This window comes from Puma concolor, chromosome B4 (genome assembly GCF_028749965.1).
Source record: "Puma concolor isolate L17-30 chromosome B4, mPumCon1.1.hap2, whole genome shotgun sequence".
NCBI lineage: Eukaryota > Metazoa > Chordata > Mammalia > Carnivora > Felidae > Puma > Puma concolor.
In genome coordinates this window covers 19,260,982-19,541,221 of record NC_141673.1, presented here as the reverse complement: position 1 = coordinate 19,541,221, position 280,240 = coordinate 19,260,982, and the positions used below count along the sequence as shown (strand labels likewise).

At 39.5% G+C, this 280,240-nt stretch overlaps 2 protein-coding genes across 7 annotated transcripts; one reads left to right on the top strand and one right to left on the bottom strand.

The window, feature by feature from the left end:
• Nucleotides 1-40,104: 40,104 nt before the first annotated feature.
• Nucleotides 40,105-118,977, bottom strand: IGF1 (insulin like growth factor 1). Of its 5 annotated transcripts, XM_086712512.1 has the most exons (5): nt 118,467-118,954; nt 113,635-113,791; nt 62,588-62,769; nt 61,029-61,080; nt 40,105-46,924 (listed from the first exon to the last, which is right to left on the bottom strand). In XM_086712512.1, the coding sequence occupies exons 1-5, from the start codon at nt 118,527-118,529 to the stop codon at nt 46,899-46,901; spliced, it is 480 nt and encodes a 159-aa protein (XP_086568638.1). In that variant the 5' UTR covers nt 118,530-118,954; the 3' UTR covers nt 40,105-46,898. The 5 variants fall into 5 exon arrangements, with proteins under 5 accessions (XP_086568638.1, XP_025782406.1, XP_025782407.1 ...); XM_025926621.2 differs by lacking the exon at nt 61,029-61,080 and having other exon boundaries at nt 118,467-118,816; XM_025926622.2 differs by lacking the exons at nt 61,029-61,080; nt 118,467-118,954 and adding an exon at nt 116,489-116,906.
• LOC147578949 (uncharacterized) lies at nt 106,560-196,448 on the top strand. 2 transcript variants are annotated; one of them, XM_086712513.1, is made up of 6 exons: nt 106,560-107,544; nt 119,921-120,020; nt 120,122-120,291; nt 128,817-128,943; nt 194,363-194,427; nt 195,499-196,448. In XM_086712513.1, the coding sequence occupies exons 2-6, from the start codon at nt 119,987-119,989 to the stop codon at nt 195,523-195,525; spliced, it is 423 nt and encodes a 140-aa protein (XP_086568639.1). In that variant the 5' UTR covers nt 106,560-107,544; nt 119,921-119,986; the 3' UTR covers nt 195,526-196,448. The 2 variants fall into 2 exon arrangements, with proteins under 2 accessions (XP_086568639.1, XP_086568641.1); XM_086712515.1 differs by lacking the exons at nt 194,363-194,427; nt 195,499-196,448 and adding an exon at nt 164,815-165,200 and having other exon boundaries at nt 106,561-107,544.
• Nucleotides 196,449-280,240: the final 83,792 nt, after the last annotated feature.

Sequence of the window (280,240 nt, the reverse complement as noted above, 5' to 3'; positions counted from 1 at the left end):
TGTTATGCTTTTTTATGATGCAGGTAATGAATAATAGGAAGTAACAGAGTATGACTTTAATGCAATTTATCTGTTTATTTGTGTATTTAATGGCAAACAGAGCAAAATTTAGATATTCAAATAAATCTTATCCTTCAAAGGAGCCACTTTGTAGGGCAGTCAATTGGCCTAACAATGCTTCCCTTGCTTAGAACTTTCTTGGAATGATTGGGACTCACTTTTTAGATTTGCTTATGCGACATGAGAAAGTCAGCCTAACTTTCTCATAAAACTTTATCTCATTTTTATTTAAAAAGTAGAACTGGATTGAAAATTTTGTAACAAAATTTTGTTGTTGTTGTTGTTTGATAAAACCAAATATTTCACCATAAAGAGATGAGTTGCGTCATGGATGATTTTAAAATGAATTTGTCACTTGCTTTGGAGAGTCTCAGAAGAGCATCTGGATATGTTTTGAGCAATAAAGGAGTGATTGGGATAAGTATCACCTTCCATGTGCTAATTTGAAGAAAATTCCGTTTATTTGTGTTTGAAGCTTCAATTTTAGTCATTCATTCACTTATTCATTCATAAAAAAAATGTGTTATCTGCCACATGCCAGGTGGTTTTCTAAGCAGTGAAAAGGCAGTTATAAGCAATAAAAAGAATAAGACAATGCTAATTTTCAGGACTTCATTTTTGGCCTAAAAGATTAGTATATCTTAGCCTTCAAAAATCTCATTTCTGCAAATCGCTCCATTAATCAATTTCCTGAAACAAAAACACTTACATGAAGGAATAAAATTTAACTTTATCTTTGCCTTCCCCATCTGTTTTCCTCTTCCTGTTATATTTCCAGAAACCTAACTCTCAACCTCTGATTTTTAAGTTTAAAGTAATCTGTTCCTATAAGATCTCCCTCAGACATGGAACACCCTATTATCTTTCTTTCTCCCCATTTTGTTACTACAGGATGTTGAGAAATTTCTGGGATTCTAATTTATTAATTAGTTCATAGTAAGGTGTAAATTATTTGATGTTGAGTTACTATGGCCTGAATTTTTATTTTAACAGAAAAAGACTTAGATCAAAGTAATACATCTATAATGATGGAAGGTAAAGCATTTGCAAGGAGTAAAATGATGTATTTCTTGGCTGAGAGCCTTCTCCATGTCTCTGAAATCACAGCCTATACAGCTCACTTAAATTGGCAATCATAATCTCTAGGAATAAGAAACTTTCAGTTTCCCCTTGATGCCACTATTTCTTTTTCTTTTTAAGAGATATTCAGTAGCCTCCAGGACTATATAATAATGTCAGCAAGCAATCCTCATAGTTTTGTTAGAGCAATGGACCAAATTTTGCCTTGGCCTTTGTTTAGCTGGAAGGTGCCTACCCACTGAACTGGGGCTCTCCACTACCATTGCTCCTTCAGCCTTGTGCAGCATATTATTACAATCAGCTTCACTTGTTCCTAGTTCTTTCAGCATCTGTAGTGGCAGCTGGCGCATCTCCCACTTCATCAGGAAGTGCATTCAAGGGTATCCGGCTAGAAAGCTCCCCCAGCAAGCATTTCTTCATATTACAAAATGAAGAAGCAAGGTTTCAGTTGGAGGTATTCATATTTGGGGTCAAGTAAGGTAGAGTAAAGTCGGGGAGATCTTCCATCATCAAAATGTCTTCAATCATGGGTGAAACCAGTAAAAAAAAAAAAAACAACATTATTTTTTCTAGCAGACTGGCATTCCTTTGACCCTGGTTTAATCAGAAAAGGGATGAGCAGAATTATGCAATTGGCACGGCCTTTGTTTGTTTTCTAAATTCTCAAAGAGAATTGCTCTCATACCATGGGTTTCCCTCAAGATCTGCAGTTCTGATTACTATGGTTCACTTTTGTGTGGAGTTTTCTGCATTTTGCCTTTGGACACCCATATCTATCTTTATTCCAGCAGTTAGTAGGAAAATTCCATTGTGCCAATTGTGGTTTTGCTTTTTTTTTTTCTTTTTCCCCTGAGAAAACAACTTCTGTTGTCCTCCACCTGCCTTTACCTCCTGTATTCTGTACTAATGTGTAATTGCTTGTCAGGGAGGCGGTGATGGTGATCGGCACACGTCACCAAACTGTTGTGGTTCATTAAGGAGAAGAGATGTGGTGGTGGTGGTTTAGTTCACGTGAAAGTAACTGTGGCCCAGACAACTAACTTGTGTATTTTCTCCCGGGGGAAGATCTTTGGGACAACATCTCTCAAGGTCATTCATTTTTGTCTTTTAATTTTTTAGTATGCCATGTGTCCAGTACTGAGCATAGAGCCAGAAGTGTTGCTAGCCTTCAACAGTCTTTGGCAGATATTGAGATAGATGTGTCTCTTGGAGAAAGACTAACTGGAGTGTGATATGTTTAAGGAAGCTAACAATTATTGGGTACTTACTTTGTGCCAGGCGATATGCTAGGAATTTCTGCATGTGTTATGTCATAAAGTTTCAATTATTTTTTGTGCATATTAGTTAGAATATAGATTTTATTTAGTTTTATTTAAGTCTTGTTTTTATTAATTTTGTCTGAAATGTTACCTATGTCATTTTGTACTTGAGGGAAAGTGAATTTGATACTCTAAAAGAGCAGTGGTGGTAGTAAATAATTCAGAATTAGACCTGTTCATGAAGTATATAAATTCAAAATGCACACATACATTTAAATTACAGACTTAGGATCAGTCAACACAACAACCAGGGTAATTCCCAGAATTTGGTACTCTGGTACTTATTGAGACCATTCATCAATATTTCCAGACATCCCCCTTCAGCAATACCCTGTGCCATATAACATGTTAGTAAGTAATACTCAGAGTCAGACTCTATTTTCCCACATCCTTAAAATTACATGTGACCATGTAACTTACTTTGGCCAATGAAATATGAGTGGATTGATGAGTATCACCTTTAAGTAGAAGCATTTAAAGCCAGTGTACAAATTGTCTTTTTATCCTTTAGCCATCATGACCAACAGCATTCCAGAGGGAGAGGCTCTGCCGGCCAAATCCCGAGAGAGGATAACACGAAGCCAAGTTCACTACTGACCCAATATGACATGAGTGAGAAATAAACTCATTCTAAGACATTGAGATTTGGGTATTGTTTGTTATTGAACCACAACCTAGATCATTCTACCTAATAATGTAGGCTCCATCCATCCAGAAAGTAGAAACCCCCAAAAGCCCTTCCTAAATGTATCTGCTTTCCTTATATGAGTGGTTTAAGCAGAGGTTTGAACAGACCAGCCCCTTGTGATGATTGGATAATCTAGAAGTTAAGAGGTCTGCGCACTCAGGCTGCCTCCGTTTGAGTAGTAGCCCTGCTATTTTCTACCTGTAAAGACTTGAATGAGTCACTTAATCTCTGAATCTCAATTTCCATATTTGGAAAATTAGGACAATTAAAGTTCCTACCATACAAGGCTATTGTGAAGTGAGGTAAAATAATATATTAGAAACACTTAGCTTGGAGGATAACCCTTTTAAAGTCTTGGGGAAAAGGGAAATGGGGAGTTACTAAAAATGGACGTGAAGTTTTTGTCAAGCAAGGTAAGTTAGCTCTACGATCTGCTGTACAGCATTGTATCTAAAGTTAATAATCACATATCACACACTCAAGCATTTGTTGAGAGTGAATCTCACTTTAAGTGTTCTTTCTACAATAATTAAAAATAAACGTTAGCTATCATTCTGTTATCTGGTACCATTTGAGACTGGCTTTATGGATCCTGTCTTCTTACAGGATTTTTTGGGTAACTGATCCTTAAAGTTGCTTCCAGCTCTAAAACTCTATGCTTCCATGAAATACCTTGCTATCTGGTCCCTAACTTTCCTTAGAGTAGCTTTTGCTATGGTTTGAATTTTGTGGTACATGAAGGAACAGATGCCAGCAGAGTTTCTTTGGCTTAGCAAGAAATCATCTACCAAAAAATCAATTTATTCTGCTTCAAATTTCTCCTGGTTGTCCACTCCATCATTTCTTAAAGTTGTTCCAGAATTCTACTTGACTTTGTAGTGCTTGATTGTTTCTCATTCTGAAATATATTTTTATTTTTTGCCTTTGACACTGGACAACATAAATTTTCCTTTTAATAGACTTGCTCATGCCTATAGTAAATAAGACCAGGACTATGTCAAGGAAATTTCCCCAAGAGATTATGGAGGTTTTTGATGGTAAGTGTACTAAGATCTAGAGACTGCAGAGGGGAGAGGAGAAACTCTTATTGTTAGGCACATAGTAACTTTAATATTATACCGAAACATTTCATATGCACATACTTGTAGAATTATTTCTGATTTGCTGTGTGTATTTGCCAGTGCTCTCTTTGGGAAAGAATGCATTGTCCCTGAAAATGTAGTCATCATTGGCTAAAAATGTTTTGTTAAAATTAAAAAGTTCAGTCTTAAGTATCTCATTAGTGTGGTTGGTATCAATGACTGTTGCTTTGAAATGCCGATGTGGATTGTGAAGCTGTGAACAGGATAGCACAAGGAAGATGGCATTGTCCAGGATGAAGGAAAAGGGCAGGACCCGTGTCAGATGTGAGCGGGTAATGCCAACTTTATTTCCAGAAAAGATGATGAGGGAGGAGAATGGTTGAGTTCCTGGGACAATAGCCTGAGAGCTCAGGGAAGTGGAAAGAGTAGAGGGCAGGAAAAGTGACCCTGGGGATGGGGGTGGTGAGAAATACTGGGCAGGAAGAGGGAGATCAGAGAGGATGCAGAATAAAGGCAGGGCAGCAGACAAAGCCCTCAGGACCAAAAGCCAGAGAGAATCCCAGTTTGTTTAGTCCAGAGACAGGAAAAAGGACATCCTCTAAAGGGACCTAGGTTAAGGGCTGGAGGGAGAAGATAGATAACAGGAAAGAACCCGGCTTCTCTGGGGACCCAAAGAGCAAAGCCTGTCCCACCATCCCACCCTCCCTTTATTCCTGCCCTAACCTTTCTCATAAGACAATAGCTTAACTTGAGTCTAGAAGGTAGAAATGGAACAAACAGTCTGAAAGGAGAGAGAACCTGATCCCTGAAGCCAGGAGACTGTCAGGGAAAGCCTGGCAGAAAGGCCACCATACTAATGGAGGCTGCAGTCTCAGGCCAGGAAGGGCTTGTCTCATACTTTGAAAGCATTCCTTTATTGAATAAGTGAGTATGTGGAGTGGGAAGCATTGAACTTGAGCTGAGCTTACTAGAAACGTGGCGTTCTATTTCAACTCTAGAAGCTGAGACTGTAAAATTTCCTCACAGGTGGGAAAGTTTTTTGTCTGGAGTTGTTGCCCAACAGATACTGTGTGAGGGAGAGGACCCCAGAAGCTGAGTCAGATGTGAAGTGGGGTGGAAAGAAAGAGGAGAAGAAGCACCCCGTGTGGGAAAGCAAGTGCATTATGACAATTCCCTCTTTTCTCTCCCCCAGCTCTCAGATTGGGTGAGTAATGGGGAACTCAGATTGGGAAATCATCACAGTAGGGTTACTTTCACATGATGGCATTTTGTAATTTGATGTAACATTTCCACCAACTAGGCTGTATTGGGGGGAGGGAGTCACTGAAAATCCAACGCAAATACAGGAGCAGTTTGGAAAACAACCAGTACTAGATGAATTTCCAGAATCCTCTGTCAATTCAATGTCACGAATCCTTAGCTATTCTTCCTTTGCATTGTTTATGGATCCAGGTTGAATCAGATCTAATTTAATCTCAAGGGACTTCAATCGCCCCAGTTTGGGTAACTAGATCCTTGACTTGCATCTTTCCCTCTGAGGGGCCTTCTCAAACATTTTCTGGGGGGATAGCTTTGGGTGCTGTTCCTCGAACTCTGGTTTTCTACATATTAGTTATATCCTTAGGAGAGTACCTTACTCTCTGAACTTCAGTTTTCTTGTCTATAAAATAGTTCACCACCACTACCATATAAGGAAATTCTGTGAACTGATTACATGATGTATTTGAAAAGTGCCAAGGCATGTGGCATACAGAAGTCCTTCTTCAGTAACTATGCCCCTTCTTCTCTCAGAAGGCCAGACATGTAGCATGTCATCTTTGCCCCAGTAGCCTGGGGGATTTTGCCCCAGAAAAAAGCAAGCCAGCATTGTGTGATGTTCTCAAAGATTGCTCCAAAGACACAAGCTTTGTCCTAATAGCTGAACAGGCATAAATAATGGACAGTCTCATTGTTGCTTTCAACCCCAGTAGTAGACTTCTTCTTAGAGCTCTGGCTGCCTGAAGTGGCCAGCCACTAACCCCTTCCTCCTCACCAGGAGTACAATGGAGAACTGGGGATAGAATTGGTGAAAATGGGTACCCACACATGTATGTTTTATGTGAGTTATACTTTCCTAAGGTAAACTTAAATGAAATAGGTTTTAGCAAGACTGGGGATGATATCAAATAGGGACATTTGCTGAGTGTGGCTTTTCAGGAACCCGCAGATCCTAACAGGGGATCCATTTAGGTACTTCTTCAACCTTTATCCAGGACACCCCAGAGCCCAGTGTGGTGACCTCATGGTTACACTGGCATTGCATTCCTGTCTTAGCCACAGGTTATAAAATAATTTGTTAGATGTCACACAAATGTGACCTTAATGATGACTTATCTTTTAGGCCGAAGCCTGGAAGAGACTGAGTACTTCCAGCCTTGCTGTGACCTCCCCATGCCTCCAGTATTTGTGCAGGGTGATGTGATTCAAGTCAGCAGTGTGCATAGTGTGGAACCCCATACCTTTTGGTGTACCTCAAAGAGTTCATACCATCTTCATGCAGGGAGCGACATACCAGGGTCCCTTGCCAATTGGTTTTCAGGTAAGTTTGGCCAATGCGAGGTACTGGTGGAAGACTGGAAGGCAGGATGTACCAGAGTATTTCTCCTCCATTTTCCTTCAGATGAGGCCTCCAGCACTAGCTGCTTTTGTTTGCTTGTTTATTTATGCAGTTTCAGCTCTTACTAGTCAATCCCATCCTCTGTGTTCCCAGCTACTCTGGAGTGTTCCCTATCACAGTTCTAAATCACCCACTGGCTTCAGTTCCTGGCTGTGGTAATGCCACATCTTCCCTGTGTCCCTTCGACCCTAGATGTAGTGGTGGCTTTCTGTTCTTGCTAATATATTAGTTGCCTAACCATCCTTCCTTGGCTTCTCAGCCACACTCTTCCATCACCTATGTAACCAGTTCCTTGTTTGAGCCAGTTCCATTGTTCCTGTTTGAAATGCTTCTGGCAGGTCTGTGTTCCTCACTAGACACTCAACTGCTACACCTCCTTGAGTCAGTGCTATTTTATCATCATGTTGGACGTAAGGCTCTCAGGCAAGGTTTGTAGTCTCCCGGGCCATGCACTGGAATACTAGGCAATGTTTCCTTTCAACAGTTAGGTTTCCCTGAGCATACTGTGGGTTTCATGTACCCTTTCATGAACCTGTGAGGGAGACAGGGTGCTTGTCGTTTCTTAGTGACCTACTTTCTATAAACACTAGTTAAGCTTTTTGCGATTGTCCTTGTGCTCCTTCCTATTGGTTACATTAATTTCTTTTGAGGTAAATAAACTGCTCTTAGTTCAACATCCATTTTCCCTTTTTCTTTGGTTTATGATATACACTCTTTGTTATTTCTCTGGACTTCGCAGCTAGAGATAAACCTTTAAATAAAACAAATAAGCACAAAGACAAAAGCAAGCCAGGGATGCAGAGCATTGAAGACCACACAGATCCATTAAAATGATCAGCAGCTACATCTGATTTCCAGGGAGAGCAATGGCCACAGGGCTATCAGCAATGTACAGTGATAGGGGTGTGGGACATTTCCAGTGTTAGCGGTAGTGGTACCGGTAGTGGTAGTGGCAACGGTGTCTTCACCAACCAGGTTCTGTAGCATGATTTTGAATTTGATTCTTGAATGTGTAGCATCTGAGTCTGGTTTTATGACTTTCCTAGAGATCTTGTGAGCTACTTTATATCGTTTTTTTGGTAAATCATACAAAATTTGTTTCTGATATTTATAAATTAATAATAGATACAGAAATTGGAAACATGCACAGTATTTTCTGATCCATAAAAACCATACATTCAGGTGTGCCCAGGTGCCCTCTAATCTTATGTGCTTTCAGATTAGATCCATAATATCTGAGTTCCATATAAATATTTCACTAAAAGTGCCTGTGATAATTAGATGATTAACATGATCTGTCTTTTGAATGCCAGTAGGTCTTTGACCTCAGCTATGCCAATGGTGCCCAGTGGGCTCATTAGTTAGGTGGCCATGGCAGCAGGAACTAACCTACTAGTTTATTTATGTGGAATTCCCTTCACTAAAGATTGCCCAGAATCACCAACTTGCCAGCTCTAGTGATCAACCTTAACCTGAATGACTGATACCATTCCTGTCATTCAAATGGTGGAAGGTTCATCATATTTGACTTATTTTGTGGAGGAGAAGCAGTATGTCCTTGCTAAAATACACACTATTTGGATTTACTTCCCTTCTTTCCATGCTTCTGCCAAAGCCATCATCTGCAGATACTCTGAACACCTTGTTCACTATCACAGTATCTCACCCAGTGTTGTTTCTCACAAAGAAATTCATAGTTTAGGAAAGGAAGCCAATGGGCTGGTGCCCATGGAAATTCATAGTCTTATCATAAATTCTGTCTTAGAAGCACCTGGCTTTTTACAGTACAATGACTGAAAGAAGACTCAGTTGTTATGCCAACATAAAGTCAACATCTTGAAATGTTGGGGTGCCATCTTAGAGGTGAGATCAACTTGTGTTTGATATATTCTGTAGGCCCTTGCAGAAAACATGGATCCAAGGACCAAGGTGAAGAAATGTGAGTGCCGCTTGTCACAATTATATTTAATATTATGGTCATTATACTGTGACTCCATGCAACAATTGTATAAAAGCTTTAGTACTTGGAGAAGACATGCGTCCACCAGAAGAAACAACAGAGACTGCCATTCTGCCTTTCCAGGCTCCTTTTACCACTGGACCAGGAAAATATAGGCCATAGTATTGGCTGGGGTGCCTGATGTGAGTGATCCTAGTTATTAAAGTTTTCTGATATACATTCTGCTATACAGTGGGATCAGAGAGGAATATGAATGAAATCCAGGTGAAACTCCTAGGACTTCCCTGTTCAGTCATAAGTTAAGGGAAGCTATTTCAATTCTGTCTAAGCAGGAACCACTGAGAGCTCAGATCCTTCAGGAACAAAGTTTTGAGTCACTTCACAGTAGGAATACTGGCCATCTGAAGAGAAAGTAAAGGGATGAATAGTGGAGGGTTGAAATAATAAATATTTGCTATGGTCTCCTTACCAGGGGAGTCATGGTTTGAGAGTACACATGAAAAAAATAGGAGACAATCTGCATTTTCAGGAACATAAAGGAAACCCTCCAAAGGTTTTCTTTTGCAACAAGAATAAAAGCCAAAGAAAGCCCATGTGAGATGGGCAACCCTCTCACTTCATTTCATTTCACCCATTGTCTGCCATGTTAAAGCTTACCAGGGAGGTTCATTCTAACCTCAAGGATCTGTACTACCTGTTCCTCCAACCTGGAATGCCCTCCTTCTAGATATCCAAATGATCTCATTTCTCACTTTATTTGGATCTCTGCTCAAATGCCCCTCATCAGTGAAGCCTTCCTTGGCCACACTATATGAATTGTACTGTCCCATTTTCTCTCTCCACCTCCTTAACCATGCTTTAGTTCCCATTACATAACTAATGACTATATTGCATATTAGATAATAGGCATATATATGTTTATTATCTGTTCCTCTCCAATGGAATATAATCTCCATGGGGATAGAGTCATTTTGTTTATTGTTATCTCCATAGGGCCTAGAATAGTGGAGGTGTTCAAATATTCATTGCATAAATGATTTAATTAATTAGTTGATTAATTAATGCCATAAATAAAATGTATTACCAGACCATGGAAAGACTTGGGAATCAGATGAGATGTTTGTATCTCTCAAAGTTCAGATAGTTTAATAAGCATAACATAAAAGATGTTTTAGAGAGTTTTTGAAATTTCTCAGAGTCCTTTGCTATCTTCCAAGCTCTTTAGCCATTCAGAATTCTACTAAGGCTTATTCTACTCTGAAAATGCTTTTAAGTTGATCCCTATTCTTCCCAAACCGCCTCCAAATCTCCCTTCTGAGCATCCTCAATTCCTTTTTCCAGAAAACTACTGACTTCTGTGTGTGTGTGTGCATTTTTTTTAACATTTTCTTCTCTGGGTGATATATCTTGATTATTGAGCAGCTGTTTCATAAAGATGGTGGGAAAGGGCCTTATATCTTTGTTATCACCCAGCATCCTGATTAATGTCCCTGTTTGCTTCCGCATATCAGCTTTTGAAGCTATCTGAAGCTTTTGCTTTCATTATCAGAACGTCCACACTGCTACTCAGAGGGTTGGCTTTAGTGAAATATAGTATGGAGTTAATTCTTTACTGTCCCATCAGGGCAGTCAAGGTGGCCTTATTTTTCCATTTGTTCTGTCTACACTATCCTGCTTCTTCAAGATTGGTCCAGAAATGTCTGCCGCTTTTCCATGCCTCATTTCTTTTTCCTTTGAGCTCATTTTACATATATAGTTTCTACCTCACATTGAAGCCCTTGCTTACATACTGTTAGGCATTCCATTTCATTGGGGGATTCAAACTCTTTTCTGTCTCTAGGTAGTTACCATTTCCCACATTCTTATCAGCAACATCTCTCTCAGTAATCATCAATAGTGGAGAATTTGACATACCCCATTTGCATTATATTTGAAAGCCTCTGCTGATTTAATTTGTCTCAATTATCTTTCTCAACTTGTAACTTCTGGGATCCTTGACTGTATCTCATGTTTCTATAGTATTTCTCCAAATAGTGGCTTAACATATGGGATAGTGCTGGGCATATTGCAAGTACTCTTTCAACAAAAAGCAATTGATTGATAGATTTCTTGATTGATTACTAATTACGGGTTTTACTGAAATTTAGGTGAATCATGATACACACACACACACACACACACACACACACACACACATTTGAATACCTTTACTTCTATTCCAGACTTTCAGCAAAGCTGTTCTTGGATTGATGACCTATGTATTGTAGATGGGGGTCACACAGCTCCACAGAAAGTCCAGTTTTAATTCTTCAAGCATTAACGCCCATTTCAAGTTTGGCAAAGACCAAGCATCCTGTCACTCTCAGGCCTCTTCTAGCCCAGCCTCTGGGGAAGTGGAAGTGCTACTGGAGACCAAGTTCAACAATGTGGGTAATCCATCCATCTGTCCACCCACCCACCCGACCACCCACCCATCCTTCCATCCACTATACCTATGCAATAAAACTCCAGTAAAAACTCTGGACACTGAAACTGGGTTTCCCAAGTTGGCAATAACATGTCTGTATTGTTGCACATTGATGCTGGGAAGGTAATGTGTCCTGAGGATGACACAAGCTTTGCACTTGGAACCCTCCAAAACTCTACCCTATATAGTTTGTTTTAATCTCTGTAACAAATTATGACTGTGTATATAATAACTTTCAGTGAGTTCTGTGAATCTTTCTAGTGAGTGATCAAAACTGAGGTGGTGGGAATCCCTGAACTTGCATTTAGTGTCAGACATGAGTGAAGTCTGAGAGACTGTGCCCTGAGACTTTGCAGTTTGACTGACTCTGGTAATGACACCCTCATATTCCCCTTATTTCTCAGAGTTTGAAACATGACCAGAATCACAACTTTACATTGTTGTAGTTTGGGAGAGACAGGACTGACCTTTTCTTTTGTTCTGATTTATTTTTCCACCCACTCAGTCTGTGCCAGCTTTATTTCTTCAGCCCTTTCTCAACTTCTGGTTTCCCTCTTCACAATGTCCACTACCTTGTACTCAACCTTGCTCAGCTCCACACTTCCCTTTTCCAGCAAACTACTGACTTCTTTGTGTGTGTGCATTTTTTTTGTTGTTGTTGTTAACATTTTCTTCTCCAAGTGATATATCTTGTGATAGGAACAGCTGCCTCTCAGCTGGTGCAATTCACTATTTGTATTCTCTAAAAGTTAGACATGACCTTCAGGGACCCAGGGATGACCAATACCCACGTTCCCCAAACTTCAAATCTCCCTCACTTCCTATCAGATATGGATTTGGTGCCACCAGGATGGGTCGTTAGGTGCTTGGCTTTCCTTTGCATTAAACACTTTTTCTACCCATTGTCAGCCACTTCCTAAAGTTGCTTAGCCAGGTGTTTCATAAACTTGATTATAAGGATCCCCTGGTGGCTCTTGTTAAACTTTTGGATTCTTAGCACATTTCATGGAGATTTTTATTATAGGTCTGAGCCTTGGCTTGAGAGCCTGCATTATCTGAATTTAAATAATAAGTGTACTAGTTATTGTTATGAATACTAACTATATCAATGAGCCTGGACTTCAGCTTCATACCTACTTCTAACTTTCAATTACTATCCTGGGTATTTTCCTTGTCCCTGCTGGTGTTAAGACATAAACCTGAATTTGTTTTGTATGCCCTCTGTGTTGAAGGAGTCATGCCCTAGCCTTGGTCCTGGGGCTGGCAGTCCTCCTACCCCACCTTATTATGGCCAACACTCCTCTCTGGCACTAAGATCTTTCCTGTGCCTTATCCCAGCGTCTGTAGTCTTGCCACACATGCATGGATGGATATCAAATATGATGACCAACTCCACAAACAACATCACTTAATTCAATAAACATTTACTGACTTGAGTTATGTCCCAGGCACTGTGCTAGGTGCTGGCGAGATGAAAAAGGGAAAATACTCATAGTTTAAAGGGTGTGACAGACACATAAAGAAACAGCCATAATACCTCATGATAAATGCTTTAGCAGAAGCATGTACAAAGTGCTATGGAAACTCAGACGGGGAAGTGATTAATTCCTCCTGGGAAGGGTCAGGAAAAGTCACCGAGAAGAGTTTACATTTGGAAGGTGACTGAAAGTTCTCTCAGAGGTCAGGGTGACGGGAAGGCATTCCAGGGAGAGAGCAAAGCCGAATCAAAGCCAAGGAGAGTGAGAGTGCTCTCTGTGCTCAGGCAACTTGGACTGAGCAGCCTAGTGGACAAAGAGCAGTGTTTTTTCCAAGTGTGGTCCTCACACCATCTGCACCACAACTCCTTGGGGAACCTGTTGAAAATGCACATTTCAAGATCTCCACCTCACAGTCACTGATTTAGAATCTCAGGGGTTGGGGCTAAGCCATCTTTATTCTTAACAAACCTCCTAGATGATTCTTAAACCAATTAATGCAGTGATTCTCTACTTCCATATGCTATAATCACTAGGGGAGCTTTAGAAATTTTAATGCCTGAGTCTCACCTTCAGAGATTCTCATTTGTTGGTCCTTGGGTGTGGTCTGCGTATCAGGGCAAGCTTCCCTTGTGATTCTAATTTGGAGAACCACTCCACCCAAATTGAGAACCATAGGACCACAGTATCAGATTCAAGAAGGTGAAATAGGCACATGGAGAGCTGCTACAAATTATGATGGAGATGTAAGAAGTTCATGAAGGGTCTTCCATACCAGATTGGGGAGTTTGGTTTTGACTTTATGGGTGATAGAGGTGGCTCCTACAAACTCACATTTTTCTTTAGGTCTCACTAAATGGTGGTGGTAGAAAACAGGACCAAATCTGATTTGGACACACTTTGTGTTGGGGGAAGGGATGTTCTCCTGGAAGCTTGTCTACATGAAGTGGCTCAGCTATGCCTTCAGGATGGCTGCACTTTCCCAGTACATGGGCACTGAGTATTCCTGTTAGCTTATTCAGAGATGCATCAGGCACCTATCTTGTGGCCATTGTTGAAAAATCCCTGTTTGTACCCCAGGTGGATTCTGAGCCTCAAGGAGACAAGACAGCAAGGAGATTGGTAGTGGGGGGTTACACATTTTAGCCTCCATTAAGCTCAGAGGTTAGAGGTATAAGCTTCACCCAAGTTCCTGAGGTTCATGAGTAGAAAGAAATATGTGGATTATGGTACATTTAGAACACAGAGGAGTAGTTTTGGGGTGGATCAAATAGTATAGAAGCGGGAGAAAGTATAGGACAACAGCCAGTCACCATCCCAGTCTGAGGTCCTGGGACCTTAGTGGTCACCTTGATCAAGATAGAATGAGATATTTTATGGGTACAGATGTTAAGGGAAAGGAAAGGAGGTCAGAAGTCCAGTACAGGAACCACCTGAAGGCCCTACCTAGTCATGCAGACCTTGGTGAAATCTCCTCCTCTTCTAGTCTCCTCAAATTTCCCCTTTCTCTCTTCTGTCTTCTCCATCTTTTCTCCTCTTCATTAACCCTCTGCATCCTCATTACCCACAGGGCTCCCAGGAACAACCAACAAAGCCCACCAGACTCAAGTTTTAAATGAGCCCAGGAGTCACAGCCTTTGTTGAATCTTAGAGCTGAGAAAAATGTGGACAGTTTTTGGTCCAACTCATTTAATTTGTAAAAGAAAAAAAAGTGACTACCCAGAGAGGAGAAGATCACACAGCTAGTCAGTGGTAGAAGTAAGGCAGATCGCTGGGGTTTTATGTAAATTCTACACTTGAAACTAGTATTATACTGTATATTATCCAATTGAAATTGAGATAAAAACTTGAAAAAGAAACAAAACAAAACAAACAAAAGACAGACCCACGTCTTTTGACTTTCTGAGCCTGTGTCTACTGTACTAAACTGTTATCACAATGGTGAATTCTTAGATTTTGCAAGCTTTTAGTGGGAAATTTTATATTCATCATGTGTAGTTCCTACAGCCATTTTATAAGGAGGCTACAACAAGTAGTTCCTCATGTTTGTCAAGTCAACTGAAGAAGAAAACTATTTTGTTTAAAAACACAAGTTTTACCAGAAAGGAAGTACAAATTTACAAAATAGGGAATTTCAGGTTCATATAATTTTAGGTCAAATGATCAGATTTTTTCATATAGTAGATTCTAGAATTATATCTTGACATCATTATTTAGAGTCCCAGAACCACTACCCTGGGACAGGGAAAGACTTTCATGGTTATGTGGCTGAGCGCAGGAAAGGACATTATGTGGTTGATTACATTACTTTGGTCCTTTGACCTTTGTCTTGCTTCTTTTTCAAGTCTACTGAGCTTGTCTGCTGCTGCTGTCACAGTAGGATGTGGGAAATGAAATAATTGCTTCTCTACAAAGCAACACAGTGGTGCCTTTAGCTGTGTCCTTTTGGGACCTGGGAAGCCAATGTGGTGTCTGACTCAGTGCCTCATACATAGCAGGCACTCAGGTTATTTGCTGCACTGAGCTGAGATGATATCTGAAGCTTCACTGGATTACTATCAGGGCAACCTTGGACAAGTCATTTCCATTCTCCACGCTCACTCTTTGCTCCTACAAAACAGTAGATAAGAACCAGACACTTTCTGATGTTCCTTCTCACTCAGAGATTATATATACATATTGGCATCTCTTTCAAAAATCCCAGAAATTTGGACCAGGAATGACTTTGAAGGTCAATTAGCCCAACCCATACCATGTTCAAGGCAGAGCCAGACTATTCAAAGAAGTGAAGATTTGGCAACTTTGTGGTTTGTGTAATAGTGAAAGTCAGCCAAAAAGAACAATTCAGATTAAAAATTATTTAAGGGCCAGAATTACTCTAGTTTGCTCAATATCCATCAAGTCAATGAGAAATAGTTGAGTCACTGCTTTGGTTTTCTTCCTTGTTTTACACTAATGTATAACTTATATATGGTAAAATGCACAAATATTAAATGGACAGCTTGGTGAATTTTTACATACGTATCCATCCATGCAACTACTTCCCACATCAAAATATAGAACATTTCAACACCATGGGAAAGCTCTTTCATGCCTTTTTCCAGTTGTTATCCTCTCTTAAGGAATTAGAGATCTAATTTCTACCACCACAGTCTGGTTTGGCCTGGTTTTGAACTTTATCTGAATTGAGTCACACAGTATATAACCTATTATGTCTGACTTTCACTCAACATTACATCTGAGATTTATCTGTGTTGTTTCACGTGTCAGGAGGTTGTTTTATTTTCACTTGCGTGTATGAACTATATGACTATATCACATTGTATGACAATCATACAACTTAAGGATTTACTAGTGCAGAACATTAGCTACAGCCCAGGAGTAAAAGAAGATTCTAATCTTAATTTTACCACTAAACAGCTTTATAAACTTCTCTCTGCTCCCATTTTCCTCATTTGTTAATGAAGAGGTTGGGTTAAAGAATCACTAATAATTTTTCTAATTCTGAGGTTCCACAAATAGTATATGAATCACAGACTCATAAGGAATTGGAAGATAGTCATAATCATATATCTGACTCATATCAAGAACTCGTATCAAAGAACCCATATCAAGAATGTGTAAGGTTCGCCTATAAATCAATAAGCAAAAAAGAGACAACCCAACTAAAAACAGGAAATATGCTTACATACTTTGCGTGTGTGTGTGTGTGTGTGTGTGTGTGTGTGTGTGTTACTGTTGTTATGATGGAGGAGAAATTTGTTGAGTGGGAAATCTTGGGGTTCTATGACCATGTAATGAATGTATTCAGACACTCAAAACCATTTGGTCATTTACATGCCATTGAAGCTGATTTTTTTAAAAAAGTATCCTTTTGTACTGTTTTCTGTAAGGGAGGTACCATATTTAAATGAATGCATGAAATGTACATAAAAGGGCTTCATAAACTGTAAAGCTCTCTGAAAATGAAAAGCATTATTATTATTCCAGACATAATATGAATGCAGTTGTCATCAACCTCCATTCATCCCAGTTGCAGGTGTAACAACCAACAAGGGTATTTTCCTTTGTTCCTTTGCCATGGCCATGGGAAAGTTTCTGAACCCAATACACAAATAACAGCTGTGATTTTAATTGAGACTTTTGAGTGGATAAGCAAGGTGTACACTGAACACATAGCAACAGATAGACTTTCACTTGTGCAGCCACATTATTATTTCCTCAGACTTTGAAAAGGGAAAGTTTTAACAGACCTCTTGGAAGTGACCCTTGTTTTTCCCCCCACCTGTTCACAGTTACTGTCACAGAATGCGTCATCTCTCTCCCACGCACACAGTGGGAAAACAACTTTGCCATCCAGAGCAAAGAGAGTATTTTGCTGCGTCAGGGATATGAGAGTCTGCATATGGTTCACTATCCATTTCCCAATTAGGCTCCCTCCCTAGGCGCTGGAGTTTCCTGCCTGGAGAGACTGCCTGGGATCCTTATCATTTCAGCAGAAATAAGTCATCATGAGAGGCCACTGCAAACCAGAATTTTGCCAGAATGCTTGTGGTCTCTGCCTTGCCCTTTTAAAAGATTTTGCAACTCTGGTCTCTCGCCTTAGAAGGGTGAGAAATTGTCCCAACAATGTAATCAACCCAGATTGGTCAACCAAAGGGAATTTGCTTGTTCGCTCACATTTGCTGCCTGTATCTTCTTGGATGAGGATATCCCCATGGCCCTGCCCCTTGACTAGGGTGACTAACTACTGGGTATTCTCTTTGGCATAGATGTGTTTTGGAATTTGTATTTATTTGCCCATTAATGTTTCCTCTATGATGGACTTAGCAGCTCTATAGTAACACACACACACACACACACACACACACACACACACACACTAATTGCTGTAGACTGAAAAACATTTCAGAGTCCAGAAAACCTAGGTTTGAATCTTGGATTTGTCACCACACCTGGATTACCCTCAGTTGCTTCGTCTCTAAAATGGGGATGAAAATACCTTTCTTGTCCTCAGGATTTTTGTGAAGTCAGGAGAGGCAATGCTTGTACCCCTTCCTAGAGAGGTCTGGCCCACAGTAATTGCCTCATAAACAGCGGGTGAAATGATTATTCCATAGGTTGTGCAACTGGGACAGATTACCCAGTAGTGCAGGGAGGTGGCCAGCCCAAGTTTTGCAGTAAGTTAATGGCAGACTTAGGACAAAAGCTAAGGAAGGCCCAGAGCTGTTTTCCACCATGGAGCAAATCGGGCCATGTCCATGAATTGCTTCCGCAGATTTTGGGAGGAGGCATAATGAAACAAAAGAAAATGAAACAAAACACTTCAATGAAGTGAATTATTAAGCTTTGATGATTTCTTAAATTGAGTGGACTATGGTTGGCTGGCATGAAAGGGAGGTTTTTATTTTTATTTTTGTTTTTGAAATACTAGCCTCTCTTTATGTTTCAGCATTTTTTCCCTATTCAGCCAGAAGCATCTATATTGCTTTGAGGAGAGTTAGGATTGTTAGATAAAGAAAGCAAAAGAAAGAAATTAACAAAATATGTTCATGCAGCCTACTACAGAAGCATAGATTTGAATGCCAAATCAAAGCTTTTGATTTGTAAGATGGAGGTTTTGTAGAGAAAAAAAAAAAAAAAAAAAAAAAAAAACAAAAAAAAAAAACACCTTGAGAATCCAAAGGAAAGTTCCTTAAGGAAGCAAGCTATAGAATCTATGACATCAAATTAGGTGACAAAGAAAATAAAGAGCCAGATTATTGCACCTCCTCTTTGGGCTAGCAAGTGGTGGTTGTCTGGCTAGAAAAGGGAGAGGAGAAGGGGTAAGATGAGTGTTGGGGTGAGCAGGTCTGACCTGAGGGGGCCACATGTAGGGGAGTTGGTGAGCATTGAGGGACAGGGCATGCCTTGCAGACTGTGCTTTCCCATTAAGCGGAGGGTTGTGTTAGCTGTTTCATCCTTTTTTGTTGAGGACCTTCTGTAAACAGCTGCCTGTATGTCATATGTGGGCTATCAGCAGAAGTGAAACCCTACAATGTCTCAAAATTTTGCTAAGCTCCATAAGAGCTACCTATGTTTCTCATTTGGTGGCCAATGACACTAACAAATAACACAGCCACAGTTCTCTGAAGATGGGTGGAAATGTAGAGAGTAAGCCCCTAACACTCATCCTGGGTCACCAGCCATCTTCATTGCTTAGGTTTAATGTTAATTTTAGAAGTTAACAGAGCATAGTGATTAAGAGTGTGTGCCTAATATCCTGGTTCTCTCCCCTTATTAGATGGGAATCTTTGAGAAAATTTACCAGACTCTCAACCCATTGGTTTCCTTGTCTGCCAGATGTCATAATCACAATGTCTGCTACATAGGTTTGCAGTGGTTAAGTGAATTAATACACATGAAGGACCCACTCAGAATAATACCTGATACATAAAAGAGTCCACTAATTATTAGCTCCAGTTGTTCTTAGTATTTCTGTTCAGTCACACCAAGGCAAATGTGTGTGTGTGTGTGGTGTGTCAGAGCTAACAAACTGACAGGTTTTTTTTTACCGTAACCGAAAGGGAAGTTACATTTTCAGTGTGTCAACTTTCTAGGGTTACCATTTGATTTTCTATTCATTTGTTTATATGTACCTTCAAAAACTATTTACTGAGCCCCTTCTTTCTGACTGACAGGTACTGTGCAAGGTGGTGAAGATACAATGACATAAGAGAGACATATTTCCACCCTCGTGTAGTTTGCAACCCCAAATAGTCTTTTCACATAGCTTCTTTCCCTTTATCTGATCTGGGGACACAGGACAATCTCCTGAGCATACTCCATAGTGCTGGCAATCTGGGGTCCTGTAGCAGGCCATAAAATGCATGGTATATGGGTTTAATAATGTCAAGGGAAATTTTCAGTTAATCCCTTGGACTGTGGGTACACTCAGGATTCAAAGGCCAGACCAAAATGGCATGAAGAGAAACAGAGAACTGGTAATTATCTGGTGAATTTGGGTCATGTGGAAAGCCAAACCAAATTACTTTAGCCAAGGAAAAAATTATTTTTTTTTCTCTTCAGATGAATTGGTAGTTTTGGTAAGATCTTGCAGGGGTCTCCCTTCCCCTCTTTGCTTTATTCCAACAGATATTTCCTAGAAACCAGCAAATTGTGGGAAAGATATGAAGACAAGGACTTTGAGGGAAATGACAGCTGTCCATTATGGGGTGTTATTTTGGGAGCCCTGGTCTTTCCAGAGCATATACGGAAAATTGAAGCAAGGTTCTCAGTCATACTAAGTTGGCAGTGCTATCAAAAGCCAGTCAACTTTTAGGTGCTCTAATTTTGGACTAAATCCGACAACTTCTCTTGATTTGTGAAACAAATGTTTTGAGTTAGCTTTCTTTTAGTTCTAAATTGTATCATGCATGTGTATTTCTAAGGCAAAAGCAAATGCAGGGGATATACTTTAATTTTTATGTTTTGAGTCATTTATTATCCTTTTAATCGATTTCAATGCATTCCCCATCCAGGAAACGGTAATGGAAATTGCCTACTTCAACATGTAATCTATAAAATCTTGTTAAATAATGTAATGAGAATTTGTCACTTTGTCACCTAGCTGACCTTTTCCAACCCTGAGACCCAAAGTGAAGTGGCACCTTCCCCAATTCCGATGAAATGCCCACATATTTTAACTGTGTTCTTACCAAGAAAACCCTTCAGCCAAAATTTCAGCTAGTCCAAGTCAATTTTTAAGCAAAGTGCATAACCAGAAATTGGCACAAACATTTGTGTATCATCCTTTCCATATTCAAAAGCTGTCTGAGACTCATTTGATTAAGCATAAAAATAACTCTGCGAATGTCATTAGAAAGACTGATGAACATTCCATGTCTGGTCCCTTGAATTTGTATTCTGAAGATGCATTATTAAGTCACTGCTAAATAGTTTCTCTTGTAAGAACCTGATCATGCTCTCTAGAGTCTGAAGGAATTATTTTTATATTGAGTTTAGGAGGCTTAATTTTTCTATTTCCATTCAACAGAAAGGAAACAGCTGGTAAATTAGGGAAGGCCGTTACAGTTTATTTGGCTACGTAATCTCCTCTGGCTTCTTTGGTTAATAGAGCATCTTTATTCCAGCCGGGGCCCCCTCCCTGCCAAATCCCCTCATTAAACTGAGTTGTGATTAGAAAAGAATAAATGGCATTTTATTTTATATGTGGCTCCTTCCAAGCTTCATACTCCTCTTTAAGTTTTCCTCTTACACTACTTTTCCTTGGCCTTAAGCATTTCTTATCCCTGGCAGCTCTTCAACAGAGGATGTGCAAAGTTCTTGTCCAGTCTTATAGACTACTACTAAATGTAGCATCTCCTTGTCCCCTCCTTGGACTCAACTGTTATTCATTAATTTATTCATTCCACAAACAATTCTTACACACAAAATGGCCTTATGTACTTTAGATTCAAACAGTCATCTGTGAGGATAACTTATTGGTGCAGACATGGAAGTCCTCTTTCACTTGCTCAGATTTGTTTCTCTATCAGGTGGGGCAGTGGTGTGCCTCTTTCCAGAGTCAGGAAATACCAAAATATACCTTGCATGTATTAGAGTGTGTTCCAAATGTGGACAGATGTAGACTTGAAAAAATATCACTGGAGTTTGTCAAGAATGGAGTTTTAGGAGATAGCCTGAAGATGGCGGTATAGGAAGATCCTGAACTCCCCTCCCACAGACACAACAAAAGGACACCTACCTATGTGATGATTCCCTCTGAAAAACCAGCATCCTCACAACAGAGGATAGAAGGGCCATATGGAGATAAGGAGAGGCAGAGATGCAGTCTTGCTAAAAAAAAAAAAAAACAACAAACAAACAAACAAAAAAAAACCCACCTCTGGTGTGATGACCCACAATTGTGAAGGATCTCATAAATATGGAGCTTATCACTGAGGAGCCAAGGGTTTGTGCTCCACACCAAAACATCTGGCTTTGAAACCCAATAGGGCTTATGTTAAGGAGAACCAGAGGGTTGTCAGGAAAGAACATTCTACTTTTAAATGAACATTCTACATTCTGAGTTCACATGCAGACTCATTCACCTTGGGACCCAGTGAAAAGCCAGCGGTTTGAAAAACACCTAGACCATGTGACAAAGGGATTAATTTGCTAATGTTAAAGCATCTGTTAGAAGGGCAGGAGCTTGTTAGAACTCTGGGGACTGAGGCACTGGCAGGTGCCATTTTTATATTTTCCCTCTAACCTGCTAGCATCATAGGGCAGGGAAGGGTGTTATTCCCATGGCCCTGCCAAAGCCACATATGTAGACCACACAGGATATGCCCCTGGAGCACCTAGGTAAGGTGGCCACAGGGGATTCTCTTCCTGGGCCCCATGGATCTGAAACAATCAGAGGGACAGTTCCTGGTAGGTTGCCACTCCAGGGCGCCGCACATACAGCAGACCAAAACATATCCTAGTCTTCCTGTGAAAAAGGCCTATCTACTTGTCCTGGACCTTCAGCCTGAGGGGCAGACTCTAGGCTTACTACACATCTAGAGGCTCTTAAGGAACATAGACCAGAGGATACCATTTTTGTACTTTCTCTTGGCCTCACAGCAGCTCATCAGTACCTCCCAGAAAGGAGATCATACACTTGTCTGGAGCCCTGATTTTTGCAACGTTGCCAAGGGGATACCCCCAGCTGGTTTGAAAGCCAGCAGGATTTACAATTGCAACCCCACAGGACTGTGTATGTTTACATATTTTTAAAGCTGCTTTCTGATGTTCTAGCTTCCAATCAGCCTAAAACTAGGTGGTGACCGAGATCCCTCCCTCTGGAACATTTGACACATTTCAACAATAGGGTTCTATCAAGAATAAATCAGGCTGCTTGGACAATAACAAAGGCTCAAGAGACAACCAAGAGCTAGGGCAAGGTTAAATAATGTTCATCTTCTATACAAGGCTACTACTTCAAGACTGGGAGAGATGTTTCACCTAATACATAAAAACAAACCCTGAGAGTCAAGCAAAATGAGGTAACAGAGGAATATGTTGCATATGCTTGATGAAAGAACAAAATAAAACTCCAGAAAAAGCCTTAATAAAATATAGATAAGTAATTTACTTGGTAAAGAGCTCAAATGGACATAAATATGCTCTCTGAACTTGAACTTGAACTTGAATATGCTCACTGAACTTAGACATAAATATGCTCACTGAATGGATGAACACAGAGTTTCAACAAAGAGAAAGTATAAGAAAGTACCAAACAGAAGTCACAGAACTGAAGAATACAATAATTATATAAAAAGCAGCAAGGGAAAAACAACTTGTTAGGTATAAGGGAACCCCCATAAGACTGTCAGCAGATTTCTCAGCAGAAACTTTGCAGGCCAGAAAGGAATGGCATGATATATTCAAAGTGCTGGAAAGAAAATACTTCCAACTAAGAATATTCTACCTGGCAAAGTGATCATTCAGAATTGAAGAGATAAAGAGTTTTCCAGCTAAGTAAGAGCTAAGGGAGTTCATCACCTACTAAACTGCCTTTAGAAGAAATTATATAGTAAAGTTAATGGATCAATCAATTATAAAGCTAGTATGAAGGTTAAAAGATGAAATTAGAAAAATAACTATAGCTACAATACTTAAGAGATACATAAAATAAAATGTGACATCAAAAACATAAAACATAGAGGGTGGGAAGTAAAAATGTAGAGTTTAGAATGCATTCAAATTTAATGCACTATCTATCTATCTATCTATCTATCTATCTCTCTATATATATATGCCTTGTGGTAACCATAAAAAAAACCTATTGTAGATACACAGAAGGTAATGAGAAAGGAATCTAAGCATAACACTATAGAAAAACCACAAGGAAAGAAAGCAAGAGAAAAAGAGAAGAACTACAACACAACTAGAAAATTAACAAAATGGCAGTAAGTTCATACCTACAATAATTATTTTAAATATAAATGGATGAAACTCTCCAATCAAAAGACATAGGGACTGAACTGTAAAAAAAAAAAAAATCTATATGTGTACTGTCTACAGGAGATTCACTTCAGATGTAAGGACACGCAGAGACTGACAGTGAAGGAATGGAAAAAGATATTTCATCCAAATGGAAACCAAAGGAGGCTGGAATAACTGTAGTTATATCAGACAAAGATAGACATTACATAATGATAAAGGGGTCAATCCAACAAGAAGATAAAATTTACAAATTTTTATGCACTCAACATGAGAGCACCTAAATATATAAAGCAAATATTAACAGACTTAAAGGGGAAAATTGACAGTGATACAATAATAGTAGGGGACTTTAATACACAATTTACACCAATGGATAGGTTATTCAGATAGAAAATCAACGTCAGCCCTGAATGACACATTAGACAAATGGACTTAATAGATATATGCAGAGCATTTTATCCAAAATCAGCAGAATATAAGATTCTTCTCAAGTGCACATGGAACATTCTCCAAGATTGAACATGTATTAGGCCACAAAATAAGTCTCAAAAAATTTAAGAAGATTGAAATCATATCACACATTGTTTCTGACTACAATAGTAGGAAACTTACAAGAATAAAATGGAAAAAAAACCCACAAATACATGGAGGTTAAACATGTGACTGAATAACCAATGGGTCAATGAAGAAATCAAAGGAGAAATAAAGAGAAATAAAAATACCTTGAGACAATGAAAATGGAAATACAAGATACTAAAATCTGTGGGATGCAGCAAAGGCAGTTCTAAGAGGGAAGTTTATGGTGATACAGGCCTACCTCAAGAAACAAGAAAAATCTCAGATAAACAATTTAACTTTACACATAAAGGAACTAGAAAAAGAGGAAAAGTTAGTAGAAGGAAATAATAAATAAAGACCAGAAATAAATTTAATGGAGACTAAAGAGATAATAGAAAAGATCAATGAAAGTAAGTTGTTTCTTTGAAAAGATAAACAAAATAGACTAATCTTTAGCTTGACTCATGAAGAAAAAAAAGTGCAAGAGTTCAAATAAATAAAATCCGAACTGAAAGAGCAGATGTTACAACTGATACCAAAGAAATACAAAGACTCTATAAACAAGTATATGCTAACACATTGGACAACCTAGAAGAAATGGATAAATTCCTAGAAATGTGGCACAAAAACAGACACATAGACCAATGGAATCGAATAGAAACCCCAGAATTACACCCACAAGTGTATGGCCAACTAATCTTTGACAAAGCAGGAAAGAACATCCAATGGAAAAAAGACAGTCTCTTTAACAAATGGTGCTGGGAGAACTGGACAGCAACATGCAGAAGATTGAAACTAGACCACTTTCTCACACCATTCACAAAAATAAACTCAAAATGGATAAAGGACCTGAATGTGAGACAGGAAACCATCAAAACCCTAGAGGAGAAAGCAGGAAAAGACCTCTCTGACCTCAGCCGTAGCAATTTCTTACTCGACACATCCCCAAAGGCAAGGGAATTAAAAGAAAAAATGAACTACTGGGACCTTATGAAGATAAAAATCTTCTGCACAGCAAAGGAAACAACCAACAAAACTAAAAGGCAACCAACAGAATGGGAAAAGATATTTGCAAATGACATATCGGACAAAGGGCTAGTATCCAAAATCTATAAAGAGCTCACCAAACTCCACACCCGAAAAACAAATAACCCAGTGAAGATATGGGCAGAAAACATGAATAGACATTTCTCTAAAGAAGACATCCGGATGGCCAACAGGCACATGAAAAGATGCTCAACGTCGCGCCTCATCAGGGAAATACAAATCAAAACCACACTCAGATATCACCTCACGCCAGTCAGAGTGGCCAAAATGAACAAATCAGGAGACTATAGATGCTGGAGAGGATGTGGAGAAATGGGAACCCTCTTGCACTGTTGGTGGGAATGCAAATTGGTGCAGCCACTCTGGAAAACAGTGTGGAGGTTCCTTAAAAAGTTAAAAATAGACCTACCCTATGACCCAGCAATAGCACTGCTAGGAATTTACCCAAGGGATACAGGAGTACTGATGCATAGGGGCACTTGTACCCCAATGTTTATAGCAGCACTCTCAACAATAGCCAAATTATGGAAACAGCCTAAATGTCCATCAACTGATGAATGGATAAATAAATTGTGGTTTACATACACAATGGAGTACTACGTGGCAATGAGAAAGAATGAAATATGGCCCTTTGTAGCAACCTGGATGGAACTGGAGAGTGTTATGCTAAGTGAAATAAGCCATACAGAGAAAGACAGATACCATATGTTTTCACTCTTATGTGGATCCTAAGAAACTTAACAGAAACCCATGGGGGAGGGGAAGGGAAAAAAAAAGAGGTTAGAGTGGAAGAGAGCCAAAGCATAAGAGACTCTTAAAAACTGAGAACAAACTGAGGGCTGATGGCGGGGTGGGAGGGCGGGGAGGGTGGGTGATGGGTATTGAGGAGGACACCTTTTGGGATGAGCACTGGGTGTTGTATGGAAACCAATTTGACAATAAATTTCATATACTGGGAAAAAAATCCAGTAAAAAGCAAAAAATGAAATAAGATAGATAAATTCCTAGAAACGTATAGTCTTCCAAACTCATTTTATATGGCCGGAATTATCCTGATGCCAAAAGCAGAAAAAACATATCACAAAAACAAATTACAGACCAATATCCCTGATGCATATAGATGCACCACCACTCCCCCCGCTCAACACAACAAAATATTACAAACGAAATTCAGCAATGCATTAAGAGGATCATTCATTATGATCAAGTGGGAGTTATTCCAGAGATGTCAGATGGTCCAACATTCACAAATCAATCAATGTGACATACAACATTAATACAATAAAGGGTAAAAAACCAAATCATCATCTCAATGGATGTAGAAAGTCAGCATCCATTTATGATAAAAACTTTCAATGAAATGAATATAGAGGAAATGTAACTAAACATAGTAAAGGTCACAAATGACAAGCCCAAAGCTAACATCAAACTCAACAGTGCAAAAACATTCAGCATTTGATCAGGAACAAGACAAAGATGCCCTCTGTCACCAGTTTTATTCAACCACTTTTATTCAAGTAGTAGCTGGAACAATTAGAATCTTAGGAGAAAGAAATGAAAGGTATTTAAATTGAAAAGGAAGAAATAAAACTGTCACTATTTGTAGATGACATGATTTTACATACAGTTGACACTTCAACAATGCAGCATCTAAGAATGCTGACCCTCTGCACAGTTGAAAATCTGTGTATAACTTTTGACTCCCCCCAAATTTGACTTAATTCCTAATAGTCTAATGTTGACCAGAAGCCTTTCCAATAACATAGTTGATTAGCACATATTTTGTGTATGTATTGTATTACTGTATTCTTACAATAAAATAAGCTACAGAAAATGAACATGTTATTAAGAAAATCATAAGGAAAAGAAAATATATTTATAGTACTGTACTATATTGAGAAAAATCCATGTATAAGTGGATGCACAGAGTTCAAACCCATTTTGCTCAAGGGTCAACTGTATAGAAAATCCTAAAGCTCCACTAAAAACTTTTGAGCTAATAAACAAATTCAGTAAAGTTGCAGGGTACTAAATCAATATACAAAAATCTGTTGTGTTTTTATACACTAATAAAAAACTATCAGAGAAATTAAAACAATTCCATTTATAATTGCAACAAAAAGAATAAAATACCTAGGAATAAATTTAACCAAGGAGGTGAAAAACCTATACACCGAAAACTGACGTTGATAAAAGAAATCGAAGAAGACACAAATATATGAAAAGATATTCCATGCTCATGGATTGGAAAAATTAATAGTTAAAATGTCCATATTATCCAAAGCAACCTACAGATTCAATGCAATCCTTATCAAAATTCCAATGACTTTTTTCACAGAAATATAACAAACATAAAATTTGTATGAAACCACAAAAGATCCCAAAAGACAAAGCAATCTTTATAAACAACAAAGCTGGAGGCATCACACTTTCTAATTTCAGACTATATTACAAAACTATAGTAATCAAAACAGTGTGGTGTTGGCATAAAAACAGACATATTTATCAATAGAACAGAACAGAAAGCCCAGAAATAAACGGATACATATATGGTCAATTAATTTATGACAAAGAAAGCAAAAATATTCAATGGGGAAAGGGCAATCCCTTCAATGAACAGTGTTGGAAAAACTAAACAGCCACATGCAAAGCATGAAACTATATCACTATCTTAAATCACACATAAAAATTAACTCAAAATGGATTAACAATTTCAGTGTAAGACATGAAACCATAAAACTACAAGAAAACATAGGAGATAAATTCCTTGACATCAGTCTTAGAGATAATTTTTTGTATTTGACTCCCAAGGCATGGGCAACAAAAGCAAAAAATAAACAAATGGGAGCACACCAAACTATAAAGCTTCTGCACAGTGAAGGAAATCATCAACAAAATCAAAAGGCAGCTACTGAATGGAAGAAGGTATTTGCAAATCATATGTCCAATAAGGGGCTAATATCCAAAATATATAAAGAGCTTATACAATTCAATAACAAAACAAACCAACAATCTGATTAAGAAATAGGCAGAGGATTGATTAGACAGACACATGAAAAGATGCTCAACATAACTAATCATCAGAGAAATTCCAATCAAAACCACAATGAGATATCACCTCAGACCTGTTAGAATGGCTATTATCAAAAAGAAAAAAATAACAAGTGTTGGCAATGGTGTGGAGAAAAGGAAACCCTTGTGCACTGTTGGTGGCAATGTAAATTGGTACAGCCACTATGGAAAATAGTATGAAATTCCCTCAAAAAAATTAAAAATTGAAATATTATATGATTCAGCAATTCCATTCTGGGGTATTTATCTTAAAAAAATGAAAACACTAATTTGAAAATATATATTCACTCCTACATTCATTGCAGCGTTATTTAGAATAGACAAGATATGGAGCCAACCTAAGTGCCCCTGGATGAATGAATGGATAAAGAAGATGTAATGTATATATAATGGAATACTGTTCAGTCACACAAAAGAATGAAATCCTGCCATTTGTGACAGCATGGATGGAGCTTGAGGGTATTATGTTAAGTGAAATATGCAAGACAGAGGAAGAGAAATACTGTATGATTTCACTTATATGTGGAATCTAAAAAAGAAAATACATGAACAAACAAAACTCATAGATACAGTGAACTCATTGGTGATTACCAGAGACGAGGGGGTTAGGGAGTATGCAAAATGGATAAAGGGGATCTATAACCAAGTATACAAAAGGTACACACTTCAGTTATAAAATAAATAAGTCATGGGGATTTCATGTACAGCAGGGTTACTATAGTCAATAGTATTATATATTGCAAAGGTGCTGAAAGTGTATATTTTAAAAATCCTCATCACAAGAAAAACATTTTTGGTAACTTTACATAATGACAGATGGTAACTAGACTTATTGTGGTGATGATTTTGCAATGTATATAAATATTGAATTAATATGTTGCACACCTCAAACTAATATGTTATATGTCAATTACACTTCAATTTTAAAAATGGACACTTTAGAGTTCCAGTGTCTGAGAATGCTGAACCAATTCGGGTAGAGCTTGAGGATTCTTATATGCAGCTGGCTTTTGCCCCACTGATGTGCAGGCCTAGAGTAATATCAGTAGTTATAGAACAGGAGGACATACTGGAGAAGCACCAGGAAGGCAGAATGCGAGGGCTTGATGGCTAAGGTGGCTACAGGAATGAAGGAAAGAAGGATCAAAGATAACTCACTTATACCTATTGTTTCTCAGTTCATTCACAAAAACAAAAAGAATACTGCTCATTTAATTAACGGAGAAGCTTTCAGAACAGTTTTTTTTTTTTCTTTCAGAACAGCATTAACGAAGGAGCACCGAACAGTATTCTTCAAATGATTCTTTGATTTCAGAAAATAAATGCCTGATAGATTGCACACTTTTTGCTTAACTGTATGTTTACTGAAAGTTGAATGAAAGGAAAGCTTAATGCTATACATTTTCTCTGGTATATTTAACCTACAGTCACAAATGATTATATTGGCATATATTCTCAACTTCAAATAGACATTCTCTGCTAATACATTTCTCTACTAAGGTTGTCCTCCTACCTGCCACAAAAAATGTATTTTATACCTTTTGCTCCCACCTCAAACTTTGACCTCCTCCACTCCCCACATTGCCCTCACTTTTTTTTCATTATATGTGTTTCAGTTGTACAGCATTATAATTCAACCTCTGTTTACACTACAAAGTGATAACCCCAAGTCTAGTTATCACCCATCACCCTGCAGTTGGCCCCCTTTGCCCCTTTGCCCACCCCCAACCCCTTTCCCTCTGATAAGCACTGGTCTGTTCTGTGTATGTATGAGTTTTGTTTGCTTACATGTTTGGTTTTGGTTTTGGTTTTAGATTCCATACCATATGAGTGAAGTCATATGGTATTTTTCTTCTTGTGACTTAACTCATTTAGCATAATACTCTTAAGTTCCATCCATGTTGTTGTAAATGGAAAGATTTCATTCTTTTTATGGTTACCTTGAATCCTCCTACTTCACAGGGAATGTAGACATCATCAGACATGCACAACCCATTTCTTTTGCTACCGGATTTATAAACCTACTTGCAGTCGCACTGCTTTCTTCCCTTTTGCTACCCTTCAGGAAGTATCCCTTCTCTTATCAAATAACTTTTTTTTCCTGCAGGGGTCTGGATCTTATCCCTTCTAATCTTTTCAAGGAGTTTGTTCTTCAAGTTGTTCCTTTTCTCTATTTTACTCTTTGATCTTCACCTTTTTTACTGGGTCATTTCTCTTAACATACATACCTTCTCTAGTATCTTCCATTAAAAATAACTCTGGGGCCCACATTCCTATTGTGTCTCTGACACCTTCTTGATCAAAAGTTCTCTATATCTTTTTCTTCATTTCCTGACCTCTCATTAATTCTTTATTTTTGCCTTAATGTGTTGCTCTCTCTTGTCCAAAAATTAGTCAAGAAAAGCCACCAATATCTGCTATGATGCAAAAGTAGCCTGCTAAACATTTTATCACCTTTCAATGTAGTGGAACACTGATAGTCTCCTTGTAACATTTTGTTGACCTCACTCAGTGCACCTCAGTGTTCTGGATCTCTTTCTATATTTGTGACTGAAGCTTCTCAGAACCCCCTTCCTTTACCCAAACTGAGTAATGTAGTTCTTTGGGGTTTAGTCCTGGGCCCTCCACTCTTCTCCATACTCTCTCCTTAGGTGTTCTTATCCATTTTCTTTTTCTAAATTGTCTTCCTTTTTTCCTCCCTCCTTCCCCCACCTCTCTTCCTATCTCCTTTTTTCCTATCTATCTATCTATCTATCTATCTATCTATCTATCTAACATCTGTCTCCATAGAAAATGCACTGTTTTGTTTTCTATTGCATATATTATAGGCTACTTTAGATATAATTATAAATCTTAAAATTTTTTTAATGTTTATTTTTGGGAGAGAGAGAGAGAGAGAGAGAGAGTGCAAGGGAGGGGCTGAGAGAGAGGGAGACACAGAATCCTAAGCAGGCTCCAGGCTCCGGGGTGTCAGCACAGAGCCTGAAGTGGGGCTTGAACTCATGAACCACGAGATCATGACCTGAGCTGAAGTCAGATGCTTAACTGACTCAGCCATCTAGGTGCCCCTTGATATCATTCTAAATCTTTCTTTGGACACCTAATCATATAGTTTATAGAGATATACCCCATTTTTCAAAACGACATGGTAGTGTTCATTACTATGAATATATTCACAATTATTTAATCATTGCCCCCCACCCCGGTCAACATTGATATTATTTACAGGTTTTTACTTTAATAAATAGTGGTGCATCAGATATCCTTGTGCTTTTCCCCATGCATACACTTGTGAGGACTTCTCTAGGGTAGTAAGTAGAATTGATAGAGGATATGGGCATTTTAAATTTTACTAATTACTGCCCACTCACCCTCCAATGAACTAGAATATACATCCACAAGTAGAATATGAGAATATGTTTTTCCACACTCTTGTCAATACTTGATATCACTAAACCTTAGAACTTTTACCAATATTATGAGTAAAAAATTCCATTTCACTGTGGCTTAGATTTTAATTTTTCTCACTATAAATGGGAGTGAGCACTCTTTTTCATATGACTATCAGCCATTTGTATGTTCACTTCCACAAGTTCTCTGTTCATATCTTTGCCCAATTTTATACTGGGTTATTTTTATTTTTATGTTGATTTATAGGAATTATGTGTAGATTCTGGGCAGTTTCTTCTGTTATGTATGTTCACGCTACTTAATATTCCTAAGCTCACTTTAGTCAATAGGTAATCATGAATACCTAATAGAGTTATTTTAAGGATTAATTGAGATAAGATATTTAAAGCCCTTCATCCAATACCTGGCACATAGAATTCCTCAAGAAATGGTTGCTGCTGCTATTGTTTATATTTTAATTGTTTTTATTTTATATGTTTATAATAAATAATATAATATTATTGTTTATATATATTATTATTATATTTTATTATTGTTTATTATATTTTTTCATCACAAAATCCTACCACATTTTCCTCAGGCCCCAGCTCAAGTTTTCATTCATTTATTCATACATCTCATGAATCTTTATTGAGGACCTTATATGTATCAGAAACTGTTGTAGGTGCTGGAGATACATCACTGAGGTCAACCAACAGTAAGCAAGCCAATACATAAGCATATGTATAATATAGAGCCAGTGGGAAGTGCTATGGGGCAGGGTAAGGGGATCAAAAGGCCAAGACAGGGTATGCTATTTTAGATCGAGGCCAGGGATGGCATCTTTTCTTTTTCAGTGAAAACTGTGTGAAGTAGGAAGATCCATGGGAATACCTGGGAGAAAGAGAAAGTACTTTGTTCATGTATTTGTTTATTTCCCATCTCACTCTTACTGTAATATACGACTATACTATAACTATTACTATCATATAATGTTTTTTTCATGACTATATTCCCAGAATGGTACCTCTCACACATTAGAACTCAATGCATTCCTATGAGATGAAAGCCAAATCCCTGCCTTCAGAGAATCTACAATATGGTTGATGGACAAGTGTTACATAGAGGAAAAATAAACTAATGATGGATTAGTAGAGAATTAGATTCCTAATGAATGTATTGCTAATGAGGGGTTCAGGAGTTTAAAAGAGTGAAAAATCCAGGAAAATCCTGGCTTGAAATAGGCTAGAGAGACAGAATTTTAACATGGGCCACATGTTAAATGATGGCTAGCCTTTGGATATTTGGAAAAGAAGGGGGACACTTTCCAGGTAGGGTGAATGGTTTATGCAAAGGTGGGATACATGTCAAAAGTTTAGGTGTAGTAGATATTGGGAAAATTTAAGATATCAGATTGGACATTTGAGACATCAGTATGTAGTCACTGAGGTTTTTGAGAAGATATGCTAACTAGGATTTTTTTTTTCAACGTTTATTTATTTTTGGGACAGAGAGAGACAGAGCATGAACGGGCGAGGGGCAGAGAGAGGGAGACACAGAATCGGAAACAGGCTCCAGGCTCCGAGTCATCAGCCCAGAGCCCGACGCGGGGCTCGAGCTCACGGACCGCGAGATTGTGACCTGGCTGAAGTCGGACGCTTAACCAACTGCGCCACCCAGGCGCCCCTATGCTAACTAGGATTTTTAGAATTTTATATAAAATAGATTGGAGATGGGAGAGCTTATAGGCAGTCATTGCAACTGTTCAGAAGGCAGTAGGTGTTGCACTATGGTGATGTCTTTGGTGATAGAGAGATATGAAAGATGTTTGAATAAAGATCTCAGGGGGATTTTGTTTTGGACTAAATATGCATTGGATGGTCAAATGTGTTGCTAAGGACAACTCCAAGGTTCTTAACTTGGTTGACTGAGTGATGGTGCCATAGAAAAAAGTTCCAAATGGTAAATTCCTTTCAGGGGTAGGGGCTGAGAGAGGAAAGTGGGTAGAAGTCAAAGTGATGGAAGATATCCAAGTGGAAATTTCCAGTAAGACTTCAGATGACTAAGGGATTTAGAGAATGTAGTCTCTTTCCAAATATTTTTTTTCTTTTTGCCTATATAGAAAGTGTTTACTTTATGTGTTTCCCTGTGGCTCTGTTGATTACATTCTTATGTGTGGTTTGAAGCTCCTCTGCTTCAAACCTGTATTTGTTTTGGGTATGGTTGGAGTAGGGTGCTAATGAGCCCAAGGTCATGGGTTTGATCCCCAGAAGGGCCAGTTCGTTTCATGGAGAGGAAAACTGTGTTCTGTGGTTCACAGACTTCACCCCTAATCCTGTCTACTTGTCTCTAAACTATGTAGCATTGGTCCCAAGGCAGGGGACATGAGAAAGTATGAGTGATTATGTGCAATCCATTAAAACTACTGGAAGAGTGGCTTCACGTGGGTTTATCTGGGTTGCTTCTTCAAGAAATTTTGTTTGCCTTTCTTCAGAGATCATATTTTCAGAGACAACGTCATGACCAAATGCACATGGAACAGTATTGTTTATGGCCACCCACATCTGTTTTACCACATTTATTTACTTCTCAGGTAAAAGGCAGTATGATGATCCAAGAATGTGTTGTTCAGTGCAAGTGTCTTCTTGGAAGTATTTGAATATTATCAGTCTGACTTTGGGAATTGGCTTACTAATATTGTACAAATAAACCCTGGAGAACATGAATGTGCCCAAAAGACTCTCTAAGCAAACCTTTTACTGACATATTTTTCTTATCTTATCAGGCTGCTCTAGCTTGCTGCATACTCTTACTGGGAAATACAAGTCTACACTCAGAATTCTTGCGAAATGATCATACGTGGATGCAGCATAGAATGTGCTGTGTTTAAAAGAGTGACGGTGTTCATAGAACAACCTTTGGACAAACCCACAGAAGGCATCTTCTACATAAGTACAGAGTTGCCAAGATTTGCTGGGATAGCATCTGAAGTCTGTTTTTGTGGATACTGCATTTTCAAAAATCAATCCTAGAGGTTCTCAAATTGCTTTTCCAGTTGACTGATACACCCCTGGGTCCTGCAAGAGCAACCCAAAGAAGATTTGGAATAATGTTACACACATATTGAAAGATTCAAACTAAATCCTCAGTTTAAGAAGCACTTGAAAATAGGTTCACTTTTCTTTCAGGGACTCTTGTGTTTGCCACATCAGGGATATTTCTATTTGACATTATGGAAAATTTGAAAGGCTGAGTGGTAAGAGACTAGACCATCAAATATTATTTAACAGGTTGCCAAAAATTACAGTGATGACTTAGAAGAATACGGCATGGAACAAATATGACTAAAAGTAAAAGGTAGAATAACTGAAGTTATATGCTGATGAATTCAGGAAAACTGATTAAAAAGTTATTGGTATTTAGGTTGTGCATAATGAAACACAAGGGACTTATTTGCATTGTTTTCTTGAACTTATAGTAAAACAGTAGTTATTTTGATATTATATAGGGACAGCCTGAAAATACCATATAAGCTCTTAAAAATCATTATATGGAAAGTTTGTACCTCTGATGGCTGGGCTGGGCCAGGATAGATAAAAAGAAAGGATCAGTGACACAGCAAGAAAATGCTGGGCTCACATTTGTGATGCAAGGATTTTTAGATTCAAACAGTTCTTTTCACTTGATTTTGCTGTCAGAATCAAATTAAGGAAAAAAGTGGTCACTTGGTCAGTGTCAGAAAAGTTGAGGCCTTGAACCAGAGCGTACATAGGAAAGGGTGTGACAAGCCAATGGAGAGAGTTCTACCTTGGGTATCTTAGGTCTTTTATTACCTCTCTCATGACTAATAAGACAATGGAAGTAGAGATAATGAAGGAAATCGTACAAAAGTTAGGAATCACACTAAACAAGAGCTGATGAGCAGACCAATGCAGAACTGTGCCAGTGTTTTAATCTAGCCATAGAGAAATTGAAAAGATGAAAAGAAAAAATTAATACAAAGTGATGAGTTTCCATAAAGGTTAATTTATTAAATTTAAGAAACTTCTCTTTATTCTGATATTATATCCATGATATTTAAATGCATTCCCTTGTAATTACAGAAAGATTCTTTTTAAATGTCCTTACTGTAGTCAAATATATTTTTCTACCTTATGTCAATTTATACGTTTATTTTTGGAAATTGCACTATTTTGAGAAATTTAGAAGTTTAGGGACTTGCATGATAATGTTCAATCCTCAAATACTAATATTAGGTAGACTATTATTGTTATTATTATTATTATTAATTTTTACAAAAGAGGAAACCGAGACTCACAGAAGTTGTTTTAATTTGTCCAAAGCAGCCAACTAGAAATGTCAGAACCACAACACAAACCCACATCTGCCTGATTTCGGTGCTCATGCTTCTTACCACCATGTTATCCCTGTGGGTATGAGTTAGGGTCCGGTGAGGGGAGCAGAAACCATTCTAGGTATTGTAAACAGAGGGTATTTAATACAGGTGATGGAAGAAATGAGTATCCAAATAAGAAAGGGGAGTCAACCCAGAGATCAACATCAGGAAGTCACTACCATCGTTGCAGACAGGAGGTGGTGTTCCCATCTAAGAAAAACCATCTGGGTGGGTCTAGGTCCCCTCTGGGCACAGGGTGCTACTCAGGGTGGGAGCAGGAACCATGCATACTTGCCATCAGTGCCAAAGATGCTACTTGAAACAGAGAGAGAAAATGGGGAAAACACCCCGGCTTCTTCCTTCCTCCTGCCTTGCTTCTTTTGTCACAGTGCCTCTTATTAGGCAAACCTAGTCAGCAACCAGGGAACACAGGGACAGGGAAATGTTCCTTGTGAAATAGCGAATGAAGGGAATGTTGGGAAATGGGTATGAGCGCAAACAGATAAACATTCTAGTGTAAAATATGTACCTTTTACTGTGGCTGTGAGGTCTAGAGATACCAGGAGAAACTTTTCAATATTAACAGTGTAAGAGAATTTATTTGGCATAGGAAGGGGATGGGAATGTTTCCATTCCCAAATGACCTTTAAAGCAGAGAGAGGCAAAAGAAATAAGACGAGTATTTTGGTCTTGGGGTAACCCTGCCTTTGGGTATTTTAGGTTCTACGAGGGTGACTGAAGTAGAAGTTCTGGGCCAAATAAAGTGGCAGAGCACAACCCTGGGTATGGTTTCTGCTTCTGATACTGTTGTCTCCTTCCTTCTTTACAGGAACAATTACTTTCTCCTCACTCTCTCTCAGAGATTTGAGGTTGGGAAGGACAGTCCCATAGTTGTGGGGTGGAATGATAGATTCAACCATAGTACTTATACAGAGACTTGCCATGAATAGAGATGATGACCACCCTACACCCCACTCCCCATTTCCATTTGGAGAGAGACTGTTACTACTGTTCCCTGAGAAAGAGGTTGGGAGCTAAGTAGGAGCCACTGAGTTAAATAAACAAAGTAGAGCTAGGAAATTATAGGACAGTTACTCCATTTTTAACTTTCCTGGTAGTAGTCATTAAAAAGAGAAACCTCCTTTCTAGGCCACATTTCCTACCTTGCTTGAAATCCAAGGTCGAATTTTACTTCGGATGTGCTGCTGCAATTGTCTCAAATCCAATTTACATCTGTTTCTGTTTTTACTGATTGCTTTATTCTTTTCAAAATCATCTCATCCCATCACAGGGTGAAGGAAAGAACATTCAGAAACCAGATGTTATATTAACCATAACCATTATCCTTTATTGGATCCCAGAGAGATTTAATCTCTATCCATAAACAGGTGAGGAAGACACCAGCTTTCAGCTCAGCATTTATACTTTAAAGATGCCTCACTGAGAAGAGGGCAAACCCAGGGAGGATCCTAATTGGTATGTATAGCCCAGTGGTTCAGTTCTGTCAAACCCAAAGCTCCCCTTTATGGAACAAATATTTTATGATATACCCTTTAATGCCCCAAAGAGAAATTCATAGATAATGCTGACATATACAACTTCAACAAAAAACAAAATGTTGCCTGAACCATAATATAAAGGAGAACTAAAATGAAAATAGTTTATAATAGAATAACATGCATTACAAGATAGAAATGCTCAGGCACAAGTCTATTAGAACACATAATGAAGTGGTCAGATGTTTACACTTATGTGGAGAATCATGAATGTGACAGCTGCAAGCAGACTGATCCGCTCAGAGAATGGAGAGATTCAAATAGCACAATTAGCATTGTCATCAATGATGTTTTTTTTTTTTTTTTTCTAAAATAGTGGCAACACTGGGTAAAGTTCCAAATGAAATAAAGTACCACCTTCCTCTTAATTTACATGGTAATTACACTCCTGGAAAAAATCAGCTTATATTAAAGTTATGCAAAAATACTTTGAGCTTATGAATAAATTGGAGTTACAGTCTAGGCTTACGTGATTACAAATAGGTTTGTCATCTATGTGAAATGTCTGGAGTCCTAACCCCTGTCCAGCTAAATGCCAATAATGCCTTCCTCAATCATCATGACTGACAACCCCAAATGTCCTTACATGTTTCCAAAATGCCATTTGGGGCTAGCATTATACCCACTGGGAAGCCCTAGAGTGGTATAATTAAGGCCCTTTTGAAGGGCAGGGATATAAGAACATGTGTCTCATGAAACTCACCCCTTGAATCCACATTTGTCTATGAAGCCCCAATTCAACCATGTCCCTGGAGACCACTCTGGCTGTGATAAGCTGTCAAGAGAACAATAGGCATATTGTTGCCAAAGTTCTTGGCGAGATTCTTCATCATCAGCTTCTAGTTTTACTTATGTGGGAATGGTTCATTTCTGGACTGTATAAGGACCCAAGTCATACCTCCTCATTGAGGAATCCCGAGATTGGCTTACCATGGGATGTTACAATCACTATATGAAGGACTATCAGGAAGTGACACTGCAGTGTGAATGAGCAGAGAAATGGCGACAGGTAGGGTTGAAGGCCCAGTTAGATACGTTGGTTATTGAGCAAAAATGCTTACTTACGTTCAGAATATAATATTGATAAATTATCACTCAAAGGTGCAATTAACTATATTTTTTCCTATAGCATGTAAAACCAAACTTTAACAAGAATGTATCTGTCAGTATATGGAACTGACCTTGGGTCTGGATTGAGGCATGAATGGCAAAATAGTAAAAACGCAGGTTTTGATGTCCTCAGTTCCAGATTTAAGACCACCCTGTGACCTTCAGTAAGTTAAATAATGTCTTCGAGTTTCCATTTCTTCATCTGTAAAATAGGGTTCATAACAGTGCCTGACTCAGAATTTTTATAAGGACTAATGAGATAATAGAGGTAAACCACTTGGCATAGTGACTGACCCATAGTAAGTGCTCAGCAAATATTAATATTATTAATCAACAATATTACCACTGTTACAGATCTTACAGGAAAGCAAAAATGTCATTTTAAAAAAGCAGCTGCAATTTTGCTCAGACGACCTTGAAGGAAGACAAAATTCCTCTTAGGGACAGAATTGCTCTTTTGTTTAGGAAAAATCACCTTTAGGGCATATTCAGTAATAAAAAGTGAGCAGGCCCTCCTCCCACTCCCACCAGGGGTGAAGCTGTGACGAAGATTGCTCTGCATGAGAATGAAATAGAATGTCCTTGAAAGTTCTTTCTAAGGGAGAGTTTGAAGGATTGGATAGGAAGTAATTCCAGGCAGAGTTTGCTGAGGAGAGGAAGGGGTCTTACTAAAATGACAAGAGACACTTGAGCAGCCAGATTCCTTAATGGATTTTAGTGACAGTGATGTTTGACATTGGCAGCAGATTTCTGCCCCATGCTTAATTGCCTCCCACTTCATCATCCCCAGAGCCTTCAGTGAAAGGCGGTACCCACATTAGCCTAGTGTGAAGGAAGGGAGAAAAGTATTGTCTGGGGGGAAGGTGGAGAGAAACAATGCGGTTAGAAGCTCATGGCCACTGGAAGCAAGATGCTGAGCACAAATAGGACAAGGAGGCCTGGAAAATGTCAGTGTCAAAGGAGAGCCGCAGAAACTCTGAGGGAGTCACAGAGTAACGGTGAGCTGCACGTGGGAAAATAATAAACTGGTATTGCTAGGAGTTTCTTAAAATAAGTACGAGACTCCTGAGCCTTTTAGACATTTAGGTAACTTTCCAAATAGTTCATGGGAGGTTTAAGAAAAGGCAAATAGAATGAAATGCTTTCATATAACAAGAGGGAAATTACTGATCTTTCCACTTTGTGCTTCCACAAATACTGCTATGAGTTTGATATTCAGTAAAGAGTTAGAAAAATTTATTGAAATAAAAACCCAATGCTGAGAGACCACATTCTCACGGAACCACACAATATTGGGAGTGTATTGAATGCTACTTGTAGGTGTGTCCTACATGATAGAAAATCTTTTCCCAGACCATTTGTGTCATGGATTATAACCCACTGTTGGGTTACAGTGAGTGGGGTCAGTTACTTAAACCTGCTTTATTGTTAATGCATATATTGTACAATTCATACATCTTTTACATAGTTTGTACAAGTTCTTTGAAACATTTATTGTTAAATATAATCTGTAAATTCTATAAGATATCTCCATCCTGGTATATGATTAGTTTTATTTTTCTGGGTAAATTTTTTTGTTTATTTGTTGCAGTGATTTAATTAATAAAAATGCTACATAACAATAGAATTCTTAAGGAATGACACATTACACCAACATTGTCCAAAAGAACTAATTAATCAAACATGATTCATTTTAATGTAATTACTAAAGAAAGATATATCATTTTATTATGACGCTCTAGCCATACATTTTTCCAAATATGGTTACTTAACAGTAAATGTAAGATAACGATTCAGTTAGTTACAGTTTTAGAAGTCATTAGGATTGATATCCTCTGCCATAAGTGAATAATGATTTCAAATGCAATCAGAATTAATTTAATAAAAAATGCCTTTGAACTAAGACAGATATAATGAATGACCAATCATTATTTTCTTGTTCCAAAGTAGCAGGGAAAAATTCAGTGTCTGTAAGTGTCTTTATCACACCTGGTTTGTAGGTGTGAAAAAACAAACAAACATATGAATCAAAACACATGATATAATCCCAGTTCTCATAGTTCATTAACTCTCTTAGTAACAAGAGATCTGACATGGTACTTGGGGCCTTTATGTAAACTGCATACAAGCTGCATGGTGTTTGAAAGTTTTTAATATTTTGAATAGACATTTTAATGATACACAGACACAGATAAGAGATGTGAGTAGACAGTTTGAGGTTGCAGACTCCCTCCTGCAGTGTGTTTAGCAGCAGGTACAAGATAAATATCCAAACAAAATCAGATTAAGAGATTCACAGAAGTGACTTTGCACTGGGTAGGTAAAGGGGGCCAGTGGGTGGCTTGGAAGGGATTTTGAGTTTTGTTTTTATTTTTCCTACTTTTACATCAGTGTAGTTTGGGTAAAAGAAAATTAATATAATGTTTACTTTTAGGCTACAGTAGGCCTGGGCAATTAAAAAAAAGGGCAGATTCTAAGTCTTATGAAAGGTCATTTTGAAGGTGACAGGTGATTCAGCAAGGACTAAGTAGGAGAAACTATCTCCATCTTAAATCACATTTCAATTGGGCAGTAACATTTGGACTTTTGTGTTCTCCATTTTCAAATGAAAAAATTTTTTTTTCCCTTCAAAGACCTTATCAATGACAGCTGAAGAATGGGGAGAAAGAAGGACCGTGTTTAAGATCAATGTGTAACCATAAATTAAGAGGGAACATGAGGAGTATTTATTTTTAAAGAGGTCCCTTTAATTCCAGGGTTTCAGCCTGGTCACCCCTTTATAAAATTTTGAGGGAGATACTAAATGAATGACTGGGAGGAATAGAAACAGTTTCAAAAACTCCCTGGGCCTCTGTCTTATCTATGAGAGGTTTCCCCAAAAAAGTATTGTTCCAGATAGGACTTGGTTATTTCAGTTGGTATCTTTATCCTGTACCATATGCACTTAAAGCTTCAGACAGTCTTCTCATATCCTTTTTTTTTAAATAGAAATCACACACACAAAAAATACCTATGTATCAGTTTCTAATACCTAATAGGAAAGTCTTTTAGAATATTAAAATAGCAATAAGCAAATATGTACTATAAGATTAAACACTAGCATTGAAAACAAACAAACCAAAAACAAAGAATCAACTAAATTTTCTTCTTGTTTTTGCCCCCTCATATTCTGAACTTCATGATCATTGCAGGCAAGGGGCATAAAGAATTCTTGTATTAAAAAATCAGATTTATCTTTTGAAAATATTGTTGGGAAAGCACAGGTGATTTGAGTGGGAATGTTCTTTCTTATGAAAAGAGCCAAACAGGATCTGTCTCTAATAAATTAGTATACTCTTTTAAGATTAAAAATAGCAAAAACATTTTAAATAGTCTGATTATAGTTTCAACAAGTCAAACATACACTTCTATCTAGCCTATAGTTTTAAAGAGTCTATGTGGGTTTAACTTATCATCCCTCATTCCAATATAAAAAAAGAAAAGAAGAACCAAGTCATTTTTGAACATTAAGATATTCATAAAGACTGTATAAAGTAAAAAACAAAACAAAACAAAAAACCCCAAAACAAAAAAATCTTCACAGATTGTTAGCCATCTCTTTCAACGATTTCTCATAAATTCTTCTCTTTCCTTATCAGTAGATAACCCCCATCTCATAAGGAAATACTTTCCAACACTTCCCAATGAGATCAGTGATTGCTTTTTATGAGAGCTACTGCTCTTTGAGATGTTTAGATGAAGGGAGAATATCTTCTATAAACCAGTAAATGCCAAAGAATGACTTAAGGGGGATATGGCAGAAGCTATTTTTAGCAGATTTAATCTATGCATTTTTTCTCTTTGTTTTTATTTTCTCCACTTGCTGAATATCCGTTTTTAGAGCAGAGAGCACAAAAATCAATAAGTAACTTTATCATCTTTTGTTCTGCCAGTTGCCTGTAAGGTCCTCCCCGCCCTCCATTTATACTCTATGCTCTTGATTAAGGTATTTAGATTGGATAATATATTGCTAATTTTTCTGAGTTTGAGAGCCAGCAGAATAATGGAGGTTTCTAACTTAAGAAAAATGCCATCTTCTGCCTCCACACCCCCAAACTCACAATTTGGTGAACAGTACGCTACTTGTGAGTGATAAAAAGTTGAAAGGTGGTGGTGACTAGATCTAATGCTATTTTATTAAGCCATCTATCTATAGAATTGTTGTTTTCATACTTTAAAAAAATATGTCTATGCTTTCTTTTTTTTCTTTTTTTTCTCTTTTTTTTTTTTTTTTTTTTAGTCAAGTACTTTCTTAAAGAAACAATAGCACCACATTGGCATAGCTGGCCAAACAATAAATGGGAAAGCAAAATGTGCTACATCTTCCATTCAAGCAGTCTCCCAAGTGCATAAACTAGTAACAGAAACCCTGGAGCCACAGTGCATGAGATGGTTTCATCTACATAAACATTGACATTCCAAGGAGGGGATGGATTCTCAAGGGAGGCCAGGCTTTTTTTTTTTTTTTTCAATAAGATTTTCCAAGGAAGTGATTTCTTCTGAGTATTCCATTGGACTCTTAGGATGAGCGTGTGTGTGTGTGTGTGTGTGTGTGTGTGTGTGTGTGTGTGTGTATACATACATGCACATGCATGTGTGTATGGAGGAGTGGGTATTGCAAATTTTTCTCTTATCTCTAGAAGAGTAGATTCTGATGTAAAGATACATTAACTTTTTCAGTGGAGCCTCCTCATCTTAAAGTCTTCAAAAGATACTGTTCTATTATTTGGGGAATTGGGAACAGAGATTTGATGTAGGTAATTCAGTATTGTCAGTTAAACTAGAACTAAGTCTGTTATTACCAGTATTGACAGCTTTTTCATAAACATTTTGAAATTGCCTCATTTGAGAAATCAAAAGCAAAGCTTATAAAAGTTTTGACTTGTGAAATTTCAGGTGCTCCTTTCTATCAATCCTGTGTCATTCTGCTGTAGAGTATGGCATCAACTGACTTTTGAAGTTTTACATTGATTTGTCGTCTAGTTTTATTTCATTTTAAAATAAGATAGTTGAGTTAGTATAGTTAGTTAATTTTTAATTCATTGATTTATGATATAAAGGAGAGGATTATATGTTGGAAAAATTAAGAAAGACAATATGACTTTGCACATTTAAGCTTTCCTCACTGGGATATTTTTGGCTGTGAATAGAATTATTAAGTGAATCAAATAAGTCATAGACACTCTTAGAATTACCATATTCAACTGTGTCTGGAAACTCATAGGTCTGCAGAGGATTACAGGTAAAGTTTTGCTGGGAAACAGTAATTTTAGAAGGTATACATAAAGAACATGAAATAAAAACCAGAAGTGCCATTTTGGGAAGAGGGGTCAAGCACCTAATTCCATAGAACACATCTGTCTGGAAAATAGATGAAGGGCAAAAATGAGTTACAGTTTCTTTTACATTTGTCTGTAGTGATCAGAACATTGCTCAGCATGACAGAGGTGCTCAATTCAAATAATGCTGAGGGTCTGAGGGTTTAAACACTTTTTGGCTGAGCAGGGGTACCTGCTCTATAGGCCTTCTTTTGGGTATGTTTGAAGATCCAGGAAGTCAGACTTTTTCTGGCCTCTCAACCCTGAGGTGAACCAGTGGGATGAAAACTAAAGATGTTATTTTTGTTTTCTATGTACACTTTCTAAGAATAAAAGGGATACAATTTGCATGAAGTAATCAAGCCTGGTTGCTTTTCACCAAAAAGTTTGAAGGCAGATAAAAAGATCTAAATGATGGATGATTCATTGTTCTAATAAGAAAATCTTGATAAGTAGATGGGAAACATTTTCTAGGCCACCATGGGCCTGTCCTCTCTGTTGGATTTTCTTGATATCAATTTTCAGTTGAATGGATAAGATGCACCCACAGCGGGTCAGGGGTCACTTCTGTAAGCAGACATGAAGGAAAATTTCTAGTTTTGAAGGAAAATTTTGCCTCTCAACTAGCAACTCTAGTCAAATATATTTTAACATAAATTAAAAAAATACATATGTATAAGTAAATACAGCTAAGGAGAAGCACAAATTTATTAAAGTAATTTTGTGATTTTTAAAAATTAGATATTATTTAAATATTTGAAATCTTAAATATTTGAAACCATTTTTTTAGATTGCCCAAAGAGAAAGAATAACTATATTGTTCAAAATGAATAAAGTATCATTTATAATATCGCAAAAAGTATTACCACATTACTAGTAACTGCCCGGAAGAGTCAGATGGAGTAGTTGCTGTTTCACTGGTGGAAATCTTTTTTTTCCTTTTCCTTTCTCTCTTTTCACTTTGTATTCATAAATCCAAACGCAGAATTCAGATCAAATGTAAATCAGACATTTCTAAGTTATTTTGAAAAGTGTTTTAAAGGAGATGGAGCTGTTAGCTTTAACAACCAGATAGTTGGATAGTTCATTGGATAGCTTCATTGACAAGAATGAGCATGTCAGGAGCATTTGGCTAATCAATTGTCTAGCTATAGTGCGGATGGGCTGTTTATAGAATTCCTGGCATCCCAGCAACTCAAGGGCTCTGACCGTGTGCCCTCATAGCAACCCAGGAGAAAATCTGGAGCTTTATCTTTTTAATCCTCATACCACCCCTGTGAGGTAGGTAGATGGCATATTGCCCCCATTTTGTAGATGAGGAAACTGAGGCACAGAGAGGTGAAGTGACTTGCCCAAAGTCACACAGCGGTGAGTCCAAGACAGAGTCGGCAGATGTTTGTTTCTTCAGTGAGAAATAGAAACCAGGACATTAAATTCCTAGCCTTCTGCGTTTTCCACTCCTCTCTAGACTCACCAATCAAATTTGCATCAGCGGACTTTGTGTCTTAAGTTTCTCTTGGAAGGCATAATTGCAGGAATTTTGCCTTCTTTCCCAAATGGATGGATTTTTAGTACCCTTCCCCTTTGTGTCATTTTTGGCTCCAGGCTTCTTTTGTTTTGCTTTCACCTTTTACCGTTTTGGCCAGACTCTTTCATATAACAAACTACAAAATAGCACCATTGTACTAAAAAACAGAGTTTTACATACTGTTTGTGATATATCTTGTATTCTTGATATGCTAAATTTACATAGTGCTCTATATGGAAAAAATAAAAAGAGAGAAATTACTAATCAGGTTGCACACTAACTCATCATTTGAAAGAAGTGTTGAGAGTTTGAGACTTTCTATGCTTAAAACATATGCCTAAAAATGATTGGCCTCAAAACTGCAACTACTTGCATTTTTTTAGCAAGATGTGGAAAAATAAAGCTTTGTGTCTAAAATAAATGCATCCAACTTATATTTGGTACAAATGCCACAGATGGAATCTTTTGGGTTAAAATCTTTTGGGTGTGCTACTTGACTGCTTGTTACTGCTCTTGAGGAGGCCAAATTTGGCAAATATAAAGATGATGAGGTGGGAGAGGGGGTGAAGATAGACAAACAAGATTATCAGACACTGTAAAACAAATGGCCTGTGTTGTGTAGAAAGAAGTGCAAATAAAAAAAAATTAATAAACCACTTAGACAAGGCTGCTGAATGAATGGCTCCAGCAGCCAAGACTCAGAGACAAATTTAGTGCAACTGGATCTATACAACGCCCATGCATTTGTGGCTCTTGAGAGGCAGGGACTAAGAAATATATATATATATATATATATATATATATATATATATATATTTCTTTTTTTCTCTATAGAACATTATTGTTAAAGGATCAACAGCAATCTACCAACTCCAGGACCATTTTTGCAAGGTGCAAAGCTTTTAACAATCACTCTTAAAGACAATGTTGGAATGTTTACTTGCGTATTTCATTGGGGGGAAATGCCCATCTTTTGAAATGTCATCAAACTTATTTTTTGGTAGGTCTTCTGGTGTTTATCAGGTAACTCATACAGAGCAAAGGATCCTGCCGGTGGCGTGTCATTCTTCACAATTCAGGATGGTCTTCCTACATTCTGTAGTTCTTGTTTCCCGCACTCCCTCTACTTGCGTTCTTCAAATGTACTTCCTAAAAATAAAGGAGAAAAAGTGACATTAACTTGAAGTTTTATGTACCTTACCCATCTATTTGTAACATGGGGTCTCAACCTTTCCTATTTTATGCCTCATCAGTCAATCTCATAGAGAGCTTGGGTCTGTTTTTTTTTTTCCTAAGAAAGAAGTGGATAAGCCTTTAGTTTAGTTTAGTTTTTTAGTTTAGTCGAACCTCACTCAGGCTACTTTTATGTCCCTTGGTGTCATGAGGACCACAAATTGCTTTATGAACACACAGAAATATGTTTCTATTCAACTGCTGCCATCACAGATTCGTTGACAGGTAGGAGATTCTGAAAAATTGAGAATTCTGGCCTGTGGCATCTTTCCCCGGTGAAAGAAAAATAAAAAAAAAAAAAATTTAAAAAGGAACACATTCTGGGGTCATCCTCTATTGTTTTATTGCATTTTGTTCTATTTTAATTATTGTAAAAAGGAGACATTTCTTTTTCATTTTTATTTTTTTCTTCTTTGGACAGAGGGAAAGTTTTAGAAGTAGAAGATTGGGAGGTTTTATAATTGATTTAGAATCTATCAAATCACAGACATACTGGGCTGGGTTCAAATCTTGGCTCTTCCATGTTTAGTTATGTGTGAACTTGTGCAAATGGCAGTCTTTTGTGTCTCAGTTTCATCTATAAACTGGCATAATAATAGTTCCTACCTGTAGGATGAAGAATTAAAGAATAGGGGGGTGGGAGGGAGGGGAGGGTGGGTGATGGGCATTGAGGAGGGCACCTGTTGGAATGAGCACTGGGTATTGTATGGAAACCAATTTGACAATAAATTTCATATTAAAAAAAGAATTAAAGAATTAGTATTAGTATATAAGTAGACTTATAATAGTTCTGGCACATGGTAAGCACCATGTAAGTATCAGCTATTATTATTATTATTATTATTTACTCATTATTATTATTTTTTCATCTTCATTGGAAAGTCACCTTCCTGGACTAAAAACCCTGGTTCCTTGCTTTGGTGCTACCATTCACTTATTAGCAAACAATGCTGTTATCCAAGGAATATTGAGTTTTGCTTAAAATAGAAGCCCTAGAGAGACGTGTTTGTCTGTTCACTGTTATATCCGTATGTCCAAAACATGCTTGGAATATTGCAGTTGCTCAATAAATAGCTAGAGAATTAATTAAATGGATGACCATAATGGACCCTGTAATAATGTGAAGAACGAAGTCATTATGCTTTTCTTATGGTTATTATTTTATCCATGAATATATTTAAATAGCAAAGTTTATTTAGACAAATCAGATGTGAATTAAATCCAGGAAGAAATGGCATTTGCATGCATAAACATAAGGTGCTTCTCCTCTTGGTTTCACCTCTAGCCAGGAGGACCTTAGAGGAGAACATAATGAATAGTTATTGGTACAAAGTGAGGTCAAGAATCCGCGGTATCCCTTTTCCCCAGAACATGCTTTCATCATGACCCAAAACAAGAGTGCTTATTATGATGTCTGGAATCTCCAAATTCTTCCTCCTGGCTAAGGTAACGACCTCTCAATCCAATCATTCTTAGGAACTTAGAGGTCATTGTAAGGACCTTGGAGATTGCTCAGACCTGAGACCTGCAGAGTGTGAGAAGCTGGAACAAAATTAACTACAGTCTCTGGAAATAATATCTATTGGCTAAGGCCCATAGAGATTGGTAATTTTTCTTACACATATTTTCCAGCTCTACCTGGAACATTAGAGTTATCACCAAGTCCTTCAAAAAAACTAGTTAGCACTTTGTAAGTTGGTGGTCAATATCCTGTACTGACTGAATAGAAGGAAGATAGCGTCATTGTATAAATATGTTTATTAAAATAACTAGCTCAGTGGCCATCGAAAAAAGCTTGTGGGAGGAAGTTTGGCATTTGTACAGGATAGCTTGAAATGCCATCTGTTTAAAATCCTGGCACTTTCCCCCAAATATCATACAACTTTACCAAGTCCATTTAATGTTCATATGTTGCTGTACAAAACATCTACTGTTAAGCTACCAGTAAGTTTGTATTTCTAATCTTACATGTTATTCTGCTTGCTTAGGAATTCTCCCGACAAATGGAAGAAAGACAAATGGGGCTACAGAGTAGGATCACTACTGTCCCAAACTCCTTGAAACATTTCTGTTCAATACTCAGTGGACCCTGCTGATGGTAGGTGGCTCCCAAAATGGTGATTATTAAGGATACCACTTCTCTACCAAACTGCTAGCCAAATAACAGGTCTAGAAATATACTAATTTGAGTTTGCCTTTTTTTCTGTTTAACAGGCATACCAGCTTGGAAAAGTAGGTTTTTAAGAATCTGGATAATGCCCACATAGGAAAATGCTCAAGAATGAAATAGTAACAAATTAAAAGAAAGCCAAAGGAGGTGCTTAATCTCCAATCTTTCTCTCAAACCAAATTAATCCCAGATTTACAGAATAAAAAAATTCAGGTATCTTCTATATTTCCCTCTTCAGATTCATGAAGGCCACAGCAAAAAGGATTGAGTTTAGATTGGTCAATCATCTAGATCTTATCCTTTTTCCCCAACGGAGAGATTCTTTCTCTTTTCTCTCAAAGTGGAGGTGTAAAGTGTCAGTCTGAGCACAGGGATACTCTGGCCCATTTCTTCTGGGTCTGTTTCGGCATTGCAGCAAAACCATGAGCAGAAACTCACTTGAGTAGAGCAGACATTGCTCCAAGTAGCATGGTTCCCATGCACAAACGCGTAAGGTGGAGGCCATTCAAAACCAGCTGGGATGTTGTCTGGTTTGCATTTGGCTCTCTTCCCAGGTTCTCACATGTGACTTCTTTGTTGCAGACAATGATGGTGACAAAACAAAAGCACTCAGGGATTTGGTCTCAGTCGCATCTGTTGCTTTGCTCATTGTCTTAATTTAATTATGCTGGCCACCCTTGACAATGGGCAGCAAGTGGAGGCATGTTAGAAGCAGCCGGAGCTGGCACCCACTTTCAATGCACTTCTTGAGGGTTATGAAACTGTCCCACATTCAGCCAAGCAAAAACTTTTCACTTCAACAGCTTGTCCAAGACAAACAAACCAGCTGAAACTGTTTCTAGTATGCAACTAGACAGATTTTTGAAAGGAAAACAGTAGTGAGTAAATACTGTTTCCTATTGACACCAGGGAAGGTAAGATTATTTAAAAAAAAAAAAAAGTTGGTCCTCTAGCTCACTCAGGTTGGTTGAGGAAATTTATCACTCTGAAGGAAACCAACTCATCAGGGAATATGTTTCAAGGTCCTAATATGTGATATACATTCTAACACATTATGTACCATGCACAGATATTTAGGAAGCAGAAAAATGCCCTGAAATGTTGCATGACATTCACATTCTCCCATTGTCTCTTGGCTCTTATCCTAGCTCCTAACTTTATAAAGGAAAACAATCCACAAACTTTTTGATTAAAAAGATCACTGAGAGCTAATAACAATGGCAGTAACAGTAACCTTGATTAACATTTGCAGACACATTATACTTTACACAGTGATCTCTAGTAAGGTGATATTATTTGCTTCAATCCATTTATAATCTGAGGCTTGCTAACATTTGGTGACTTGCTTGAGGTCACATAAGAACAAATTGATAGACCTAGGACTAATAAGAAAACAATTTATTATTTAAATAAGATAATTTTATCACTTAGGGGCTGGGCACTATATTATGTATGTTAATTGCATATATTTTTCTTAATTCTTCTAGTTCTCTTGGGGATGGACACTATGTCTTGCCCATTTTACCTTGAAGGAATCTGTGTCTTAGAAAACTTGCCTAATTTTTTATAAGGAAGATGTGACCATGGTTGGGATTTGTACCAGTTCCCTCTGATTCTGGAGCTCATCAGTTAGCCACTCTACCATATTGCTTCCCCAAAAGATAAAACAATATTGGGTGTTTCAAAATCCAAATCTCTTTCCAATGACAATAACTGACAATGTTATGAGCTGCCCATGATCCCAGATGGTGGTAGATTCTTGTTTAAAGGGTAAGGCAAGACTCTAAACTCAGGGGTAGGGTGCCCTCCCTGACCACAAGTGTGAGTTGGGCCCCATGTCTATTATTATTGATAGAAATCTAGTAGCACAATATTCAATTAGTAAGAGTGAACCCTGTGGATATTATAAGCCCTTTTTTTGCTGCCTATCTTTATGAGATTTTGCCTGAGAAACAGTATCTAAAAGAAGGATGATAATAGTCTCTTTAAATTTCAGAAAGGAAGTAGTGATGTTTTCAATAGACTGTGTCCATCTCAACTACTCCAAACAAGTAAGTATTGTATGACATAAAGTCTAAGAAAAGCCTGGCGCCCTATAAAAAAATGCTGGGAAGTTATTGTCCAGCATGGAATATCAGCAGCTATTGTATAGCATAAAGTCATAATTCAGCATTGACCTTCTGTTAAAAAGGGCAAAATGAGGAAAAAAGATCATATAATTGGAAAGATCACCCACATATCAGCTCTTTACCTGTTGAAAAAACCATGTTATAGCTATTTTGCTGGTTTGGCCTGGAGACACATGAAATTGTGGAGAGTGGTTTAAATATTTCAGTATCAACTTTGATATCTCTTTACTTCAGGGAATCACAAGTTCAAATTCCATGAGAGTTGGGTCAGCCTTTCATCTCTGGGAGCCAAGAGAGTAAGTGTCATGCAATCTACTCAGCGCTTTGGGGTGTGACTTTTAAAACCAAAGGACAAAGGTGCACATTCTGAGAGGCTGGTAGGATGGTTGCCTCTCTAGCAAAGTGAAAGGTATATAGACTGGACACAATGTCAGTCTGTTCAGACTCTTATTTTTTTTGGAAGTTACCTCATCCTACTTTTTCTGTGGTTATGATGGTAATGGCCATTTTTCCAATATTACCCTTTCCTCTAGCCATGGGGAATGGCCCAGAGCTGGCACCTCACCCAATGCCAAGACTGAGTTTGGTGGGGATCGAAGGTCACCCATTCCTGAGAAACACGAGATTCCTTTGTTGGCAAACTTTCGGTTCAAGGACTCCCTAGTGACTTTTCTGAACTTTTCCTTAGCCTGTATGGCGGTATAGGACACTTTCACCCAATGTTCTCTCTCCCTCCCCTTCTCCTTCACTTGGGGTCAGACTTGCATTGTGTTCTGAGGGCTTGCCCAGGCTTCCTCGTTCCTCCCCTATTTCCTTTCACACTGGTATTTTTCCTAATGAAATCCTACTCTTTTAGCCTAGTCTCATCTTGGTTTCCCCAAAGACCTAGGCTTACATACCTGGTATAGATCCCATCTCCCCACGTAGGAATTAAGGGACCTTTGACAATAACTATATTGCTCTCTCCTTCTCAGTTTCCTCTTCTGTAAAACGAAAGAGTGGGGTAAGGGCACCCACCTCATAATGTTGTTATGAGTGCATGTGTTTACCCTTACACATTTACCTGGCATAGTTGTGTGCGCGAAAGCCTACTATTTCAAGGGCCCTTGATTTTGATCTATTCTGTGAACTCATTTATTAGCAACATCAGTCTGCTCAGGCTTCTTTGCTATCAGAATTTACTCTGCCTCTATCTTTGTTGGAGTATTGATGTGCTACAGAGTAATGTATGTGTTTGTTTCCCCACTGAAAAGTAAGCTCCTTGAGCACAAGTAGCGTGTCTCCTTCATCTCTCTCCCCTCCCCATAGACATGGTGCTTTGAGCAAACATAGCAAACCAGGAAATTCTTGCTAAATTGTTTAAATTTTTCTGAAGAAGTAGCACAATAGAGTTCAGGCCAATAGCAACCCTTGCATGGCGTCCTACTTTTACTGTCCTCTTCACAAGGACAAACAGCACAGAGCCCCTCCTGTCTTGCAACTCACAATTAGTAGGTTGTGGTACAAGAAATATCAATGGAAAAAGGCAGAAAAGAGAGGGTGGTACATGGTTAACACAATGGAGTCCATTTTGAGTATAGATTCTGGTCTGGCCACTTGTTAGAGCAAGACTTTGGCAAGACTTTTAGCCTTACTCAGCCCGGGTTTTTACATCTATACAATGGGGATAATTTTAGTATTTACCCTACAGGCTAATGGTGAAGATTTGCTGAAATAATTCACTATAAACCTTACCACAGGGCTTGTGCTTAATAAATACCAGGTGTTCTCACTGCCCACCCCCATTTTTATAGTTATTGTTGTCAAAGAGCATCCCATGGCAGGGTGCTGTCCTTTCCCTGGCTGGAGAAAGGAAATCTACTTATTGGGTGCTCAGAGCTCCCTTGAGTGCTGGGATAGCAGATGTATACCTCTTTTTTTTTAGTGACTGGTGCATCCCTAGGAATCCCCGGGATTTAGGGAATTTATATTTGTCCCATAATTATTCACAGATTATCCTGATTTAGCAACTTTCTTACTCTTCAAAAGATACCACCTGACTCCATTTAAATATTTCTGTCTGTGATGTAAGAAATCACTACCAAAATTGTTTAAAAGCCTGGGAAAGAAATAAAAGGAAAAAAAAGGCACTGAAGGGTATTTTCCCTCATTGGCAAGAGGTATTTACGTTGCCTTTAATAGTCTTGAAGGATGTTGTAAAACACTTCAGGGTTCAGTCTGCTTAGACTGTTTATTTTATGGGCAGCTTGTTTAGTTAGCTGTTTGTGTTTGTGTTACATTTTTTAAATTAAAAAAAAAAAAAGATTAAGCACACTATCTTTCCCAGAAGGAGTTGATTTTGGAATTGCTGAAAGGTTCAAATGTTGTGGTATTTTAAAAAGTGAAACACCAGATTCTAGCAATTTCACTGATATGTGCTAAAGATTCAGCACATTTTTACCTAAAAACTGGATTTGATTATTTTTTTCTCTCAAGCCTCCAAAATGCCATTGTTTCATCTGACATACAACTTATGCAGGGGTACTTACAGTGGTGTATGCAGTGATTTATCTTACGATGTTCTGAGGCCCAGGGTTGTACCTTTCAGTGTCATTTCAACACCATAGTGAAGAGTTCACAGAATCGGTAGGAAAGGGTGTTGTCCTCCTCCACTCATTCTTTGTGTGTGTGACACATCTGGGCAGAACACTCAAATGTTGTGTTCTAAATTTTCCTCCTCACTGAGTTGAGAGAAATTTTGGAAGTTTGGAAGGCTTGTCTGAACTTTTAGGATGAACAAAATAACACTATGACAAGTTAAAGTGATTTGCATCTGTTTGAGGTTGATGGGAGCCTTTCAGCATATAAAAGTAAACACACATGGTGCCAGACGGAGCTTTTCCAGGACAAAAACATGGCACAAGAACAATTCATGAGTGTATAGTTTTTAGAAATCAGAATTGCTTCATTGTGCCATCATCACTTTTACCTCCATCCTAATATTCGTTTGAAGAAGGAAGCATGTCATTATTTACAGAAGGACAAGCCAGAGCATCCACTAGTGGCCTAAGTCAACCAATACTGACAAAGTAACAGTATGATGCTATATATTTATTGATTCATTTATACTTTTCTTATTTTCTAGTCCTGCAATGCCTCATGAAACTACTCAAGCATGCCACACTCACACCATGACATGAATATTGCATACCCTCCAAGTCTACAACAGTCCAACTGATTGGAAATTCTTGTCCAACCCTCAACCTGCCATGGTCTTGAACCTAATCATTCGAAATTTTTGTTTTGCCATAACTGTGATCTATGGCTAAGAAAAGAGCACATCATGTTTTCACAGATGGCAGAGATGGTTGGTCTTTGATTGCTTGACCTCCTGGAGCTGGCCAGACAGAAAGCCCCATGCAAGCATTTATATATTTTACACAGAATTATATTAAAACTTTTGACATATGAATCCCATCTTGGAAGCCTGGGCCACTTGGTCAGTTTGGGTTTGATGTAAAATCTCTTGGTCCCTCATTGGGAACTTAGGTATTATTTTACCAGACAGAGGAGTTGCCATCATGTGCAGCCTTTCATAGGTCTTACTCTTAACATCCTACCTTCTTACAGGAATTCTGATCCTACCAGTTAGAGGAGCCAAGGAGGATGGTAGAAACGATTGCCACCTTCTTTCCAGACTGACAGTGACACATGCCTACTCAAATAAATGTATGTTGCTTTATTTGATCCAATGGGAACAAATGTGTATGCCCAAGTGAATTGAGGAGGTTAGACGTTTATGGTTACAGAAGGGGAACATGGTAGAAAAAGGCAGTTAATAGTTTTTGCCAATACCCCCAATCTCTAATAGAAATAGGGGAAGAGAATGCTGGAACGAAGACAGGCTGGATGCAATGACTTTTGTGCTAAGTCAAGAATTAGACCTGAAAATTTCTATAGTTGCAAATTGGTTCTGTATGAAAGTTTCTGTTTTCTGATTTATAGAGTCACTCTCTTTCTCTATAGATCAGACTGGAAGTAGTTGAAATCCTTCGACCCTTAGGTACAACAGAAAGAAAACCAACTTCTTTCTGCCCCCTCAGTAATGTTTCCTTTATTTCCTGAATAATATTTAACTTAGTACTAAACCTGGGCCTTTGAGAAGACAAAGGGATAATGTGATTTCTCCTGAACGATAATTAGTTTTCCATAAGAATGTGACTTCAGTGAAAGAAAAGCAAAGAAACTGCATTTATCTATACTTTTGGAAAGTGATTCACCCCAAATTCCTAGTGATTGAAACAATACTAGAACACAAAACTATACAAACACACACACACACACACACACACACATGCACGCACGCACGCACATGGAGAAGCTAGAGAAAAGAATCCCTTTCTTCTCAAAGCTATTTTCTGTAGTTAATTACAGATTGTAAATTACCAGCAAGGGCATTTAAAATTGAAATTAGTTGGTTGTACCAATAAGCATTCTTATTTCTATCAAACTTCTATCAAACTTCCACTTTTTCAAAAGAGTTAGTTTCCTGACCAAAGGTCTTAAAACTGTAACCACATTAGTTAATAAAATAAAGCTAGGAATTTTCCAAAATGTTTTCTAGCTTTTGTTACTTATCTAGCAGTAGCCCATCAGATCTGTAATTGAGCTTCTAGTATATGGTGAGAACTTTCCTTGCTGCTCTCAAGAAGGATCAGATATGGACTCACAGGCCCATTGTCCCACATCGCACATAATTTCCCTGCTGTTCTCAATTTCTATTTCTCTCTTTTTGAGTTTAAATATAAGTCTGTCTTTCTAAGCAATCTCTTTTGGTTGGTGGATAAAAGTGAGGTAGCACTAAAGGCATAACAGAGCCCCATTAAAGATGAACCCCAATGTCAGGGAAAGGTGCTCAAATTTCAGTTAACACCCTGAGGATGGAGAAGCTGATTTTGACCTGGAAGTTTGGTAGCCATTGAGGAACATTTGCTAACCTCACCCGCTCCTTTAAAAATGGATTTGTCTTGGGGCGCCTGGGTGGCGCAGTTGGTTGAGCATCCGACTTCAGCCAGGTCACGATCTCACGGTCCGTGAGTTCGAGCCCCGCGTCAGGCTCTGGGCTGATGGCTCAGAGCCTGGAGCCTGTTTCCGATTCTGTGTCTCCCTCTCTCTCTGCCCCTCCCCCGTTCATGCTCTGTCTCTCTCTGTCCCAAAAATAAATAAACGTTGAAAAAAAAAATTTTAAAAATGGATTTGTCTTGCTTATTAGGTCAGTAAATACTGTCACTGATTTTCAAAGAAATCTGGTAGCTGGGCTTTCATTCATTTTGATGAGCATACAACCTGAGGAATTCTTCACTGAAAGAAAAGCCAAGAAACTCTATTTACCTATAATTTTGGAAAATGATTTACCCCAAATTCGTAACCTCATAAAAGGGCATTCTGCTGCTGCTTCACCTAAAACAGTTTATCTTCTTATTGCTACCAAAGGCTTCCACTTTAACTTCAAACTATCAACTTTGCCCTTGGATTAAAAGTCAACTCCATGTTACCTAGTAAATAGTACAAAAGCCCTATTCCTTTCACATAGACAAGTAAAAAGAATAGACTTCATCTTTCCCCATGGATGTTAATATACTTAAGAAACTGCAAAATGTATTACTTAAGAAAACATTATTTCTTGGTGGTGGTTGGTGGGAGGGAGGTGGTCAAGGGGTGACGGGAGGGAGAAGGGTCTCTTTGAGGACTCTTTTTTTTTTTTTTTTTTTTTGCTTCTTTTTCCACCCTTACATCCTAACAGCACGCACATTCGAAGCTGTATGAGCTTTTGTTTGTTTTCAAGAGATGTTTGAAAGAAGATCAAATGCCTGTGAAAGGCACTGGATCGGCAGCCCTAGAAACTGAAGTGTCCCGGAAGCTGTGTGAGCCCGGAAATATCCCACATTTCTATTTACTTTGGCAATTTTACTTAAAACTAGTAAGAGCTGAAGTTCATGCTACAATTAAATTTTCCTCAGGCACCATGAAATGAAAACACATATTACATTTGATTTTAACTGGTTGAGAAAAATGGTGGTTTTTTGAAAGTTCATTCTGTGACCTTGAAGTAAAAGTTAGCAGTTCCTCACATGGGAGAGCTGAGCTTCCATTTAAGTTGGAATTATTCATAGCACTGGTGTTCTCTGGGTTGGAAGGGCTCTTAGATCACTGAGTTCCCTTCTAGCATCTGCCTGAAACCCTACAATTCAGAAGTGCTGAAAATTCACCAGAAAGTGCTGGCAAAGTTGGCCTCGAAGGTTTTGGTGATACAAGACTCACTTCCACATGAAGAGATCTGTTTCTTTTTCAGATGGCTCGAATTTTCAGAACTAGGTAAAATAATATTAACTAAAACTCTAATAGTGATTACTATGTGCCAGGTACCATTTTAAGCAATATAAAAGTTTGTGCACACACATTCACATACATAATCTCAATAAATTCTCATAACTGTAGGAGACAGATTCAATCAGCACCATCATTTGACAGATGAGTAAAATAAGGCACAGGTAAATGACATGATTTGCCCAAAGCCACACCACCAGTAAGTGAGAATCAGGATTTGAACCCAGGCAGTGTTCTTAGCCAGGTATTCTTAACTACTATGTTTTATTGCCTCTTCAGTCCTTATAACTCTCCTTCATGCCTAGTACAGAGGATGGCACATTGTAGGTGCTCAATAAAAATATTTTTCAACAAATTTATTTCAGGATCATGATTTCTTATATCTTCCCATTTGTTTTACACACAGTCAATTTGCCCTAAGAGAAACAGTAGAATTTTAAAGGATGATCAATACTCTGCCTACTTCAAGAAAGCAGCAAGGAGAGAGATAGGTACATAACATTCACTATAAAGTACTACTTAGACAGTTGCCACCTTTAGCAGTAGGTCCATGAATGATGTCAATTTAAGCTATAGAGGGAAGTTCTAAACAGGCAAGACTTGGGTCAGTGCAACTGTTTGCTCTCCTTTTTTTACTGTGTCCTTGCCCTGCTATCCTATGCCAGGACAAGAGGAGTCATTTCATCTCAGCAATGCTACTCATTTTTATGGTCTTTCTCTTCCACTATTAAGCTGCATATAACAATTATTTGTCCGTCTATTTCATCCATCCATCCATCTAGCATTATATGCCATGTATCACTAGGTGCTTAGTATTGATACTAGAAAGGAGGAGATGGAAAGACTATAATAGATGCTTCCTGTTTACCTCGTTCATATTATTCAGAAATCATATGTTAGGAATTCAAGATGACTGCTTTAGAGTTGATAAAACCCATTCTAAGAAGAAGTGTATTATAAGCCATAGTGTGAGAGTTAAGCATTCTTTAACTAGAAAGTTCTATTCCTTTTTTTTTTCTTTTAAAGTCTTTGCCTTACTTCTTTTGAATGAAGTTTATCATAGAGGATAATTAATAGCTTATCCAAAGCCTTGAGTCATAATTGACATTTACTCAGTCAACAGTGAAATAGGGAAGAGAAAATCTCTAAGGAACATTTCCATAGGACACAAATCATTAATTCTTCTGAGGAACTTGAAGAGCCATCTGTGTTTGCAGGCTACTCTCAGGTGGTAGTCACAGTAAATATTGGCTTATGCCTGAGGCTGGTTCCAAAGCATGGATGTCTTAGCAGAAGAACTCAGCATCTCCTGAATAAGGTGGCTGGCTAGATGGGCCTAGGCACCAGCCTAGCTTTTGTCATTTCAGATCAGCCAGCTTTTTGTCACCACAGCAGAAGTGGCTTGGCTCCCATTTGGGGCTTTGACATGCTTCTGACTGGACATTTTCCTCCTGGGCTAAGTCTTGGGCATGGCCTTATATGTTTTGTTATGTTATGTTATGTTATGTTATGTTATGTTATGTTATGTTATGTTTATTATATAATCCTGGGTTTTCACTGGACCATAGAGGAAGAATGATCCTGAAGTAGAAATACAGCAGGGACATGAAGGACCAGGCAGAAAGTTTCCTTTATACCATGACATCTTCAAAGTAGGTTACTTGGATGAAATGCTTCACTTCTTGGTTTAGTCATCTTCTTACCCAAAGTCTCATTATTTGCTTGACTGACCACTTTTCTCTTATACCCTCTCTCAGCATTTATAATTCACAATTTGGATGATCTGGAGACTTTTTGCTTTATATCTATTAAGACTCTAACCCTACTAATTAAATCAGAGACGCTGAAGGAGAAGATTTACAAGACCTAAATTCTGTGATTCTACTTAGCTCTTTTTACCCTCAGGGAAATCCAACCCCTTGCTCTCATTCATGTTCTTCCTTCTGGTGGAAAAATATTGAATTAATGGAAGATTTCATCTGCCTATTTCTGCCCCATATTTTCCTTTTGGAATTCTTTCTTAGTCCATGTTGATTATGTGCTCTTCTCTGCTGGCCAGAAGGAGGGCAGCTTAGAACTCAAGTACGTCTTTACCCTTTTGTGGATCTCTGTATCCTTGTCTTTAAAATGAAAGGATTGAACCAACGAACTTCAGCTCTAAAGTAACACGGTCCTAGGGTTTCCATGGAACAGAAACTCATAGGATTTCATATATGAAAACCTAGATTTGTGCGTGTGTTTGTGTGTGTATGTGCGTGTGTGTGACAGAGACAGATAGACATACACACAGGTTTATAGGACATAGAATCAGAAGGCAGTAATCAGATGTTAGGAATCCGTTCTGGGCTGAATTGTGTCTCTCCTCAGCCATTCATATGTTAAAGTCCTGACTCCCAGTACCTAGAGTCCTGACTCCCAATACCTAAACTGTTTCCTATTTGGAGATACGGTATTTACAGAGGTAATTTAGTTAAAATGAGGTCAACACCTTCACCTGGACTTTCAGCTTCCAGAAATGTGTGAAAATATCTGTTGCTTAAGCCACCCAGTCTGTGGTGATTGTGATGGCAGCCCAAGCAGACCAATACATCTTTTATATCTGATTCCAAAGTGCAAAAAAAGAAAAGGTTCAATGACTCCTCTTGCAGGTTACCCCACAGGCCTCATAGGCCTTTAAGCAAATACTGGATGCCCTTTGGCCTCAACCTGGACTTGACTAAGAAATGCAGCCTCCAATGACACTGCAGGAAAGAAAATCTGGGAACTTCTATGACACAATTCAGTCTTGCTGAGAATTTTGGGCTAATATTTAACTCTGGACATATATTGACATGGGCAATTCTTCTATAATAGCTTCACACAAGATTTTAAAATACATGTAAAAGCCTTGAATTTTGTCTTAATTCTTTAACTCTCATTTGTTTTTGGGGGGAGGGGAATGTAGTGTCTTATTTGCCTTTTTTATAATTTTTGTTCTTTTTTCATTCTTGCCACTGTCTTTCTTTGGACTTCCTTGAGCATTACGTTTTTCTTTTCCATTGTCTCCATGTTTGTTATCCACATTCTACAACAGGTTACTTCTCTTCCTTCCATCACATTCATTATCTAGCTCCACCAGGCCTACTGTTCTTCATTCCTCTATAGCACTTCCCACTTTTCTTTATCGCTGTCTGCTTCTCTCTCATCGTCCTTGCCTCTGTCTGCTTAGTCCTTCTCTCCTCCATTTTCCTTTTTTGCCTCTGTGTTCAGTTTCTAGCTCCAGTCTCCCTTCTCTGCTCTTTCTTCTTTCCTTTCATCTGCTGACTTGCTTCTGTCCCCACCTTCTGCTCCCCTCCTGGGTGTTTCTTTGGCCCACCTTTCCTTCTCCTCTGAGACTTCGTTTTCTTGGTGGTAGATGGGGGATGATACTGTAAACATCACAAAAATAATTGCATTGAGAACAGGTGGTTCCCTTGGTGTCCCAGAAGACAGAGCCTTTGAGTCAGCCCAGAATGCCCGGGATCCATGTGGCACAGGAGACAGCACTGGTGCTGGAGGGATGTCTAGGCCTCAGTCACAAGAACCAAGCTTCTAGAACTTTGGGACTGATCTCTAATCCCCGCCCCCTCCCCAACTAGAAATTGAGAGGCACTGAGCCACCTAGGAAGAGAAAGAATTAACCTGTCTTTGTCCCCGCAAGCACACTTCTCAGTCACATTCTCCTGAGTTACTTCTGTGGTGCTTCCTCCCTGACTCACCCATTGGCTACTGTGTTCTCTCTGCACCAGACTGTGCCCAGTCCCTTTCCATCATTCAAGCTGGCTCCCTGGGGTCACATCTCTGCTAAGCTCCCTGGTCCTCCTCTAGGCTCAGCTGCAGTTTAGGACCAGGAAGCAGTAAATGTGTCATTGTGAACTTCTTGGTTTCTCTTCTTATGCTTTCTGCACAATGCTAGTTTGGCCTCCAAAGAGTAAAACCACAGTTTTTTTTTGTTTGGGTTTTTGGTTTTTGGTTTTTTAAATAGTGCCCCCAAGGAGACCCTAATGAGAGCTTTTCTTTCCTTACTCACCCATCCTCACTTTATTTTTTTCTCCTTCACCTACCACCTGCTCTTTAGTTCTCATTCTTTCTACTTAGTTACTAGAATTTAATCACTTCTACTCATTTCTTCACCCATTCAACAAAATTTATCAAGTGGCTAATGTGTATTAGATGATTTATGTTGCTTTGGATGGCATAAATAGTACCTCTGAGGTTTGTTTGAAGTCTAGTTCATAGAAAAAGACATCTACAGATTTTGATCATTAGAAATTTCTAGGTGTTCTGAGAACCAAACAGAAATTTCTGTTTTTAATATATTTTTCTTTAATCAGGTTTGCCATTGAATGTGAGTTTCAAATACTTCCCATTTTAGCACATTTTTTTTCTTTGCACCTTTGCAGAATACCAGGACTTGAAAAGTTATGTGCTTTGTTATTAATTTTAACTATGACAGACGCTAACACTTGTCCAACAGTTACTTTGTGCAGAACGTGAAAAGAATTGCATGTGTATTTATTAATTCTTAAAACGACCTGATGCAGTAGGTATTGTATCAGTTTTACCGATGAAACTAACGCTTGGATAGGTTATGTTATTTGGCCACGGGCTCTCAGCTGGTGACTGGTGAAGCTAGGACTTCAGTTTTATCTGATACCAAAGCTCACATTTAGTGACTGTTCTCCATTGTCTTCCAGTATCAGACTGTCCAGAGCAGCGAAAAGGAGACTTTGCAATGTGGAGTGACCAAAGGGATGGACATCTGAGGTGAGAATGGTGGTTTTTTGACATGGAAGCCAGGAGACTATGGGACATAGTTTCTGTTTGGTCTACCCACAGGCATAAGATACCTCAGTCTCTTGAGGATGTTGGATCCCTCCCCACCAGCTGCCTTACCTTCTGAGCCTTGGGCATGTCAGTGTGGCGCTGAGCACGGACTGAGCGGGCAGACTTGGCAGGCTTGAGGGGTGCACAGTACATCTCTAGCCGCCTCAGATCACAGCTCCGGAAGCAGCACTCATCCACGATGCCTGTCTGGGGTGCCCTCCGACTGCTGGAGCCATACCCCGTGGGCTTGTCTGTACAAATCAAACAGAGGGGCCTGGCTTTAGAGGGGAATCAGCTATCTTCACAGTTCCACCCAGCCCCTGGAGCCTCTCCTCTCCCCACACCTGGTCAACCTACACACCTCAACCTCTTCCTGAAGCTTCCCCAACAATTCCTGATCCCACAGATTCTTCTGGATCACAGTGTGTCTCTAGACTCTGCATTACACTCCTTAGCACTAACTCATGCACCATGCAGTTTATTTTTGTTAATTCTCAAGTTCTCAGAAGCCTGTAGTCAAGGATCTTATCTATGCCCAAACCCAGTCTTTCCTTATATATTCCCTTAGTTTGGAGGCTGCTAGGAATATTAATTAAAGGAAGATCATGTTTCAAGTTTTCTTCATCTTTTTAGCAAATTTGCATAGTTTTTATGCACAGGATGGCTCAAGTGTTTACTCTTTTGCTTAACTGCTTCCATTGTAACATCAAATTGAGTTTCAAAGGGCTCCTCATTTTACTGATGTTGCTTAAGGTCATTCATGCAGTAAGGGATGGAGCCAGGGCTCAAACTCAGATCTATTCCCTGCAAAGTTCAAGTTCCTCAGACAGCCCAGGAGATCTGTTGAGTAGCTATGGACAAGACACTTAAGCCTCCTGAGGCCTAGTTTACCCATTTGTAAAGTAGGTTTAATATATTCCTTATAAGGTTCTTTAAGGATTACGTGAAAAAATGCACTAAAGGTGCTTAGAACACCCCCTGACATATAGCAGGTCCTAAATAAATATTGGTTCACCTTCTATGAGTATCCTTTTCCAGGATCTTATATGGTCTCTGAAGAAACAGCTTTTGTATTAACTGCATCCAGAAGCCTTGGAACTTGGAATTGGTAGCAATATTAGTGTTACAGGGCTTCCTCTCCTTTCACCCTAGAGAGACCAGAGCAATCAATTCTGTTTTCTTATAGAATAACTACTACACTGAGACAGAATGAACTAAGTGGCCATCTTTCATGTGATTCTAATTGCCCAGAGGGCATATGATGAATCAAATTTCTTTTGATATTTACAAATCAATTAGACCTCTTTACTTGGCAAGTAGGTTTTGGTTTAGTTTTATTTTGTTTTGTTTTGATTTGGACACACTTTTCCTGGCTCTACAACTAAAAGAGAGGGCAAAACAAGCTTACAGGAACTTAAAATGTACCTGAATTCTTTGTAAACTGTTTGTCACAGTAGAACTTCTGTTAAATCAAATATTGCTTATATACCAATAGATAAAACAGACAAAAGTGAAACTGCTCTGGCTTGGGCAAAGGCAGGGGGACAGGATCTTGGCTTTCTCTCCTCCCAAGGGAGGTAGGGGGCCTGGGTCTTCTGCACTGATATCCAGGCTTCATGGAAGAAAATTTGTGAACCACTGATCCAGAAGAATCCAACTCATCAATCTGGCATTTATTTGATCTTTATTCCTGACAGAGAAGATAATGTTATATTTTAAATAAAAAGTCTTAGGTTTGTATCATAATGACACCATTCTTCAGAATGGAGTTTTGAAAGTCAAAATCCTCATGTATATTTTGAACTCCCTCGTTAGGGAAGATCAGACCCATGGTAATGGCCTGCTACCAAACTAGTCTGGCTGCCTTGCTGCTTGAAGGGCCAACCATTCATGGCATCCTCTACAAACCCAAATGTTTTCCTGATGTTTGGCACAGGAGCCTGGGGATGCTTCCTCCCTGTAAGACAGGTTTATTGTCATACTTAGGGCAGCTAGGGGGTAGTAACTCAGTGAGGGTTCATTTGTGGTCTCTTTGGGTGGGGTCTGCTTTCTTGCTTAGGGGCAAACCCTGTGGGTGCCTCATGGTTGAGAGGTTTGGGAGGGACCAGTCAGCTGGCCCCACATGAGGCCTCAGCAGTGCTTTCACTTGCCATTGGAGGATCTACCAGTGCAGAAGACTTGTTCTTCTTGCCAGCCGGGCCCTGGCAAGCTGAGACTTGACCAGTCCCTTGGGCAATGTAAACAATATTTTTTGTTTTTTGTTTTTGGTTTTTATAATCTTTTCCTGGGACTATAAATTAGAGGAAAGACACAAATGAGCTTACATGGTTCTTTGTAATCCACAAAGGACTTCTACATACTTCTTGCTAAGTGGTTATTTCAAGAGATTGAAGGGGTCAGCCAGTTGAGAGTAGCTGATACACTTTGGTTTTTCTCTTAGGGTGAAGGAGAAAGTGACTCAGCCTACCTTGAGGTATCCCTGTTGTCCATCACGGGTAATGATTGCTCTTTGTCAAAAGTATACATTTCTTAATGAGACATAATTGGGATTTGTTTGTTGTGTAGTATAGAATAGTAATCTGATGCTTGGAGGTAGGGTGGTAAAGGTGATTCCAAAAACCTTCAAACTTGGCTAATTCAGAAACAACTGATTTCAAAATTCATCCTTGTGGGTTGAATATGGAGAGGGATAGGCTTTGCAATGCCTGGACCTCTTTAGCATTTCCATTTCATGCATTTCTAATATAATGTTCCTTCTAGAGGAAGACACCAACCTTAATCTTGGGAAGGCAGAAAACACTGTATGTATTGCATACTCCCTTCTTGGAGATTCTCAATAGCCATGAAACTCACCACAGGTCTATTTCCCCTTATGAAATAGAAAGTAATCATCAACATAGCAAAAATAATAACACATACTGGGCATGTGCTTTGTCACCTCTCTTAGCTGATCTCAGAGTTTGACATGGCTCAGTTCTATAAAATAGCTGTGCTTCTAGGTCAATGAATTTAGGAACAGAAATTTAGGACTTTTCTGTAATGCTCCATAAAGAAAATTGACCTTATGTCCATATTTGTTTGGCTTTTTTTTTTAATGTTGTTGAAATGGTGGTATAAAAACTTGGATTTTTATCATAAATGTAACTACTGGTTGTCTTTAGCTACCATAATTCTAGAGAGATGATTTTCTTTGACTATTCATAATATTACAATGGACTAATTGTACTTCATTTGGAATATATGAATATAATAAGTGTTTAGTTATGACCTTTTGAAATTTAATTCATCCTTTGAAGTATGCTATAGGCTTGATTTCTGGTTCTATATCAAGATATGTAACAAAAAAAACACATTTCTCACTAATTGAGAGGCCATAGTTGAGGGTCAAAGTTTTGTCCTTTATCTTTCAAATACCTCATATTACTTCTTTTTCTTTTTTAATTGAAGTATCATTGACATACACTATTATATTAGTTCCAGGTGTACAACATAGTGATTCAACATTATACATTATGAAATGATCATCATGATAAATCTAGCTATCATCTGTCACCATACAAAGTTTTACAATATTATTAACTATTACCTCTGTTGCACATTGCATCCCCGTTTCTCATTTATTTTATAACTGGAAGTTTGTACCTTTTAATCCCCTTCCCTATGTTGCCCATCCCTCACCCTCTCCCCTCTGGCAACTACCAGATTGTTTTCTGTATCTGTGAGTCAGTTTCTATTTTGATTTGTTTGTTCATTTGTTTTTTTAGATTCCACATATAAGTGAAATCGTATGTTATCTGTCTTTCTCAATCTAACTTATTTCACTTAGTGTGATACTTCTAGGTCCATTCGTGTTGTTACAAAGGGCAAAATTCCACTGTTTTTTTATGGTTGAGTCATATTCCATTGTATATACTATATACTACATCTTGTGTATTCATTCCTCTATTGATGGACACTTAGGTTGCTTCCATATCTTGCCCATTGTAAATAATGTTGCAGTGAACATAGAGGGGCATAAATCTTTTCAAATTAGCGTTTCATTCTTTTCAGATAAATACCCAGAAGTGGAATTGCTGGATTATATGAAAATTAAATTTTTAATTTTTTAAGAAACCTCCATACAGTTTTCCATAGTGGCTGTACCATTTTGCATTCCCACTACAAGTATACTCATATTGCTTTTTTTCTAACACCAAAGTAAAAGGGTGCCTGGGTGGCTCAGTCGGTTGGGTGTCCAACTCTTGACTTTGGCTCATGTCATGATCCCAGGGTCTTGGGCTTGGATCCCAAGTCCCGTGTTGGGTTCCACGCTGAGCATGCAGCCTGCTTAAGATTCTCTCTCTCTCTCCCCCTCTGCCCCTTGCCCCCATTTGTGCTCTTTCTCTAAAAAACAAACAAAACAAAAAATAATGATATTTGTTGGTATGGTCAAAACTAGAAGTCTGAAACTATGTGGTTTACTAAGAAGGCAGTAAAATAATTTGCTCCAGTATAAATTTTGAGAAAAAATAGGGATTTTTAAATGACATCTAAATTACAGCTATTGTTATTATGATTAATTTTTAAATGAGATGGAATGAATTGTTCTATCTTTACCTTTAAAAACTCATTAGTAGGGTGCTTGGGTGGCTCAGTTGGTTAAGCATCCCACTCTTGATTTTGGCTGAGGCCATGATCTCATGGTTTCATGAGTTTGTGCTCTAGCTCAGGCTCTGTGCTGACCCTGCAGAGCCTGTTTGGGATTCTCTCTCTTTCTCTCTGCCCCTTCAAGCTCATGCTCTGTCTCTCTCAAAATAAATAAACTTTAAAAAAATAAAAGCTCCTCATTAGTAACTATGTAATTCTACTGCAGTGGGCAGAGTCAGAATTGGTAGGTGAACAGGAAACAATATTGCCTTAGTATAAGAAAAAAACCAGCAATTTGTGTTCAAAAGTATTAAAAATGGGACAAACTTCTTTTAAAAGTAATGACCTTCCCATTTCTAGAAACAGTTAAGTAAAGGCCGTCTGAACACTTGCCAGAGATCCTAGGAGCATACTCCTGTATTGTACACAACATATGACTGCCATGGTCCTATTTCAAAGATTCTCTAACAAGTAAAGAAATGTAGGAGAAAACCCTTCTAGGCCAAATATTCAATATAGTTGGAAGCTACTTACATTATCTTCAAAAAAGAGGTTCAAATATTTTTTAACTTAGAAAGCAAAAATATTTTTTCTATTTATCACTTGAGTTCCCCAAGAGTCTTAAAATATTTTTCTCCCTTGAAACTGCCACAAAACAAATAGAATAGAAAAGGGATAGACCTTTCTACAACTAGTATAGTCCCAGAGTTCTGTGGTACTGGTCACTTCATTAAGAAATGACCATCTACTCACTCAACCATTAGCATCAAGAGACAACGCATGTATAAAATTTCACAGAAGTTTTCTTGCTGACAGAATCTTGACATTGAAATTTTATATATTTATTTTATCAGTAGTTTTTCTCCAAAGCATGCACATCAAATATTGCTTAGCAGACAAGCTGGCCACCAGCTTGTCTAGAATCTAGGTTAGCTAGGCTTTGACTGCTCTATGTGTAGACATAATGCATAGTCACAGTGCACTGCTGTATCTTGAAAGTTGGCCAACAGACAGAATTCCAATGGTTAAGCAGCTGGCTTCTATAATAATAGCACTTCCCTTTAAATAATGCATGGTCAGTGGAGTAATTCAATAATCTTCAGGGCAAACTTGCTAGTTACAAGGGTTTTGGGCAGAATTGTGGCATCATCAAAACCACACCAATTAGCTGAGTCTCACATTTTGTCATGGATGCAAGCAACTTGCTTCCCTCCATCTCTGAAGGAGAAGGTGTAATTCTGAGATTTAACTGGGGTCATCACTTCTAGAACAAAGAGTTCTAATTGTTCATTACTAGTAAAAATGGTACTACCTTTACTGTTGCTATATATGCTTGTGTTTCTTATAGGCTTCTCAGAATACAGTTGGGATGCTGTACCCAATTTTAATTTCCTTTGAAACTTCCTCTCTTCTTGAGAAAGCTTTACTTTAATTATTTCAACCCTATCAGTGGCAAGAGGAGACACTAATTTGAAGAATATGTATTTATTTTTTCTTAATTATTTTTAAATGTTTATTTACTTATTTTGAAAGAGACAGAGAGAGAGTGAAGGAGAGAGAGAGAATCCCAAGCAGGTTCCATACTCGGTGCAGAGCCTAACACAGGGCTCAATCCCACAAACCATGAGATTATGACCTGAGCTGAAATCAAGAGTCAGACACTTAACTGACTGAGCCACCCAAGAGCCCCAAGAATCAGTATTTAAATAATGAAAAATGCAAACATTTTGCAAATAAAGAAATATCCAGTTCTGAAAAAACACCTTGCTACTTTTTGGGTTCTGAGGAATAAAACTATTCTTTAGAAATTGCTAATAGGAGTAGGTTCTAAAGTCAATCATATTTTGAAAGCAGAAAAAAATAAGTAAGACAATTCAAGCTGGCTATTCCTAGAAAATTCATGATTATGTGTTTGATAGAAAACACAGATGGGGTTATTAAGTAATAATAAACTACTTTCCATTTAACTTTGATTAACTGAAGATTGATCACAAAATTAAATACTATACTGAGAAACTACAGAAGCCAAAAAATTAGGTTTCTTACACCAGCTATTTATCCAAAACCTCCAGGCATGTTGACAATTTAGAGTAACTCAGAATGGTTAGTTTCTTAAGGCAACATTTCCCCATGGGCCATCTTGTCTCATAAAAAAAAATCATTCAGTTGACATAATTTTGCATGGTATACTGTAGGAAAGTTGAGTAAAATATAAGTAATCTTAAAGTTGTCTCTATTTTAGCATTTTAATTGCTATTTTCATTTGTGGAAAAGTGAGAATCACTTCTCAATCTTTCCTACACATTTTATGGGTTTATATGGAAAACTGGACTCCTTTTGTGAATTCCTAATGTAAGGAAAATTGTAATAAGACTGTTTATTCAAACCCAACATGTAATACACTGATGGGTGAATTCATAGGATTTGCATTTAACTCAAGGCCTTTTGATGAGTCATTATTTTACCTTTTAAACAAATTCTGTAGAAATCACACTTGAATGAAAACAGTTATTGAGATATGTGTCCCATTGTGCTTAGTAAAGATATGGAAAGAAGCTTTCACGACTGTAGGCCAGGCACATCATTATGCACTTAGAATAACATGGTATATACATACACGTGTATCAGGGAGTCAAGTGACTTACCATCATATCAAAGCTACTATAAAACACTTTAAAATTAAGATTGTTTTTGAAGAATTTTTTCTAAAATATATACCTATTGCTTGCCTTATATGTTGCTAGTGGACTCTATACATTTCTGCTTCCCTGCAGAAGGATCTTTCCAAGTAGGATTGACCTTTGGCATCTGTAAAAGTGAACGCTGAGAAAATGTCCTCTTGTCTATGAACTACATGTCATGAACTTTTCTGGAAAACCTATCACATTTTGGTATTGATTTCACTCTGGTTTATGTTAATTTTTAATTGCCAGTGTTTGCTGGTCCCAATACTTCTCAGTTGGACGAGGTCATCTTTTCTAGGAATCTTGGCCCTATTTGACCCACCTCTACCCCCACCACTCAGCACCTCTTTCTCAGGTACTAAATCCCCACAACCCCAAAAGATCAAAGTATTCTCATTACCCAATCAAGTGAATGTGTGTCTGTGGGTCTGAAAGGAATGAAACAGAGATCTATGGGGCTTCCCCTTTCTTTAAACCCTCCTTTCTTTTGGAAGCCTCAACTCAAGGACAGGTGTAAAAATAATGCGATTTAATTCGCCTCCATCTCTAAGATCAGGATGCTAAAGCACAAGGCCCAGGGACAAGAAAACTAGAGACTCAGAGAAGAAACATTTTAGGACTTTGGATAAATGGTCCAACAGAGTGGGAAGCAACATGATGTATTGCTTTAGTCTGATACAATGCCCTAGAGGATGAGCATCTTGCCAGGACAGCACAATTTACTAGCTTAGGTCTGATTCCAGGGCTTGGAGGAGATAGATGTAGCCAACAAAATTATACTTTGGCAAGAGAAATGCTTTGCTGGACAGAAATGTTGTCCTAAGGGAATGGTTTGGTTTATCAACGTCTAAGGTAAAAGATAATCAAATGCCAAGAGGTCATTTTTATGTTTGAATTACTTCAGTTGGGCCTGCTATATACGTTAGCTACCATTTTCTAGTTATGTAGTTTCAATTATTTAGAACAGATTATGGGATTAGAGTATTATCTGCCAGTGACATCAGTCATACCAATGAAGGAGACAATATGTGCACTGGCTAAAAGCACAGGTTTTGGAGTCAGACAGACCTGGATTCTGCCACTTATTCTACTGTTTACCTTGGGCAAGGCACCAAAATCTTCTAAGACTCAAAGGTTGTATGAAATGGACATATGTAAAAGAGTACACATCAGTCCCAGGACTGATGGGAAGATCAAGCAATAATGTACGTAAAGTATTTTACACAATGTCTGGTACACAGTAAAGCCTAAAATAAATGTTAGCTATAATAGTAATTATTATTATGGAGTGGAGTTGAGTTGGATAACATAGCTAGCTGGGCAGGTATCCTCTTCCTCTCTTCCTCTTAAAAATGCATCTTTTCCAAAGTTTGGTTGAAAAAGATCCTTTCTAGATAAAGGAGGACTGTTCTCCATTAAAATAAATGAATCACTGTTCTTTTTAAAAGATATTCAAACTACATGCTGTATAGCCTGTTCTAAATAATTTTAATCTGGAGTAGACACCCTCAGAATGGATCCTCATATCAAGTCAAACAAAGCAAAGTCATATGGGCTTTATCTTGACCTTTTGTTACCTTATATTTCTCCCCAACAGTTTTTCACTGTTAACATCCACGTCCATCTGCTTATTTCAAAAACAGTGTTGCAAGGCATGAGATGGGTATGGGCAAAATAGATGATCAGAAGTGGTTTCCCAATCACTTTCAACCAGCCTATGTATCTTTCTCTTTTTACTTTGCTTCATGCCTCATCTCTTTCTTTTCTCTTCTTCCTCTATTTTTTCTCCCCTGCTATTGACAGCCACTGACGTTTTTACCACTGATGAATTTTAGCACAAAAGTTGATGCTATGCAGACTTCACGGGAATTAGTGTTTAGTTCTCTCCCTGGAATGACTGAAAGTGGGGCTCCCTGTCCTGCCAACCACACTTTGGGAATAAGCAGTCAGCAAGTATACAGTGTCACCAGGCCCACTTAATCACTACTCCATCTTGGACCCATGCCTGAATGAGATGAAAACAGACAAGAGAAAGAATACGGAGGGACATGGAGGAATTGCATATATGGACTTCAGTTATCTCTTTTTTTTTTTTTTGAGAAAGGCTATGACGGAAATTGTAAGATGAGTCTGGCTCCAACCTGGAGATTGCAGCCATGCTACCAACATTATCTCCTACACTTGCATTGTTATTGTTCGTTTACTCTTTCAGATGTGAGAAGAGAGGCCTTGTAGGCAAAACATAAGGCACTGGTGAATAGAGGGTAACGCCTCTCTCTCGGGTGCCACAGAAAGATGAATCAGCCAAAAGGGTATTAAAACACATTCTCTTTATTTTTAGTTTCACTCTAAAGTCTATCATTTCTCTTTTCTTTGCAACTTGGCACCTGCCTTGCGTTCTCAGGGGCCCTGTTCCCTGTCAGTCTCCTCACTCAGGCCTCTGTGTTTTGCTCAGGGTGCATCTGGAGATTTTCCCAGGGGTGGGTGTGACACGGTCAGGATGGCAGGTGAAGGGGGTGACAGCTGCCAGGGCAGTCTGGCGTGTCTGAAGGAGAGTGTTGGGAGGTGGAGGCCCCGTAAGGAGAGGCACTGGGCCTGCATCAGGGAGTGAGCTGTTGGAAGGCAGCCTCCACAGCAGCAGAGACAGCCCTTGGCATCACTGCAGAGAAGAAACAGCCAGAGTCAGCGACAGACTGAACACAGAGAAGAGGAGGGAGAGAAAAGGTGGTTAGGGCGTTACATGATATAAATAACTACACGGAGCTCACTTCAGTGCCAGTTGGGTTGTGTGTGATGTCCCTTTCATGCCGGTGTTGTGAACAGTGTTGTTCCTGAACTGAAAGGTCCTGGGAAGTGTTTCTGTAGCACCTAGAACCATGCCATATGCAGAGAGGGAATAAAAAGAAGGCAGTGTGGTATACTGAAAACAACATTGGATTTTTGCCTCAGATCCTTTGTGCAAACTCACAAGTCACCCGAACTCTCTGAGATTTAGTTTTCTCACATCGACAAAACAAAGTACTTATAGTATCAAGCGCTCCTTCTAACAGTATGACTCAGGATTATCTGGATGGTTATGCTATCCCCTTTTTAATCAATAATGTGTATATGGCATATCAGTGCTTCTCCCTAATAATAGGAAAATATATAATGAAGAGAAGTTTGATGAGAGAACAAGGAGTTTCCTCTTTATCAGGTTTAATTTTAGATGAAAATAAGATTTATAGGCCGAATTTAAGAAAAGCAGGGATCAGTGTTGAATTTGATGGAGGCAAATAGGGAATGTCCAACGTGGAGGTGGGTTTGAGTAAGAGGAGGGGACAAGACCATCTATGGGGATTGCAGAAGCCGGTTCAAGGAAGATACAGGTGTGAATTAGAAACAGGATAAGAAAGAGAGTCATTTATTGGAGCTATTGAAACAGTAGAAAGAACCAAACTATATTCTGAAAATCAGGGTCCTGAAGGCTTTGAGGAATAAGTGAGCCATGGCCTTCACTTATGTGGGCACTTGGAAATGAGGATTGGGGCGCCTAGGTGGCGCAGTCGGTTAAGCGTCCGACTTCAGCCAGGTCACGATCTCGCGGTCCGTGAGTTCGAGCCCCGCGTCAGGCTCTGGGCTGATGGCTCAGAGCCTGGAGCCTGTTTCCGATTCTGTGTCTCCCTCTCTCTCTCTGCCCCTCCCCCGTTCATGCTCTGTCTCTCTCTGTCCCAAAAATAAATAAACGTTGAAAAAAAAATTTAAAAAAAAAAAAAAAGGAAATGAGGATTAGCGTGAAATCCTGGGTACCACCTTTGTTCATTACCCTTCACGAAGCTGCATCTTCAAAAGATGAGTAAGTGACAAGCACTAGGAAGGTTGCTAATGTTGTTGACTAAAGTGCTAAACATTGTAACCCTTGCTGTGGCTGATTTTTATTTCACTGGTTTCCTTGGTGTCTATGAATAGTATATGAATCCTACATGATATTCAGTTCCTTCCAGGGGGACAGATACATAGTTTCCCTGAAAAATCCTAGCTACAACTACATGTTATCTCACTCTGATAAAGTGAACAGACTTCCAGACAGGTCATCATCTCTACTTTTGGTACCCAAGATCTGCCCAGAGCAAAATTACAAGATGACCATTGTAACATGTCTTTTCAAACATCACTCCCTTTTGTAGTAAAATAAACTAATGTTAAGGTTATTAAAGTTTAAAAATCTGTACAAGGAGTTCTCAAGAAAGTCATAGTATTTATCAAAATACCAAGCAGGTATGCAGACTGAGGCTGAATAATTTATTTAGAGTGATTATATTATTTCAGGAACTTTCGGCTAAAATCTGGACTCATGAGACCGTCCTTTGTTTCTTTTTTTTTTCTATTAAATTTCTATTAAACTGCTATATATTCTCTCTCTTTTCTCTTAATTGATTGCTTAAACATGACCAAGAGACTTTAAGTGCTTTCCTCAAATTATTGTATTTTATAATTTCATATATCTTTGGACATGATAGCAAACTTGAGGTCAACTAAAGAGGCTTCTTAGTAATCTGGCAATCACTAAACTGTTAGCTTTTAGCCACCCACTCATCCCAACCTCCTTCCCCCAAGTATTTTTTTTTTTTCCTGAGTTGAAGAAGTAAATTATGAATAAGAAGAGAGAGAGAGGTGTGGTTAAGTTGTAGCTTATCTCCAAGATAAAAACTTTCCTTAATTGTATTTCATCTAAGACTGTTACCATGCCTACCTCTTCAAAACTTATTAATGCTATTTAACAAATATTATCAATGAAGAAAATTCTCTGTTTCTCTTATTTATTTTACTAAATTCAGCAGAGAAAAGTACTTTCATCTTGTGATATTGAGAAATCACCAAAGAGAAACCAAACTCTTTTATTTTTATTTTTTTCTCACATAGTCAAACATGCTGTGAATAACTACATCGCTCTGCTCTGGGACCCCACTCTGAAGCAATGGCCTCTTGGCCTTCTGGCCAGTCACTCACTTCCATGAATTTACTTTCTGAGAACTAAAGACAGTTGCCCCGGAAGTCATTTTTCAGTTTATCACAAAACCTTTGTCCATGGTTGGGGAATTAGTTAGCCTCATTAGGAACAAGGGACATGAGGGCTAATATAGCTGGGGAGGCTCCTTTGTGCAGGAACTCTGGGCCAGGAAAACTGCTTGTGGGACATTTTATTTCCCACAACACTTGCTTTCTGTCTGCTCTCTTTGGCTCAGATCTGGGTCTGGGAAGGTTGCATGGAGGCATTGCTTATGCTAATAATTTGGCATAATTAGCTCTGTCCTAACTCAAGCAGGAAGTGAGGGCCCAAGTTCAGAGGCTAAAAGATCTCTTCTGATGCATAGTCTTTTAGCAGGGTAGCCTCCATTCTCCCTTCCCAGCATTCCAGCAAGTACCTTCTTCCTTGCAACACTACACCAAGCCCCCCACATCTGTGGGAAAGGAGAATATCAAATCCTTTGACCACTTGATAGGTATGGTCTCTATAATCCCCACCATGTCGATTAGATGCATATTTGTATAAAAACTGCATGTATAAACCTTTAGGATGATGAGAAGAAATGATCCTCAAGGTTTTATAACAACTTTTGTATACTTGGGATGAGAGGAGAGAAGCAAAGCTTTTTGACTGAGTAGTAGGGTTTGTGATAAGAGAACTGTGAGTGCAAGTCACTGTTGATGACTTTTAAAGAAAAGAGTGATAGGTAAAGGTGGGCTGTTGGTTTAGAAACATTTTAATTACTTCTAAAGACTTGCTAACATTTATTTTTATTCTCAAACAACTTCTTGTCTTCTACCTCTTCTCCTCCTTTGCTTTGGGTTCAAGATGATACTCTGGTAAAGGTCACTTGTGAAGTCCTGATCTTCACATATCTTCTCCCTGAACCAGTGCTCCCACGGTCCACTGAGACCTGCCCTTGGCAGGCATTTCCTGCAGTCAGACTATGAATCGTCATAAATTCCTTGCATTCTTCACAACATCTGTGCCTTCTTTTGCCACATCTTTTTTCCTGGTACTCAACAAGCCACAAATTACCCTGGACTTCTCTTTCCAGGCTGTTGATGTCTTAACACTCTCCTTTCAAACCAAATTCCTCTCTTGTCCTTGGCTGTGGCTCTTGGCTTCCCAGACTTCTCACCTCCTTCATCTGGGTTAGTCATCTGTGGTATCACCAGCAGTGTCTCTTTCTTCTAGCCTTCTATCTGGCCTAAAATTATGCATTTCTTCAAATGTCAGAGTTCCTATGCAGACCATGCTACTTTGTTTGATGCTTGGGTAAACTCCCTGCACAATGATTTAAACACTGTAGTGCAGACAACCTCCTCACACAGCAAGAACACTTGACAAGACTCAAACCTAGAAATAATCATGAGCTAGTAAGAGAGAAGGAGCTATAATAAGACCCAAAGATATAACCAAATGAGGTTGGAAACTTTTCCATTAAACCCAAGTTTCTCTTGAGATTGAAAGGCAGCATTTAATTCTTTTGTTCATTTTATATTTAAACTTATTTCTTTGACATTTAGAACAATGGGGGACTTTTGCAATAAAACATTACCCATAGCTTCCCTTTGTTGAGTACTTTCTATTAAACTACTATAGTAAATATTACTTTTTATGTCTTTTTCCCATTTATGTCCTAGAGCAACTACTACATGGAATAGACATTATTACTATACCCACTTTACATCTGAGGAAATGGAGGTTTAACAAGGTTAAGTAACTTGACCCAAATCATATGGCTAGATTCTTAAAGGCATGTAATGCTAACATCTATGAAGGATATGGGTAAGGCTGTCTATGTCAGCCAACCCCAAGGCTTGAGCACATGCAGTAGACAGTTTTATACTTGGTATTCCAGGAGTATCAGAAGGAATGCCATCCATGGCTTTTGCCCTTGAGAGAGAAGTCTGTGTAATCCTGTAGTTTGGGGCACAGCTGGGTATGGGATACTCACATCTCACCCAGTACACTGTGATTCTTTCCAGTTGAGGAAGGGGCAGCAGCCAGACTATCCTGTTTCCAATTCTCTTGAATTGCCAAAGTTATAACAACTTTAGCAGAAATTGAAATAAAGAAATTTTACCCATAATCTTGGTATCTCAACAAATAATATTATCTTCATTTAAAAATTTTTTTCTAGCTTTCAAAAAAAATTTTTTCTAGGTCTCACCCAGATGCACACATCATTTTGACATAGCTACAGTCACAGCCTAAATTTAATGCAGTATCGTGTTTTCTTCACTTAACATTATATTGCAAGCATTTTCCATATTGTTACATGATCTTCAGAATTATAATGTTAAAGCAGAAGAATTTTTTATTGAGTAGATTTTTCATCATTTATTTCTTTAACCATTTTCCTGTTACTAGACATTTAGGCTATATCCAGTTTTATCATTATTTCAACTAATGTAGCAATGTTTTCATGCACATAACTTCCTACTCCTTGAGATAATTTATAAGAATAAATCCTCAGGAATGGAATTACTGAGTCAGAAGATATTGTCAGACAATCCAATTTTCATGAAAGCCCACAACTTTGCATAAAGACCAGAAGGGAAGACCAAAGGATCAAAACAGAGAATTATATCCAGCTATTGTCTGAGGATTAGTAAAGACACCAGCCAAGGTGGAGCACAAACAGGAATCTTACCTGCATCCCATGAATTAGAATAAAAGAACCATTTCTGTTTTCAGTTACTAGTAAGGAAACATGGGGTGTAACCAAGACTTGGGCTTGGCATCCAAAGGTTTGTTAAGTAGAAGTAAAACCAGGGAAAATGAAATTGATGACAAGACACACTGGTTCTCAATCTTCAAAACCACCAAGTATCTATGAGGTTTCTTCTCTCGGGTGGGGAGACAGCACCACACCCCACTGTATGGAGTGGAGAGATTTGTATTGTAAAGACAAAAGTCTCTCCTCCTGTTCTCCTTCTGAGTGCAAGGTCTCTGTGGAATGCCAGACTCTTGCCCAATCTACTTTTAGGGAGTAATATCCCTGACCATTGGCCTCCCCATCCAACCCAAAAGAGGAGTTTCTTTCAGGCCCTTGTTAAATTTCTTGTCTGAAGACTTCATTCCCTCTAACCTCTCTGAAGGTATAAAATGATTATTTATGCATCATAACTGGCACTTAACTATCTATTGGCCTTTATTTTCTGTTTTATGAGGACTGGCCCATTTTTGAAACTTGATTTGAAGCATCTTAAGAGCAGAAACTGTGTTTCATATCTCTGTGTCTAGAAGCACAGCACTGGGCACTAATCAGGGACTTCATAAATGTTTATTCATTAGTGAACTGGCAAGTCAGATGGACAAACAGTACACGCAGAGATGTAATATGAAGATATTTTTACCTTGGTAAGAAGAAATCCAACATCAGGGCTATTCTCTGTGTCTCTGTTTATTTTAACAAATATAGCAGTAAGTGTCTTTATTCACGTAACTTTCTACTCCTTGAAATCATGTATAAGAATAAGTTATATTAATAAGGGGGATGATAATGGTATGTACCTCTATCAGATTGTGATGACTGAAGGCACCAGGAAAGCTTGGAACAGTGAGTGGCACAGAGTACCCTTAGCATTACTACTCATGGATTAATTGTGAGGCTGTGCAGTGAAGTCAGAGCACCAGAGCCAGTTTGCCTAAATTCAGATGCTGGCTCCACCATTTCTAACTGTGGGCATGGGTAAGTTACTTAACATCCCAGTTCTCATCCAAAAAGGGGGATGCAGAATGTACCCACCTCAAAGGGTATTTGATGAGTGCGTGAGGAAACATTTACCAAATGTTAGTTATAATTATTCAGCAAAAAGTCAATTAATGGCCATTATGTGCTTGAGCTCAGGGTTTAGAGTACTGATAAGGACAGAAGAGACACAGTCCCTGCCTGTGCCCTTCTCCCCACCCCTGCTTCCCATGAGCCTGCAGTTCATAATATTGGTTCAGCATTATTGATTTGTATAGCTAACTCTAGGGGTAACTGCATAGAGTGCTTAGCAGTTTACAAATCACATTCACACACATTCTGTCCTTCAGCCACTTCAACAACCCTATGTGGCAGATGGAATTGTCCCCATTTTCTGGATGAGAAAACTGAAAGTTTAAGTGATTTATGAATCTGAAATTTCCTTTGATTTCCAATGGTAAAACTTCTCCAGCAACAATTTGTCTCCACTAACCTCCATGCAAGGATGAATTTCAGATTTATAAATCTGTGGGGGTTCCTGAAGCAGTCAGTGTGCAAAACATGACCAACATAACAGTATCTCCCAGAGGGTTGGTTAAAACAACATCACTAAGCCCCATCCTCAGAGTTTCTTTCAGTAGGTCTGAGGCAGTGCCTGAGAATGTGTATTTCCAATAAGTTCTCATGTGATGCCCATGCCAATGCCTATATATGATGCAGACTTCCAATGGGTATATATAATATATGATTTAGTAGAACACTAGCAAGCAGGAAAGGGCCAATGAGGACAGGAGTTCTGGGAAAGACCTCTTACGCTTTAAAAACTCCTGAAATGCTTGATATCTCTTTTGATAATTGCCTAATAAAGGTATCCATATGTAAGTCTGGTAGCAGGACCAGTTTTATTGCAAAAAGGAAAAAAAAAAACATAACCCTCAAAAGTAAGAAACTAAACTGAAACAAAAAACACATGTTGACCTTTTCCCCTTCCCTGCATTTTTTATTTGCACAGTCTGTGTCATTCTGACTTCCAGCTAGCACCTGAAGACAAGCCAGGTCGCAGGGAAGGAAATTAGAGCCTTAACAAATTCCCCGACCACATGGAAAGCTAGAAACACAGGGACGTCCTCTGATATTGAAAGCCACCTTTTCTAAGTACCAGGTTCAATTTATTTTTAGGCTTTCAAAATTGTCAGGTGGGTATTCAAGCCAATCTGCTCAATTGTAAAACTTACTTCAGAAGACAGACTTCCCAAGGACCCAAATCTACTCTTTCTATGCCTTCACCCTTTATAACCTCCCAGGGTAATGCAGAGAAACCAAAAAGATGGGGTGGGTTTTTGGCACACCTTCAGGACCACATCATCAAAACATCCTTTCATGGTTCATTCAAAACTCATGGCAAAGGAGAGTGAAAGGGAAATACGCCACTGATGATTGCCTATAGAACCAAGGTGGTTATATAAACCAGAGGACATTCAGTTTTGCAAAAAAAGAAAAATCTTAATTTGTTATTTGTCAGTCAGGCTACACATAATCATCAGATTTCTCAAGCAAGTGTCAGGATCAATCCTGCTGAGGAAACAGGGTTAATTAATCTAACTACCTTCATACAGAAGTGGCAGGAAGAGGGCAAATGCTGCTCTATTTCTTTTCCAAGCCCTTCTCATGAGAGTGTGTGTGAGGCTCTCATAGCTCTAAATCAAACGGTACCCTGCAGGCAGGAAATCCATATTGGGAGCATGGAGAGGAAAGCAGGAGCCACTGCTGGCTTGGCAGTTATAACCCTCCTCCAGGTCCCTGTTTCCATTTCCCTTTTAAAGAAGAAGTTGGGTTTTTAATAATTCCCTTTCTAGTCACTTCCTTCTCATTGCCTCGCTAGGTCATTTCAGTGCATGCTTTCTTCACAGATCTATTTCTGGAAAAGATCAGAGGGAAAATGATCTCATTCACTAATTTGGAAGCCAACCAGGTATCCCCAGGGTTGGCTGGTACTTCTTTGTTGGGGGGTCTCCTCACCCTCCCTGGATGTTTCTCAGGCAGCAGCCACCATAGGACCCTCTGAGGAGGTGACTAAAGGCATAGGGAAACTTATTGGCATCCTTGTGTACTGAGCACTCCGCCAAAGCTGAAGGAGTTTGGGAGGTGGTAGAACACCCAGTCTCAAAAAACTCACAGGCTAACCAAAATTATGAACCAAGAGGTCAGTGTGATTTGAGAGCGGAAACTTAGAATTTTAACACTGAACACGTCCTTAGAAATCTAGTCCGTGCACACATTTTTGTAGGAGGCCTGTGACCCCTCTGCATCATGTGTAATAATGTATATTTGTGGATTTTCCTGGAAAAAGGCTATTCAAGACACTCAAAAGACTCTCAAAAGGCTTCATTATCTAAGGAAACAAGAGAAGCACAGTCCCAGGCTCATGGAGAAGCTCATCTTGTTACCAAATCTTTCAGAAACATCCAAGGTTGACCTGCACACTGGGTGCTTATGATTTGGAATCGTATCCCAAATGCCAAACCCTACATCAAAAGACAGCAAAGGATCCAGGACATCTCCTCAGCCTGGCATTTATCAAAGAATATTCTTTCACAGAGTCCATGCAAAGAGCTTAGGGAACAGCTGTAAACATCCATTTGGGAGAGTCCTAACGTTCATCAACCTATTCAAGATTGTGAGAAACTCTACAGTGAAGAAATCTATGTGATGCTATTGAAGTCCATTCTCTCCATACTTAAGGGACCACTGGACCCTTGTTTTCCAGGTATGTCTATTAACTTCTTGTGGAACTAAGACACCTATATCCTGAAATTCTTTTCTTTTATCTATTCTTTTGATTAAAGAACATGAAAGAGTCCTTTGGAACTATAAATAATTAACTAGGGAAAGTACATTATCAGCCATTAACATCCCAGCAAAAGTTAGTTCCGGGTCTGGGAGAAGAGACCATGAACAAGGTTGGATTGCTAGAGGGAATGGGTTCAGAAGAGCAGAACCCTGTGAGACTGTAAGGTCTTCAGAGTCCCCCTCCCTGCCTGGGGAGGTCTCTCCTAAGATAGCCACCACTCTGATGTCTATTGTCCCATTGTTTTCTTTCAGAACATTTATCAAGATTTGACAAAGTAGTGTTTATTTATTGGTTGATGAGTGTTTTGTCTCCCTCCTCCATTTTTCTTAGAATGTGAGATCCATAAAGGGAAGAGCCTTTTATGTCCTGTTCACTTCTATATGCCCTATACCCACCACAGGCCTGCAAAGAGAGGTACTTTATAAATCCATTTTTTGTGCATTGTATGTACATGTTGCTGAATGGATGAAGAAATTATGATTTATCCATCAATGTATGCACAGTGCTTACCATGAGTGCTTGAAAAGATGTTTGTTGAATACATGACTGGAAAGGGGTTACTACATTGTTTTTCATGCTCAAACCATGCTTATGGGTATTGGAAGAAAATTGAGACTCCTTCCTCAATGAAATAATAGACTAGAATGTTTTTTCAGATTGCACTAAATCAGGAAAAGATCTTCAAATATTAGAAGGTAAGGTTAGAATTTAAAGTGACCTGGGGCACCTGGGTGGCTCAGTTGGATAAGTGTCTGACTCTTCATTTCGGCTCAGGTCATGATCTCACAGTTCATGAGACCTAGCCCCACATTGGGCTCTGTGCTGACAGCATGCAGCTTGGTTGACATTCTCTTTTTTCCCCCTCTTTCTGTCCCTCCCTTGCTCCCTCTTTCTCTCAAAATAAATAAAATAAACTAGAAAAAAATAATTTAAAGTGACCTTTAACAATATAGAATGGGGGAGGTCATTAAAAGCAGGAAGATGTTTAAATGGACAAAAATGGGCTCCAACTGGCAGAGACAAGTACTATAGCAAAATAGCTGTGGGCCCCAAGTCAGCAGGAAAGTACTACAACAAAATTGTAATATGAGGCAGGCGTATGTTGAGAATTATGAAATGAAAGCCTAGAGAGTAATCCTTCTACAAAACTTGGCATTGCTGAGGTTTTAATTAGAGTGGGAACTCAGATTTCATCCTCCTATTTTAAGACTCATTTGGAGAAGCTGGAAAGAATCCAGCTAGGAGTAAAAACAAAAAAAGATTAACTGGGTGGAAAATGGAGTTAATATTTACCCCCCCCCCAAAAGGGCTAATAGATGACTTAATTACCACTCCCAGGTGTAAGAAGGGTTATTATTACACACAATATTCTTCCTCATCTCCACTGAGGACTAGACAAGGGTAAACAAACTAGTGCTATACTGAAAGTGTTTCCACTTAAATATCAGGAAGAATTTCTTGATTGTGAGGGGGAAACATGTTGATCCGGGGCGCTGTGGGAAGCTGCCCTCGAGATCTTTAAATGTAGGATGACAACCATCTGCCTTGGAAGGCTTAGATAGAGACAGGGGACTGGACCCAAGGACCTCTTGGATTTCCTTCCATCTTTGATTTTGTGTTCAGAATCACAGCCGCTAAGCACCCTCATTTGACAGTAGTCCTCCATTCCCGTCATAAGACAGACCCTGCACTGTCAAAATCCAAATGGCTTCCCCTGGGAGGAGCTCGACTGTTCTCTTCTGAATGGGAAGGAAACTGATAGTGTTGCTTCAGCTGCTTCCCCTCTCCAGCCCCCACAGAGAAAGGCCAGTTCTTGTCCTGATGGGCCTCCCCAAATACTGGAATGGGCCTACTCTCCATCTTGTGTGGGATTAGAAAATGTGGATCCAGTTGGAGACAGCTGATACCTCCAAGAACCCAGGAACATCAGAGTTGCAAGGCATTTCAGAGCTAATTCAGACCAATCTCTTTGCTGCTCAAGTGAGGACACTGAGATATTTTCTTTTTTTAATTGTTTAAAAATGTTTATTTATTTTTGAGAGAGACAGAGACAGAATGCGAGTGGGTTGGGGCAGAGAGAGAGGGAGGCAAAGAATCTGAAGCAGGCTTCAGGCTCTGAGCTGTCAGCACAGAGCCTGACATGGGGCTCGAACTCATGAGCTGTGAGATCATGACCTGAGCCAAAGTAGGACACTCAACCAACCGACTGAACCACCCAGGTGCTCCAGAACACTGAGATCTTGAAAGATTAAATGACTCCCTTCAGGTCACGTAGCCAATTCTTTCTGCATGGGACTAACATCCACACCCTCTGGCTCCTTATTTTACCATGTCTCCTCACTGCCTGTGTATGTACTTTAATTGGAAAGAACATTTTTAATCAGGTAAAATGTTTAAAAGCAAAGCTTTGGTAACTGAACTGTAGCTGAAAAAATGAGCAAAGAAGAACAGAAATTCTACTAGTGGGTTATGGATACCTGGCATCACTATTCAGCATGAGTGGACAAGGATAACTCTCCTGGACTCTCTAGAAGGTCAATTTCCCCATATGTAAGTGAGGAATTTGGACCAGGAACATTTTAAGGCCTATTCCAACTGCAATGTTATGATGCTGTAATTTTAAATTTTACTTAAAAAATAACAATGAATAAAATCTCAGTTTCTGGTCTGAAGAAATGGTTTTTTGGGGAGATGATGCTCAGTTCTTGTGAGACTCCAAAATGGCAATTCTATTTCTTCCTTTTTATTTTAATTTTTTTTAATGTTTATTTATTCTTGAGACAGAGACAGAGCATGAACAGGGGAGGGGCAGAGAGAGAGGGAGACACAGAATCTGAAACAGGCTCCAGGCTCTGAGCTGTCAGCACAGAGCCCAACGCAGGGCTCAAACCCATGAACTGTGACATAATGACCAGAGCCAAAGTCAGACGCCCAACCGACTGAGCCACCCAGGTGCCCCTCTTCCTTTTTATTTAAAAAAATAACTTAATATTTAAATATTGGAGTGACAGTGATCACACTTTGGCTACCATGTTTAAAAGCAAACTTCCAAACCTGTTTCTTTGGGCTGCCATCTCTCTGAGCTTTGAACCAGCACCAATAATGAGCCATGGGAATTGTCTTGACTATGGCTATGAATCAGTATCTCTAAAACCAAAGTCAGCATCTATGTCATTGACCAAGTTCAAATATTCCTCTGGACTTGTCCAGGTCTGCACCATCATCCTCTTGCTTATCTAGACTCAAAATTTTACAGTCACCTTTGTTTACTTGTTATTCCTTTCCCCCTTTATCCAGGCAAGCAATGTATTGCATCAAGTTTCTTTCTTCTTCTTCTTCCCCCTCCACCTCCTCATCCTTCTCTTCTTCCTCCTTCATTCTTTCCTCTTCTTCTTCTTCTTCTTCTTCTTCTTCTTCTTCTTCTTCTTCAAGTTTATTTATTTGTTGAGAGAGAGGGGGGCTGTGGAAGGGCAGGGAGAGAGGGAGAGAGAGAATGCCAAGCAGGCTCCACACCCACAGCATGGAGCCTGATGAAGGGCTCAAACTCAAACAGTGGGATCATAACCTGAGTTGAAACCAAGAGTTGGATGCTTAACTAACTGATCCACCCAGATACCCCTCAAGTCTTTTTGATCATAGCTCTCAGGGCTCCCACAAAATTTCAGGCACTCACGACTTTCCTGTCTCCATGTTTTCCTATCCTTGATTCATCTTTTAGATGAACTATGGAAGAAGCAGCAGGTGACACAGTATGACAGTTTCAAGAGTGACAATAGGAGTGGAAAATAGTGGAGAAGAAAACTGTGTAATGAACTAAGGAGAAGCATGGTGCCCCAAATATTCAGAGCTTTGGAGAAGTGCATGGACTTCCCGTGAAATGTGGAAAGGGGTTCTAAGCCATTTTATGTAGATAGTGGATAAAAGTGTGACCCTAGCATACCAGAAAACCTGGGGGCATCTGATTTATACATACACTATCTCATTTAATTCTTACAACAATCCTATGAGATGGACACCATTATTATCCTTATCTTACAGTTGAAAATACTAATCCTTAGAAAAGTCTATTAATATCTCAAGATCACCCACCTATTAAGTGGCCAAGCCATGATTGAAACTCCTGTCTGCCCAAGCACCAAATAGTTCTATTACAATACTTTTCAATTTGAAGGGCAAGTTCCTGCCTTGATAGAAAACAATAGGAGGAGCTTAGTGCATCTTGGAGCATCTTCTAAGAGGAAAATAAAGCTCCATATGCCTCTTAACCCATTTACTTGATATAGCAGAGTGGACAGTGCCAAAGAGGTATGTATTCCTTACTCTTTTCCAGACTGACTTTCCACAATAGTTTGCTTGACCTGATAAACAGTGAAGTCAAAATGAATACTCTTTGTATTCTAAAAATCCCACTACTCCCTTCATCATTTTAAGCTCCTTTCTGATCTCTGCTGATTCTAATTGTCATCTCTTCCAGTGCGAGAACTTTATTAATTGCTTTTGTCTTGTTTGACACCATGCAACAAAGACAGAAAGGAAAGGACAACTAAGGATAAAAGCATTCTCTTGAGCAGCCATTCATTGCTCTAACACATCTGGCTAATGGATAGGGTGTGAAATTGTTCAAGAAATACCACCACTGGGAGCTTTGTTAATGTTTTCACACCCAACTTGGTCTAAAGCCTGGAACAGAGAATGCAGAGTCTTATATGTTCTTATATGTGGAGAGAATGATGATAACAATAATAAATGTGAGCAATAATAAATGTCTACGGTGTACCACGCACTGTGCTATGCACACCAGTTATCTCACATCATCCTATAGGAACCTAAGTGGGAGGCATTATTCCCATGTTTAATAGCATGGGAAAAGGTTCAGAGGTCACACAGCTGATTAAGTGATGCTGCCAGAATTGGCATCTGGATCTGGCCGGCACAAGATCAAACTTTGATTTTGTAGTGCATAGGTGAGCACCTAAGTGATATGACTTAAGGAGCTCTGTGGGTGGTCCTTTTGGCAGGAATTCCTTCTCATTGCCCAATACCCACTCTCCCTCTTTCCACGGTACTGGAAACATTCATTTTCAACTGAGTATATTCCCCAGCCTCCCTTGAAACTGTGACCATTTACTTAAATTCTAGACAATGGGATATAAGTTACAGTGTCACAAGACAGCTTCTGGATACTTCCTAAAAGGACAACCAGTATGTATCCTTTGCTTTTAAAAATATTCCTGCTGGCAAGAATGTTGTTCTAAGATGCTCCATCAGCTATCTTGGGCCACGTAGAGGAGGGCCACAGTGTAAACATAGTGACATAGAAAATTAGAAGTAGCCTGGATACCTGAGCTACTCTGTTCAGCTGATAGTTCAGCAGTCCTGAACTATGTATCTTGGGACTTCTATGTGGGAGAGAAACAAACTTCCATGTTGGTTAAGCCAGTGTAACCCTGGAACTCTGTTACTTGCACAGAATCTTAATGATAACCACTTCTTGAAAGAGCAAAGTTTGCTGAAGTTCACACTGGCTTGTTATTGGTGCCTCTAATGACCCTATTATGGCTTTGTCTCATTGGATTAGGAGATATTTATACAGAGCTTCTGGGAAGGAAGGTAACAGATCACTTAGGGTTTATGAATGGAGTAGGAGGAGGCATAAAATAGGCAAGCTTGAGATTCTTATAATTCTGTTGCAGGCCTTGCTAGGTGGGGGGGGGGGGAGGGGGTCGGAATGAAAGGGGCAGAGCAGAGTTAGGGCCTCCCTTGCTCTTGACTATATGGAAGAGGCCCAATTTATATTTTATGTACTTAACAGTTTAGTTCAGGACTGTTCTTTTCTAGGAAATTCACCCAAATCTGTGATTACACAGAGCAAAAGTTCAGGTTACATCAGCATTGGGTTAACGGTGATGATGACACCTTTGTATCAGCAATACTAGACTGAAACAGGAGAGTGAGGCTCAGATAAGTAAAGCATTCTCCTAATACTGCCTTAACTTCACAGGGGAAGTGGGGAACACCCTCTATGAGCAGTTGTACATTGATTTATTCATTCATAAATTCATTCAACAAACTTATACACTGTCTACTATGTGTTAAGCATACTTTCTATGGATTAAATATTAAGAGAACATTAAGGAAATTTAAACCTATGGTGACAAAATAATTTCTAATGTAGATACTCTTCCTGTAGAACTAAGATAGAATTCCATTTAAAAACAAGTCACTTTAAAAAGCAAACAAAACTTTTTGTTACCTGCCATTTTTAAGATGCACTATCTTAAGTGTTATAGAGTATGACAGATAGTTGGGCAAGGCAAAGCCCTAGCTTTCAAGGAGTTTATGACCCAGCAGGGGATGAGATAACCCATAAATAACCATAATACAAAGCATAATTAGGCTAAGTGCCTTAGCAGGTACAAGGTACAAGGAAGGTTCAGAGAAAGCCCTGCTGAGTCACTGAGGGGTGACTTCCATCCATGAGAGATGACCATCTCGTGGATTGGTATAACACCCCATTGCTAGGATTTTCTGTTTGCAGAAGAGGGGCACAATAAGGTTGAGGATTTCAGCAGAGTCCTTTTGCCAGGATGTTGAAGAAGAGATTGCTTTCTGAGCAGAGGGATTTTGAGTTTGAAGGTTTTTTGCAGCCCTATAATTCTACAGTCCCTCTGTCTCCATTCTTGACAGAAACTCTTACCGTCTGGACTACCAAGGGTTTCTAAGTCTTGACATATTTCTGAGTCTTGTCACTATGGTAGAAGTGAATTACAAACATGGATAGGCATGGAGACCTACGAGGGATTACACCTCATGGGTTCTCCTTTACCTCTCCAGTAGATGTAGGGTAGAGAGAGGGGTAAAGGAGAGAGAGAGGAAAAGGAAGTGCTCAACCACATTAAATGTGAAGTCACAAGACGAAGTCTTAAAAAAGCATTCAGTAAAGTGATAAGTTGTTCTGAACTGAGAAAATCCATCCAGAGTGTATCTGTTTTACAAGTGTGGATTTTCACATAGTATTTTCTCTGAAGAGGAAGCACTCTTTTCCAGGGCTCTTCTATTATTTCCCTATCACTCTTTCCCTCACTAAATTTCATGCTTTTCTTGCCCAGTTCACTCATTTGCTGCTTAAAGCTAACAATCTCCTTATTTTTATACAACTCTCATAGAAATTGCTCCATTACAGAGTAAGAGAGCAACACAAAGAGCTAAGTGAACTATTTTGGCTGTGACAGGAACCGTGTTTGCCTTTTGGCACTGCTTTCTGACTTTCTTTGTGAAGTCTCTCTTGCTCTGATGGCCCCAGCAGCTTTCTGCATGAACAGAAACACAGACACCAGGCAATGCTCCACTTGGAGACAAATGGACTCCCAATAGCTCTGGAACTAAATTAGACCTGATAAAACACTGCTTTTCTGGAATTCTCAATCTCTTTTCACTGCCCCCCCCCCCATTTAAAAGCCAGAGTTTTCAACCATCTCATTTAGAGATTATGATTTTTCCTTTGTGTTGGCAAATACAGATAAAGGACACACTGGCTCTTCTTTCGAATTCTTTTGGTGCGCTTAAACAAGTTCTCTGCTACTTTCGATTTTATTTTCTCAAGATCTACATGCTGTTTATCAGTATTTTATCCTTATATCTAGGCATCTAATTTTGATTCATTCCTGTCATTCTAATAAGACTCCAGTAACACCTTGGGTAGGTTTTCAGAAGAGTCTTGGATCATTTCTCCTAAACTTCTATTAACTATGGGATTTGGGATATAGGGATACAGAATCTCAGAGGTTCAACCTTGAATGAAGTTTCAGATGATCTTGTTATTGCAGGTTAGTCTGTGATAGTGTCAGAGGAGAACAAGGAAGAGGATTTTGGAAAACCAGAAAGGCTACTGGTGAGAAAAATAGCAATGTCAAAATATGCATTCTAATGTCATATCAAGTGAGTCAGTTTCATATCTAATTTGATATGATTTTATTAATGATTCTCCGCATTAGGTCTGTCTTGTATATTCCTAGAATTCTTCTAGGTAAACAAATTGGCTCCTTGATTGTCATTAAACTCATCAATGAAGTTGTATCAAAACCTGTGACTTCCATAGATTTTATCAAGGACCAGAGACCATTGCTCTCCCTTGCACAGAGCACTTGAATATTTCCTAAAGAAATAATTTGAGACCTATCCAGTGTTTCTTATCATTTTCTACTTTGTTTGCTTACACAGAGTGGGTAAAAAATTTCCAGGAAGCTGGCACTTCTAGAAGTTTGAGACCAAGGTACCAATACATAGGCCCATGGACATTTTATGGTTTCCTTTTCTTAACGCCTCAGGAACTGTGGGCCTTCCCAGGACGAGAGACTCCAGACTCCAGTGTACCTGGAATATCCCAATATTTGCAGGAAAACAGAGGGGGAACAATGAGTCTGACTCCTGATGGAAGCAAACTAGTCACACAATTTAAGCTGGCTCCTTTGATTGTCTGGGATAAGAAGATGAAAGATCCAGAGCCCAAACTGAAGCTAACAGTGAGGCTTCCTTGACACAAGGAATCTAAACCAGTGCCTGTAACAGTGGGTGTGCAACAATGCCTGCTATAGAAGGCAACAATAAGAAGAAAAGCTAAGAAGAAAATGGGAGATTTAAAAATATTGCAACAGTTGGGAAGAAAAGAAAGGTTGGGGAATGTACTGTATAGTTCTCCTCCTAGACAACTGCAGGGCATAACGGCCTCACCACTCCTTGTTTACCTTTAGCACTGGCCATCCGTACTTTTCTAGCTAAATTCTAAGTGCTTAAGGCAAGAACCCTGTCAGTTTGGTTCAGCACTAAATCCCCAACACCTGCCACAGAGCCTGGCGTATAATAGATGCTCAGCAAATAACTGTGCACTTATCCATCACCTTTCAGCACTCAACTTTGCTGATCTATAACGCTCAATCTGTGTAGCATTGGTCTTGACAATTAGATAATTGTAGGCAATTCCACATGCTCGTCTGACATCCTTTCAAAGGCATCACACTGTGCTTACTTGTTGTTATTGACTCCCTGAGCTTGGAGGTAACGAATGACAAACATTAAAAGGATACTTTTTAAAAAAGGTAAGACATTCTCTTCCCATCGGATAGCCTCACCTATGGGAGAAAGAAATCTTCCATGCTGTTAAAAAGTTGGGTGAAAGAGAGAGAGCTTGGACTGGAATCTGCCCGAGCAACCTGGCCCTCAGTGATATCTAAGCAGCAAAGCAATTTGAGGATATGGGCCGTAAAAAGAAAACAGCACCTGCCTTGCTGAGCAGTCTAGTCTGGAAATTGCTGGGTTAGCAACACGTCGCACCCTGTGAAAACTTGTGACTTCAATGTGAAAAAGAGAGGTTTTAATTAAATTGGGTGTTTTTGAGTCTCCCGCAGGGAGTTGGGATTTGGGGGTTGAGAAGCTGAGAACTTTATTAGGATAAAGGGAACCTTCTCAGAAATTCTGGAACCCCACAGCCTTTTGTGAGATACTTCATCCACGTGTGGCCATGCTTTAGCCTTTAAAAGCACTGTGGAATTAGCATTCTTTTGCAGCCAAGCAGGGCCAACCCTGGAATGGTATTTTTGGTCTGTGGCCTGGGATTGTCCACATTGTGCTTTTCCAAATGGTTTTTGATGGGCTGTAGGATTTCAGGAGTGGAAGAGTTCTCTGTAGGGCTCAGGATTTCTTAGTGTTGTTGTTGTTGTTGTTGTTGTTGTTGTTGTTTTGAATTTGGAAAGATGATCTTAACGAGGTATGTGGGATTAGGGGACATATCTCCACGCTTCATCCAGTGGACTGTGATATTCAATTCAATTCAGGCTATGTTAATTGAGCACTTTCCACATGTAAAGTACTATCTCAGGGTCTAAGGATATAAAGGGGCATATGATGACAATTCTGGCCTGAAGGAGTTTGTAAATGAGCACGTACTTAACTGTAATATAAGTAAGATGATAAAAATTACTGTAGATACAAATAAAGGGGAACCTCAAGTAGGGAAAGACAAATTCTTACTGATAGAGTGGAAGAGGTCTCATTAAAGAAGGAATATATGAACTTGCCCTTAGAGGCTAGCCAGTATTTTCATAGCTACGGAAGAGGGGATGGAAGAAAAAGCAAAGAATAAAGTCATGCTATGAGCAGTATGCTGAAAGTCTACCAGGTACAATGGGTGCTGTGGTCAGCTGCCTGAATTAAAACCATGGTTTTGTCCCACTTAGAAGCTATGTGCCTTTATACACATTATATCTTTCTCTGTGCCTCATGTTAAAGTGAGGATACTGATAGTACATACTTTATAGCTTTTTGTATCAGTGCTTTGAACAGTACCATGCATATAATAAGTGCTGGGAAAGTGCTAGTTATTATTATTCTTCAATACAAATGTTTCTCCAGCCTATCTCTTTTGGGCTTATTTTGCACTACTCTCCACGAGCATACTACCCCAACAACTGGCTGGATAGCTTATGCACCGGCAAAGATGCCCTATATTTTGGCATTTATATGCTTTTCCATTAAGTTGTTTTCTCTGCTCAGAATTTCTCCATCTTTCAAAATCCTATCTTTTCAAAGCCTATCTTAAGCACCAGACGTGACTTCTAAACAAATGTGAATATACTTATTTCACTTCACAGGCATTGTGGAAAATTTTTGGAAGCTCCCTTTCTGAAACTTCCCATTAACCAAGGCTACTACTGACATTCTGGAGTGATTCATGAGGTCTTCGGAATGTCAGGGTTTTCCCTAGAGGGGAGTGCATGTACCAGGGGGAAGAACAGATTCAACTCTGGTGTTCCTAGATTTCCCTGAAAGAAGACAGCAACACGGAAGGAACAAGATAAAGCTAGTCATTTGAACGTAGTAATGTTTCACTTAACTCAGTCTGAAGGCCATTGCCACTTTTGTGAATAAGACAAGACTCAGAACTCTTCATGAAGCTCCCAAGAATATTCTGGACCAACCAGCCTATTTAAGAATGGAGAAGGGTCTCATCTCCTCATTTTTGAAAATTATTTCGTAGATTGAGCTATAGAAGTGATCCAAGGGGATGAGGATAGAAGATTTCCCCATCAAAGAGTCAACAGAATCAGTGGCCAGCACTGGAGGTAGAGTCAGGCTGTTGGACTGAGAGGTCCCTTTCAGAAAGGGAGCTTCCAAAAATTTGGGAGGTGGAATCCCAAATACTTGATTGGTAATGCAAGGCCAAGTGGAAAGAAGCCTTTCTTATTTTCTGTTGACCTATCAGTCTGGGAACAAATGGATAAACCCAGTCTCATGTTTCCACATCCTACTGTGTCAGAGCCCACCATAATGCAGTGCTCGGCAGAGAAGTTCAGGACTGAACATGCAAGACCTACAGCTTCTTTCCATTCATCGCTCTCATGCCTGAAGATTCTTGGCTGAGAGTGTGGGGGAAGGGAATGAAAAAAAGGGAGGACATGGCCCGAGCCACCCACTGTGCCATTCCCGAGTTTTGATTAAAGAAGAAAATATTGGCTCTGACATTCTCCATTTGCAAGATCCAAATGTATTTTGACTTTTTAAAAGAACCACGGGCTCAGGTTTCACGGCAATGATCCTGCTCAGAACTTCTGACTCAAAACCTAAAGCAGCTCGACTTCTCAGTAGTTGAATGCACAGCAAATGCAGTTAGTAAAGTGACATTGCAATGGCTGTGAGTTGCACAACAGCATGATGTCAGCCTTCTGATGAGAGCTGGGCTGTTGAGCAATGCCACTTGGAAGAGAGAGGTCACACGCAGAAACCTGTCCAACAGTTCTAAGAATTTTATATCTTTAAAAATATTCAATATATTTCTTTATGTGTTGGGGCCCAGCCCTTCCAAATCCCTGATTAGTGTTTTTCCAGAAATCTCCCTTGAATCTTGGGTCAGGCAGTGAATTTCCAGTTGACAAGCTAAGTTCATTTTAAAATATCCTACAGTGAAACCAGAATAGGGCATTTAAAGTGGGGACAAATGTCCCAGAAAGGCCCCTGCTCACTGCATCTGCCCTCTCCTCCCAATTACCCCACCTATAGCCTCTTTCTTAATGCTGAGTCTGGGGCAGCTGAGATCAAGAGTCTCCATGAAGCAAGGTAGGTTAGACTCAGGTAAGATTTTTCATTCCCTCATCCCAGTGGGCAGGAGACATACATTCCATTGTATTCCATCATGCCTGGTACAGCAGCACCCTGCTGCTCCCTCCGCAAATCCTCGTCCCAGGATGAACCTAGCAGACAGCTTGGATGGGAAGCTGCCACTTTTCTCCCTGGCCCTGGGAAGAGATGAGTCATGAACATGAGCAAAGGAGAAAGAGTTGGCTAACCAGATCTAAAGAGTTGGGATCCCTCTGGATATTGCTCCCTCTAGAATGAAAGAAAAATGGCTGCATGTCTGACAAGTGCTCAGTAGCAAGAGCCTATGGGATATGGCCCTTCCTCTACAGCTCTTTTACTCTGGTCCCTTAGATCATTGTGCTAATATTTGTTTGCTAAGGACCCACAATTTGGTATAGAATTTGCTTCATGAAAAGGCAAACATTTGTAACAGGGCATGAAGACCATCTTAGGAGCCTCTGAGGAGAGTTTTACCTCTTTTGAGTTTCTAACACAGATATTCAATTTATTCCATTTTTTTCAATTTAAAAAGCGGTGTGCGTGCGTGTGTGTGTGTGTGTGTGTGTGTGTGTGTGTGTATTCTAATCTAGAAGGTAAGGAGAGATACTGAGGAGGTGATGAAATATGAATAAATGTACTTCAAAGACTAAAATCTGGATTCTAAACACAAATGTCTTCATTTAGGGAAAATCAGAGAAAATACCTCAGGGAGGAAAAGGTATCAAATCTAATTGTTAGCATGTAATAATATTTTGTCAGTTTTTCCCTCATTTCTGTTCAACTACAGACTTTCAGCTAGAACTAATCTTCTAATCAAAAGGGAACAAATCTATTTATAATTGACATAAATGATAGTCCTATTTATAGTGCTCTTTGGTGTTCCATGTTTCTCTGTGGGAGATTTTCCCTGAAACAAAAGCCTACTTTTTCAAGCAACTGTGTTCCAGGGACAGCCTTGATCATTTCTGTTGCCCGAGAGATATATTTAATTAACCTCTTATCCCTACTCATGGGATAGTGGAATATGGGAAGCACTGACCAATAATATAGCTACTCCTACTTTGCCCTTGTAATGCCAACAAAAAAACGCATGCGACCCAAAAAGAGATGGCTGTCCTCAACCTCTGGAGGAAGATGACTGAATGTCATCTTGGCTAACCCAATTGTAACTTAGAATGTACTCTGACCTAGCAGTCCATCAACTCAAACAACACCTCATTCAGTTTATCTCTAGAAACCTGTAGCTGGCCTTGATTCCCTGAAAACTTTGTGATGCCTCCATGGGTATTATCTCACCTGAAACTCACAAAAAAACCCTTTCTGGAGTCAGAACAGGGCTGACTATACCCCTTTTATAAACAAGACAATTACCTAAAGGCACCCAACTTATAACTAGCAAAGCCAAGTCTCCTCAGGTGTTCAAGTCTCCTTATTTTATAATCAGAGCCTCTTTTGACACCTAACGTTGACCCTTTGGTATACATACATACATACATACATACATACATACATACATACATATTATTCAAATATACCTGGACACTCACAGTTGAATTTCTGTTTAATTTGGAAAAATATCTGTTGGGAATCCTTGTGCTGAAAGAAAAGGAGCCAATGATGCCCATGTTCTCTGTGTCAGATCCTGTTTGGACTGGGAGATACAGAAAATCAGATGGGAGGAGAGCCTCATGACTCCAGGTAAGATTTGGATACATCACTGAACTTGAGTTGGAAAGATTGGTCTGGCAACTTCACAAAGGGAGGGAGTTTTTCGTGAACTTTCCATCAGCTCAAAGTCAAAGCAGCTTGTTCACCCAGTATTTCTTGCCTCTTTCAAGCAACAGAGCACATCCATACCTCTACCTAGTTAAGGATCCAGGCAGACAGAAGGTACATGAAAGTGACAAAGTCCACCTTCCTTTTAAACAACCATGGAAAACTTTACAAAACTGTATGTAGAGAGAGGAGAATGAAAATTCTCAGTGTTCATTTGGAAATTTAGTAAACATGTTTGACATCTGCCATGTCTAGCAGGAATAAAAAAAAAGAATGCCATTTTTATATTTTATTATTTATTTTAGTGCTGTCAGTTTACTTTGATGATAATTCCTACACATGGGTAAGGGTTACATTCTCAACCAGATTGAAGGTAACTTGAGGCAGGCTTTTATGTCATACCTTGAGAATATGGTTAGTTGTCCCTACTTGCTTTCTTGTTTTAGCTTTCTCTTGATTTCTAGCACTATCCTGGGTGCATATTAGTCCATAAAACATTGCTGAATTGAATTACATTCTAGAAGAGTGACTTTCTTCTTTTTAGTTCATATTTTACAACTGATCATTCCGATTCAAAATCCATGAAGTTGGATCCATTTCTGGAACCATTGAATTCTGACTCCATAAGCTTGCAACTTATTGATGGCCCTTCTCCCAGGGCAAACAGGAATGAAAGTGCATTTCTGGGCACTCAGTAACTCTGGAAATGGACACTTGTGAATGCAGTGTGCAGAGTTCTTTCTGTTTCATTTTTTTCTGGGGTATTTGTGCTCTACCTGGCGCTGGCTCAGCTCACTGTTTCAGCTGGGCCCCCAGGAATAGACTGACTCCTGTACTTCTGACAAAGTTGAGCATACTAAAGGGTTTGCTGACACTCCTTGTGAGACATGCAATAAGGATTTAATCTGAAGATCACAGCCAGCTTCCAACAAAAAGGATCATGTTCTGTTTACCTAAATTCCCTCAGTAGTTTCCTTTAGATACAGCATTTCTCACTCCCTACTTGAAAATGCTTAAAAGTCCATGGAGGCCTTCCGACTCAGCCATGTCTGCGTTTCAAATGAGTTACTACCTTCTTATGGGCACACACAACTAATATAGGCCTGGAAGGCCAAAGAAAAATGGATAGCTTAATTCCATGCAGACATTGACTATGTTGTATACAAGGGAGTATGTGGGATTTTACAGCAGATTAATAAAACAGCTCTCACCTTCAAGGAACTTACAGCCAACCAGATGGTATAAAGCACAAACACTCACCAAAAAACACAATATAGAATAGATGATAAGAGTTGTAAGAGTAATATTATTGCTATTCAAAGGAAAGAGAGTTGACATCTAGTAGAAGATTTTTCAGAGGAGGTGACATGTGAAAAAACAGGAGGAAAATCCAGGAAAATAATATATGTAGTAGGAAATCATCTAGGTTAGATGTTGGAATATGTAGGGAGCATTTGTAAACTCAAATGCCTACAAAAGCCAAGAAAATCATGTAAAGGAGTGAGTGGGCCACAGTAATGCAATAGAGAATGGTGAAGACTTTGGTGCCAATGTAGAAGTCAGAGTTATTTATATTGACAGATAATTCAAAGTTTTGTAAAAACACTGCATTTGCCAAACAAAATACTCCTGAAGGTTGGATACAATTTACAGACTGCCAGTTTGTGAGCTATGCTGTAGGGAAATGTTAGGAAATACAGTTGAAAAGTTAGGTAGAGGTCTTATATAAAATGCCTTACTGTCAAGTTGGGGAGTTTGGATTCAATTTACTTAGCCATGGATGGCCACTGAAGTTGTTTAGAAAAGGGATAAAGTGATTAGAACTGTGCTTTAGAAAGATTAATTTCATGGGTGGGATGGCTGGTGTCAAGCAATATTGGACACAGAATGATCATTGAGGAGGCTGTTGCAATAGTTTTGGTGAGTGATGAGGAGGACCTAAATAGTGATGGGAATGGAAGGAAGGACACATGTGTAATCTTCCAGTGAATTGGTAACAGCTGTTCTGGATCTTGGTGCAAAACAAACTACAATGCTACAACTCACTTTGTCTGAAGAGTTGGGTCTGATGGTCTCCATTGTCCTAAACACTCTGAGTGATTGCATAACTCATCCATTGCATTGGCTGGGAACCTGGTCTTTCCTGCTATACAAGGTCACTGGCCCAAAACTCCACTTACTCTTGAAGAAATATCCCTTTGATGATCTCTAAATTATTGAATGTTGAATTTTTCATATTGGGTTCTTCCTTCACCAGGAGGACTTGATTGTCTTTTAAATTTTACCTGAACTATACCTTTTCTATGTTTGAGAAGAACTATGAAGTGCCTTAAATAAAAATTTTGTGCCTTATTCATATGAATCAGCAGTGGCTGGCCTAATGCATGGGTGATGGTACAAAGGCAATAAGTGAATGTTGTGTTGAATAAAAAAGAAAGTTGTGTTAAGAGATCTTGCATATCTGGGGTAGGAAAGGCATTTGTCCATGTATGCTAAGGCCAGGTTGGTATATAGATGAATAAAGCAAGCTTGTAAGGCCCTGTGGTGAGCTGGGGGGATACATATCCCACCTAAAAAGCTCTAGCCAATAGCTGCTACTCAGGAATGCTGGCCAGCAATGCTAGATCACCTAACTTTTCAAGAGGAGCTTTTAATCTTTGTTTTTATTTTAAATCTCTTGGTGTTTATAATTCCAAAACTTAGAAAGTATATTGGCTGGAGAAAACAAAACAGTTTTGAGCTAGATTCAGGTGGGATTGGAATAGGGCACCATTTTGTGACATCTGCTCTAAAGTAACTCCATGAGGGTAGTAGGTATGCTTTACATTCCTTTCAATCATTAGTGTTTTGCTAACCAGAAGGCACTCAATGGATGGTGTAGACTGGAATAAGACAGGGGAGAGATATTTCTATCTGACCCAAGCTTGGGGTTTAAGATTGATATTTAATGGGTCCTCATGCACCAGTGTGAAACCTCTTTCAAGGCATAGTTTCATCCTCCCTTGGGTATTGCTTAACACAGAGCAGATACTTAGTCAATGTTATAATTAAATTGGTTAGTACATAATTTTACTTCTATACATTTTACTGAAGCTCTGAATAAAAGTAATGAAAGAAGAATGCTAATAAAGAAACAATAATAGCTTTATATCCAGTTGGATTTCTTAAAGGATTTTAGAGATTTCCATGAAACAATAGTAAATATTAGTTTTGGAAAAGGTCTTAGTATCTTATCAACATTCTTTCAATGGGTATAGTGCTAAGGAGTAAGGGTTATTGCATTAAAATGCTGTGGATTAAGTCTGAACAAATAAAATATATAATTGTTAGCTAAGTCCAATACCACCAATCCTAGAATTGAACGCAATCAAGAGGTGACAGTTATTTAAAGTTTAAGGAAAATGAATATGAAAAAAAATGTGAAAACTATGTCTATGACTTATTCCCGCCTCCCCCCTCCCACCGGGTCCCCCCCAGAAAACTGTGAAAAGAGATCACAGTGATCCCATTTCAGTAGTGGAATGTCATGGTTCATCTTAATAGTATTGTTCCAATAGAAACAGGTTTTGAGACTCATGGGACTATTCACCAAATTTACCAAGTTATTTAGTGATAAACCTATGAGTAAATCCAAGATTCCCTAACTTCCTAATTCAAAGCTCTCCCCCTTTTTTCTAGTGTCATTCAAGGAAAATAAGTTATAAACTGGTCTTCTATCACTTTTACCTGCCCTGCTGTGGGATAAGATCTTTCTGAAGAAACATGTCCTTTAGATATCTAGACCTTCATTAAAGTTCAGGCTGGGGAGCTTGCCGAGTTCCAGAATGGATCTAGTGAAGGCTTTCAACTGGGGAGCCAACTGCCTCTTTGAAAAGCAGTTTTAAAGTTTACCCTTCATCTTCCAATAGGAGATAGAAACCCACTTTTCTTAGCTCAAAACCATTTCTTTTAAATCTTGATAACAAATCTAATGGATCTGATCAACCCAGAGTCATAAGAAATAATATTAGAACCTGGCTGAGCATGACAAAGGAAGCAATTTGATATGAGTAAAACACACATTTGTCCACTCAATGCAATTAGAAATATTTTTTTTAAGGACTCTTGCTTGGCTGTTCTTATAAAATGTAACTATTGAAAAAGAAGCTGGCAAGATCTTAAGGACTGGATCTCAGTTCCTGGCCCCAGTGATGGGTTTGGAAATTGCAGCCACAGCAATTAGGAGTTCCAATTTCCAGTTCACAGAAGGTCAGGCCTTGGGGTTATCCTTGGAGCAGTTCTATACTTCCCCTGAGGAAAGGCTCCATTGACCTAAGGAATCAGGGACTTAATACTGTTCAATCAGTATATATATTGTTAATGATCACAAGCATGGTTGGCCCCAACAACATTTTTCAAAACTTCAGTGGAAGTTCAGCCCTGACTAGTTGGTGTTCTCTTTCTTCAGAGATGAGTCACTAATCAACATGTACCTGTTATTTCCTGTGATTCCCTAGACCAGGGCCCTTTGAATCCTAACGTGCATGCAAATCTCCTGGGTATCTGGTTACAAGTGCAGATTTTGTTTTAATTAGTCTGGAGTAGGGCCCCTGATTCTGCATTTCAAACAAGCTATCAGGTTGCTTTGAGTAAGTAGCAAGGTTCTGTATCTGTCTTCATACGCTAAGCTATATTTTTACTATGTGACATGTGTGCCCCTTAGAACATTTGTTAGTCAAACCAAATTTTCCTATCGTAAACAAGAGACTACTTGTCACAAATCACTTTCCATGGTCTTCAATAACATCTGGTTTCTTCTAAGAGATAGACTTCTCTGTTTTTTATTATTGCTTTTGTGTTTTTTTGTGGGGTGGGAAGATGAAGGGTAAACTTTCAATATATATTGAAAGAATATATATATTCTATATATATTGAAAGAATATATATATTCTATATATATTGAAAGAAATCAGTTACCTGCTGAATGACTTTAAGACAGTAAGTGATCAATGCCTACTTCAGAATCAGCCAGAAGTCCTTCCATGTCTTTAGCTTATGCAGGCCAGTGTTTCCATGCAATGTTACTGAACCCTTGTCTGGCTTCTCTGGTAAGGGAGATTTCCACAATTGCATGCAAAGCACTAGTAATCTACAGAATGCCAGCCGGATTTGTGGCACTAATACCTTTTATAAGTCTTAAGATTCAAATGACTCAGGGCTCATAGACTATCTTAAGGTAAGTCTGAAATGATGCTTATTGTGTGAGTATGTCATTGATCTCCTCAGAATCTGTCCCCAAATATCTATTCCATAGTGGGAGGCAAGAATCAGCAGAAAAGAAGGAATCTTTGGAAAGCCAAAAACTATCTCTATACCAAATTGAGAGAGTGGAATTATAAGGTGAATGCAATTAACTGGCAGTCACGTCTATGCCGAAAACATAATCATCCCTTTAATAAGGAACATTTGCCGTGCTTGAAAAACTCACAGTGAAACGGTTGGATCCATAGGAAGGAACATGCTGAAAATGGTTTCAATATGATCCTGTTTTTTCACTCAATAACCATTGATTGAGGGTGTCCAGCCAAAAACAATGAGAAAATGAGCCAACAATAGTCTTGCCCTTTGACCATATTAGATATAGTTGCAGCTGAAATTTGTTATATGTTTCAGTAATAACAAAGCATCCATATGGAACAAATATTTGGCAGTATGGCAGCTGATGAAACCAGGAAAAATTAGACAAATTATCAATCGCTCGCTCCCAAATTACCCCAAAAAGAAATTAGATCCATTTTCAGTAGCTTTGCTTTCAAATTTCTTCATTCCATGAGTCACCACGACCTTCTGCCAAACTAAATATGTCTATGAACGGCTGGAAACTTTAATGGAAAGAAACATAAAACTCAAAATACGTAGGAAAATTTAAGCTTCTTCATGGAAGACCTTCATGGAAGACTAGCAAGTCAGGAATGTGGAGACAGAAATAATGTATTGACAGTGCCTTTTGTTTTGGGTAGCTTCTGAGTTAACATGCAATACAAATGCATAAACTAGGCAACCAACTGACATGACTTTAAATTAAAAGTATCTCTAAAAAGAAATGAGCTCGTCACTTTTTTCTTTTAGGCCTCCAATTCATCAAACTTCTAGGGTCTATGAAGATCCATAGTCCTGTAGTCAGGTTGATCACATTTGAGATAAAGAGACTTGATGATGTTATCCAAAGGGTGGTAGTAGTTGGAAAAAATGTTTTCTTGTTGGTTAAGGGCTCAGATTTTCAAATACTATTCTAATGCATTACAACAGAAGAATGACATAGCAGTTCTGAGTTGTTAATGCTACCTTCATGTGGGTTTTTCAAGGTTAAGTTCAAAGCATCTTCCTGTGTAAAAAAAAACCCTAGACTGAGCAAGGTGACTGAATTGCAGTCCCAGCCTTCCCGCCAGTGTACTTTGTGACCTGATGCACATTGTTTTCTTCTGGATCTCATTTCATCTGGGAAGTGAGTGCACTGGACCAGATTGCGCTCTGCAGTTCTTTCTAGCTCTCCGATTCTTTTTTTTTTTTAATTTTTTTTTCAACGTTTATTTATTTTTGGGACAGAGAGAGACAGAGCATGAACGGGGGAGGGGCAGAGAGAGAGAGAGACACAGAATCGGAAACAGGCTCCAGGCTCTGAGCCATCAGCCCAGAGCCTGACGCGGGGCTCGAACTCATGGACCGTGAGATCGTGACCTGGCTGAAGTCGGACGCCCAACCGACTGCGCCACCCAGGCGCCCCTAGCTCTCCGATTCTTCAATTATACTTTGGCAAATAAAAACTACTTGTAGAGTTCTCTGAGGGCTGGTACTCCAGCTGTTTTACCCACCTTGGGGGCTTATTTGCCAGGGATTTACCTTTTGTTACCTGCCTGCCCGTGGCTACCATCGCTCCTTTTAGTATGGATACCTCAGATGAAATAGAGAGGAACTAAATAGAGGTCTGTTTTCAAAGCCATTTCCACAGGTAGAATCTTTTTGTGAAGGCTCCTATTGTAGACCTCGAAAACTCTCTGTTGACTAGAATTAGCCTACTGTTGAGCAAGGAGAATTTTTTACTGGGGCAATAGTGAATGTGTCCTAAGAGATGATACCTCAAATAGATTTTTAATTCTATATCTTAAATCTCAGATCCTTAATGGTGGCAGCAGCAGATGGGGGTATATTCTGGGGACTGGTAGAAGGAAATAGTTGTTGGAATGACTTTGTTAACATCAAGTCAAGGAGTTTTAAGTGCCCAATATTGGATGGTGTGGAGGACAGGAAAAAAAGTAAAACTTTGTTTTTCTAAAAGAGCTCAAAATAGAATGAAAATTCACAGCAGTGGTAACCAGTACTTGATTGTGAGGTTCAAAAGTGTCTTTGCTAAGTCAAATATTATGTATCTGAGAGCTGTTGGATTTGAAGCCTCTGGGATAGAAGAAACACGTGCCAGTTGGTCACTGGACTGCATGGTGATAAAACGCACAATTCTGATTTCATCAAAGCCATGCTCAAACAAAAAAATTCAATTCCCCTAAGTCAGGCTATGATAAGGAAGCTGTTACAATGGGCAACCTGAGAGTGCAAAGATACTTTTCTGATTAGCGAGTACATTCCCTCTGCTGAACACCGCATTTTGAGGCTAAGCAGAAATAACCAATAGCTGACTTGGGAGAATGGAAATCTCTTGTCTACATGTGATACCTCAGTGCCTACAAAACCACCTTGTGGAGACAGACTTTTTAAGCAAGCTTAGCGTGGTAAAGTGATAGGCTCTGTCTCTTTCCTGTTCCCTGCAATGAGGACATAACAGTAATACTGGGTGAGCATTCTGAAAATACATTAATTAACTCTTGGGTGGTCTAAATGTAAAGTGATATAGAAGTGAACAGAAGATACCAACATACTTTTCTTTCTAATTAATAAGGTTGAGGTGATACACTGCCAAATTAACTTGTCTAGATTATAATTATTGCAGAACAATTGAACTAATGGGTCAATGTCATTAATAATTGAAGTTGAACCACTAAACTAATTTGTGGTGGTGATTAAAGGGACAAGGCAAAGCATTTAATTCAATCAATTATAGCAACATGTTTGGATGACCCCTTAGATTTTCCAAACCCTTCTATAGTTGAGCCTCAAAAGAACTCTGAGGTATAATATTTTAATTCCCACTTTACTAATGAGGAATGTAAGACGCAAGGATATTAACTAACTGCTCCAAAGGGGAGAAATGCTGTTAAGTAGGGGAGCTGGGTGAGGCCCAAATGTGGAACTTCTGATTTCCAGTGTCTTCTCTTTCTGTTTTCTGCTGGGGCTGTTTCTTGGCAATAAAATGCCTCTGATGATATTCAGATAGGAAAGACACAAGAAGGGAAGAGAAAAATCATGGCCACCATATCTGAACCAGGCCTTTTCAACTGTGGGACATTGACAGCTTATTGTTGTATGACTAAGAAGGGAATGACCATAAATATTGAGGTCAAAGATAACTAGCTTATCTAGTTATCTTTTGCTCCAGGTGGTCATAATCATACTTCGAAGCACAAAGTTTTGCTTTACACCATTTCTGCCTTCCTTTGCTGCGTTACTAAAATAAATGAATTCCACAGCTATAAGACAAGAAGGAGCACCTACAAATACCTTCTAGATAGCCTATAGGAAGAGCTTTTTATTTTCAGGGAAAGACTTTTGAAACCACAATGAGTCTTCTCATTGTTACTCTGGGTAATGGAACATAGACTTCTGATTAACCAGTGACTGACAATTACTTTCTGTGTTAGTTTCACTAATGGCTTTCTCATCTCTCTAACTGCTTCTCTTCTGGAGACCTCTAGTCCAGTAGTGCTCAACTAGGGGTGATTCCACACTACCCCTCACCCCCCGGCCCACCGCCGGAGACATCTGGCAATGTCTGGAGATATTTTGATTGTCACGACTGGGAGGAAGGACACTGGCATCCAGAAGGTAGGAGCCATGTGTGGTGCTAAACATTCACAATGCACAGAGCAGCCCTCCTTCCCCAACAAAAAAAATATCTGGCTCAAAATGTCAATAGTGCTTAGGTTGAGAAATTCTCTTGCCAATGGCACTGCTCACGGAGGCAAGTGGGGAGTATGAGAATGAAGTAGGATTTAAAAACAGGCCACTTGGTCTCACAAAGGAGCTGGGGCAGGGGGCAGCGAGAAAGGAGGTCAAAATTTACAGTGTCCTCAAATCAGTTTAATCCAGAATTCTAACTCTTGGTGCTCCTTTCCCCAGTTTCATAGATTATCAGGAGTTGGCTGCTTGTGGGTTGGCTCAGTGTGGACTTTCTTAATCACTTGCTTCTGATGAAAGACGATTTCACCAGGGTAAATGGCACAGAGGTAGTACCATCTTCCCAGCAATATTCACAGAATTGAGTCTATGACCAACAAAATTTCAAAGTTTAAAAAGACCCCTTCAACAGCCTTTTTAGTACCTCATAAAGACCACAGATGAAAGAAGAAAGTCTGAAGAGATTCATAGAGTATTTGCTTGGAAGTCTGCAAAAAAATCAGGTGTAAATTTCTTTTGGCCTAGGGCCGTCAGAGAAATCTCCAGAAAAAAAAGCTGATCCAACAACTCGTCAGACTGTTTCAGATTTTCCAGGAGCACAGCTTTGCTAAGTCATTCCAAAGCAGTTCTACCCAAGTTGACATTGGAGAGAGTGACCAAAGAGTCAGAATAATATAATATACAATAATAGTCTAAATTATGACCTTAAGTGGAGTGGAATGCCCAAAGCATTTGCAGGTTTTGTGTAATGTATAAGAAACAGGCAGGGAATTATTTTAGTTTGTGAAAATTTCTACATCAAGGGAACAAAAGTGTTAACTTTCAGGTGAGTTTGTTGGAATGAGAGCCACCAAGATCTACGTTCATTTGGGTGAGCTTGATTGGAGGCCCCTCCTGGCCATTTTAATTTACCAGGTAATTTTGATATAGGCATGGTTCATTGCTTCTAAAGGCCAAACACTGCATTAGAATCAGAAAACAGAATCAACAGTATCTTTTTCTATTTCTGTCATTAATTAGCAGTGTGACCTTGGACACATCACTTCTCTCTGAGTTTAAATCTCTTTTTTAAATATTTATTCATTTTTGAGAGAGAGAGAGAGAGAGAGAGAGAGAGAGAGAGAGAGAGGAGAGAGAGAGAGAGAGAGAGAGAGAGAGAGAGAGAGGAGAGAGAGAGAGAGAGAGAGAGAGAGAGAGATAAAATCCAAGGCAGGCTCCAGGCTCTGAGCTGTCAGCACAGAGACTGATGTGGGGCTGGAACTCATGAACTACAAGATCATGACCTGAGCTGAAGTCGGACACTCAACTGACTAAGCCACCCAGGTGCCCCTCTCTGAATTTCATTCTTGATGGTTGACTATTTTTCAAGGCTTTCCAAGCTTGTAGCAGTCTTTAATTTTACTTCCTTTGAACAATCAGGTAGTTTTAAGAGGGAGATATTAGAGAGATGTGTGCTTAATCAATAATCAGTTTTTTGCAAGTCTTCCCAGGGGCGTCCCCATGCCCCCCCTTTTTTTTGGCATGGAAACCATTATCCTGTAGTATGCCAGAGCATTAAATGCAAAAGGTTTTAATTTAAAAGACTGTGTGGTCTCTACTGGTTGCACAATTTCTCTTTGTATCCGTACTGCTGCTGATCAAATATTGCAAAGCCATTAATTACCTTAGGACAAATGCAGAGGGCCACATGCAAAAGTTCTGGCCAACTGCATAAAGCAATATGCCAGATATAAAGTAAGTGAAGGGTTTTTCTTGGTATTTAAGGTTCAGTGAAAAAGTAAGAGGGGCAGCTATGCCAAGAATGAAAAGCCAGAGCTTGCCAAGTGCTTCTTTAAGTGGCTTTAGCCAATGTGAGACTAAACAATGCATTAAATAGGCATACAACTTACTACGGTTCAGGAATTGCATGTCAAATAACAGCTCTTTGCTGTTTTAAACATGATCTCACATGTAGATAAAGACAAACAAAATGCTGTGTTGTCATCTTCTTAGTCTAACAGCTAATAAGGCCTGAGGATTTGAACTTTCCAGGCAACCAAAAGTAATTCTTTGTGATGTAAGAGCTTGCTGATGTTTCACAGAGAGGTGTAGGATGGAACTTTGCCAGAGCAGCAGCTCAGTGCAAAAACGATTTTTTGCCACCATGGTTGTCAAAGACGTCTGGCTGCATAAAAGAGCAAAGGCTTTGTAGTCCATTATTGAGAACAATGAAAAATGTACTTGAGAGAGATCTTGTGCCTGTTTTCAGTGTGTCGGATTCTTTGTTGCAGGCTGTGAAATGGGAAGGAAGGTTGCTAGAGGGATAGTCATCTCTTAACAGAGGCCCTGAGGAATGCTGGCATGGAACATGATGTCTGGACAAGGTATATGGAGGCCCAGGGAATTTGAAGAATGCCAAAACTCTCTTCTGGATCTAAAATGCCTAACCTACCAGCCACTTAAGATACGAGACATCCAAAACCAATGGTCTTCAAAAAGCTGGTTGAGTGATACCTGCACAGGTGGAAGCCTTTCATCCAAACCCAAGCCTGCTCTCATAACTCCTTCCATGGCCAAATTGGAGAAGCCTCTTCCTGCCTGGCACACTATCTGGATTATGGAAACTTGTGACCACCTCTCCTTTACCACATCTCTCTCATAATTCCCAGAGAAAGATTTCTGGTCCAAATAAACAGCCCTTCTTCAACCAGTCTTTGAGAAAAAGCAACAGAACTAACAGCTGCAAGAAATGAGGCACCTGAAGTTTGCTGGAAGAGAATGAAGAGAACTTGAAGTTGGCCAGAGGAGATGTTCCCCCCCCCCCCCCCACCAGATCATACTACATATCCTGGTGCTCACAGGTGAGCTGCAGTGTTCTGTCTGAATGGGGTCCAGTCTCTGAAGGCTCTTGAACAGCAGTAGCCTCCAATCAAAGATTTTGTTGCACACCCTGAGGAAATTCTACTAGTATTTCCTAATTTTTCCTACAAGAGAAACTGTAGGGTTATCACATGAATATCTCCCTCATGCTTCCTTCCAAAGAAGTTTTCAGAATCAATTCGGTTACCCAGGGGTTTCTGCTCCTTATCTCTCGGAAGAGGACTGGGATTTTTGGAAGCATCTCCCTATGCTATCACACGTTGGGCCTCTAAACAATGTAAATGGCCAAATGAATATGCTTCTTGGAGACAAGAGACCTTAGCTTTGGTTCTGGATCCAGCCAGTGAGGTAAGTCACAAAGTCTCAGTGTCTTATGTTTCTCATTTATTCAGTGAATCCATAATTCTTGCATTCCAGGGGTAAAACCAAACAAAGTGAGAAAACTCATGCAACTGGATTTTGAAAAAGTAAATGTACTATTCAAACACAAGACATTCTTCTTGTTACTGATACTGCTATATACCAATTATTACTAATAACGGGTGTTATCAGTTGTCCCTAAGGAGAGAAAATGAGTGTATAACTTATTGGGCTGTGCAGATTCCTCAACCTTTGCAATAGACTCTGCAACAGATCCCAGAAAAGAATAAATAAATATAATTGCTAACATATGGATGTGCTTACTATGTGCCAGGCAGTATTCTAAGTCAATATGTTCTAATACATTAACTCATTTAATCCTAACACCACTTCTATGAGGTAGGCCCCCATTTTACAGATGAGGAAATTGAGGAACAGATGTTAAGTAGCTTGCTCAGGGCCACACACCAAGTAAATTAGAATTCAAACTCTAAATTTTTGTCAATAGAGACCAGGATCTTAGTCTCGAACCCTTCACTTTTCTGCTTCCCATAATTCTCCATCAGGAAGATAAACCCAAAGAACATTAAAAATGTCAGAAAAATGCAAATTAGTTTCTTATTTTGCATAGATACTATCACTTTTTTTTTTTTTTTTAATTTTTTTTTTTCAACGTTTATTTATTTTTGGGACAGAGAGAGACAGAGCATGAACGGGGGAGGGGCAGAGAGAGAGGGAGACACAGAATCGGAAACAGGCTCCAGGCTCCGAGCCATCAGCCCAGAGCCCGACGCGGGGCTCGAACTCACGGACACGCGAGATCGTGACCTGGCTGAAGTCGGACGCTCAACCGACTGCGCCACCCAGGCGCCCCGATACTATCACTTTTTAAGTGGTCATTTGGTTGCATAGACTGGTCCTCTTGGGCATATTTAGAGTAGTAGCAAGCACTTCAGGTCAATGTAAAAACTCTGCTTTTCTTTAAGAATACCTGTGACTTATTAGCTTAGTGGTGCTAATGAGGCCAGGGCCATAGGTCAAACCCCACATGTGCCAATTAATTTCAAAGCTTTTCTCTTTGAAAAGCTTTTCCACAGCCAGTGACTGTACCCTTAACTTTGACCAGCTGTCATACAAATGCATGACTGGCAGTCCAAGGGGTACCAAAACAAGGAATACAAATGGTGTAGCCCAAACCCAGCCCCATTCAAAGCAATGCTAATAGTATGTATCTTTGAATGCCCCAAACTATACTCTTCCTTCTTTAGTTGGAAAGACAGTATCAATAGGCTGGCAAAAGGTGGCTGGTCAAGGTTTAGAAGCCTATAGATTCTTCTTGTCCCCTCAAATGTAATCAAGTGCAACTTAAAACTGACCTACTCACTTGTTCTCACATTCAAGAGAGTAAGAATATGTAAAGATGAGACCTGTGAGCTAGTCCTTCCTTGCAAAGAAAGATGGCTATCTGCTTTCATGAGGTGTGTGCTCCTTTGGCCAGATGACCCTCATGTATTTGGTCATGTCTGAACTTTTATTCCATCCCTGAGGGGTTGAAGCTCACCTTAAAACAAAACAAAACAAAACAAAACAAAACAAAACAAAACAAAACAAAACAAAGAAGCTGGCTACTCTTTCATTAAGTAGGTGGAATCGCCTATCTCTAGGGGCAAACAGAAACTCTGTAGAGAAGATAAAGGACACTAAATGTACTTTGGCCACTACTTAAATCCAAGGTTCTTCTTTCTTGAATAGCACCCAATCCTTGATAATTACAATCTGGACTATGAGTCCATTAAAGTTAGAAGAAGTCATTTGCTTTAACAAAATCCCCTTGTTTTATAGACAAGGACATTTTGACCCAGGAAGTTTAAATGCCTGCCAAAGTCATACAGCTAATGAATGACAGGTCTGGGAGCAGTTTTCTGAGCACTATATTTCAAATGAAAGAAGCCTGAGTTAATAATAATACCTAGATCTAGGAAGGTTGTTGCAATCAATAACAATGAAATTCATTGCAAAGTTTCACTTAAAGCAGTATGTTTTAATACATGAAGAATGCCTTTAGTTTATTCAGACCCGTTCTTAATAACTATGCATTGGAAGTATGTTTTACAAAAGCCATAAATCTGGAATAGCTGAAAGGGTATCCAACTTTTTTTTCTAATTGATTTACTTCTCCTTTTTCCCAGACCGCCGAGGTAAAGCATATACAGTTTATTTAAGGGACTGTTTATAGACTCTTAAAACTAAAAAGGACCCCCGAAACTTGCTTTCTTTTGGTTGCTCTTAATTGAAACCATCCAAGATGGTTGGTTGTCTGTCAATTTTTTAAGTATCTCCAAAGAGGGAAATTCCACGAGCCCCTAAAGTACACGTTAAAATGGTTAATCACCATGACTGTCAAAAAATTATATCTATGGCAAGCTTAACTTCTATTTCAGTTGAAGCTCTTTTCCTCTTGCTATGTTTCATGCAAAATGAGGTTATAACAAGCCCTCCTCTATGAGGGCTCCATCAATCTGGCAAGATAATAGCTAGCTCTTTCCCAATGTGCCACTTCATTATGCTACCATTTTCCTCATAGGACGGTGAGAGCATAAGACTGGCTGATACCTTCTCTTACTATGATACATAGGGAAGAATTAGTAATTAGCTGTTCATTGGAACTTTCATTTCATAAAATGTCTGGGGAAGCTGCATTAATTATAGAGGAACTGTTCCACTTATGCTGGGAAAATATTCACAAAACAGATAATCTAGAAGGATGCTTCCACTGTGCTGTAGTGGAACTTGTGCTTGTAGACAAAGATGAGCTCATTCACACACTGGGTCAGTCAATACAAAGTCAACATTAAAAACTTTTTTTATATTCAGAACTGTTCTTTTCTAATAGGTTGAGAAAATTCCCCTTGTTAAACATTCGGGCCAAGCAAAAAGATAAATATGGAGGCAATTTTCTTTTAGATGTTTGAATTTCAAACTAAGATCAGAAACTGCCTTCCACTATTAAAAAATAACAAGAACAACAAAACTATACTTTCAAAATGGATTTGACACAGCTTAAAATAAAAAGCACAGCCACAGTAAAACTTTGAAAATAAGGATAAAAACAATGATAAGAGTCAATTGACAGGGGATAGAGGTGGGGAAGACTGATTTCCTCTAAAAAGTATCTCAAAGACTGTAAATGCTTAAAGCTGACTTCTACACACACTAAATCTCAGCGGACAAAAAGGAAACTCAATAAAATTTGTTGACAACAGTTAATGCCTGTGAGAATAATTGGCTTAGACACAAACCAGACCATCAGTGTAGCTTGGGGATGACCAAAATGCAGTCTCTAAGACATTGTTAGTATACACTGTATTCAGTTGAATAAAAGAAAAATAGTTTTATCCAATAGCTAGATATATAGGAGGTATAAATTGTCCAAAGTACTTGACAAACTTAATTCTTTAAGGTTCTGAAGACTGAGATCCCAAATAAGTAATTCCATTCCACTCAATTGGATTCAATTAAATTCAATTCAAGCTTGTCAGTTCAATAATCAAATATGAGCCTTTACCAAATCAGCCAGGCATAGGGCTAGCTACTAGGATTCAATGGTAAATAAATATAGTCTTTGGCATCAAGAAGCCCATTGAGAGGGTAGATCATGGCTAGGTGATTTCAAATGAGACAAAATCTTCAGGAAAAGCATAAAGGACTATAATCTATTCTTCTATGATTGTGTTTCTCATATGACATTTGATAATAGTTACATGCAGTTTTGAAACATCCTGATCAGACTATGAGTTTCTTGAAAGCAAAGTCAATCTCTCATTCATTTCTAGGCATCTTATTCATGCCTAGTACAGTATCTCACATATAGCACATGCTCCATCAATGTTTTGAATTAAAGCTAACTTCTCTTTGGCAAAAGAGATTGTCCAGTTGACTAGAAAGTTAACAAGAATACTTTTGTTCATGAGGTTCTGTGTCAGACAAAAAATTTATATAAGTCATAGAATTCTATTAGGCAGAATTTATGAAACATAGAGTCTCAATGGCAATGCTGACAATAATCACAATTTATGAAACCACTTTCTATCCAAAGTTATACTTCAAACATTAAGAGTGCCTATATATAAACTTTCCCTTTCAAGTTATTAAAATGGAGTTTAAAAACATCTGCTAAAATTTGATCATTGTAGTAACAATAAAAGAACCTTTTCAGTGGCTTGAAATTGGTTTCCATCTTAGTTGTCCCATACTCTTAACTGTCTGTGTGCACATGTATCGGTATTATATGATTATGTGGGACCAAATCATTATTTCTGTTCCCATTTTTCATCATCTAATTCAAATATCACAGGCACAGAATGATCCAGTTTCCATGCACTGTGCATGGAAATCCTGGAGCACATCATGTCAAACAAGACAATTCAGCTTGGCACATAACAGAAGACAATTGTGGGCTTGGCAATCACCTTGATCCTTGGATCAAAGGAAATTTTGCAAATGGATTATCAGGGGAGAAAATCTCTTGAGCATAATAAGTGGAATTACTTATTCATTTTTTATATGTGGATCAGTAACAGCAAAATAAAGAGTAATGACAACCCACCATTGGGTGATGTTGATGTAACACATTTGCCTTTCACTGGATATTTCAAAGGTAAAACAGGTCTGCTATTTTAAAAGTACCCACCAATGAACTCATTCATCTGCACTACAACAGAGAACCAGATAGAATTGCTTTGTTGGGAGAAAAATACCTGAATTCACTCTATTGAAGCATTAGCTGGAAACAGAGAGGGGGAATTTACTCATTCAAGTATAGAAAGCACTTCTCATTCTCTGTTTGTAGTTGTTTAAAGACTATTTGTTGCCAAATCTGTGATGAGTACCCATCAGTCCTCCACCAGCCTCTCCTTTCCCATCTCCCCGACTCATCACAGACTGCTGTATTCAGGACCCTTTCCCTAGTCTCTCTCTCTCTCTCTCTCTCTCTCTCTCTCTCTCTCTCACACACACACACACACACACACACACAAGCACACACCACCTTCCCCAGGAAGAAGATGAGAGAAACTTGAAGTCTGTGAGTCATCAGAGGAGCTATTCAAAGCTTAGTGGGCAACTGAGGTAAGCTGTCTACACTCGAGTGATAATAAACCTCTAAGAATGATTCATGCTCACTGAGGACCTGAATATCAGTTTCCTGGAACTCTCTAAAATTCCAAACAATTATATAGAATGAGCAATTGGCTTTAAATCTTTCACTGTCCTATAATGTACAATTTGATAGGTACCTCTGAGGTAGATTCTTTAAGTGATCAGTTCCCCCAGGCAACATTGAGTTATATTTGTGTTTATTATTTGGAAACATTGAGTTGGCTGTCTATTTTTTATTGACTGTCAACATTTTAAGCACCTGAGATCTACTTATGGGATAAGTAACCCCACACTTGTCAGAAACCCTTTTCCAGATGGAGAGTCCCAGAGAAAAGCTAAGTCAAAGGAAGGCAATAACCAAAAAAATCAAGGTCAATTTGCATAGAGGACAAATTAATATGGCATTTGAGTTTGCATTTAGAGACTGTCTGTGTATTTGCAAATGTGCCTTTGAGTGAAGTTCACCTTCTGTTCCTGGTGATTTCATATTGCGTGGAGACATCTGGGATGTGCCCCCTTAATTCTTTCTCCAAGTCCCCCTTACTATTTTACTCCAAATTACCTAGCACTTGTTTCCATATGTTTATATGTGCACCCACAGATCTTGAGACAAAAAGAACGCAATCCTCTAGGCTCCATCTTGTCCCATCCTTTCACTGAAAGGAAAGGAACAGTGAGGGTAGAGCACAATAGATTTGGGAAAGCTCTCAGCAGGAAGTAGTTAAAAGACAAACTGCTAAGGAGGAAAATTCCATCCTAAATCTGCAAAACCTGCCACAGCCCCGTTGAAACACTAGGCTTACTTTAAGGTGAAGAATCTCAGAGGCTGAGGACGGCTGCCAGCCACGGGCAGTCATTCAGTTATTCACACACTCCCTGCGGTTGTAAATCCACAGAGCAGTGAGAGGGAGGGCTACTTACTGAAATAAAAACCCCTGTCTCCACACACGAACTGAAGAGCGTCCACCAACTCAGCCCCACAGAGCGTCTCTGGTCCAGCTGTGGCGGAGCTGGTGAAGGTGAGCAAGCACAGGCCCAGATAGAAGAGATGAGAGGGGGACATGATGTGCATCTTTACCTGCCAAAAACACAGAAGAATGGTCATGTTTCCTCCCTGGTCCTTGCAAGGGCAGTGTGGGTGAGGCAAAAGTACATTGCCCCCCTGCCCCTCCCCTCACACACACATTCTGTTACTGCCATTAGTCAGAACTACCCTCCACAAAAGTGCATCAGAGTGCATGGCAGACCATAGGGTGGTGTGGACGGATCATGTCTTGGCATCAAACAACCTGTGTTTAATCCCCTTGCCACCGTGGACTTTTTCCGAACCCCTTCTTTACAGATTCCTATTACAATTCAATGAGATAAAACATCTAGAAACATTTACTATGTAAATGAAAAATGCTATTATTGCAGTAGAATCCCACACCACTCAGAGATCCTGGTAAACCTTCTGAATTTTCAAAGGTTAAACTATGCTCAGTCCCGATTTGGGGCCAAATACGTTTTATTAATTTAAATTCTCTAAAGATTGGCCATTCAAAGATGACATATGCATGCGTTATGGACCAGAATATTAAGTTAACTAGAACAGCATTCCCCAGCTACTTATTAAAAAGAGTTTACTGTGGATAAAAAAGGACTTGTGAAAATACTGTATGTCGTTATAGGGTGGGTTTTTTTTTTTAATTTTTCACTTAATGAGAGAGAGAAAGAGAGAAACAGAGACAGAGAGAAGCACAAAGAGAGAAACTTTTTACCTAGGGAATATCAGTAGTTAACACAACCACAAGTGGAAGTGAAAATATGAACAGAAACTGGAGAAATATGAGGATTTAGGAATGAAATTGGCTCATGCTAAGTAGACCCTTCACCTTCTGTACTCTAATGCCCTCTGTGTCAAGTGCACTATCAAATCAACGTATGTGTAGACATTGCCTTCCAAGAACAGGGCATTAAGCTCAAAACCTTCAAAAGACTTCTTTTTTTTTTTTTTTTTTTTTTTTTTTTTTTGTCACAGGAATTGTGACTTCATGTCTCAGAGGGACTTATGTGTCACTGTATCCATTTTACAGCAAAATATACCAAGGGACCCCTGGTTGACTTATTTAGCCAATAATAGAAGCCAAATGGCAGCCTTGCCTAAAGCAAGATTTCTGTGGCTCAAGGCTCCATCCACTCTTAGAGTAGTAGTGATCACTAACTTTCCCACATTGCTACTTGTGGCACAAAGATGTGGTTTCTTCCAGGAAGACTCCCAAGGCAAGTAGCTTCACCTCTTTCAGATGCATTTACTTTCAGTGGCCTTGGATGAGTCACTGACAGGATGTAAGCAAGGGACCCTGTCAAAAGGGTCATGGAGTTACGCTGGAAGTGATCATTATAAAAAGAGGCTTTTCTGAACCTCACAGTAGAGGCCGGTCCATTCAACCCCATCCGTTTTGGAGGAACAGACTCCATCATTTGTCCTCCTTGCCCTCCATGAACTCTCAACTTAATGGCTCTCTACATCAGTGGCAGACTTTACTCCATCATTCTAATTAAGATTTCCATTTTTGTGGCCAGACCTTCAGCTCAGAAATTGGGAAAAAACCTTAAACCCCTGACTTTTGTTAACACAACGTAAATATTTAGTTAATGCTTGTAAAACAGTTTAAGATGAAAAGTGCCCTCTGTTTGCAGATCATCATAAATAATGACCGTAAAATAGAAGAGAAGGTAAACACCCAACCGAACATCTCTTCCATTTTCTCAGGAGGATCTCTGCCTGGAAGCCCTCTGCCACCACATAGCCAAAGCCACCAGGACTGCTGGGCACAGGTCATCAGGCAATCTGCATTGGTCTTAGTTATAAAATAATTGGTGGGGGCTTTCCCCTTCAATACTTCCAGTGGAAATCTCAACAATTCCAACCCAACTAGACTTCACTGCCTTTTTCAAAAGAGCAAACTCCAAACTGATCTTACAGAACATACCCCACACTCTGGCAATGGGCCAGTTTTAGATGTATGCTAGTCTACCTGTCTCACTTCTCCATCTCTCCCTTCTTTGTTGAGTTTATAGTAATGCCGAGGGCCAAGCACCTGCAACTGTAGATGCCTTGAAGTTCTTTAGTTTTCGTGAAATCCAGGGAAAGAGGTAGCCTTAGTGAATTGAGAACTTCGGGAGATGTCAAAACTGTATTTTCCATAGTTATTTCTGGTATCACACATATAAGCCCAACAATACCTATAGATCACTAACATTTAAGAATTTGAGATTGATTTTATATAGATTTTTCTTTTTCCTTTTCTTTTTTGCTGAGTTATATTGTTAGATAAATATCAGCACTTTTATCTCTAGGACAGGATAGAACCTCTACTGCATTTTCCTTTAGTTCAGAGAACAGTCCAGTACACCCACAGAGAACCAGAGAATTTTATCACATCATGTTCCCCTAAAAGAAAACAATAACAAACTCGCTTAGGAGTTAAAAGTTTGAAACAAGTGGCCCCATATGTTCATCCTTTTCTTGGTCTTTTATTTTGCCAAACACAAAAGAAACAGAAAGGAAAGATACAGAGAGAAAGGAAAGAAGAACCAGAAAGAGAAGGAGAGAAAAAAAAGGGGGAAAAACATCAGAACACTGTTTCTCAAAAATCATTCACATTTTCAAAATTTAAAAGACCTTTCTTTTTATCTTAAATAAATGGAATATCAATTGATTCCAGATGTCTGGTCTACAACGAAAATGCCCAGCAAAATTTCAGGGCAATAGTCATAAGAAAATACTCACTGTAGGTGTAACCATTTTTGTTTGTTCCAGATCTTTTACAGCAGGTCAGGGTGGGTATTATGAGGCTGATGTGAATAGAAAACAGGACTTAAAAACATGTGCTGCTTTGTGGGTGGGGCTTGTGAAAGCATCTAGTTACATTTGGACACCCAGGCAGGTATGCTGTTAGCCTGGGTAAACTGCCTTTTGTCCATTCAAACAATGAACAAATTGCACAGCTGGGATTTGAGTCAATCTTTTCCTCCCAATCAAGGCACCAATTTCCATTGTGTGCCTATTGTAGCCACCCTGAACAGTGACCCAAGCTCCAGTCTTCTGCCTTACCCTCTTCCCTCTGACTCAAACACTTGCAAATATCTTGAGACTCAGTACAATCCAGTTGTGAATGCTGCCTCTAGGCAGGACACCTTTACTTACTGAATTATGTTTGAAGGATCACACGGCTTCCTCAAACCACTTACTGCTCCAGGAATGGGGGGAAAGCAATAACTTATTGCTAGCTTTACTTCTGAAAAGTTCATCTGGAGACAGTTTTCTAAACTTGTAATTAATGCAGAATAACACTCAACAACCTCTTTTATGAATATCTAAGTAGGGAGACAAAAACCCTAGCTGTAAGATCGCGTGATCTATCTATCTATCTATCTATCTATCTATCTATCTATCTATCTATCTATACACATATATATACACACATATATATATGGATACACACACACACACACACACACACACATATATATATATATATATATATATATATGCACACACACACACATACATGCATATACATATAGAGAGACTTCATTTCTTTTAAAAGCAAAGTACCCATCATGTGGCTTTGTATCTTGAGGGTAGGAGAATCAGGTGCCTGACAAAGCCGTATCCCTAACTCCTAAGCCACTTACTTGACTAAGAAAAGTCCTAGTGGTGGAGTATTTGAAAGCAGCGAATGAATGCTGTACTAAGTGCAGGGACGTTTTATGAATTGAGCTCTTAGGCAATTGCATCGAGAAGCCAGTGACAGCGGCTTAAAAGTGCTTGCAAATTGGAAAAACACAAGTCTTGAAGGATATAATTTTGCTGAGAATGGAAACTTGAACTAGGGCCAGTGATTGGAAAAGAGAAGTTGGTATTAACAACAGCAGCCAAATTTACCTAAAGAGACTTTACAACACCGAGTATAAAATCAGAGTGTTACAACACGAAACCCTAAGTCCAAACTTCGCCCATGATAGTCCTCTTCAAAAGAGAAAACTTAGACATGCAGTTGCTAGAAAGTTTTCCCTCTCCGTATATACAGTATGCATTTGTTTAAATTATACGAATATGCGAGGTCAGCAAGAATTGTCAAGGAGTTCTTTTTCAGAAGAGCAAATTAAACTTCACTCTAACTTTGACTCTCTGGGCATAAGTGCAGAGAGTTCTGGGACCTTAGCTCCAAAGATCATATTTTAAAGCTTTAATATCATCTAACAGATAACTCTTCGTATGTGCCTTGTAATAAAAAGTCCAGTCCTGACAAGTTATACACACACACACACACACACACACACACACACATACATACATACACACACACATACACACACATAGACACACGAACATGGTCTTAAAAATAAAACATCTGCACCTGCAAAAAAAATCCAAAAGTTCATATCCATGCTCTACAGTCTTTAACCATAGACAGGATTTAAAGGAATCTTCTATAAGGACACCACTGAAGCCCTGCAGAAGTGGAGGATTTAGCACAAGTACCTTGCAATAGTTTCTACTCATACAGATATCTGTGCAAAGGCATCCATCTCCCGGAGCTATTTTTTCAGATCCCACAGAAATGCATATTCAGCAATTTATAAATAACTCCCAGTTCCGAAACAATGAAAATTCTAAAGTGAATAACATTTCTAGGCAGAAGCAAACAGTACACAATTTAAAGAAAATTCCCCAATGACTTTAAAGAGTAAGAAATATTTACCTTCAAGAAATCACAAAAGCAGCACTTAAATAATTGGGTTGGAAGACTGCTGATTTTTCCCATTGCTTCTGAAGTGCAAAGTCTGGAAATGAATTGCTTAGCAGGAATAATGAGGCAAAAAGAAATCCAGAGAGATGGGAGATGTTGAGAGCAATGTCACATTTCAATTTTGAGGACTTTATTCCATTGCGCAGGCTCTATCTGCTCTGAATTTAGCAGTGACAGTGAGATTTAGCAAACAGAAGAGGGATTTAGAGAAAATCCTCACATTTATCTACAAAACACAGACACTGTAGACAGGAAACAGCTGGGGGAACATTTGCCTTCTCTCTCTCTCCCTCTTCTGGCAAAGTTATCGAGTAAGGACTTTTTTGGGCATGGTGACAAATAACATCATACCTTTGCATTTTAAAACTAGAGCACAGAAGCATTTTTTTCCCTTAAAAGAATGTGTGTTAGTGACAGGGTTAGCAGACATTAAAATACTGATGCTGCCATAGAAAATAAGGATCTGTTCTCTGATTAACTTTCTGCTGGGCAGGGAGACACATCTGCTAATACACCTTACCAGTATTAAAGGAACATACGATGGAGGATGGGCAAACGTTTTTATATTCTAGAGCAAATGCAAAATTAAAAGACAGAAATGAAGAAAAAAACCAGCTCGAGCAAACCCTATAATTTTAACCCTGAAATGACCAGGGTAAACTAGGTTGGAAGATAGCACTGGGGTGACCCCTTGTCCTAGTTGCCAAGCAAGGGGAATGATCTCATTTCCTAGAACCTAGAAAAGGGGCAGGCAGCATTGCAATTGGCTCCCTTTAGGACACTGTCTCATGCTTTTTGCCCACAACAGGGCAAAGACTTTGCTGAGCTGTAAAGCCAATTGAAAAAATAAAATCTTTTTCTTCCTTTCTCCGCTAGGCTTCCTATCAACCCCCCAGGGGAAGGGCACCTGAGGGGCAAACTATTTTTCCATTGTTCGTGTTTTTCTGCATAACTTGAACCTGTGTGTGTGTGTGTGTGTGTGTGTGTGTGTGTGTGTGTGTGTGTGAATGTGTGTGTGTGTGTGTGTGTGTGTGTGTTTTCTTTCTCCAATGTTTGTGTATTCTAAATAACACCAGCTGGCTAGCAATACCCTCTCAAGGGTTATGATGTCATTTAAATCCCTCAACTGGATGAGTGGCCGGCAACATGGTCCAAGCCAGCTGTTTTGCTATTTATAATGTATACTTGCCTTTGCCATTGAGAATCAAGTTCTGATCTTTTGTCAATACAGTTTGTACCAATTGCTCTTTGGTTTTGTGAGATAGTAGATAAGAAAGTAGATTATGAAATAAGGTTGCAAAAGCCCAGATCAGACATAACACTTTCCCTAGATGTCTATCCAGGCATGGTTTCCCGGGGTTGGTGGAAATAACCTGGACCTTGCGTTTCTCTCTCGTGATTCTCAGGGGCCTCGATGGGTCTGACGCAACAACTAAAACAGAGGTCTGCTCCAAACCCTAGTCTGGACCTTTATGGTGTCCTGTCGCCAGAAATTTGTTTGCAGAGGTGAGTGTCCTCAAAGGAAAACCTGGTTGGTTTTGCAAGGGGGTTGGGTTTGGTCAAGTCTTCTGTGTAGTTAATAACTCGTGGCAATGTTTACCTTCCAGAAAGAAAAACTGGAAATCTGGAGTCATGCTGTTTGGATGGTGCATTATATTCAGCATCATTTAGTGAGTGTCTACTGTGTGCCCAGCTGCATGAATTGCAGTCAAGGCCCCCACGGGGCTTTCAGCTGAGTGGCAGAGCCAGAGAGGAAAATGTCACTGTCATGTGGCGGGTATGTGCTCTTGTAAAAATACAAACAGTACACACCAAGAGGGAGTAAAAAATTCTCTAGAAAGATGGGGAAGTGAAACTCTTTAGAAATCCAGAATGAGAGATGTGTCACGAGAGGGTTTGGGGTACAACGTTGGGAAGTTTCAGTGGATTTGATGTGACCTGAAGAGTGTATACAAATACACATCAGCGGAAGGTGGCCTGGTAGGCAGCTGCACGTGTGTGGGCAATTCCTGTCCTAAAGAATAACTCAGATCTTCCTTTAATGAGTTCCCCTCTGTGCACTTAATTTATGACATGATTTACCAAAAATCCTTTCTGCAGCCTTTGTGGATCATGCCCTTTGTAAAAAACAAAGCCCACCCTTTCGTGGACATTGATGATATAGATTGTATTGAGCCAAACAGCTGTACCTATTTCCCAGGTAGAAAGAACTGCATTTTCCAAGCGTGCAGTCAGGTCTTGGCTGGAGTCTCGGTGCTGAGTGCCTTGCTCCACCACTGGACACCTTCACAGGTGAAGGCCAGGACGTTCCAACTGCAGTGTTAGCACATTTTAATCTTTCCAAGATGTCCTAGAGGCTCACTGCATTTCTCCAAGGCCGTAACCCAGTCTGACGTACTCTCTCGGCATATGCATTGTGCACAGATCACCTTATCCCCAACCATTTCGTGTGAAAGGCTGTTTGGGACACAGGACACATATTGTTCCATCAGACGCTGTGCTCCTGCGATATCGACACACTGACTCACAGTCTCTTGGTTTTATAACCCCAATTACCCTTAAAGGATAATTGGGTTTTAATTTATGTCCCAGTTTTTATGTCACAATCAAAGAAAACTGAAATTTCAGTGAGTCGTAATTATCATCAGCTGTGCTGTGGAAACATTCCGATGTGAGCTCTCAGTTTCCAATAGGGAAAGCAATTTCCTGAAGTGATTATTGTATACTTCGATGTGGAGAATGGTCTGTATTTCTGGGTAGGGTGAGCCAGCAATGGAGCGGGGCAATAATTCCTAGAGAAATGGAATTTCTTTGCTAATTCCATGAGTCAATATGAAAGTGAAAGGGCAATAAATGTGCCACATGATTACCTTTTAATAACTGAGGGCTGTACCTGTTTAGGAAAAAAAGAAGTGAAATGTATCTATTACCAGACAGTCCAAGGTGGTAGTAAATCTGATCCTAGGAAAAGTTCAGATCATGAAGTCCCATGGGGAGAGAAACATATGGGGTCATTCTAAAATTACTGAATGATGATGTAGTCTCCTGTCTGGAACAATCTGACAGTTAGGTATGGGAACTGTGTGCCACCAAAATAGCTAACTGCAAGGATGTGTTCATCATGAGAACATCCACTCCTGGAAATTCAGAGATTCACAGTTTCACCTTTTGCATGTGTAATGCCTATGGGATATAAATAACTCTCCCCTAGAGCCGGCTTCTTGAGTAGCGTATTTGCATAAAGCTGCAGCCTCAGAAGACTTCTGACACCTCTCTTTAAACAAACAAACAAAAAAGTTGTTCATCTCCTTAAAGAGCAGGCTGATGGAAATTCACACAACGCAGTGGGCAAGGCCCAGTCTTCACTCTTTTTTCTCAAAACATGTTCCCAGCGTTCCCCGGGTCAACTGCAGAGGAACTCACCCAAAAGGCAATTTCGTATCCATGTACAATAGGGCATATTTACAATTTATTTCATTAATGGCTTTGCTGACTCCCAAGAAATGCTCAGGATGGATATTTAGAGGGAAGGGGACTTTGGGATCAGAGAAACAGTGAGGTGTAAGGTTCTAGGGCCACCTACCAGGCAAAGAACGTAGGGAACTCTTGGATGTATGTCTTAGGCCATGATTTATTGGGACGGTTAGTCTGGAAGCATATTCTGCAATGTTTGAAATCAAACGTTTGTCAGTTCAGAATGTAAAACTCAGAGAAGAAGGCTGGACCTCAAAAATACAGCATGCTGCTGAACGAGGGCACCAATGTCAGCTCCGAAAGATCTGCTCAGAAGGAGTTCTGTTATTCTTTAGGACGATCTTTAGCTCAAATGAACTGCTTTAAATCCTTAGAGGAGCATTTTCCCCACAGCTAGGGAAAACGGTAATAGCGAGAAGAGATCTTCTCACTAAATAAATCAGTGCTTTCTTTTCAACATCAAACTTGGATCCCGTTTCTTCTAAAATGTCAAAAGGGCAAATGCTGAAAACAGTCAGAAGCAAAACTGTTGTGGTTTGGGGAGCAAAAGAATTCTTCGTAATGGCAGACACGGAGTCACTGCATGGGGCGGGGATGTCTTGGTGCAGTGAGAGAACCCGAGGGCTCCACAATTGCCCCAAGTTAAATAGAAAGTGGGGAAAGGAGACACCAATTCCAAACTTCAGCGGAAGTACCCACATACGCACTTTCTTTTGGAATCGAAAAATGTGCGCGCCGCCTAGTGGCCTGCAGGGAAAGTGCCAGGGCAATCTTCGTGGTTAATGTGTGGAGTTTGGGAGGAGTGGGGCGTTTTGAAAATCTCCGGATTCAAATAGACTTTAAGCTGCACTAATCTTTAATCTTTTCATCTTTTTGAAATAAATAAGCTGGGTCTTTGATTCGCTGTAGTTTTAAAAAGGGGAAGAGAGCTAAGGGGAGAGAAAGATGATAAACTTAGCGAGGGCACACATGTCTTTCCCGTGACTGCAGTCCCAATGCTGAGCTCCTGGTATGGGTTCAAAACATTTTGTTGATTTAATGAAAGTCCGGAAAATAAGTGATGATAAAGGTAAACTATTTCACGTGAAAACTATAATAAATTCTCTTGCGGGTGAATAAGAAAAATGAAGGGGGGGGGCATCGATGGATAGAAAAGTGACTTACTTGTTTAATGAAACAAATTTAGGTGCTTGTAAGTGGATCTCAAATCCACTCTTCCTGTCTGCTCTATGCTCATCACCGTTCAAAATAAGGGCTTTTACACTGATGGTCAAAGACAGGGCATTAAAGAGTCACATAAGTGTGGGTGTAGTTTTATTGTCAATTCTTTCTACCCTAAGTTTACCAGGGAGAAAATCTCAGTTTGGTACCAGCCTGCCTTCACTGCCTCTCTAACATTTCCTAATCTTCCTGTCTGATTACAACAAACAAACAAACAAACAAACAAACAAACAAACAAAAATGGACCTTAAGCCCAAAGGCTTTGCGTGCAGCGGTTTTATCCAGAATTTAAAAGTATTATTTTGTTTTCATGGAGTTTATTTTTAAGGATCTTTTTAGGGCAATTGATGCTGTTTTTGAAATAGATATTTTAAATCTCAGATTCTGTCAGAATCTAACTTAGCATCTAACTTTTAAAAAATCAATTTAAGAAAAAAAATTAAGTAAGTAGATAATATAGGTGGCCAACAGTTATGACCAAAAAACAAATGTGTAATTGATATTTGAATATCTGATGTTTGGAAATCACTGCGGTAGACTCTGCCATGTGTTGGGGAAAAAAAGTTCATAGCCACAATGAAAAAGTATTGAACAAAGACCCTGCATGTAAAAAATGCTACCATATAAATGTATTGATTACGTTTCTTAATAATTTAAATACCCTTTAAACTCACATTCATTTTTATTCCAGTCTTTCATAGAGCTTAGAGATGTTGAAAAAGGAGTGAATAGCATTTGAGTTAGGTCTTGAGGCATGAGTTCACTTCCAAGATGAAAAAAAAAAAAAAAACAGTAAAGGCTATTCTGGGCAGAAGGAACAGCTTGGACAAAGTTATATACGAATGAAGAGGTTCCCATTGTTGGGGGGATGTGAGGGGATGAGGCTGTAGCTATGCTCTCAGACTTCTGCACTGTGGAAACCCTTTTGTCTTCTTTCACCATCAGTAGTCCTTGCTTGGCTACAAGACTGGAAAATAGTCTTAATTCTCTCGTGATACAAAGATTTGTACGTAGCTGAACCTGTGATTACCTCTGGGAATAGCATTGTGCCTCAAGGTAAATATGCAAGAACAAATCTGGGTTACATTATAACATAGGTCAATTTGAGCAGTGCTAGGTGAGAAAGACTGAGGTATCTACTGGTCACCCAATGGTCTTGCCAGAGCTTCCATTTGGAAAGATTAAATTGTGTGTATACTTTGGTAAGTAGGTTTTAATGGAAAAATGAAATAATTACATTTGATAAAGATTTTGCACAATAAGTCAGAAAGGTCTTATTTCTGGTGAGACCTAAATTTGCTATAAAAACCGGTTCATGAGAGCATCCCACTCTTTTTTTTAAAAATTTTTTTTTTTCAACGTTTATTTATTTTTGGGATAGAGAGAGACAGAGCATGAACGGGGGAGGGGCAGAGAGAGAGGGAGACACAGAATGGGAAACAGGCTCCAGGCTCTGAGCCATCAGCCCAGAGCCTGACGCGGGGCTCGAACTCACGGACCGCGAGATCATGACCTGGCTGAAGTCGGACGCTTAACCGACTGCGCCACCCAGGCGCCCCTCGAGCATCCCACTCTTTATGTGGGTCAATCAGGGAAGTTTTGTTGTTCTCTTTGAGAGCATGGGGTGAAAGGAGGCTATGGACACCTTCTAGGCAGGGATTCAGATATGCCTATAACACACTTTGCTATTTTTCACAACACCTGCTAAAGGCCTCAGCTTCTTCCAGAACTCAACATAAATATTTAAACCCAGTTGTATTGATCAGAATTCTCCAGAGAAACAGAACCAATAGGATCTCTCTCTCTCTCTCTCAATGTATTTTAAGGAATTGGTACATATGAATGTGAAGGCTTAGCAAGTCCAAAATCTGCAGGATAGGCCAGCAGGTTGGAGACTCAGGGAAGAGTTGCAGTTTGAATCCAAAGGTGGTCTGCTGGTAGAATTCCCTCTTCTTCTGTGGAGGCCTTCACCTAATTGGATGAGGCCTACCCACTTTATGGAGGGTAATCTGCTTTTACTCAAAGTATACTGATTTAAATATTAATATCATCTAAAAATTACCTTCACAGGGGCACCTGGGTGACTCAGTCAGTTGAGTGTCCAACTCTCAGTTTCGGCTCAGGTCATGATCTCACGGCTGGTGGGTTCGAGCCCTGCATTTGGCTCTGCACTGACAGTGTGGAGCCTGCTTGGGATTCTCTCTTCTTCTCTCTCTGCCCTTCCTGCACATTCTCTGTCTCTCTCAAAATACATAAATAAACTTAAAAATAATAAAAGTTCAAAAATAAAAAATTAACTTCACAAAACATCTAGAATGTGACCAAATATATGGCTACTGTGGCTTAGCCAAGCTGACATATATATTAATATCACACCACTGGTTCTCCAAAGGTACATTCACTAGTCCTCCCTCACTAAAATTGAACAATAATAATTGTCTTTTCCCGGCAGAAAAGAAAACTCAAGTTAATGGATTATATTTCCCAATTCTAAGTTTTCTTCCTATACATTTTTCTTAAACCTTTGGCTCCTGCACTCACTGTTCCCTGATTATTGATAAAAGGAAGTCACAGGGCACTTGCCTTGTCCATGTCATTATATTTTATGAAGATACTTCTCACTGGTGACAAAAAACAATAACAGTTTTTTTTTCCCTACCACTAATGGGAACAAATATACATAACACACATACACACACACTCACACAACTCTTACGTATGCACACAATAACACTCAAACATCAGTGCTTAGTTTCTCTAGATAATAAGTGTATTCATTCTCTTATTTTAAAACTAGCTGTTTCGATCACTGGAGAGAAGTTTCAGGCCTATGGTGGTGTTTGGGTAGGATGATGTCTTGCCTTTTTGCCAAATGGGAGAGAAATTTCCCACATGCTTCTGCCTCCAGAGACTGACTCCATACCTGGCTTTTTGGGGCTGATGCTCTTTTCAGATTCAGGAAGACAAGTGGTATTTTAACTTTCTTCTTAATACTTTCCTGCATTTTCCAATTATTATTATTATTGTTATTTTATATTCAGCAGGTATTACTTTTATAGTCAATAAAAGTCTCAAAAATTTTATTGAAAATGTCATCTGTCCTTAGTATTGACTGAATAGGAGCATATATGCATTTGTGTTTGAGAAGATGTGTATCTAGTAACTCAGTTTACCTCTGCAAATCTTTTGGACTTCTGTGATTACTATCTTGGTCTTGGCTTACTTATGTGATGTGGATACACACTCACTCATCAAACCTCACCCTCCTTCTTCCACCTTCCTTTATAATGTCTGAAAAGCTCAGCCTCTTCCTCTCAATTTGCCCAGCATTGTTTTAGATTGGATTAATGAATTCCTGGATTATTGCATGGGCTCCTAACAAGTCTTCCCTCATGTCATTCTAGCCAATTCTGGTTTCTAGAATCATCCTCCTCAAATGCCATGTTCATGTGTTTCACATTGCCTCAGAGTCCCTTGGCCACATCTAAGTCTCTCTCCTCCCATTCAAAACACCCCCTTTCCCAGTAGCCTCCTCTCTTGATAATGCTCATCATGGCTTCTTCATAACCTGTTGTTGTCCACTAGCATATCCCTAGTCCCAGCATAGTGCTTGCTTTTTAATAGGCTCTCAGTATATATTTGTTAATTAACAATGACAATAACTACTGGTATTATTAAGTATATATTATATTCAGTTCTTTATTTCATATTACTTTAATTGTATCACTTAATTCTCACATATCCCAATGAAATACTCTATTACCATTTTCATGTCAAAGTGCCTGGCACACTTCTTAGAACATAATCAGATTCTCAAAAGTATTTGTTGGATGAATGAAGAGAAAATTGAGCTAGGAGAACATAATGATTTGCCTAATGTCCCATGGTTGGTAAATTACAGAGCCAGGACTCAAATTCAGGCTAGTCTACTATATAACATGACATGGTTTATACATCTTTAGTAGATGGATGATCCTTTCAGTATTTTGTTGTATAATCCCTCCATCCTCCATTGTACAATATTCTACTTTCTTTGCTGCTCAGTAAAGGGATAATTAATTCTAAACATGAATTTAGAATAATTGTAATAGTAATTTCTAAAATAGCCAGCCTGAAGAGCTCAGAGATGAGCTCTTAGGGTGGAGTCTGGTTACAGCCAGGTTTGGAGCATATTAAGAGAAACTAACAAAGAAAGATTATGCTTACTTCCAGCCTGAGCTGCTGCCTCAGAAGCATAGAGAAGAAAACAAGTCCCCACAGAATTTTCACTACAGTATGTTGCGTCTAATAAAACAAAACAAGTAACCAAATAAATAGACAATTACTCTCAAGAAGCAAAGGGTACAAGAGCGCAAGCCAAAAGCTCGGGAAGAGCTTGCCTCAGACAGGAGGCTTATACTCTCCTGATTACAGTAAGAACAGAGTGTAGATTTTCTGGGATGTACATGTGGGCAGCTGCAGTAAAGCAACTCACACTGCCAAACGTCTATCTACTGAATTCTACTGATTTATATGAACTTGTTCCAATGAGACATTAAGATCTTAACATTTCCTATTTGATGGTAATTTATGCTCAACTTCTTAGACTCTTAGACATTAGGGCAAACTCAATTTTTGGTGTCTGTACTTCTTAAGGTTGGGAAACAGCTATAGGTTGTCCTGGGATGGATAACATAGCAAATCCCTCTCAACCTGCCTTAGAACCAGTACAGGTTGAGGGTTCTCAGAAAGCTATTTCTTTTCCTGTCTGGCAATTCCCAAATGGACCTCAGGATAGATTAGGAACAGTTCCTAATTTTTTGCTGACTTTTCTTCGATTCAAGGTAGGTTGCTTTGACCAGACTGTATGTTCACTAATTAGTATTTTGGCCTTTCATTCCCAGTTACTCTTTGTGTTCGTTTCCATACCCCTTTCTTTCCATTCTTTTACTGGCTAATGAATACTAGCTGAACTAGTTCCCTTTAATCAACTGCTCTCTGGCTTTCCTTTTCTGATTCTTCACAAGGAAGATGGTGACTTCAGATTTGGATCTTGCTGGGGCTAGATCACTGCCAATCCAACTGGCAGCCTCCTTCCCTGCTCGGGTTCCCATCAAGGTAGCAATCCCATATCCTGGAGTAGCTAGCTTCTCTGCAAGGTGCCAAGGTTGTTAAACTCACTCCACTACTTTGGAAAGCAAGAGACATCCAGAGGCATTTGTAGCATTTGCAGTGTTTGAAGAGAGGCTGGGGCTGCTAAGTGAGGGCATCTGTTTTTCCCAAGCGGCTATCTAGGTCAAGTTTTCCAACATCTGAACTTTTCCTACCCACTCACTTGTGGATTTTTCAGATAAAGCATGTGTTGTCAAACAACAGTCAATATGCCAGTGTTGCATCCATGGATAGCCTCAGTGGGGCAAGGGACTCTTGTGATCCAAACCTAACCAACTCTTAAGACCCAAACACAAAATAGACAAGGCATAAAACCCAAAGTTCCTGGGGAATGAAGGGAATTTTTTTCAGTGGGAGAGAAGAACCAAGAACAAATGCTAAGTGTAGTCAGGAATAACCAGACAATAGCAATTGTCAGCATTTAGCATCAGTGATGATAAATTTGCATTTTTGCAGGTTATAAATAACAATTCCACAGGATCTTCATTGAGCCCTTTTGAAAAATTTTACCGGCAATCATGTCCCGAACATGCCAAACCCAAGGCTGTGTTATCCTACACAAGAGGGATTTTCTTTGTGAAAGGTAAGTCATTTCTGAAACATATGACTAGAAGATCCAATTCATCATTTAGGGCATACCAGCTACTCACACTGAAGCTGGGGTCATCCCAAACTGGAGAAAACTTCATTCTCCTGAAACTACTAAATTATGCTGCCTAGAGAATACATTTACATAGCTCAGTGCTAAGTAATTTGGTTAAGTCCAGAAAATGGGCAGGAAATGCCAGGGCTGGGCTGACATGGGTGCCCTGAATTACAGCATCACTTTGAATGAGACTATTATTTACTTTTTAAAGTAAATATCGTGTGACAAAATCAGCCTTATACAAACCAGCTGAAGTGTGTGATGTAACCATGTTAACACGTTTTTATAGTCCTGGAAGAACGCAATAGGATTAGGTCTATCAGTAATCATGTAAAGAAGCTGAGTATACATTCCAGATGTTCATTATGTCCCAATCATCTTCTGGGAGCAGAGTGGAGGCTTTCTCCTTGCCCAGGAAGTCTGATTTTAGTAACTGAGACAGAGAAACACTTGAAATATGATACATGTGGAATTATAATGCTAAATCCCATAGTTCCAGTTAAGTAAGTGTACGTGTGCAAAACAAAACAAACACGTAAAAAGCAGTGGGAAGAAAGAGAAAAAGAAAAGAAAGAGCAAGCAAAGGCAATACTGAAGGACCTTTCCATCTGAGATCTTTCTTTTTCACTTTAGTCTCATGGTGCCATGCTCATTTCTACTGTCAAACGGACATTTGCCAGAAATTTCTAGGGACAAGGAATGCAAATGCAGATAGAGATCACCTTGACTGTATCACTGAGTATCCAAACTTTGTAAAATCAGACCTTTCAGTGTCCTGCACTGTCAGAACAAGAGGCTTCTATTTGTTGTGTTGCTTACATTTCAGAATGTCCTCCAAAAGGAGACATTCTAAGCAACCCCTAAAGAGTCATCTTAAGAAGAATTTAGATTTGGGACACATGGGCGGCTCAGTCTGTTAAGCATCCAGCTCTTGATTTTGGCTCAGGTCATGATCTCGTGGTTTGTGAGTTCAAGCTCCGCGTTGGGCTTTGTGGTGACAGCAAGGAACCAGCATGGGATTCTCTCTCTCCCTCTCTCTCTGCCCCTCCTCAGCTTCTGCACTTTCTCTCAAAATGAATAAATAAACATTAAAAAATAAAAGAAGTATTTAGATTCTTTGTAGATATCTGCTTTACAATGTTCTCTATCCTGGAGGGTAATGTATTGAATCACACCAGCTTTTTATTTTGAAGTTATTATAAATCAGTACAACTTCCAAGCCCTTTACAAATAAGCCTAAACGTACCTTTGCAAACAAAAGTACCTCTTGTTCCATAACTCATCTGTCCATCGGACCAAATTAGACTGCTTACTATACTCTAGACATGTGTTGCCCCATTTGTACCTTCTGCTCCTACTAACGTCATTTTCATCCTTACCTCAACCTCAGCACATTTGGCTTGAAAATTCTGGCATGTTTTCCACCTATCCTTCCTTAATCCTCCTGCCATTTCTTCCACGCCCTCCTCACCCCTGCACTGGCTAGAAGTGATGATTCATCCCTGTAAACTCCCATATCACTTGTTCATGCCCTTCTCCTCTTGTATGCATTTGTATAGGCATACAGACACTTATTTGTATATTTATTCCTTCATTCATAAGATAGTCATTGAGCATAATAGGCAACATGGTAAGAAGTAGAAATACAATCTATATTCTTCTAGCTGCATTCTTCTATCCAGTGCCTGGGTTAATTGATTGTGTCACTGACCCACTTTGAAAAAAGGCCTCCTAGAAACACAAAGGGAAAGTGTGCTGTGGGCACTAACTGTGGGCTTTAACTAAACAACATGAACCCAAAGTAACTTTTTTTTTTAAATGCAGGTAGAAAATAGGTTAGACTTAAGAGATGGTAAATAATTTAAATTTGAAATAAGATTAAAAATGTAAGAATCTAGAAGTAGTTCTTTAAAAGAAATTACCTGTTATGATAATCATGGTTAAAGGACCAATAATAAAAACTAAAATCTCAAGTTGCTTAAACTTTTTAGCTGGCAGAATAAGCTTAGTACTAAGAGTTGAATCAAAGTTTCCTCATTTAAAGTTGTAGTTTGTATAAATTGAAACAAATATTCAAATGTTCTTGAAAAATGAGCAAGCAAATGGATTAACAGTTAACTTATCTAAATGGCACAGATAAAGATTTGACTGTGTTTTACTATATTTGCCATGGGCTGGATAAGGTTTTGTCATGCATTCCTGGTGACGTTACTTGAACACAGTAAGTCTTCCAAAGCCACCTCTGTAGTCTGAAGTCTCCACAGAGCATACAACTCTCCAGTGTAGATATTTGTATCCCAGTTGGTACCCTCCTAACCATTACCCCCAGTCCAAATCCCCAAGCTCTAAGACCAGGGAGCTCAAAATCAACCATTCTGAACCACATTCTCTTTTTGTGTTGGCATCATGCTTGTGAGTGCTGCCACATGAGGTCAGTTTCTGATTCTAGAGAGGGAGCAGTTATGGTTCTAATTGAAAGCAGTGAGCATTCATGGAACTCCTACTATGTGTCCCACTCCATTAGTTGGCACCAGGAGGACACAGAGAAATGCATGACATGATCTATGACTTGGAGGAGCTAGCTCTTTTGATTTAAGAGACACTAAACACACAAAAAAATTAGAGATGATATAGCCATGAAGTATTAAATTGAACATGTGATGATGAATTCCTAGATTATGTGATTATTGGTATGTATTTATTGCTATGGTCAGCAGAGAGGGGAGAATGGGCCCTTGACCTTGGCTAGCAATCATACTTCATTTCCTTTATCTGTTCACTCACCTCCTCTTATAGATGGTGGTTTTCATTTTCTCTCATCTCTCAAATTCTCTACCACCTCTACCACCATCCTCACTCTTAGTTGACTTACTTCCTGTTTCATCAAAAAGATAGAAGCATCAAAAGAGACTTCCTACAACCTCCTCCCATAGTATTCTTTTGTCCACCCATTTTTTTGTAGCCACATACTGTGGCTTTCCCACTAGCAGATGTACATGCCCATGCTCCTAGTTGAGACTAATCACCTTTGCCTTCCCTCTTGCCTGTTCAAGGACCTCACTCTAGAAATTCTTCCCTTCTCTCCTGTATTCTCAATTGGTCCTCCCTCCTGCATCATTCTCACTAGCACATAAATATGCTTGCCCTTCTCCCATCTTGATTCTACCTTCCCATCCAGCTGCCAGCTCATCTCTCTCTCTCCTTTTACCTTTCCGTTGTTGGACTTTTCCCTACTGAATTAAAAATGTGTATATTGTTATAGGGAGTAGGGGAAATCACAGTGTTATCAGTGGTAAGAATTCCTAAAGGTCTGATTCCAACTGAATAGAAATAATCTTTTCTTTAGGAAAAAAAAGCACTTCTTAAAAGTAGGTAGAGTAAAAAGAAAATTGGAATAAAAGGAAGGGCTTTGTATTGCAGTGTGACTTCATAGCCAATATCCTAGCAAGTGGGTTAATGTCCACAGGCCTCAGTTCCTTCATGCAGCTACGATTTCTTGGAATACGTAAACATTTAGAACACAAATCATTGGTGAATTAGATACTGCTTCTTATGTTACTGAATTATAATTATGATAATTTTAGTTTATTGGCAGAAAATAATTTAATCTGGGGCACCTGGGTGGCTCAGTTGGTTGAGCGTCCAACTTCGGCTCAGGTCATGATCTCGCGGTCTGTGAGTTCGAGCCCTGCATCAGGCTCTGTGCTGACAGCTCAGAGCCTGAAGCCTGCTTCCGATTCTGTGTCTCCCTCTCTCTCTGCCACTTCCCCACTCAAGCTCTGTCTCTCTCTCTCTGTGAAAAATAAATAAACATTAAAAAAAAAGAAAATAATTTTATCTAGTTCACAGAACTGAACCAAAATTGTGTTAGATGTAGATGGAAAGCTATTTGAGAAAACTCATAGAAAATCAGAAGCTGCAATAGACAAAGCTTAATTGGTAAATTGCCAAGAAAGTTTCTAAAACAGACAATCTGTAGACATCTAGAAGAAGCACATGAACCACTCATTAGTACATATGGACTCTCAGCCTCAAAGACAGGAAAGCCAATGTCATCTTTTCATCTTACTACTGAGTATGTGGAAACTTAGATGGCAAATACAGAAAACCATAACAACCTTCCCTCTTCGTGACTAAACCTTATTACTTGACATCATAGAAGAAACTATAGAAATGCAAAGCCAACACTTAAAATAAATACTATGCATATCCTTGTGGAGGGGTGGAGGAGGAGTGATAGCAAGGAAAAGCACATATTTGCTATCAGTGCTTAATGTACCATGTTTCAAGACAAGAATCAGAAGTACAGTATTGAGAGACTCATGGTATTTCAGTATTGGAAGGGACCTTAGAAACCACAAGTCCACCTGACTATTCATTTGATATCTTACTGAAATGGAGAATGGGAGATCTGATGAGGGATAATGTACAGAATAATGAAGTACAGTGATCTCAACTGGGCAACAGAACAAGAAAGAAGAAATGTATCTTTGCTATATATGTTCACTAATATGGCACTTTGTGGAAGAGGTAGGTGAATAAATAGAATGGCCTCTTGGACACATTGATGGGCACTTGCCTGGGAAAAAGATTTCTTCTAGATTTGTGTGCCTCAGAAAAGAGAGGCAACACTAAAAGAAAGGAAGTTTAGACATAGATTTTTGGGTGGATAGGCCAAGCTTCAAGATGGTCTAGGTTGGGACATAGAAGCATTGTGTTGGAAAGAGTAAATAACCCCAAATTAAGTGTCACAGAACTTGATACAAGACCTGGATTTAAATCCCAGAAGTATTGCCAAATAGTTCTATGACCTTGGATATTTACTCATTCTCTCTGAGCTTTTCTATCTATAATCTCAGGTTGAAGCAGACTGAGACTTAAATCCCAGCAGCATCATTAACTGCTGGTATGATTTTGGGCTAGTTATTTATTCTCTGGAAAACTACTTACCTATAAAATTAGGATATGGATACATACTTCATGGATTGAGCACACAAAAAGTGCTAGTAAAGTAGATGTTGTTAGTGTGAGAATGTTTATATACATTGAGTACAAACCACTAACATAAAGTTTTCCAATTTGGAACCTATTTTGTGCTATCTGTATACAGAGTTTCCCGATGGCCTCTCTTTAGTAGAAAAATTGGGTCAAGGTCAAGGTGACCTGTTTCAAACCAATTTGGATGTTCTCAAATTTATTTAAGCCTTGATAGATAAGCTAGCTAATATGAATGATTGCAATGTCCATAGGAAATATCACCTACTATAAAATTTACTATCCCTGTCATTAATCCACAGTGGACACCTAATAGCTATCCAAAAGAATTTCAGATTCTGAAATTTCATTCAAACTGAAAATAGTCACATTGATCTCTCTGTCATATTTGTTAGCTTTAATTTAGAAAGACATTACATTAAATATTAGTGTTTATCTTATTTTGATGATTTGTTTATTTTTGATGATTTGATGATTAGCATTTATCTTATTTTGATGATTTGAGTAGCAACTGTAATTTTTGTTCTGCCATGTTAACTCTCTAGACAATTAGCTGAGGTGAAGTGGAGGAACATACATAAATATGGATCAGAGGAGGCAAGATGTAAAGGCCCAAATCCCTTCCCTCCATATACTTAAGGAAAACAGCCTCACTTAGAAGTACAAACAGTCGCTGTAAAGGTTCCAGTTTATGCAGAGGTTAATAGGAATTGCTTTGGGGTTCCTTAAAAGGCTAACAGAGCTTCTCGTGCTTTTTAGCAAGACCATGTTGCTTTCCAACACTTCCCACCTCATTACTGAAAACTGCTTCAGAGACCAGTCACAGAAAGGAGACTACAACCAGAGCTGGTTACTAACTTCCCTCTAAAAGACTACATAGACTAACCCCATCATGTTTTTGATCCTTGTTTACATTTCAGGTCACATCTCATAATGAATATTCTTTATCCTGCTCTACACGTTCCTTAATCTGACTTAGTCTTCTGTATTCCTTCCCCAAACTCTTCAACTATGCTCTTTGGAACTCATGACATGTCATCAGCAAAACCCCCCATTTCTTCATCTTTTGCTTCCCCTTTTTACTCTAACTGAAACCCATCTGTCTCTTGAGGACAGCAATTTTTTCTAGTCTTCTCTTGAAACTTTTATTTTTTCATGTTATATTTCATAAACAGAAGTGTCTGGAAATGATGGATAGATGTCCTTTTTATTCCCCATGACAATTTTCTGATTTTGCTCTTTCTTTCCCAAGCTACTCTACTTCCAGCTCCTGGGGAGCACAAGCTATCAGAATATGCCACCTTCTATCCCACCTTATTGCTATTACCCATTGTCTTCCTAGTCATTCCCTTTGATTCATTGAAGATTTGTTTTCTGGATCATTGTCTTTCCTTCCATCATTGTTCTTGTAACCATTCTTGAGGACTATAGCATCCATATGAACAATCCATCTGATAATGTGGTCTTTGAACTCCTTGGCTTCCTTGCATCCAATCATCTGTTCCTCCACTCTGTCTCAGCTATCACCCACCTTCCACATGCACACACTATACCCTAGAGATTTCTATTTCAATTACTACTCTCTTGGGTATCTCAGTTGGTAGAGCATCAGATGTTTAATCCGAGGGTTCAGGGTTCAAGTTTATGTTTGGGGGTTTGTGGCTTTTGCCACTTACTTAGGTGACCAAGTATTATTCCTCAAAATTCCAATGCAAAAGCATGCTTTCACTTTAAATTGAATTCAATTTAAATTGAATTCAATCCATTTTCCATTGTTTTCAGAATATGTTAGATAAACATGTTCTCAGGGAAGAAAAAAAAGAATCATCTCCAAAATCCCTATTCCAAGTATACCTACCACTGCCTGCATACCATCTTCTATCTTTCCAGTTTACTTCTTTCAGTACTCTTCCTCTAACCATTCTTAACCCCACTGGGATATCCAATCCTTTGATTCTACCATATTTCCCTGTCTTATTCCCTCATGCCCTTGCTTCCCTCTCTACCAATTTAGGTTCCATGACCTGGCACTTTAATCCATCCCTATGTGTATATATACCTTGTCCATCCCTCCTCCCACCATATTTGTCAGGCAAAAACCTAACTCTAAATCTCTGTTGATTCCCTAGCTGCACCTTATCAGTTGAATGTGGCTAACAAAAACACATAATCAGGCTGAGCAGCCTCACATCAGATTTTTTTCCCCTAAAACATCAAATCAACCTACAGTACAGTAGGTTGTACTGCTTGGAAATCTAAGACCTTTCCAGAAATAATGTGAAGAATATTGAGGAAGGGGATAATACTACAAACAAGAAGACTGGGTAGGATTCAGATGAAAGAATCAGAAAAGAGATGGTGGGCCATGAACTAGAGAAATAGTCACAGGAATGTTGGTTAGAGAATATTTTCCAAAAACATTTAGGAAGCAGAATTTGCAAGATTTGGTGAGTGAAACTTGACTTGGGAAATTAGATAATCAGTTTGGCTCATATCATGAACCATCAGGTAGAAGCTAGAGATAATGGACAAATGAAGTCATTCTAGATTTAAGATTTTACCCAGAGTATTTCATTGGATGATTGGAGGGGACTTCATAGGAAGGTTATTGTTCATAGGAAGTTGTTCATTTCTGTTGTTCATAGGTTGTTGTTCATTTCTTTACACTTCATCTTTCAACAAACTTCCTACCTAAGACTTCTCAAAAATAGTCTTTGTAGTTTCTCTCCATTCCTGTTTGTGAGGCTTCCATTCTACTATCCTTTGTTATTTATAACTTCCAGTTTGAAGGGATGAAGACAAGATATTGATCCCTAATAATTAAAAAAAAAAAAATCATGCATTTAAAAAGGAAAAACAATTCAAAGAAAACTGAGTAAGAACTTCAAAGTAGGGCATATGCTAATTTCAGTTTGGGAATTTTAATTTTCCTATTAAGTGATAGGGTCAATAGGCAATTGATTATAATTGTTAAAGATGTAGACCTGGGAATTGTATCTATTGTTTTTACCCACTTAGAATTCATTATTCCTTCTGTTAACAACATCCTGATATTTTCTGGGAAGTTACCCCTGTCCCTCTCAGCAGCTTACCACTCTCCACTCCCTTATCTTCCTATGCTTATCTTCCTTTGTTTGTTTCTTTTATTTGTTTATTGACTATATCTCCCTCTGTAATATAAGCTCCATGAGCCTAGGGACTTTGACTCTGTTGGTCACTATTGCATTCCTAGAACAAAGAACTGGGCACATAGTAAGTGCTCAATGTATGTTAAATAAACACCAGTTTTTTTGAGGTTGACCTCATTCCTGCCTCCAGAAATGGTGATATGACTCAGGATTAACAAGTAATCATATTACTTTGTTGGAGACAATGATTGGTTTAGGATGGGCACATAAACCAATATGGCCCTGGAACTGAAAGCATGTATTTTTGGAGCTTTAAGGGACCACATAGAGGGACGTGGACTAGAAGCAAAACCAAGTTGGATGGAAGCAGACTTAAGAGAGAAAGAGAATGAAGCCAAATCCTCATAACATTATTTAAGATCCTGGGGCAAGACAAACATGTTACATGAACCAATAAATTCTATCTTTTGTTTAACATTGTTCAACATCACTTAAGTTGAATTGCATTTTCTGCCATTTATAACCTAGAGTCCTGACTAATGCTGGTTGTAACTGAAGTATTGTAAATAGATTACATCACATGGGCAGGACAGATAGTGAGATAATAGAACACCAGGAAAAACCGTATTTATGGATGAATGGAAGAAGGAGACTAAAAAGAATAGCTTAAAATGTAAAAGAAGAATCAGTACTATCTAGCTCACAGAAATTAAGTGAAGAAGGAATCTTGGAAAGGAAGAGGAAAGGTTAGAAGTATTAAACTCAGAGTCACCTAGAAGGCTTGCTGAAACACAGATTACTGGGCCCCACCCCAGCATTTCTAATTCAGTAAGTCTTGAGTGGAGCCCAAGAGTTTAAATCTCTCAAGAGTTCCCAGGTGATGTATGTATGTATGTATGTATGTATTGATTGATTGCTTGCTGGTCTGGGGACCACCTTTGAGAACCACTGCTATGGAGATTTTGAAGAAGGTTGAAATGTGAAAAGAGTTTATTCGACTTGAAAATATGGAAAAGGAGAACAGTACATGTATTTGTGGTGGGTGGGTGAAGATGCAGGGAGTTTGGAGTGATGGGGAGGTGGAGTAAAGGCAGTGAGGATAGGCAATTATTTCAAGGCATAAAATTATCAAAGAAATTAGAGAGGGAGCGAGTTTGAGGGAATGACCCAAAAAGCACCTCTTAATTAAAGTTGGGAAAGATCTGGGTATGTTTATTTGCTAAAAACAAAGGTCTGTAGTGAAGCCTTGGGAAAATGAAGACACAAGAGGTATAGGAGGTGAGCCCTAGAGTAATGAGTTGGAGGAGACCAGAGAAATAGGTGAGGTCCTTGAGTCCTCTCAGTAATCGAGAGCAGAAGATGGAGCAGATATGGAGAGATTTGTGGATGGAGGAGCCCATGTTTGGATTGCCCAGTTTTTCCCCTTAAAATAGGAAAAAGCTTAATGTGCTTAGATTAAGGCAAAAGGTAGAAGCTCAGGGGGGTTAAAGAAAAAGGAGAAAGTTTAAAATAGCTGCTGAGAAAAATGGGGGAAAGTTGACTGTGGGCAAGCATCAGGTCATATTCAGAGCAACCAGGGCTCAGCTGTGGTTGGAGTCCATGATTTTAGAATGGAGCTACTTCTTCCCAGCAAAGCTTGGCAGCCTGGTTTAGGAGCAGAGAAGGCAGACTGTGGCATTTGTCCAGAATAGGGGTGACTTTCCTTCTTGTTCTTTTAAGAACAATAATACCTCCATTAATTAGTGCTCTGGGAATAAAGTTCTTTACTATTAAAACAGGCAGTCTGAAAAACAAAAACATGTCCATAAATCACGAAAGCAGAACACTTGTAGCTGTATGACAGAATTGCTTGCTTACTACACAGTTTCTTTTTGTACTGGACAAGACCCTAGTCTCGATCACCATGTGAAATCTCTGAAGAATATCTTCTGTCCTAGGTCCCTTTGACCTACTTCAAAGGTCTGACATCTCCTGTTCTCTTCAATCCCATCCATCTACAAACCTGGGGAGGATTTGATAATCAGTCTTGTTGCTGCTGATAACAGATTTTTGGAATCCCTCACTTGTGTGTTTCTTTAGTCAAGATTATGCATTTTCAATGCTTTTCCTCTGACTGTGGAGTAATATTGGACTTCCTTTTCTTAGAAGCAATTTAAGTGTCAACTTAAAGGAGGAGGAATACAGGCAATGGAGGTACGTCTGATCTGTAGTGCTTCATATTGTATCCAGGGGCCAGCTAAGTGCCTGAAACATAGAGAATACTCAAGAAGTATCTATTGAACAAATGAACAAGTGAATAAAAAACCCAATAAAACAGATAGTGAGTTGGAGTGGGGATGGAATTGAAATGGGGATGGGATCAGACATTGTTTGTGGAGGTGCAAATTATCACAAATTTTGTGGAGGGTACTTTTAAATTGTGTTTCCTCAGAAGTAAGCTCTGAGACAAAGATTTGAGAGCAAGTAGTTTACTTAGTAGGTGATCCCATGTAGCACTGGTAAAGGCGAGGGAAGGGAAGGAAGCCAATAAAAGGGTACGTTAATGAGAGGGCTATCATTGTGGACAGCTGAGGCTCAGTTCCACTACAGACCTCAGTATAGAGATGTTCCCTGCCAATGGGTGAAGAAAGTGGGGGCATTTATTTGTCATTGACTGAGGACTTCTCTTTGGTATGTTCAGTTCCCAGCTTTTCTGGCCTACCCGAGAGCACTCAAAACACACTTTGACAGCCAGGGAAATCCCTCAGACAAAGCCGTGCAGGTGCTTGTAGTAGGAAGCCATTAGTGACTAAGGAAAGGGTATGGTGGGGCATCGGAAACGAAGGGCCTGTATGGCACTATATTTCAAAAATTTAAATGCTCATACCCTTCCATGCAATATTTCCAATTCTATAAATTTATGCACTTGATAAATGCATACAACTGCACAAATACATACACATATACACACAATATTCACTGCCTAATTATTTGTAGTAGCAAAATTTTGGACACAGTTTCAATGTCTATCAATGTAAGAGACTGATTAAACAAATTATTGCCAACCATATATTGGAATCCTATGTGGCTGCTAAATAAATAAGAAGGTTCTATCTGTATGGATACAGAAAGATCATCAATGTGTATTATTAATATAGAAAAGCAATATTTATAATGGCTTGAATAATATGCTACCATATGTGTAAAAATGTGTGTATGTATGTGTGTATGTGTGTGTGTGTGTGTGTGTGTGTGTATATATATATATATATATATATATATATATATATATATAAAATATCACTGGAAGGATGTAGAAGAAACTGCACACAGTAATTCCCCTAACATGGAAATTGAGAAGAATGAGAGACAAGATAGACAAGGTGAAAGAGGAAAAACATTATTTTTACTATAGTATGTTGTATTGTGTAATTTTTTTAATATGCTCAAGTAGGACCTATTTTAAGAAATTAAAATGTTAAGTGAATTGGGGTAGTTGTGTATGTATGTGTGTATGTGTAGATTGTAGTTAATGAAACAAAATAGAAACTTTTCTTCCTATTTCCATTCCCACCTTCTAATCTTAAGGGAATTGAATATGAAAGGATTCCAGCAATTTTCTTGAACTCTTAGATGTCCTAATGCTGAGATTATTCTGCTCCCAGCCAATCATGAGAATGACCTCCTTCATACTTCTTCTGCTGTTGCACTATTCTCAGGTCTCTGCTTTCCTGTGAACCAAAGAAATGACGGCTGATAACTTTTTAAGGTAAACACAAACAACAAATAAGTTCTGGCACAAGCTGGACTAGATATTCTTGATAAGACATTGCCAGCAGAAATGTTCTCATCCTTGAGGAAAGTCCCTCGAGTGGTCCTGACACTCCGGGGCAGGGAAATCACTCCTTAGGGGTGCCCAGAATGTCTCAACACTTGGCTGGGCAGTGGCATGTCACAGAAGTGGCTAATACAGATCTTCATTTTGAGGAACTGGTGCTTTCTCTGAAGCGCTGGGGCTGGAGGAACTAATTTTCCCTAACAAAACTGGTGACCTATTGCTGTTTCTTCTGCTTTCTCAGCCTCTCCATGGAAGAGAGGATTAATCAGCTAATTGCTCAGTTTAATCAGTCCAGGCAGTCACATTTAACATTGACTTCCCAGATTAGATGGTTTAATCTTTGGCAGGGAGATGGGGAAGAGGTACAGAATTCCCATTTTTCTTAGTCGGCACCACTGAAGAATAATAAAGATCTTAATTTCACATCTGGATCATTGCTACAGCAAACCTTAAATGCTCTTTCTGTCTCCAGTGTTGCCATTTTAAAAGTTATCTTCCAAGATGTGACCATTGTAATCTTTCTAGAATGTGGGTATAACTCTGATGATCCATTTCTTGAAACCCTTCAGTGGAAGCCTATTTTCCTATAAAGTAAAATACATTCCACTAAGCAGGGTACTCACAGTCTCTCATGGTCCAGCCCATGCCAACTTCTATAGCTATATCACTTACCAGTTCCCATCCTTTTGTATTTTCAGCAGTGACAATGGATCCCTATATGCTGCTCATGTTCTGCCATATTTCAAAGCACAGAGACACTGTCCCTGGTCCTTTAGGTTCTCATGGACCCATTAGAATCCTTCTGTCTCATAGTACTTATAACACTGTATTGTAATTCCATGTTTGTCCATATCCTTTATTAGATGGCAAGCTTTTCTAGATAAAGGCAGTCTCTTATTTTTATATTCCCATGTAGTAGGTAATCACTAAAAGTTACTTACATAGACTAATTTCCCTCTACCCTATTTCCATCAAGTGCCTGTGCTTGAATGCCTTAAGCTTGTGTCCTTTGTAGACATCTCATTCTATTTTCATGATGGATAAGAATAGTGTTACAGGTTGGGTTCCTCAAGAAAAATATTCTGAAATGGAGATTTACATGCAGGAAGTTTTGGTGGAGGTTTCTCAGGATCTGCACCTGTGGAGGAAGTGAAAGAAGCAGATTGGGAAGAGAGAGAAGCTGTGCTGTGGCACAGCAGCAGGAAGGCCTTAGTTGACCTCAGAGAGTTCTGAAGCAGGGGCAGCCCTTCAGAGTTGGCCCAGGTCAGGGGAAGGAGGCTGAGCTTTCATGTCTCTACATCAACCAGATGTTGGATGCAGGCTGCTCCTGGAGAGAGCCATGACCTTAGGCAAGGTGTCTCTTTTCAGCCAAGGGCAATTACAGTAGGGACCTGAAAATTGAGAGCCACTGGTGAGCAACATACGCAGCACTTGAGTGAATACGCCTTTCTTTCCTGCAGGGAAATCTGGGCAGTGCAGATCCTGCATCAACTCTGTATCAACTGCAAATGTGGACTCTGGAGTTAGAATACCTGTGTTCAAGTGTGAGCTCCACCATTTGTTAAGTGTTCCAGTTATCTGTCACTATGTGACAGACTTAAAACATAATAATGTGTTGGCTTAAAACATAATGGCTTAAAAACAATCATCATTTATTTATGGCATAAATCTGCAATTTGGGTAAGGTTCAGTGGCTCATCTCTCTTTTGCACGGTATCAGCTGGGGGTGGCACATTTAAGGTTGGAAGACCTACTTCCAAGATGGCTCATTTACATGGCTGACAATTTAAACAGAGACCTCTCCATCTGAGAGCTTGGGCTGTCTTGTAGCTTGGTGGTTGAATTCCAAGGATGAGTAGTTCAAGATAACTGGGCAAAAGCTGTATTATCTTTTACGACCTAGCCTCAGAAGGCACAGAGTATCACATTTTGATAGAGGAGTGCCTTCCCCTTCTCCCAGAACCCCAAATCTCATCTCGTTATGGCATCAAGTACAGTCATTTGAGTATTTATTCTGATGACTTGTGACTAGAGAAGCAAATTATCTGCTCTTCTCATAGCCAACATATAATTTGTTTTTTTTGTTTTTTTTTATTTATATATGAAATTTATTGTCAAATTGGTTTCCATACAACACCCAGTGCTCATCCCAAAAGGTGCCCTCCTCAATACCCATCACCCACCCTCTCCTCCCTCCCACCCCCCATCAACCCTCAGTTTGCTCTCAGTTCTCAACAGTCTCTTATGCTTTGGCTCTCTCCCACTCTAACCTCTTTTTTTTCCTTCCCCTCCCCCATGGGTTCCTGTTAAGTTTCTCAGGATCCACATAAGAGTGAAACCATATGGTATCTGTCTTTCTCTGTATGGCTTATTTCACTTAGCATCACACTCTCCAGTTCCATCCACGTTGCTACAAAAGGCCATATTTCATTTTTTCTCATTGCCACGTAGTATTCCATAGTGTATATAAACCACAATTTCTTTATCCATTCATCAGTTGATGGACATTTAGGCTCTTTCCATAATTTGGCTATTGTTGAGAGTGCTGCAATGAACATTGGGGTACAAGTGCCCCTATGCATCAGTACTCCTGTGTCCCTTGGATAAATTCCTAACAGTGCTATTGCTGGGTCATAGGGTAGGTCTATTTTTAATTTTCTGAGGAACCTCCACACTGCTTTCCAGAGCGGCTGCACCAATTTGCATTCCCACCAACAGTGCAAGAGGGTTCCCGTTTCTCCACATCCTCTCCAGCATCTATAGTCTCCTGATTTGTTCATTTTGGCCACTCTGACTGGCGTGAGGTGATACCTGAGTGTGGTTTTGATTTGTATTTCCCTGATAAGGAGCGACGCTGAACATCTTTTCATGTGCCTGTTGGCCATCCGGATGTCTTCTTTAGAGAAGTGTCTATTCATGTTTTCTGCCCATTTCTTCACTGGGTTATTTGCTTTTCGGGTGTGGAGTTTGGTGAGCTCTTTATAGATTTTGGATACTAGCCCTTTGTCCGATATGTCATTTGCAAATATCTTTTCCCATTCCGTTGGTTGCCTTTTAGTTTTGTTGGTTATTTCCTTTGCTGTGCAGAAGCTTTTTATCTTCATAAGGTCCCAGTAATTCACTTTTGCTTTTAATTCCCTTGCCTTTGGGGATGTGTCGAGGAAGAGATTGCTACGGCTGAGGTCAGAGAGGTCTTTTCCTGCTTTCTCCTCTAAGGTTTTGATGGTTTCCTGTCTCACATTCAGGTCCTTTATCCATTTTGAGTTTATTTTTGTGAATGGTGTGAGAAAGTGGTCTAGTTTCAACCTTCTGCATGTTGCTGTCCAGTTCTCCCAGCACCATTTGTTAAAGAGACTGTCTTTTTTCCATTGGATGTTCTTTCCTGCTTTGTCAAAGATGAGTTGGCCATACGTTTGTGGGTCTAGTTCTGGGGTTTCTATTCTATTCCATTGGTCTATGTGTCTGTTTTTGTGCCAATACCATGCTGTCTTGATGATGACAGCTTTGTAGTAGAGGCTAAAGTCTGGGATTGTGATGCCTCCTGCTTTGGTCTTCTTCTTCAAAATTACTTTGGCTATTCGGGGCCTTTTGTGGTTCCATATGAATTTTAGGATTGCTTGTTCTAGTTTCGAGAAGAATGCTGGTGCAATTTTGATTGGGATTACATTGAATGTGTAGATAGCTTTGGGTAGTATTGACATTTTGACAATATTTATTCTTCCAATCCATGAGCAGGGAATGTCTTTCCATTTCTTTAAATCTTCTTCAATTACCCTCATAAGCTTTCTATAGTTTTCAGCATACAGATCCTTTACATCTTTGGTTAGATTGATTCCTAGGTATTTTATGCTTCTTGGTGCAATTGTGAATGGGATCAGTTTCTTTACTTGTCTTTCTGTTGCTTCATTGTTAGTGTATAAGAATGCAACTGATTTCTGTACATTGATTTTGTATCCTGCAACTTTGCTGAATTCATGTATCAGTTCTAGCAGACTTTTGGTGGAGTCTATCGGATTTTCCATGTATAATATCATGTCATCTGCAAAAAGCGAAAGCTTGACTTCATCTTTGCCAATTTTGATGCCTTTGATTTCCTTTTGTTGTCTGATTGCTGATGCTAGAACTTCCAGCACTATGTTAAACAACAGCGGTGAGAGTGGGCATCCCTGTCGTGTTCCTGATCTCAGGGAAAAAGCTCTCAGTTTTTCCCCGTTGAGGATGATGTTAGCTGTGGGCTTTTCATAAATGGCTTTTATGATCTTTAAGTATGTTCCTTCTATCCCGACTTTCTCAAGAGTTTTTATTACGAAAGGGTGCTGGATTTTGTCAAAGGCCTTTTCTGCATCGATTGACAGGATCATATGGTTCTTCTCTTTTTTTTTGTTAATGTGATGTATCACGTTGATTGATTTGCGAATGTTGAACCAGCCCTGCATCCCAGGAATGAATCCTACTTGATCATGGTGAATAATTCCTTTTATATGCCGTTGAATTCGATTTGCTAGTATCTTATTGAGAATTTTTGCATCCATATTCATCAGGGATATTGGCCTGTAGTTCTCTTTTTTTACTGGGTCTCTGTCTGGTTTAGGAATCAAAGTAATACTGGCTTCATAGAATGAGTCTGGAAGTTTTCCTTCCCTTTCTATTTCTTGGAATAGCTTGAGAAGGATAGGTATTATCTCTGCTTTAAACGTCTGGTAGAACTCCCCTGGGAAGCCATCTGGTCCTGGACTCTTATTTGTTGGGAGATTTTTGATAACCGATTCAATTTCTTCGCTGGTGATGGGTCTGTTCAAGCTTTCTATTTCCTCCTGATTGAGTTTTGGAAGAGTGTGGGTGTTCAGGAATTTGTCCATTTCTTCCAGGTTGTCCAATTTGTTGGCATATAATTTTTCATAGTATTCCCTGATAATTGTTTGTATCTCTGAGGGATTGGTTGTAATAATTCCATTTTCATTCATGATTTTATCTATTTGGGTCATCTCCCTTTTCTTTTTGAGAAGCCTGGCTAGAGGTTTGTCAATTTTGTTTATTTTTTCAAAAAACCAACTCTTAGTTTCGTTGATCTGCTCTACAGTTTTTTTAGATTCTATATTGTTTATTTCTGCTCTGATCTTTATTATTTCTCTTCTTCTGCTGGGTTTAGGCTGCCTTTGCTGTTCTGCTTCTAATTCCTTTAGGTGTGCTGTTAGATTTTGTATTTGGGATTTTTCTTGTTTCTTGAGATAGGCCTGGATTGCAATGTATTTTCCTCTCAGGACTGCCTTCGCTGCGTCCCAAAGCGTTTGGATTGTTGTATTTTCATTTTCGTTTGTTTCCATATATTTTTTAATTTCTTCTCTAATTGCCTGGTTGACCCACTCATTTGTTAGTAGGGTGTTCTTTAACCTCCATGCTTTTGGAGGTTTTCCAGACTTTTTTCTGTGGTTGATTTCAAGCTTCATAGCATTGTGGTCTGAAAGTATGCATGGTATGATTTCAATTCTTGTAAACTTATGAAGGGCTGTTTTGTGACCCAGTATATGATCTATCTTGGAGAATGTTCCATGTGCACTCGAGAAGAAAGTATATTCTGTTGCTTTGGGATGCAGAGTTCTAAATATATCTGTCAAGTCCATCTGATCCAATGTCTCATTCAGGGCCCTTGTTTCTTTATTGACCGTGTGTCTAGATGATCTATCCATTTCTGTAAGTGGGGTGTTAAAGTCCCCTGCAATTACCACATTCTTATCAATAAGGTTGCTTATGTTTATGAGTAATTGTTTTATATATTTGGGCGCTCCGGTATTCGGCGCATAGACATTTATAATTGTTAGCTCTTCCTGATGGATAGACCCTGTCACTATTATATAATGTCCTTCTTCATCTCTTGTTACAGCCTTTAATTTAAAGTCTAGTTTGTCTGATATAAGTATGGCTACTCCAGCTTTCTTTTGGCTTCCAGTAGCATGATAAATAGTTCTCCATCCCCTCACTCTCAATCTAAAGGTGTCCTCAGGTCTAAAATGAGTCTCTTGTAGACAGCAAATAGATGGGTCTTGTTTTTTTATCCATTCTGATACCCTATGTCTTTTGGTTGGCGCATTTAGTCCATTTACATTCAGTGTTATTATAGAAAGATATGGGTTTAGAGTCATTGTGATGTCTGTATGTTTTATGCTTGTAGTGATGTCTCTGGTACTTTGTCTCACAGGGTCCCCCTTAGGATCTCTTGGAGGGCTGGTTTAGTGGTGACAAATTCCTTCAGTTTTTGTTTGTTTGGGAAGACCTTTATCTCTCCTTCTATTCTAAATGACAGACTTGCTGGATAAAGGATTCTCGGCTGCATATTTTTTCTGTCTAGCACACTGAAAATCTCGTGCCAATTCTTTCTGGCCTGCCAAGTTTCAAAAGAGAGATCAGTCACGAGTCTTATAGGTCTCCCTTTATATGTGAGGGCACGTTTACCCCTTGCTGCTTTCAAAATTTTCTCTTTATCCTTGTATTTTGCCAGTTTCACTATGATATGTCGTGCAGAAGATCGATTCAAGTTACGTCTGAAGGGAGTTCTCTGTGCCTCTTGGATTTCAATGCCTTTTTCCTTCCCCAGTTCAGGGAAGTTCTCAGCTATTATTTCTTCAAGTACCCCTTCAGCACCTTTCCCTCTCTCTTCCTCCTCTGGGATACCAATTATGCGTATATTATTTCTTTTTAGTGTATCACTTAGTTCTCTAATTTTCCGCTCATACTCCTGGATTTTTTTATCTCTCTTTTTCTCAGCTTCCTCTTTTTCCATAACTTTATCTTCTAGTTCACCTATTCTCTCCTCTGCCTCTTCAATCCGAGCCGTGGTGGTTTCCATTTTGTTATGCATTTCGTTTAAAGCGTTTTTCAGCTCCTCGTGACTGTTCCTTAGTCCCTTGATCTCTGTAGCAAGAGATTCTCTGCTGTCAGCTATACTGTTTTCAAGCCCAGCAATTAATTTTATGACTATTATTCTAAATTCACTTTCTGTTATATTATTTAAATCCTTTTTGATCAGCTCATTAGCTGTTGTTATTTCCTGGAGATTCTTCTGAGGGGAATTCTTCCGCTTGGTCATTTTGGATAGTCCCTGGCGTGGTGAGGACCTGCAGGGCACTTCCCCTGTGCTGTGGTGTATAACTGGAGTTGGTGGGCGGAGCCGCAGTCAGACCTGATGTCTGCCCCCAGCCCACCACTGGGGCCACAGTCAGACTGGTGTGTGCCTTCTCTTCCCCTCTCCTAGGGGCGGGATTCACTGTGGGGTGGGGTGGCCTGTCTGGGCTACTTGCACACTGCCAGGCTTGTGATGCTGGGGATCTGGCGTCTTAGCTGGGGTGGGTAGGCAAGGGGCACAGGGGCAGGAGGGGCAGGCTTAGCTTGCTTCTCCTTAGGTGATCCACTTCAGGAGGGGCCCTGTGGCAGCAGGAGGGAGTCAGATCCGCTGCCGGAGGTTTGGCTCCGCAGAAGCGCAGAGTTGGGTGTTTGCGCGGAGCGAGCAAGTTCCCTGGCAGGAACTGGTGCTCTTTGGGATTTTGGCTGGGGGATGGGTGGGGGAGATGGCGCTGGCGAGCGCCTTTGTTCCCCACCAAACTGAGCTCTGTCGTCCGGGGGCTCAGCAGCTCTCCTTCCCTTTGTCCTCCAGCCTTCCCCGCTTTCTGAGCAGAGCTGTTAACTTATGACCTCCCAGACGCTAAGTCGCGCTTGCTGTAGGAACACAGTCCGTCAGGCCCCTCCGCTTTTTGCAAGCCAGACTTGGGGGCTCTGCTTGGCTGGCGAGCTGCCCCTCCGCCCCGGCTCCCTCCCGCCAGTCCGTGGAGCGCGCACCGCCTCGCCGCCCTTCCTACCCTCTTCCGTGGGCCTCTCGTCTGCGCTTGGCTCCGGCGACTCCGTTCTGGTAATCCTCTGGTGGTTTTCTGGGTTATTTAGGCAGGTGTAGGTGGAATCTAAGTGATCAGCAGGATGCGCGGTGAGCCCAGCGTCCTCCTACGCCGCCATCTTCCTTCTCTCCTCCAAAAAGCCCTAGCCAACATATAATTTGGGATAGGCATTAAATAACCTGACAGACGTTGTCTTTCAGAGAGAGGGAAAATAAGAAACACACAACTGTTTGGGGCTATAATAATTTTGGAATCCAGCCAGACACATATGTTAGGCCTTGATTAGGGCTCATCCTACTCTCTAGAATGGTTCTCCACAGCTCTTGGTTCTCTACCTTCTAACTCTTGGTTCCATCTTCTGAATTATCCTTTCTTATGCATAAACAGTAGACTGTGTTTGCAGCTAAGTAATTTTCTTAGTCCATATCCCAGTCCAAAAGTCTTTTAATTTTATATAGTCTTTGTCCCTTTCAACCTAAATTGGTAGTGCTTCCACCAGAAAAATTATTTTAAAAACACTGTGGGTTTTCTATGCATCATATTGATCTTTACCCATTAGACAAAAGTTATACCCACAAACCTATTTCAGACCTTTAAATATTTGGCCCCCTGTGAGTCGACTGGATGACATTGCCTTTAAGATTCTTGGAAACCCTATTATTTAATGGAGATCATTGGTGATCTACGCCCCTCATATTCTTAGAAGTCCTTTTATCAAGGTCTCTGAGGCACCAGGTTAAATTTTTCTGAAGCCCTAACAAAAGGATTTATAGTTACACCCTGTATTTAATCATCTTTCCCTTGAAGCCATTTATAGATTTGAAAATCTTGGAAAGGCTAGGAATGAGACAGTTTTATTTTCAAACCCTGCAAATCCTGGCTTATTTGTACACAATAGTTTGTTCTTTAGCTAATTTGTCTCCTCTCACATTTTATCATAGATAGTGAGAAGAAGCAAGGTGGCTTTTTCCAATATTTTTGGAAATCCCTTTAGCTAAGTCATCAAATTCACTAGGTACATTTCCTATTGGCCATGTTACCCTAGGTGACTGACTTGTCAAATTTTCTGCCACTACACAATATGGATACCCTTTCCTCTAGCTTCAAAATAACATTGAACTCACTTTTTTTTTTTTATACCTTCTTAAGGCCTTTTGGCTTTCACTCTCTTCAAGACCTTTTAGATTTCTGCCCACTGTTCAATCCCAAAGCTGGTATGGTGTATTTTACTTTTTCCTCCCATTCCCAGTACCAAATGTTATCAATTGCTCCATGATATACCATTCCAAACTTACAGATTAGAGTAAAAGCAATAATTTATTTAGTTCATGAATCTTCAACCTGCACAGCACTCAGCAGGAACATTTCATCTCTGATCCTCGCAGCTGGGGTGGTCCATCTATTGTTGGATGATGCACTTCCAAGATGGCTTATTCCCATGACTGGGTTTTATCACAAGGAGACCTTGGGCTTCTCACAGCGTAGTGTCTAGGTTACAAAGGCAAGTGTCCCAAGAGAACCAGATGGAAGCTGTATCACTGTTTATGAACTTGTCTCAAAAGACACATTGTGCCATCATGCCGTAGTCATAATTTTGCCCAGAGTTAAAGGTAAGAAATATGGACCCCACCTCGTGATGAAAGGATGTCAAAGTCTCATTGTATGAACAGCATGTGCAATGGGAGACGTTGTTATGACCATATTTGAAAAATATGCATACCATAGGCATATTATGTAACCTCTCTGTGCCTTAGTATATTCTAAAATTGTAGTACCTGCAGTTGTTCTGACTAGCACAGAGTGGAGAGAACTTGCCTTCTCCTTTTATCCTTCATATCAGGGTTCTACAAACTATAGCCCAGGGTCAAATCTGGCCCACTGCCTGTTTTTGTTGATAAACTTTTATTGGAACACAGTCACACTCACTCATTTATGTATTAACTATGGCTTCTTTCACATTATAATGGCAGAGTCTAGCAGTTGCAACAGACACTGTATGGTCTGCAAAGACTAAAATATTTACCATTTTAGAGAAAAAGTTTTCCAATGCCTCCTTTACATCCTACTTAGTCATAGAAAATGGGAACTGAGAGTCACCAGAGAGATAATCTTGAGCACACTCTGTTCTGTGGATGAGGTTGTTGAGACTAATAGAGGATTAAGTGACTAGTTAGAAGTAGAGGAATGCCTATATTTTGCTATTTACTGTATACCTTGTTAATGTGCTTATAAATATTTTGCAAACATTCTCTCATCTAACAGGAAGGTCTTATTTTCATTCTCAATTTATACCTAAGGAAAGTGAGACTCAGGTTAAGTAATTTGTCTGATTATACATGGGCAGAGCTGGAATTCCAACCCAGGTCCTCCTGACTTCAGAACCTGTGCTCTTAACTACTGAAGCACCCTTTCTGAGAGTGCAGCTTGCATTCTACTTGCCTCAGAACCCCCAGTCTGAGACCCATTGCACCCAGTATAGCACACATATGCTATACTCAAGATTCTCAATCTTGACTTTACTTTGGAATTATCTGAGGAAGTAGTTAAATATACATATGCCTGCTAAAAATATAAACCTGATCTTACTCCATTTGGGTTGGCATAACGAAATACCACAGACTAGGTAGCCTAAAAACAACAGGAATTTATTCTTCACAGTCCTGGAGGCTGGAAGTCCAACCACAAGGTCCTGGCATAGTTGGGTGAGGGACCTCTTACCAGGCTGCAGACTTCTCATTGTGTCCTCACATTGTGGAAGAGGCAGGAGATCTCTCTCTGATGTCTTTCATAACGGCACTAATCCCATTTACAAGGGTGCCACCCTCATGACCTAATTACTTCCTAAAGGCCTCTCTTCCTAATACTATCACCTGAGGTGTTAGGATCTCAATGTATAAATTCTGAGGGGAAACAAACATTCAGGTCATAGCTGACCTAGAGATTGAGTAAATCTATAGTAGCATTTCTATTTTTAACAAATTTCTTTGGTGATTCTAATGCTCAGTTAGGGTTGAGAACCATTATTCTATACCCACTAGAACAAGATACTCCTAACTCTTATTTAGGAGTTAAATGGACAGGTGTTTTCGTTGTTGTTGTTGTTGTTGTTGTTGTTGTTGTTCAATTCACATCTTTCCATCATCACCTCCCCCTTATGCTATCCTTACCATTGTGGCCACAAAGAGACCACAAGAAAGGCAGTTTATGAGAGCTGTACCAAACTCTGGAGGGCTTTAATGCAATGACAAGAAGGAAGGCACATCTTTTTCCAACTGACCTGACTCTTCCTCCCAAGGCAAGTTCTCCTCTGAGGCATGGGTGATGGCCACCCAAATCCTCACTCTGGAGCTGCAGAGAATTAGACTAAGAAAGGAAAAGTGAGAAAACTTAGAAGAGGAAAAAGTGGCAGTTTCTATGAGCTGGGGAGCAGCTTCTGGCCCAGCACTATGATGTGGGGCTTTCTGCATTCAGTTTTTTTCTGCCTTCAATCTTAAGCATATTTTCAGAGGACCTAAAAATGAAATAGAAATGCAAACGGCACCTCTAACCAGTAAAAGTCAAAGAAACTAGCAACTTTTTAAGTCACGATTACACTCATGAGCTCATTTGAACCTTGGAACTTTGAAATAGTACAACAATTATATTTCCATTTTACATATGGAAGTTTGATTTTATTTATAGGAGATGTGATTTCTACATGTATCACAGAAGTTTGGTAAGCTGCACCATTGGGAGGGTAGGAATTTAATCCCTGCTCGTCAGGCACAAGACTGGCAAGAGAGAAGCTTTCTAATTAAGATTCTCACATTCATAAATAATTTAAAGCATTACTATTATCCTAGGAAGTGTCTTCTGAAAAATTATACATTCTTTTGATGTGGGAAGAGATGTTTTCTTTCCCTTTTTGCTCACTTAACCTGTTACAAAACTTCATAGTGTTTTGCAAAATTTGACAGTCCTTTGGATTTTTAAAAAAGTTATTTTGTAAACTAAATGTTAAATGAGGCCTCCAACTCCCATAACTATGCATGTTGCCATGGAGTGATAAACTATCCTGGTTTGTCCAGGACTGAGGGTCTCCTGGGGCATGGGACTATGACTGCTAAACTAGGAAAGTCCTAGGCAAACTTGGATGAGTTGGGACAAGTCAGCCTACTGACTGACTTGTACTCAACTTGGGTACAGAACATAGCTATTTCATGGACCTCCCCAAAAAACACATCTGTTCACCAATGTTTCATGACTAACATTTCTCATCTCTTTCCTCTTTCCTCATCCTTACCTTTTTAAGGAAAAGATACATTTCTCTCCTCTTGTGGAGAGAGGTTCTGCCCCCTTCCTAAAGCCTTGGCACCAACCATTTCATGACCCCATGGCCTCAACTTCCAGTCCAAGTAAGCTTATCATAACATTCCTTGAAGCAAACACTGTGCTCTCTCCTTCAGTGGAATGCTGGCGGACACAGTTTTCATCTTGTTTCATTACTGATTTTTATACTCCACCTTGTTCCAGATGGATAGTTTTGTGATCGGTCTTTCCAATCTGTGGTAATCTTTCCCCATTCATCATATGAACCCCAATATACTTTCTACATAGTGTCATATGTAAGGACATGACTAGCTCTGTAGCCTAAGACAAGTCACTTGACTCCTCTGAGTAGATGCCTCATCTAAGAAAGGGAACAAAACAAATTGATTTTGAAGATTCCTTTATGCCCTGAAATTCCATTGTATTATTATTCACTGAGTCTAATGCAACTGGTCAAGGAAATATTTTATATGTCTCCTGGAAAACTTACAACATCCTCTAAACATGTAACGATATAGAACAGGGAAATGTCAACAGGGTTGATCCTCAAATCTTTCATAGACATAAATGGCTATTTATATCCCCATCATTCTCAGAAGTCCGTGCTCTCTGCTCTACAACCCTATGGGGCAGTGCTATTTGAAGAGTTGTTTTTAAATCAACTACTTAGAAACAAAAAGATGCATCCTTTCACCCACCTCCTAATTTTGAAAGCATTGTAAGTATTTTATGTGGGTTGCAGAAAATTTAGAAAATATACAAAATCACAGAGGGTGACAAAAACCACCAATAATCCCTTCATGTAGATGTAACCGCTGTTAAACCTTTGGTGTATTTATTAAAAATAAGTAAATGAAATAAACATTGTTCTATGTTGTTTTATAGTCAGCTTTATTCCCTTAGCAACAGATGACACTTTCTCATTTCATCGTGAAATGTCTGGTGGCTCATTGTATTCCATTTTATGGGAAGCTATACTTGATTTAATTAAGTTTCTGGGTAGATATTGAGGGGTTCCCCTCCAATGTGTTATAAACAAACATCTAATGTATTATTTTCCCACCAGGTATTCTTAATGGTGAATTTCTAGATCACAAGTTATACACATTTCTGGGGTTTTAATATGGACTGTCAAATTGTCTTCCAAAAAGTATTCTGAATTTATACTTTCCCTAGCAGGACATAAGAGTGGTGGCTCTTCTTTGCAGCTTTGTTAACAATTAGTCGTGACCAATGATCACGTTGGCCAAGGACTTTGGGCAAAGTCCAGTGTGACAGCCAAACTCTGATATTGCTCTTTGATATTAGTGTGTTTATAAAACATCCAAAAATAGAACAGGAAAGCAAACAGCAACATTGATCATTTGGGGTCAGAGTCATCCACTGAGTATTGGAGCATGTAAACATACATCAGGGACTCTTCACCTGGTGTCTATGAACCTTACCCCAGACTTTTTTAAGTGTGTGCTCCAACTGTACAAACCTATCAAAAATAGAGGCTGTGGCTGCTACGAGGAAATCTGAGAATATATAAAGTGTTTATGAAAAAAAGGAGAAATGAAGGGTATGTTCCCGTAGTGAGTACACTTGTTGTATGGATCAACTGATTTCATTTTCAAAGTATAGTGTGGGTATTTCTTATACCCATTCTATCGATGAGAAAAATCAGAACTCAGAGTCTGAAACTTCTCCCATGGTCATGCAGCTAATTAAGAACAGATATGGGACCCTAAAGCAGTGCTGTTTCTGTTGTAACACAAAGATCTTCCTAGAAAGGAAGAATAAGGCTAGGATTAAACATGAAGTATGAAGATAATGTTAGGTTAAAGGCATAGTGACTAGTGCACATAGGACTTGAATGCATTTGTGCTGAGGAATCGAATGAATGACCAATATTTCCTTCTTATCCTTGGCTTCAAGTGTTCCTAAGCAATGACAAAGGGGTTGGGAGGCTTTCTCTTCCACAGAATTTTTTGGTCTCAGACTTCACCCTTTAATTATGGTTCATATTTTCTTCACTCCAAGTTAGTCTAAAACAGCTGACAATAGCTTTGTGTGCCATGACTGGGTGGAAGAGGCATGTGGGAAATGTTTTAGGCTGACTGATAAGAACCTTCTTTTTTGTTTTTTGGTAGGTAGCATACTGGCAATTTCATGCAGTTCAACTTAATAGTTCAAATCTGCAATGTTGATGTTTCTTTTTATTCTAAGTGTTTATGAGAGAAACAGGCCCACTTCGTCTTCCTTTTCAAGACCTTGGGTACACCTTTTCCATCTTCCATAGAGGAGAAGCAAGAGAAGTTTGCTTGCTCTTGGTGTAATAGTACTTAAGATGGCCCACCATTCTGGTGTTGGCTGCTTTGGTCAAGAGTTGGTGAGAGGCTTTGATGGGGGAGTGGAGATAGATCCAGTTGAGACCCACCAGGTCAGCAGCAGCATGGCCCAAGCACAGGGATAGGATAAGGACCAGGCTCTAACTCCTGTGATCGGGGGAGAGTGGATAAAGAATAAGGCAGAGGGAGAAGTAGGGAGAAAAAGGCAGAGTCTATGTATGACCTGAGGAATAATGTGGATATTTAGGTGAAGGAATAAGCCACAACCTTAGGAGTTAGACCTCAGGCCCAAAGTGGGAGCAGGCTTCACATGAGGGAAATTAGATGTGAGATCCAAGCAAATCAGGGCTCTTTCAGCATTTCCTACAGTCTGGTTCTGAGGGGAGCCATAGTGCATCAAAAGGCTTAGCTGTATACTGCGTTGAGGCCCAGGATAGGGGAGCAGCCAGGCTGATGTAAGGATTTAGGCATTCTGCATTCACAAGTTATAAAGGTTTGCCTTAATTCATTCACCTAGTAAACAGTTATTCAATTTATTTTCTGTTTTCAGCACTGTTCTAGTTGTTGAGAATAGAATGGTAAAAATACAAATTCTCTGTCTTCATGGATCTTCTGTTTTAATGGAGAAGAGGTATAGTCAACAAGGGAAAATATAAATAAAATAAAATGATGATGGTGTTATGAAGTAAATACCCACAGTGATGGAACAGAAGTAAATACCCCCAGTGATGGAACACCAGGAGGAGGGAGGCCTATTTTAAGTAGGGTTTTCCCAGGGCGATTGATTAGAGGCCACCCTTAGGAAGATCTGTGGGGGAACAGGCCAGACAGAAGGGAAAGCAGGTACAAAAGTCCTTGGGTGGGAACAGGCTTCAGGTTCTAGGGTCAGGGAAATGAAGAGGCCAGTGAAGGAGAAGAGAAGCTAAGAGAAGAGGCTGGAGAGATGGATATGAGGTAGGCTAGATAGGAATTTGGGGGTCCCAGTTAGGAGTTTGGGCTTTATTCTAAAGCACAATGGAAGGACATTGGAGGGTTTTCAGTGGTGGAATGACATGACCAGAATTGCATTTGAAAAATTTCACCCTGGCTGCTCTCTGCAAATTGTAGAGGGGCATCAGAGTATCCAGGTAAGAGACTTCAGAGCCCTGTGGGGGAATCAAAGCCAGTCCTTGACCCCTTGTGAGAGCTCCCAGAAAAGGCATTTTGCAAAGGATTACACTGCTTTTTTACAAGTATCTAAAATTTATATTGAGATGGAATCATGGACAGAATCTTTTAAAAGCTACTTGGCTTTCTTTTATGAAGATGTATGTAGAAACTAATGTTTGGAAAAGTGCCCAAATAGTTCATGCATCTTTTAATTAAATTAAGTGATTATTCATTCATTCATTTTTGTCTTTCTTTGATATAACAAATATTTAGTAGTCTTTGCTCTGTGCCATCTGCCCAAGGAGTTCAATGGAGAATAAATAGATAAGCTCTCTTCCCTCCTGTGGCTTGTGGTCTACTCTAGGAAGTTTTCATGGCCTACTAAGTTCTTTACGAACTGAGCCACATGGAAGGATGGAGAAGAAAGAGTTCTCTCAGGAGTGGGAACTTGATATATATTGGTTGACAAACCAATGATGTTGAACAAATCCTTAAGCTTCTTTGGTACTATTTCTTCCTTCAAACAGAGGAGAAAAGCTGGGTAGGGGGGTCATAAATTCAAAGTGGCTTCTTTAAGTATTGAAATTCTATCATGGAGAAGTTGGATAGAAGATCACGGTGGCATCACCTGAGTAACCTTAACATCACTAAAAGGACAATCAGACATTACTAGCCTCCTGAAAGGCACCATACAACATATGTCACACCCCCCGTGAATTCTTCTTGCCAAAAAATTGGACAATCGTCCAAGTCTGGTCAAGCTTCTGATTCTACCCACCAGCTTTCAGGAAATAATGGGATTGAGGGGCATACCAAATCCTTCCCAGGGAGTGAGAATATAACCAGCCAAATTTAACATGGACAATTCTATGGACAAATGACCTGGTTTCTTTAACAAATAAATGGCACAAAATGGTGCCGGGTTTGGGGTAAGAGGGCATAATTAGATTAAAGGAAATTTATCTTAATAATATCATATTAATTTCATTAAGGATGAAAATGGTACTGGATTTTGCTACAGAAAAAAAAGTCCTTAGTGTTTTTCACGCTGCAACATGAATGAACTTTGAAGAAATTATGTTAAGTAAAATAAGCCAGACACAAAAGGACAAATATCATATGATTCCACTGAAACTAGGATCTAGAGGAGTCAAACTCATAAGGACAGAAAGTAGAGTGGTGGTTGTCATGGGTTGAGTGAAGGGAGAACGGAGAGTTACTGTTCAATGGGAACAGAGTTTCAGTTTGGGAATATGAGAAAAGTTCTAGGAATGGGTGGTGGTGATGGCTGCACAAGAATGTGAATGTTCCTAATACCACTGAACTGTACGCTTAAAGATGGTTAAAATAGTAAATCTTGTGTCGTGTTTATTTTACCATCGCAACAAAAAAAGTCCTCAGGTGTTAGAGATAAATTCTGGATTAGTCACAGGTGAATAATACGACAGCTGGGATTTGCTTTAAAATAACTGGATAGAGCGGGATGCCTGGGTGGCTCAGTTGGTTAAGAGTCTGACTTCAGGGGCGCCTGGGTGGCTCAGTCGGCTAAGCGTCCGACTTCGGCTCAGGTCATGATCTCGCGGTCCGTGAGTTCAAGCCCCGCATCGGGCTCTGTGCTGACAGCTCAGAGCCTGGAGCCTGTTTCAGATTCTGTGTCTCCCTCTCTCTCTGACCCTCCCCCATTCATGCTCTGTCTCTCTCTGTCTCAAAAGTAAAAAATAAACGTTAAAAAAAATTGAAAAAAAAAAAGAGTCTGAATTCAGCTCAGGTCATGATCTCACCATTCCTGAGTACGAGCCCCACATCGAGCTCTCTGCTGTCAGTGTGGAGCCTGCTTGGGAGTCTCTGTCCCCCTCTTTCTCTGCCTCTCTCTCTCTCTTTCAAAAATAAGTAAAACATTAAAAATAAATAAATAATCTCAGAAAACAAAACAAACGAAACCCTGGAGGACAGAGAGGAAGCAGAACTAGGAAACTGTATGTAATTGCTGAAGTTGAGAGATGGGTAATGGGGGGTCAGTCACACTGCACCTTTGCTTTTATGTGTGTTAATCACTTGATAATATAAAGTTTAAGGTGCATCTATCATGTTTTGGTATGTTGAGTTTAATTTTCTGAGATGCTCTGAGCATTTAAACTCTTTTTAGAGGCCTCAAAAAAAAAATTCCCTTCAGTCTCTTGGTGCCCGGAGCTGTCATAGTATGAAATTGAGCATGAAATAAGCCCAAGCTTGAGGAGGTCACTGAGGCTGCTTTATAATGAGAAATCCCCTCCTGTGTTATACTTGACACCCCTGCCGACCTTGTCAGATTGTAGGGGAGAATAAACGAAATTGTATATATCAGCGTGGCTTATTGCTGCCTCCAACTTAGAATCATTAGGGAGCTTTTTCAAATACTAATGCTCAGCCCCCACCCCAAACCAATTGAGCTAGAGTCTCTGAGGGTGGGCACCAGGGAGCAGTAGTTTTAAAAAGCTCCCTCTGTGATTCTCATGTGCATTCAAGGTTAGGAACCACCATGAACCACCCTGCACCTAGCTGGTGCTCACAAAATGCTGATTGAAAATGAATCTGGAACTACTTACCTAGTATGCTCTGTTTCAGTCATTTGATAAAGCCTTTTATGGAAAAGAATTTATGTGCAACCTTTTTTCCCTCCCACCCAGGAGATCCAACTTCCAGAGGCTATGAACTTATTTCTTGAGCCTTTACTAGAGCAGGCACACTTATGCCCAAGAGAGTATCGTGGTGGCTGTTAGCAAGAGCCTGGAAAGATAAGAACAGTTTCAAAAAATGTTTTTGGGGCATCACAAAAACCCCATTGTAACACAACACTCTTTGGAATAACATTAAAGAAAAGTGAATTATGCCCGTTTATCAAAGGGAAAATGAAAGCCCCTTGGACACAAATTTTATTTTGAAGCTGAAGCCTTTAATCAAATTGACAATAAAAGATATGGTCCTTCTATGAACTGAGGAATGATAAGCAGCCATTTGCAATCTCAATATGTGGCTGCTGGAATTTAACTCTATGTTTCACCTCTGATGTGTTGAGAATGGACAGATTTTCCCAACAGAGAGAGAAATGAGTCCTTACTCAGTTAACTGCACGAGCACAGAGTGTAAACAACTCCACATATCTTCCCTCCCTCACCTCTGCACCTTGGAATTTGGAGAGAATATTCACAGGGCAGTCACTTCAAACAAACTGACCCAAAAAATGCTCTAAACTTTCATTGCAAATAACTCTTCCGTGAAGTGACAGAGTAAGTGATCCTAAACCTGAAATGTGTGTGTGCTGTGGGGGAGGGGCATCTTTTTCTTTTTTCAGAGCCAACCAGAGTTAAGCAGTAGAGGAGCAGTGTTGTTGGATTTAATAAATATAAAGTGCAGAAAGCCTGGTTAAATTTGAATTTGAAACTTTGTAAGTTTATTTATTTATTTTGAAGCAGGCGGGCGTGAGTGGGGAGGGGCAGAGAGAGACGGGGAGAGAGATTCCCAAGCAGGTCCCGCACTGTCAGCATGGAGCCAGACACAGGGCTCGAACCCACAAACTGTGAGCTGAACCCATGACCTGAGCTGAGACCAAGAGTTGGACGCTTAACCAAGTGAGCAACCCAGGTGCCCCAAATTTGAATTTCAGATAAATATTTGCAAATATTGCTCAGAATATACTAACACTAAACAACATTCAGGTTTTATTTGAAATGCAGCTTAAACTGGGCATCCTATATTTTATCCAGCAACCCTACAGGGAAGAAAAGAGAAGTCTTTTCAGATGTGAAGTCTAAACATCTTGCTCCAAGATGCCCAGGATATCTAGTCAGTAAATGTCCAAGAATATGGGCCAGGAAGGTGATATTGACAGCCAGTATAAGGAAGTCAGTGTATCAGTTATCAAATGCTACATAACCTATCACTCCAAAATCATGTGGTTCAAAATAATAATCATACATTGTTAGTGCTTTTGCAAGTTGGCTATGGTTTTTTCATCTGGAATGGACTTGGATGAACAAATCTGCCTGTAAATGTAATCTTTGGTTAGATAGGGATAACTCCATTCAGGCTATTGCAGATTGGAAGGCTCTCACATATCTCTTATCCTCTTCTAGGAACCAGTGATAACAAAGTGTAAACAGAAATATGTGAGCCCTTTTTAAAAAATTTTTCTTAAAATGTTTATCTTTTTGAGAGAGAGACAGAGTGTGAGCAGGGGAGGGGCAGAGAGAGAGAAAGACACAGAATCTGAAGCAGGTTCCAGGCTCTGAGCTGTCAGCACAGAGCCCCGTGCAGGGCTTGAACTCGTGAATCAAGAGATCATGACCTTAGCTGAAGTCAGACACTTAACCGACTGAGTCACCTTGGCGAGAAATATGTGAGCCCTTTTAAGGCCTAAGCTTCGAACTGGCTCATTGTTATTTCTGCCCACATGCCACGGGCCAAAGCAAATCATGTGGCCAGACTCAAAAGTCAAAAGGTAGGGAAGCCCACTGCCCCCATGAAGAGGCCATGAAAGGCTGTGAATGTAGGAGTGAAGACCTGGGACTGGTGATTCAATCGACTACAGGCAGGCGTGGGGAAAGTGAGACTCAGGAGAAGGAAGTGAAGTCCCTGGTAGCTTCGGAGCTAAAGAGGACTCAGACACAGGAGGAGGCGGAAGCAGGAGGTCAGTTACTGTGAAACGGGGCTTCAAGGGTCAGAGGGACCCAGATATAAGGCCTATTTATTCCAATATATCCATGTTTGCCTAGAAAAGTCCTCATGAACTGAGGTGAGACTGAGTGTGAAGGTGGGGTTTTAATGGTCTCAGTTGTGGAAATTTGAGGCTGAGCATAAGGTTTGATGTTCTCTTAAATGTTATCCACAACTCACATGTACTCCTTGCTGTCTTGCATTAATTACTCCTTTGGCTGAAGGGACAACACATTAAGACCATTAGAAAAACAACAACTAATTTGCATCAATCAATGTTGTAATCATTACTTTTCCCATTCCAGTAAGAGAAATCCAACTTAAACTAGCTGAAGCTATAAAGGGAAATTATTAACATAACTAAAAAGATGGGACACTAGCTTCAGGCAGGGCTGGATCCAGGTGCTCAGATGATGTGAATAGGATTCTGTGTCTTTCCATCCCTAGGTTCTGTGTTGGCATCATGCTGAGGCAAGCTGTTGCTTCATGATGCCACAATGGTTGCTGAAAACTCCAGATTTACTTTATCAACTTGGCACCCCAGGCAGAAAGAGCATTCCTCTTTTCATTTATTTCAGTGAAAATCCTGGAATTGAATTTTAGGCTTAATGTGGGTCAAATGTCCACCTCTGAACCAATCCCAATGACCAGGATTCTGATTTACTAGACCTGGGTGTCCAAACCCGGATCATGAGGTTTGGTCAGCCCCACCTAAACCACATGGACTGAATGGGAGAGGGAAAATGGAAGTATGATTAAAGGTGAGAAATGGGGGCGCCTGGGTGGCGCAGTCGGTTGAGCGTCCAACTTCAGCCAGGTCACGATCTCACGGTCCGTGAGTTCGAGCCCCACGTCAGGCTCTGGGCTGATGGCTCAGAGCCTGGAGCCTGTTTCCGATTCTGTGTCTCCCTCTCTCTCTGCCCCTCCCCCGTTCATGCTCTGTCTCTCTCTGTCCCAAAAATAAATAAACGTTGAAAAAAAAAATTAAAAAAATAAATAAATAAATAAAAATAAAGGTGAGAAATGGGTGCTGGGTAGGCAACAAAGCTACAGACGTCTCCATCCAATGGCTCCCTGTTTTCCTTAGAGTAAAAGATCGTACAGCATCTGCTTTTCCTAACTCATTCCCTCATCTCCTACCACTCTCTCCATTCCATTCTACTTTAGCTTTACTGGGTATCCTGCTCATACATAAGCATTCAAGGAGCACGTGGTCTTAAGGACTCTAGGCCACCTGTTTGGTCACTTTCTTACTGAGACCTATGCTAAACCCTTAATGTTAATAGCAGTCTGACCTTCTATCACTTCCAATCTCTCTTACCCTGACTTACTCTTTTTTCCCTTTTTCATAGCACTTCTGATACTATATAACTTAAGTTTTTTATCATGTTTATCGTTTATTCACTATCTCCACTTTCACTCCTGCCTCTCTTCATACCTCCATAGAGTATCAGCTGCATGAGGACAAAAGTTCTTTGTATCATAGACTAAAATATCGCAAGTACCAATGGTAATAATTGATGCTCAATAAATATGTGTGGAATGAATGAATGGACCTAATATAGTTTCCAAGAGATGCTAAGTATCAGGTTAATTTGATAGGAGAGGAGGAATTTGTCAGGGTTGCAAATCTGTGGCAATCCAACTGTATAACTCCCCAGTTATGTACCCATGACAGAAACATGGTTTTTGCATAAGGTCTTCCTCTTGAATCTGGACAAGGCCCACCAGGAAGGCTCTATCAATCAGTGGAGGGTGTCCAGATATTAATATTTTAGTCTTTCACACAAGTTGGAACTTGGGGTATCAGCACAGGGGTGATACAAACTGAGAGTGCCAGATGCTTGTCTGGTGGTGGTGGTGGCTGGGGGGTGGAGTTTGATGAAAGTGCTAGATGCCATCAAGGTGGAGGTGATGGGCATTGAAAGGGAGATAGAGCTATGTCTAAAGCAAGACTAGATCTTTATATATCATACCTCATCTTGGAGGGAACAATCTGAGTTACCTAGCTCAAAATCAAAGGGTGGATTATGTGCTCATGGCATGTATATACTCATGAGGCATCTAAATATATTTTTGTTTTTACCAGCTGGTCAATTCTCTTCCCTATTGACTAGGGCATTTCTCAAAGTCCCTGCCCTGTTGCCAATATCATGAAATCCTTCAGGTGTGGGCTTGGAGCTTTCACCCCATTTTCTTGAGCCATTACCTGCTCAGGAAATTATCTTTCTCAGACAGGAGCAGCATTGGCTGGGCTCTAGGGAGATCCAGTGCCTGCTGCCCAATTTCCATTTGGTTTTCTTCCTTTTTTCCTCCCTCTCTCCCTCCCTCTCTCTATCTCTCTTTCTTTATTTCTTGAGAGAGAGAGAGACTCTCTCATGACTGTGAGATAATGACCTGAGCCAAAGTCAGATGCTTAACTGACTGAGCTACCCAGGTGCCCCTCCACATTTGATTTTCTAAGGAGGAAATGTTTGTTACTCGCTAATACTTAGGTCAATGCTATTGAGGAATATAATAGAGAGATGGAGAGTGAAATAGGATTTATAGTGAGTGGGAATGTGTGCCTCTTCTGGACAGAGCAAGTATTTGGAATAGAACACATTTGGAAGGCCCTATTTGAAAGGTTATTTCTTGGGGCTTTTCTGAGAGAGCTGCACTTTTTAACTTAGAAAACAATAAAAAAATATAGGCAGTTTGTGGTGAAAGCAGAACAATGGGTGGAACCCCAAATTAACACTTGGGGCTGTCTTAACTTGGGGATCTCAAGGACAGCACAGATCCTTAGGAATGTCTTTCTTTGCCAGTGACCTCATGTGTTTATTTAACTGTCCAGCTGAGGGCTCACCCTGACAGTTCAGCAACTAAGCAGAGTCTGCCCATTTAGGGTGACGATTCAGACCTAAGAAAGGGAGAGCTGTCCCACAGGGCTGCAGGAAGACTATTCAGGGACCTTCTGCTTTTCAGGATTTTTCTTTTTTTATCCTTTTCTTCTTTCTCTCATCGCAAGCTGCTGGTGATTGAGCTCTCGTCCTTGTATTCCGTGATTGTGCTCAAAAGGACTTGCAACTGTGCAAAAGTTGGCAACAGGCAGTTGCTGCCCTCCAGGGAAGGGCCAAGAGGCCTTGGGGTGGAGGTAAGGCGGGGAGGTGGGAAAGACACTGGAAAGAAGCAAAGGATGGCTTGTGTCAAGAGAGTGCTGCCCCGAATGGTTGGGGGAGGTAGGAAGATGTGACTGAAAAGGAAGAACTGCTTCTTTACTCAAAGGGGATTTCAGCAAAACATCTTCCAGAAGCTGCATTTGTTTCCCTCACAGAGGTGAACAGGAAAGGTGGAAAGGGACAGCCAGGTGAGGGCGATTTCTGCTTTTCATTTGATCACTCTCCACACTGTTCGGATAGGTTACCTCATATAGGTGTTGCTTTTTAATGGAAATTTTAAGAAAAGACAAATTTAATGAGAACAAACTAAATCATACGGACTTTACCTACTCTATTTTCTAGGATGCAAGAAAAAGGGCTTCATTTTCTAGCTGTGTGGACTTTGGCAAATTGTTTAAGTTTTCTGTGGCCCATTACCTCATCTGGAAAATAGGATTAATGGCATCAGTGAATGGCATCATGGAGTGAGTGTGGGGATTTGATGACAAAAGGTATGTAAAGTGCTAACAGCGGTCATCACAAGCGCTCCATCATGCTGGCTATCACTGGTATTGTCCAAATTCCGTTCTAACACAGAACTCAGCAATTTGGGCTTGTTTGTCCTAAAATCAGTGCCTCATGGTCATGGCAAGTGACCACAGCATCTGGAGCTGTGATGGATGATGATGGTGGTGGCGGCCATGGTGGTGGATAGATAGTTCCTGAACATGCAGCCCATCAGAAGTGGGGAAAGGAGCAGATGTTTGAGACTGAAGCCATAGGAACGGGCAGAAGGCAAGGTTGATGGGGTCACAAACACACCTGTCATCATCTTAGTAGAATAAATTATCTGCCTTTCAACATGTCCTGAATATGTCTGAGATAGATCTGAGAGGAATAGATAATGTGAAATGGCCCAAGTGGTAAACAAGTATTCTTTCATTTGGTGAAAATGTAGTCTTCCCTGCCGTCTTCTACCTGTACCCCTTTGAATTATTTACCTTTCTATTGAATACATACAGGGCTAGAAGCTACATGTAGATTTTAGCCACATCTAGGATCATAAAAGACTGAAAGGAACCATACAAATCAATTGGAGAGTATCTCAAGTAACAGAAAACAAACTAATTTATACAACTAGGATATTTACTTATCACATGTAATAAGTTTAGCAGTAAGGTGGACTTCAGGTTTGGTTGATCCAGGAGCTCAACGATGCCATAAAGTCTGGGTTCTATTTCTCTCTCTGCTGTGCCATCCCTGGTGTACAAGTTGTGTTCTTGGGCTACTTCCTATGGTCATAAGGTGTTTGTCAGTGGCAGGTGGGACAACATGCTTTCTTGTTTCTAACCAATGGAGGGAGAGGGGTGAAGGAAAGAGAATGAGACAGAGGGAGAGAGAGAGCTTCTCCTTAACCATGGAAAAACAAGTCCTTTTCTGCGGTCATATTGAGTTAATTTAGGATAGTGCTCACTCCTGGACCTGTGCTAGTGGCCTGGTGGATGCTGTGCGGTACAGGAATTTTAAACCAATCATTAGCAAGGAGTATAAAATGATTAGCTTAGACCAAGATTCTCAACCTTGGGTCTATTGACATTTAGGGGTAAGTCTTTATTTGGGGGGCTGTCCTGTTCATCATTGACTATTTACCAGCATTCCTCATGTCTACCCACATGGTCCCAAAAGCAAGGGACAGTGTGGCTTCAGGTGAGGCTGGGAGGACGACAAGGGCAAGATGAGGCATATTAAGGATTTCAGTTTTTATCTGGAAAGCACCAGTAAGCTACCAAATGGTTTTAGTTGGGATCTGTAGAAAGAATAGGAGAAGATTTGGAGGGAAGACAGTGGGACCAGTTATTGCTGGAGAGCAGGTAATGAATGATGGCAATTTTAGTTAGGGTGGTGGATATAGAAACAGAGATAGATGGACATAATTTCAGTGTATTCATGAGTTAAACTAGGGAGGACCTCGTGCTGAATAGACAAGAGGGGTGAGGAAAGGAAAGTAGTAAGGATGTCTCATAGGTTTCTTGTTTTCTCACTCCAGTGGACATAAGATTTCTCATGAGATGGGGAGCACTTGGGTAGGAGCAGACTGTGGAGAGAAGATTGTGTTCTGGTTGTGCTGAGTTTGAGGCCTGTGTAAGTAGAAATGTCAAGTGGGCAGAAAGAGATACAAGCATGGTGCTCAGGGGAGAATACACAACTGGAGATAATAACTGGAGCCATGTGTGTGATAAGAACTCAACTTAGGGACTTGTAGGATAGAGATCTATGAGTCTTGGGAGAAACATCTAGAGGAATAGAAGGGATTCCAGGAGAGGGTTTTATTCCTTAACCCATAGGAGGAGAGCACTTTGAGAGGGAGGGCTGGATCAGCAGTGGTATATGCTATTGGGGGGAGATGGGAGATAAGGACCAAAATATTGTCCTTTGGATTTAGTGACATGCAGGCCATTGGTGAACCCCGCGAGAGCCATTTTGGGAATGGTGGGTGTTGGGGCCAGAAGACAGGCTGGAGAGGCCCAAGCAATGCCTAGGAGAAGATATGGAGTAGATTCCTCATAGAGAAGTTTGGCTATGGAAGAATGGAGGATAGGCTAGTAAAGGGGAAAGTGAGGATGACTTTCTCCCAGAAAAGGGGAGAGCTTTTCTGTAGGATGAGAGACACTTTACCATGTTCAACTGGTTTATTGGTTCCAATAAACAGAGGTTGGAAAATATAGGAGAGACAGAGGTAGAGGTAGGGGGAGGGAGGGAGGGAGAGAGAGAGAGAGAGAGAGAGAGAGAGAGAGAGAGAGATTGGAAATGGATACTGTAAGTTTCCTGAAAATACAGGAGGGGATAGAATCCAGACCTATGAGCCTTAGAATTATAACTAGAGAGGAAGGACAAAACTGTAGGTGGGCTTGAAGTGTTTGTGGCAGGAAGTTGATAGCATTCCTATTTGAACTCTTCTATGGTTTCTGTAAAGCAGGAGGCTCTGTGTCTGTATGGAGAATGGATGGGAAGTTTCTGTGCTCAGATACATTTGGGAAACACTGTGTTAAGGTCAAGCAATTATCTTCACCAATGGACTTTTCAGAGTCTTTAGTACACAAGAATTCCTTGTGGGTGTCCAAGGAGGGATAGAGCACATATCATTCCTTATTGTACCACAGAGCTCTTTAGGTGCATAGCACCTCATGGAACCAGTGTTTCACAGCAGACTTTCTGGAAAAGGCTGAACAGGATCAACAACTTCACTTTATGGTGGAGGAAACTGCAATCCAAAGATGGAAAGGGACTTGGAGAAAATCACTTGGTTAGATTAGCAGGTGTGGAGGGCCCTTCTGTAGAGAGAACAGGGACTTCCCCAACCCTTACTTTCTGCTAGCATTGCCCTCTCATTCTTGATTGTTCTGTGTGACCCTAGACTCCAGCCATACTGGGACAATCTGGTTTTACTTGGAAATATAAAATGAGACAGAGGTAGCCATTACATCTTTCTATGTGACATGAAAGAGTATGAGGCAGGATACAAATCTATTGCCTCTGGGTTCAGCCTACCTGGAGTCCATAATAGAACCAGCTGTGTGCCCTTGAGCAAATTACTTAATTTCTCTGTGTCTCAGTTTCTTCATCTGTACAAAAGTGGTATTCATGGCATCCTTACCACAAAGAATCGTTGTGATGCTTAAACATGATAATACTTATAAACAGCTTAGAATAGTGTCTGACCCACATTAATAGTAACTATTAGCTATTACGGGGAGCAGAGGGGCAGCTGTGTTCCATCCCATAAACAGGGCAGCAGGAAAATCTACTCTGGCAGAGAAAAGAAAAATAAACAGATGTGTTGAGCAAAGTAGAAAAGAATAATAGAGAAGGCATATTCTTTCCAGAGGCTTGGATCTGTCTTTTGGACCAAGGAAACACCCCATGTCTGTATGATAAATATGTTAGTTTAAGCTATCCTGGTGACTTGCAAACAAAGACATATAATGAGCACAGTGGCTGAGACAGGATCTGAACCCAAGTCCCCTGGCTTCCAACCCAGTACTTTGGTGATTATGGCATGAAGTTTGTTTAGAACCTGGATGTGACTTAGTGAGAAAACTCTTCTCCCAGAGGAACAAAACAGACTTTTGCAGCCAGGGACAGACTATGTCAGGGATTATATTAAGTGTCCCTGGTTTCAAGAGAGGCAGACTTTTGACCTTCCAGCTGTGGTAGCCCAGATCTGATTGAAAAGGCTGAAGGTGTTAGAGACTCAGGGACCAGGGCTCCAAAAGCATTTTAGCTCCTCCCTTTAAGATTTTCAACTCAGTGGTTAGTCTGTGACATCACCTAGAAATGGATGCAATGGGTAATCCTTGTGGATTCTGAGTTTTCCATGAACGTCCATAACTCCAGACATCAGTCTGCACACTTCTCCCTGCCTGGAATGTTCTTCCCTTTCGTTTCTGCCTGAAGAGGGCCTCCTTTGGTGGATCTCCAACTGTAGCGGGCTGGAGAATCACCTGGGAAAACTTGTCCACTTTTTTGGACCTCTCATGAAATTCTGACTCAGGCAGTCTGGGATGGAACCCAGGCGTCTGCTTGTTAGACAGGCATCTCAGATGATTCCGATGTTGGAGATTCAAGGGCCACTCTTTGAAAAAACTCCATATTCTTTTATCCAGACATTCTGAAAAGAATTCCAGAATTAAGGAACATATGGGTGAGATTTTTAAAGACAATTTTGATGTTGAAGTCAAGGTTGTGTGGGGGCTAGTTTTTTTTTTTTTTATCTCGAGCCTTAGTTTTCTGGTCTGTTAAATAGGGTTGTTAGTGGAGACACCTCTCTCTAGAGGTTGCTGCACAGCTCATATGAGCTCAGTGCAAACGAAGGCAGTTTGTTAGCTGTGAAGTCAATGGCAGTAATTATTTTGTATTAAAATGTGAATCTCTTCTGGAAAGGTCTCAGTGATATATAATCTAATGTTTAAGTTTTCAGCAGGAGAGGACTAGAGCAGGAACCACATCTTATTTTCTACTGTATCCCCTGTCCTACCTCAGTGCCTAGTGTATAGCAGAAGGCTTAATTTTTGTTGATAAGGACCTAATATTTTTAAGCTTTTGAATGCAAATGAGTCATCATTCAAGATGCTGATTGGCTGACGACAGTTCTCTTTGGTCGGATACAAAATAATGAGGATGAAGAAACTGGTTATTAATGCAAAGAGGCTAAGAAGAGGCAGTGAATAGCGGCACAAAAATAGCCTCAATAATTATAAGTCTTACAAAGCCTGTTGCGACACACTTTATGAGTCAAAAATGAAGTGTGTGTGACATGAAATGAATCATTATGTGAATAAGAGAAGGAATCTTATTTATCTAAATGTGTTTTGTCAGCAGTAATGCTCTTTCCTAAATGATGGGTGCCCTTAAACAAAAGTGATGGGTAGCATTGTTAGTATCTAACAAAATATGTGTTGAACACTTATGTCCCTAATATGTACTAATGTGTAAAGTAACATATGTGTCTAACATAAAATAGGTAAAATTCTTCTTGTAAAAACATCACGGTTGTTCAGTATTATGTTGGCTCTGGATTCACCTTAGCGAAAAGAGGAACAAGACACTTAACTAAGTTTTCATGTATCAACTCCTTGCTCTTTGAGAATGTATGGCTAGCATCTTTCTTTGACTTTGGAATTGGACACTGTATAGAAATAAGAAGATAATATTTTCCCATTTATCTTCATCCAGAACAATCTCTTAGCGTTGCCCTATGCTATTCTCATAAGCTGCTTGTCTTATATATCAAAATGTACATATATTCATACTTACATTATCTGTAATTATTTCTAGTGTTTTTATTGAGAGTGGGGATGGAAGGTATTTCTTTGGTATATTGTTACCTTGTTTCCAGAACAAAATTGACACAGTTTACCATCTATACTGATTTGCTACGATACATTGAAAGTATTGGGTTTTAGTAAATAAATCCCTTCTTCCACTTCTGAGTTTGAAACAATTGAGAGAATCACATAAGAGGCAGACCAATGGAGATCCACATTTTTCCTTCATGACTAATAAGTGAAAGGGTAGTCCTAAAACACAGCTAGATGGGTTTGCTAAGATCTCTCTTATGAATTAAGTAGCCAAGACTGCTAGCCCTAATATCCAATCCCTCTTTTTCCTTAGTAATAAAATTCCCAGGTGTTAGTGAGACACATAGTCATTCATAATAAAGACCATATTTCCTAGCTTCCTTCGCAGCTAAATATGGCCATATGATTAGGTCCTGTCCAATGCAATTTGATGGTGTGTGTAACTGCCAGATAGCCCTTAAAGGGAAATTTTTCCTTATCCCTTTCCTTCTTTCTGCTGAGTGGAATGTGGTGTGATGACTGGAACCCAATAAGCCATCTTGCCCCACTGAGTTCTAACTACATGTTGACAATGATGGAACAATAGGACAAAAAAAGCTGGTCTTCTGAATGCCATTGCAATTATTAATTTTATATTTCAATTTGACTAGACCACAGAGTGCCCAAACACTTGGCTAAACATTATTTCTGGGGGTGTCTGTGAGGATGTTTCTGGAAGAGATTAGCATTTGAATTGGTGGACTCAATAAAGCATCTTGCCCTCCCAAATATAGGTGGACATCTTCCAATCTGTTGAGGGCCTAAAGAGAATAAAAAAGCAGAGGAAGGGAGAATCTGATCTCTCAGCCTGACTGCACAGCTGGAACATCAGTCTTCTCCTGTACTCAAACTCCAACCAGGACTGTATCATTGGCTTCTTTAGTTCTCAGACTATCCCACTGGCTTCCCTATGTCTCCAGCCTACAAGTGACAGACCATGAGACTTCTAAGCCAATTCTCTCCGTGTCTGTCTCTGTCACTATCTCTGTCTTTCTGTTTCTTTGGAGAGCCCTGACTACAACAGATTTTAGTTCTGAGAATTGTCCAGAAGGTGAGCCTGTTGATAAAGACCTAATATTTTTAAGCTTTTGAATGCAAATGAGTCATCATCCAAGATGCTAATTGGCTGACGCCAGTTCTCTTTGATGACATAAGATAGCTAAAAGTGGATCTGAAAGGCAGAACATTCAGCTAGAGAGTTTTGTTCTTGAGTGTTAACATCTCATGGAGTTTGCCTTGCTAAATTTTAGATTACCCTGGGACCTGTCATCCCTTCTTTATTTTCCATTTCTCACTTTCGAAATGGGAATGTCTATCCTATGCCTCTAGGTATTCATGTATTTGAAGCACATAACTTGTTTGGCTTCACATGTTCACAGCTGGTGACGCATTTTGCCTCAAGAAAAATCATATCTTAAGTCTTACTGATTTCTGATTTAGATGATATTTAGATAAGACTTTGGACTTCAGACTTTAGAGCTGATGCTAAAATGAGTTAAGACCTTGGAGCTTCGAGGGTGGAATTAATGTATTTGCATGTGAGAAGTACATGGATTTTGGAGGGCCAGGGGCAGAATGCTATGGACCAAATATGTCCTCCCAAAATTTACATGTTGAGGCCCTAGTCTCCAAAGAGATGGTATTGGAGATGGTAATCAGATCATGATGGTGGAGCCATCATGAATGGGATTAGTGCCCTTATTAAAAAAAAAAAAAAAAAGACAAGAGAGAGATGATCTTTTGTCTGTCATGTGAGACCACAATGAAAAGACAGCAGTCTGAAAACCAGGAAGAGGGCCTTCACTTGAAATTCAATTGGCTGGCACCTTGGTCTTTGACTCCTATCCTCCAGACCTGTGAGAAAGAAATTTCTGTTGTTTAAGCCACTAGCCTGTGGTATTTTGTTATAGCAGTTTGAGCTAAGAGAGTAATAACGTGCCATTGTGGTCCTGAACTACCTACCTCTGGATTTCATTTACACAAGGTAAAAGATAAACTTCTGTGTGACTTAAACTCTAGTCATTTTGGGTTTTCTTTCATTTGCAGTCAAATGTAATATTAAATAATAGTTATTTAAGAAGCTAAAAAACACCTTTAAGATCACCAGCCCAATAATCTTCATTTTGTTGATGTGAACCAGAGTGGTTAAGAGATTTTTCAAAAGTTGGTAACAGGGTTCCTGTGGGTCCATTACACTAACCAGGACCAGCGCTTCAGTCCCTCAAAGGTCTGTGCCTGTGCCTTTCTCCTGGGACTTTGATAAATTGGGAGGAAAAGAGGAGCAATACAGATGGAAGAGAAAGACACGAACAAAGGCTAAAAAATAGAATTGCCAACACATTCTGCAGACAGTAAGTAGACCATTGTGGTTACTACAGTGGGTGAGTTACGGTGTTAAGAAGTAGGATGAGCAGGGCCATTTATATGCATTTTTAAATGCCAGGGAAGTGTTGTGAATTCACCTTTTTTCAAAGAAGGAGCCATGAGGATTTTGAAGCTGGTTTATTGTTATGTGACCCTAGACCAGGCACCACGCAAATTATGTGTCATGAGACTGTGAGCTCCTCAAAGGCAGGAGGGCTTAGCTAAAGCATCTCCCCAGTGATTTGCAAGACAAAGCTCAAGTACCTTAGCATGCCCGCCAGACACATCTCCTAACATTCTCCTCCATGATTTCAGGCTCCAGAAATACTAAGGTGTTTTCAGGATGCAGCATCTGACAATTCCATGTTTTAGTGGATTAAAGCAAAACTTATTTCTCCAGCATGCTGCATGCCAGTTGCAAGTGAGCAAAACGATTCTGATCATCACCATGGTTCAGCCCTCCAGACTGATGGAGGCTCGATCCCAAAACAAGCTCCAGGTTGGCAGAGGCAGGGAAGACAGTACAGTGAACCAGGCACTGAGTCCTAAAGCTGCTGCCCAGAGGTAACACACCCTTCATTCACCTTTCATTGGCCAAAAATTCACATAGCCAAGACTGCCTCCGTGGAGTGCCAAGTATATCCTCCCTAGGGAAGAGAAACAGTTTACTGTAGCCCGCACGCCTCACCTTGCTATCTCTGCCCCTGCCAAGCTGGTGTCCTGTGCTCCCGTAGTACCCCAAGCACACCTGTGTTCCTCCTCCTCCTCACTGCTCACTGTGCCGGACACCAGGCTAGGCTTTTCCCACCCTTTCTCTTATTCAATCCTCACAAGTGACTCTGCCAAGTCAGTGCTATTATGAACCTCACTTTACAGAGGAAGAGGTTGAGGTGGAGATGTGGACAGCTAGCTGTTTGTTTCCTGCTTCTGTCTGTGTTTCTCTAACCCTGTGGTGACCCATTCTGATTTCTGCCTCTACCAGCCTTCCTTGTTTGTCTCCTCCACAGCTTCCAGAGATGGCAGTGGCTTTGGAAATCCCAGAGGTGGGACCACCTGCAATACCTCTGGCCAGGGATAGGAAACTGGGAACAAAGACAAGGTGCTCTGGGAACACAGAATTGAGTAACTCTGTTGATGAAGAGGAACAGGAAGGCAGTGGCCTGGCAAACACGTCAGGTCCAGTTTGCTGGTAGAATGGCCTGTGTGACGTGTGGCAGGCCTAGGAAGGGACAGGTGTTGCTTATACGCTCTTATTAGAGAGACACTTTTTATCTGCTCTCTCTGTAGTTCAGAATCTGGGCTCCACATGTAGTGATGATGATGATGACAGCAAACATTATATTGTATGCTCAGATGGTAGATGGCATGTAATGATACTGCTCAGCGTTATTTTAGGTTCTCTCTCTCTAAACATATTTAAGTGTCACAATACTCTTGGGAGGGGAGACTATGATTATCCTCAATTTGCAGATGATGAAAATGAATCAGGGAAGTTAAGTGATCTGCCCAAGGTCACATAGCTACTGAGTAGCAGAGACTGGACTTAATCCCAGGCAGTCTGTCTTGAGGGTTTGTGTTCTTTCCTCTGTAATTTTCACACGAGTGCTTTCTCTGGGCTGAGTTCCAAGTGTCTTACATGTATTAACTCATTTGCCCTATGCAACAAGCAATTTTTGATGTGTGCACCCTTTTTATTCTCAGTTGACACATAGAAAGTTGAGGCGCAGACAGGTTAGGTAATTCGTCCAAGCTCGCACAGAGGTACTTAGCAGAGCTGGGGTTTAAATCCAGGGAATCAGACCCCAGACCTAGCGTTGTCAGCTACTGTGCCACACTATCCCAATGTTTGTTTAGCTATAGCCTACTGGATACAGAGTTCTCTATATTGAGACCAGATGGGTTTGGGTATAGATTTAACAAAGACAGCACTGACAGATCTATCCTGTGGAATAAGCTCTCTACAGTTCAGTGAGTAGTTAAGCATGTGTGTATCCATAATTAATACATAAGACTCAAATTCCAGTGTTATGTCAGTTCCTCTTTGCTAAGAATTTGGTGAAACTTTAATTTGATAGGGCTATGAAAATCGCCTCTGTTCTGGTTCTGATTAGATGCTATTCTGTGTCCCATGATGACCCATATCCCACACTTATCTATGTAGTTTTGTTTGTTCTTTTATTCATGCATTCATTGGTCCATTCAATAAATATCTATTGAACCCTACTAAGGGCCAGGCATTCTTGTAGGTACTCAGTCTATAGAATTGAGTAAAGCAGTTAGATGCCTGCCCTGTCTACACTTTAATGGAAAGAGTCAGATAATAAACAAATAAATAAGTGATAAGTCCTAGGGAGAAAAACAAAGCAGGGAAGGGAGAGATGAAATTCTAAGGGGAAGGGGAGTTGCTTATTTAGGCTGGGAAGCTATAGACAGTCTTTTATTTGTTTATTTATTTATTTTTGAGGTGGGGAGACAGCATGAGCAGGGGAGGGCAGAGAGGGCGAGGGGGAGAAAGAGAATCCCAAGCAGGTTCCACACTGTCAGCACGGAGCCTGATGCAGCGCTCGATCCCATGAACTGTGAGATCATGACCTGAGCTGAAATCAAGAGTCAGATGCTTAATGGCCTGAGTCACTCGGGTGCCCTGAGACAGTCTTAATAGAGATTCCTGGAGAAGGTGAGGAAGTGAGCTGTGTAGATATAGGTTGAAAATGTAGATCCAGGATAACAGTAAGTACAAAAACCCAGAGGCAGGAGCGTGTGTGATAGGTTTGAAGAGCCACAAGGAGGTCAGTGTGGTTGGAGCAGTGAGGGAGGCAAAGAATGCCCAGGGAGGATGGAAGGGAAGTGAGGGTAGAAGAATCATTCATGACCTCACAGGCCATTATGAGGCCTCTGGATCTCATTTTGAGTGAGAAAGGGTGCCTCTGGGGGGCATTGATCAGCCAAGTCACAATCTATGAGTGGCATTTAGGCCACAGAGCACAGGAAAACCAAACGCTCACCAAGAGGTGGTGGTTAAATAAATTATAGCACAGTCAAACCACGGATTAAGCCATGATGAAGATTGACTTAGAGCTTGCCTCTTGATTTGGAGGGAATCCCATGAGGAAATGTTGAGCGAGAAAGCCAAAATGCAGAAAAGCATGTATGACACCCATGTTTATAAGGGCTTTCAAGAGTTTCCATATGCAATATGAACATGAATTTAATTGTCATGATTACATAGGCATGGAGAAAATCATGGAAAGACACACCAGATAGTGCACAGGGGCTACATAGTTATGAGAGGGTAAGTTTGCAAGGGTTGGGGAGAGAAGAAGAAGGGAGATGATAAATTAAAAAAACAAACAGTATATCTGAATTGATCACATTCAAGCATTTATGGAAAAAAACTGTATGTGTGTATGTGTGTGTGTGTGTACACATACATTTGTGGATATACAGTGTGTATATGTATATGTTATATATATGAAGCAATTTTAATATAAATATGGTATCAATCCTATGACACAAGCATGACTACTCACTTTCACACAGGGAAACAGAGACTCGGTGAGTTCCATGGCTGCCCAGGGCCACACAGTCATGCAGCAACTGTATAGGAGTGTTTATGTTCCTAGAATTCTAACTCTACAGCCTACATTTCTTCTTCTTTCCCACATTATTCATTCCTATGCCTTATTTCCTCCTCCTAAAGGGGAGTAACTTTCCTTAGCAAAAATGGAAAGAGAAATCATCCACAGGATTTTCCATGAAGAGAAAACAGATTTCCTGAAACTTTTAAACTTTGGAAAAACACTTCAGTCCCAAAATCAGATCTGCAGGGACTCTTGCATTCATGAATGGGGTGTCTGCACCATGTAGAAGAGTATCATTGGTGACATAACTGCCCCCCACCCCACCGACTCCGTGGCAAACAAAAGAAGGTGAACTGGAATCTCTTTACACTGGAAAAGATAAGTTGCCCATTTGGAAGGGAAACCAAAGGAAAAGCAAAATAAAACAAAAGAGAAAAATATAGTTGTTGGTGAGATTGTGCAGAAATGAGGAACCCTTGTGCACGGCTGATGGGAATGTAAAATGGCACAGCCTCTGTGGAAAAGAGTATGGTGGTTCCTCAAAAAACTTAACATAGAATTGTGATATGATCCAGCAACTCCACTTCTGGGTATATAACAAAAGAATTAAAAGCAGGGTCTTGAAGAGATATCTGTACACTCATTTTATAGTGGCATTATTCACAATAGCCAAGCATCTATCGTCAGATAAATGGATAAACACAATGTGGTCTATACATACAATGGAATACTATCCAGCCTTAAAAAAGGAAGGAAATTCTGATACATGTTACACCATGGATGAGCCATGAAGATATTATGCTAGACGAAATAAACCAAACATACAAAAGAACAAATATTTTATGATTCCACTTGTGTGAGATTCCCACAGGAATCAAATTCATAGGTAGAATAGTGGTTGCCAGGGGCTGGGGAGCAGAAGAAATGGAGAGATAGTCTTTAACGGGTACAGAATTTCAGTTTGGGATGACAAAAAAGTTCTGGAGATGGATCGTAGTGACGGATATACCACCACAGTGTGAATGTACCGAATGCCACCGAACTGTGAAGTTAAAATGTCTAAAATGATGGATTTAATGTTGTGAGTATTTTTTGACAATTACAAGAATAAAAAAAGAAGAAAGGAAGCCTCATGTGACTGAAAATCCACCATTCACAACATCCCATGATTATTGCATTAGGGAGAACTTGCCCGAGCCTATGGCTGCCCCTCTTGGAATCCTTTATAAAATGGGACCAGTGCTTTTGTGCTCCACTTTTCACAGTGTCAATTAGCTGGCAGTGACCCTGGTGTTCCTTGCCCTGTTCTGCTCTCACAAGCTGTGTACACCCAGATGTGGAGGCTCCTAGGGGAAGACAGATGGCGGCGGCCATCCATCACAGAGACAAGACCATGAAGATGGCCTTCCTGTGAAGTATCACCTTCACAGGGAACCTGATGGAACTGGGAATATGCTAGAAGCAGGTGCTGGCAGCACAGAGGGGTGTGGAACTCAGATGGGAATAGAGGTAATAAACATACTGGAATTACCAAAGGCTGTCCAAGACTCTACTTCAGTGCCTGCTGTATTTAACCTTCTTTCTCACTTCCTGCCTTCCCCCATTAAGCCTGCTTTGATAAACATTTCTCCCCAAGGAGGCGAGAAATTCATTTCACTTGGCTGAAGACAGCAGGATGTCACAAAAGCCTTAGCTGTGGTTATCTGCCAACAGGATTGAAGACTGCAGTCTTCCTTTAGGAGAAACCCCTCCTTGTTTCCATTTCAAGTACCTTGTTGTGTATGGAGCATCCTGTTTCTCATTCTCCTTTCTCCTCAACCAGCCCCTTGCATCGTGTTCCTCAAAAGGAAAGGATGTTCTGCATCAGACATGTGTGAGCGCCTAACAGACACCTGTCATCATAGACCATACTTTTCAAACCAGGTATCAGCTGCCAATGCATAAAAATGTCTCCATGGAGAACCGTCCTCAGTCAGAGCAGCCAGGGAAGGAGAGGAGTTGGTGCCCGAAGAGCCAGAACACTTTGGCTGATGGGAGGAGAGAGTAGTAGCAAATCCAGAACTCAGTTCTACCCCTGGGGAATGTGTGGCTGGAAAGAAGCTACCGCTTAACTTATAGGGACAAAGGCTTAACTGTGAGCAAGGGTGGCTGGAAAAAGAAGTGCTTCTGAGTGTAATGGAGTATTTATAGCTACAGCTGTTCAGTCCTTGACTGCACAGTCTCCCAGCCTCAACTTTGCCTGGACTCTAAAGATACATTGAAAGGCTTTTGATTCCTGCCCCCGCCCTCGACCCGGGCCTGGCTCCCTAGTGTTTCTGATCTGTAAATGTGAAGCTGAGGTCTGAGCCTGCTCTGCCCGTGAGGTCCCAACCGTGTCTGTCTTGCTCACTCTCATCCCTCTCTCTTGCACCATCAATTCCTTTGTCATGAGCCAGCTTGCCTGTGTTCATATCCCACATGCCTAGACCTGAAGGTTGGCCAAGGGACAACACTTTGGGTACACCCCAAGGCCCTCATAGTGCTGGGCAGAGGGGTGCCCACTCTGCTCCATGGTCAGGGAGCCTACTGAAGTCCGTCTCCTGCTGCTTTCTCTGGCTGGTTTCGTTAATTCATCCCACATGTTTCCTTGCTGGCTGGTGAAAGAAAACTCCAGTGTCAGCTTGTGCCTGCGACCAAGTCAGAGCGCGGCTTCCCCTGACATCTCTGTGATCCTGGGCAGATGCATTTTCAGGGCAGGGCAGCATGACCACCGGTCCACAGAAAGTCTATGTCAGAGGGAAGCACACGCATGGGCTGAGGGGCTCAGCAGGCACCTCTCAAGGACACTCTGGTGTTAAACCTTCCAGCGTTAGAGGCAGGAATGGCCTAGCCTTGTCAGCTACCTGTGGCAGCCTGGGCCTTCACTTTTGCTTGCTGTTTTGCAGTTGTGAATACAGATTTCCTTAATAAAACTTATCAAGTGTAAGTACAAACTTACACCCACTGCTATCTGCTATTGCTTCTTAGACAATCTTACAAATGGGTGCAGGATATTCTCACTCTCATTTACCAATGAGGAAACGGACTCACAGATATCAGCTAGCTTGGTTAGAGTCACCCAGCAGGGAAGCAGTGAGGCCTTGAACGTTGAACTCGCTGGTGGTGGAGATTGTGCAGGATACTGCAGGATGTGGGTTGATTTTGCAGAGCCAGAGAAGAGGATGGTAGAGGAAGGGCAGGAAAAGAGCCCTGAATTTAATCAATCCCTTTTCTCATCTGGAAAACAAGGGGCTTGGTGAATCCCAAGTTCACTTAATAGTCTTTGCTTCATTCATTCATTCATTCATTCATTCATGTATTTATTTTGCTTGCTTACTTTCTCTCCAATGTGAACCTACTTCTGTTTTGTGTTTCCTTAGAGGTTTTTAACACTCAAGTGCATTTGTCTTCCCTCCCAGCACCAGGCCTGGGCAGGGCTGTCCTGATGGCAGGGTGAACAAATACGGTACTATAAGATGTAGTATAGGTAGTATAGGATGGCAGTGTAGGGTGTCTGCCCTGGCTCTTGCCTCTGTCTGTCCTTGCCTCATCATGCACAAGCTCCCGTGGAAGTTTCAAAGCCCAATGCAGTTGTCACCACCACAGAGAAGCCTTCCTTACTATGACCCTGTGCTCTAGTTGCCCCTAAATAAAATTCATCCCCCTGCTCTGGTACTTTGTATCTACTTTTGTAGCTGTGATGTCTTGGCCCATTGCTTGTTTACACATCTGTCTTCTTTACAGATATGTGGATCTCCTGGAAGAAAGGGAGGAAGGAAAGGAAAGAAGGAAAGGAAAGGAAAAGAAAAGAAAAGAAAGGAAAGGAAAGGAAAGGAAAGGAAAGGAAAGGAAAGGAAAGGAAAGGAAAGGAAAGGAAAGGAAAGGAAAGGAAAGGAAAAGAAAGGAGGAATGGAGGAAGGGAGGGAGGAAGGAAGGAAGGGAGGGAGGGAGGAAGGAAGGAAGCAAGCAAGCAAGCAAGGGAGGGAGGGAGACATCAAATTAGTTGGCTCTTTTCTGTAGTTGTACACTTACAGGAAACCTTCAAAGTGCATGTGACAGTCAGCAGGGTTGCAATACTGTCTGATGAGGTTTTGCTGAGCTTAACAGTCACACACACACACACACACACACACACACACAGCGCCACAGCTTCACCTTCGAGCAACACAATTAATTTTAATAGGCCCCTTTTCCCTTCCCTTCAAACTTAAAGAAATTTCATGAATTATCCTTTAATTTCTCTTTAGCAAAACTCATGGGTGACATTTGAATTATTCAGATCCACTTATATATCTATGGCTATCACTCTTCTGTATTTATTTCTTTCTCTGGGAAGCTTTACTTTTTATTCATAAAAATGTATGTGTATATAACATCAAGCAATAATGAATTTTTAAAGCTGATTTCTCAAAGCATCAAGCATCTTTGAAACTTTTCCCTCATTACTTATAATGAGGGAAGTTATGGTCAAAAACAATAAGAGAAATAAAGTCCATGGGATTAGAAACAGTGTTAGCTATAGGTACATCTGCTCATTCCTATAGGTCATGTCTTCAGGCTCAAATACACAAATACACAATAATTAGAAGGTATGATAAAGATAGGGAAGACTACTCTGAGATCAAAAGGATATGAAGAACAAGAGGAAGAGAGTTTAGGATAGCAGGAACAGCATGTGCAAAGGGCCTGAGGTGTAAAACATTTTAGTGTGTTCTAGAACTTGGCAGAAGTCCAATAAGGTTGTAACCAAATGAGAAAAGCAGAGGAGGGGCCAGACCACAACCTTGTGCGCTAGGGTGAAGCAACTGAATTTCATCCAAAGTTCAGTGGAAAGCCACTGAAGGTTCTAAGCCAAGGATTCTATACGTTAAGAAGAGTGTGGTCAATTCTATATGTTAAGAAGTTCCATGCAGAGTGGAAGAGATAGGCAAGACAGCATTTAAAGGGCCTGTTAGGAGACTAAAATGAGAATCCAAAGGAATGTTAACAAGGACCTAGAAAGACTGATGCTAGTAATTACAACTCACAGCTCTGTGCCCTGTTCTGAGTGCTTTATAGACATTGACAAATTTAATCCTTATAACTCTCCTGTGTAATCAGTTCTACTTACTACCTCTATTTTACAGATAAGGACTTGCCAAGGCCACACACCCCTTGGTAGGTGTATAGCAAGGATTTTAATCCAGGTAGTTTGGCTCACAACTCAGGAATGAACAGTGATGTGAGAGAGGAGAGGATGGCAGGTTGGAAGGAGAACTGACCCTATGTGGTGAGTTAGTGGGAGGGTGGCAGTCATAAAGGAGACAGAAGAATCAGATCCTGAAGGTCGTGACTTGGGTACTGGTATAAATGGTGCTGGGGAAAGCAAGGGTCTATCTTTTGTCTCAGCTGCACACAGGACAGCAACTTAGAATAGCCTGCCTTGCCACTTGTGTGGCATTAAAAGAGCCCCCTTGTAATCCTGTCTCCCAGTTGGATCTGCACAGACTGAGGCTTCTCAGCCAGGGTTGGCACACATTTGTAAAATGTGAATATTTCACTGGAATGTCATGGGGATTATGATCCTGCCCTTCCGACCTCCCAGGAATATTGTGACCATCAAATGAGACAATGAGAGGCAGCTCAGCTGAGTGGGAAGTCAGAGCCTGGTGCTGAAGTTTTCTCCCTGTCTTGGGGGAACCTTTGGGGGAAATCAGCTAATGCCACCAAGCCTCAGTTTCCCCACTGGTAAAATGGGAATCATTCCTCCCTGGAAGTTGTTGGAAGAATGCACTTTGAAAATGGTTGGGCTCTCTACAAATACAGTTGTTGCTATGGTCATAATAACTACATGTCGGTGGGACAATGGACTCTACACAAAGCATATTGTCCAGGTAAATAATTTCCACTGATAAACACAGATAAATGTTGAGCAAAAGCAATATAATGACTGAAATTTTCAAATGATATCCTGAAGTGACTAAACTTTAAGCCTTGAGGAGAGATAGAATATGTTGAGTGGTCTCAGTCCTAAATATTCTCAGTCCTAAATATCTTTCTGGCATCTCCAGCCAGGAATTCATTCATTTCACAAGCTTTTTTTTTTTTTTTTTTTTTTTTTTTTTTAAGCAACCAGCCAAGGCACAGGAGTGAACTATTCAGAAACATTCCTGGGCTTCAATGTGGTTGCATTCTACTGAAGGAAGACAGGCAGTGAGCAAACAACCAGATAAACAAGTTCTCCAATTTCAGATGGTGTTAAGTACTATGAAAGATACAACCAAGGTGATGAAGAGAGAGACTTGGGGAGCAGGGGCTGCCAGCTACTTTTACATGGGCAGCCAGAGTAAGAGGGAGGAAGCAATAGGCATATGCAGGAGGAGAAGCTCCTGGGCATAGAGATTCTAGAGTGCCGAGACCCTTTAGCTAGGAACCGATCTGCCCTAGCCAATAAACAAAAAGGCCCGTGTTTCTGTGGTGTTGTGAGTGATGATAAATGAGACTGAAGTGATCACAACATGCAGACCAGGTCATACAGGACATGGTAGAGTTTGGCTTGATTCCAAGTACAATAAGAAGCCACTGGAAGATTGAAGCAGGAGGATGACATCATCTGACTTAAGCTTCTCAAAGAGCCCTCTTGCCACTGGCTGGAGATAGGGTTGAGGTGGGGCAAGCGTGACAGGGCAAGACCAGTCAGGGGACAGTCAGCCAGGCCAGAGGTGGTAAAGGAGTAGAGAGAAGTTTGGGACATTTTTAGGACAGAAGCAAAAGGTCTTGCTAATGGCTTAAACATGGGTAATGAGAGAGTGGAGACCTGAGAAAGATGCCCAGGTTTTAACCAGATACAAGGAAGCTCTTGCATCAGTCTCTTTGCTCCCGATTCTCATTAAGTATACATTCTTCTGTGAGATTGCAGTCAACCAGGAGCTTTTATGCGGCCACACCCAGAATTGTTCAGTCATCAAAGTGAGCAAGGCCTACTCAGAACAAGAGCTTAGGAAACTGGGAATGGACCAAAGCAATGGGAAAACTTGTGGTGTGGCAGTGGGAAGAATGTCTTAGCTTCTTTTCTTCTGGTCTTTTCATTGAACTTATCGTTGACTGCTCCTCTCTTCTGAAATTCCTCTTCATTTCTGTGAGCAAAGCCAGAAGAACAGAGAAAAGCCCTCAAATGTTGATCCTCACATCCCTTTCAAACCTGGTTGATATTTCTCTTCCCATGTCGTTTCTGAGATTATCCCATGGTGCTGGGCCATGGAGGGGCAGAAAATGGAAGATGACTAGAGACATATTAGGGGAGATGGGACAGGAAGTCAGAATTTACACTAAAGAAGGAGCTGGGTTGCTGTGGAATTTGCTTCTTGTGTGCCTCTACCAACCTCACATACCAGGTTTGAGGTCCCTTCTGCATCCACAGTGGATGACCAAATTGAAAGAAAGACATACACCTGGACTCCAGAGTTTCATCTCTATAGCCTTGCAGCTCTGCCCCAAGTTAACCCTGAAACAAGAAAACAGGCTTAGTGGAGCTTTTATTACAAGGTTTCATAATCTCCTATTTGACAGCAGCTGGTGGTACAAAGTGTGGAGTCTACTGGATCTGATTATTTAACAGATGGTTCTGTTTTCAAATTTACTCCAAATGTTCAGATGCTTTTTCACTATATTCATATTTCCCATCTGATACTACCCCCTGGGGCTGAGCTTTAATCTGGGTTATAGTTTGTAAGTTTTTAAAATTTTCTTTTAATCTCCCAACAGAAAGAGAATTCCCAAACACCAGAGGCATCCACAGGGGCCGGGTAATGACTGCACATGAATACAAGAGGATTATTCTCTGAGGCAAGTCTTGCCTCACTCAAACCTCTTGCCAGAGGTAGACTCAGATATGCCCTATTTGGAGACGCCTCAAAACCAGGCTCAAATGACCTTGAGATGTGAACAGTGTGTTCCTTTCCTTGGGCAGTACATGTTAGCACATCAAAATTCTTAGTGGCAAATTAAAACTCCTTTAGCTGAGAATAAAGGCGACGAAGCAACTGTGTTACTGGCCCATCATGTGTCTCTAATTGTGTCACCTCGCTCCTCAGTAGGCTTTTACGTTCATTATTTCCAGGTCCTTTTCCCACTGCTTCACATTAATGGTCTCCTTATTCTTTCTCTTCACTCCAGCTGCCTACAGCTGTCAGCCACCCACTCCAGTTTTGCCTTTCTAGTGTTTTCATCTTCCTGCCAGCATTATGAGATTTAATTTACAACAACAACAACAACAAATGTTCCCTGAGCCTCCTTTTCTTGACGAATTTCTGGTTTCCTCCACCATTTAGGATCTTCCCCAGTTCTCTGGGCACCTGCTCCTAGAGATGTCCTTTTAAAATGTTGCCTTTTTTCTACCCAACTGCATGTTCCTAGGGGGCACAAGAGAGAGCAAAAGCTTTGGAAGGCAGGATGTGCTCAGGAGCTACGTGGTGCTAGGTAGAGAGTATTCTGGTTTGGAGAACTGGTTCTGAGTCATTGTGTGACTCCTCTAGGGACCACGATTCACATAGAAAATCAAGTGGATGGTGACTTCCGCAGCTCTAAGATAATGAGGCTGATGCCCCCCTGGAGTTGTGCAAAACAATGGCCTTCCCGCCAATTTGCTGTGAGTCTTTGGGGCCGATTATTTCATGTCTCTGGGATTCTATTTTCTCACCTGACGAGAAAGATTTGTAGGTAATGATACTAAGATTATTGCTGCCATTGTTTTTAAGACCATTGTAAGAAAAAGACCCGCCCACTGTTCTCTCTGTGTGTGTACCTCTTCTATGAATATTGGTCAGAGGTAGCTACATAATTTGTGGGGCCCAGAATGAAAATGTGGGGCAGGGCTTCTTAATGAGACATTTGAGAATTATGAGGCAGTGACTATAGAACATTAAAACAAGCCTGGGGCCATTCTGAGGGTGAGACATTGTGTGACTGCCCAGTTACCTGTCACCAAGCTGTCCCTGATGCTGCCACTACCATGTGACCATGATTAGTCTACTGGGTAAAGTCATGCCCAATCAAGACGGACAGTTTTCTCAGAAAGGAGAGATTTCCTGTATCAATCAAATGAATACTAGATGGATCCTTAGATAGAAAACCAGAAAAAAAAGGGCCCTACGCATCTTTGTCCTAGTTGAGGTCCCTTGGGTTCCTTGTCAAGGATGGTGCTGCCCAATGGTGGTGGTTTCCACATGACATTCGCCACATCAAGCCAGGCCCGAAGCTTGGATAAAATCAGGTCTATGACCATTGAAGGCAGGTAAATTTCAAAGTAGATTCTGTAATGTTATATTACTCTCCAGGTTTATTACAGAGACAGAGAAAGGGGGATTCAGCAGAATTATTCTTAGAAATGCACTGTATCTATGTGGAAAGAGTTCTTTGATAAGTTTCTAGGTCTGGAGGGTGAGATTCCAAGGGTATATTTAAATATTGGAGGATGGTTCCTAAATTGCTAAGATGATGAAAGAAGCTTATGTGGCTCCTGATGGGGTGGAAGTCTGAGAGATCACAACAAGGAAGAAGATACGAGAGATGAGTGGAGACTGGACACTGCTAAGGAGAAGGGCAAGAGAGAGATGCCTGCTGGCCCCAACATGGGTAGGGGACTTTGGGATAACAAATGGTTAAGAAGGGATTTTTCCTCTGTTTGGTCCACGTGATCTAAGTCCCCACTTCCCCTGGGCTCCTATGTAGAATCTTTAGGAGTCTGGATTCCGGATTGCATGGTGCTGTGTTGAGTGTACCCTGAGTATGCCCAAGTGTGCAATGCTTTCTTGGGAATGTGAACAGATGCTGATTTCCAAGTATTGTTCAATTCAGTGTAAAGGCAGAAGCAGCAGCTGTGAGCAGGATACCCAGGGCAGAAGGGTCCTGAGGCTATAAGGTCCTGACAAGCTTCTGGACATTCCCAGACCTTGGTAATTGGTGATGGAGGAAGGGGTGTAGCAGTCGGTTTAAAGGAATTTCTTCTAGGACAAAGGCATAGAAAGGACTTCAGCTTACATCTGCATTTTCTTTCCTTTTGTTATTCCTGAGCCTTTAGAAAAGTCTTGTTTAAACATTCCAGCGTGGTCTCAAGCTGTAGTACAGACTATGAAGGGAAGGCTCATGTGTCCACACTTGGACCAGAAAGTGAAACAGGGAAGAAGCACCCCCTCCACCTCCTATGCTAACACAGTAGTGGCAATTTTTCTTAGTGAAAGATGTTCATGGTGATGGTGAATTTGGGGGACAAGGTTGGTGGTTATATGATCCAACTTCCCTACCCCTACTCGAATGTGAAGATTTTCTCTTTATTCACTGGCATCCTTGAAGCATTTACAGTTTTATTTTATTTTTAAAAAGACACCTAATGTCCTTGGATGCATCTGTTGTAAATTCATCTACTTCACATGTTTGCCATTTGGGAATCATAATAAGGGCTATATATCTGTGCAGTTATATTTCTAAGCATTCTGGAATTTCATGAATCTTAAATCATACTATGATACATGTCTATGGAAGCTTCCCCCTAAAATAGAAATGCTGTTATAGATTCTACAGCATTAATATTTTTAAAAGTTGATAAATGAGTAGAAGTACAATTTAGTCATTAAAATTTAACATATTCTGCTCATGCCTCTTATCTATCCAGTTATGTTCTCGGAACTAATTTTCACATTGTATTTAATGTGTGCTTTATTGATAGCTTCTTCGATCTGTATAAGAAGATAATTCAGGGAGCAAAATGAATGGGATTTTTGGTGTAGGGAAAAGTACCTTTCCTAATAAGTCACTTCTTAAAAATAGTATTTCAGTCAAGGTTCTCTGGCTGCAGGGAACAGAAAGTCACAGTTCACATATAGTTCAAACTAGTTCCAATATAAGGAGAAATGTTATGGATCTCCAAGGACAGAAAGTGAGTAGAATCATCTTACCTGGACATTTGAACAGAGAGTCACAAACTAAGACAAGACCCCTATGATAATTGTAATTCCTTTCATCTCTCCTTAGGGTGGATGAAAACTACCTTTCAATTTCCTGCCTTAGTCCATTTATGTTTTTCTCTCAACCCTGGGCTCCTAGATAACACCATGTGTCTGGTGTTTTGTGGCTAACAACAACATTGTAGGTCTAAATTATCTATGTGATGGGTGCTGAGGAGTCCACTGTGCTATGCAATCAGATTAGTAGTGTTCAGATTTCTCTGGAGGTTTTATTTGGGGGTGCTGGAGGCAGCTCTGAAGATGTACATCTTTGGAAGTAGAGGAGATTTATCAGTTCTTGGGGGAAGATAATGCAGGAGATGCTGAATGAACCCAATTGTCATCTAGCTAAGACTGAACAGAGAAGAAATTGGAGGAGAGAGGAATTTTGATTTTATGTATTTAGCTTTTCGTACTTTGAGCTTTAAAAAGGCACTCTGTTTGGGGTTTAACTTTTGGGCCTTCATTTCACTGGGAATTGAACAATTAGAGGGAGTTTCTGTTATGTAACTTTGGAATAGTCTTCATTGTATTAGTTGAGTTTATTGTATAACCTCTGGCAAGCTCTATCAGACTATGTGGCTGGGCATGATTGGAGATGGGAAATAGAATAGAGAGTGATTCTTTAGCTTATGAGAAAATTGGTCCTGAAGGTAATAAATGTCCTTGTCCAACCCAGAGACATCTGAGGCTATAGTTGAATGGCTCACTTCAGAGATCCAGGAGAACATATTAACAGTGGTAGGAATGCAGAAGTAAGGAAGATCAAATGTCCCAGTTTACCCGGGACTAAAGGGGTTCCTGGGGATATAGGGGTTTTAGTGCTAAAATCATAGACGTCCCAGGTAAATTAGCAGGATTGATCAACCTGGCTAAAGGATGGAGAAGACTGGATCTGAAATACGGCTGGGCTTTTGCCTTGGATGGTCATTATGATGAAGATGGGAAGGAGACAGCCTCCTGTGGTTGTCCATAGCCTTGCCTCCTTGTGTCATGGTGGCCTCATTGGTTGGACTTCTGATACAGTGGCTGGTTTTTGTAGGAGGGAAAACAGGAGCTTCTAGTCATCCTAGAACCTAGGCTTAAAAGTTCAAACACGTTATTTCTACCACTGCTTTTGGTCAAAGCAGAGACAAAGCCAGTTTAAATTCAAGAGGAGAGGAAAAAGTTCCCAACTCTTGATAGATGCAGCAGCATGCACATGCAACAAGGAGAGAAAGTAGTGATGGCAAGCTTTGGAGACTATCTGCTACAAACATCATTTTATAAATTATGAGGCACACAAGAATGTAACATGTTAATGATGTAGGGCTTATTGTAGGCCAAGTCTGTCTACCCTGAGGTAAGTAAGATAGTTTCTCTCCTTAAGAACTTTTCTTCTAGGAGAGACAGACATACAAATACACAAATGCAATACAGTATAATGTATATATATATTTACACATACATCTATGTAAGATGTAGAAGTATTGTCTAGAAATAGTGATTTTTTTTTCTATTTGGAGGTGGTAGAAAATAACCATATTTCACAGACAGTATAGGGGATTTGAGGATGAATAGGAGTTTTCGTGGTATATAAGAAGGGTTAGAGCATAACAAGTACAGGGAAATCATGTACAGAGTTTCAGGAATTTAAGAGTGTGGTTTGCACTGTAAGATTGGAGCATAAAACATGAGAGATGAAAATGAAGGACAGGTAAGGAATATAACACAGAGCATCTTGTCTACCATGTTGTAGAATCTTATTTTATTTTATTTTGTTTTATTTTATTTTATTCTATTCTATTCTGTTTTATTTTTTAAAAATGTTTATTTATTTTGTGTGAGAAAGAGAGGCAGAGAGAGAATCCCAAGCAGGCTCCACACTCAGCCCAGACCCTGACGTGGGGCTTGATCTCACAAACATGAGATCATGACCTGAGCTGAAATCAAGAGTCAGACAATCGACTGAGTTGCCCAGGTGCCCTGAATCAATGTATTTTAAAGTGAGGGAGTGCTTTAATTAATTTTAGTTTTTTAAAAGTTTATTTTGGCAGTGGTAAATAATAGTAATAATAATAACTAATACCTAATGAACATTTATTGTTTTTCAGACACTATTCTAAGTACTTTAATGTCCTTTGATATCACAAGAACCCTAAAAGGAAGGCTATCATTATTATCCCCATTTTGCAGTTGAGGAAGCTGAGTCATAGAAAAGATAAATCTTTTGCTCAATATCTCACAGCTGCTATATTTGAAGAGAGGTAGTCTGTCCCCTTAACTACTATGCTGTATTGCCATCTACACTATGGCAGATTTTGTGGCGTTAAGAGCGGCTAGAGATGTTTCTACCACTTAAGACACTATTGAAATAATTCAGATGAGTGTCTTAATATCCAGAGAAAAGGTAGCAATAGTACAACAAAGTGACACAGATGAGTCCCAAAGCTAAGGGGATACAGATAATAGGATTCAGTGGGAAACTGAATATGGAAAGTAAAGAAAGAAAAACTGAGGATGACTTCTGAGTTTCTGGTTTGGGTGAGCTGATGAATGCCAGTGCCATTAGCAAGAATAAGAAATAGAAGAGGATAGTTTGGTTTGGCGAGAAAGAAAGTTCAATTTTGACACTGATTTTGAAGTGCTCCTAGATCAACTAAACAGAAGAGACAGTTGGAAGTTGAGAAAAATTCAATGGAAGAGTCTCCTAGTGCCAAATGCATTAGGAAGGTCAAGTAAGGTGAGGCATGTGGAGCCACCATTGGATCTGTAAATACAGAGGTCAGCGTGACCTTGACAAGAACAGGGCGAGTAGAGAGGTGGCTGGGAGCCAGACTGCTGTGGGTGAGGAGAGGAGGAAGTGAAATCAGCAAGGGGTGGCCTAGATTTCCAAGAACTTGCCTGTGAAGGGAGGGAGAAGGATAGAGCAGGAACTACATAGAAAAATGGAGGGTAGAGAGGGGGCATGTTGTTGGCCCATTTGCTTGTATTTTTGAAGAGTGAGTTAATTTTCTGGGTTGCAAGACTCAGAGAGGAGAGAGAGAAAGACTCAAGATTTATGAGGAAGAAGGCACAATGTATAGATAGAAATGCCAGAGTAGACCAAAGGCCAGGGTAAACAGGACAGATGGCAGGACATTTCTCCTTTCAAAAGAGGAAGGAAGAAGATAAGAATGTTTAGCGGAATGGGTGTATTTGTACTTGTGGGGGTGGGGTAGGAGATTGGGAAATTTCATAATAATCTCTAAGAAGTATTAGCAAGTCATTTGCTTACGGAAGAGAAGAGGACTAGGAACCTGGAATAAGATGTTGGAGGTTGAAATAACACTTGGGTAAACAGGTTGATGGGAGAAAAATTGTATTTATGGAAAGTTCATTATGTGCTAAGCAGTGTGCTTGGTCTTTATGCATAATAAAAGTGGTAATAATGAGTAATACCTAGGGTTAGGTCATTTTGAGACTGCCTATACAAATTCGGTCCTCAATAAATATTTATTGAGTGATTGTGTTTTGCTTTTCGTGGCCCAGTTCACAAGTAAGTCCTTCCTCTGATTGAATCAGTGAATATTAATTAACATTACTGTGTAAAAACCTGGTGCTAGAAACAAAGAGGGGTCTCAGCAAGTCACAATATTGTTAATGACACTTTTATTATTACAGTTATTTATTAAATAAGTATGATGTCCGCAGCAGCATGTAGTTTATTCTTGTCATTTAATCCTTGTCAATAGGTTTTAGTTTATGTCCATTTTCCAGATAAGAAAAGTGAGGTCAGATTGCTTTCTCAAAGTCACCCAGCCAGTAAGTGGTAGTTGGGATTCAAATTGAGTTTTTTGGTTTTTTTTTTTTTTTGACTCTAGGGAATTCAACAAGCCAAGTTATAGTACTGACTATATAAGAAAAGTCTTAGGCTCTCAAAAAATAACCTATCATTCTCAGTGTCTCTATCCTATACAACACGCACGCACACACACACACACACACACACACACACACACACACACACACACACAATTTTATCAGTGACCTAAACATTGGCTTAATTGATGGCTATTACCCATCTTAGTAAGAGATTTCTGTCTCTCAATTCATCTATCCTTCTCATCTTAAGTGCAAAAAGTCTGTTTTCTAGAACTCATTCTTCCCACAACTCCTCTCCACAGTTCTAGCAAAATCCATGGGAGTCACTGTAAAGTACAAGGTGTTATAAGACAGCACGCTGTGTTCCATTTCACCTCAGCAGATGTCAGTGTTCTGATCTCTCTCTCAATCTCTCTCTCTCCCCCCATCCGGCTCCCCTCCCACCTTCATTCTCCTGTCTTTCCCCTCCCCCCCACTTTCTATGAGCAGTTGTCTTGCCCAGTTTCTTCAATGAACCCATCACATTGGACCCTCCATACAGTTACTTTTGCAAGAAGCTAATTATTGAACATGTAGTCTACTGAGTACTGGGGAATTCTTCTCCATAAAGAAGTGGGCATGGATAGGCTCTGTGACTACATTCTACATTGGCCTTGCTGGAGAGAAGATACTTTCTGGAAAAATCAGTCAATTTATCCCACTTCTGGCAGCCTTCCCTTTTCACCAAGCCTGTGGTTAGGTTGCTGGAGCACAAGGACTACTGCGAGCCCTTTCTGCTTCCGTGGCCATGGAGGTAACAGAGGAAGCCGGAGGCTGCCATCAGCACCCCAAGGCCATCAGAATGATGCTCTGAAGCTACTTGGAAGAGGTGGCTGCTGGGGTAACTGGCTGTCTAGAGCTTTGCAGGGCTTTCAGTTCTCCATTGGCCTGGAAATACATTCAGGGCAAAGGGCTTGGGCTTTTTTTCCCCTTGTGGTATTTGGCTATGTTGAGCTCAAATCCTAGCTCAGCCCTGGCAGGACTGTGGACTGTATAAGTGAAAAATAGTGGAATGAAACCTCAGAACACGTTATGACCTTCAAGAAGGTTTGGTTTGGATTGGGTTCTAGAAATGGTCTGGGTTTTTTGGTTGCAGACTTTATTTTTTTTCCAGAACGCATTTTGAACCTCTTCAGAGAGCTGTTCATGACCTCTGAGAGGCATCTGAGACTCTGGTGGTCCTCACTTTGCCCTTCCCTAGAACCCCAGCCCCAACAGTAACAATAGGCATAAAAGAAGGGAGGTTATCATTAAATGAATGTCATGTACCAGCAACTGGGCTAAAGAACATCACAACCATCACTGCCTGTCATTTTCAAAAGACTCCAGTAAGGAAGGTATGCTTGGTGCCCATTATATTATGATGAAAGCAAGGCTTTGGGTTTTGAGGTCTTGTCCATGTTCTCAAGATAATGGCAGTGTGGGATTTGAACATCAAGATGTTGGACTTCAGGGTGTGGGCTCTGAACACTGTATTGTACTCCTTTTCTCTTTCCTTTCCTTCCGTTCTCTTTCTGTACTTCTTTTTACTGCCTTTGTCCTCCTCTCCACTCCCCTCCCTCCTCTTCCTCCTCTCCTCTCATCTCATCATCCTTCCCTCTCTCCTCCCTTCACCAGGGCAATTCAGCTAACATTTTTGGAGTGCCTGCTGTAGGCAAACTATCATGCTGTCAAAAGTGAAGAAGATACATTGTTGTTAACCAAGGAGACCTTTAAACATTGACAGGTTGAAATTGGAGCTGGGTCAGTGAGCCTGTTCCTTGTGGGGGTGGGCCCTTAAAGGTAGTCTTGTTCAAGAATACACCCTCTTTCCTTTCATTTCCAAATGTGGCATTCAAAAATTTCTGATACTAAGATACTAATTAATTGAGAAGAGGAAGGATTAAGGATATCTGTTGTGAGTAGACTGCCATTGGTGGTTTCATGTTTGTGACTGCCACTGTATATTTAAGTTAGGACAGTATGGGACTGAAATTGGCTTAATTTGTTTGAGGATGGTGACATGACCCAAGCCAGACCAATCCGAGATCTCTACTGGACTTTTATTGGCATTATCAATAAAGATGCTTCCTGATTCTCTTGGGGATTAGCACTATAAGGACACAGTAAGCTTAAGGCTGCCAGCAATCATCTTACTACCAGATAAACAATGCCCATCTTAAAATAAAGCCAAAAAGATGTGCCCAGGATTGAGGGCAAAGGAAGACTCCTTTAGAAAAGCATTGGAATGCTGGATCTAGCCATACCTGAAGCTAACACATTACAAGTATCCTCTATTTTCTGAAAGTTCATATTATTCCACTTTGCTTTAAAAAAACTTTTTTTAAAGTTTATTTGAGAGAGAGAGACAGAGAGAGAGAAAGTACAAGCAGGGGAGGGCAGAGAAAGAGGGAGAGAGAATCCTAAGCAGGCTATGCACCTATAGCATGGAGCCCCATGCGGGGCTTAAATGCACAAACCATGAGATCATGACCTGAACCAAAACCAAGAGTCAGTCGCTTAACTGACTGAGTCACTCAGGTGTCCTGCCCCACCACTTTGCTTTTATGAAGACCTACATTAGTACTTGTTTTCACTAACTGAAAAAAACCCAAAGAGGATTTATGAAAATATCCATTACTGTACTAATGAAGATATTTCATAATAGCAAAGTGGTATAACCCAAACTTTTGGAAAATGAGGATACTCTTCAGTTTATGCCACTAAGGCTTACAAATGCTTTCAGAGGAACACTCTGCTTTCAGATAGTGGGAGAAAATCTGTAGTTATATGAGCCAGTAAATTCCCAATTTTGCTTAAACTGGTTTGAATTGGGTTTCAGTTGCTTACAAACAAAATATTCTAAGCAGATACAGACAGAAATAAATGCAGCAAGTTGGTCATAAAGGCCAAAAGATGACAGAAGACAGGAGTTTGAATAGGGGCTTCCCTGCCTTGCCCACTGACTTATACCCAGCACCTAGAACAATGTTTGGCACATAATAGGCACTTAAAAAATATCAATTGATTGAATGCAAGATAGAATTCAGGTTGACTCAGGCAGCTTGCAGGTCAGACTTAGCTATCTTAAGTTTAGAGCATAGTGGTGGTATTTTTAACTTTTGCCATGCTTTTGTATATATGTTTCCCCTTAGTTCCTAACAAAGTTTTTTTTAAAAAAAATTCATGCTTGTCTCTTGTGACAAAAAAGGCAAAGAAGAAAAGATTTATCCAGTCCTGGGCTATGAAGAGGAACAGAATACCCTTGGAGGTTGGGTATGGTAAATGAGGCAAGGAAAGGATTTACACAGCACCATGATGTAAAGATGTGGGGAGAGGTGGTCTGAGATCAGTGGTGAAGTGGTCTCAATCTCTCTCTCCCTCTTTCTCTCTCTCTCTCTCTCTCTCTCTCTCTCTCTCTCTCTCTCACACACACACACACACACACACACACACACACACAGAGAGGGAGAGAGAGAGAGAGAGAGAGAGAGAGAGAGAGAGAGAGAGAGAGAGAGAGAGGCTCTTTCTCCTCTCCAGTGGAAGCTTTTCTGTTGTTTTCAGGGACAGTTATGTCCTTTAGTTACTTGTACATACTTTTCTTTCTCTTCCTTTTTCTTATTTCCTGCTTCTCTCTCTTCTTTATGCTGTCCCTATTTTTAACCAAGTCTTTCCCCTCTCTCTTTGCTCTCTCTTTTTCTTTCTTCCACTTCATCTCCTATTCTTCAGTTATTGTTTTCAAATCTACATGACTTTCAAAGGCTGGTCCCCCTGGCCAGGCCTCCCCAAGCTCATCCCAACATCCACAACTTCCCTCTGCCCCCCCCCCATTATTCCAAATCTCAGTTATATTATGGAAAAACATAGACAGAGGCCCATACATAGATGAAAAGGAAAGAGCTTCTGGAGAGGGTACCAGAATTTGCCAGTTCACCAACACCAGTTGGCTCAGAACCAAAAGGATTCGAGCATGGCCAAAGTATTCTTCACAATCTGTTGCCTCAATAAAGGTTACAACTGTCTATTTACTAGGCAATTACAAGGAGCAGTGTGGGAGAACACAAAAGACAGGGGATCTTACAATCTGGTAAAAAGCTAAGACACAGGTAAGAGTGGAATCCTTAGTATTCTTGGAGTTCCAGATTCACATCCCAGTTCTCATCTGTGGAAGGCTAAATTTACCCAAGATACTTAACTGTTTTTTTTTTTTTTGCATTTAATTTATTTGTAAAATATAGTTAATTGTGATATTTACCTACCAGGGTTTTGTGAGGATTCAAAGATTCAATATATTTAAATTAACTACTTAATAATTAATAATTGATACTTCTTTTCCTCCTTCCCTAGTTGCAGAAACGAATCTTAAGTGTATAACACTTCTCTTCAAGAAGACATTGCCTGCCATCACAATTCCCACCACCAAGAGATCTGTGATAGTTTCTCAGCCTTATATCTGGGTTGCAAACTCAAAAGCCTGTTGGAGCCAGATAGATAATGTAAATGAGGGGAACTATTTAGGTTCACTCAGTGACATGGGGGTACTGTGGAATAGTGAGGACTGCGGCAAAATGGAGAGTGTGTGCCCCATCTAACAGGGAAACCCAATTTCCATCAATTATTTCCTTGTGAGACTATGGGCCCCGAGTTGCCACACCATTTTACTTTTTCAAGAAAAGATGAAATTCTGGATTTTTAGTAGCCAAATTTGCTGAATTTTATGATATTAAATTCATTCTGATTAAAAACAACAACAGCAAGAAAAGACTGTGATGGGTCAACATACACACCTCTAGAAATCAAACACATTTCACTTCTTGGCTTGTGTCTCTGTCAGAACTATAGCTTATCTTTTGGGACCCCTTCTGCTGGGGCTTCTACATAACAGAAGCTGCTTCTTTACTCACATTCACAAGAATTCCAATAATCTCAATGAGCATTTAGTGTGACAAGAGAGTTAGCTGGGAAGTTGAGGGTCACCAAAAAGTCCCATCACACCATATGTCTCTCTTGCCCCTTTCACTTACACTCTTCTTCACTTTCCCCTCTGCTCCCCCCTCCATGATCTCAGGAATAACTAATTTTTCTTTGCCTTAGCTGAATTTGTGAAGCTCTCTTCTTTGAAGTTCGGGCACCAGCTAACACGTGTGCCCCACAGAGATGCTCTTATCCCAAGATTGCCCCTGAAGACGTTTTTCTTTTTTTTTTTTTTAATTTTTTTTTCAATGTTTATTTATTTATTTGGGACAGAGAGAGACAGAGCATGAATGGGGGAGGGGCAGAGAGAGAGGGAGACACCGAATCGGAAACAGGCTCCAGGCTCTGAGCCATCAGCCCAGAGCCTGACGCGGGGCTCGAACTCACGGACCGCGAGATCGTGACCTGGCTGAAGTCGGACGCTTAACCGACTGCGCCACCCAGGCGCCCCTCAAGACGTTTTTCTATCAACGATGTTCCTTCCTCTGAAAGAATCCTCTGACCAAAAATACAAAAATCATTGTATATTTACAAATGAATGGGCTGATCAGCAAGGAAGGCATGGTTTTATAAAGTACCAAAAAGTGTGGTCCATAGGTTGAATGTCATACGTTATGGAAGAGAGAGGTGCCTGAGCCTGCAGGGGGCTTCTGTCTCAGAGAACACCTGATGTTCTGCAGCCATCCACAGTGGCCCACAGAATAATGACTGAAACAAACTGTAGCAAATGAATTGCAAGTTTGTGTTTGTAGAGGGATTGTCTAAAAGTTCTGCAGATATTAGAATGGTGGACCTAGGGAGCAGGAACAGGGGGTTACATCAGAAAGACAGACTACAATGCTTATGAGTATATGCTTGGAATCTCAAGTCTGCCATTTGCAGACTCTCTTTGAATCTCAGTTTTCTCATCTATAAATAGGAGAACACAATACTGTTTCCTATGGCTGTTGAAAGAATTTCATGGAAAACCACGTGTAAAGTACCTGGCCATTGTAGACACTAACCAACGCAAGCTTCCTTCCTTCTTAATTCCTTCTCATTCTTCAAGGTTCAGCATAGGCGTCATCCCCTTCAGGCTGTTTTCCTTGAACTTTTCTTCATTCTTTCCATGTTGGGTTAGTACTCCACTCTTCTCCACATTCCAGACTTGCTGACATACAACCTGTGTGTGTATCATCCTTATTGCATACCTTTGAATTACCTGCTTTTATTTTTGGATCTTCTTGAGTGCTAGGAACCATCTCACATTTACCTTTGTCTCGCTAGCTCCTAGCACGGCGCTACGTGAGTAATAGAAACTCATTAAAAGTTTGCTGAACTAGGGGCTCTGCAGTGAGGAGAAAATTATCTTAGGTGACCAGATAAACTTACAATTGAGAAAAACCTTATAAAGTATACCATTTCTGAAGGGTGGGTTGTTTTTTTTTTTTAAAGAAAAATCCGTATCTGTCTCTATAGAAGTTATTACCCAACATCAGTTCTTGGTCAAACTCTAGCACTTATGGAGGACATTAACAAAGGCAAAGCATGGAGTTTAACCCGGTGTCAACTTGAAAGTTTGGTCAAGATCTCAGAGAGAGAGAATTGAGTGGGAAGGAGAATGCTTGTTTCCCTTGTGGAAAATGTCTTTGAGGGATGGCAATTAAAGACCCAGTGTACTTGAAAGTGTCTCTTCCAATCTGAAAATAAACTAAGCTTCCTGAGCTGCTTTTGGAAAACCAAAGCTTGGAGGATTTTTCTGACTTTCATCCTGCCTGCATCAGCATTTGGAAGAGAAACAGGGAACAATTAACAATTAAAAGGAACCGACTGTATTAGCAATCAGTAGATTTGGGGGAGAGGGAGACAGAAAGGCTAATGACTCTAACTTTATAATTGTGTGAAGCCTACAGAATTATGGAATTACCTAGAACTTAAGCTTTTCATCTTTTTTCATTTGATCTCTAGCCAAGTAACTACTGTAGGATAATTTAATATTCTCTGAGTCGTCAATAATAAGGCTTGCAATGTGATAGTTAAATGCACTTGAAATTTTGATGAGATCATTAATAATATCTCTTGTCAGTGACTTAACTCTAGTTAATAACTTCCTTGTGACTTTCGTCAAATAGATTTTCCTGGGGGATATTAATTTCCAAAGGTTTATGGATGTCCTTCAATTGTTAGCCAGTGACAGAAATAGCTTTTCTGCTGTGGCATGTTTTGAGGTTTTGCCCTTACTTCTAAGAAAAAGGCGATAATTGTGTAAACCAACTACTCATCTGTGTTTGGCATCAAGCTTTAACCTAAAACCTGAAGTAATATTTTCTAAAAAGAATAGTTTCATGTAATTTTCACCACAGCATGCCAACACCAACTATTCTAAAATGGCAGCCTGTTATTTTACGAGTTATATAAGTCTAATAGAGGAGAAAAAATCCTCTTACCGCCTCTCTTTGGGAACAGTTTCTTAGAATTTTTCTGACTAATAGGAGATCACGTCAGTATGCTCATTTCTCATCTTCTGCAACTCACGCCACACAATGAATCCAAACCCACTCCCATTCCAGAGCCAACCCAAGTTTTCAAAGTGAACTGTATTTGTATCTGTTCCGTAGTGGGCACGAAAAGCTTCAGAAAGGGTCGGCAGAGAATCGTTCATCAAATCCTAAAACAGTTGAGCAGTGGGGATCCCTTCGAAGTTGGAAGTATTTGAGGGCAAGGAAGAGAGAACAGCGCTATACATTGAATAATATTCATTCAGAATTGGTCACTTCACATAGGAACCTGGAGCCTCAATACCAAGCCCACAAGCATTTTTGTTGAATGAAGGAATGTAATAAATAGAGAAACAGGATTTGGATAAACTTAGAGTTGATTGATATGTAACTGATTAGGAAGAGGAATTCAATTTCTCATAGGTGACACACCCTCCACTTCTTTCTTCTCTTGTCTTCCTCTTCTAATCATGTGAATTACTGAACAGACTCTTACCCTTGGAACCAGGAAACCCTTTTCCACTATTATGTTCTTAGAAAACATAAACATATATTCTTTGAAATTTCTTCTTTAAAAAAAATGAAAGAGGGAGAATTTTTCTTATTTTTATTTTTTTGAGAGAGACAGACAGAGAGACAGAGAGACAGAGAGACAGAGAATCCCAAATAGGCTCCACACTTAGCACAGAGCCCAGTGCTGGGCTCGATCCCAGGACTCTGGAATCATGACCTGAGCCTAAATCATTAAGCATCGGATGCTTAACCAACTGAGCCCCAAGAGAGAGAACTTTTTTTAACACGATCTCTAATATCTTTTAACCATGCAGCCCAGAAAAGGACTGTCCCTTAAACCAGCCCTTTGCTCCACATGTAGAAAAGAAGCAAAGGGCTGGGTTATAAGCAGTCCTTTTCTGGGCTGCACGACCCCATTGGAGGATAAAACACATTCAGAAATAGAGGAATAACGGTACAAATGAACACATACTTAAGTCCAAGCAATTCGCAGGTCTATATGCTGTCACCCCAGGAGATAAGATATCCTTTCACCCAATCAAGGGGACACTGGCCTGGGCTCTTGCTCCACTCCACTTGTTCTTCCAGGTCATTATTCCACCAATTTCATCACTTCTCAATTAATTTTAATATCTCCACCTGTCTTGTAGATTTCTCCTGGGCTCAGAAGAGTGCTCAGAACTTTCCTAACCTAAACAAACAGCAACCACCTCACTTGGGCAATGTCTCACTACAACTATTCACCCTTCTTTGTCCTATCTCATCTCCATTTCCATAGTCACTACTTCTACACTGTCATCTGCCTTTCATTTCTTAATTCTCCCTACCCTCATTTTTTATCACTCACTGTCCTTGGAGATGTTTTCTCTAAGATCTGGCGGCCTCCTCACAGCAGCTAAGATCATTAGCCCAGTCTCTAGACACTTTCAGTCCTTATTTATTGGATGGATCACTCCACTTCCTTTGCCACCACTTCTGTGATCGACTGAAATCTCTTTAATGTTTTGGCTCCCTTGGTTCTCTGCTCTCATTCTCTCTCCAACTGTCTTACCATTTCACCACGTCCATTGTGAAATCCTTTTTCCTCTTACTTTCTCTTGGATCTCAGTGATTTTCCTTTCTTTTGCCCAGTTCTTCTCTCAATTTATATGTTTTCTTGAGGCCATTACGTTCACTCTTAGAACTTACATATTTTTGCCTTATAAAACCACACACTTCCTGAGCATCGCACTAATATGTTCAACTGTCTGCTCACCCAGTGGTTTGATATCAGGCATGACTGACTTTGTGCTAGAGCCCATGAGCTTTTCAAGGGCCAATCAACACCTGTGAGACCTAAATAAAGAAATAATAAGCTCCAAAAACATGAAAAAAAAACCCGGCAAAAGAATTAATAAGTGTTATTTAAGACATAACATTTTGTTAATTTCATTACAAAAGTAAATTTATTATTTAAAAAGTTCAACTTGTGAACAATTGAAAAAATTATAACCAATCAAAAATTAAATGCATTGCAAATAATTTCAAAAATCGAAATTATAAAAACCCTCTCAAGTTTTTTATTGAAAAAGTTAAATTTAATGTGGGATGTGGGTAAATTTTAATATGTTTGTTATGATGTGGGATGGGGCTTCCAGAAATAAGAGTGCCTGGGACTTTGAAGGTCTTACAAACAGCACCACTTCCTGTATTATCTCCATCTGGATATTCCACAGGCATCTAAGACTTGGCATGTCCAAGGCCAAATTCATCTTCTTCCCTCTGGTATTCCCTATTTTAGTTGGCATCACCCAGTCATCCAAGCTGGAAGTCATCCTTGGCTTTTTGATCTTATCCAAGACTCCTCATATTCTCTCATTCAATCAATTGCTACATCCTATCAGTTTTACCTCCATATTAGGTATTAGATCGATTCATTGCTTCCCTTTCTCTTTTGCTGCTATAGTTTAAGCACTGGTCAACCGTCACTTTGACTTTTGCAAGAATCTTGTAAGTGTTCTCCCTACAGCTGCTCTGTCTGATCTTTGCTTACAGTTGACTCAGAGTTCACCTTAGACCTTGTCACTTCTAGTTAAAATGCTTCAGGGACTTGCTAGTGATTACAAACAAAGCTTGAGCTCCCGAGCATGGCCACACAAAGCTCCGGTGACCAGCTCTCACCTGTTTCTCCAGTCTTATCTCTCACTTCTGCCTCGTTGGCACTTACCAGTTAAAAAATTGCTTTCTAGGCAACACGAGGGCTCTCCTGGCTTCTGAGTTTGCTCAAAATGACCTCCCTGCTTGGAATGCACTTTTCCACTTTTCTCATTTGACTTTAATTTATTCTTGAAGATTCAGCTGAGGTATTACCGGTTAAAGAAAGCCTTCCAAGAATAGCTCATACCTGGACAGAATTCCGTCCCCTGTAGTATCCACACCTACTTCTATCACAGGCTTACCACACTATATTGCAGCAATGTATTCACAAGTCCTTCTCTATCTACTCAGCCATAGGTCACAGGATGGCAGGGATGCTCTCATTCTTATCTTCAAATTCTCACTCCATATGCAAGACAGGAATCAGCTTCTCAACCAGACTTCTTTCAGGGGAACCATTTCCCAATTAATCACTCTGGAAACCCAAGCTTGACTAGAGTACTCAGGTAGAAGTCAGATACACTCAGCCCAGAAATCTATCTAAAACAGTCCCTGTAAAATAATTCTTTAACTCAGGTTTCATTGAATGTGAATGAACATGTTCTTTGAAGTGGAGACTGCATCTAGGTTACGTAACAATTAACACAAACTTAATCATATGTGACCATGGAGGCTATTAATTTCTAATTTCTCCTTGGTAAGAATTTGCTAAAATCTCTTGCCTAGGTGGGGCTGAGGAATTGTCTCTGTTCTGGTCTGGTCCAGATGTGTTTTTCCTTTAATTTTACACTTTCTGCTGATCCTATTCTGGGGTCTTATGTTATTATGGTCTCTGATGTTTACATGCAAGCCTCATTCCATTTACTACCATGATCCCTATTGGAAAGAGAAGGCTCATCCTCTTTGTCTAGCACTTGTTCAGTGTCCATCTCCAGGGTAGAAATAGGATCTGCACCATCTACATTTAAGGAGGTTGTTTTTCTCTAGCATTCTGCCAAATGTTCTCTGAGAGCTCCTAATTCTCTAGGTCCTTTTCTTCTCCTTTGCCTACACAACCATAACAGAGAGTGAAGGAGATAGGTAAAGGGAATGAGGAGACAGATTTGTTTTCTAATGGCCTCATAAATTGGGTTGTTGGATTTAATGAACAAAAAACCCAAGATGCCCAGTTATATTGAAATTTTAGAAAAACCATGGTTTGTTATTTTTATAATATGTCTCATGCAATATTTGGAAAACAGTTACAGTAAGGAAAAAAATCTATTATTTATCTAAGATTCAATTTTATTTTATTTTGTATTTTATTTGACAATATACTCTTAAGTTGTACTCTTAGACACACTTCATGTACGTATTAAATAATTAAGAATATTTTTCACTTGCATAAGGAAATACCTTCACTCCCACTTTTCCTAAAGCAAAGATGCCTTCTTGTCTATCTTTAATTTCTCTATATGGAACAGGAGGCCATGAAATAGTTATTTTCTTCTTTTTTAAAACATTTTTTTATGTTTGTTTATTTCTGAGAGAGAGAGAGGCAGAGTGCAAGCCTGGGAGGGGCAGAGAGAGAGGGAGACACAGAATCTGAAGCAGGCTCCAGGCTCTGGGCTGTCTTCACAGAGTCCGACACGGGGCTTGAACCCACAAGCCGTGAGATCATGACCTGAGCCGAAGTCAGATGCTTAACCGACTGAGCCACCCAGGCGCTCCTTTTCTTCTTAATTCTATAGTTGGAAAACAACATCACAATTACGATGACACCTGGCATCTGGCACCATGTCTGGATTTTTGGGACTGAGGAGTATTGGGTTCTGTGGGAAACCAGAGGGCACGTGCTCCCTGTGAAGGTGATGTGATGTTGCGACTCAGTCTTAGTGTTGCCATTTGACAATACAGGTTCAGTATTTTAAGACTCTGGTTTTTTTCTCCCCCAAAAAATGCCAGATATCTTGATTTAATGTGAAAAGTCCAGCATTTTAATCATTGATAACTAATTCAACTGTTAGTGGAAACAAATGAGCCCAAACTGAAACACACACACGCACACGCTCTCTGCACTTGAGATCCCCCTCTTCCCGTGTTCATCTTGCTGCTGCTGGAGTCCTGCACTTTGCCTTGATGTCTTGAGGCAGAGGGACAAAAGTTAATCTCTGAAAGAGGCAATTCTGGGGGAGTTTCTGAGGAAAATGGCCCCTCCGTGGGACAGAAACACAGGTGTCATTGTAGCAAGATGATTTTTCTACACATTTCCCCCCCTGAGTTTTCTCTTTTGCTGTCCCCCAGTTAAACAGGGAGTGAGATCTTGCTTCCCTTTCTCAGGAAGTTTTATGGAAGAGAACAAAGGATGTAAACAAATGACCTTTTCTAGCTTTTGTTTTCAAAGTTCCATTCCATTGAGGACATATTCTAAGGCTGTAGTCTAGAGAGTTTGAGAGCAAGAATGGCCCTGAGGGAACCATAAAGAGTGAGATTCTTCCAGACTAAAAAAAAATAATTCTCAGACAGTAGAAAGGGGCAGAGGTTTGTGGTTTCTGCGAGCAGTGGACAACATCCTTCTCCTCACCATCCCTCCCTGGCAGTGCTTCAAGGAGGTGGCTGGATCCCAGAGGGAACAGTGGCTGAGGAGACCAAGAGTAAACACTGAGCTCCCCAGAGGCACATCACAATCCCACGACCTGAGGGAACCATCTGAATGGAAAAAACACAAATCACAAAGTGACTCAATCTCTACTGTGATTGGTGAATAAAGGGGCTTCACTTTTGCTGGGTGCTGCTTAAGTCCTCAGAACTTATCTAGTGCCAGGTGGGAGAGGAAACCACAAAATGACCATGGTTGAATAACTGCATACTGTAATGGGGACTTAGAACTGAAATCAGTTAATTTCTTTTTTTTTTTTTTTTTAATGCTTATTTATTTTTGAGAGAGAGAAAGGGGCAGAGAGAGAGGGGGACAGAGACTCCGAAGCTGGCTCTGCACTGACAGCAGAGACCCTGATGTGGGGCTCGAACTCACAAATCATGAGATCATGAACTGAGCCAAAGTTGGACATTTAACAGACTGAGCCACCCAGGCACCCCCTGAAATTAGTTAATTTCTAAAACACAAAGGAATAGGCACGAAGAAATAGGAATATTTCACCTCAGTGTATGGACAGAGGTTCTCATTTACAACCCCTTGCTACTTCCCAAATAAATGTATAATGTACAAATAACATTATTTGTACCTATCTGGAGGCAACAGCTAAGATTTACTAGTCAGACATTTCTCCTCATTCAATATATAGGGCACACTTAGTCAAGGTTGGACTTTCTCATAGACTAAAATATAAAAACATAGAAACTCTTGGATTACTTGGCATAAGAAATGTATGTGCTTTTGCCTTACCACTAGGTAACTCACCTAGATTACTATTTGCTAACCTCCTGACCTCCTGATGTATGTCCCCCCAAACAAGTGAGGAGTGTTAGCTATACTTAGTACGTGTCTGTAGTTTAGCACTTAAAATTAATCTTCATACCAAACGAACTTATGATATAATAATAATGATAATAATAAATATGACATGTAATAATAATAAAATTATTATGTTATGATAGTATGTCTAATAATTTGTTATTAAATAATTATTATTAAATCTTATTTTACAAATGAGGAAACTAAAGCACAAGAGGTTAAATAACTCATAGTCAAGATGACACAGCTAAAAGTTCTAGAACTAAGACTCAAACCTGAATGCTTTGACTGGTTTCCAGAGCAGAACTTCAAAACTGCCCCTCCCTGTCTGCTGTCAGGCTATTCCTGCTTCCTGAATGCTCTGGATTTGACCAGGTTAGTCTCCCCATTCTATGCTCTCAGGCTCCATATATGTTTCCTTCGTGATGTTTATCAGAGTTCACAAGGGTTTGATTATTTTCTGTCCCCTCTAGATTGCGGACATACAAAGGCAGGGATACTGGGAAGGTTTGCCTTACAGAGGCCAAGACAGGTAGCTGTCTCTCCACACCCTTCTTCCTCTTGTCCACAATGATAGAATTTTCACTCCCAGGCACATGACTCCCAGCTCTCTACATCACCCAGCCTCCCTTGTATTTGTGTGTGGCCACATGATTAAGTTTCTGCAAATAGATGTGGGCACAAATGATGGATGTCACTTTAAGTTTTCCTTTCCATTCTTGCCAGCTGGAATCAATTGTGATCCAGTGTCCACCATAGGAGGATGGATGGCCAAGCCTCCAGAGAATGGCAGAAGTGGGGGAAGAAACCTGGGTCTCCAAATGACCAAGTGGAGTAAAGCTACCCACCAGCCTGAGTCTTACCTCAAACTATTACATGAGAAAGAAATTCACTTCAATCTTCTTCAAACCACTGAATTATTTTGGTTCTCTTTGTTATGGTAGCCTAGCCTCACTCTAAATCTCCACTGTATTTCTGGAAATTTGCAAAGTGTTTGGCACAGAGCAGAGGCTCAACATGTATTGGTAGGGTAACCCACTGAATTTGTTGAGTAACCAACATGAATAATTGTCTGTGCACCAAAACTCCTTGAAAGTTGGGACTGTGTCTTCCACTTGTTTTCATCCACATCAAGCATAGCATTGAGCATATAGTAGGTGACCAAACAATGAATAGATAAATGAGGAAGAGAGAAATATTGGGTATGCATGTGTTCACATTTGTATGTCTTTTCACATTTTGCCAGTAACAGAAATACTTTTCAAATAGTTATAATTTATTTTTTTTTCAAATAGTTATAATATAATATATTCTTACATGAAAAGCAATTCAGGGGTCCTGGGGTAGCTCAGCTGGTTAAGTATCTGACTCTTGGTATCGGCTCAGGTCATGATCTCACAGTTGTGAGAACAAGCTCTGCACTGGGCTCCGTGCTGATCATGGAGTCTTCTTGGTATTTTCTCTCTCTCTCTCTTTCTTTCTTTCTCTCTCTCTCTCAATCAATCAATCAATCAATCAATATTTTTTTTAAAAAAAGAAAAGCAATTCAACCAGAAGTTCATGTAAGAAGTTCATTCATGTAGATTAATTTTCAAACCAAAATAATTGGGAAGAGGTGAGGCACAGTATTATGTTTAATGCACTTGCAGTTACGGGACCTGGATTCTAGTTATATTTCTAGGTCTGTGATCTTAGGCAAATCACCCAGTTACCCAGGCGTGTTTGCACATCTACATATTCATGAAATGAATAAAAAAGTGTGTTCATCTGGATATACTCATGAAATGAATAAAAATGTTTCTTCTTGAAGATTCCTTCTAGTTCTAAAAAGTCTACGATTCTATATACTACACTTTTTATTTTCTGGCAATACCTTGCCTCACATTCTTTAGATTCCAATATCAGTATAGTAGGTTTCAGAATACTATATATATTAATATACTCTAGTAGTTTCAGGATACTGCCTTTGCAAAGGCAGGCACTGCAGCTTAGAAAAGTTCAGTAACTTGCCCCAGGATGCACAGCTAATAAGGTGCTGAGTATTAATGACTATTCTGTGGTTCATACGAATGATTATTTTCATTTTTTCATTACTATGTAATGAAGTCTTACTCTGGGCCAGGCACTGCGCTTAGTGTACTTAACATTCATGGTAACCCTGTAAGGAAGCATTGTTATCCTATTTAACAGGTAAGCAAATTAAAGCTCATAAAGTTTAAATGTTTTCTTAATCTCCCATAGCTAGTAAATGCTAGGTGTAGGTACCAAATCCAAGTCAAATTGTTTATCCATTCATTCATCAATCCATTCACTTAGCAGCTGTGTATTGAGCACCTACCATGTGTTAATACAAGTCACTGTTTGACGCCGTAGAATCACAGCAGTGAACAAGACAGATATGGCTATGCTCTCATGAAGCTCAAATACTAGCTTCTTACCTGGAGGTGGGGTAGGCAATAAACTGGTAAAGACAAAAATAAAGACATTTCAGATAGTAGTAAGTTTTATGAAGAAAATAAGGTAAATTAATACGACAGGGACATGAGTAGAAATGAGTTTTTATAGGAGAATCTAGAGTTCTATTTTAGGAGCATTAACTTCAAGATGCCTCTTTGGTATCTAAGAGAAGACTCTCCTATTGCCACCACTTGTAATAATAATTGGTGTAATTTATTGAGTGTCTACCATGTGCTTGGAATTGGTATATGTTCCTTAAATATATCAACTCATTTTATCTTCAAAAGGATACAGTGAGGCATTATCCCTATTTCATAGATGAGAAAACACGTCCTTAAATTCCCAAAGCTCTGAAGAAAATAAAGACCAAATAAGGATTCAAAGTCAGGCACTCTGACTGTATGGGGCCCAGGCTTACTTCTATTCAACACTGTCTGGCAAGAGAAATGTTAGAGGAGTGAGAAGTCCATAAACAAAGCCAGGACAGGCAAGGTTGTGAGTGCACATACAGCATTAAGACCACTGGACAGGATCTAATGGAAGAGAGACACACAGAAAGGCAAGGAAAGCTTGGCTGGAGGCCTAGGGCACACCAGGATTTCAAGGTCAGGTGGACAGCCTGGGAGATGGCAGGGAGGGAGATGGAACCAGGAGAAAGTGGAATTGACAGTAACCAAGAGAAGAGACAAATGCTTCAAACAAGGAAGGTGGTACTTATGTGTAGATTATTGTTGAAAAGTCAAGTAAGATAAAGACAGAGAGGTGACAACATGGAGGACAGTGACCTCCATGATGTGAGTGACCTCGGTGTGAGGGGACAGAAGCCTAACTGTGGTTCTGGAAAGAATGTGAAGTGAGGAAGTGGGGCGCATGTATAAATATATGTAAATAACTCTTTAGAGAGTCTTGCTGTGAAGGAGATTATCAAAATGAAATGACATGGTAAAAAGAGGAGGATGTGTGGTCAAGGGAGGGACATACGTGCATGTATACATGCCTCCAGGCTCACATACGTATTAAAGATGGGGGACACTACAGCATATTTGGTTTCTCTGATTCCAAGGCCCATGCTCTCAACCTCCATGCCACACTATCCCTGTAATTACATTAAATGAGAAGTGACTAAATAGGTTTATTAGTGGACTGAAATGGACTCCACATGTAATTGATTAAAAACAGCACAGTTATAAAGGTATGTCAATGATGCAAAAGCAGTCCTCAGTGCTGGAATCACGATGTCAATTTCTTCATGCCTCCATTTCACTTACCCATCACATAGGCAAATAGGAATTCAGGGGGTGGCAGGGGCCTCCAGTGCATTTTAATAAGTTTGCCCCTAGGATATATGTTTTTGAATCAAAATTTCAGCTTCAGCCTTCCCTTAGCTGTGTGACATCTGCGCTTGGGTAGTTTTGAAAGCCAAGAAGTTGCCTCATCTTTTGGGAATTGGATTCTGTATGTGCACAGTCAAACCTTCGTCAAAATAGGAGTAAAATCTGTGTTTATACACACATTGACATTAGACTATTCATTCAGTCGTTTTCCAGCAAACATTTATGGAGTGTCCACTGTCTGATGAGTACTGTGTTAGACACTGATTATATAAAATGGAGAGGACACAGCCCCTCCCCCTCGCAAGAGTGGAGATAAGAAGAAACCTTTTACAACTAGATGTCATAGAGCAAACCAAATGCAGTGTCGATGACAGCACAAAGTTCGATGGTACTCTTGTGAGTGGAAGCTATTTGTGTGTCTGAGATGTGTGTCAAGGGGTGGGTAGATGTGGGTGTAAACGTACCTGTTGGGAAGGGGAGGTTTAGATTAGGCTCTGATGGTGATTATGGTACACCTGGCACAGGGCACAGTGTAAGCAAAGGTCACTTGGGCACATCAGTGGGGTTCATTATATGAGCTGCCAAGAGTGTCTACAACACTGGAAAGGCACACGGTTGGTGAGGAGGTCTGAGTGGTGAAGAATGGTTGTGGGTAAAGCAGTAGGATCTGAGGCTAGAAATGTAGGTTGGCCAGATCATCCATCCATCCATTCATTCATTCATTCATTCATTCATTCATTTTTACACTTATTTAACAATGACTTTTGAGGACCTACTAGGTACTGGGAACCTGTATATGTTGTTAAGGATGCAGTGGTGAGCAAAAATGGACACAATCCCTGCCCACATGGAGCTTTTCGTCCAGTGTGTGAAGAATAATTGGTTGCTGTGCTAAGTTAGGAATTTATCAATTTTTGTGAACTGTAACGAAGCTCTTTTCAGAATTGGTGATCAGATCTGTGTTTTGGAAACTCATATCTGGAGATCAGGTGGAGGGCAGACTTGAGAAGGGACATTACTTATGAGTCTGGTGCAACGGTCTCAGAGAGGGATGCTGAGGAGGGAAATTAGGGCATGCTGGCACTCAGCCATTTGTGACCATTTTATTCATTTAGGAAATATTTTTCGAGAGGCAGCATCGCATAGCTCTTAACACGGTCTTTGGAGCTCCATCTGGGTTCTGCCATTGATTATCTGGGCGAACTTGAAAAGTTATTTCATCTCTGTGCTCAGGGCTTTTAATCTCTAAAACTGGCATAACAATATCAGTGCCTACCTCTGCTGGCTTGAATAGTGTCCCCCCAAATTCACATCTCCCTGAAACCTCACAATGTAACATTATTTGGAAATAGGGTCTTTGCCGATGCAATTGGTTACATTAAGGTCATATTGAAGTCAGGTGAGTCGTAACCCAATGGCTGGTGGTGTTCTTATGAGAAAACAAACACACAGGGAGCACCATGTCATGATGGGGGCAAGAGTGAGTGAAGCAGCTAGAAGCCACAGATGCCGGGCATAGCCCACCACCACCAGAAGCCGGAGGAGGCAAGGAAGGGTTCTCTCCTACAGATTGCAGAGGGAGTATGGCTCTGCCAGTTCTTCGTGGACTTAAGAACTGTGAGAGAATACATTTCTGTTGCTTTAAGCCTCTAGTTAATTTGTCATAATTTGTTATAGCAACCACAGGAAAGTAATGCATAAGTTGTGGTGAAGATTAAATCTGTTAATATGTGTAAAATGCTTAGAACAGTGGCTGCTATGTAGTATTTGCTCAATAAAATATCAACCATTATTATGTGCCTGGCATTATTCTGTGGCAGTCCCCTGGGTGGGCTTATTTGATTGGGAAAATGTCCCATTGAACATATTGCTGGAAATTATATGTGAGTAGGTACTTGGGTGGGTAAAAGTGATGTTTGACAATGCCCTTATCAAAAAAAGCCTTTCTGGAGATATGGTCGATTTTGTTGAGCATCATATCCTTCTGAAAGTAGAATGCACACCCTCTGTCATTCATTCAATACACTTCTGTATCCTCTTGGGCACAAAGGCTCCTCTTTTATCTTACATTCACCTAGGAAAGCAACAGAATTAGTTTTCTGGGGCTGCCATAACAAAATAGCACAGACTGGGTGGCTTAAGCAGAAATTTGTTTTCTTACAGTTCTGGAGGCTAGAAGTCCAAGATCAAGGTGTTGGCTCTTTTGGTTTCTCTGGAGGCCTAGGCTTGAAGACAGCTACCTATTCACTGTGTCCTCACATGATGTTTTGTGCATGTGTGTCCATGGTGTCTCTTTTATGTGTCCAAAATTCCTCTTATAAGGATACCAGTGAGATTGGATTAGGGCCTACCCTAAAATGGCCTCACTTTAACTTAATCACTCCTCTAAAGGCTCCTATCATTAAATACAGTCACAGTCTGAGGTACTGCGGGTTAGGAGTTCAACATATGAAATTTGAGGAGACACAATTCAGTTTCTAACAGTAGCCTAGGACAGGTCAAGTTCTAAGGTTCAGTCATTAGTGAGAAGCCATTTGCTCATCTTATGAAGCTCCTATGGCCCAGGAAGACCCAGGTCAAGGATTTCATGTCTTCTGTCTGGATTGACAGGAAGTGGAGTGTGAGACAGGGAGGGGACCTGGTGTGGTTTCTGGTGGGGATGTGGGGGGGGGCACCAGGACACTGTGTAAGAGATGGGACCCTTGCTGTAATTGCCTGTTTCTATGTGTGCGTGTCCTCTAGACTGTTATTTTCTGGAGGGCAGGGACCATTTCTATCTTGTTCATCTTTGAATTTCCCAATGGCTGGCACATAGTTGGCATATTTGTGGAATGAATGATTCACTTCTGTAGACTTTTCCCTATGTGAAAGCTACTTTCCATGTAATGAAAGCAAATTCTTTCTGCATCTAGAAACCTTCAACATCCTACAATCTTGATCTTAAAGAGGTCTTGTCTTATTTTTTTCTCTTTGGAAATGTTTGATGCTCACAGATGTAGGTACCATTTAAGAAAGGTTAACCATGCTCCAGACACCATGTTAAAGGCTTCACAAATATCTCAGTTAGTCCTCATGGAAACCCTGTAAGGTGGGTGCTACTTTATTCATTTAATAGGCGAAACATCCACCACTCAGAGAGGTGAGCTCCTGGCCCAAGTCACACAGCTGGCAAGTGACTGCTGGATCAGCGTGAAAACTCAGGTCCTTATGACCACCAGGCTTTTCTGCCTCACAAACAGCATTCATGTCTCAGATTTGCCAATTCTTTTAGTTCTTCAAAATGGATTCCCAGGGATAGCCAGGCCTCCTGACTATTTAGGTCAAGTGTCCACGAAAAAATTGAAGATTTGATTCATAAAAGTATTAAGAGAAGATAATACACTGTTAAGCCAAATAATAGCAACACTGTTTCATAAAAACCTTTGCTTAGAACCCATGATTCTAGGGCAGAAACTTCCAAGTTGCACCAAGCTTCATCTTCCCTTTCTTTCAGCATTTGGTCTGTGGGGGGCAGACAGGGTGTTTATTTAGGTCCACACACTGAAATGAAAATTCACAAAAGGAGACTCGTTTGTATTTCTTTTGTCAACCAGACTTGAACTACGAGATTTTTCTTCTTTTCTTTTCTTTTGCTTTGCTGCTGCTGAAATTTTTTTTTCTTAACCAATTTGACTTACTGTCTTAATATTGTGTAGACACAGCCCTGGTGATACCCCAGGATGAGTTTGGTATTCTTCAAGATCTAAACACAATGGGGGTGACTTAAGGACAGAGTTTCAGCTTTGCTTCTGACTCTCCTTGGTTTTGTGGGTTTAACTTAATGTTATTTGAAAGTTTTTTTGTGTGTGTGGTTGAATATATACTATAACTTGTTCTTTTGTGACAACAAGATTTATACTGGCGGTGTCTCTCATACCACTGGAAACTGGAAGGAAATCTACAATGTGAACCTCGGAGAGTTTTAAAAAGACAGCAAGCCATTATTCGGTGGTGATGGGTTCAAGCTGCCCTTGAGCCTAGTTACAGGCTTGTGCTGTATTCTGGCTCACCAGTGAGGTCAGTGTGCAAACGGTCTGTCAGATATTTAATACATCATATATGCATTTCGACCAATTCCTTTCCTTCTTCTTAATTAAGATTTCTTCAGTGAGTAAGACTTCAGGGGAAAGAAAAGGATCTGATGGAACTGTATTAAATGCCAATTTACTTCCCAAGTTTCTGAGTTTTTTTCACTTAAATTAACTTGGCCTGAAAGACGAAGGGATTTGAACAAAATATAGAAGCTAGTGTTCCATTTTGTATATCATTTTGGCTCCAAGGAGCTGCTCCTGGTAAAAATGAGCCTGTGAGATGTAGCTGTTTTATGCAAGGGCTAACAATACTAGTCTTTTATAAATCATAAATCCTCTTAACCTCAAACAATTTGGAGCCACCAACTGTAATCTATAAGGTTTCAACTCACAGGGATTTCATTTCTTCTCGGTGCCTTTCAGGCCATTAGGCAAATATTTATATGAAGTTCTCAGCTATTAGGGGATTTAAAATCATTTTGTGTGGAATAGAAATTTCTGGTCTATACTTCCTCAATTGAATTTTTTGATATGAGTTTTATGCTTTTCCTTTTGTATTTTCCTGTAGTTTTGACAGTCATTTGATTTAATTTCTTTTTGATGTAATTTGTAATAGACAAACCTTTGATAGATTTTTTTTTTTTTTGGATGAAGAGAATGGTGAGGTAGACAAATTATTATTGCATAATTCTTCCTTTTAGCAGTTTTCCCTGTACCTTGTGTTTCTGGCTTTGAAAATAAATAGGAATCAATGATAATTATTACTTGACACTCTGTAGCAATTAAGATGCTTTAGCATAAGCAGTGGTGAACAACTCTGGAAAACTTGAGCTGAAACGGAATTTATTGAGTACTTACAAAATCAAAGAGGGGGCCAGAGGATTGAACCCTGATGAGTACAGAAATCTGAGCAAAACTGTCAGGTTGGGAGCAGGAACTATTGAACAAACCAATCAGGTTGCCACTATGGAATGAGAGAACCAGTGAGCACCAACTGTTTATTTCCTTCCTCCATCCCTCCTGTGTTACCCCTCTGAGAAGATTCACTCCAGTCCTGGGAGACTAAGTTTGATTAGTATGGCTCCATCACATGCTTCATTCTTGTCCTAGAGAAAGGCAGGGTCTGTTTTTTGGGATACCCCAAACCTCCAACAATCCATTTAATGGAATCTCTCTGAAAGGAAATAGGGGACTGTTAGGAAAGAGAACTGAATGCTGAGCAGCCAAAAACAACATCCACTTATTGCTTAACATCACACTTAGAGAAATAAGCAAAAAAAAAAAAAAAAAACAAAAAAAACCCACTCTTCTCAAATCTAACGCAAGAATTCCAAGAAATTCAATAAGTCTCTTTGCAAATTAATTTTACCTCAGTGAGAAGAATCTGATCATCTTAGATTCGATTCAGTGAAACAACTGTGAAATCCCTTTGGCTTCAAAGTGGAGAGGATCCCGGGAACAATACCCTTGATTCAATTCCACACTGTAAGATGGGCAATTTAGAAGAATGGCCTGGGTTTTCTTCCAAGCCCTAATGAAAGTTAATGATCAAGAACTGGGCTACATGCTTTTTTATGGTTGCTTATTATGAGCTATTTAACTTTTACAGCTTTATTAAATGTTTTATGGAAAGGTTTATTTCATGTTTTATTACAGCTTTGTAGGATGGCCATGTTTGGCCAAGAAGCCTGACAGATGAGCACAAATGTTTTGCAAATATCACTGGTAAGCAGTTTCTGGGTAAAATCATGTTTCATTTTGACATTTTGTGGGGGCTAGGTAGGAGTGTTCTCTTTAATGAAGCCCAGTAGAGCTGGGTGATATGACGGGAAGGGAGTAGAAAGTAGGAGCATGCCCCACATTCTGATCTTTTAGATGGAAAAAATTAATTAATGAAAATAAAGTGTTATAGAAATCCACTTTGGCTAAAAGTGAACATTTGAGTAAAGAACCCCTCCCCCTACTCAAAATACATTTAGCTGATATTAAATGTACTTTAAAAAACTAAAAATAATATTTTACAGTGCATTTGTTTCACTGTTACAATAAACTTATGAGGTAGGTAAAAATAATAACTACCTTTACCGCTTGTTTAAAGCCTTTTTCTAAGCACTTGACATGCAATATCTCATTTAATCCTTATAAGAAGATACTAGATGAGCACTAATATTAACCCTATTTTATAAATGAGAAACTAAGGCTTTTAGATGTTTCCCAAGGATCTCACTCCCAGTCCAACTTATTTCCCACTCTGTCACAGAGACCTAACTCTGTGGTTTGATGTATGGGTTGTTCAAGTTATCAATTAATCTTTGAGACATCTTTTTCTTATTTTTCTACAAACAATGTAGAAACTATTGTGGACATGCATTCTAAGGCTATAGCCACACTGGCTAGATCTCAAGTTTGACTTGTGAATACTCTTTACACCCTCACCTGACTAAAGGTCACTATTTTCTTTAGAAAAAAAGCTCACATCTCGAGATTCTTGATTCCCACTTGCCACCTTTGCCGGGAAATATGGGCAGAAAGTTGAACTTTTCCCTGCAAAGCAAGAATCTAGCTATTTGGAAATCAAAGCCTCATGCAAAGCCTCATGCAAAGAATTCCTAAATACTTGCCTAATTTTTATGAAGAATCCAAATTTTGTTTTTCCTTACCAATTTTGTTAGTGTTGCAATGAGAAATTCAGCTGAAATGCCATTTTTTTGTAAAAGCACCCACATCTACCCCCAGAGAACTTGGCTTTGTGTAACATCTCATGTATGTAGAGTATAACACAGCATTTAACCTGTCATTAATTGACTGTGATGGGTACTTTACATATATTGTCACTTCACTTAATTCTCACTACAACACTTAAGTGGTGAGTATTATCATCTCCTTTTACACATGATAAAACTGAAGCTCAGAGAGTTTACAAGGTAGACATGGGTTTCAAACTGAGGTCTCTGTCTCCAGGACTCCATTGTCTTTCCTCTACTGTATGTGGACTTTTTCTTGGAGGTGAAAGAAGACTTCAAGGATGTCCAGATTAAGCTCATTGGGGTAATTTTCTAAAGCATTGTGACATTTAAGTCAGGGAAATAATTGCAGATAGGTGCCCTCGATTGGGACTGTTTTCTGGCCTTTGGCTTTATGGATAGGGAAGTCTCCCAACTTACCTTCTGATTATACTGCCCTCTTCTCCCTACTTTGCAATTCTTCCCTCTTCTCTTGCCCAAGCAGTAATTTCAGTCACTATGGTGAAGTCCAAAGAACTTGCCAGACACATTTAGGGCCTCAAAGTTGACATGATTCTTGAACATTGTGAAACCTGGCATTTGTGTGTGAGTACCTGTGTATGTGTAGGTTTAGTTACAGGGGTGGGGGGTAGGATATGAACAGGAGATGTTATCCAAAGAGATATGTGTATGTCTTCTGTGTCCATACGATCTTCTTATTGGGGAAGGGGAGTATAATCAAAAGGTGTGTGTGTGTGTGTGTGTGTGTGTGTGTGTGTGCAAATAAAGTTTGTGTGTACAAGAGGTGATTATGCAGTCATGTGTATATTCGCTTATGGTTTGTGTGTATAATCATAGAAGTGAACATGTAAATTGGGAGAGTACATGGGCTCAGGTAGAAGAGAAGAAAGGTTTAAAATTCAATTGAGGGAAATGTATGAATTCACACAATTCAAAATGCATTCCCTGAAATACGAACCATTTAAATTTACCCTAGACTAATGGTATAGGACTTCACTCAAGTAGAAATGAACCCCACACACATCAGCATAACCAGGGGTGTGACAGATCCATTTTGGATACTTCCCTGAAGAATCAGTACAAAAGGGACTGCATCATAGGGCATTACTGCCACTTTCCCATGAGCTAATTATTTGCATTTATCTTTCCTGATTTCGCCAGAGTGGGCTAACTGTCTAGGAACTGTTGAGCCTTTCAAATATATCAAGATATTGGTTTCCAAGGGGAGTGGATAGAACAATCAATCAGGAATTAGGTCTGTCACTGACTAACTTTGAATAACCTGGAAAAGTCATCTAGTCTCATTGTACCTCAGACTTCTCATCGCCTAAACAGGCATTAGAGTATTTGTCCAATCTACTCTGCAGGGCTGTTTTATGTAGCCAACAAAATAATATGAAAGCTTCTGAATATCATATATATTGTAAAGCAAATAAATTGTTATTGATTTTGTTGCTGTCTCAGAACCAAGTTATTAAATGTACTTGTTGTTTGGGTTTCTCTGTTAACTGATTAAATGAAATGAACACCTGATATAAACACAGGAGTCGACTTAAATTTGAGCACTTTTGGCACAGTGATTTTTAGGTATGTCATTTTATCTCTTGAACCTTAAAAGTGTCACACTTGTAAAGTAAACTTATGATACTCGAACTCACAGGATTGCTTTAAGGATTACATGAGATACAAGAGCACACTGTAAGCTTCAAAATATACACATGAAGAGGGTATTAGTGTTTCCCTTGTGCTCTACCAGCAAAGTTCACTTTGTTTTAGTTCATGTGACAAAGGGAAAGTTGAAGAGCTTTGCCAATAAATACAAATTTTATTTACCTCCCTGTCTCCAAGTACATAATTAACAGCTGGCTGGTGTGTTACTGTGAATTAGGATTAAGAGGCTCTATAACTAACTGCTCAAGCTTCTTGAAAGTTAGTTGACCATGTAACACCAAACAATTGGCTAGTCAATTGATTAATATTTAACTAATGACTGGGTTGTTTTACCAACCTAGGTATTTTTGGTTTTGTATCTTCAAGCTTAATATCTAGACACTAATTGATTTGTTCATCAAACATTTATGGAGTTCTTACCTGGTTCAAAGTAGAAGATAGATATCTAGAGATTAAAAAATACTTGGTCCTTGTTTCCAAATAGCTCCCAGTCTACTTAGGAGGCAGAAAAGTAAAGAAATTAAAAAATGATTCTGCAAAGGTGCATTGGGTACATTAATAGATGCATAGATGTAGGTGCTGTGGGGGAAGAGAGGATGGGAGTCTAACTTTGACATTTGTCCCAGGTGTTAGAGGTTATGATGGACCTGAGTCTGGAAGGATCCGTGAAAGTTTACCATGCAGAGAGGAGGGAGAAAGATTTGAGATAGAGGAAATGATGCAAGTAAAACAGACGTGGAAGTGTGAGAATGAATCATATATAGTGGAATTGAAAGTAGTTGATAATGACCCATTAAGATGCCTATGAAAATGTAGTTACAGCTTCTCTCCTAAGAGTGGGGGAAGTACGGGCCAATTTATTAAGGACTTAGAATCAAAATGAGAAACTTAAATTCTCTCTGCATTTAATGACACACCAAAGACTATAGGCAGGCAGGTAAATGACATATTTTCATTTTAGAAAGAAAGAAAATCAAACTTTTGTTGAACATTCACTATATGCTCTGTGTGAAGCTGCGACAGACTAAAGAGAAAATATCTTGAGGATTGTAATTTTCTGGAACTTATAATAGAGTACATGGAGGGGGCTGTGGATTTTTCAGCCCTTTTTTAGTGTAGAGGATAAGGATACCAGGGTGGAGGACTTCACGTCTCAGTCCATTAGAGCAACAGCAGAAGATGGCCTGGTGGATTGGGCAAGAACTTGTTCACATCAGTTTGTGCCCCTCTTCCACCCTGCCCCAATGTAATAGGGGGACTTTTCCAAACCTTTGTGAGTGGGGAAAGTGCAAGTCACATACCCTATTATTAGCAAACATCAATTATATAGGTCTCTCCTACTTTCAGGAGAAGAAAAGAGAAACCTCTGAGGAGTATGAAAATACACTCTGTAAAAGAGGATTCCTCTAGGCCTATGAAAATTTATGGCAGAAAAAAGGAACACATTTCTTTGTGTTGGATTAGAAAATGAAGATCATTATCTTTAAAAACTATTTTTAAATGGGAACCAGAATTTTTTTAATAATAAGATTCAAATAGATATGTGCTTTTTAAAGATAAGAGCAGAGAACAATGAGAAGAGAACATTCTGGAATGAAAATACAGAAAGATGAAATGTGAAGACAATATGTTGAGCAAAAAGAGAACTAGGTGACATAAGGAAGACACAGCAACCAATTTAGTTACCTGACCTCCTTACTCCTCTTTCTGAGCCTGTGCTTCTACTCCCACTGAGGAAAGGGCACATGATTTGCCTTGCTCACAGTTGATTGGAAGAGGAATGGGCACATGATCCAAACTTGGCCAGTCAATTCTTTCCTTCTAGAAAGTCGGAATAGAGACCCAGGAGTGCTATGCAGGCTTGGATTGTGCTGAAGAAAAAAGGTAGAACTACTTTGGGGGCCATTTCCTTTTCTGTTCTTGGAGAAATAGAGATCTGAACTGCAGAGAGGAATGAAGTAAGAAGACGAACAAAGAAAAGCAGAGACAAGAGACCACAGAGTCTGGAGAGAGATAGACACAGAGAGAAAGTAGCTATCTTGGTCCCTGACAACTTTCCAGTTCCTCATTCCAGTCTCCCATGAGGCCTCACAAGACTTCCTGACTTTGGGTTCTATGAATTACACTTGTATTATTTTAAAAACATTCCACTTTTGGCTTACCCTAATTTGAATGGGATACTATTATTTGCAACCAAATGGTCCTTGACCAGAAAAGCAGGATTACAAGAATACGAAAAACAAAACAAAACGAAAAACCCAGTACTAGTGTAGACTTCTGTTTTGAAAGTCAGCAGGAGAACAGCTTCTACTGCAGAATTTCTGATTTCCCACAAAAATACATATAAATTAAAGGATTTAGAAACGAGTCACAAGAACATTGAAAATTTAGACTTGTAGTCAACCTAATTCCGGAATCAAGAGGGTTGATTTTTAATATTTATTTGGCTTAACCTCTCAATGGCATTTGTCCCTGTGGGCCATCCCCTCTCTCCTGAAGCATTTTCTTTCCTTGGCTTTCATGACTATATTCTCCTGATAGTTTCCATGTCTCTTTAGCTACATACTTAACCATTTTATGATTTCCTTTAGGGTTATTCCTGAGCATTTTTCTCTCTCATTCTACTCAGGGTGGTCATGTTTATGGTTTCTCTTATAACCCATATGCCAATGATTTTGAAATCTAATGCTCAGTCCATAGCCCCAAAGTATGCAAACATCTTCCTACTAGAAATTTCCACTGGGATGTTATGACAGTATTTCATAGGTAACCCAAATCATTCTCTTTCTAGCCATATCTGCCCTTCCTTCAATAAATACCACCTTCTCTATCTTCCCAGTCATTCAAACTAGAAACTTGTGAACTATCTTGAAATATTTCATTTCCCTTATCCTTAATATTCAGTCACTCACTAGGTCCTATTGTGAAGATGATAGAAAAAAAACCAAACAAGTAAGACACCCCCTCTCCCATTGACCTTTGATTTGGTGCCAGCAACCTTTAAACTTCATCTCCTTTCCATGTTCTTCACCTCTAGCTCAATCCTAATAGGGTCACACACTTCCTGGTAAAATGGAAAGCCTGTGTGTGTGTGTGTGCGTGTGTGTGTGTGTGTGTGTGTGTGTGTGTGTGTGTGTGTTAGAGTAGGCATATGCTGAAATAAAGAACTCTAATAACAGTGGATAATGGAAATTGAGTTCTAAATAAATACTATGAGATAACACTATCAGAGAACAAGGTGATGACTGTAGAGAAAGGAGGGCATTAAATGAAATTGTGGTTGAACCTGAGGATTGAAGTCAAATGAAGTACACCCACCTAACCTTACCTCTCCTTAGCATACCACCACCACCACAAGCAGCAGCAGCCCACAGCTGTACAGCTATAAAGGAGATTTTTCCATCATATGACAGAATATAAGTCCAATGCAATCCACATACTGTTTGTGGACAAACTCTATCTGAAAGCACTTTTCTATGTTTAAGAATGAGTAAGATGGAAAACAATGGAAATAACCATATGGAACTTATGAAAAAATATTGTAGAATAAGAGAAAGGGATAAGTATTGGAAGACTCAAAGGAAGAACCTATTTCTGAAAATGATCTCTTGCACTGTATTAAAATATAGATAAAGGTGCTATTAAAAAAGATAACCCATAATACAGTGTTTCAAAGAAGATAGAAGTTAATTCTCCTTTCCTATAAGGGTCTAGAGACAGGATGGTCAAGCATGGGACAGCAGCTCTAAGAGATGCCTTCTATCTTGTTACTCTGCAGTATCTAGAGAAATACTACTCAAAGTGTGGTTCAAACCAGCGAGCCATCTTTGGACTTCTTGAAAACAGTCAGCAATGAGACAAGTACAGAAACTGGCAGTGTTTATCTTCTCTGATTTTGCACTAACAATACTTACCACTAACCAGGAACAGACAATTTTCAGATTGTACCTCTGTAGGCACACTTTGAATAGCACTGCCTTTGTGGACCATCTTCATTGTATGTGTGACACTAACTAACACCATGCTGCATACAGACAGATAACAACAAAAAATTCTTCAGGAAGGGCAGGCAGTAATTTCACTAATATAAAATTCACAAGACACAATGAAATAAAACAGAATATTATAAAAAATTAAAAAGAGAATAGGAGATGAAAAAGAGAAAAGAAATGATGAGCTAAAGATGTTGTTGAAAATACAGTTTAACAATAACCTTGAAATCTACATTGGAGGCAGCAGAGAGCATAATCAATGCTGCACAAAATCCAGTAAGTGGTGTAAGAGATATATCTGAGTTGTTCTCCTGTAATGCAGGAAAAAAAAAAGCTCAAAGAAATTTAAAAATTGAAAGGGAAAATGACCAATGTGGAAGCCGGAAACAGAGAACCAAAAACTAAATAAATCACTCTCTTGAAAAAAAGAAAGAAATCACAAATAGAATCAAATTATTAATTAAAGATATAAGACAAAGCAATCTTAACTGAGGTGAAGTGAGACATGTTTAAGGATTTAAAAGCTCACTCCATTCCAGGAGAAAATCACTGAAAATGTAATTAAACTTAAAGTCATCCAGATAAGATTTCTGGACTAGAAGGATAAAGAAAAATCCACTGAAAATCCAGGCAGAAAAAGCCATAATGGGGAAAATCTACGTTTATTCTTTTTCATAGCAATAAATTCTATGGTTAGAAATTTTGAGGGAAGAAATTTTAAAAAAACCTATTAGCCAGGAATTTTATATCCCAGCAAATTATCTTACTTTTTCATAGGTAAAGTACTAAAATGTCATTGAGTTAATTTGTTCTATAAATATAGCCATGTTTGTTAAATGTCAGGCCCTTTAGATACAATAGTAAGCAAGATATATATCTTTCTCAAGTTGGAAATATAAAACAAACAGTATTGTTAGATTATAAATAATTTGGATTTAAAATTCCAGATTATATCAATGAAGACCATGAAATGAAGAAAACATGGGAGAAAATGAATGAAAAGATACTTTTTCATTCCCGACAAAGATAAAAATAACTAAAGGTTAAAAAAATGCTTTTGAAAATTTTATAAGTATCAATTTGTAAAATTAATAATAGGAAATCTTTAGAATAATACAGTACAAGATTGTAGATCATATATGTTAGTGTTAATCAAAAGCATCCACGGGCAAATTTTCTTTGTTAAATGAGTCTCAAACTATATTAAAATAATCTAATCATTTTTGTCTTGGTAAGGAACATATATAACAAAAGCAAAGAGCAAAATTATTAGCAGTGGTAGATGTTGAAAATTCAAAGAGAAGGAAACAGATTGTAATGTTAATTTCAAGGCAAAATTCAAGGAAAACGTTACAGATAACAAACAATTATCTTTGACATACAATAAAGATATAACTATCATGAACCTTTTCTTGCTGAATGTTATACTATTGAACTAAAAAAAGATAAAGACAATTAGAAATACAAATAAAATTTTTTTTTAACGTTTATTCATTTTTGAGACAGAGAGAGACAGAGCATGAATGGGGGAAGGTCAGAGACAGAGGGAGACACAGAATCTGAAACAGGCTCCAGGCTCTGAGCTGTCAGCACAGAGCCCGACGTGGGGCTCAAACTCACCGACTGTGAGATCATGACCTGAGCCGAAGGTGAACGCCCAACCGACTGAGCCACCCAGGCACCCCTAGAAATACAAATAAAGTTGAATGAGTATATCATGGAATCTTTTTCTCTCAATCCAACCCCATAAAAATGAAATAAAAGATATATTTAAATATTAAACTAATAAGAATAATATTTGAAAATAAGAAAATAATTTATATTGGCCCAAAGGCCAATCTATAGAAGAAAATGGAGAGTGGAGATCTCAGCACTAAGTTAGTCTGCTTTTGCAGTAAGCCACCTAGAAAGTGCACAAGTCATAGGAAAGTGCACAAGTCAACCTAGAAAGCCACAAGTCATAGGAAGACTTTTAGCTCAGGACACAAGGATGAGAATTCTGTTGCAGAAGATGAATTCACAACCAAACATCACTGAATCTATGAGAAACAACTACACCTCATCAGGGTCTATCAAGCCTAACAAATAGAAACACTTTCAGCTTAGGAAATAGAGTTAGTAAACCAATTAGAAAAGGACTTTAAATAAATAAGTTAAGATCTTCATAGAGATAAAGGAAGGAAATTTGGGATAAGAATAGGGCTTATAAAACAGGAGCAGATTGATATATCAATATATCTGAATCTATATATCATCTATATATCTCCTATTAGAGACCTGAGAAGAAGTATGTGTGCATGTATGTATGTGCATGGGTGTTTCTATATACAAAAGGAAATAACATGCTGGATAGAGCTAAAGAACAAATCAACAATGGGGTACCTGGGAGCTCAGTTAGTTAAGCATCTGACTCTTGATTTCTGCTCAGGTCATGATCTCATGGTTTGTGGAATTGAGCCCTATCTATGTCAGGCTCTGCACTGACATCATGGAGCCTGCTTAGGATTCTCTCTCTCTCTCTCTCTCTCTCTCCCTCCCTCTCCCTCTCTCTCTCTCTCTCTCTCTCTCTGCCCCTCTCCCGCTCACACATCGGCACTCTCTCTCAAAATAAACAAATATTTTTTTAAAGAAAGAACATACCAACAAGCAAACATCTTTACTGAGGAATTCTTTTCAAAACACAGTACAAAATAATAAAGAGGTAGGAAAGAGGGGGAAAAAGTTAAGAGACTGGAAATGGATCCAACCCTCACCTACTAGAAGTATAAAAACAGGAAAATAAAGGAGAGATAATGTTTGAAGAGTTCACCAAGGGACAAAGCAAATAGAGAATAAATTACACTTTAGAGTGCTATAAAACTTTACAAAGACAAAAGATAGAAAAACAATTTCTAACAGCTATGAGAGTGAAAGGTCAGATCACCTGCAAAGGAATGACTATCAGTTTAAAATCATTTTTCACCAATAACCTCAGAAACAAGAAAGCAGTTGAAAATATTTGCAAAATGTTTGTGGAAAAATATATTGAATCTGGAAGTTGATACCTAAGCAAATTTTTATTCTATAGCAAAGATAAAATAAAGACATTTTCAAGCAAGCAAAGACACATGAACTTTTCTAAGGACTCTCTTAGCAGGAGAGGGAGAACTAGTAGATAATAAGGTCCGGCAAGAAGACAAATGAATTCAAAGATATAGTAGAATACAGGAGTCAATGGTGAACAAAGAAAATGGTCTCAATGCTTATTGTGTACAAAAAAATTCTGATTAACAAATTATTAAATTGTAACTAAAGGTACATATGAGACCTTAGAGGTGAGGAGAGTAGCTAAGAGAAGTAACTTCTTGTCTTCTTATTTGGGATGAGAAAGAATAAAAATGCTGATTAATTCTACAACATTTTTAAAAAATATACATTTGAAAGCTAACTACGGGTAAACACTTGGTGAAGAAAGATAGTGAATAGCTTTAAAGCAATAGAGAGAAAATGGAACAAAACATGTACTCAGTCCAACCAAATGCTCAAGAGAGATAAAGCAATGACATGGTAAGAGAAAAACGTAAAATGTAAAGATATCTGTAATAAAATTTGAAGTAGTTTTAATTACACATTTATCAAGATTAATCTAATACCAAGCAAAGAGCTCTGAATTCAACACATAGGAATAACACAACTTTTAGTCAAACAGATGGAACAGGTGCAAAAGCTGATTATATACTATGCCACAGGGGAAGCCTTGTCAAGACTGATATTGCATAAGTCATGTTCACTGACTGCAGTAAAATAAAAATAAAAGTTCACAACCAAAATAGAGCCTTCCAAAAGACCAGATATCTGGAAATGAAAACAATACAAGTAAAACACATCAATTTAATTCATGGATCTAATGGAAGTATTTAGAATAGATATGAAATAAAATTTGTAAGGTATTAACTAACGTGATATGGAGAGACAAATTTATATCCTTAAGTGGTTTATTATACAACACAATGTTTAAAAATAAACTAATCTTTCCATCCTAAATGCTAGGAAAAAACCCAGAGAAAATAGAAGGGAGGAAAATAAAGATAAAAGCAAAATTTAATAAATTAGAAAAATGCACAAATACCCAAAGTAGAGTTGATTAACAAAACCAAAAGTCAGTTCTTTGAAAAGTTTTATAAAGTAATACTCTGGGGAAAAATTCTACGAGAAAAGAAAGCACAAATAAATAGCATCTGAAATGAAAATAGGGACATAAAAATGCTCTAAAAATTAAGATATTTTTGTACCAAGGAATTTGATACATAATTAAGCAGAATATTTTAAGGAAAATTTAAATAACAAAAATGAACTCAACAACATAGGCCAATAAACATAAAAGAAATAGAAACAGAAGCCAAGGATATTTCCTAAGAAAAGGCACCAGACCCAGATAACTTTATGGGTGAGTTCCAGCAAATCTTCAAGGAATAGATAATTCTCATCTCATGCAAACTGTTCCAAACAATATAAAAAGGTGGGAAACAACCCAACATATTTGTAAGGCTAGCTTAACAATGATATCAAAACCAGACTATGTTCATAAGTCATATTTGGTGTATACTTTTTGGTTTGGTGTGTGTGTTTGTGTGTGTGTATGTGTGGATTTTATTCATAGGTAGTAAATTATGGCTTTTGTTGTGAACATAAATAGGAACATCCTTCCTATTATTTGTTCTAATTGGTTATCACTGCTTCAAATACATTACTAATTATTGAAAATAATTCTGAAACTCAGCATAACCTAGTGGAGTTTGATAGAAAGAGACACTTTGCCCTCGAAGGGATTTATTTAGTTTCATGCTTGGTTTCAATAGTTGTCTCATAACTTCAGGGTATGTAATTTGTATAGTGTAGACATATACTCTGATTTATGTGCTTTTTATTTGGAAAGGAAAAAAAAGGGATGAGAAAACAGTCTCTAAGGTCCCAGCCATCATGCATCAAGATCCCCTTTCATCTTTATACATGTTACAGATACTTCATATGTAAGCTATAGAGAACCATACAGATGTTAGTCATTACAAGAACGGTCACTCTTCTGTGACAGGATTGGGAAACAGTTCTGTCTCCAATCCTAGGGAAATAAGTTTCTCTTCATAGTTCCTTTTCTCTCCAGTGCTTTCTGAGACCATTGCTGGAAACAGAACTAATATATCAGTTGCCACATTTACTGTTCATGAGTTACTAGGAGATTGAGTTGGCTCTGGCCAAGGGCACACATTCTCGGAGCCACCACCACCTTTTCTTGCCATTATTGTCTTTCACTTTCCTACAGACTCAGTGTTACAAATGGTGAAGTGGCACCACAGGTGCATGCAAAGTAGTAAAAAGAACACGTAGCATTAGTCCTTGGTTCAAATCTTGACTCTACTGTTCAAACTGTGTGACTTCAGGCAGGTTAATTAATTTCTCTGTACCCCCAGCTCCCTATTTGTAAGATGCAATTATTAAATATGCCAGGGTTGTTAATGAGAATATAGAACATAATACATACAAGATTATTTAGCACAACTCTTCTTATGTATTGCCAGTATTCCATATATGTTGGTTCCCTTATACCTAATTTATAAGAAATCTTGGATCTAGATCAGTTGATAACAGTGTCTTTATGAAAAATCTGTTTTGAATTTCAAACAACAAATTTGCAAGTTAATTTTAGAGTCATTAACAACAAGAAGTTTCCTGTAAAGTACTTAGCATCATGGCACTTAAAATTTTGAAAAAAAAAATTAAATGTAGTTTCTAACCTACACACTCTTTTGAATAGGAGCTGAGTTGTCATCTGGTACCTGTTGCACAGCAGACAATCAGATGTTTGAAGAATGAAGGTGACATTTATGTGTAGGTGATAATTAACATGATTCAGCACTTCCTCGTTTACAAAGCTCATTCACTATCACAGATTTTATGTGTTCACCAACACCTGGGGAGTAAAGTCAAAAAAAATATCATCATCTCTATTTCATAGTTGAAGAAACTTAACTCTGAGAGGTTTTCAGTGACTGTCTTAAGGTCACAGTTAGGGCTTAGAACATAGGTTTTGCTGATTGTTTTTGCAAAATTCAGTTAATTTTCTCATGGTGTCTTATGCTTTGGGAGAGTGTGTGGAGTAAACATGGCAAGAATAAGAAGGCCATTTGAGAGTAATTTGGCAATATCCTGCAAGTCTGACAATGTGCAAGCCCAGCAGCTCTCTTCTAGGTATATACCCTAGAGAATTTTTCTACAGGTGCAAAAGGATGCGTGAACAGGAATACTTACTGGAGCATTATTTGGTAATAGCAATAATTGGAAGCAACTTAACATCCATTTGAAGGAGAACAAATAAGTAAGCTATGTTCTCTTCATACCATGAAATGTTATACAACATTTGAAACAACAGGCTAGCTCTCAGAAACCTGATATTGAGTGACAAAAAGAAATTTTAGAATGATACATGATAGTGTTTATGCAACATTTTAAAAAAGTGAAATGACAGATGCTATTTATCTAGATATCAGAGACTATTTATCTAGATACATATTTATCCTAGATACTATTTATCTAGCAAATACATATAATACACACTTGTTGTGAACTCTAAGGATGTATACCAGTTTCAGCATAATGGTTGCTTCTGGGAAGGAAAGAGGGAGATTAAGAAGGAGAGCAAAGGGGGCTTTAATCTGTAGTGCTGCCTTTCTTTTATGTAAAAATAAGAAACATGATAAAATGGTAACATTTGTTAATTTCTGGTATTGGGTACACGATGTTTTGTTTTCTTATTTTCTCTTTTAATGCATTGTTTAAGCTTTTCAAAATTAAGAAAGAGAAAAAAATATTCACTTAGAATGGAGCAGTACACTATAGTAATTAAGAGTGTGTTTCAGAGACCATGTTTGAATCCCAGTTCTGCCCATTTCAATGCTCTTAAAACGAAACAGGTCTCCATACCACAACATTTCTCTGTGCCTTTAATATGCTTATGTGTACTGTGGGCCTTTAGAAGAGAATATAACATTCAGAATTTTCCGAACTCATTTGGCCATGGAATAGGTTTCTTAGAACCCAGTGTGATGGAGCCTGCCTTACAGATATTCCATATTTAAGTGTTAACTTAAATGATCAGTTGTCTTCAATCTGGAAAGGGTCTCCCTTCATCTCCTTCCTATTTAACCCGTCTGTGTGTCTTTTCTACTCCCACTATCTCTAACGAGATAGGCTCTGTTAAGACAGCAAGGCTCATTTGATGTGGGCAATTTTTTTTAAATGTTAAGGTCTTTAAAAAAAAAGTGTTTATTTTTCAGTAGCATTTGTTATTTCCAGCTTTGGGCAATTTCCAGCATGTCTGTTAGATGTCTGGCCACATTAAATCCAATTTCCTCTCAGTTACTCAGAAATCCATTTTCATTTATTTTGTTCAGTGTTCATGCTTTATAACTGTGAGGGTCTGCCAGGCTTAAGCTTCCTAAAGAGTATCTTAAGCCATGGTTTCCACCAGACCCACAGGTGGCTTGCTTATTCCTCAGGAATTCCCCTAAGAGACACTTCAGAAGGCATCACACATGCCACACACATACTATAATCTTGTTCTTGTCCCTCCCACTCATCAAGCCCTATGGGCCAATGTCCAGAAGTAGAATTTCTTTGATTTCAATGAACCTGTTTTATTTTACTCAAGGCTTACAGATCTCTGTTGTAATGCCAGTTTTAGCCTAGGGTGTAACACTCAGCCTGAGTTTGGAGCTGTACCCTGCACATTGGGAATTAAGGGTTCTATTCCAGGTTCTGCCTCTGACCTTGGTCTCCATTTGACCTTGGGTAAATTCAGATCTCCTGGAGGGCAAGCTATCCAGACATAGAACATTTAGCTATGGTTTACCTTGGATTTGAAATGTTTCCCCCAATGATTTATGTCTCTGACATGGTTTCATTTTATATAACCCCAAATAGAGCCTCAGTTGTTTCCCTTGGCCTCTTCGAAATCACCAGAGCTGCTTACTCCATATATTCAAGTTTTGCAAAATTCCCCGGGATGTATCCCCTTATATGTAATAAGGCCAGCTCTGCTTTGTCAATTAGTTTGGTGATCCTTTGGGCCTCTTTTGGGATTTCAGAACTTACGCTCTCATAGTAAAATGTGCCAAAACTGACAGATAGAAAATAAGAATCAGCTCTTTAGAAATGAGAGGGCCCCCGAACTCACTTCTTAGAAGTTGAGACTTGAGCTCTAGGTCTTTCCATAATGAGCTCGGAGTACAGCATAAGCTATATTAGGGCTCAGAGCTACAATGACCTGGCCAAGTCTCCTCGTCACTGAGAATGTATAATTACTTTCAAAATGCCAACTGATTGGTCTTAAAAGCCATTGATAAACTCTGTCTTTTTAAATTAATTTGTCTAGTTGGGTCATGTCAGAAACAAACATTTCTATGTGTACCTGTCAGTGCACATATAATATTCATTGAGCCCTTTCTATAACCACCACTTTGCAATGGAGGAGACAAGCAAAGGATAGAACCTTAGTCTATGCCTTCTAGGAATTTCCAGTATGGTTGAAGAAACTTAATCACAAGAAACAAATTGAAGGTCACTTAATATTGAGCTTCAGTTAGTATTGAGATTTGTGTGAAGGAAACTGGTGCTACCAAGCATCTGACCATCCCTATAGACTCTGAAAACAACAACAAAAATAGTATAATCCATTAATAAGCTTCAAAAGAATTGTAACAGCATTGTCTGGTGTGTATATCTGTTTAAGGATGAGTGAGTATATTACTGAGGCAGTTTATGTACATAAGAAATACAAGAAGACTTAGATAATTTGGACTATTCTGATACCTCCCTAGTGCCTGGACAACTGTCCGTACATGATGAATGTTTCTGATGCTTTGAAATTTTCATGAAATGTTGGGGTGGATGAATGACCCATAACACTGAGAAATAGGACAAGAATGGTTAACATCCTGGCCTTCATCCTTCTAGTCTTTGAGCTGATGTAACGTAGTTGTTGGATTATCTGTTCTCTGAAAATTCAAATCCATTTGTGCCTTGGCTTCTTCCAGAGAAATGTTTCTGAGATCCTTAACACACTGTGACAGGCCCCATCACGGCCACCTTCAAAGACTCCATCCTTGTTCAGTTTTGGATGACTTTCTTATTCTCGGCCCAAGTGACCAAAATCATTATTGATGTCCTGGCAGGAGCATTGCTGACATTTTTCCAGATTAAATAGGATTTATATGTGATCATTCAGGTAGTCTGCTTTGAATTTGGGGGAACATGTTTCTACTTCATGGAGATGAGGGGATCTGTACATGCTCAGGAATGACAGTAAAGTTAAAAGCATTTCATATCACCCTTTCCTTTCCTGTTGATTTTTATGAAGCTGTTTAAAAAAACAATCTTGGACTGCTTCAAGGAGGCCCATTCTTCCCTTCAAACGTCAAGCTTTCTTCTCAAAGCAGTATTTCTTGGATAAATGTAATTCAGACCTGTGTCTACACAGTCCAGTGAAGTGGAGCATTGCAGATAATTCGAATGTCAAAAGATGTTTCCCCTCAATTATCCAAATATTTTAGGTGAATGTGTTAAAAAAATTTTGTCTGAAATTATCTAGATCAAGAACTCAATTCCCCATATTACTTTACATAAGTACAGGGTGTATATATCTTTTGTTAAGAGTTATTAACCATAAAACCCCCACCATTGGAGTTTTAATTCATTTTTTCCCAGTTTCCTGTAGAAAGAGAATTTAGCAAAACATTCCGTGTCCCTTCTTTACCCCATCATATTCTCAGAAGCAGCTGCTGTTGCCTTGGCCACAGTACAGCTTTTATTTGCTGATTTGGGGACATTTATGTCCAATGTTGGCTGCGTTGTGGGGATGTTGAATTTCTTGGAATACAAGGCTATAAGCCATGGCTTGTGAGGCACCTGTGAGGAGAACACCCTTGCTAGTCTGTAAGCATAGACCCCTGGCTTTCCACTCACCACAGCCTAGACCCAGAGGAGGCTCTGGTGGCTTTTAACTACAACTGAGGTGGGTAGACTAAGGCCAGGCTTTCACACACAACTCCCATGAAGCAAGGAGTCTCTCCTGGACTTCTTCAAAAATCTAGAGACTCACTACCTGCACATTCTTATTTGTCTGACCAGCCTTTGGGCCTAATTGGAGAGAGAGACACAGCTGGGTCAAAAGAACATTTCTGGACTCCTTTGGTCTTGACAGTTTTAACCCAAACCCAATTCACCCACGAAGACTTACTACTGGCACTCAGTTAAGGAGCAAACCGTTTTCTATGCCTCCTGCCTTTGGAAAGTTGCCGTGGTTCATCTCGATACTATCCGGAAAACCTTGCTGAAGGATGTGAGGACTCAGACAATGATGCAGTTGGAGGCACCACATCTGTGATTTAAGTCTGCTTTAAAGTCTTCGGTGGTGGCTCATGATCTAAAATTTCGTCTGTGATCTAGTCCCTGTCTACCACTCCCATGTTATCTCTCATCACTGCTTGCCTAGTACTTTGTATGCCAGCAATTCCAAGCCACCCCAAATCTCCACAGTCCCCAAACAAATCCATGGCATTTCTTGCCTTTGGGTTTTTAGAGTGTTCTTTCTCTCTGCAATGTCCTCTTCCCGGTAAATGCTCATTATCTTCCTGCTGTATCCCCCCTGGGTCCCCTGTCTTATTGTGAAGACCCTACACAGGTGTCATTTCCAAGGAAAGTCCTCCCTGAGCCTGGTCCATCCAGCCTTATCCCTATTAGTAGGGATAGACCTACTAATAGGTCTATCATTGTCTTACACATACCACATACCACATTGTCTTATAATTATCTGGCTATATGTCTGCCTCCCCCACATCAAATCTCTTTTACCTTTCTTTTCCTAATGCCTGTCACAGAGATGGGAGCAGAGTAGACACTCAATACAAATGCTGAGTACATTGAATGAACAGATAAGTGTTCCTGAGTGGGTAGGGGATAATGTTTTTTGGTTGGGAGTTTTATTCAATGGTGGGTGGAGAATAAACATCACAGTAATAATAATAGTTATGTTCTATCTGAACAGCTATTATCTGATAAGTGTTTTAATATATGTAACTCTTACAATAATACTATGAGGTAGGTACCATGATTATTCCTATTAAAAGATAAGAGGATAATTATGATAATGATAATAATTATGATAGCAATACTAAAGAATTTAAAATAAAAATTATAAGAGAACCACATAAGAGAGAAGTTAAGTGACTTTCTTAAGGCCACACATAATCACAAAAAAAATAGAGCCTGGAATTACTATTCAATGCTAAGCATAATATGCTAAATCAATTACATCTTATCATTTGGAGATGGGTATAGAAACTGGTCATATTGGAAACCAATTAAAATTCCCTCAAATGATTAGACTTTGAATTACTCTGCTGGGAAAACTCTAAAAGCACTAAAATCAAGAAATAACTTCATTCAGTTTGGAGCTGGCAGTGTCCATGTACACATGGGCTCCAAAGGCAGGAACGGCTTGTTAATTTGGCATTTAACTAGCAGAAATTTCTATTAACAATTATTACTGGGAAGAGTAGTTGATGCATAATAATGGCCCTTGAGTATTGCTTGGTCATGATGTGCCTTTTGAATTATCAAAGAAAATTGAAATTATGCTCATTCTAAGTTTAGTATTGCCTGTCTTATTATTCTTCAAAATCTTTGTTAGTAATCTTTGAATAACATAGGTCCATTAAACTATCTAAAATATTTTAATAACCAGAACCCCACAAAGAGAAAATGTATTATTATTTCAAGTCTGGTTATTTATCCTTAAAAGGTATGTAAGTATTGATGTAATTTCTAAAATACAAATTTGTAAGAAAATAGGAGCTCATAGTAGCTTTTTGGTTATTATATACTTTTCCATTAACAGATAGAATTTACTCATTAATAAATGTTTACCAAGCACCTACCATGCGGACAGACATTGTGTTGGGTGCTGGAGTTACAGGTATAATTAAGACAGATATAATCCCTGTCCTTCTGTAATTATGGAATCCATGAAAGTTTTGATGTTAAAGAACAGAATTCTGATTTTCGAAGATGAATGCTATCGTGGTTAAGACTAAGACTCCAAGGTCAAAATAAATAAATGGTACAACCGAACAAGCAAACTGCTAAGTACAGAAAAGGAAGAGTGATTTGACTTGGGGCCTGAGAGGCAAGAAAGTGTGGTGATCACTTGGGATGGATAGGGAGGCAGGGGGCATGTGGTCTTGTAACAGGAGACATGCTTTGGTCAGATTTTGGGGTCCTAAGAAGTCTGGGCAGTATCCTGCATAGTGGATGAAAAATAGGCTTTTGTCTGTATGCCAGTGACTTGGTACTGTCTGCATGTAAAGCCACTTGGGGGGAACTTTAAAAGGTCCCTTCTGCATTTCAGAGAAAGTGTGAATGATTTTTGATATCATTTGATAGTGTTGGAGGAAGAATGGCAACTGCAGTGCAGTGAATGCATTTGCCACCCCACCTGTGGAAAATGGAAAACCATCGATTAGTCAATCAATCAACAAACATTTATTGATCATCTTCTATCTTGGACAAAGTATTGCTCAGAACTGGGCTTGGCACTATGAAAATAAAGAGGTCTAAATGTCTAATGTCTGAGTATCTAAAATATTAGACATTTTCCTTACAACATAGCCATGAAGAAGTATATCCATGGTATAATCAGATTGCAGTAGAGGCTCAAGAAAAAAATCTTGACTTCACTTTATGCATCAGGCTTTGATGTACAGAAAATGTGTTAGTTTCCTGTAGGACAATTCAACAGCAATGATGGAGAGCTAGAAAGAGCTCTTGCAACATCGCTTAAATGTCTGGTGACAAGACACAATCAGGGCACTGGGGAGGGAGGTCAACAGCCTGAAACTATTATCCAAGCAGGCACTCAGTAGAGTGCTGGCCAAGCAAAGAGCACACGAAAAAGTATGGGCTTGAGTTAAGTTTTTAGGGTCTCCAATTCCCTTCTCAGTAAGAACCTTCAAGTCAAGGGTCCAAAGTCAAATTGGCTCTGGCTATGGATTGGCAGTTCACTTAGACCGCTGGAGAGCTGGGATTTAATTGCTTTAAAGTTTTCTCCAAGACATGTTTAATAGGCAGATGTAAACCTATATGTTCTCCTTCCAACAACACTTGGATCCTTGTGTTCCTTGATGCTTGCACTGCTTTCCCAGGGTGTCTTTAGCAACATAATCTTTACTTTGCTGAAGGAGAAGGGCCTTTGGCTTGCATGCTTTCCCACCACCCTCTCAGTTATTACGTCTGTTTTCTTGAAATGGCTTGCTCCAGATTGTTTATTTGTTATGGACCTTGTGGTCAGCTGCAAACATAGTTTGCAGTTTTTTTGGTAACATTTATTGTTTTCATCTGATTAAAGAAAAATACATGCCAAAGCTTAAAAAATTGAAAAATACAGGGAGGTATAAAAATGAAAATTCAGATTACTCATAAGTCCATCATCTAGAGTTTTTCACTATTGGCATTTTAGAATATTTTCTCTCAAGCTTTTTGGATATATATATATATATATATATATATATATATGTATGTATATATGGCATGTCTTCATGTCTTTCTAAATAAAAATTTAATGGCTATAGAATTTTGATTGATTCTGATTATTTTTCCATTTTAACTAACATAGGTACCTAAATCTTTATCCATATTTCTTTAGGAATAGATTTCCATAAATGGAATTAGAGTCTTGATTGTATAAATATTTTGAATGACTACTGATAGATACAAATATACCAGTTTAAATCTCCACAAGCATAATAATGCTAGTGTGCTTTCACTGTATACCCTTACTACCATTGCATATTATTAATTTCAATTTGATAATTTAATAAGTGAAAAATAGTTTTATTCTTATTTTAAATCCTGTTTTTGGATTCCTAGTGAATTTTGTAACCTTTGATAGAGAAGTGATTCTAGAAGTCTTGGTCCTTATTTTTCTGTACTTACCTTTATTTATATTGTACTGTTGTTGAGTTCCTGGCTTCCCTAAGTAGGACCTCTGCACCTTTTTTTGATTCATATGACATATTAACTGTCTGCCCTGAATGTTTCTCTTCACTCAACAATCATGCAGTCATGACATATTATTGAGGATCTAACATATTTTAGGCTTCTGAATCTAGAGATAGATAGATGAAAATTGAAGATCCCTGATCTCTATAATCTCATTGTATAGAGAAAACAAACACACATAACCTGTGAAATAAAATGCAGTGTTTTGATGCCATGTAGTTGACAATATCTAGTCATTTTCTTTAGAAAGCTTAGACTCATATTGGCTATAGAGAATGGTATAAAAGTTATTATAATATTATAACGGTATAAAAGTTATTATATATTATAATACAGTAAGTCAGGAGCAGCTTAAAATAGTGGCTAAGGACATGTCTCTGAAGCCACTGTCTGGGTCACATTCTAACTCAACCACTAACAGTACTCTGCGATTATGGGCAGGTAAATTAGCCATTTTGTTCTTTAGTTTCCTTATTGGGAAAATAGAGGCAATAATAGGGTTGTTTCGTAGATTCACGCAAAGGATTTAGAGCAAGACCTAGTATGCAGTGAGTGATCAATAACTGTATCATTTTATTTTAGGAGACACAATGTGAGAAGCACTTTTGTTATTGGAATGTGTAAGAGGGGCTTTTTATCTAGACTTACAGAGTAGGGGCAGGAGTATGTGTGTCAGGGAAGCCCCTTTTGGAGAAAGAAACAGTTACCTGAAACCTGAAAGATGAGTACACAGTGCGACACATTTGGGAAAGTGCAACAGATTGTGTAAGCGTATGATGGTATCGTTTCTATGAAGAGGGAATAGCAGATGCCAAGTTTTGGAAGAAAGAAGTGAATGGCTTTCAAAGTTCAGTGTGATTGGAATATAGGGCTAGAGGGTGTTTCAGTTATCTGTTGTGTAAAAAAACACCTCAGAATTCAGCGGCTTTAAAATGCAATGGTTAGGAAAACAACAATGCAGTGACACCTGGGTGGCTCAGTTGGTTAAACTTGATTTCAGCTCAGGTCATGATCTCACAGTTCCTGGGACCACTGAGGGTGCTAAGCCTGCTTGGGATTCTCTCTCTCCCTTTCCCCCTCTCCCCTCTCAAAATAAATAAAATAAATTACAACAAAACATAAATAACTGAAAATTTCATCAGAAACCACAGAGACTAGAAAAGAGTGAACTAATCTCTTTAAAATGATGATGTCATTAAGACATGACAATCCTAAATGTGCACATTCCAAAAACAGAGCATGAAGCAAAAACTGATGGAGCTAAAGAATAGATACGTTCTCAATTATGAGAATCTTTTTTAAAAAAATATTTATTTATTTTGAGAGAGAGAGTATGAGCGGGAGAGGGGTGGAGGGAGACAGAGAGAGAATGCCAAGTAGGCTCAGTGCTGTCAGAGCACAGCCCAACACACAACTCCATCCCAGGAACCGTGAGACTGTGACCAAAGCCGAAATCAGGAGTCAGAGGCTCAACCAACTGAGACACCCAGGTGCCCCAATTATGGGAATCTTTAATACTCTTTTATCAATAATTGATAAAACAACTAGAAAATAAGAAAAATAAATATAGTCAACTTGAGCAACATTATCAGTCACTACAGAATGTATAGGCATTAAAAGAATAATAACAATGCTATGCCTGTAAATTCAACAACTAGGATGAAATGAACCAATTCCTTGAAAAACACACACTGCCAAAACTCATACCAGAAGAAATGTAAAACATAATAGTCCCATATATATTTAAAAAATTGAATTTGTGAGTAAAACCTTCTAGCAAAGAAAACTCTAGGCCAGATGGTTTCACTGGCAAATTTTATCAAACATCTTAAAAGGAGATAATATCAATTCTATACAAACTTTTCCAGAAAATCGAAGATAATGGAACACTTCTCAACTTCTTTTATGTGGCTACTATTACTCTAATACCAAGATCAGACAAAAACATAGCAAGAGAGGAAAAAGTATGGACAAATGCCCCTCATGAACATAGGTGCAAAAATCCTCAATAAAATATTAACATATCAAATCTGGCCATATCTTTTTAAAAAAGGATATTGGTGTTTGTCCAGGGGTGTGCTGTTAAACAAACCATTCTTTGGACAACAAAGCTCCGATTTGTAGTATTTTCCAATTTCCATACTCTCACCATGGCAAATTTTAAGCTACCCATGTGAAGCTACTAATCACAGAGCTGGAAAGAGATGTACATAATCAGCTCTCGTGAGCCAGTGGAAGCTGGCTTCATAATCCATGTTTCAGAATTTCATCTTTATCATAAGGAAAATGGGAAACATTTGAAGCTTTTAAGCAGGAACAGATTTGTGCCTTAGAATAATCCCTTTTGCTTCAGGCTATAAAATGGATTAGAGGTGGGCAAGGTTGGAGCCAGAATGACCACTTATGAATTGTTCATTAGCATTACTAAGAGATGGTCATGGCCTCAGGTTGGGTTGTGAAGGATGGGATGGAGAAGGTGGACACTTGTGAACCATTGTTAAGATGTCACCTCAATGAAACATAAATTGATTACAGGGTATGAGGCAAAAACAGTCACACACCCCACCTAGGAAGGTCCTTGTCATTATCTTTGACAAGCAGGGGCACACAAAGCTGCTCTTCATGGAACAGTTTTCTTTTTCTGCAGTTCCTCAGTTCCATGACAATAGGTAGCTGTTAATCTATGGAACAACGCTGGTTTTGTTTTGTTTTGTTTTGTTTTGTTTTGTTTTGTTGAGAAAGAGAGCTTAAGCGGGGGAGGGGCAGAGAAGAGAAGAGGACAGAGGATCCGAAGCGGGCTCTGCACTGACAGAATGACAGCAGCAAGCCCGAGAAGGGGCTCAAACTCAGGAACCCTGAGATCATGACCTGAGATGAAGTCAGACGCTCAACTGACTGAGACACCCAGGAGCCCCCGACACTGGTATTTTTAAAAGTTTTACTCGAAGCAAAGCTCCTGCCCTTCATGGTCTTTCAGTTAGTTGCATCTCTAAGGTTCAGTATTGAATGCCTACTTGCACCATGTTCTGGGTATTTGAGATATAGTATTGAATGAAAATACACCCCTGTCTTTGTGGAACCTGTATGGTAGCTGTGGGGTGGAAGGAAGGCAGATTATAGAGATAAATGTAATGTAAAAGTAAGTGATTTAAGGTGGCCAAAAGTAAAGAGTACTTTATTAAACAAAAATGTGGAGTAGAACAAGGAGAATTCAAGAGTGATGGGGAGCGGGATTGCAGAATTAAGTATGGTGGTTACAGACAGACTCATTTTAGCAGGAACAATTGAGTAAAGTCTTGGGGAGATGGAAAAGCTATCGGGAGTGACTTCATTCTTGTCATTGAGATCAAGTATGTCCTCTCCCATCTTATACTTGTCTCAACTGCATTTCTGTAGTCATTGTGCTGTGTTACAAAATCAAAATTCTTTACTCTCTCTACCTATTCTCCCTGACCTATTGTGGAGGTGGGCTTAGGTGCACTTTCCATGTTTCTGTGGTATTCTGAGCACCCCTTGACTGCAGCACTGCCCCAGAGAGGTGCGACTGCCTCTTTCCTTGGCTGTTTTTCCCACTGGACTGAGAACTCCTTAAGCCTTTTGAGTGCCCCATTTAATTTTGTATTCTAGTGCCTGTAGCCCACCTGGCACACGGGAGGTGCCCAATAAACATGCCAGTAAGGAATTGATGAATACAATATTCTAACGCGTTTCTTATTGACAAGTAGCACCAAGACTTGAAGTGAACTCTAATCATAGGATTTGATGGGAAGTGATAAGTTTAATTGCCTGATTTAATTATCATCTCTGTGTCCCACTCATGTGTTTTTGACATTTCTGTGTGAGCAGCTATGAAACTGCAGGATCAGAATAGTATTCAAGTTTATGACTGTGTGTAAAAAGCCCATTGTTGTGTATGTGTGTTGCCAAACTAATACTAGATATACAGTTTCTTTGGCAAGAAAGAGAAGGAATATAATAGTTTTATCTGAGTGCCTGGAGTACCGAAGTGCCAGACGCCTCATCAATGGTTACTTAGATAAGAAGTAAGCTAGACCAGCTTAAAGTTAGAAACATTTTAAAACTAAAGCAGGCAGTGATATTTTTGTTTGTTTATTTATTTTATTTCTTTTTTTGGAGGGGAGGAAAAAGAGTAAAGAACTTTTCAACAATGACTGAACTGCTTGAACTACTTAGGGCATATAGGGTTCATCTTTGTCTTTTGACTTTCAAAGATAGAAATTTAGTGACTCGGGGGCGCCTGGGTGGCGCAGTCGGTTAAGCGTTCGACTTCAGCCAGGTCACGATCTCGCGCTCCCTGAGTTCGAGCCCCGCGTCGGGCTCTGGGCTGATGGCTCAGAGCCTGGAGCCTGTTTCCGATTCTGTGTCTGCCTCTCTCTCTGCCCCTCCCCCGTTCATGCTCTGTCTCTCTCTGTCCCCAAAAGAAATAAACGTTGAAAAAAAAAAAAAAAGAAATTTAGTGACTCGATCAAATGACAATTAAAACACACACCAATACACCCATGTACACAAGTAGTAATGAGGACTAGGGAAGAAAATGTGAAGACAGGACAACTTGGATAGTGGCTACCACAGGTACATATACTGTGCAGAACAATTGGCTGACTATGGATCTGATATGTGTTAATAGAGCATTTTACAGCTCTTGAGAAGGTAGGCTTGAGGGATCCATGAGAGGCCAAGAAAAAATTTCTTTGGAGGAGGAGATTGTATGCCCTGAGCACCCCAGTCTTGTCAGAGTTCCAAAGGAGTGAAAGAAGTATGGATAAATGAAGAAAGATCTTAGAGTGCCACATAAATAATTCTTCTGAATAATGGTTTGAGGAATTAGTTTTAAGATGAATGGTGGAATATTGGTTCATGGGATCTTCGTGAAGTTTCCACATCAACCCTGTTCCAGGAACCAAGATATCCATTTATTCAGTTAAGTAGTTTTCACTGACTTCTCCTTTTATTCAGTTAAGTAGTTTTCACTGACAGCCCCTTGGAACTGGGAACCATGGAGGTGCACAAGACACATTCTTGTTCTCTTGGAATTCACTACTGTGAGTTACAATGACTTACAATATAGTGTACAAAACGCCAGGATATGAGTATGAACATAGTGCCTTGGGATAACCAAAAGTGATAACCACCTTTGGCTATGGGATCCAGGGAAGACTTCAGGGAAGGAACAGTACGCTGATCTGTGTTTTGAAGAATGAGTGGGCATTGGCCAAGAATAGGGTTGGGAAGGGCATTCTAGACTGAAGCAGCCTACCCAAGGGCACAACATGGTGAGAAATCCTACCCTGATCAAAAAGGGACATGACAGTAATAATGTCTTAAGACAAAATGTGTGAGGAAAGTCAGGAAGGGAAAAAGACATGAGAAAAGAACAATGGAATATGATGTCTAAGGGGATGGAAAGTGTGATTGAGGAAGTCTTTTTGTACCACAAAAGGTGTTTGGATTTTCAAATGCTTTAGAGGCATTGCCATAATGACAGTCCCCATTTATTAAGCGCTTATTTTTCTAAGCTAGGTCAGATTTAGACACGAAAGTGGAAGGGTAGATGCAGACATAGAGAAAGGAGGATACCAGACATTGCGATGACGACAACCTGAAAGTTATTTGCAGAAGGGATGGCACAGAGTTACCAGTATTGCCCTCATGAGTAAGGAGTATAGGAGTCTACAAGAACAGACAAGAGCAAAGAGCATTAGTGGACAATTTTAAGGAATGAGGCTGGAATTCTACTCCTGTAAGATTTAAAATTCTAACCCCTTAGCCCTGCCAGGGAGTAAGTTCCTATTCCTTCTAAAAGGTCAGTCCCCAGCATCTGATACTTGATAATCACAGAGCTTTTCAACCCTAATGGGGGAAGGAGAGTAGTGGAGGTAAGAAAACTATGACCAATAAATGGAAAATTCTCTGATCCTCCCATTGCCATATTGTATTATTTGCTACAGATCTCAAGCTACATGCCTCCCAATATTGCCAAAATCCAGTCTTATGTGTTGTGTGTCCCTACCTCCCTCCCTCCCATTTCCCCCCAGAAGGAAGGTGGGAAGGTGGGAAATAATCTAGGTCAGTGCTGAAGTCAGAGGACTGTCAGAATGCTAGGGAATTTTTAATTATTTTCTTCCTTCAAGTATAACCTTGAAAAAAAGTGATTTTACCAGTCAAAAAGAAAATAATTAGTTTTTTATTGACAAATCAAAACTGTATGCATGAAATGAGTTTTCTTACATCAGAATTTTTAAAACTCAAGTCCATAGATTCTTAGGATCCTAAAATAAATCTGTGGATATCAGAAATAGTTTTTTCCCATGAAAGAGAAGTCAGCAAACTATGGCCCATAGGCTGCATTCAGCTCTCCATCTGCTTTTATAAATTCAGTTTTATTGGAACTTAGCTACAACCCATTTGTGTATGTGTTTTCTGTGGTTACTTTCTGGCCACAAGGATAAAGCAGTCTCAACAGAGAATGTATAGCCCATGAAGCCTAAAATCTTCAATATTTGGCCTTCTACAGACAAATTAGCCAATCCGTGCCTTTAAAGATGCTTTATATCACTGAGGTTTAAGATATACTGATCCAGGCACCAAATGCTTATGAACTAATTGGAGTTAGAGTTATGTGCTCCTGGCATCTGGCATTCCATGCACAGGTTCTGCCATCTATTAGCTGTCTGACCTCTGCTTTCTTACCTGTAAAATGGATGAAATAAGGCATCTACTTCACAGTAAAAGCCTAAGCTTACTTACTCACCCCACTCAAGTTTGGATATTTGGAAATTGATTTCTGGACAAAGGAGTTCCAGTAGGCTGCATAGGTTCCTTGAAACAAAGAGACCCGCACTTTACAAATTTACAATAGACTCTACTAAAGCTTGATGGCAAGATTTTGCTGTTTTCAGTATGCATGGGACACATGAAAAAGAAATCAAAACTTGTAAATCACAGGTTTATCTGTTGCTATTATTGTGGCAAAGATGTTTCTGTTTTTTATAGAAATCCCTTACTACCTAAACTCTCCTTACTCAAATATTTACAAAAAAAAAAAAAAAAAAAAAAGTGCCAGGCATATAGATGTCAGCAAAATTGCTTGTCACCTGTGATTATAGATGAGAGAGTGTCATAATGTATTCCTGTTGCATCTCATTATTTCAACATGTTATGTATTATCATTGTCCTCTTCCCCACATTAAGTGATGATGTCTCCTCAGAAAATGGTAAAGCTTGTAAAGAAAGTTGGTAGGTCTGAGACACTTTGGAAAGTCCATTCACTGGAAGATTGGAAAGTATAAAGCTAATTAAGAAGGGTGACTGCGTAAAAAATATGTTATCGTAATTTTGTCTACCTCTACTATGTATACCGTTTTATCCTATGTGGGAGAAAATATTTAAAAATTATTAAAGTAGTGTTGGTGTATTTGCACAGAAATCCTTAATGGACTGAAATGTGGCTGCTCAGTGACATTTAGAAATGTTTGGTGGTTAAGGGACACAACTGTATTATTATTATTATTTGGTATTTATTAAAAATAAGAGGCTATGGGCTTCCCACTATGTGAGCATTTGCTATCCAACAGGCTTTTAGGAATGGGTTAAGTTCAGGTAAAGAGGCAAGTTTGTACTGTTCTCTGGGGAACTGAATTACTATCTTGTTCCCATGTGTGAGCCTCTTCCTTGCTAACCTATCCATGCTGCAGACTTTGCATTGTTTTGCTAATCACCTCCCAAGAACTAGAATCGTCATCTCTGGTGGTGGGTGGGCCTCTGCTCTCCAGGTGCCAGCTGTCTCTGCCTGTTTGCTTGGGTTTCTTGGCATAGCCTGCTCTTGTATCCTGCTAATTCTTCTCCTTTCCTTTTCCAAATGTGTCTCCTTTGAAGCTGTGCGTGCCTAGGCAGAAGTCCCATCCTTTAGTCAAGCAAGTTCAAGTATGCATTCTTGCTTGTTCCCAACATTCCCTTTCAATATGTTCCTTCCATGGCTCAGGACATGCTGTGCTCTGCCTTGGGCTTCTCTGGTGTCCATTGCTTCACTGACCTACCACCTGTTGTCTGCTCTCATTCTTTCAAGGTGCTGTTCTGCACATGGCTATGAACTCCCAGGTCCTACACCTGGGCCTGTTTTCCTACCTTCACTCCTCCCGGATGATGGTTCTGATTCCAGATCCCTGCTTTCCCAACTATCTGTATCACCAGTTGCAATGAACAGAGCAATGCCTAATCAGGTTCAGACACAAACCAGGCTACCTTTTTTGGGATTTGTTTGCTTCTGATGTCCTTTGTTGGTTAATTTTAAAGTGATTGGTCCAATATAAAATGTTGCATAGAGAAACAGGGGTAGCTTGTGGGTAACATGATACGATGTGACTCAAGCATGAATTTCTGTAATTATAAGCCATATACAATGATCTGTCATGGACCCCTATCATACAAAGCATTTGTGACATGATAAGTTTGGAGATCTAACTTTCTATTTCTACTCACTGGATGTGTGAACTGTCCAAGTCTCAGTTTCCTCTTTCATAAAGTAAGGGAGATAATGCCTGCTTAAGAAAATTGTTACAAATATGTAAAGAACCTAATACAGTGTCTTGACCCAGTGATTGCACAGTGCCAAATAACTATATCTATACCTTTCACTGGTCCCAGGATTTTTTTTTTTTGGTAGCCTTTACTTTCTACAACTGCAATAGGCCCCAGATGTGTAGAGGTGCCTGGTTATTCTACCTTGGAGTTCCAGAAATGAGACAGTGGAGCACCAAGATGTGTCTAAACTAGAGCTTATTCAGATGTAGAAAAGATTAGACCTGTCCCTCTTATCCAAGTTCCTTTCCCTAAGAAGTGCCTTTCCTCCCTTCTATTCTCCCCACTGGTCTTTCTCTTTTCCCAGTCTTGAATGGTCTCATGGCTTAAGCAAATGCTTTGTTCCAGACTTAGCTTTGCAGTATCTCTTTAACTATTCCCTGCTTGGCCGTCTTACCTTTGCAGCTAGAAAGGATTCCTTTGCCCTTTCACATAGGGAAGAAAACATTTTATAGAAAGAATACCAAAATTAGTCAGGAAACTGAAACTGGTACAAGATCTATTCTTTTACCAGCTGAGTGATCCTGGAAAGTAATTTTACTACTCTGCATGTAATTTTCCTCAACTCTCAGATTTTGAAAGTTGAAAACTATATACAACTATTTACAAAGTTATTTCTCTTAATTAGCTTCAGAACCCTGCAGAGTTCTAAAAAAAGATAGAAACTCAATAATATACTTATTCATAGATGAACTGAAGAAAACCTACGATGTTCTAATCCACTGTAAGTAATTCAAGTTGGGTTTCCCAAATTAATGGGATGATGGGAGATGGAGAATGATATACGAGAAATATGTCAGATTTAAGGATCCCTGTCCATTCATCTAAAAATTTGTTCTGTCTCCTTTCTTCTTATTCACACACACCTTCCTAAAAGTGAATGAAGCCTTTGGAAGCTTTAGTCTTTCCTTCTCATGGTAGCTGTTCACCACTTGATGTTTTAGACTCTGAAGACTGAGAGTTGGGAATGGTTTTTCAAGTGGCATGGACCAAGTGAGCCTTTTCAGTGAGCTCAGTGAGTGAAAATTCCATCTGTCTTTGGTCTTTGCATGAGAGAATCCCCAAGAGACTGACCTCTCCAGAGGAGCCACACCCCTCTCCCCGAGTCCATGTTATTCCTGTCTAGCTTACACCTCACTTTGCATCTACTCTGCCTCCTTCCCCATCAATTCCCCCAATCCTTCTCCACTTACCGCACCAATGGTGGTCTGGGCTGTGTGGCCCAGATGTTTTCCCCAAGCGATTAGAAAGTTACTCTTCAAGTGTCTTCATAGAGCAGATGTTCCCATACATACCCCCCTCCCCACACACACCCCAATTGCTGAAACCTTTCTCTGCCCCAGAGAGCACATCACGTTGCTGCTGTGTGTTTGATCAGGAGAGTACAGAGCGGGAACAAGAGAATCGCACACTGATGACTGTTTGGCATGCAAGCTCCTGCATGTGTGTGTGTTCCTTCTCCCTTTGTTCCCATTACAGTTGTGAGCAGATGTTCTCAACTGGCCCATGGGCTGTTCTTTCTCAGGCCCCTTACACCAGTGCTTCAGCCTATTCCCCTGCTTCAGGCTAATCACTATTTGCCCAAGACTCTAGTATTTTTCTTCACTTAGGTACACCCATTCCCTTTACTTCGTCCAGAGCTTTGCTGGCTCAGCTTGGGAAATCTCTATGACATAAAGGAGTTTGCTTCTAAGCCCAGAGTTCAGTTACAGGTTGCTCCCTACCCTTTGCTTACCTGAGTCTATTATCTATCTATCCTCTGCTTCCCTTCTCAGTCCACCTTTCCTCCCAAGTCCCAGCCCCACTGAACTATTGCAGATCAGCCATGCTCTCTCTCACCTCTAAGCCTTTATGTGTGCCTTCCCTTCTTTCTGGAGCAGATCGGCCATGCTCTCTCTCACCTTGAAGCCTTTATGTGTGCCTTCCCTTCTTTCTGGAGCATTCTCTCTTTTCTTTTCCCTTTTGCCTGGTGAATTCCTGCTCATCCTTTAGCTCTTTGCTTAAGCATGACTTTCTCTTTGACCTCCACTTGCCAATCATTAGCTTCCATAGAACTCCTGTGTTAATTCCAACCCAGCCACTATTTTCTTTATCCTACAGTTGTCTTTTTACCTGTTTCTCCATTTTGTCATTAACTTATTTTGCAAATCTGAGCAAGTATGTTTCCACAGTATCAAACAAGAGGGTTAGAATAGATTCAGATTCCTGTCTCTCTGCCTTCTTCTGACAATGTTCATTGAGCATCTACTCTCTGTTAAACACTCTATTACATCATGGAGTCATAAAGACTAGGCAAGGAATCCTCTCTGCCCTCAAACAGACAAGTCCCAAATACGGACTTCCAAAGTAGTATGATGGTATTACACTATGCAAGACCATATGGAAAATTGACACACAGCTAAAGTAAAAATTCCCGGAGGCAGAACTCAGAAAGAATACAGCAAAGCCAGATTGGAAAACAACTTGGAGGTAAAAAATGGTTTAGAGCATGGATTGACAAACTGCTGCTCACCAGCCGAATTTGAGCCTGCTGCCTGCTTTATAAATAAGCCTTTATTTGAACATAGGATTGTCTATTCATTTACATATTATTTATGATTTCCTTCACAATGGCAGAGTTGAGTAGCTGTGATAGAAACTATGTGCCCTCAAAGTCTAATCGCTGTCTGGCTTTTTGTAGAGAAAGTGTGCTGACCCCTTGTCTAAAGCATGCATAACAAAAGTGGCCAAGAAAACTTTGGAAAAAAAGTCAAAAGGGGTGAAACTCCTCAAACAGATTTTAAAATGTATTAAAGAGCTACCGTCATCAAAATAGTATAGTATCAATTTGCCAAAAGGTGAATGGCTCACTGGGAAGATAATAGGAAGTTTAAAATGAATTATTTATATAAGAATTTAATATGTGATGGAGATGGCATTTCAGTTCTATTCGGAAACATAATTTCATTTGTAAACAATGTTAGAAAAATTAGCTATTCATTTGGAAAAAATATTTCTGCTAGGTTTTTAACATTCCTTACCCACTTTCCCTCTCCCCAAAATAAGCAACGCACCATTGTTTTGCAGTCAATACTTACTTCTTTTCTTATCATTGTTTCTTGTTTTCTACTCCTTCTTTCCAGGTTCAATTTCTTATCACTATGTTATAGCCTTTAGCAAATCTTTCCATTCAGGTATGTGACCAGTGAATTTTCTGTTCTGACATGTAAAAACAAAATCTTTATTTTACCCACACTCTTGAATTGTAGTTTAGCTAAATATAGAGTTATGCTCTCACAGACCATTTTCCTCAACACTTCAAAGACATTATTGCATTGTCTTCTGACACATCTTAGTGCTGACAAGAAATTTTCTGCAGCTCTAATTATAGAACTCATTCATCTGTACAAAAACTATCTTTTGGTTTTTCTATGTCTTAATACATTTTCTTTGTCTTTGATACTCTGCAAACTCCCGCAGTATGTTGAGATGAATATTTTATGTCTTTCCTCAATTTTAGAAAATTCTTCACCATTATTACTTTGATAACCCCCTCTTGCCCATTTCCCCAGTTCTCTCCTTACTGAACTCTTTCACATTTGAGTTTCTCACTCTTCGTTTCGTGTATTTTAATAGCACTTACATGTTTTCCAATTCTGAGGGATTTGCTCAGATCTATCTTCCAATTTTCTAGCGTGTTTTCAGCTGTATCCACTGTGTCTATACTACTGCTTAACCATCCACTGTGTGTGGGTGTATGTGTGTGTGTGTGTTTAATTTCAATGACATTTTCCATTTTAAAAATTTCTATCTTTCCAGAGAATGAGAAAAAAAAGCCATAAGCTGAGAGAAAATATCTACAAAAGATATATTAAAAACAAAGGAAAAAACAAGGGGCACCTGGGTGGCTCAGTTGGTTAAGCATTTGACTTCGGCTCAGGTCACGATCTCACAGTTTGTGAGTTCGAGCCCCGCATTGGGCTCTGTGCTGACAGCTCAGAGCCTGGACCCTGCTTCAGATTCTGTGTCTCCCTTTCTCTCTCTCTCTGCCCATCCCCTGCTCCTGCTCTGTCTCTATCTCTCAAAAATAAATAAACGTTAAAAAAATTAAAACGAAAAAACTGTTACTCAGTTTAAAAAAGGCGGGGTGCCTGGGTGGCTTAGTTGGCTAAGCATCTGACTTCAGCTCAGGTCATGATCTCACAATTTGTGGGTTTGACTCCTGCATTGGGCTCCATGCTGACAGCACACAGCCTACTTGGGATTCTCTCTCTCTTCCTCTCTGCCCCTCCCCAACATTCTCTCTTTCAAAATAAAAACTTAAAAAAAGTTCTTAAATTTTTTTTAAACATCCTGTTATTTAAAATGTACAAAGAACTCTTGGGGAGCCTGGGTGGCTCAGGTGGTTGAGCATCTGACTTCCGCTCAGGTCATGATCTCAGCGTCCATGAATTCAAGCCCTGAGTCAGGCTCTGTGCTGACAACTCAGAGCCTGGAGCCTGCTTCACATTCTGTGTCTGCCTCTCTCTCTGCCCCTCCCCTGCTCCTGCTCCTGATCTCTCTCTCTCTCTCTCTCTCTCTCTCTCAAAAATAAATAATAAACATTAAGAACATTAAAAAAACAGTAAAATGTACAAAGACCTCTTAAGACTCAACAATAAGAAAACAAACAATCTGAGTTAAAAACAGGCAAAAGACCTGAACAGACATCTCACTAAGGAAGATGTAAAGATAACAAGTAAGTATAAGATGCTCCACATCACATATATCAAGGAAATGTAAATTAAAGCAACAATGTAACTATAGAATGGCCAGAAACCAGAATACTAACAACAGTAAATGTTAGCAAGGATGAGGAGCAACAGAAACTGTTACTCATTGTTTATGGGAATGAAAAACTGTACAGTCACTTTGGAAGACAAGTTGGCAGTTTCATAGAAAACTACACATACTCTTGCTATATAATCTGGCAATTGTATGCCTTGATATTTATCAAAGTAAGTTGACAACTTGCATATGCACAAAAACCTGCACACAGATATTTTTGCAAACTTTATTCGTAATTGCCAAAGCTAAGCAGCAACCCAGATGCCCTTCAGTAGGTGAATGGATAAATAAACTGGGGTACTTTCAGATAATGGAATGGAATGAGAGAAGATACTTGCAAAGGACTTATCTGCTTAAGGGTTAGTATCCAGAATATATAAAGAACTTATAAAACTCAACATCCAAAAAAACAAATAATCCAGTTTAAAAAAATGGGCAGAAGACATGAATAGACATTTTTCCAAAGAAGACTTCCAGATGGCCAACAGACACATGAAAAGCTGCTCCACATCACTCATCGTCAGGGAAGTACAAATCAAAATTACAATGAGATATCACCTTGCGCCTGTCAGAATGGCTAAAATCAACAACACAAGAAACAGCAAGTGTAGGTGAAGATGTGGAAAAAGGGGAACCCTCTTGCACTGTTGGTGGCAATGCAAACTGGTGCAGCCACTATGGAAAACAGTGTCGAGTTTCCTCAAGAAGTTAAAAATAGAACTACCCTACGATCCAGCAATTGCACTGCTAGGTATTTACCCAAAGAATGCAAAAACACTAATTTAAAGGGCTACATGAACCCTGATGTTGATAGCAGCATTATCTACAATAGCCAAACTATGGAAACAGCCCAAGTATCCATCAATTGATGGATGGGTAAAGATGTGTGTATACACACACACACACACACACACACACACACACACACACACCTCTGCCCTACTGTATGGGCTATTAGTCATAACAGAGAATGAAATCTTGCCATTTGCAATGATGTAGATGGAACTAGAGAGCATTATGCTAAGAGAAATAAATCAGAGAAAGACAAATACCATGTGATTTCACTCATCTGTGGAATTTAAGAAACAAAACAGATGAACCTAGGAGGAAAAAAAGAGAGAAACGCAAACTAACAGACTCTTAATTATAGAGAACAAACTAATGGTTACCAGAGGGGAGGTGGTAGGGGGAAGAATAAAATAGGTGATAGGGATTATGGAGTGCACCTGCCGTGATGAGCCCCGGGTGTTGTATGGAAGTGTTAAATCACTCTGTTGTACACCTGAGATTAATATTACACTGTATGTTAACTAACTGGAATTTGAATGAAATTATATAGCATTCTGGAAAAGGTAAAACTATGGAGGCAGTAAAAAGAACAGTGCTAAAAGTTGGGGGGGGAGGGATTAACAGGTAAAACAGAGGATTTTTAGGGCAGTGAAACTATCCTGTATGATACTATAATGTAGAATACATGCCATCATATATTTTTGAAAACACACAGAATGTACAACACCAAGAAAGAACTCGAATGATACAATGATATATTAGTGTAGGCTCATTGAGTGTAAGAAATGGGCCACCACTCTCATGCAGGATGTTGATAGTGGGACAGGCTGTGTGGGCAGGTGTCCATGGAACAAGAATTTTTGTTTCATGTAACAAGGGATTTCAAAGTAGGCAGTGCAGGACTGTACAACTCCTCAAGAATGTCACCAATGATCCTGCTCTGTCCTACTCCATAATCATTTGTCCTCATTTCACAACATGGGTATGTGTCTCCAGAATCATGCATGCTTTCCAGACATAAAAAAAAAAAAAAAAAAAAAAAGGGTAAATGTCAAAAAGGCCTTCTTCCAGTGAGGCTTTGTCTTTTTATTAAGGAAAACAAGTTTTTCCCAGGAACTTTTGCTTTAATCTCATTGTCCAGGTGAGCTGGGATAGTGGATATTTCTTTTTCTGGCTTGTTTAATTTTTAAAAGTTTAATTTAAAAATGTATTAATATTATTATTGTTATTATTATTATTATTATTATTTGAGAAAGAGAGAGAGAGAGTTGAGCGCAGGGAAGGGGCAGAGGGAGAGGGAGAAGAGAGAGAATCTCCATGCCCGACGTGGGGCTCCTTCTCACAACCAGGAAATCATGACCTGAGCCAAAATCAAGACTCAGACACTCAACCGACGGGGCCACCCAGGCGCTCCTCTTTTTCTAGCTTTTGTAGTAGAAGAAGAAAAGTAAAAGGGAGGTTAGATGTTAAGGAAGTCAGTCTACAGTATTTTCTACAGCTGTTCTATACATCATTAGGTTTCTTTGAGTATTTTTGAAATATTGATTTGTAGGTGACTTTTGAGTGGGGAATGTTTTCTTTGTCTATATATTCACGCCTCTTTATCAATGGCTCTGTCTGTTCTCCATCTCCCAGCTTTAGTAGGGAGGTCTGCTCGTGGTGCAGAGCTTTTGTGCTTGTGCTGTTACTGTCTTCACCTGTCTAGTCACCAAGCTTGGATGATGTTTTTCATTTCTGGTAGGAAAGTTATGTCTGTACCCTCCTCTTCCTTTGGACCTCAGAATCCTAGAGCTTAGTGCTCTAGACAGCAGTTGTCAAGAAATTTTTTTGGACAATTCTTATGTTAGGAAGACTAATTTTAGTTCTTTGTCTCACATGGAGCCCCTTTTCTTCCCATCAACCCACAGGAGCCAAACTTCCAGACCCTGTTATTCTAGACCAGAGCCCAGTATGTCTATTTATTATTTAGCGTTTCTGTTCCATTTCAAGTTCACCAAAATGTTTTCCTTGTTTTTTTTCTTAATAATAGTTCAACTATATCATTTTGATTTTCTCCTTTTACACTTATAATCAGCATGTCTACGTATTTGAAACAGAGCAGAACGTTAACGCATTAACTAACCAAGCCGCCTATGATTGTTTTTCTTGATCACACATCTTTTTTGTAATGTCTGCTTGTGCAGTTAATCTTTATAATACATCTGCGAGGTTCTTAAAGGCACAATGTCATTTGTATTCCCCAAGAGGTGTGACAGATGCTAGGACTGAACTGTAAAAATAGATGTGTGACGGTGCCAGTCACTAGAGTTCTGGGTGGTAGATATTGGTACATGAGAGTTTCCTGTATATATTGAATGGGAAATTGGAGGAGATGATTTAAGGGTCCAAAAATTTATGTTAACTCTGTCTGGGATTTTAGAGAATTTCCCACCTGTCCTAATAATCACTTGGCCTAGAGGTTTAAAGAAGCAGCTCTGGAATCAAACAGACCTGAGTTTAAAGAGTAGTTCTGTGATTATTAGACAGCAATGAACTTGGAAAAGTTCCTTTAATTCTCTAAACCTTTGATTCCTTCCATAAAAAAGTGGACATAATAATAATACTGACCTCATAGGATTATGGCAGAAATAAATGAGACAACACACATAAAGCTCTTAGCACATCTAAGCATGTAGCAAACTAGTTATAGAAGTTAACTGCTATTATCACCAATGAATTTTCTGGCCATCCACAAAAAGGAAAACTTTTTTCTTGTTTTTACTTTTATTTATTTATTTTTTTGAATAGAGACACATTATAACCAAGGTAAACATGGCTAACCCAGAGACCCAACAAGCCAACCTTTAGTTATAATGTGAGTCCACGGCACATGCCTTCTTTGTACTTTTGACCATTGACTATTAATTTTGTAACAGGATTTTCTGAGAACTGCTATCCCACTAAGGTCAAATTCTAATCAGCGTTGTGCAATTAAGAAGTCCCGTGCTTGTCAAATTGAGAGGGCCAGTTCTAATTTCTTGTAGTCTGTCAGTCATCGTACACTCTCCTCCACCACGTCCTCATCTTTGCCAGTTCTCTGGTTTCTTTCTACTGCTTTCTGTTCCTTTGTCATCCCCTGAAAACATTTGCCTGCCCAATTGAACAAAACAGTCTTCACCGAGCAGAAAAATGTTAATTTCACTGGGGCTAAAGATTAATGTATTGCTCCTAAGCGTGCTTCCCCTCCAAAGTGTCCAAAGCCCTAAGTAATAGCTTCATGTACACTTCATACACTTGGATCTCACGTGTACTGTAGGCTGTAGGACTTCAGTCGACCATGAAATGATCCTGTAGCTCTAAGCCATTTAAAGGAGCATTATTATGTAATTTGCCTTTTAGATATCACAACAGCAATTTACTCAGAAGCAGAAATAACCAATTTGTTTCTTTTCCTCCCCATCATAGTACCTGTTATGAAAGAACTGTAGTAATTAGGAAGTAACTGGAAAGTTATTTCTGTCAAGTGTGGCCACTGAGTAGACAATGAAAAAGGAATCCTTTGGCAGGAATTTTTTCATAGTTAAAATATCTGAAATGTTTTGAATTGATTTTCAGAGTAAAAAAAAAAAATCTATCTGGGCACACCATGAAAAAATAAGATAATTTCACTTTTTTTTTTTTTTTTTGGACTGGTTTCTGCACAGTTGACTTGGTTTGATCCTTTTGATTGGTTTTTACCACTTAGATCAGAGAGCCCTATCTTTCCCAGTGCATCGGAACTCATTTCCAGCCCACCACACCATGTGGTAATTGTCCACGTATAGACTAGATCTTTTAAAATGGTGCTATCGTCTGCTATACTCCCCTGTTCAGTGGATGTTTCAGCTGTGAGTTTAATTTTCCGCTTGTATTACATGTTCAAACAGACTTGATTGGAATAAATTTTTAAAGATTGAATGTTGCTATTGGTGCTTGGGTTTTGTTTGTTTTGTTTTGTTTACCAATCTATAAGTCAAACTCAACTTTTAACATACCTCAAAGTCACCCAAGAAATCTGTTAAAAAATGCATATCCCCGTCCCAGCCCTGGATGTTCAGTAAACCTCAGAGCACCCCCAAGTGGCTTTAATGCCTTTGGTCTTTGAGCAACACTTTGAGAAAAATCATTTTGCGTCGTGAAGGCATGAAATAGAAGCTCGCCTGTGACCACACTCTTCCTAATGGAAGGAAGAAATCACAGAAGTTCTTCTGTAAAGGACCAGCTAGTAGATATTTTAGTGGGCCATTACACTCACCTCGGCTGCTGCAGTGAGAAAGCAGCTATCAACAACATATAAATGAATGAGCATGGCTATGGGCTGCTAAAACTTTAGTTATGGATACTGGAATTTGCATTTCATATAATTTTCGTGTATCACAAAATAGTATTGTTTATTATTTTTCAACCATTTAAAAATGGAAAGATAATTCTTAGCTCCAAGGCTTGTGCAAACACACTAATGAGCCAATTTGGCCTGGGGGTGGTAGTTTGTCAACCCTTGTCCTAGAGAAGGGGTTCCTATTCAAGGCCATTTCTTCCTCTCCATCCAGACCCTATCCCTTCCTTCTTCTTCTGAGACCTCACTAAATCTACCATCCCCTTTCTCTCCTGTTCCTTCCTGTCTTTCTCGCTCCTGGCTTCTCCTTGGACTATAAACCAGTCCCACTCTAAACTAAACTACGTTGGCCCCATATCATCCTGCTTCCCACCCTCTGTCTCTCTTCTTGTCTAACTCTAGAAGAACAGTGTTGAGACTCAGGTGTTACAAACTGAAAACCTGTGGGCAAGTCTAGCCTTCAGATTTGTCATTTGATCAGCACAGCATTGGGCTACATTGTTTAAAAAACAAGACTGTATGGGGTGCCTGGGTGGCGCAGTCGGTTAAGCGTCCGACTTCAGCCAGGTCACGATCTCGCGGTCTGTGAGTTCGAGCCCCGCGTCAGGCTCTGGGCTGATGGCTCAGAGCCTGGAGCCTGTTTCCGATTCTGTGTCTCCCTCTCTCTCTGCCCCTCCCCCGTTCATGCTCTGTCTCTCTCTGTCCCAAAAATAAATAAAAACGTTGAAAAAAAAATTTTTAAAAACAAGACTGTAATTTAATGACATCATTTAGAAATGGAAAGATTTCACTTAAGAATCCAGATTTCTACTTTTATTGTTTTTTGTTGTTGTTGTTGTTGTTGTTGTTGTTTTAATTTGGAGATTGGGAAACTAAGGCCACATTCTTCAGTGGAGCTGAATACACGCTATTGGCCAGCAACTGTCCCCTTTGTTAGACAAGTGCTCCCCACTCTGCCATGATCCATACTGCTTCTATCATCTCCAGGATGATTTATTCTTGTGCTTAATCTGGGCTTTCTGGACACTTCATCCTACGCCATCTGCAAACAATTCCCTTCACCTTGTTAACCATTCCCAGCCATGCTATCTTCTTTGTTACTCAAATACCCCAAGCTCATTCCTGCTTCAGAATATTTGCATTAAAAAAATTTTTTTAATGTTTATTTATTTTTGAGAGAGAGAGACAGAGACAGAGCACGAATAGGTGAGGGGCAGAAAGAGAGGGAGACACAGAATCTGAAGCAGGCTTCAGGCTCTGAGCTGTCATCACAGAGCCCAACACAAGGCTCGAACCCACAAACCGTGAGATCATGACCTGAACCGAAGTCAAACACTTAACTGACTGAGCCACTCGGGTGCTCCAGAATATTTGCATTTACTATTTTCCCTTAGCCTAGAATATTATTTCCCCACATATTTGCATGGTTGACTTATTATTCAGGGATGAGTTTAAATGTCATATCCTCAGAGAAGTCTTTAATGTTCTGCACCACCGCTCAACAACTCACTCTTTGCTCCATTTCCCTGTCCTGTTTTTTTCGTTTTCAAATAATTCCCAAATCATCATTTCTTTACTACTTTGTTTTCCCCCACATCACTACTGAAAACCTCCATGTCTATTATATTACCTGGCACATGTATGTACCGACACATATTACTGAATAAACTACCATAGTTTACCTATTTGGCTCACCTATCTGACCCAAGTGAATATTTGAATCTCTGATCCCTGGTCTTTACTCATCATAACTACCTCCTCACCTCCCATTTGTTCCTTAGCTCATCATATTGTAGTATAATAATAATTCTACTGTAATGGCTCTTGCTAAGATCACCAGCGGCCTCCAAATTGTCTCATCTCTTGACCCTTTTCTTCCTGGGACTCTGTTTTGATTCTCATCCCCTCTTCTTCCTTTCTGGCATTTTCCTTAGATTCCATTTTCAGCCCATTACTCTTACCACTATGTGCACTCTCACAAAGTACTCATGTCTAATTTCACAGCCTCGACTATCACTTCTATGCAGGAATTTCCAAATGTATTTCTTCAGCCCAATATTTTCTTGGAGTTTCAATATGCAATATCCAAACTTCTGTTAGATATCTCTCTGTGGGTGTCCTACAATCATCTCAACCTAAATTGAACTCATAATCTGTCTTAAATTGGTTTCCTTGGAATACAGACTCTTAGATGGAGCTTTATAGAGAAAGAAATTTATAGAAAAGTGCTCTTGGCAACAGACTAAGAGGGATTGAAGGAAGCAGGACTGGGTAGAAGGAGAACTTAACTAAAATGTACTTACAACAAAGGCTTCGGGTGATCCAGTACGAGGTTCTGGAGTTTTAGAATAGGCTGAATTGAGGAAATGGAGATAGGCTTTTGTGTCCTTACAGTGACCAGTCATTTGAGGCAAGTTCTCCCCTAGAGAAGAATATATAGACCTGAGGCAGCTCCTTTAGCAGATGATAATTCCTAGGGAAAGATGAATCTGTAGACCAGCAGCAGATAATGCTCCTGGCAGATGTAGGAATGAGTTTCTCAACACCGAAGGGAAGATCTGGGTAGCTGAACATATATTACACCTTTCGAAATACTGAATTCTTTCACTTCTTCTAATAAATTCTCCTCATGTGGAAATAGCTTCTCCCAGGACTATGGTTTGCTCTTTTCCTGGTGAAACTTCCAACAGGAAGATCGGTGGGATTAAAATTGTAAACCCCTCTTCTCAGCTGGTCTTGGTACTACAACTGACACCTAACATCTCCTTCTTCTAGTATCCATTGTGAATTCCTTTCATATAGCACTTTTGCTAAACTAGGTGGCTTACCTGGAAGAGTGACTCAGACCACCTTCTCTGAGGGGTCTGATCCTCTAATCCTAATGTTCTTGTCAAGCTTTGGCTGCTTTCCCCATCCATTTAGTGACAAAACTGGATAGAGGAGTACCAAGAGATGCCCCACTGGATCAAGTGGATGTCAAATCGATTCTTCCTTATCCGGTTGTGTAACTGCAGCTCTACCTGTTCTTTACAATCAGGATAACTATCCATAACAGTATGCTGTCTCCTGTCTTTGCCTGCAGTTCTCTTGGTACAAGGAAATTAAAGGGAGTAGGGTGACGGCCATAACCTAAAGTTTAATGGTATTCACGCTCCTGGTGGGAGCTTTCTGATTCTAGGAACAGACTCCTCTAGACCTAAGGAACCTACAATTAGTGTGTTTGAGAACACAAATTCCTGAGGGATCATTGGGAATGACAGTAACAAGAGCTACTCTTTCTTTCAGATCTTGGTTCCTAGACCTATGTATTCTAACCTATCAGAAACTTAGTCCCATTTAATTATTTTTTTCATTTAGGGTGGACATTATGTTCTAAAGAATAGCAGTCCATAATTACAGATATTATCTCCAAGCTTATAGTTCAGTTGCACTTTCAAATGACCTTCCATTCCTATATTAAGCCAGCATTGTCTAAGTGGTGCAGTATGTGAAATGCATAGTGAATCCCATTGTCATGTGCCTCTGCCATATCTCATATAATGTTAGTAGGTCCTTTCATCTAATAATATGTTATGTTGGTAGATAAATACTGTTCAAGCTCTCTGATAGTGGTGTTCATAGGCTCTGTGGTCAGGAAAAGCAAACCTATACTTGGAAGACGTGTCAATTCTGGTCAAAATAAATTTTTGCCCCTTCCAGGATGAGAGGACGTCAGTGTAGTTGACTTGCCAAGTGACTGGCTGTTCTCCTCAAGGGATAATGCCCTATTGGGGTTTTAATGCTAAATCTCTGTTGTTGGCAGCTTGGACTTTTGGCAATGATGAAAGCTAAGACCAGCCTAGCCATGTAAACCCATGCTGTTAGCTTATGTGTAGCATCTGTGCCTACCACCATGGCTACTCTTATTCATGTGCTTATTGTATCAGCACTGGAGTGGCCAATGACTGATGTCAACTGCTGAGTCATTCCATTGACTTGATTATTTAGTGCCTCTTCTAGTAAGGGATACTCTCTGGTGGGTCTTTAGATATATTACTCACATTTTGTGCTTACTTTCATGAATCAATCCATATTGATTAATCCATCAACCCTCTTCTCCAGATCTTTTTTTCTTAATATCCCAGATTAGATTTTTTTAAAAGCCAGATAAAACTTTCTCTTTTTAGGCCTTGGACCAGCTAGAAAGCTATTTACCACTATCCATGAATTCATAAATAACATTTCCTCAACTCACCCCTCTTTCCACACAAGATGCATAGTCAAATGTAACACCTGAAGTTCTATCTGTTGGGAGGATTTTCTCTCACCACTATCTTTTAGGGCTACTCCTGAGTTGAGCTATAATACAGCAGCAGTCACTTTTGGTTGTACTGCCATACTGAGTGGACCCATCCATGAACCTAGTTGGGCATTTGGGGGCATTTTGTCATTTTTCTTCCTTCAACTTGATCAAAAGGAACTCTCATGAAGGCATAGGTGTGAGCTGAGCAAGAGGCACTAGTGCAGTTGACGATATGGACATTCTTGGGGAGAGTCTTAGACTGAGCCGTTGCAGCCACGCTCCCAGCAACTGGGAGAATGAGAATATAAATCCTAGACAGTGCACCAGAGCATTCACTACACTATCATCCTCACCAAACCTGTTTCTCCTTCATCCTTTTTCTTTTGGTGACACCATCATTCACTTAGTCAATGAAATTGAATTGACTCCTTCTCCATAACTTTTGCCCCTTCTTCCTGAATGCACTCAATCACAAATTATTGATTAATACCTCTCTAAATATTTATAGACTCTGTCTTCTCCTCACTATCTTTGATTTAGTCAGCTGGAATGTACAGACCTGAACTTCAGGAAAACCACTCCACTCTCAATGTGGAAAGTGGGTTGATGGAGGCAAGACTGGCAATAGGAAAAAATTTAGAAGGTTAATTCAAGGAAAGAAATAGTAGAAACTTCAAGGTCATTTTAGGTTTAGAGGTAAAAAAAAAAAGTGGCCAAAATGCAGCACTATTAATAAGGCAGATTTGAAAAGTTGTAGGTGAGTGGCAGAGGAATGCAGAATGACTTCTAGGTATCAACTTGAACAAGGTAAAAAAGGAAAATAACATTTATTAGTTTCTAGGCTCTGTGCTAGTTATTTACACATACAATCGTCTGGAACCTAGAAGACCTGCATTGCTTACATTTCACTTATTTTAGGATTTAACTGGTTTGGCTCTAGGTCTCTGCATCTAGATTTCTTTATCTGGAAAAAGGGAAAAAATATTCAATTTGGCTGTGAAGAAATATCAATCTTGCAGATAGCATTCTTTAGTCATAATGCATTTTGATTTTTCTCATTTATTCTGCATCTGTAGAATCTATCCAGGATCTATCTGGCACACAGTAGGTATGCAGCAATTATTTGCTGAACTGAATTAAACCATTTTTTTGAATTAGATCATTGTTTAAACTATTAAATAATTATTTATGAACTGAAGACTGTGGGCCTTCGTGAACCATACATGGGTTGCTGGTAATAGAGTTGGGCAATGTGACCAGGGTAACATTTGGTTCATATCCATCTCCACCTTCCACCATGTTTTCTGGGTTGGAATAAACTCTGAAAGTCTAGGGTGGAATCCTAATAACAGCAAAACAATCACTTGGATTGCTTGGAAATCAGCTTGGATAATTCATCATTGTAGGGAACATAGGACAGGCAAGGGGAAATGGAATTTGGCACCAACAGTTCCTAATAATCATCCTTAGCTTAATAACACTGCTTTAGTAAAGCCATGGAATGTTAGAATTGGAAAGGGCCTTAGAGACCATAAAATCCAATCTCTTCCTCTTACAAATGAGGACAGTGAGAGCTAGGAAGGCTATGCAAAATTACCCAATGTTTCACAGATAATCAGTGATAGAGAGGGATCCAGAAGCCAATACTCTGTCTAGGTCAGGAAGCATAAATTGAGTGACTAATGTATTTCAGACACTGATTGCAGAAATCAATTCCCTGACCTCTAGTCTTCTGTCTTATGGGAGACAGACACATAATCAGATTTTAACACCATGGATTAATTAAATGATAGAATACAGGTTCTATCATAGCTAATTGCTACCATTTTTTGAGTCCTTGTTATGATCAGGATTTTGCTGATAGCTTTCTATGGCTTAGTTCATTTAATCATCTCACAAATGGCTTTATCTGTTAATCCCTTTCCATCTCTATGCTGTGAATGAGACTGGAAATACACATTGGAAAGATTTCTTCAAATGAAAATCCTTGTTCAGATTGTTCCCCTTTACCCCAAGTCTTGGAGATCAACACACTCTTCTCCTACTGTGGATAGGGGCATAAGGGAGTAATAAACAGCTCTGGGAACCTTAAAAGGACCAGTACTAGAGGAAACCTCTGTGATAATCCAGCAAATGGAGGGGCAGCTCTCCATGTTTATGATTTCTTTGGGGCTCATATAGGAGTGTTACAAGACCATAAATTCATACTTAAAGCTGATAAAAGGCCTTTTAAGGCTTACAAGGCACACAGCAGAGTATTGGTTGGAGTTTCTGACACTAAGCCATGAACACAGCTTTCACTGCTTCTTAGGGATTGACTGCTGAAAACCTATGACAACATCAATTTACATTTTGACAGTTCCCTAAATACATCATACTCATGTCCTAAAATGCTTCACAGGAAGGTGGGGCAATTGGCTGTTAAAATCAAGGAATTTCAATGAAAACATAATCAAAAAGCCAAAATTTACTTTAAGATTTTTACTGACCCACATGGGGGAAAATGTGCTCCCTGTACCCTCAACCATTCCAATGAACTGATGTCATCTCAAATAAGAAAGACTCAAGGGGTTACCACATAACAGTTCGCATATTTTTAACACTTGAGTCTCCAAAACTTTTTCTACCAACTAAACAAATGTATGATATAATTAGATAACAAGATGAGCATCTTTAAAATCCCTTATTATAAACTCTTCCCCTCTCAAGGGATCAAGATGTACTTGATCTTTTATTATTGATCATTTATTATTTGCCAAACACTATTCTATGCCCCAGGGACCTTACATTCTAATTGCAAAGATGAATGGGCATAGAAAACAAGTGAATACAATAATTCTGGGAGAAGGTTGGGTGTATATGTGTGAGGGCACAGGTTTTTGCTAAGATGATTAGAGAAGACCTCACAGTAATTGAGATCCTAATGAAGAGAAAGGCAAGCCTTTACAGAGATTCGGGGCAGAGTAGTCCAAATAGAAGAAACAAAGTGCAAGCACCCTGAGACAGGAAGCAGGAAACCTTTCCTTGATTTTTAATGTTATGGTGTTTTATCACTTTTCAATAATAAATGTTTTGAAGGCCTAAAGATTTATTTTAGTGTAAATGTGATCTCTAGAAAGAACGCATATGTAAATAGAAAGAAGACCAGAGTAGCTGAACAGTCATAATGGGGGATGGGTGGGACCCCAGTGAAACGAGAAGAAAAGCAGCCAAGAGTTGTGTCCTGTAGGATCTTGAAGACTATCTAAGGACTTTAGATTTTACTCTAATTTCACTGAGAAGCTGTTGCAGAGCTTGAGCAAAGAAGGCATAGTCTAAATTGTTTTACAAAATCACACATGCTTTGTGAATGAGGTGGCAGGGGCAGGTCAGGGAAGCCATTGAAAAGGGAGGTGAAAATCTCCAGGTAAAGGATAATAGGTGAAATGGTTTTCACTCTTAGAGGCTGAATTTGAAGGTTACTTCCTCAGTGAACATTTTTCTGACACTGCCTCTCCTTCCCACAAGCAGATATAATCAGTCCCTTTTTGGTGTCTCCATAGCCCTTTGCATATGCCTCTCTTGGGAACCTATCAGTTGGTTTATAATTAGTGATATGTTTCCTTGCATCTCTCCATGTAAATATAGGTCATTATAAAAGACTGTGTTTCACCCATCTGGACCTCGCCAACACTTAGTAGTGGGCCTGATACATTATAAGTATTCAGTAATGTTTTAAAGTAATAAATGTGTGAATGAGTGAGTGACTGTGAATGAGCAAATGAATAAATGCATGAATGAAGTGGCACTGTACTCAGCATTCTCCAGACATAATCCTATAGCTGATTTTAATGCACATGCTTTGTAGATAGTCCCGGATTGAGAGAAGTTTTTTATTAACTTATTGATTTAATTCATGCATAATTAAAAGGTGATTTATGCAGATAGATGGGTATGTATGGTTTGTAAAGTCATAATTTTGGTTAGATTGTTTGTTTCTTTGGTGTTCATATAGTTTGTATAACCCATATATATATATATATGTATATAGTGTGTGTGTGTGTGTGTTGTATATGTTCTTTATATACTTTGGATATTAACCCCTTATCAGACACGTCATTTGCAAACATCTTCCATTTAGTAGGTTGCCTTTTTATTTTGTTGATGGTTTGCTTTGCTGTGCCAAAGCTTTTTATTTTTATGTAGTCCCAATAGTTTGTTTTTACTTTTGTTCCCTTCCTTAGGAGACTTATCTAGAAAAATGTTGCTATGGCTGATGTCAAATAAATTACTATCTATGTTTTCTTTTAGGATTTATATGGTTTCAGGTCTCACATTTAGGTTCTTAATCCATTTTGAGTTTATTTTTGTGTATGGTGTAAGAAAGTAGCCCAGTTTCATTCCTTTGCATGTAGCTGTCCAATTTTCCCTGTATCATTGGTTGAAGGGACTGCCTTCTCCCCATTGCATATACTTGCCTCCTTTGTCATAGATTAATTGACCATGTGAGTGAGAGTTAATTTTGGGGCTCTCAATTCTTTTCCATTGATCTCTGTGTCTATTTTTGTGCCAGTATCATACTGTTTTGATTACTGTAGTTTTGTAGTATATCTTGAAATCTGGAACTGTGATACCTTCAGCTTTGTTCTTTTTTGTCAGGATTGCTTTGGCTAGTCAAGGTTTTTTTGTGGTTACAGAGAAGACATACACATGAAAAGATGTCCAACATCACTAATCATCAGGGAAATGCAAATCAAAATCACAAATAAATAGAACTTTACATCTACCAGAATGGCTAAAATAAAAAAGATAATAAGTAACAGGTGTTGGTAAAGATGTGGAGACAAGGGACCTTTTGTGCACTGTTGATGGGAATGTAAATTGGTACAGTCACTGTGAAAAACAATATGGAGTTTCCTTAAAAAAGCAAAAATAAAAATATCATAGGATTCTAATAATTCCACTGCTGGAATTATTTCTTTCCCCAAAGAAAATGCAAACACTAATTCAAAAATATATATGCACCCCTATGTTTATTGAGCATTATTTACAGTAGCCAAGATTTGGAAGCAATCTCAGTGTCCATGGATAGATGAATGGTTAAAAAAGATGTGGTGTCTATACACAATGGAAAATTATACCATCATAAAAAAGGGTGAGATCTTGCTATTTGTGACAACATTGATAGAGCTAGAGGGTATCATGCTAAGTGAAATAAGTCAGGCTGAGAAAGCCAAATACCATATGATTTCAATCATTTGTAGAACCTAAACAACAAATGAATAAACAAACAAACAAACAGAATCAGACCTACAAATACAGAGAACAAACTGAAGATTGCAAGAGAGATGGGGATGCAAGAAGGGGAGAGGAAAATACCAACTTCCAGTTATAGAATCAATAAATCATGGGAATAAAAGGTACAGAATAGGGAATATAGTCAGTGGTATTATAATAGTGTTGTATGATGACAGATGGTAGTGACACTTGTGTGACGATAGCGTATGACACACTGCATTATACACCTGAAATAAACATAACATTATGTGTCAATTATACACAAATAATTTTTTTTTAATAAAGACACAATTTTTGTCTTTTGGATCATTTGGCAAAGTGAATTTAAATCTCTCTTTTATGGCATACCTGTAATGCAATTATTTATATTATTATTATTTATAATAATCAAAGCAGAACACACTCATCTACTAGATACTGTCCTGCTGCCACTGGGTATGTTGGAATCCTGCCACGTGTTCCAGGGCTGCTGCTGTGGACTCTCAGGTGAATGGGTAGTGTAGTGATGGAAGCGGGCAAGACCCAAACCCAGAATTCTCAACGTCTCCAACAGAGTCATTTTCAGAAATGGGAATGCTAGCCAATTCCATGGCTTGTAATTCTGGTCATTCTTGATGGCATTGAAAAAATCAAACCTTTTATAGCGTAAAACTCCCACATCTCCATTTCCAAACAGTATAAAGAGCTCGGGGCGCCTGGGTGGCGCAGTCGGTTAAGCGTCCGACTTCAGCCAGGTCACGATCTCGCGGTCCGTGAGTTCGAGCCCCGCGTCGGGCTCTGGGCTGATGGCTCAGAGCCTGGAGCCTGTTTTTGATTCTGTGTCTCCCTCTCTCTCTGCCCCTCCCCCGTTCATGCTCTGTCTCTCTCTGTCCCAAAAAAATAAATAAACGTTAAAAAAAAAAATTAAAAAAAAAAAAAAGAGCTCAAAGGTTGGAGTTAAGCATTTCTAGGTTAGAGTTGTGGTTCTCTGGACATGTGCTCTTGTGCAAACCACTTCACATTGCTGAGACTCATGGCTTCATCTGTAAAGGGAGAATAGTAATGCCTACCTTATAATTTTCTGAGAGGTTTAAATGAAATACTTTGTGGAAAATGCCTTGACCATTGCCTGGCATGTAGGAAACACCTAACGAATGTTAGTCTCCTTGGTCTGCTCCCACCATTGTGTATCGTGGATCTCCCCACCACTGGGAGATAGTGTGGTTGATGGAAAGACACTGGACTGGAATTTGGCTTACAGTTCGGGCTTCACTGCTAACTAGCTCTGAAACTTTGAGGAACCTATTTGGGTTTATTTCCTCATTTGTAAACAGGAACTGTATTGGAATGGATTATCTCTAAGCCCTCTTTAATCTTAACAACTGTCTGCTTTTATGATCACAGTGTCTAATGGACCGAACCAGTTAAAGAAAATTTCACCAGTAGTCATTGCCATTTACTTGATGATGTTCTCCACTGAGGAAATTTCTTCAGAAACTCAAACAAAAAAAAAAAAAAAAAATCAAACAAAACCAAACCCCCCCAAATCCCAAGCTTTGATTTATTGATCATTAAATTTTGTGATTATGCAAAGTGGATTTTCCTCGAAATTAAGTACACCTGCAGTTAAGTACACATATTTATTAATAATCTGAAGTCACACTAAGGTTGGATTGGAGCTGTTTTATTATTAAACTAGCTGTCACAGTTGCTGACACTAAGGAAGTGGCATTGAGAACATCTCAGGTCTGGGTGAGTCCTTGAAATCCAGTTGTGGTTCATTCAAATGCCAAGCCCATGTGCTGATGACAGCAGGAAGAAAATTAAAATCAGAAATTTGTTCATATTTTAGTTACCCAGAGAAAAATTTCTTTTTCTTAATATATTGTGTCTATAAAGTTATGGAGAAGATAAAATCCTGCTTTTAAAAATTACTAGGATTAGATTTAGTAGGTGAATTCAGCACATCATTAAATACAAAGTCAATATATAAGCATTAATTATATTTCTCTTTTCCATAAATAAAACAACTGAAAAGGAAAAAGTTTAAAAAGATGCCATTTGCAATGACATCAAATTACATCAAGTATTTAGACTAAATCTAACAAAAGGTATGTAAAATCTCTGTGGAGAAAATTACAAACTATTTTAAAGGAAGTTAAAGATCGAAGTAGAGGGCATATATTATATTTATGGGTAGATAACTAGAAAATGGAAGCTCCAGAAAAAGACACACGCATACATTGCCGCAACATAAAACAAATGTGATGCGGCATGCAGTGCAGAGAAGAACATTTTCAATAAATGTCACTGGGTCAATTGGCTAGATCTTGACTCTGCCACGACATACTGTCCACAACATCAGCTCCAGGCAGAATGTGTATCTAACTATGAAGAATCAAATAATGAAAATTCTAGAAAGTAAAATAGAAGTATATTTTTACGACATTTGGAAAAGGCAACCATTGCTTAAACAGGACACCAAAAGTGCTAACCACAAAGGAAAAGATTGGTAAATTGGACTACATTCAAATTAGGAATTTCTGTCATCAAAAGACAGCTAAGGGAGTGAAAAAACAAGTCAAAGAGTGGGAGAAGATATTTGCAATATACATATAGAGGGTAAAGTGCTCGTAGAATATATTAAAAGTGCTATAGCAGGCCTCCACTAGAAAAATGTACGAGAGGGAATGCAAATGAATACATAAAAGGATGCTTAGTCTCATTTTTCAGTGAGATGCAGATAACTGATATATGCCCATACATCTGCCAGAATGGCTAAAATGTGAAAGACTGACATTATCAAGTATTGTGACAATCTAGAACAGCTAGATCTTTTGAATATTGCTTGAGGCATTATAAATTGGCACAAGATCTTTATAAATTGTTTGGCTGTACCTAAAAACTGAATATGCATACACCTCCGTGACTCAGCAATTCTCTTTCCGACAGAAATGCATATAGTTGTTTATCAAAAAACTCATACCGGACATCTGGGTGGCTCCATTAGTTAAGTGTCTGACTTTTGACTTTGGCTCAGGTCATGATCACACAGTTCATGAGTTCAAGCTCTGCATCGGGCCCTGCACCGACAGCACTGAGCGGGCTTGGGATCCTATCTCCCTCTCTTTGCCCCTCCCCTGCTTGCTCTCTATCTCTCTCTCACAAAATGAATAAAAATGAACTTTAGGGAAAAAAGAGGTACGAGGATCTTCATAACATCACTAGCCGTAGTGGCCCTAAACAGAACACAATCCAAAGACATAGCAATAATAGAATGGATAAATTGATTGTATCATTATTTGTATAATAGACTATGATACAACAATGAAAATAAACTACTGCTATCTGCAACATGGGTGAATCTCATAAATGTAACGTGAGTTAAAGCCCAACACTAAGGAGCATATGCAGCTCAAAAGACATGGAACTAATCCATGTTGTTAGAAGTCAGGACAGTGTCTGCCTTTAGGGAAAGGAAGTAGGTAATGACCTTGAGGAGGAGCAAGAGGAGTTTCTGGGGTTGCTGGTAATATTCCACTTCCTGATCTAGGTGGTGGTTGTAAGAGTGCATTCGCTTTGTAGACATTCGTCGAGATGGTCCACCCACCATGTGTGTTATGGGCCTATTAAAAATATATTTAAACTACTGGTAAGAGAGTGCTTTTTTTCTGAGAAGTTCATATATTATCTTACTAAAGAAGTTTATGCTGGAAAAGAATCTTGAAGGTTATCTAGTCCAGGGGTCAACAGACTATAGCTCTGTTCTGGCATAGTACATGAGCTAAGAATGTTTTTTACATTTTAAGGGACTGTAAAAGAAAAAAAAAAACAAGAAGAAAAGAAGGAGGGAGATGAGAATATGCAACAGGGACTGTCTATGGCCTTCAAAGCCTGAAATACTTACTCTCTGTCCCTTTAGAGAAAAAATCGCCCAACTCTTCTGGTCTGACACTCCCATTGGACAGATAATGAAACTGAGGCCAAAAATGACGTCTTGGAGCATCCACTTAGATAGTAAGAGAGCTAGAACTGGAAGTTAATATTTTTGGCTTGCACGATACTGTTCTCTTTACTGGTTAATGTGCTTCATCTGTATCTTCAACCCAGACCTCTCACTAGACTTAGCTACCCAAGCAATTTAGGCTCAATTTGTCATCTTCCTTATCTAGGCTTCCCCCAATGATGACTACTCTCTAGCCTTCTCACCTATCTCGGCATCTACCTCCCTGTCCAGGCACCACTCAGGAACCAGTGAGATTTCCTAGCAACTCTTTCATGCTCCATTGCCTTTATTTTATTGATCACCAAGACCTGTCAATTCTTTCTTAATATACCTCATAACGAATCCTCTTTTCTATTCCAACCACTACTGCCTTAGATCAGAACTTTATCTTCTTTGTTCAGAACTAATGCTTAGTCTTTAAATGGTGTTTCTCTCTTCCTCTCTTTTAATTCATCTATAACCAGAATAATCTTGGTAAAAGGGGTGAAGGGGAGATTTAATGGCCCATTTGTCTGTTTAAATAGTAGATTTTAATAGAGTGGATTAATAACAAGATCTCCCTTCCCCCCTCCTTTTTAAAAAATGTTTATTTATTTTGAGAGACAGAGAGAGAGCAGGGGAGGGGCAGAGAGAGAGAGAGAAAGAGAGAAAATCCTAAGCAGGCTCTGCATCGTCAGCACAGAGCCTGACGCGGGACTTGATCCCATGAACCAGGAGATCATGACTTGAGCTGAAATCAAGAGCCAGACACTTAATAACGGAGCCATCCAGGTGCCCTCCCTCCTCCCTTTTTAAACCAGGACTAAATTTTAAGATTATGAAAAACACTCTCAATAAACTTGATTATACATCACAGTGCTAAAATTTTAAGTATTTCACCCTCCTAATGATGTGTAATTTTGTTCTTTCATACTCATTCATTTATTCACTCATTCTACTGAAAAACACCCACTGAGCAAGGCATTAAAAGAATTTCTGACCAAGGGTCAGAAAAGGATGCCTGCTAGCTAAGGCGGGCCACACTCCTTCATTTACATTTGGTCAGTGATTGTTTTCACACTATATCACTGTGTGAAAATCAATTCAGTTTCCACCATCTAGAGGTGTTCAGTATGGTAGCCACAGCCACATGTGGCTATTTCGATTAAAATTAATTAAAATAAAAGAAAATTAAAAATTCAGTGCCTCCTGGCAGCAGCCGTATTTCAGGTGCTCAGTCGCCACATGTGGCAGGTGGGGATCAGATTGGATACAGTTATAGAACATTTTCATCATACAGAGAGTTCTATTGGACAGCACAGCCCACACCAGTGAAGAGTATTTGAGTTCCTTGATATGGTAGATGAAGTGTGTTATTGTCTGATCCGTACCTTGTTCCTTCAGTCATCTCTTGTCACTCCCTTCTTGAACTCTATATTTCAGTGAGAGTGAGGTGCATATAATTTCCAGAAACAATGCTAGTTTATGCAATCATGACTTTGCACATGCTATACCCTCTGCCCAGATAGCTGGTCCCTATGGCCAACCTCTATTCTTTCAAAACCAACTCAAATGTCACTTCTAGGAAATCTCCCTTCAGTACTCTCTTGGGAGTTTCTACACCTTAGGCATATTTTTGTTGGTGCATTTAAAACATAGAATCAATTTATTTTTATTGTTCTCCTGCAGACTGAAAAATACTTAAGGGTAAGGGCTATACCTAGATCAAGAGTCAGCAAAAGTTCTCTGTAAAGGGCTTGATAGTAAATATTTTTGACTTTGAAAGTCATGTAGTCTCAAACACAATTATGGAACATTGCTGATACAGTGTGAAAGCAGTTATAGACCAAATGTAAATAAATAAGAATGGCAAGCCTTAGCCAACAGGCATCACTTTCTTCCCCCGGTCAGAAACGATCATAATGCCTTGCTCAGGACATATTTTTGAGTAGAATGAATAAATGAATACGAAGAACAAAACTATATAACATTAGGAGAGTTGAAATGTTTAAAACTTTACCACCGCAAAAACAATGCTAAGTGTAGTTATGTTTAATTTTCTTGATCTTGAAACTTAATCCTGGTTTCAATAAAAAGGGAGAGAGAGATCTTATTATGTAATTCACTATTAAACACATCTATTAAACACATGTATCATTCCATGATAAGTTTGATTTTTGAAATATTTCATTCTTTTGATATATCCAGCTTTCTTTGCGATCTTATGTACTTTATTTTAAGCATTAAGAAACATGATGAACAAAAGGGACAAAATAGTTAAAGACCTATGTCGGTGCCTGGGCTCTGTCTGCGGGTACTGGCGTTCCTAGAGCACACCAAGGGAGGGACTGTCTGCTTTGTCTAGACTGGAGGAGATCACAGTACAGCTGTAGCTAGGGAGTCCCAGCTCAGCCAGAGGAGCCCTGTGTGGTGCAAGAGCAATTACCAAGCTAAGAAGCTGCCTGCTGGAACCCTCCCTACCAAAGAATGCTTGGCCGCTTTCTGGGTGTCTGTCTGGATTTGGATTCCCCAAGGGTTGGAAAACCTGCCATCCCAAACACTTTCCTCTGCCTTTGCCACGGAGTGAGCTAATGGGACCAAGACTCTACCTGAAAGCTCTTTTTAGCTCTATTGTGTGTCTAAGCCAGGGGGTGGGTGGAGAAGATGGAGAAACTCTGAGCCTTGGGGTTGTGTACATTGGCCAGGGCTAAATGTGCATTGATTAATACCAGGGTAAGAAATTGCGGCCTGAGAGTCTATGGCTAAGTGGATGCTAATTATATTTTTTCTCACATCCTGCCTCAGGCCAGGGCTCAGGCTGCCAAGTGTAAGTGTGGGCTGGAGAACTTTTTCTCGTTGCTATTGTTTTCAAAAGCCGTTGCATATTCAAATCCTTTATAATACAACTGAATGCACATTAGGCAAATTAAGCAAACAAGAGACTCCAGTCCTGGAGTAATCTCCAGAAATTTATAGTTACCCAATCAATTCCCTTTGAGGAAAAGAAAAAAAAAAAAGCTTAAATTCCTGCTCAGAGAAGATGGACCCCCATGCTCTCAAGTCTGAAAATGCCCAACCCTTCAAGTTATCCAGGCAGTACCGATGACTCAGCGTGTGGATTGTGTTAAGTCAGGCCAACCTGGGTTTAAATCCAAGCTCCTTATGCATAAAATGAGTGCAATAATCCCTACCTCATACTCCAATGACAAGGGAGAGCTCAGGTATCATACTCCAGGTAGAGTGTAGGTTCTAAATTGCTTGCGTTGGGATCTTTGTTTTTGCTAATTGAGGCTCATGTTGGGCAGGCACAATGCAGGAACATCTCTTCCTTATCTTTAGAATGTCAGACCTACAGTGGGGCCACCTCCTAGTAGGCACACTTGATCAAGTAGTTACCTGATGAAGATTATTTTTTAAAGATCTTTTTTAAAGATTTTATTTTTAAGTTATCTCTACACCCAACATGGGGCTTGAACTCACAACCCCAAGATTCAGAGTCACACGCTGTACCAACTGAGCTACCCAGAATCCCCAAGATGATGACGATGATTGATGATGATTTCTGGTTTCAGGAGTAGAATTTAGTGATTCATCACTTACATATAACACCCAGTGTTCATCCCAACAAGTGCCTTCCTTAATGCCCATCACCCTTTTAGCCCATCCCCCTAGCTACCTCCCCTCCAGCAATCCTCAGTTTGTTCTGTGTATTTAAGAGCTTCTTGTGGTTTGCCTCCCTCTCTGTCTTTACCTTATTTTATTTTTACTTCCATTCCCCTTTGTTCATCTGTTTTGTTTCTTAAATTCCATATATGAGTGAAATCGTATGACACACACGATTATTTTTTCAAGTCTTCCTTTGGCTCTTTGATTTACCAGGTAAATTTGAGCCAAGAAATAAGCCTTGTAGCAGGTCATACCACAACCAAACAGACCCTTCTGTATCACTTATACTTGCATACCACACATTACTTATTTATTAATTTTTTGCTACTGGCCAGTTTTATCACCTGGGTCATTCTCCTTGTCCTTGCTTTCACCTCACCTTTTCTGGAGACATTTTGAAACTGCAGGTCTCTTTCAGTCAGAGACACATTGAGTTCTTATTACTACATTCACAACTATTTGGTTAGTTTCATCGCCAGGATCACCACCCCTTATCACATTGAGTGACATCATTAAGTATCTAAGTTCCTGACTGGGCCAGGAGACTTCCAAGGGGAAAATGTTCTTGAGGATTCTGTAGGGCTTTTTCTTGTGGTTGAAGAAGACAGAAGTGCTTAGATAGATTACTGAGATCTAATAGCATCTCCTGTTGGAAGGCTTTAAAAGTGAAATTGTTGAAATGTTTGGCCATTCATTCAACAAACAGTTGTGAAAATGTAAATCCACACAGCCCACTAGAATGTAAGCACTCTGAGGCTAGGATTCATATGGTTGATTCATGGCTGTGTTCCCAGTGCTTTGAACACAACTAGCTCAAGAAATTTTTGTTGAATCAACAAATGAGAGCCTTGTACAGCCCCCATGGGTTACAGATGTACAAATCATTATGAAAGAAATGGAAGCACAGAAGAAGGAAGGCCTGAGCCAGCTTGAGGGAGTCATGGAAGAATCATTAAGGGGGTGACTTTTGAGCTAAGGCTTGAAAGATGTTCCACAATTGTCAAATGAAAATATGATGGACTTCCAGACAGAGGAACCAGTATGTATAAAGCAGACAGAGAGGTAAGATAGCATGGTATATTCCAAGAATTGAAAACAGTTTGGGATGGCAGGTGTTAGTAGGAAATGACTCAGCAAAATGTCCTAGGAGAAAATGTCCTAAGAGAAAAGATCCTAGGAACTACAAAACTCCTAAGTGTCTCTTCATCCTCTTTCCTGCCCAGTGTAGAGAGGCGGGGTAAAATCAGAGGCTCTGGGGCTAGACCCATAGGCTCACACAATAGTTATATTACTTATTGCCTATACAACCTTGGGCAACTTCTTCCCTTCTGTGTGCCACAACTGCTTCATCAACAAAATGAATATAACAAAGAACACTACCTACTAATGAGAGGTGAGTTAGGAGTAAATGAGTAAAACACTCAGAACAGTGCCTGTCAATAGTAGGCATAGAATAAATGCTAGCTCCTGTGATACTAGGAAATCTGGTAGGATTAGCAGACAGAAAAGCAAATGCAACCCATAGGAAGAAAGATGCCAAGATTTATAATACAGAAAGGAAACTTCTCAGTTTCACCAAGAATAAGACAATATTACTGTTCATTGAACAAAACCCTAACTTGAATCATAAAAACAGAGTCACAGCCCCTCAGTCAATTCCAAGGTTTGAATCGGTTTATAGAAGCCCTTGAATGAATGGATCCCATTGAGGAAGAACTCCAGTATACTGCCAAAAATTTACGCTGTTAATCTTCCTCCTAATCTTCCCCCAGAGGGGCCTATACCCTTATTCCAGGATAACTGTGGACTGGGGGAAAAGAAATCATCAGAACTTTTGCAGTCTGCTGTACCCTGGCTCTGAAGTGACACTAATAATAGGAGACCCAAAATATCACTATGGTATAGTCAGAGTAGGGATTTATGGAGATCAGGTTAGTGAGGCTTTAGCTCAGGTTTATCTAACAATATGCCCAGTGGGTCTCTGAACCCACCTTGTGGTTATTTCCCCAGTTCTGGACTGCATGATAGGAACAGACATACTCAGGAGGTGACAGAATTCTCGTATTGGTCCTTGACCTGTGGAGTGAAGTTATTATCATGGAAAAGCCCAAGTGACAGCTACTGGTACTGCCTTTACCTAGAAAAATAGTAGACCAAAAGCAATACATCATTTTTGGAGGGATTGCAGAAATTAGTGCCATCATCAAGGACTTGAAAGATGCAGCAGTGGTGATTCCTACCACATACCCATTCAGCTTGCCTATTTGACATGTGCAGAAGTTGGATGGACCTTGAAGAATGACAGTGGTCTATTGTAGGCTTAACCTGGGTGAGGACTCCAATTATAACCTCTAAAACAAATGTGTTGTTATTGCTTGAGCAAATTAATCAATCCCCTGGTACTTGGTAGGCAATTATTGATCTGAAAAATGCTTTTTTGTCCACTCCTGTCTATAGGCTCACCAGAAGCAATTTGCTTTCAGCGGGCAAGGCCAGCAATATACTTTCACTGTCCTATCTCAGGGGAATGTCAACTCTAGAGCCTAACTAGCCTGCAGGAATCTTGATCACCTTTCCCTTCTACAAGATATCATACTGGTCCATTATATTGATGACACTATGCTGATTGGTAAGAAGTAGCAACTACACTAGACTCATTGGAAAGATGTTTACATATCAGAGGATGGCAAATAAATCTGACTAAAATTTACGGGCCTTCTACTGCCATGAGGTTTCTAGGACCCCAGTAATGTGAAGCAAGTCAAGCTATACCTTCCAAAGTAGAAGGTAAGCGGGCTTTTTTACATTTTGGAGACAACATACTCCTCATTTGAGTGTATTACTCCAGTCCATTTACTAGGTGACCTGAGAAGTTGCTAGCTTTGAGTGGGCCCAGAACAAAAGAAGGCTCTGCAGTGGTCCAGGCATCTGTGCAAGCTGCTCAGCCACTTGGACCATCTGATCCAGCAGCTCCAATGGTGATTGAGTGTCAATGGAAGATAAGAAAGCTGTTGGAGCCTTTGGCAGGTCTCTATAGGTGAATTGAAGCACAAGACTGCCATTTCTGTGGATAACTATTCTTCTTTGTAGATACAGCTCTTGGCCTGCTAATGTAGTAGATACTGGACATTTAACTATAGACCAAAAAATTACCATGTGATCAGGGCTGCCCGTCATGACCTGGGTGTTGTCTGACCCAGCAAACCATTGAGTTGGGTGTGCACAGCAGCACTTCATCATCAAATTCAAGTGGTTATAATGTAATCAGGCCCCATAGGCCATGAAGGCACAAGTGAGTTATGTGATGAAGTACCCAAAATGCCCATAGTCACCACTCCTGCTGTTTTACCTTTTCTCTCTCAACCTGCATGTGCATCTCAGAAGAGTTCCCTACCATCAGTTGGCAAAGAAGACTCAGGCCTGGTTTACAGATGGTTCTGCATTAAATGCAGGACTACAGTCCCTTTCTGGGACATCCCTGAAGGACAGTGGTGAAGAGAAATCCAGTGGAAAGAACTCTGAGCAGTGCATCTGCTTGATCACTTTGCTTGGAAGGAGAAATGGCCAGACATATGATATATACTGATTTATCTTCTGTGGCCAATGGTTTGGCTGGATGGGGAAGGACGTGGAAGGAATATGATTAAAAACCTAATGACAAGGAAATTTGGGGAAGAGGTAAGTGAATAGACCTCTCTGAATGGGTAAGAAGAATTTGGAGAAATTTGTGTACCAATCTGAAGGCCCAACAAAAGGTAACATCAGCAGAAGAGGATTTTATCCTATCCAGAAGTGGATAGGATAGGGGCACCTGGATGGCTCAGTCAGTTGAGCGTCTGACTTCGGCTCAGGTCATGATCTCACTGTCCATGAGTTAGAGTCCTGTGTCAGGCTCTGTGCTGACAGCTCAGAGCCTGGAGCCTGCTTCGAGTTCTGTGTCTCCCTCTCTCTCTGTCCTTCCCCCCACTCACGCTCTGTCTCTCTCTCTCTCTCAAAAATAAATTAACATTAAAAAAAATAATGTGCACAGGATTATCCATTCTGTAAATACCGGTCAACATCTTTCCCTAGCCACCTTTGCCATTGCCCAATAGGCTCATGAACAAAGTGACCATGGTGGCAGGGATGGAAGTTATGTATGGGTTCAACAATATACACTTCTGCTCAATAAGTCCAGCTTGGCTACAGCTTCTGCTGAGTGCCCGTGTACCATCAGCAGAGACCAATACTGAGTGCCTGATGTGGCACTCTTCCCCAGGATCATCAGCCAGCTGTCTGGCCCCTTCCATCATCAAAGGGCAAGCATTTTGTTCATACTGGAATAGACACTCTAGATGCAAATTTGCCCTCCCTGCATGCAATGCTTTTGCTAAAATTACCATCTGTGGACTTACAGAATGCCTCCTCCACCATAGTGATATTCCATACAGCAGCACTTCTGATCAAGGAACTCACTTCACAGCAAGACAATCATAGCAATGTACCCATGCTTATAGAATTCACTGGCCTTACCATGTTCCCCACCATCCTGAAGCAATTGTCTTGAAAGAAGGGTGGAATTGCCTTTGAAGACTCAGTTACAGTGCAAGCTAGGTGGGAATACATTACAGAACTGAGGCAAGATTCTCTAGAAGGCTATACATACTCTGAATCAGCACCCAATAAACAGTACTATTTCTCTGATGTACCTAGGATTCACAACAGCAAATATGGGGTAGAAATGGGAGTGGCACCATTCACTATGACCCCTAGTGATCTACTAGCAAAACTTTTGCTTCCTATTCTTGTGACCTTATGCTCTGCTGGTCTAGAAGTCTTAGCTCCAAAAGGAGGAATGCTTCCCTCAGAAGACACAGCAATGATTCCACTGAACTGTAAACCAAGACTGCTCTCTTGCCACTTTGGACTCATCATGCTTCTGAATCAACAGACTAAGAAAGGAGTTACTGTGCCGATCTGGTGATTGATCTCGATTACCAAGGCAAAATTGGATTACTATCCTACAATAAAAGTAAGAAAGAGTACGTTTGGACTATAGGGCACATCTCAGTATTACCAGCCCCTGTGATTAAGGTCAATGGAAAACTATAATAACCCAGTCCAAGTAGGACTACCAATGGCCCAAACTCTTCATGATTAAAAGGCTGGGTCGCCTCACCAGATAAAGAACCATGACCAGCTGAGATACTTGCTGAAGGCAAAGAAAATACCGAGTGGACAATGGATTAAAGAAGTTATACATACCAATTACAACCATGGAACCCGTTCCAGAAATGAGAACTGTAATTGTCATGAGTGTTTCTTCCTTATTTTGTTACAAATACGTTTATGTGTGTATTTGTATATTGATATTTAAATATATTTGTTTTCCTTCTCTCTTATCCCTTTACCGTGGACCATAAGATATATTGATTTTATATTGTGGTATTTAAGTGTTGTTAACCTTACATCATAGTATTTGAGTAATGAGATACCAAGGAGAAGAGTAAATACCACTTAAGTAGTCTACTTTCTCTTCTGGGGAAGGGTTTACTGCATTTTTGGTTATATGCAGGATAGTTGTATCATTTTAGGTAGAATTATGACCTTGTTATTGTCTTCATGTAGAGATTAAGTATGGTTTAAGGAGATGCATGTGGGTGCCAAGTTGATAAGGGGTGGAGTTGTGATGATTAGTTTTGTGTCAACTTAACTGGGCCACAGGGTGCCCAGGCATTTGGTTAAAGATCCTTTTGATTGTTTCTGTGGGGATGTGTTTGGATGAGATTAATATCTAAATTGGTAGACTTAATAAAGCAACTTGCCCTCTCTAATGTGGATGGGCCACATCCAATCAGTTGAGGGCCTGAATAGAACAAAAATGCTGGCCTCTGAGTAACAGAGAATTCTTCCTGACTGATCACCTTCAAACTAAAACACTGGCTTTCCTCCTGCCGTTAGACACAATTGGAAACATTGGCTCTTCTTTGGTCTCCTGGTTGCTGACTTACCCTGCAGATCTTGGGATTTGCCTGCCTCTGTAATTGTGTGAGCCAGTTTCTTATAATAAATTTCTTTAGGGGCACCTGGATGGCTCAGTCAGTGGAGCATGTGACTCTTGATCTCAAGGTTGTGAGTTCGAGCCCCCTGTTGGGTGTAGAGATTACTTTAAAAAAATGGAATACTACTCAGCAATGAGAAAGAATGAAATCTTGCCATTTGCAACAACATTGATGGAACTGGAGGATATTATGCTGAGTGAAATAAGTCAGTCAGAGAAAGACAGATACCATATGTTTTCACTCATATGTGGAATTTGAGACACTTAACAGAAGGCCATGGGGGAAGGGAAGGGGAAAAAAATAGTTTCAAGCATAGAGGGAGGCAAACCATAAGAGACTTAAATACAGAGATCAAACTGAGGGTTGATGGGCAAGGGAGGGGAAAATGAGTGATGGGCATTGAGGAGGACACTTGTTAGGATGAGCCACTGGGTGTTGTATTTAAGTGATGAATCATGGGAATCTACTCCTAAAGCCAAGAGCATACTGTATACACTGTATGTTAGCTAACTTGACAATAAAGTGTATTTAAAAAATCTTTTAAAAATAAACTTGGATGCACAGATCTCAAAAATAAATACATAAATAAATGAAAATTTAAAAATCAGCTACATCTCTCCATATCAACAACAGAAAATAAAATTTTTAAAGATTTCATTTACAATAGCAACAAATGTATAAAAAACAAGAAATGTTACAAAATATGTATATGACATTTATAAATAAAACCATAAAATATTTTTAGAGAAAACTTAAAGGCCTCAATACATGTTAGAATATAAACAAGAAAATTTACTTCTATCAAGGTGTCAATTCTCCCCAAATTGACCTATAGAGCTGCAATGCTATCCCAAGCAAAATACCTAGAGGTTTTTAAATGTTTCTGTGTAAGTTAACAAACTAATTCTAAAATATATGTGGACATAAAAGAACCCAAAATAGATAAGACTTACTCTCACCTTTTACACTATTCTGAAAAATCTCAAATCTACATGATGTAGAGAACAGTACAAAAGAATCCAGTATAACCTTCACTTAGATTCACTTGTTAACATGGTCACGCTAACTTTTTATCTTTCTACATATTTATTTACTTTGTGTCACCATTTGAAACTAAATTGCAGGCAGGTCTTTTATCACATTTCTCCTAAGAATAGGATATTCTTCTATGTAACCAAAATACCATTGTCACACCAAAGAAACCCATCATCAATATAATGTTCTCTGGGGCACCTGGGTGGCTCAGTTGGTTAAGCGTCAGACTTCGGTTCAGGTCATGATCTTGCTGTTCATGAGTTCGAGCCCCATGTTAGTCTCTGTGCTGACAGCTCAGCGCCTGGAGCCTGCTTCTGTGTCTTCCTCTCTCTCTCTGTCTGCCCCTCCCCCACTCATGCTCTGTCTCTCTCTCTCTTAAAAATAAACTTTTAAAAAATGTATATAATGTTCTCTGATATATGCTCTATGTTTAAATTTCTCCAGTTATCCCAACATCTTCATGGCTATCCCCTCCTCCCATTGCCAATCCAGGTCCAATCAAAGTTCACATATTACATGTACACTGAAATATCTCTTTAGTGTCATGTTATCCTCAGTAGACGCTCTGGGTTTTTTTGTTATTTGACATTTTTGAAGATGCCAGGCCAATTGTCGTACAGACTGTCCCATGTTCTGGATTCGTCTAATTGTTCCCTGCAGATACAGATTAAAGGCTTTGGCAAGCACAGTAGATGAGTGATGTTTCCTATTGCCACACATCATGTCATGTCAGTTCGTTCCATTACTGGTGATGCTAAATTTGATCACTTGGTTAATTTTGACATCCATCTTTGTAAAAGTATGTTTCCTTAATGTAATTAATAAGTTTATCTGTGGAGTGTTACTTTGAAATCCTGAAACCTTCCCATTTTCGAACAAATTATCACCCAAAGCTTTAATATCCATTGATGATCTTAATCTGAATAAATTCTTAAACTGATACCTGCAAAAAAGTAAACAAAATAAAATCTTAAATAAATAAATCTCTTTATTTACACACACACACATTCACAACCCCCACCACACATACTTTGTATGAATCCATAAAGTAGTGTGTCCTTAAAATTTATTAAGTTGGAATTGGATTAATATAGACAATAACACTGGTCTATAAATATCTTCTAGCAATCCTGGGCCTTCCTCTCCAGCCCTGCCTCCTTCCCTCCTTGAGCCAATGGGGGCACTAACCCAGAGACTTATAAATTATTTTTTATCAACATCTGCTTTGCTTTTTCCTCTCTTGGGTTTACCTTGGGTAAGCTGTGCCTCTCTCCATCATGTATCAATGATTTCAGGCCAGCATTCATGGGACCGTAGCCAGTACATAAAACATTCAGAAGACCTCCCTGTCAGCATGGGGTTGTCCAAATGCATGCAGGGGTCCCCCCAATAGGCACACTGTCCTCACAACACCCATTCAGCTCTTGGCTGGCTATGCCTTGCAGATTCCTCTCTTGACCTATTCCCAGATGGTTCTGACCAGTCCTTTTCATTTCATTTGTATATTTGTATAATGCAATGAAGCATATCCTTGCTGGGACGGCAGAGCAAATTGGTGGCATACCTTCCGAGAGTTCCAAGGTTGTCATGGGCATGATAGCAATACCCTGCTTTAACTAAAAGTCAGTTCTAAACTCTCCAGGGAGTTCCAGAGGGTGCATGCTCTTCATTCTTTTGGATACATAGCAGACACCCAGAGTGTCCTGAGGTGCCCTAATAACAAAAGCCCATTCCCTCCACATACCAGGAGAAGAGGACCAGGTCAGTTTTATTTCCTTAGTGATCTGCTGAAATCTCTCTCCAATTGAAAGTCATCTTTTTCATAACACTGAAAAGATGTAACATTAGCTTAATCATTCCCAAATGAATCCTGAAAAATATTTGGAAACAGTACACTTATACAAAATCATTTCAGCATTACTAGAAAGTTTCAGCCATATGCTATAAACTTGTACTTTTAAGTGGTGACCATGTGGTCTGTCTTCAGAACATCCAGTTCTTTCTTTTTTATAGAATTAAAACCCCTGACACTTGTTTTAAGACCTAAGAAAACCTTTAGTGCTTAGCAAAATGCAGAACCTGGCATGGTCATAAAGAAGATATATTTGATTTTACTCCTTGAAGCCATAAAAAAAAAGAAAAAGAAAAAGAAAAAAAGACACAGGATACTGTCTGTATGAAAACTAAAATGGCAGCTGCAACTTCTTCCCAGAAGGCCCTAGGAGGAGACATGTAAGGTCACTCCTTATTCTCCTGGGTTCCAGGAAAGCAATTTACCCCTCCACTCCCCATCTAAAGCAAAGAGCACTGGGGAGAGATCCAACTCTCAACAGAGCCTGTCTTGATTGAGAAAGTTAACACTTCAAG

Bases quoted from the DNA above. Each gene is read 5' to 3' on its own strand.
- IGF1 (XM_025926623.2), bottom strand. From the start codon at position 118,529: ATGGGAAAAATCAGCAGTCTTCCAACCCAATTATTTAAGTGCTGCTTT. The intron at 113,792-118,466 runs GTAAATATTTCT...TGTTTTTGGCAG, and splicing joins GCTTTTGTGATTTCTTGAAG to GTAAAGATGCACATCATGTC. The intron at 61,081-62,587 runs GTAAGGCAGCTG...TGATGTTTACAG, and splicing joins ACATGCCCAAGGCTCAGAAG to TATCATCCCCCATCTACCAC.
- LOC147578949 (XM_086712513.1), top strand. From the start codon at position 119,987: ATGGTGTCCTGTCGCCAGAAATTTGTTTGCAGAG. The intron at 120,292-128,816 runs GTATGTGCTCTT...GCATTTTTGCAG, and splicing joins ATGTCACTGTCATGTGGCGG to GTTATAAATAACAATTCCAC. The intron at 128,944-194,362 runs GTAAGTCATTTC...GTGACAAAAAAG, and splicing joins AGGGATTTTCTTTGTGAAAG to GCAAAGAAGAAAAGATTTAT.